This window comes from Sciurus carolinensis, chromosome 5, assembly GCF_902686445.1.
Source record: "Sciurus carolinensis chromosome 5, mSciCar1.2, whole genome shotgun sequence".
Taxonomy (NCBI): Eukaryota; Metazoa; Chordata; class Mammalia; order Rodentia; family Sciuridae; genus Sciurus; species Sciurus carolinensis.
Window position 1 is genome coordinate 102,139,862 of NC_062217.1, and position 231,414 is coordinate 102,371,275.

Below are 231,414 nucleotides of genomic sequence, written 5' to 3' on the forward strand. Positions count from 1 at the left end.
AGATAGGAATTTAGGATATTGATTAGAGATCTTTCCTCTTCTGATGTAGTCAGAAAAATTGTATGCTACAAATTTCCTATTCAGCACTCTGAAGCTGCATCCCACAAACTTTAATACATTATTGCTTTCCAATATATATTTTTACAATTTCCCTGAATATTTCCTCTTTGACCCATGGGCTATTTAGAATTGTATTATTAGTTTCTTAGTATTTAGAGATTTTTCTTTTATCTTTCTGTTATTCCCTTCTATTTGATTCTACAGTGCCCACAAAACAGATTCTATATTAATTGCAGTACTGGGAATTGAGCCTAGGGCCTCACATATGTTAGGCAAGCTCTCTATCACTGAGTTATATTCCCAGCCCTTTTAAATTTTATTTTGAGAGGGTCTCACTAAATTGCCCAGGTAGGCCTCAAACTTGGGATCCTTGTGCCTCAGCCTCCTGAGTAGCTGGAATTACAGGTGCATATGACCACGCCCAGCTTCTTCTTCTTTTTTTTTTACAACTTTATTGAGGGTTGTTTTATGGCATATGTTCCATGGAACTTGAAAAAGATGTGCATTCTGCTGTTTTGGGGTGTGGTGTTCTCTAAATGTCATTTCATTCTTCTTGATTCATGGCATTATTGAGTTTTCCTATATCCTTGCTGACTTTCTGTCAACTCTGCTAATCTCTGTTTTTTATATTTAGTGTCTTTTTTGGGGGGTACTAGGGATTGAACTCAGGGCCACTGAACCATATCCCCAGTCCTTTTCAATTTTTTTTATTTTGAGACAGGGTCCCTGAGTTGCTTAGGTTTTCTCTTAAGTTGCTGAGGCTGGCTTGGAGTTTGTGATCCTCCTGCCTCAGTCTTCCAAGTCACTGGGATTACAGGCATGCACAGTGTCCGGCTTTATTTAATGTCTTTATAGATAATGTAACTATTGATTTATTAAGGCTTAAGTTCGTTGTTTCATAAAATTAATCAGCTTTGTTAGGGCCACAGCAAAATTAAGCAGAAAATATAGTTCCCAAATACTGCCTGTTCCCTGCCTTCCCAATTCCCCCATAATTGACACCCCACACCGCTGCTATTAACAGATAACGAACCTACATTGATGCATCATAATGACCCAGGGCCTGCAGTTTACATTAGGATTCATTCTTGGCATTTTATATTCTATGGATTTTTACAAATGTATAATGACATGTATCCACCATTATTGTATGGTACACAGTAGTTTCACTGCCCTAAAAATCCTTGCTCCACTTGTTCCTGACTCCCTTCCCAACCTCCAACCACTGACATCCATTGATATTACTACATTTATAGTTTTCTCTTTTTCAGAATGTCATATAGTTGGAAACATAGGGTATGCAGTTTTTTTCAGATGGGCTTCTTTCTCTTAGTAATATGCATTTACATTTTCTTCATGTCTTTTCATGGTTCAATAGCTTTTTCTTTTGGCATTAAATAGTATTTTATTGCCTACATATATCAGTTTGCCCTTTAGCCTACTACAGATGACTTCAATTGCATCCAAGTTTTGGCAATGGTGAATAAAGCTGCTAGAAACATCTGTGTGCCAGTTTTTTTATGGACAAGTTTTCAAATCACTTGAGTAAATACTAAAAAGTATGAGTGCTGGATTGTATGGTAAGAGTATGTTTAATTTTCGTAAGAAATTGTCAAAGTATTTTCCAAAGTGGTTAAGCCATTTTGCATTGACATCAGTAACAAATCAGAGTTCCCATTGCTTCACACTCATCAGCCCTTTTGGCCCATTTTTGTGTTGTTCTTGCTGTTTGTTTTTTTTTTTTTTATTGTTGACTTTTAAGATTATGTATTTTGTATGAGTCCTTTAACCATACGTCATTTCCAAATATTTTTTCTAGTCTCTGCTTTGTCTTCTCTCTTGACACTGTCTTTTGCAGACCTGAAGTTTTTAATTTTAATGAAGTCCAAGCTTATCAATTATTTCCTGCATTGTGCTTTTAGTGTTGTATCTAAAGGTAATCACCAAAATTGCTTAGATTTTCTTATCTTCTAGAATTTTATAGTTTTGCATTGTATATTTAGGTCTATGATTCATTCTAACTTTTTTTTTCCTGAATTAACTTTTTTGAGGGGTGTAATGTCTATGTCTATTTTTTTTTACATAAGAATATCCAGCTGTTCCAGCTTATTATTGCAAAGATTATCCTTGCTACATTGTATTGTTTGGTCAAAAATCAGTTGACCATACTTATGTGGATCTACTTCTGAGTTCTTCTGGTTCATTGGTCTATTTGTTTATTGTTTTTCCAATATTACACTGTCTTGATTATTGTAGCTTTATAGTAAGTCTTGACACAGATAGTGTTAGTCCTCTGACTTTGTTCTTCTCCTTCAATACTGAATTGGCTATTCTGGACCTTTCTCCTTTTGATATAAGCTATAGAATCATTTTGTCAATAACCACAATATAACTTGCTGAGATTATGATTGGGATTGTATTGAATCTATAGGCTAGGTTGAGGGGAAAATGGCATTTTTGACAGTACTGAGTCTTCCTATCCAAGAATGTGGAATGTCCATGAACATGGAACATCTCTCAACTTTTGTCATTGATCTTTCCTTAGACTTTTGCATTTTTACTCATAAAAAATGTTAGTTTTATGCCTATTTCATTTGGGAGGGAACACTAATAAATGGTAACATGTATTTTTTTCTATTTGTTCATTGCTGGTATATAGGAAAGCAATTGATGTTCTTATATTAACATCATATTCTACAACTTTGTTATAATTGCTTATTCCAGCTTTTTGTTGATTCTTTCAGACTCTACATAAACATGTTATCTGTAAACAAAAATAGTTTTACTTTTTCCTTCCTATTCTGAATACATTTTATTGTCATATTTCTTTAGCTGGGTCTTCTGGTATGATGTTATAAAGCAATAGTGAGAAGGAACATCCTTGCCTTGTTCCTGAGCTTGGCGAGAAAGTTTTGAGTTTTGAGCAAAGGCTTTGTATACATTAACATATTGAGGAAGTTCTTCCTCTATTCCTAGTTTGCTGAGGTATTTCTAAAATCATGAATAGGCAGAGCTGAGGCAGGAGGATTGCAAGTTCAAAGCTAGCCTCAGCGATTTAGCAAGGCCCTAAGCAATAGTGAGACCTTGTCTCAAAAAATAAAAAGGGCTGAGGATGTGGCTCAGTGGTTAAGAACCCCAGGTTCAATTCCTGGCACATGAGCACACACACACACACACACACACACACACAAACACACACACACAAATCACCAAAAACCAAAAACTCATAAATAGGAATTAGATTATGTCAAATGCTTTTTTCTTGCATCTACTAATTTGATTGCCATTTTCCTTTTTTGTCTGTTGATGTGATTACATGAATATTTTTGACTCTTGAGCCAGTATTGCATGTTGAAAATAAATTCTATTTGCTCATGTTGCAAAATCCTTTCAATATATTGTTGGATTCAATTAACTAATATTTTGTTGAGAATTTCTGCATCTATGTTTTGACAGATATTTATTTATGCTTTCCTTTTCTTTGTCCAATTTTGTTATTGGGGTAATGCTGATCTTATAGAGGAGTATTCCCTTTGCATCTGTCTTCCAGAATAGACTGTAGATACTTGGTTTCACTTCTTCCTTAAATATTTGGGAGAATTCACCAGGAACCATTTGGGACAGGTGCTTTCTGTTTGGAGATAATCATTAATTATTGATTAAATTTCTTTGCTAGAGATAGGACGATTCAGATTCTCTACTTTTTGTGTGACTTTTTGGCACATATATTTTCCAAGGAATTGATCCATTCCTTATAGCTTATCAAATTTGTGGTGATGAAGTTATTCATAATATTTATTATCATTTTAACATGATGGGATATATAGTGATGTTCCCTCTTCCATTTCTAATATTAGCAATTTGCAACTTTTTTTTAGCCTAATTAGAGGCTTATCAATTTTATCATTTTTTTCTACAAATAAACTTTTGATTATTTTGCCACTATTTGTTTTCTGGCTGTTCCAATGGTTTCATTTTTCCTGCCTTCCTGTGGATTGTTTTTTTGTTGTGGTCTGGGTACTACATTGCATAGGTGCAGCTTATTACAACAGTCTTCTCTTATCATCATTTTACCAGTTTGTGTGAAGTATAGGAACTTTGCCTCTCTTTATGCCTCTTTACTCTCTCATATTTGTAATTGACAATCACTTCCTCTAAAAGCATTGAAAACTATAATAGCAGCTATTAATTTTGCTTCAATCGACATCATTTGGAAATCATGAGTTTATTCTACTTATCCATGTCTTCTACTCTTTCAGTTCTTCCTCCCTCATAGTCCAAGATTTTTTTTTTTTAATTATGCCCTTTGTTTGAAGAATTTCCTGTGACCATATCAGGTGTGCAGGTCTGCTGATAACAAGTTCTCTTGACTTTCCTTTATCTAAGAATGTATTTATTTCTCCTTTTTCCCTGAAGCACATTTCTGTATTGACAGTTATTATACAGTGCTGTCACTTCCTTCTGGAGTTCATGAATTCTGGAAAGAAATTCACTGTCATTCGCATTGTTTGTTCTATATAATGTGTCCTTTCTCAGTACTTTCAATATTGTTTTTCTTTAATTCTCAGAAAAATTGACAGTGATGTTTTAGTATGTGCTGGAGGGGTGTTTTTTGGAGTTCACTCATCTTCCTTCATCTATATATTTATTTTGTTTGACAAATTTGGAAGCTGGGATTATAGACATATGCCATCTCACCCTGCTAATTTGGGAAAAAATTAGAAATCATTTTTTTGAATACTATTTCAACTCCCATCTTCTTCTCCTTTCCTTCTGGGACTACAATGAAGGTGAGATTTGTGTTACAGTCTCAAAAAAGTTGATGCTTCCCTCCACCACCACTCAGTCAACTCTTTTTTTTCAGATTGGCTAATTTCTATCTTCAAATTCAGTCTCTTTCCTCAGTCCTTGCAACCTCTTGAGCCCATGCAACCCCCGCCCCCATTACTGTATTGCATAGTTCTAAAATTTACATTTGGTTCTTCTTTTATTTGTTGAGACTTTCTATCTTCTTTCTGAGACTGTCTTTTTCATTTATTTAGTGTTCAAAGTTGTTTTTTGAAGCATTTTTATGATGGCTGCTTTAAAACCCTTGTCAGATAATTCTAACATTTTTGTCACCTTGGTGTTACTGTCTGTTGTCTTTTGTCATTCAAGTTGAAGTCTTTCTGGTTCATGCACAAGTGACTTTCAATTGAAATGTGAATATTTTGCATAGTTATGGGACTCCAGATCTTATTAAAACTTGCTTTAGCACTTGACATTACTCCAATCTTTGAGTAGGGTGAGAGACAGTACCTTATTATATTCAGTCAAGTGGAGATGGAATCCAGGTCCTTCTGCCTCTGTTGATATCTAGGGGGAGGGGATCTTTGTTTCTTCTGGGTAGGGGTGGAGTTCATAGGCTATACTGAAATAACCTAGGCTAGGAAGGTGGAATGGAAATGAGTCGTCTCAGTTGAGTGGTAGTGACAAGTCTTTCTGTTAAGCTTCCTCAGACAACACCTAATGAGTAAGGGAATTGGAGTCTTGCTACCCTTAGGAGATGGGAGGTCCAGTGTTCCCATATATTATTTTCCTGTCACACTGTGTTAGGTAAAGATTTACTTCACCACCTGCTGGGGTTTGGAGTGCGGCAGTTGGAACACCTTTTCACAACCTAAAGAGGATAGACAGCTGGGTCCTATACCTGGCATTTGATGGTGGGGGGTGCTTTTGGCATGTGGTATTTGGGAAGATAGAGCAGTATTACATGTTTTTTGTTGTGCTAGGTTGCCCCTTTCCTAGTCTTTGGTTAAAGGGAGTAGGCTTTTCTTAGGTTTTTTATTTGTCTGCACTCAGTATCTTCACATTGTTGGTTTCTCCAGGATCCAGTATGGTATACATGTGGCAATATGAAATCCAAGGAAGTTATCACTGTATTTTCTTTAATTCCCAAAGTCCCTAGTAGTCTGCCTTCTTTTCTTTTCACCTTTCAGTCTTCCTGTGTGTGTGTGTGTGTGTGTGTGTGTGTGTGTGTATACACATATATATTTTTTTTCCTGGTACTGGGGACTGAACCCAAGGACATTCTACCACTGAGCTACTCCCCTAGTCCTTTTTGACAGTCTCACAAAATTGCTGAGACTGGCCTTAAACTTTCGATCCTGCCTCAGATTCCCAAGTCACTGGGCTTATAGGTGTACACCACCACACCTGGCCTGTTTGTTTTATATGTAATGTTCAGGGGTTTTAGCTATACTCATCAGAAAGAATAAGTAACTCTTAAAAATTTTTTGTAGGTTACAGATGGACACAATACCTTTATTTTTATGTAGTACTGAGGATTGAACCCAGTGTCTCACCTGTGCTAGGCAAGTGCTCTATCACTGAGTCACACCTCCACACCTCCAGCCCATCTGTATCTTGAATTAGTGTATGTATGTGTGTGTGTGTGTGTGTGTGTGTGTGTGTGTATATATATATTTTTTTTTTTTTAATAAAAAAACAGGGTCTTTCTATGTTGCCTAGGCTGACTTCAAACTCTTGAGTTCGACTGATCCTCCAGACTCAGCTTCCAAAAGTGGCTGATTACACGTGTCCCACCATTCTTGGCTCATTTTTTTGATGTGTCCACATGTGTCTGCATGATGATATCGTGATCATGTCTGTTGAAGACACTGGCTTATAGACAAAATAAATTTTAGAATAACTTCATTATAATTTGGGATGGGAAATTGGTAGAAATATAATTTAATCATAAACTGATAACTGTTGAAGATGAGTGATGGATATATGGGGTTTCATTACCCTATTTTATTTTTGTATTTGTGTGAAACTCTCCTTAAAAAGAAAACGCAACATAAAAAGTTTTCCGACTACCACTCTAAGTAATACAATAGGATTTTATAACAATCAGGATTTTACTGTAGTGGACTGTCTTCATTTCTGCTAAGTATAAACTTAGTATCTAATGTGGGCACAACTATCAGAGCTAAAAAGAGACTGACATATAGTTATCACTCAAATTGCCATGTTTCCTCATATGTACGATGTCTTAGTGGGTTGGGGTCATAGCTCAGTGGTAGAGAGTGCCTAGCTTGTGTGAAGCACTGGATTAGATTCTCAACACCACATATAAATAAATAAAGGTCCATTGACAACTAAAAAAATTTTTGAAAAAAAAAAGATGTCTTAGATGATAAAATATACCTTAAGTTTTATGTATCATTAAGAAAAACTGATGTTAAAATCAGACATTATTACCTTATGTATATATAACTATATGACTAGTATGATTCTACATCATGAACAACCAGAAGAATAAGAAATTATACTTCATTTATGTATGATGTGTCAAAGTGCATTCTACTGTCATGTAGACCTAATTAGAACATTAAAAAAAAAAAAAAGGAAATTTTTACAAGTGCTTTGATTTCAGAGATGCTATAATGTGAAAAAATGCTTGTTGGCATCTGTGCAATGAATGAATACTCTGAAATCGCATGAAGTCAAGATTATAGTGAAAATCTTTAAATGTTTAAGACAGATGAGAGTCTGGTTTGAGGCTGTTAACAATTCTGGAGTGAATGTGTTTCTTTCCCCAAATACTAAAATTTTATGTACAACTTTATAAGTGGAGTGGCAAATCTATATGTAAAAACGTTCACCAAATCCCTAAGACACACTATATGTTTTCACTGAGAGCATGCACACAAAATATTACATGAAAAATGACTTAACTATTTGCATAAAGAAGAGGTAGTGACAAGGGGATCCAAATTTCTTTATTCTCTTCCTGCAAAATCATGTAAACATCAGTACAGACTTCTCCTTATGCCTAAATCCAGAATCATCATGACACATTAATCTTACATTTAAAATAAAGTCAGGAGCAATAAAGCCAATTACAAGATGAACATATACAGCTTTGCTGTCTTGTCTGGGAAACCTTCCATTTGAAGGTACAATTGATCTGTGTGTATCTGGTGAGCAGGGACTCAGGACATTTTGCTACTGGGACAAAGGACAGTAGTGAGTCAGTGGATCTTAGCTGTTTGTTCTAGCAAGTATCACTTTGGAATGTCCCCTTTCCCCCAAAAAAAGGACAGGATTAATATTCTGAACTAATCATGTTCCAGCAATGACTAGACTTGTTCTTCCCTGCAAACAAAGGGATGGGAGGTATTCAGAGGTTTGAGAGAAGGAAGTATAGGCCCTCTCAATCTTTACTTATCTTTACAAGTTGCTACATGAGATTGTCTTCCTTGAATCAGATTAAAAAACAAAATAAAATAAAAAAAATGAACATGCAGCCACACAGACTGAAGAAAGGGGAAGAACATAGGTGAAAAATCTATGCAGCCATGTCTCTTCCTGTTGAGGAAGTTTTCCAAAAATGTGATCCAACTAACTTTTTGCTCAATATATTCTGGAGTGAGACAGCTTAACCACATTTGATTTCCAGAGCAATATATACTAAAGAGAAGTACATGGCATAATAATCACTGTGCTCATTAAGGTAAGATCTCCTTTTTCAATTTCCCTTTTAAATACCGGTTTGAGTATGCCTTCTCTAAATGCCTCTATAACCAGCAACAAGAGACAATCCTTCTGGAAACAACTGCATGTACCCAACTAATAACAAGTTATTCATAATGAAGAATAAACTACACAGGTTAAGAACCCCTAATGTGAAAATTGGAAATCTCAAATGCTCCAAAATCTGAAACTTTCTCAGTACTGACACGACACCCCAAGTGGTAAATGCCACATATGACTTTTTGTGACAAGCCCCAAAGTGAAGGTGCACGAAAAATGTGTAAGATTGACTGTCAGGTCATGTGTATATATGAAACGTAAATAAATTTTGCATTTAGACTTGGGCCTCATTCCAAAGTCATCTCATTTTGTACACAAATATTCCAAAATCTGAAAACAAATCTAGAATCCAAACCTCTTCTGGTCCCAAGTATTTCAATAAGGGATATTTAACTTGTACCAGGACCTTGCGAGATAACAAGGGTGTCAGGGCCTTTTCTGTATTAGATCCCCACAGATGACAGAGTAGGTCCCTTTTCCATATGAATTCCTTCAGGTTGAGCTTGTTCTACATCCCCTAACTTCTGGGCATCTGTTACTCGCTGGAAAAATAGACTAAAATATGTAGAACAATTAGTAGAGTGGTTAACATACAATAGGTACTCCATTATGTTTCCTGGTCAACTGTGGTATTTTTGAACACAATTGTGTGTTCAAAGTATGTGTTCAGTGTTACTGTTTTATTTCCCAGTAGGTGCTATTAGTCCATTTTCTACCTAAGTTAGGCGAGATATCAATTTATTTAAACAAGGTTAAAATATTAACTAAACATACGGCCAGCATTTGAACCCAATTTTCCTGAATTAGAAATCTCATGTCCTTTCCATTACTAAACATTGTTTTGTTAAACTGCTATTATAGATCTGAGTAAGTTAGTTAAAAATTGAAAAGTAAGCTTTATTAAAAACCTAAGATTTCTAGATGAAAAAAGAAGTAACAAATGAAAACAATAAACCCTGTATAAAAGAGAGTAAAACGATAATTGTTAAACATCTCAGAATAGATACAAATGTTAAGGAGACATTAATTTCTTCCTTTTTGCAGATGACCCTTAACAACAAAGTAATTACATTTGTTGTACTTTCTTCCCCCATCAAAAAGTCTGGCATGCACTCTGTTATGTTCCCTCTGATTAAGTTGCCCCACTGTCAGGGCATACTGGGATAAAGAACTGGTCAGTTTTCATTTTTGGAAACCTCTTAACAGCAAGAGAGGCAAAGCAGTTAGTAGATGGCCCCATCACTACCCCTATACAGTACCAAGAGCTAAATATCTGCTTCTACGTTCTGGAATACTGAGCTGGGTGGTCTTCTAACCTGGATCCATAATTTCTCTACTACAAGAACCAGAAAACACTGTTCATGAAAACACTTTAAACAACTGCTTGCTTATAGGACTAAGAGGAGAAGAGTATAAGGATAGAAAAATGAGGAAAGGAAATATAACCATAAATGCTTAATCAAAGCACAGATTAGGTTGGGAAAGAGACTTCAGTATCAGCAGAAATAGAGTCAGACACCTTCAAATCTAGGAGATGATTAAAAATCTTAGTTACATGATAAACAGCTTCATCAATGACAAGTGTTTGCCATCAGGTGCCAAATCCTATTATCTTATCAATCTCTATACAAACATAAAGAGTTATACACTTGTAATCCCAGCTCTCAGGAGGCTAAGGCAAGATGATCTTGAGTTTAAGACCAGTCTGAGACCTGTTTCCAAACAAACAAACAAAGAAGAAAGAAGGAGGAGGAGGAGTTACTGGCCCAGGCCTTAATTTTTTCCTTCTAGTACTGATAACAGGAGTTAAGGTCATCTACTGAAGCTTATTATAATAGAATTTGATCTCCATGGGTTTTTCCTGATAACTGACTGTAAACCAGAACAACACTGTAGTTTAGGACTATTTTGGAAATCAAAATAAGTGCTTTTGAGATTAAACTCTCCTCAGCAGAAGACTGACTTTGGTTTTCAGTTTAATCTTCTAAAGACATCATTATTTATGTTTGTTACCACTTTTTAAAGAACAAAATTGTGAACTATGATTTTAAACACAGCCCTGATAAAGCTTAAAACTAATCATTTTCCCCAGTTTTATTTGGATTTTATGTATTCCACATAGAAACACCTAAAGATCATGTGTATATAATATATAAAATATAGATGATATGGGAGTTTTTGACAAATGATTTATTAATGAAAAATTATTAACTATATAACCTTTGAATACCACAGAAACTTCAATATGTACAAATTAGCATGAAGTTTCTAGTTCCCAAACTTTGGTTATATGAATATGCCTCAAGCACCACAGAACAAACATTGATCCTAATTAAAAAAAAAAAAAAAAAACTTAAGAAACAAACAAACAAAACCCCCTTCTACTCTCTTGAATCTGTTTTCATCACACCATATGAGGGAAACTCTTTTATTCTACATTGCCTTTCATCTTGGTCAGTTTCTAGAAATAGTGTCAATAAAAACTGATCAGGAGAAAAAAGACAAACCATATAGATAAAAGCTGATGTATTAAAAGAACAACTTCTGGAAATTATTCTGTCTTAAATAAGGAACAACATAGGATATGTGCACTATGTAACATGTATGAAAAAAACAATCATTAATCTTCAAAAATTCAAACAATGTAAGTTTGTTAGTGTTGGGATGAAAGGCTCACAGGGAGATTTGTAGCAAATTCTGTTACAAAGATTCCTGAATTTTGACTTTTTCCCAGGCTCACTGGCACCTGCTAGCTGCAGAAAGAATTTGTATAATACACATCCACGAAGAGAGAGACCTGACAGCTGAGCACAGCCTTTCATGGAGATTTTTACAAGAAATCTGATGGGCAAAAGAAAGACAAATCAAAGAATGAAAACTGAAACAGAAGAAAATGGAAAGATAAACAATCCAAGACTGCATAAGTCAGGATGGAGGAAGCTTAAATGTACAAACTGACAATTGCATATGTTTAGAAGGGATCACATCCTTGACTACAAATGTAGATTATATACACACTTATATTAACTTAAGTCATTTTATATATTACACCTGACAATTCAAACAGGATGTCTCTGAGCAGTGGGATTCTGTTCACTTGGCTTCTCAAGTCCCTGTCTTTTGTCCTGGCTGGTCGACAGTCTCTGCACAGGACTCAACAGCATGGTATATGAATGGATAAAGCTTGATGTCTGGTCCAGGGGTGGAACAGTTTCTGCATTCTTCATTGTAGTATCGTAGCAATAGCTTATACACATCTCCTGGAGGGTAATGGTCAGAACAATTTGCATATTAAAGTATGTAGATGGAAAAAAATTTCAAAAGAACACTAGAGTTCTGTCATAATCTAAAGAGCCATGCTCAGATTTGGTTTTCGAAACTACAATATGAATTTCTTATGTTTAGAAATTCCTGGAATAAATTTAAAAATTTTATAAATACTTTAAAGAAACTACTTAGATCATGATAACATCAGGCTACATATGGTAAATTGTCCACATGGTGTTGTGGGAATTCATGGTAACCGTAGTTGTACATTCAGCTCCTAAGGTAGCAATCACACTGGATGAACATGCTCCGTATCTGATAATACCACAGGTTGAGGCTTCTTAGGTTTGAATTTACTTTCATGTGTCTTCTACCTTTTTTTTTTCTCTTTGCTTTTTAAATTTTTTGGTACTGGAGATTGAACCTAGGGTCTTTTGAATGGTAAGCACATACTCTACCACTGAGCTACGCTCCAGTTCCCCTTTTAGTTTTCTATACACACAAAAATAAAAATGGAAAATAACTCTATAGTTTCTTGATTTTACTCTTAATAAGTTGACATACCTATTCAAGATATGTCAGAAAAATAAACTACAAATGCTGTCTCTTTAAGAGATACCCCCTTGAAGTGATGCACTTGTTTCTTCTTATCCACTGTGATCCATCCAGATTTAGCAAGTGTTCCTCCTAGATGGTGTATAATCCATTGAGATATTAAGTATTAAGTCTATATCCTACTTACCAACAGTCAGTTTCCTCTCAGTAAGGCAAGTGTGCATACTATAAATGTCTCTCATCAATTCTGAGTCCCCAAAGGTAAAATAAACCACATCTCGTTCAGCTGCTGCAGCTGCCAGTATCTGTATTAAAGCTGTAGCAAAGAGAAAAGATATAGCTGTATTATGACTCTTCCAATTAAGTTACCTTTAACTCTTTCAACCAGCTAACTTGTAGCTGGTACGTCATAGCTTCATCTCAGATTAAAGATTTATAAATCAAATACACGTTATTACTAGGCATAATGCGTATAAAATGGGCATAAATCACCTAGTTGTGTGATTTTTCAGAAATGCTGCTAAGAATATCATTGAGGTAGGATTTCAACACAGGCACCTTCTCTGGATCATAAATAAAGGAAAGTGCATCTGAAATCACAAATCAAGGCACTGACGTGGTATTTATATCCACTTCTTTTAATTCAGAACTAAAATTTTTGTTTGCTTGCTTGATTTCATAATTCAGTCTTATTACACAGTCACTGGTCTTTTGTATCACAGGCATATCTGGAGGTTCCAATTCTCTCATGGATGCCACAGCAGCCACAGCAAGCATTCCCAAACTGTATCCCTCTATGCTTCTACTGCCAACGTTCCTGCAGCATGGAGTCAGGAGTCAGTGTTACTAAAGATGTTGGGCAGTAACTCTCTGGTATGTTGGAATAGGAAAACAACTGAGAGCTACCATCTTCAAGAGTCAAAGCTACAAATCAATGAGCCTGAAAATGTCAGCAAAAATTAAGTTCCTTTATAATCTTAATCTCCATAGGAAGAATTTATTTGAATAACAATGAAACTGAATATGGTTACAATAAGTGCCCTTTTGCTAGTTGTATGTCTTTCATTTCGTAAAAGAGAAGGTGGGGGTCAAATTAAAACATGGAGGGGCTGGGGTTGTAGCTCAGTGGTGGAGCACTTGCCCTGCATATATGAGGCACTAGGTTCAATCTTCAGCACCACATAAAAGTAAATAAATAAAATAAAGATACCATGTCCATCTACAATTAAAAATATTTAAAAAACATTACAGAGGATATCTTTTTATTGTTTTGATTTTGACGGCATGCTAATAGTCTACATATTCAACATTAACAATATAATGGAAATGGGGAGGAACCTACAATTGAAAGTAAAATAAAACAAGTAAGCCTACTTTTAGTTCAAGTGAATAACTACACTGAAGAGAAAGAAAAAAGAAAAGAAAAAAATAACTGAAAGAAATTATGAAGATGGTTATGTGATTGATCACCCTTGGTCTTAGCCATATTTTTAGGAAAGAACTGCAAACAAATTCCCAACTCTTTTTGCTAGGAATGTTTATTACAGTAATTACATATAAAGCAATTCTGAGACTATTTTTAAGTATATTAGAGGACTAAGCAAAAGAATAAATAAGTTGATGCTACTGGGGGCTCAGAGTCTTACTATGAGAGAATGGACACACAGACATAAAATGAGGGAAGACAAAAAATAACTCCATGGGGATGGATAAAAATGAAAGACAGTGGAGCACACAGTGGCGCACACCTGTAATCCCAACAGCTTAGGAGGCTGAGGCAGGAATATCACAAGTTCAAAGTCAGCCTCAGTCATTTATCAAGGCACTATCTCAAAATAAAAAGGGCTGGGGATGTGGCTTAGTGGTAAAGTGCCCCTGAGTCTAATCTCCAGTTCAAAAAAAGAGAAAGAAATAGAAAGACAATGGTGTGTGTTCATGATGTCTAAATTAGATACATATTTGTGAGTGTGTTCATACACACATTTTCTAGTTCTGTTGGCTATATGGGGCAAAAACTGACACTCTAGTAGCACTGGGCACACTGAGTACACGGATGGTGGTCTATAATTCCAGTCCTTCTAAAAGGAATAGACTCCTTACGGAAATGCCTGATTCCATGGTTGGGACAGGAAAGATACAAGATGAGCCCAGAACATTCTGTTATACCAGAAGGTAAAGTAATGCTAAAAAAAAAAAAAAAAAAAGATGAAAGAAAAATTGGTGGGAACTTATCATAAGGAAATGGGAACCAGTTTGAAGGAGCTCCCATTACCCAAATCTGGAGGCTGAGCACCAAAATACTAAGTACAACAATCAATTAATTACAAACTATTAAAAATGTGTACCCTTGATAAATACCTATTAGATGCATAAAGGAGGGAGCACCATAACAGGAACAACTTCTCTATGCAATCAACTATGGTTAAGACTTGATCAGGCAACAATCATTTACAGATGTAAAGTCAAAGGAAAATTTTGTGTTACAGTGTCTTCCCACAGACTGCTTACTAGTTACAAGGGAAAACAAACAAACAAACAAACAAAAACCTCAGGAACTATGCAGTAGAGAAACCAGGCAATGCTGGGTGATCAAAATAAGAATCAACAATTGTGTGTGATGCCCTCGAATGCTTCAAGACATCATCACTGATGCAGTGGTTCTGACTGAGAATATATTATCTCAACCACATCATGAGGAAAACAGTAAACTCAAAGAATGTTGTATTCTTCAAATATGTTGATGTCATAAAAGACAAAGGCTGTTTTGGAAATACCATAAATTCAAAACAAGTCTAAAATATGTGGCAACTAAATGACTAAATGATGTAGCTGAGCCTAGACTCTGTTGGAGGGGAAAAGACTAGAAAAGAGCTTTATTGGGTCATCTGACATGAAAATATAAAGAGTAGATAAAGGTACTAATGTACACTTATGGTTTTAATAACTGATGTGTTTAAGAGGTTTTTTTTCCCCCTATTCCCTTAGGAAATACACATTGATATAGTCAGGAAAGAGGGCACAATGTATGTAACTTAGATCAAATGGTTCAGGAAAAAAATTGTGTGCAGGTGTATAGGTATTACATACACAGAAATAGGTATATTATTTTTACTCTTTATAAATTTGAAAGCATTTTTAAATAGTTAAAAAAGTTATGAAGGGAAAAATGTTTCAAGGTAAGCTAGGAAAATTTGGCATAGTCAAGTATTCTCCAGATTTGGGAAAGAATCTATATTATAATACAGATGAGATTTTAAAATATATTCAGTGTATGTCCTGATTTCCCAACTAATATTTATTGAGATTCCATATCTTGGGAGGTATCAATGACTAGATCTCATTAATCTCAGAGGGCTGAAATTGGTAAATTTTAATTAAAACTGCTCAACCAACTTATGCATACATTAAAGCTACACTACCCAATTTTAAAACATTTCTAATTAACCCTAAACTACATATAAAAATGGAAACTAGTGAACTGTCATCTTTCTCTACCAAGAGATATATAATCTTTTCCCTTTCAGAGAGAATAAAAATTTGGTTTTAAGTGCTTCCTATTAAATAAAAAAGAAAAAAAAGACTTGAAGAAAAGTTCCTTTTGGGCCATTTCCTATTAGATTACTGGTTATTTGTCATCTGTGAAAATGAAATATTCATAAAACATTTAAAATTTGTTTCCTTTTAGAATTTATACTAAAAAGTGCTCCACAGGTCATTTTGCCACTGTGGATAGGCTTGTGAAGTCAAGTTTGACAGAATTACCAAAAAGAGATTAGATCCTAATAAAAGAAAGAAGTAAAATGAATTTTGCACATTCTCCCCCACCCTAAACTCTTTTTTTTTTTTTTTTTTTTTTTTTTTAAATTTTTGGTGCTGGGGATATTGAACTCAGGGCATCGGGCATGCTAGGCAAGCACTATACCTCTGAGTTATATCCCTAGTCCCAAGCCTGACATTTTTTATTTCACATCCATTTCTGTTTGAGTTCATAAGTACAAGTTAGACTAGTTAGAACTGGGAGACAGAAGATTCAAAGTTAGTTCACATCCTCTGCTAGCTCTCTCTAGCCAGTTGCTTAACCCTCTTGGCCTCATTTTTCTCAGCCATACAATAAAGCACTTGAATCAGATGATCTCTAAAGACTCTTTCAGAGTTTAAGATTCCATAATCACTATTAGAATTTTTCTCTATCTATCATTAGATGTTAGATTATAAACACACAAAGGAAATTTTCAGGAAGATAAATTAATCTCAACCCTAGATACGTCAGTAGTCACTGGCAAAAGCTCATTTAAACAACACAATACACAGACCTCACTCTCTCATATTCCCAAGATCTTTGTAAATCTAGAGAATTATGCTTCATGATTTAAATGAACTCTCTTCTACCTAATGTTAGATAAGAATAAATCACAAATCTAATAATGTACATGGACTGATTCCAAGTCTGACATAAAAGCATGAAATTCTAACTTCAAGTACATCTAGGTGCCAAAATAATCACTTAAATTAACCTGTGGGGAGCTTGGTTTTAATTTTCATTTTGGCATCAATGCTAAGCTATGAAGAAAATACAAATAAATGTAAATAACCTAAAAAAAAAATTTATAGTGTCCTGTTGCAACAAATGAGTCAAACAGAAAATGGGAAAAATGACGGATACTATACCACAGGTGTTATTTGAGGCCACCAGCACATAATATTAGTAATACCTGCTCACTCTGAGCTCTGACATAATGTGAACACTGGTCTGGGAGCTTTATAAGCACCAACTTATAAGGATTAACTCATTTAATCCTTATAGAAACCGAATGAGGTAATCATTAGTATTATTTGTTTTGAAAATAATAGGTGCCAACAGGTCAAGTAATTTATCTGAGGTCACCTATGTCAGAATGTGGTGGAGCTGAGACTTAAATCCCTGCAGTGTGACTCAAGGGCCTTATGCCCTCACCCTTCTGCTTCCATGCTGCCACGACACATTATTCTGCCCAAAGCCAAGCAGACGTTACCACATGTCAGTTACAAGAACTTCCTTACACTGTTTACTACATTATTTGAATGCATTTTGGCGAAGAGGCTCAAACAGTACAGACTTGAAAGCACTACTCATGCCCTTCTAGTGAACCCAAGGTCTTTTGTGAGCTCTCACACCACTGGTTTCCCTGAAAACCCAAGCAGTGCTCACCAGCCTAAGGCACCTGCTTGTTGTTCCCACAACACAGCACTTTTCTAGGCCAACTCCTATTCTTCCGATGCTCTTGTCCTCTGGCTACTCTTCTTAATTTTGACTTGTCCTATTCCCTTCTCCTATTATGCAGGTTTTAAAGGCTCAATGTTATCTTTTGGCTCTCTGAGCAGCACAATAGAGATAGGTAAGAACAAGAGCCTAAGGCAGCAAGAAGGAACCCTAGAAGAAAGGGGTCGATTATTTTTTAAGAAATGTTGGTATGGTGTGAAAGTACTGGCTATGTTCAACATAAGAAATATTGAGAAAACATTTGTTATAAAGACTCAAGGAACTGAAATTGCATCTGATGGTCTTAAGGACTGTGTGTTTGTGGTGAATTTTGCTGATGTGCGGAATGATGAAATTGCACTTAAGAAATTCAAGCTAGTTACTGAAGACGTTCAGGGCAAAAACTGCCTACCTTCTATGCCAGGGATCTTATCCAAGACAAAATGTGTTCCATGGCAAAATACAGCAGACCAAGACTGAAGCTCATGTTGATGTCAAGACTATTACTGGTTATTTGCTGCATCTATTCTATGTTTGTTTTACTAAAAAAAGCAACAATCAGATATGGAAGACCTCTTATGGCTTAACAGTTTGCCAAATATAGAAGATGATGGAAATCATGACTCAGGAGGTACAGACAAATGATTTGAAAGAAGTGGTCAATATACTGGTTCCAGACAGCATTGGAAAAGACATATGAAAGGCTTGCCAATCTATTTATCTTTTTTTATGATACCTTCATTAGAAAAGTAAAAATGCTGAAGAAATTCAAGTTTGAATTGGGAAAACTCATGAGCTTCATGGTGTAAGTAGTAGTTCTGGAAAGGGTACTGGGGATGAGACAAACACTAAAGTTGGATGAACCTATGGATAAGAACCACCAGTCCAAGAACCTATCTAAAATTCAGATTTTTAAAAAAGTCATAAATAAAAAGTCCTTTTGGTGAAAAAAGGCAACTGGGGCGGGGGGAGGGCTCAACTGTTGGGTCTTTCACCCACTTTAAATACACTCTCCAACTCCTATATCTAGACCCAACACAGTTTAAAAAATAAAAGCATATACATTGGCTTCAATTCTGGCTTGAATCCTGGCACTGGCACTTAGTGTCTGTGAACTTTAAGGTAATTACTTGTCTCTCTGTCTTGGTTGTCTCACCAATAAAAATAAAAATAAAACCTTCCTAATAGGCTATTCTTATATGTAGGTAAAAAATGTACTTAGTTTAATTCCTAGAACACAGAATACACTCAACATGTTCTGAACTAATAATAATATTGACAACAAAAACAATAGTGAACACACTATGGTCTTTGAGGAAGATTAAATATTAGTTCTGACATCAGCTCTCTTTTTAGGTTTGTTAGCCTGTCTACAAACCTTGGTTTACAAATTCTTGAACATGCAGCTACAAACTAAAAGGTAATTATGCAAATAAAATGAGAAAAATGCAGTGATTCTTATACTTAATGATCATCAACTCCTGGACAGTAAAAAGAAAATTCCTGAAGTCATTTCCCAGTTCCATTACCTCAGCACCATCTCTGAGGTGCTGATAACAAGTATTCACTTACTCCAGACATTTCTGAATGAACATTATCATACAAGGTCCTAACCTAAGAACTGCGTCCATAAAGAGGACAACACAGAAATGTTAAGAAGGAGTATTCCTATTCAAGCAAGGCTGGGAGAGAAATGGAGAGGATGATTTGTTCTGGTGTAAGGAAGCAAAGTGCCAAAGAACATGTAGTAGGCAAAGTGAGGTAACCTGGAGCACAATTCTTTCTTCAATTTTCTGTCAGCTCTTCTGCACCTCCATTTCCATGCCTCCCACCAACCCCAGTAAATGGGCTAGGCCAGGCCAACCACAGGATAGCAAAAAATGCCTCATTACTATTGTTTCAGGTTCCAGATTAATAATGTTTTGTTCTGTTTTTGCAGTTTATCTATCTTGATTCTAAAATAGCAAAGTAATTAGTAAAGACATATGTAGGTTTGATATAAATGGAAACTAGGTCAGAAAGAAATTTATATATCAAGTTTCTAAATCTCAGAAACTCTTCACTTAATATAAATGTCATGAACACCAACTGAAAATTTTCTCAATTTCATTAGGGATGTATCAAGTATTTACTGAGTTTGGGAAATGATAATTTGGTCCCAGTGATGGGAAGGTAGGTATCCAAGTTGGTCCAATTAGAGTACTTCCATGGAATTTTTAAACCAAGGAGTCCTTCTTCGTCTTGGCCACTCAACAGTAGCGCTGTAAGCCTGGAACTCTTTGGTCCTGGTTCCTGTTATGCAGAAAAAATTGATGGAAACAGAAGATAATGAGGCCATCACACTGAGAAGAGCAGGCAGGAGAGGAAACAACACATGCACTGAAGACAGGGAGCACCTAATCCCAGGATCATCCCTGAGGGCAACTCCATCTTGCCTTTCTTAGTGAACTGGCCATTAATCCCCTTCTAGGCAGAAGAAATAAACTACATTAGTTCTCTTTTAATGGAAACAATCCTGATTCATAACTTTTTGGAGGGGGGAAAGGGCTCTTTCTGGGGCAGATAACGCCAGAGCAGAGTCTTACAGGAACAGAAGGAAATAGTTGCATACAGACAGGTGGTTACAAAAGAATAAATCTAAAGTCTTAGATTAATAAAAGGCATACAGAGGCTGCTAAAAAATCTATTAAAAAGAAATTAGTTAGGGCTGGGGAGATAGCTCAGTTGGTAGAGTGCTTATCTTGCAAGCACAAGGCCCTGGGTTCAATCCCCAGCACCGAAAAAAAAAAAATAGTTGAAGAGATTTTATTTGCAAGTCACTTTTAGGCACCGAAGGTAGGAAATGGGAATAGAAAAGAATATGCATAGAACTACAGCTTTAAGATACCTTTAAGAGCTGGTAATGTATAGCTCTGTGGTAAAGCATAGGCTTAGTACCTGGGTTTAGTCTCTAGCACTGCTCAAAACAAAAACAAAGAACAGATAGAGAAAAATGGCCAACAGTATAAAATCTCACTATCAGGTAAAATTCTGTGAATATAGCAAAAATTAAACAATGAAGGGAAGGCAAGAAGAAATTGACAAAATCACAATAGAACAAAGAACTTTAAAGCACTATTCAGTGTCTTCATGAAGCAAGCAGATAAAATCAGAAGGATGAAAAGTCTCAGGTGTTAAGTATAGAATCCTCCCCCTGTACCCTTACTGGGGATTGAACCCAGTCCCTCACACATGCTAAGCAAGGACTCTACCATTGGGCTACACCCCCAACCCCTATTTATTATATTTATTTTGAGACAGGGTACCATTAAGTTGCCTAGGTTCACCTCAAACTTGCGATCTTCCTATCTCAGTCTCCCAGTAGCTGGGATTACAGGTGTGTGCCACCACATCTGGCTGAGGTATAGAATTTTACAGGCATGGAGTAAGCTCTATACCTTCAGAGACACCTTTTCAGTGTCAACACATCTGTAATAATTAACTATATTAGGTCACACAGAGAAGGTGAAAAAATTCCCAAAAGTAGAATATTCTATAATTTTCTGACTATAATACAATAAGAATAATAAAAAGCAAATTTATCTTAAGAAATCCAACTCTTTATAAATGTTTAAAATCTCCTAAAAATCTCATGGTGCCTAGGGCCTGGTGGTACACATGAGGACAGGATGTAGAAAACTGAAAGAAGAAAAAAAAAAGGGGGGGCTTCCACCCTAACGATGAAAATGTCAAATAACTTACAAATTATAACTCCTCCTGGCTTTACCAGAAAATTGAGTTTGCAAGGCAATTGATACATGACAAACCCCTCCAAAGAGATAAAGCATGAACTGCTTTACCTTTGAAAGATCACAAGATAAATATGTAGTCACCATACAAATGGGTAAGAATAAATCCACTAAAACTTTAATAAAATTTTTACATAATTTTTTTAATGCTGGGTCTCAGGCATGCTAGGCAAGTGCTACATTCCTAGCCCCACTTTAACAAAAATTTAAAAGTCAAGAGGGGACCAGGGGTCACTTCAGACTATAGATGCTCTTCACTTCTGATAGGGTTACATCCTGATAAACCCATAATTAAAAATATCCTAAGTAGAAAGTACATTTAATCACCTAAACTAGCAGTCTTCTCAGTCTAGCAGCACAATACTGTAGAACATTAGTTGTTTTCCTTCATGATTATGGGGCTGGCTGGGAACTGCCATTTGTAGACACTGCCCAGTATCAAATGAGAGTAATATACTACGTTTCACTAGCCTGGGAAAAGATCAAAAGTCAAAATATGAAGTACCTTTTCTACTGAATATGCACTGTTTTTGTACAATCATAAAGAACCATTGTGAGTCAGGAACTGTCTACAGTTAGAAGCCCCCAAAGTAAGGAGAGTTTGAATTTACTCAAAACATTTTTCCATGGCCTCCACTAGGCAAGAGGGCACACAGCCCTACTGGTGGCACAGGTATGCATGAGACCACTGGCTACTGCTGCGGCCAGCCACAGAATCCTTTCTTCTCTCCCAGTACCATCTTTCCTGCCTTCTGGTTTCTATGACCATCAGTTGCCTGGGACAGAAAGTTGTTAATAAATGTCTATTGAATTAATTAATATATGACAAATGTTTCCCTAATAGCTACACAACAAAGGGCAACTAAAGAAGTCCAAATTCAATAGGTAAAAATTGTTTAGCCCATGTACAATTAGGTAACAGTATATTAAAAATATTGACTCTTATTTTTAATAAAATAAAAATTTTAAGGTTTTATATATGCCTGTGTTCATCCTTCATGAAAAATTTTTGATAAGTTTTTTTGTTACAAAAACACATATATGATCACAATAGAAGAAGTTATTAAAAAGAAAATAAAGAACACCTGTGTCATCCACTTAGCAATAATCACAATCTTTGCACAAAAACTGATAAACAAAGAACCTCAAATTTGAATGTATTTTATATTCACAATTAAAATTTTAAATGATTTGTGTGGCATATACTATGTACTTCCCCCAATGTGATAATGTTCTAAAAATATCTTTTCATGTCAGCAGATATTTTTATTTTTCTTCTCCCAGTATCTTTTATTTATTTTTAATATTTTTAAAATTTGTTCTTTTTAGTTATACATGATAGCAGACTACACACACATAGAGTATAACTTATTCTATTTAGAATCCCATTCTTGTGGTTGTATACAAAGCAGAGTTACCCTGGTTGTGTATTCAAATACAAGGGTAGGAAAGTTATGTGATTCATTCTACTGTCCTTCCTATTCCCTTCCCCTCTCCTTTCCCTTCATTCCCCCACTTTGTCTAATCCAATGGATTTCTATTATTTCCCTCCTCACCCTCCCTTGTTTTGGGTTATAGCTTTTAATGGCTGCATAATATTTTATTACACAAATAAACCATTTCTCTCTCTCTTTTTTTTAATCAATTTTAGAGTCATACATTGTGGTGCACAACCATAATCCCAGCAACTCAGGAGGCGGAGACAGGAGGATTGCAAATTCAAGACCAGCCTCAGCAACTTAGGGAGGCCCTAAGCAAAAGGCTCCGGATGTAGCTCAGTGATAAAGCATCTCTGGGTTCAATACTTAGTACCAAACCAAACCAAACCAAGAAAACTGGGTATTAAAAACAATTCTCCACTAAAGGATAGTATGACTACTTATAATATTTTAATGATTATTCAAGTGAATAAAGGGTAGAAAGTTGTCAAAGAGGTCTTCCAAAACTTAAATCTCAATTATTAAGAAAATTAATTACACTGCAGAAATTTTTGAACACTATACCTGACAGTCACTAGAGCAAACAAAGCTGCAGTCTGAGAGAAAGGCTTTTAAGCCACAAAGAAAAGAAAGAAATGAACACATTTATAACGCTTTCTAAATTGTCCAGCACAAATGACCATGTTTTATGGCAGACCTGGTTTCTGGATTGATGGCACGAATCTAGTCATTCATTTTACTTAAGAGAAAAATAGGAAAAAAGTGTCTGTCATAAAATCAATAAACTCAGAGTGAAAAACATATTTCCTCAAACAAATTCAGGGTAATACAGAATTTCACAAAATAAAAACCCCAAATTCTTTCTTTTATGGACTTTCATACACTGAAAAAAAGGATCATACAGTTTTTGTTTTTAATTTTTAAGAAAATATGGATGAAAATCTCAAGGATGAGAAGTCAGGGAAGATTTTTCTAAGAACACCACAAAAAATGTGAACATAAATTAACTCAGTATGGCAACAGCTCAAGAGGCTGAAACAAAAAAAGTTAAGAAAAATGCCTGCAACACAGGACAACTGAAAAAGTACTATTTCTTAACATACAAAAAGTTATTACTAGTGAAAAATCAACTACTCCCAAAGAGATAAATGGACAGAAGGCATGAAGAGCAATTCACAAGACAACCAAAAAAATTTTGCATTTCAGAGAAATTAAAAAGATTGTCAAATCCAGTCTTGGTGACAGGGGACAGACAAATTCAAGTGGTAGGAACATGAGGTTAAGGAATAATTCTATAAAATGGGCCTACTGTGCTAACCCACACATGCTTTCTTTTCCAAGAAGAAATTTACCTGCAACCCTGTCTGCCTTAAGTGGATATTAAGTCACATTCCTTATCAAACTACCTGTTAAAATCTGCAGGAGAAATGCAGGCCCTAAATAATATCAATAAGAGGAATCCAAGTTACCCTGAAGAGGGAGACTTCTGTGACCCTTTTCACAGACCAGATCCCAACTCAGGGAGATAAGGATAATTACTCCTAACCATAAAATATGTAAGACCTAGAGTTGTCATGGCAGTGGGGACTTGAATATCTCATGTCCCCCTACTGTCAGTCAGAAGTCAAGAGGTGGACCTGGGACAGGACTCTCTGGAAACTTTTCTGGGATCCTAATAAAACTGGAAATCCACAAGATTTCATCTCACTCCAGTCAGAATGGCAATTATCAAGAATACAAGTAATAACAGACACTTCACAGAAGAAGATGTACAAGTAATCAACAGATATATGAAAAAATGTTCAACATCCCTAGTAATAAGAGAAATGCAAATCAAAACTACCCTAAGATTTCATCTCACCCCAATTAGAATGGCGATTATCAAGAACACAAGCAACAATAGGTGTTGGCGAGGATGTGGTGAAAAAGGAACACTCATACATTGCTGGTGGGGTTGCAAATTAGTGCAGCCACTCTGGAAAGCAGTGTGGAGATTCCTCAGAAAGCTTGGAATGGAAACACCATTTGACCCAGCTATCCCACTACTTGGTCTATACCCAAAGGACTTAAAATCAGCATACTACAGAGATACAGCCACATCAATGTTCATTGCTGCTCAATTCACCATAGCCAGATTGTGGAACCAACCTAGATGCCCTTCAGTTGATGAATGGATAAAGAAACTGTGGCATATTTATACAATGGAATATTACTCTGCAATGAAGAATGATAAAATTATGGCATTTGTAGGCAAATGGTCGAAATTGGAGAATATCATGCTTAGTGAGATAAGCCAATCTCAAAAAACTAAAGGACGAATGATCTCGCTGATAAGCGGATGAGGACATATAATGGGGGTGGGAGGGGTTAGCATTAGGTTTAGGGTTAGGTTTAGAGTTAGGCTAAGGAGAGCGGTAAGAATGAAGGAAAGAAGGACTGTATAAAGGGAAAAGGGTGGGAGGGGTGGGGGGGAAGGGAAAAAAAAGAAACATCATTACTCTATGTAAACGTAAAAAAATAAATTAAAAAAAAAAAAAAAAGAATACAAGTAATGATAAATGTTGGCAAGGATGCGGGGAAAGAGGTACATTCATACATTGATGGTGGACTGAAAATTGGTACAACCACTCTGGAAAGCAGTATGGAGATTCCTCAGAAAACTTGGAATGGAACCACCATTTGATCTAGCTGTTCCACTTCTTGGTAAATATCCAAAGAACTTAAAATCAGCATACTATAGTGATACAGCCACATCAATGTTTATAGCCGCTATGGAACCAACTTAGGTGCCCTTCAACAAAGGAATGGATGAAGAAAATGAGGCATATATACACAATAGATTATTATTCAGCCACAAAGAAGAATGAAATTATGGCATTTGGAGGTAAATGGATGGAACTGAAGCAATCATGCTGAGTGAAATAAGCCAGTCCCCAAAAAAACCAAAGCTGAATGTTCTCTCTGATATGCAGATACTAACACACAAGACTGGGGGAGATCAGAAGTTCATTGCATTAGACAAAAGGGAATGAAGGGAAGGGGGGAAAGACAGTAGAATGAACCAAAAACAGGAAGTTATATTCCATGTATGTATAATGTCAAAACACACTCTACTGTCATGTATATCTAAAAAGAGCAAATAAAAAATTTAAAAAAACAAGAAAAAAAAACTGGAGAGGCACATGGTCCCTCTCCACTCTGACAGGACCCACCTCTCCCTTGAGTGTCTCCTTTCCCTTTTCCTATTCCTTCAATAAACTCATTCCTGTTACTCTGAGCAACATGTGTTATAGTTTAGATATGAGGTGCCCCCAAAAGCTCACGTGTGAGACAATGCAAGAAGGTTCAGAGGAGAAATGATTGGGTTGTAAGAATCTTAACCTAATTAGTGACTGAATCCCCTGACAGAGATTAACTGAGTGGTAACTAAAGTGGTAGAGTGTGGGTGAAGGAGGTGGGAATTGGGTGTGGCTTTGGGTACATATTTGTATCTGTCAGTGGAGTCGCTGTTTCCTGATCTCATGTGAGCTGCTTCCCTCTGCCACACACTCTGCCATGATGTTCAGCCTCACCTCAAGCCCCTAGGAATGGAGCCGGCCTTCTATAAACTAAGACTTCTGAAACTGTGAGCCCTCAAATAAACTTTTCTTCTTCCATAATTGTGCTGGTCAGATACTTAGTTACAGCAGCAAAAAAGCTGACTAAAACAACATGTTTGAAATCTTTCTGACATGATTGCAAGAATTGAGACTTGAAGGGGTGGGGGGGCGGTCTTTGTGCTGGGCCCCAAAGGCCCAAGCTTGGTAACAATGGTAAGGCTGTGATGTAGACTGATGCAGCCTTTCACAGTGCAATTTACAAGTTTCAAAATATAAAGGATACATATTCTTTGAATCATTAATGTTACTTCTAGGAATTTACCCTAAGAAGATAATTACACATAGCTTATATATAATTATATGCCATAGTGTTGCTTATAAGATAAAGGAAATAAATGAACTGTGTGAAATAAATTACATATGTACGTACAACAGAAATACTAGGTAGCCATTAAAAAATGTTAACAGGAGGTGGCAACTAGCTCCTAGCTACTAGGGAGGCTGAGGCCAAAGGATCACAAATTTGAAGCCTGCCTGTGCAAAACAGTGAGACCCCCATTGTGAGACCCCACTGAAGTAAGGAAAGAAAGGAGGAGTAAGGGAAGAAGTGAGGGAGGAAAAGCGAAAGGAAGGAAGTAAGAAAAGAAGGAAGGAAGGAAAGAAGGAAGGGGAAATGTTGAGAGTACATCTGTATTTGTTCATGTTAAAAATTATCCCTAAGACTGTAAGGTTTTCAAAATGTCAAATGGTCACACAGATTGTTAGTGATGTCTGAAGACAGTTGCCAAAATGTTAGCTATGGGTACACACTTACGGCATTTTTCCACATATTCAAAATGAATAATGGATGCATTTTATAAAATTATTCACTTTTTATTGTTGGAGGACAGTTACATTATGATAGACCCAAACTTCTATTCCCAAAGAGATGGATTTTATCTATATCTAGTTTGGTTATCAAGGTCAGCTAGTAGTTTATAAATTATATTATTGTTACATTGATAATTGTGATATTACAATTTGTCTGGTCTTTGTCTTAAGTTGCTAGCAGCAGCTTCAAAAATCCTTGGACATGTACAATCACAAAAATGGGAAGTTATACTCCATGTATGTATATATGTCAAAATACATTCTACTGCTGTGTAACTAAAAAGAACAAATAAACAAATTTTAAAACTCCTTGGAATTTCTTGAGTACTAGTGGCTTTGTTATGCTAACATTTAGAACTCCACTTCTAGGAGTAGGAATAGGGCTGGAGATCAAGTTTAAGCACTTGGTCAATGATTTAATCAATTATGCCTAGTAATGGGGCTCCCAAAACAACCCTGGATACCACAGCTCAGAAGAGTCTCCTACATGAACACATTTCATGTGCAGAGAAAGTAAAATACCCAGACACCATGGAGTCAAGTTGTCAAAGATCTGCATTCCCTCCCATACCTTGTATGTATCCTTTATAATAAAACAGTAATGTAAGTGTAGGACTTAAAAGTTCTATAAGTCATTCTAATAAATTATGAAATCTGAGGACCATAGGAACCTCCCATGCTGGTAGCTAGCTGGTGAGATGCTAGTGATCTGGGGACCCTGCTAAAACTTATGGCTACAGACTGAAGTGAAGATAGTTTTATAGAGGACCCTGTCCCTAATCTGTGGGTTCTGCACTAACTCCAGGTAGTCAGTGTCAGAATTGCACTATGGTATATACCCAGCTGGTTTCAGAACAGTTCAGCTGAAAGAGAATGGTAACCATCCTAAGTAATGATATAATACTATTTTCTCTAACCAGTGCTTTCAAAAGTAAAGCAAAAGTCACCATCTGGTAAAGGGTCAATAGTGGTTTTGTGATTTTTTTTTTTTTTTCACCACAAACAACAAAATACAATATGCAAAATGCTTATCCTTCCTGGGTACCCAAATGCCTCCTCATCTGTACCATTCATGCAGCTCTCCCGAGATACATTCCCACAACACTGTGCCGCTCTCTTAGAGCACACATCATTATGTGCTGCATTTGTTTATGCCTCTCTCTCACATGTGTAGTGGTGATTCCCAAAGCAAGGACCACATCTTTTATTCATCTTTTTATTCTCAGTACCAACCACAGTGCTCAGAACATGGCAGATGCCCCATCATTTTAGTCAAATAGCTCCTCCTGTAAAACATCTGTCCACAAAAGAAAGTGCTGCACTAGGTGCTTTGGTCTGAAACCTCAGTCTTTTTGAACTCTTTCCCCTAACCTTTCTATTTTCAACTAAATACCATGTCTGAGAGATCAAACAGATAAGCAAGCTCTACAAGTAAATAGCAAATTAAACTAAGAATTCCTTTAAATATAATAATTTATATAAAATATAACAATAATAAAAAAAGAGGATAGGGTCAAATATTCTTTTACTTAAGACTTTTGTAGTCTTAACATTAGAAATGTTGTTAAAGGACTAATTTTCTCCCTGGACAGAGCACATTAGTATCCTTCTGTAAAAGGATTTACTCACCTTTTAATCTAGCATCACCTCCAAAGGCACCACAACCCCAGTTTCCTGTGGCCACAGCAGAAAGATTCTCTGAAGGAACTCCAGGACGCAGAAATCCACAATAAGCCTGCAAGACAAAAGAAATATCACAGCACATGAGTGACCAGACAGTAACAGCATTTCTGACGAATGTACTAGGATCAGCATCCATTACCAAGCTTATGTTCTCTCTCCCTCATTTTTCTTTTTCTTCTTAGGGCTAAATTAGAGGGGGAAAACAAAGAAAGAGAAAAGCTTGGGATTGTACAAGGAAGAGAATGAGAAATGGCAGATGCTAATATTTATTTGTTTGAATGTTGGGCAAATCAAATCCCTTAAGCTAATACAAGATTACTTTCTGTTAGAAATACTGAGGTGCCGCAAGAAATCAAACACATGGTAGGAAGTGGGTCGGCAAGGCAAAACCTGTACTTCTGAAGAAGAGTGTGTCCCCAAAGGGAATCCAGTGGGTGAGCACACCTGGGTAGGCCGTCTGCCAGTTTTTATCCCTAACGAAGTACTGTTGCTTGCTTTGATACCAAGAGTTCGGGGGTACAATCTATGTGATTAGCTAATTTAAAATTGGGGAGGGCATGGAAAAGGGCTACAGTTGTGACTGGATACCTGTTAGGGAATTTAACATTCTGACCACAAGGTTTCCTAACTTAAGATAGCTCCATTATATGCATGAAACTTAGTTATAGTTAATTTGTGTTACATTATTTAACTTTGATAGAAAACATGAATCTTACAGTTTTTTTTTTTCCAACTCAAATAAATGTGATTATCAGAGATATTTCAAGAACTAATGGGATACCCAAGACAAACTATCAGGAAAGGTTCAAAAACTGTTTTCTTTGAAGGCTTTTGATGACCACTTCTGCAGCAAAGTAGATGGAGCTTCCTTAGCACACTCTTCCCCCGAGTTATTGGGACTAGGTTAGTGACTATGATTCAGTTTTAAATGTGTTTCTTGCCATGGGAATGCTCAACCAGGAACTAACAACTCTCTATAAAAGGGATTCCTAATTCTGATTATGAAAAAACCTTTAAGATTCCTTTCAGTCCTAGAATTCTCTAGTTTCACAGCTGTTTTAAGATAAAATATTATCTTAAAATAACCTGAAAATGCTGGCTAAGTATTAATTAAATTAACAGTTCATTTTGTACATGGAAGATCCCAGAGTTTATAGTTTCCACTTCTTGGTAGTCAGCTCAACCTTTCTGCCTTCTAGGGGTACTACTTTAAGAAGATAATGTAATAGCAAAACAAATCTTCCCTAGGTTCCCTCAGGTACCAAATAAAGCCTAAAATATAGCCTATGTATAAGAATAAACAAAATTAAAAGAATGAGAGAAAAACCAACAATAGAGAAAGATGCTTCGGTGAAATCCACATGTTGAGATACAGTAAATTATTCTCTGAAGTTTCCACAAAGGTATAAAAATTTATTTTACACACTGTCTGGATGGATTAACAAGGTTATTTCTTCCATCCTCTCCTAGGCTGTAAATCCTGACAGATATTAATTATAAGTTGGTACCAGATCATTATTCAATGCTGTGGTACAGAGCTTACACAAAAACTTACAAATTACTTGTATAATCAGATGCATGGAGCTTCTAAAAATCTCTTTCAGGTCAAAATATCAGACAGCTCCATTTGGTGGTGATGGGGACCAAGTTCTTGAATGATAAAGAATCTGGCATTATATGTATAACAGGGAAAACAAATCCTCTGTCAGAATAAACATAAATTTGCCATTCTTTCCTGTCATTTTTTTCTAGCTGCTTGGATACAGAGGAGTTCTTGGCCTCCTAGTTCATATTTTGCTTTATACTATCAGAATGGTTTTAGTTCCTCACTGCTGCCTCTAAATAACCAGGTTAAGTTTATTCTAATGAGCAAAACCAGCATAGTTTGGTAAACAAGTAAAAAACAAAAGGAAAAATTTGTAACTAGAATTAAAAACTAGAGAATAAACAGGAAGTAGTGAAAAATAGAAGGAAGCAAAGAAAATGGAAAAAAGACCAAAGAAAGCATGCGTAAAATTCCCAGGACTGAGCCCAGGAAAGGCACAGAACTCAGGAATGGCACAATTAAGTACATACACACTAACAACTCTGGTTTCAATATCAATTGTAGCAGGCCCAAGCAGATACACTAAAAGGATGTTTTTCATCATCCTGCAAATATATATTATATTGTTTGTCATTAAGATTAATAACTTAGGGCTAGAGTTGTGGCTCAGTGGTAGAGAGCTTGCCTAGCATGTATGAGGCACTGGGTTCCATTCTCAGCATCGCAGATAAATAAATAAAATAAAGGTCTACTGACAACTGAAAAAAGAAAGATCAATAAGTGAGTAATTATTATTCCTAGATTTGTTTATTCATAAAGTCAGTCTACCCCTGTGTTTAGCTTACATTAATACATAGTTGATGTTGATACTGATTTCTTGATGTTTTTAGTATTCTGTGATTTCTTAAAAATAAATATGATCTAGGGCTGGTGTTGTGGCTCAGTAGTAGAGCACATGCCTAGCATGTGTGAGGCACTAGTTCAATTCTCAGCTCCACATAAAAAAATAAAATAAAGGCATTATGTCCACCTACAACTAAAAACATTTTTAAAAAATCTCTAAAGAAATTTTTAAAAATATTATGTAAAAAGACCCTTAAGGATCTGTTGGAAGAGAATAAAGTAATATTACTAACCAGTCTTTAAGTTATCCTTAGACTCAGTAATAATAGTTTTGTAAATATCTTTAAAGAAACAGCAACTGTACAAAGATGTTTATTCCTACCTTACATATAAGAGAACATCTGGGACTAATTGTTCAAAAATAGGACAGTGGTTATAGAGTTAAATCAGTATATAAATCCAACAAACTTTATTTAATTACAAAGGTTTTTTAAAAGTATGAAAAATATTTATAATATAAAGTTAAATGAAAGAGGTAAAATAGAAAATTATAGGTTAATTTTTGAGTATATTTATATAAAACTAAATTTCATATGGAAAGACCAACAAAAAAAATGAAAACTATTTGAAAGATAGATAGTATTATAGATAATGTTTCTGTCTTTGAAATAGCTGTAACATCAATACATTGTCTTTGCTATTTTAAAATGTAATAAAATAAAAGTCTGTAGACCTTAGTTTTCTCATGTGCAATACTACAAATTAGATCAGTTATTTCATGGTACTGACTCTGTATGCTGAGAAACTTAAAGGAAAACTCACTGGAAAAGACACATTTTGAGCTAATATTCCTAAAAAGTAAAGTGACACATACTTTATAAGAGATCAGGTGTTGAACTTAAAGTATCAGAAGCAAGTACTGATTGGTTTTATTATCAAGCTTTCATTTAACAATAACCCCATTCCAAATTTGGATAATAAGAATCAATAAACAAATCAATTAAAAAGAATAACAGTGTCAATCCATTTTGTTCAATTTCTATTTTGGAAGGTCCCATGAAATATATTCGTTATGTAACCCTACCTAAACAAGTCTAACATAGCTAAGTACAACTTTTCACAGGTGATTTCCTTCTTCCCTTGCAGGTTATTTGCCACTTTTATAAGATGGAGTTATAAATTATTCCAAAGTCAAAGATAATTCTCCTCTAACAAGTCACCTCTAACATCTCCCATAGGACTAAACAGAGCTTTGCACTATCAGATACAGTGAGATGGATTCCTCCCTTTTAAAAACCTACTCCGCTTGCTGGTCATGATATGAATCGAATAGGAGTAGGGGTCTGGATGAAGCAGATCTTTTCCAGAGATACCAGAGCACTTTGTGGGACTGCCCTTTCAAATATCATCTGGTGAGTATTGCCTCAAAGTAACAAATAAGCCCTGAGAGCTCAGAGATTCCCAATGAATTCTGATGATGAAAACTAGAATTATGTTTTGTTCATTTAGAAAACTGTCATTTTTCTATTTGTCCTTACTTTCTCTTAGCAGGCAAAAAGACACACACACATGCATACAACATGCACACAAACATACACAAGTCATCTCTAAAATTGATTTAATACAGATTTCTGCTTTAAACAGTTTATAAAAAATGAAATAAAAAACATTATTTACTTCAAGTTGTATTGTCAGCTTATGTGAAATTCCTGTTACTTATATCAAAATTCATAAATCTATTTCAATAAGCAAATGTAACTAATAAGGGATGAAATGGTTAATTTAAAAGTCCAGAGTTATCTGGATTAATTTATTAAATTAAGCTGTCAAAAACACTTAGCAAAATCACTTGTTGTTTTTTCCTTTTTTAGTGAAAGAATTAGAAAACCAATTCTTTGATGAAAGAACAAATTTGGGGGGAATATGTCAGTAAATAAAAGAATAAACATTTTAAATTCTTTCCCTTATGCCAAGCCCTGAGCCAGGTGCTTTTTCAATGTTTGTTCATGTAGTAGCAGATTCAATTAATGCATGGTATTTCTTCATCTCATGGGAATTCAAGAATAGGTTGAGGGGAACCCTCAGATTTTCTTGAAAAAGTGTATCAAACAGAAAAGAATATTGAGAAAATGATTCAATGGGTACTTTGCTTACACTGGACGTTTATCATCAGAGAAGAAGGAGCAAGTGAGGCATAAGCTTGCTAATCAAAGGCAGGGAATTTTCTTAAAGATTTAAGATGAAACAAGGTAAAAAAATTCTAGAAGATCAGATCTAATTATAGTAATCTCTATGTGGGAGGATTTACATTTTTAAAAAGTGATCTGAGGCAAGGTGTGGTGCACACACACCTGTAATCCCAGCAGCCTGGGAGGTTGAGGCAGGAGAATCAAGAGTTCAAAGCCAGTCTCAGCAACTTAGCGAGGCACTAAGCAACTCAGTGAGACCGTGTCTTTAAATAAGTACAAAAACAAAACAAAAAAAGGGCTGGGGATATGGCTCAGTGTTTAAGTGTCCCTGAGTTCAATCCCTGGTACCAAAAAAAAAAAGTGATCTGAGGACTAGGGATGTAGCTCAGTGGTGGAGCATTTGCCTAAACATGTGTGAGACCCTAGGTTCAATCCCCAGCACTCCCAAAGAGAAAAAGAAAAGAAAAAAATTATCTAAAATCAGGGGAACCCAATTTAAGCCCTGGCTTGGTCACTGCCTAGCTTTTGCGACGTGGGGCTTAATCTACTGTCTCAAAATTGGCAATAAGAACAGTATCTCTGCCTCCAGGGGTATTTAGGATTAAGTCAGACAATGCATGTCTAGCAGGCAGTGGCGCACCAAGAGACCCAGTTACTTGGAAGTTAAGGCAGGAGACTCGCTTGAGCTCAGGAGCTCAAGGCTGGCGTGGGCAACACAGTGAGATTCCATTTTAAAAAACAAAGAAAGATCTGGGGTTGTAGCTCAGTGATAGAGCACTTGCCTATCACTCATGAGGCACTAGGTTCAATCCTCAGCACCACATAAATAAATGAATGAATAAATAAATAAATAAAAGGCATTGTGCCCATCTACAACTAAAAATAAAAAAATTAAAAAAAAAAAACACAAAGCAAAACAAAAAACCAGACAATGAATTTAAAATGCTAAGTGGAAGCACACGGTAAGTGATCATTTTATTGATTTTACTATTTTTACCAATATAATTTGAAAAAAGTTTCTACTTAAAATATTTGACTGAAAAGAATTTTTCATGAGTTGAAAATTAGACTTAACTGCATAAAGACATAAACAATAGCAGGCAAATACAGAATGGCATATGTTAAAAATCAACTCATCTCCATCAAATGCCTTCATCTGCTCTGCATCTGATTTGACACTGGACTTTTAGGCTTTATTTAACACTTGGGAATATTTAAGAAGTTAGCAATTTATAGTATTCTGAGTGCTTTAAGATAACGTACTCCTATAGTTTCTAAAAATGTTTGTCCTAAAAAAAGCTGTATTAGCATTGCCTACAGTTATTTGCTTAGTCACTGAGCAAGACATTTAACAAATTATTTTTGAGACATTCCTAATAAGGCAGGCAGTGTGCCAGACACTGTCTGACTTGAATGAAATAAAATTCCTCCTGTTGCCATGTTATTTAAAAATTCATTCTTTTGGACTGGGGTTGTAGCTCAATGGTAGAGTGCTTGCCTCACATATGTGATGCACTGGGTTCGATCCTTAGCACCACATAAATAAATAAAATAAAGGTACTGTGTCCATCTACAACTAAAAAAATTTTTTTAATTAAAAAAAGATTCATTCTTTATATATAAAGTGTGTCTCATAAGTATTCTGCATTCCACAGATAAATATTTTTCAAGGTTGGCAATGCTTACAACTAATAATGTTTTCATATAAACCAACATTTCACATCTTTAAAATTTCTGGTGTTTCTGAGGACAGGTAAACTCAATATTGGTGATACACAAGTTAATGCAGACAGCAACTACATTTGGTCAAAGGGAATTTAAAAAGACTCATTTAAGCCCAATGGTTACCCACCCACTTTTTTTTATTGGTGTTTGTACATAATGGTGGGATTTGTTGTTACATATTTGTACATGCACAAACTATAACAAGATAATTTGGTCAATATCACTCCAAAAGTTATCTTTTAAAAGATCATAATTGCAGATAATTTCTAAAAGTGAATGATCTAGCATCTACAGGAAGGCTTTATCCATAAAAGGGGAATATTTTAATTTCTGTTAATACACTGTACAACTTTAGTTAAAACACATTTTAGTCTTATCTTTCATATGGTTTTCTCCAAACCACATACCACTTAAGATAAATGTCCTCTAGCTTCAATGACCAAGTGACAAATTCCTGTATACATGTTTAAGACCTGATGAAACACTAAAAATAAACCTCATTCCACCTGATATGTTCTATCATAAAACACATAGAGGTTTGAAGACAATTGCTTTAAGACAAGAATTTGGAACAGTGAAAGCAGCCATATATTTATCCAGATTTTTTTCCCCTGTAATGCCAGGGATGAAACCCAGGGCCTTATTCATGCTAGGCAAATGCTCTACCACTGAGTTACATCCCTAGCCTCAAGCACATTTATCTTTAAAGTGTACCCAACTACTAGTAAAAGATACTCTTCAGTATAAGTAAATTTGACTTTCAGTGTCAGGCAGGAAAGAAATTTAGAAGTGCTAATACACTAAAGAGTATATCTGGGTAGATTTTCTGAGGAATTGCTATTTAAAAAAAAAATAAATGATGTCTATTTATAAACTCAACTTTGGAAGATAGTGCATTATTCTTCAAACTTTTTGAGATTCATCTGAAAACCCTAAAAATTACACTGATTTAGTAAATTAAATTTAAGAAAATATGGTCACCAATAAAGCAGATTCTCAAATTATCAAAATATAAGACAATATAACTAATTATATTCAAAATACCTGTAAGTTATAAGGGTAATAAAAGCCTATCTGAATTATTTGGTTGTATATATTCAGTTTGCTGTCATTATTAGAGATCTTTGTATAGGGACTGGCATATATAGCCACACAAAACCACAAACTTCATTATCTTCATAAATAATCTTATATAACCAAATCTTGCTCCTGGGAATCAAAAAATGACTTTTGGAATTGAGTTAGTCTCCTTGGCTATGAAAGTAATTTGAGGAACTAAAAAAATTTTAGCTGTTTTGGTAAGGCCCAAATTATAGAGAACAGAATCAGCACTACTGCATGATGGAATTTACTGTAGCCAACAGTTGTGAAAATCTGAACTAACAACAGATATGACTCATTTTACAATTCTATAATACAAGAGAAAGAAGAAAATGATTATACTAGGCAGCACTAAGCATAACAGAACATAGCAGTTTCCAATACAAATATGTTAAATTACCAAATAAAAAACTTATATCTGAATCTTATCAATAGAAAGAAAATTAACTCATTTGGTTTATTTGTTCTAATCCTGATAGGAAACTATATAAAGAAAATGTCATTGGATAGATCTGGAAAAAAAATTTCAGTGCCCATTCACTTCTACATGGTTTTACAATGTTCCAAAGCAGCTAAAAGTACTTGATAAGATAAATGCATGTGTGGAGTTTAACATCAAGCAACAGTGTATTGGGCAATATCACCCAGTAATCAAACAATTACAAAATGGAAAGTACATCTTGTACAAGCTGACAAAGCCATTAAATCAGGAGAGCTGTAGGCAGACATACTGACACTGCAAAAATGACCGGAAAGCATTAATTTCAGCATTAATAAAATGGCAGTAAGTAGATGACAGTTACCAGATGAACTAAGAAATAAGGTTACTGGCCTTGTTAAGCTCACGTCTCATTTTCTCAGGCACAAACTGATCGAGGTAGCGTCTGAAGTGAAGTGCATCAATGGCAACGATCTCCGTGCAGCGTCGCTGCCAGTCATCCCTGGGATAGGGCAAATAGGGGAGAAAGATGAGGAATAGGTAGAATCCTTCAGTCTTGCAAAAGTCAGGTTGTTGATTCAAACAAACTGTGACCACTGGTCTCAGTAAAGTGGGAGGGCAAGAAACCATTTTATATTTAGATTCAAAGGCACACACACATTGTGCACTGTGAAAAATCAAGAAACCATACATTATGGCATATTATATCATTTACAGTGAATCTCACAGGCAAAAGGATTTGGAGGCGAACAAAGGGAAGTTATGTCTTTCTTTTCCTCTAATACTGGAGATATGGCATTTGAAGCTCAAGCCTTCTTTGTTTTGTGGAATCTTCTCTGAATTACTGGTATGTAACACTACCACATATTGTCCAGGATATAATCCCAAGAAGTCAAGTATTACTATTGTACTTAATTGCTGACTGTAAGAAACTATTTTTTTAAAAAGACAAAACATCAAAGCAGACAATAACATGTCACTGGTGGAAGTAGGAATGACTAGTAGAGATGATAATTCTGAAAATGTATAAAATTCCAAATATTTCACCTCTTTAAAAACTTGCATAATTGGTTGCCAACCAACTTTTCATGTTAAAGAACAACAGAAGCCTTCATGTTAGTTTGTAAATAATTACCAGGAATAAATAAGTATTCACAAAGATAACTGTTTGTTACAACTATATACTTTAAACAAAATAAAATCAAAGAATCCAGAGGCTGGACTTGAATAAGTTTGTGGCACAGGTACGGTTACATAGGGCCATGGCTGATTCTCATTAAAAAACAAACAAAAAAATTCCCACAAGCTTTCAAGCACCATTTCTGCAAAAGATTACCCCTGATACACTACATAATTTGAAGGAGAAGCAAGGATGTCAAAGTGTGAGTACACTCTTAGCAGAAATAGGAGACAACAGCAGCAAAATTAACTGCAGGACCTGCTATCAACTGGCTTTGTGGCATTAGGCAAACTGTCCCAACACAGGTTTCCCTCCATCTACCTAATCTCAGAGAAATTAAGGATAACTTAAAAAAAAAAAAAGCCCAAAGCTCTAATTAGAGCCAATTCTAATTACGTTAGGATCTGGAAGTTAACCATTCCCAATTGGCAGCTTAGAGGTAAAGAACTGTAGAAAACTGTCTTCCTTGCATTTATTTTAGACTTTTGGTTTTTAATTTTCTCTGGTCTCCATTTGGTATACAGAAATGGTAATACTGTTTTAACTGCAACAAAACTGTAACACTGAATTTAAAAAGAAAGTTCAATTGTCTAAGAGTAAAAGAGACAAAGAGCACACTAGAGTCAAGCCCACACTCCTTCACTTTCAGTCATGCAATATTCAAGTCAGAAACAAGACTCACCTTTCACTCCCATCCTCATGGCTCCGGGCCCAACGGTATGTTTCAGCATAACCAATGTATTCACTGTACTGTTCAGTACCTGAAACAAATAATTTGTTACTATTCACTTGATACTCAACAGTGAAAACATTTCACCTTAAAACCACAACAAGGCAAGAAATACCATTCTCATCACTTATATTCACCACTGTATTTGAGGGGTCCCCCAGGCAGTGCAATAAAGAGAAGAAATAAAAGGCATAAAAAATATTAAAAACAAAAACAAGAGTGTAGCTCAATGGCAGAACATAGGCTTAGCATGCACAAGGTCCTGGGTTAAATCCTTAGCACCAAAGGAAAAAAAAGTTAAAATGTTCCAATTTGCAGATGCAGTGATTGTTTATACAGCAAATCCTAAGAAATTACTGAAATAAAGAGAGGGTGTGTGGAGGGGAATTAAAACAAAATAAGCAAAATTTAATAAAATCAGTAAATTTAATAAAATTAAATAAAATTTTTATTTATTAAAATCAAAGGTAGTAGAGTTTCAAGATGGCAGATTAGAGGAGGGCTGCACTCCATGTCGCCCCAGGACTCAGGATTCAAGAAGAGGAGGTACTGAGAGACTCGGGACCAGCTCAGAGGCGCCGGTCAGTCTTCCCGGATGAGCGAGGACCCCCGGCCGGGGCAATAGTTCCAGATGGCAGGGACCATCACGGAGGAGAGTTGCCTGGTGAGGCTTCCCTGCCGGGTGAGTCTTCCCCACCGGGGCAGTAGAACCAAAGACCCAGGCCCAGACCAGCCAGGCTCCAGTCCGCAGTCTAGCGCCCCTTCAGCTGACCATCCGTCAACACGTGGAGGTGCCTCTGCCCACGAGCAGGGAATATACCCAACCTGGAGGCCACCACTCCTAAAGGGGCAGCTTCCTTTGTGGATTACTACATTATCAAGTTCCTCCAAGACTTCAGGCTACTAAAGGCTAGGAGGTGAGTTATTGGAAACCTACAGAACACTATAAGTCAAGAGGGGAAAACTGTAATATCTCAGATTTTTACATACTAGAGGGGAAGATACCTGAGCAATATGAGAAAACAAGGGAAGAAAATGTCCCAAACAAACCTAGATGCTACATTAATAAAATTCAATGACAGCATGGCAGAAGAAATGTCAGAAAGGGAGTTCAGAATGTACATAATTAAAATGATAAGAGAAGCAAATGATGAGATGAGAAGCAAATGCAGGCACTGAATAATCGTACCAATCAACAGTTAGAAGAGCAATTGAGGGAAGCAAAAGATCATTTCAATAAAGAGATAGAGATTCTGGAAAAAAAAAAAAAAACAACCTAACAAATCCTTGAAATGAAGGAAACAATAAACCAAATTAAATACTCCATAGAAAGCATAACCAATAGGATAGAACACCAGGAAGACAGAACCTCAGATATTGAAGACAAAATATTTAATCTTGAAAACAAAGATGACCAAAAAGAGAAGATGGTAAGAAATCATGAACAGAATCCACAAGAATTATGGGATATCATGAAAAGGCCAAATTTAAGAATTATTGGGATTAAGGAAGCACAGAGTAACAAACCAAAAGAATGAACAATTTATTCAATGAAATAATATCAGAAAATTGCCCAAATCTGAAGAATGAAATGGAAAATCAAGTATAAGAGGCTTACAGGACTCCAAATATACAAAATTACAACAGACCCACACCAAGGCACATTATAATGAAAAATACCTAACATACAAAATAAAGATAGAATTTTAAAGGCTACAAGAGAAAAAAAATCAAACTGCATTCAGGGGAAACCATTACGGATATCAGCAGATTTTTCAACCCAAACCGGATAAGCTAGAAGGGCCTGGAACAACATTTTTCAAACTCTGAAAGAAAATGGATGCCAATCAAGAATCTTATACCCCAGCAAAACTTACCTTCAGATTTGGCGACAAAATAAAATCCTTCCATGATAAACAAAAACTAAAAGAATTTACAAATAGAAAGTCGACCCTACAGAACATTCTCAGCAAAATATTCCATGAGGAAGAGATGAAAAACAACAATGTAAATCACCAAAGGGAAGAACTACTCTAAAGGAATAGCCAAATAAAGGAGAAACTAAGTCATGTTAAAAAAACAAAACTAAGCCAAATGACTGGGAATACAAATCATATCTCAGTAATAACCCTGAATGTTAATGGATGAACTCATCAATCAAAAGACATAGACTGGCAGACTGGATTAAAAAGAAAGACCCAACAATATGCTGCCTTCAAGAGGCTCATCTCATACAAAGAGATACCCACAAACTAAAGGTGAAAGGATGGGGAAAAACATACCACGTACATGGACTTAGCAAAAAAGCCGGAGTATCCATTCTCATATCAGATAAAGCAGATTCAAGCCAAAAGTAGTTAGAAGGGATAAAGAAGGACATTTCATACTGCTTAAGGGAAGCATAGATCAGCAAGACATAACAGTCATAAACATCTATGCCCCAAACAGTGGCTCATCCATGTAGGTCAAACAAATCCTTCTCAATTTCGGAAACCAAATAGACCATAACACAATAATACTATGTGATTTTAACACGCCTCTCTCACCACTGGACAGATCTTCCAAACAAAAATTGAACAAAGAAACCATAGATCTCAATAACACAATCAATAATTTAGACTTAATGAACATTTATAGAATATACCATCCAACCAAGAGCGAATACACTTTCTTCTCAGCAGAACATGGATCCTTTTCTAAAATAGACCATATATTATGCCACAAAGCTACTGTTAGCAAATACAAGAAGATAGAGACACTACCTTGTATTCTATCAGATCATAATGGATTGAAGTTAGAAATAAATGAAAGAGTAAAAAACAGAAACTACTCCAACACCTGGATATTAAACAATATGCTATTATATGATGAATGAATAACAGAAGATATTAGGAAGGAAATTAAAAAATTCTTAGAGGTAAATGAGAACAAAGAAACATCATATCAAAATCTCTGGGACACTATGAAAGCAGTACTTAGAGGAAAATTTATTACATGGAGCGCATTTAATAAAAGAAGTAAAACTCAACAAATAAATGACCTAACACTACAGTTCAAAGCCCTAGAAAATGAAAAACAGACCAACACCAAAAGTAGTAGAAGACAGGAAATAGTTAAACTCAGAGCTGAAATTAATGAAATTGAAACAAAAGAAACAATACAAAAAATTGACACAATAAATAGTTGGTTCTTCGAAAAAATAAACAAAATTGATAAACCATCAGCCACACTAACAAAGAGAAGACGAGAGAAAACCCAAATCACTAAAATTCGGAATGAACAAGGAAAAATCACAACAGACACGACTGAAATACAAAACATAATTAGAAGCTATTTTGAAAATCTATACTCCAACAAAAAAGAAAATTTCGAAGACATCATCAGGTTTCTAGAGACATATGAATTGCCTAAACTGAACGAGGAGGACATACACAATTTAAATAGACCAATTTCAAGTAATGAAATAGAAGTCATCAAAAGCCTACCACATAGAAAAGTCCAGGACCAGATGGGTTCTCAGACGAGTTCTACAAAACCTTTAAAGAAGAGTTCATTCCAATACTCCTCAAAGTATTCCATGAAATAGAAGAGGAGGGAACCCTCCCAAACTCATTCTATGAAGTCAATATTACCCTGATACCTAAACCACACAGAGACACAACGAGGAAAGAAAATTTCAGACCAATATCCTTAATGAACATCGACGCAAAAATTCTCAACAAAATTTTAGCAAATCGCATACAAAAACACATTAAAAAGATAGTGCACCATGATCAAGTGGGTTTCATCCCAGGGATGCAAGGTTGGTTCAACATCAGGAAATCAATAAATGTCATTCACCATATCAATAGACTTAAAGTCAAAAATCACATGATTATTTCAATAGATGCAGAAAAAGCATTTGATAAAATACAGCACCCCTTCATGCTCAAAAACACTAGAAAAAATAGGGATAGTGGGAACATTCCCTAACATTGTAAAGGCCATCTATGCTAAGCCCGTGGTTAATATCATTCTAAATTGTGAAAAACTGAAAGCATTCCCCCTAAACACTGGAACTAGGCAGGGATGTCCCCTTTCACCACTTCTATTCAATATCATCCTTGAAACTCTAGCCAGAGCAATTAGACAGACCAAAGAAATTAAAGGGATACGAACAGGAAAAGAAGAACTCAAACTATTCCTATTTGCTGATGATATGATTATATACTTAGAGGAACCAGGAAATTCCACCAGAAAACTTTTAGAACTCATAAGTGTATTCAGTAAAGTAGCAGGATATAAAATCAATGCTCATAAATCTAATGCATTTTTATACATAAGTGATGAATCTTTGGAAAGAAAAATTAGGAAAACTACCCCATTCACAATAGCATCGAAAAAAAATAAAATACTTGGGAATCAATCTAACAAAAGAGGTGAAAGACCTCTACAATGAGAACTACAGAACACTAAAGAAAGAAATTAAAGAAAACCTTAGAAGATGGAAAGATCTCCCATGTTCTTGGATAGGAAGAATTAATATTGTCAAAATGGCCATACTACCAAAAGTGCTATACAGATTCAATGCAATTCCAATTAAAATCCCAATGATGTACCTTACAGAAATAGAGCAAGCAATCATGAAATTCATCTGGAAGAATAAGAAACCCAGAATAGCTAAAGCAATCCTTCGCAGGAAAAATGAAGCTGGGGGTATCTCAATACCAGAACTTCAACTGTACTACAAAGCAATAGTAACAAAAACGGCATGGTATTGGTACCAAAATAGACAGGTAGATCAATGGTACAGAATAGAGGACACGGACACAAACCCAAATAAATACAATTTTCTCATACTAGACAAAGGGGCCAAAAATATGCAATGGAGAAAAGATAGCCTCTTCAACAAATGGTGCTGGGAGAATTGGAAATCCATATGCAACAGAATGAAACTAAACCCATATCTCTCACCATGCACAAAACTAAACTCAAAATGGATTAAGGATCTCGGAATCAGACCAGAGACCTTGCATCTTATAGAAGAAAAAGTAGGTCCAGAGCTTCAACATGTCGGCTTAGGACCAGACTTCCTCAACAGGACTCCCATAGCACAAGAAATAAAAGCAAGAATCAATAACTGGGATAGATTCAAACTAAAAAGCTTTCTCTCAGCAAAGGAAACTATCAGCAACGCGAAGAAAGAGCCTGCAGAGTGGGAGAAAATCTTTGCCAATCATACTTCAGATAGAGCACTAATTTCTAGAATCTATAAAGAATTCAAAAAACTCTACACCAAGAATACAAATAATCCAATCAACAAATGGGCTAAGGAAATGAACAGACACTTCACAGAAGAAGATGTACAAGCAATCAACAGATATATGAAAAAATGTTCAACATCTCTAGTAATAAGAGAAATGCAAATCAAAAAACTACCCTAAGATTCCATCTCACCCCAAATGGAATGGTGATTATCAAGAATACAAGCAACTGTTGGCGAGGATGTGGGGAAAAAGTACACTCATACATTGCTGGTGGGGTTGCAAATTAGTGCAGCCACTCTGGAAAGCAGTGTGGAGATTCCTTAGAAAACCTGGAATGGAACCACCATTTGACCCAGTTATCCCACTCCTTGGCCTATTCCCAAAGGACTTAAAATCAGCATACTACAGTGATGCAGCAGCCACATCAATGTTCATGGCTGCTCATTTTACAATAGCCAGATTGTGGAACCAACCTAGATGCCCTTCAATAGATGAATGGATAAAGAAACTGTGATATATATATATATATATATATATATATATATATATATATGATACACACACACACACACACACACACACACACAATGGAATTATTACTCAGCCATAAAGAATAATAAAATTATGGCATTTGCAGGCAAATGGATAAGTTGGAGAATATCATGCTAAGTGAGATAAGCCAATCCCAAAAAACCAAAGGACGAATCATCTTGCTGATAAGCAGATGATGATACATAATGGGAGGTGTGAGCGAGGCAAGAATGGAGGAAGGATGGACTTGGAAAACAAGGGGTGGGAGGGGTGGGGGGAAAGAAAAATAATAGAATGAATCAAATGTCATTACCCTATGTATATGTATGATTACACAAATGGTACGCCTCTACTTCATGTACAACCGAGAAACAAGTTGTACCCCATTTGTTTACAATTTAAAAAAAATAAAACATGGTACATACATAAAAAAATAAAGAAAATCAAAGGTATGTCTGTATATGTAGCAATAAACAATGGGAAATAAAACTATTCAAAAATCATTAAATATGTCAAAAAATATCTAGAAGTAAATACAATGGATGAAGAAGACACAACTGAGAGAAAAAGACCCAAATAAAAGATGTATATTCCCAAGAGCCTAAATAAAGGTGTATTCCTCCTTTATTTAGGTCTTTGTTTTTTATTTAGGTTCTTGGGATAGAAGACTCAATATTGTTATAATTAATTTTTGAACTATAGATTCCTCAGTCCTAATGATAATCCCAAAAGACTTTTAAAATAGTAAACGAGAAGAAATTTAGGTCTATCCTAATATTTTTACAGAAAAGACAACCCATGTGGAAATGGGTGATTTTCCCAACAAATATTATCAGAGTAAGTATACATTCATACAAAACAAAATAAACCTCAACTGCTACTTTACATTGTGAATGAAAATGATTTTGAGATGAATCACAAAAATAAACATAAAAATTATAAAACTTCCAAAAGAAAACACAGAAGAGTTTTATTATATTGGAGATAAATACTTCTTAGAATGGATAAAGAAAACAATGACCATGAAATTTACCCAAAGCAATAACAACAACAAAATCCCCCAAAATCAACCCCATCCCTCCATAAGAACCCCAAACAAAAACTACAATGGAGCAAAATTACATAATTCTGGCCATGTAAAGACCAATAAGAAAATGGGTAGGCAAGACTTTAGGAAAAACATTGACATAACTAGTGTCTATCAAAGAACTTATATTTAGAATACTGAAGAACTCTCATGAATTAATAAAAACACAACTCAGTTTAGAAAAATGGGCAGAAGATTTGAACATACACTATACACAACTAACAACCACATGAAACACAGTAACATTATTACAGTGTAACATTAAAACCACAGTGAGATACCACTATAAACTGAAAGAATGACTGAAAAAAAAAAAAAAAAAAAGACAACACTAAATTTTGGCCAGGATGTAGAACAAGTAGAAATCAGGCACTGCTCAAAGAACTTAAAATGGCACAATGATTTTGGAAATCAGGCAATTTCTTACAAAATTAAATATATATCCACTCTTTAACTTATAAATTACGTTCTTAGGTATTTAGAAATTGCCAATGGAAATTAAAAATAAATGCCAACAAAAACAACCTAGAAAAATGTTCTTAGCAGGTTAATTCACAATAGCCTTTTATCAGTCAGGGTTCAACCAGAGAACTACAACCAGTAGGATATATATATGAAGAGATTTATTAAAGGAGTTGCGTTACATAGTGAGAACTGACTAGGCAGGTTCAGTAGGAAGGCTAGTACTCAGACATGGACTGCTGTCCACAGTAAGAATTTCTTTTTGGGGGAAAGTCTTAGCTTTGTTCTTTAGGCTTTTGAACTGACTGAATTTGGTTTGCCTAGATTATTGCAAATAATCTCCCTTTTTAAATGTCAACTGCTTGTGGACTTTAATCACATCTACAAAATATCTTAACAACAATACCTAGATTAGTGTTTGAATACATGGGGGCTGGAACCTATCCAACCTGACATATAAAAAAGACTATCACAAATCTAAAAGTAGAAATGATCCAAATGTTCATCAATAGAAAATGAGCAAAACATAATCTTACAGAGGAATTATACTTTTAGTAATAAAGGATAAAATCACTGATGTACTCAAATCCATAGATGAATCTCACATAACACTTTATACAGAGAGCAAAAAAAAAAAGATAAAAGAGTATATACTGTAGAAATCTATATATATATATATGAAGTTCTAAAAAAGACAAGACTAATTTATGAAAAAATAAAAATTGTGGTTGTTTCTGGTACTAGCATGGGGATTGATCAGAAACGGGCTCAAGGAAACTATGACTGGATGAACATGTTATTCTATGTCTTGATAGGAGTGTGGGATGAAAAGGGCAATATTTATTTGACAACTTACCACAATACACACTTAACATTACATATTTCACTGTGTGTAAATTTTACTTAAAAAGAGAAAGAAAAAGAAAAAAGAAAATGAAAAGAATTATAAACAAATACCAAATTCCACTAAGGTTTGCTTTTACAGTGGCATGGTTTAGTAGTTCTGAAACCACCTAAATGAATAAGAAAAATCTAATTAAGAAAAACATTGGGCAAATTCAAAATGAGGGGCATTCTACAAAATAATTGGCTTATATGCTTTAGAAATATCAAGGTGGACAAACACAAGGAAAGGTTGAAAAACTGCTCCAGGGACTATAAATTATTAATATTTGTGTCTACTTTAGCATTTTATAATGCAAGAGTATAAAAGCAGTTGAGTAAGTTCTTGCCTAATAAACATAATTAATGAGCAAAACAGAAAGAGCACTGTACTAACTGAGATTAGAATAATGAGGCCAGGTATACTTAATCTGTAGGTACTATATAATTGAACCAAATACAAAAACTCACTTCTAAAAGGATAACATGGTAAAGAGTGACAGATTGAGATTAGGACACAGGAGAGATTTAATCTTTACTAGCCAGGAGACCTTGGATAACCAAACCTCAATGGGTTTCATCATGTGAAATGCAGGGTTATAAATAATTCTTTTTACCTCACAGAGTTGCTTAGAAAATCAAATAGGACAAGCTAAAAATCCTTCTAAAGCAGTCAGTGTTGACGTCAATAGATTTTAACTTTGTTAGGGGGTAGAGAAAACAAAGATATTTGACTCTTATAAATAAAGGGGATTAAAAGTGACCAGTTTTACTGGTCTGAAAGGAACCAAGAGACCAGGAACGCTCTAGTTCTGTTATGTTTTCCACTTTGGAGTAGACAATTCTCATTTTGCTTATTCATAAACACACACATACACACATACACCCCTGCCTAATCTGATCTCTTGACTATTAAAACAAACACCTGTCCTGTCTTCTGAAAAGGAAGCAGCTGAAAAATATAAAATAGCAATTATCATGTTTCTACTTCAAGTAAGGACAGCTTTCAGTTTTCTTGAGAGAAACCAGGTTAGATTTATCTTCTTTGGGTATAAGAAATTAAAAAATACACATACAAATGCTTTTGCTTTAAACAAATTAAATCCTGGGTTTCTATAGTGACAATTTTCACAATTATATTGATTGTTTTGAAAAATGGATGCCATTAATGTGCTTTAAATTCAAATTTATTAATAAACTACTATGAAAATGTAAAGGCAAACATTTAGTGGTAAAAGCAAACAAAACATAACGAATGGTCTTTTTGATAGCTCTCTCTAGGGATGGTCTGTAGGACTTTACAGTTAAGGAAGACCTTCACTTAAGGAAATATCTAGAAGAAACCCATTAAAATTCTCATCAAGAGTTTATGACAGTTTTATGAGTTTTTAGATTTAGTAAGAAACATTCTTATTTTCTCTTTTTAGGAATAAAACTTTGTAATGAACAGAGAAAAATATTTGAAGATAAAAATTTCTACCTACCAATTGATGTGCCTTAGAAAGATTTATATAAAAGTCATCTACTCAATTTTCATTAGCATCACTCATACAATGGTGATTATGCAGTAAATAGAAGAGTCTTGCCTTTAGTCCTCCTGATTAATAAAAATGAAAAAAAAAAAAAAACAAGTACAGACATGTTTGATTCCAAACATTTCTGAAAAACTCCCACTGAATTTGGATCTTTTCCCAAAGAGCTGGTGTCATTTAGCAAAATGCTATTTCTGTAGTGACAGGTGCCCTCAGCATTGCACCTTTATAAGAAGATGGCACAGTATTACGAGCAAGGGTGTCTACGTACAGTCATTTCTATCAGTTCTGCTGATACTCAGAAAAAACATAAGGAACTGTAATGTCTGGGATAATTTGATTAACTGCAGGGCAGATTTTATGTTAAATATACTATTCCTCTGCTCAGAAAGTTTCATGTATAGGCAGGCACCTGCTTTGTGTGCTCACCAAATAGAAACAACAACAAAAACCCCTTAGAGCCCTTTAGTATTGACCCATTTGTTGGACATTGTGGAGAAACATATGACAGAGGGGAAGAAAAGAAAAGGTAAGACTGGAGTTTTATTTAGTTCCCTTTACCTATACTTATCAAAAGGTTTTAACTTATGGCTTGCCCCAGGGAGGATCACAGCAAATAGAGGGATAACACTGTATAAAAGTATTTGCCTGTTTGCATGACCTGTTTCATATTCATTTAAAAGTCTGATGGCAACCAGATGTCCCACAATGATGATAAATTTAATTTATTTCCAATTTCTCAACCTCTTCTACAGATTCAGGCAGCATACTCACAGCCATTAGCTCACTGAGCCTGTATGCATCATTGAAGGAATGGAATTGATCAGGCAGATAGATGCAGCGCATGGTTAAGAATCTCCTAAGAAGGGAGATGGCAGAAATCCAGACATCGAATAGATGATGAAATGGCCATTTCCATTAAGGGAACATCACATCACAGATATTAATTAGGAGGCTCTATAATAAAGTTAAGTGGAAGTGGGAAAAAAACACTGAGTTAAAAGTCACCCCAAATGTCCTTAATTACAGATCTGAAGGTAAGCCATGGGTCTGCAATTTTCCATTCATTTTACAAAGGCTATAGGTAAGTTAAAGACTAGAGTTAACCCCCAAGTAATCTGTTTTCAGACTGCAGGCAAACTATCTTTAAAAACAAACTATCTTAAAAAAAATTCCCAGGGAATTTCCCCCTTTATTTATAGTTACATTAATGGCAGATGACAAAGGGTCTCCTACTACTACTGTAAGTGAAATGAAGCACATAAAACAAAGTAGCTCTTAGTATAACTCCCAGCATTTTACCAAGATTTTATTTCAAGGATATAAATTCATCTTAAAAACTAGTGGGATATTTTGTTCTGGGTCTTCAGTTCAAATCCAATTTAACTGCTAAAAATTTTAAATCTTTTAAAGTATTATTTGTATACCCAAATGATGATAGTCACATTCCTGACCTTCACAGATCCCTGAGTATAGGGTAAATAGGAAAGACAGTGGAATCAATCTAACTTTCCTATGTACATATATGAATATAGCACAGTGAACTTCAACATCATGTATATCCACATGACTGGGATCCTAATTAATAAAATATATTCCATGTTTGTATAAATAAAAAGATTCTACTAGCATGTACAACTAAAAACAAAAACAAAAAAAGAAATATGGATAAGCTAAAATTTATTATAATTTTAAAAATTGGGATAAATTTTCATATCACAAAGTTTACCCTTTTAAAGAATATAATTCACTGGATGTTGGTATATTGACATCTTCCCTCAAAGAAATCCCTTTAGCCATTATTCCCTATTTCCACTTCTCTTTAACCATTTCAAACAATTATCCACTTTCTATCTCTATGTAATATAACTGGAATCATACAATATATGTTTTTTTGTGTTTGACTTCTTTTACTTAGCAAGTTTTCAAGATTCATCTATGATATAATAAACAGAAAGTTCTGCATCCATACAATGGATATTATTTAGCCATAAGAAAGAATAAAATCAATTTGCTTTTTTTTAAAAAAAGAAGTATTTAGTTGCCCAACGATGGATTTATACCAGTTTTTTTTTTTCATTTTTTTGTTTTGTAATCTTTTGCACTCTCATTTCCCACAGTATTTCCCATAACTGTACCCTTTCTATGTGCTTACATGAAAACCAACACAAACAGCCAAATGACCAATATGTGAGTTGAGGCAATGCTGAGAACAAAAAGGGTCTGTGTCTGCTCTGTCTGTCTTTCTCTCCATTTCACTACAATTTGGATCACCACTCAGAATTGTGGATGAAATACTTCAAGTCATTTTCATATGGCTAACTAGGGTTCCATCCAAGAAGAAATCCTTTGCCAACCTTCCAATTCTAATTTCCTACATAAACTCAGACAATTAACAACTTTATTTTTTGCCTTACCTCAGCAAAATGGCAGAATTACAAGGATAGGAATTAACACAGAATGTTTAATTGAAGCAAAATAACTCATTGAAAGCCCCTTTACTAAGAGTAGTCACAAAAGATAAGGAGACATCAACGAAAATGATAAAGTAAAAACCTTTGCAAATTCTCCCCTCTATAAAAGCAATAAGAACACTGAGAGAATCATAGTGAAAATAAACTGTAGAAATAAACTAAAGGCTTAAGTAATCCACGCAGTGTTTATTCAAGGAAAACTGATGGAATCTTGGTAAAAACAGCACGCTTAATTTTTTAAAAAATAATTTTAGTTGTAGATGGACACAATACCTTTATTTTATTTACTTTTATGTGGTACTGAGAATCAAACCCAGTGCCTCATGCTTGCTAGGCAAGTGCTCTACTACTGAGCCACAACCCCAGCCCCTTAATGGTGTTTTAATTTGCCTTATTTTCATTTCACTCTCCCAAGCTTTGTGGCAGCCTTAAAAACCAGCTGTCCATAAGCACAGTGAAAACTAGCAGCCTGGCAGACACCAGAAGGGGCATAAGAGTGACAAACTTCTTTCAAAGCTCCATTCTCAAAGAACTGTCATTATTTCATCTGGTTTTCTCCTCGAAGGAAGACCTCACTTCAAAGGGTCTTTGTTTACTGGACTTGAAGCTTTCCTAGTGCGTAAAGCCTATTCCCCAAGGGTTAGATGAAAATAAGTAGGCAACTACTTAACATTCAGGTTGCCTGAGGTGGTGATTGTCAGTTGGGGCAAATAATAGGCTAACCAAAAAGCTTCAAAGGAAAGGCTGAGGAGTAAAGGGGCTGTCCACAAGGAGCTTAGAAAAGTTCTAACATATTCCTAGAAGTCTGGAAGACCATGTGCATGCCCACAGTCAAGTGAATGCTCAGGACAGACCTCAAAAGGCCCTCAGCTCTCCCCTCTTGCCTAACCTTAAGGCTCTGTGTAAGAAGGAAATGAAGAGTAAGGCAGAGTCAATAACTATGGGGGGAGTGTTAAAGGTGAGCCTCCACATGTACACAGATAGTTTCAGCACAGGCTGGGTGACTTTGGCTCTAGGCATTTAAGGAAATCTGTGTAAGAATTAGCCAACCATTAATCTAATTGAGCAGACTTGTAGTGACCATACACAAGACTTTACAGCATTCATTTAGGAAAGTTACTAAACAAACACAAACAGCAACACTGAATTCTGATGAGGGAAAAATGTCATTTACAGGGTTGCCACAATATATTTTTCAAAATGTCTAGTTCTCAATAACAATAAAAAAAATAAGACATGGAAAGAAATGGGTAATATAATCCACACCTAGGGAAAAAAAGCAGTCAACAGTAACTGATGTTGGACTTCCTACACAAACACTTTATATCAGTTATTTTATGGAATGGCATCAAATTAAAAAGCTTCTACACAACAAAAACAATTGGGAATGTGAACACAGAACCAACAGAATGGGAGAAAATCTTTGCTACTCTTCTTTATATATCTAGAATATAAAGAACTCAAAAAATTTAAAACAAAAAAAATCAAATAACCCAAATAATAAACAGACAAATGAATTAAACAGATATTTCTCAAAAGAAGAAATATAAATGGCCAACAAATATATGAAAAAATGTTCAACATCATTAGCAATTAGGGAAATGCAAATCAAAACTACACTGAGATTTCATCTCATACCAATCTGAATGGCTGTCACCAAGAAAACAAATAATAGGGGCTGAGGTTGTGGCTCAGTGGTACGGATCTTGCCTAGCATGTGTGAGGCACTGGGTTTGATTCTCAGCACCACATATAAATAAGTAAATAAAATAAAGGTCCATCAACAACTAATAAAAATATTTTTAAAAAGAATACAAATAATAATAAATGTTGGAGAGATTGTAGAGAAAAAGGAACCCTTTTACACTATTGATAGGATTGTAAATTAGTACAACCACTATGGAAGTCAGTATAGAAATTCCTCAAAAGACTAGGCATAGGAACCACCATAAAACTCAGTTATACCACTCCCCAGTATTTATCCTAAAGAATTAAAGGCATCATAATATAGTGATATATGCATACTCATCTTTATAGCAGCACAATTCACAACAGCCAAAGTATGGAACCAATCTAGGCGTCCATCAATAGTTGAATGGATAAAGAAAATGTGGTGTATATACACAATGGAGTTTTATTCAGCCATAAAGAAAAATTAAATTATGTCATTTGTAGGCAAATGGTGGAACTAGTCAGCATTATGTTAAGTGAAATAAGCCAAACTCAGAAGCTCAAGGGTCATGTTTTCTCTCACATGTGGAAGTTACAGAAGAAAAGGAAAAAGAAAGGTGGTAGAGAGTATCTCATGGAAAGCAAAGGGAGATCAATTGAGGAAAGGGACTAGGCGGGTGGGAGAAAGGGAGGGACAAGGAAAGTGCTGGGAGTGATACTGGCCAGATTATATTGTTATATTGTGTGGATGTATGAATATGTAACAACAAATCCCATCATTATGTACCACTATAATGCACCATAAAAAATGTGGAAAGAGAAAAAAAATCAGTTATTTTAAATATGTTGAAAGAACTAAAGAAAACTGGATAAGTAACTAAAAGAAAGTGTAAAGACAATTCTCAAATAGAGATATAAATAAAAATGTAGATATTATAAAAGACAACCAAATAGAAATTCTGGAATTAAAAAATACAATAACTGAAATAAGAAATTCATTAGAGGGATTCAAAAACAGATTACAGCAGGTAAAAGAAAAAATCCATGAACTTGAAGATATGTCATCTGAGATTATACATCTAAGGACCAAAAAAGAAAGAAAAAGTAAAATGAACTTAGCTTTAGATATATTAGTATACCAACATTTATAAAATTTGGGAGCCTGAAGAGAGAAAGGGTAAGAAAAAACATCTAAATAAATAATGGCCAAAAATTTAACAAATCTGATGACAAACACTGAACTTTCCAGCTCAATGAACTCTATGTAAGATAAAGTTTGAGTCCATACCTAGACAAATCATGATGAAACCGTTGAAAGGCAAAGAAAAGGTGGAGAATAAAATGTATACTCAAGATATTTTAGGAAAATGAGACCATAACAACTTCAAAAAGCAAGTATAGGTAACGTATGAAAATACTGGGACTAATACCCATCGGTAGCCTCTAATCTTCACAACAGATATTCACAGGTAGGGAGGACTACCCCATTTCCATAGTTCCCAAAACTAACCTGTGATAATAAGACATTCATTGTGATCCAGCACCTCAGTGAAGAGTCGTGAAACAATCAACTCAGGATTGATTAAAAAGCGGATTTCTTCTTGTACAAGTCCTGCACTGGTTACTCCACCTCCAACAAAACGATTTGCAAAATCCACCTGTTTGAGAAAATGTCGCATGCTAAATGATGATCTAAAATACCAGTATTAGGATAAATAAGCACATGCCAAAAAGTTCTAACTTTCTTTTCATTTACCATAAAAAACAGTCCTCAAATTACTCATCTTCCCAAGGAGTCCTTGTTATACTAGTGCACACTCTTCTCATTTCATTGTGTTAATATGTCTGCATATTTCTTTGGATTCCAAAAGTGCACAAGGAACCTCAGAAATATTGTTTCTGGGCAAAATATTATTACAGGAACTCTTATTTAATAAACCTTACTTGTGCCCTCATGACCACAAATCAAGGGAGGGCTTTTGTTGGGAAAGTTTAACATTATTTTCCCACATCTATACTCAACCTCCCTTTATATATTTCAGGTGACTTTAAAATAATTATATCTTTTTTTTTTAATAACAGTTTTATTCATAATTGAAAAAAAAATTTTGGAAGCAACCAAGATGTCCTTCAGTAGGTAAATGGATAAACTGTAGTACCTCCAGACAATGGAGTATTACTCAGTTCTAAAAAGAAAAGAAAACAAGTCATGAAGACATAGAGGAAACTTAAATGAATATTGCTAAATGAAAGAAGTCAATCTGAACAAGCTATATACTGTATAATTCCAACTATATGACATTCTGGAAAGAGCAAAATTATGAAGATAGTAAAAATATCAATTGTTACCAGGGGTTATCAGGGAGGGAAGTTTGAATAGGTGGACCCCAGAAGACTTTTAGGGCAGTAAAAATACTTTGTATGACACTAGCATTATACATCGGTCTAAAGACATACAATGCTTAACACCAAAGTTAATGCCTATGTAAACTATGGCACTGGGTGATGATGATGTGATATTATAGGCTCATCAATTTTAACAAACATACTACTCTTGCGGGGGATGTTGTCAATATGGGCAAGCTATGCATGTGGGGGCAGGAGGTATATGGAACATCTCTGTATTCTCCTCTCAGTTTTGATGTGAAACCTAACACTTTTAAAACAACAGTCTTTGGGGACTGGGGAGACAGCTCAGTTGGTAGAGTGCTTGCCTTGCAAGCACAAGGCCCTGGGTTCAATCCCCAGCACCACAGAAAAAGAACAGAGGGGAGGGAAAAATGTACTGGGGACTGCAATGGAGCAAATTATATTCCACGCATGTATGAATATGCCAAAATGAACCCCATTATTAAAAAACAGTCTTTGGCTGGACATGGTGGCACATGCCTGTAATCCCAGTGGCTCTGGAGGTGGAGGCAGAAGTATCCTGAGTTCAGAGTCAGTCTCAGCAAAAGCGAAGCACTAAGCAACTCAGTGAGATCCTGTCTCTAAATAAAATACAAAATAGGGTGGCTCAGTGGTCAAGTGCCCCTGAGTTCAATTCCTTGTACCACCTCCCATACAAAAAACCTGTCTTTGTTGACTAGGAATAGAACCATCATGTGATCCAGATATACCACTCTTCAGTATTTATCATAAAGAATTAGTCAGTACACTATAGTGATACTGCACATCCATGTTTGTAGCAGAACAATTCACAATAGCCAAATTACAGAACCAAACTAGGTGTCCATCAACAGATGAATGAACAAAGATGTGGTATACATATACAAGAGAGTCCCATTCAGCCACAAATAAGAACAAAATTATGTCATTTGCAGAAAAATGGATGAAATTCAAGAGCAAAGTAAAAATAAGCCAGACTCAGAAAGTCAAGGATCATATGTTTTCTCTCATGTATGAGAGCTAGAGAGGTAAAGGGGGAAAAAACCTGGGTGGGGAATCCCATAAAAATAGAAGGGATATCAACAGAATAGAGGAAGGGGAGGGAAAGGGGAGGTATTAGGAAATGAGACTGACAAAATTATATTATGCACATGTACAAATATGTACCAATGAATCCCACTGTTATATATAATTATAATGCATCAATAAAAAACATAAAAACAGAAAAAAAAGTCTGAATTGTCAGTGGTGCTGAGGTTCAAAAACCCTGCATTATACTCAGGAAAATAAAGATTCTCTCAAAATTTCATCCTTGTATTCATAGCATTTTCCCAGAGTGTTTTGGAAGCAGCCTCAGTTTGCTTGTTAGGAACAGATGGTGCCTCACTGTCTTTTCCTCCCTGAAAAGAACATCACTGGATTTTCTTTTTGGGCTGACTTTCCTCCTCCTGCATCAGGCCTTCTGAGAGCTTCTTTGAAATCCATGTACATCTGAAGGGGGGTCTCCCGCTCATACACTGAGGTGACCTCAAAATCTCAGCGTTCACAAGTCTAGCTGTGTGTCCTTGAACTAATCATTAGCTTCTCTGAGCCTCAGTGTCCTCTTCTGCAAGTTGAAGATGATGGGTTACTGGGAAGGTCAACTGTGTGTAACTTCAGGTTCCTGCTCACCTTGAAGCACCTAGCTTCAGTGTTGAGGTTCCTGTCAGGCCTCCCTGGCCATCTACTCCAGACCATAACTGTCTAAGAGGACATGGCACAGAGTAGGCTGGACAAATGCCCAGGGCAGACATGAATAAAGACATCGATATAATTATATCTTTCTTATTAAAATAGCAATCAAATGCTTGTCCTAAAGAACTGAAAAGTTTAGTAGTTGACTGTTTCGGGATAACCTTTTTCTTTTATTTGTATTTTATTTTGAGACAGTCTCAGTGAGTTGCTTAGCACCTCACTTTTGCCGAGTATGGGTATGAACTCGGGATCCTCTTGACTCAGCCTCTGGAGCCACTGGGATTACAGGCCTGTGCCACAATGACCAGCCACCAACTGTTTTTAAAACAGGAAGGAAGGAAGGAAGGAGAGAGGGAGGGACAAAAAAGGAAGAAACCTGGTATAAGAACAAAAATTCAACTAAATTAATACTTGCAAGGTAGTCTATAACTCATATACTTTTTTTTTGCAGTGCTGCATATTGAACCCAGGGTCTTGCACACGCTAAGCTATACCCCCAATCCTTCATGATCATTTATGATGAGATCTACTGATGAAGAAGAGCTACGTAATCCTTGTGGGAATGCACACTCAAATTGCCAACGTTATTTCAGTTCACTTAAGAATTGGTGTCCATCTTAGCCTTAGGTTAGGGTTAAATTACACAGATACATATAATTTATTACATACATATTCACACACACAAGTAAAATAGAGTTTACTAAGTACTATAAGAGAGGATAGTACACTTTCTAATCACTGTAAAATATAAGATCTATTCAAACTTGTTGTATTCTCTGAGGTAACTAATACCAAATGATAACCTAAAGCTGATTTTATAACAGAGTAGAACAAGATATGAATCAGGTTAGGTGTGCTGGTACATGTCTCTCATCTCAGTTAATCAGGAGGTGAGGGAGGAGGATCGCAAGTTCAAAGCCCCCCTGGGAAACACAGCAAGACCCTGTCTAAAATAAACAAAACAAAATAATAACAATCCCCACCAAAAGAATATAAATCTTTTATTATGAAAAAGTATATGTGAATAGATACTGATAGAATTCTTTTGTGTGTGGTCCTGGGGATTGAACTTGAGGGAAACATACCATCAGTAAATTCTTAAAATGAGTTACTATTGAGAATCATATATTTCAGTTTATATTCTTTTTTTTAATGGTATTTAGGATTGAACCCAGGGCTGCTCTATCCCTATATCCCTAGTTATTTTTTAATGTTGAGACAGGGTCTCATTAAGTTGCTGAGGCTGGCCTTGAACTTAAAATCCTCTTGCCTCAGCATCTGCATCACTGTGTAGGCACGCATCACTGCATCTAGCTGGGTTTGTACTTGTAATCAGTACTAAAAAGGGGGGCGTGGAGAAGCCCAGTTACTCTTTAGCTTATGTAGAAAAACAATTTTTGGTGAAACTGTTGATTAGAATTGGTTACTTACTATACTGAGGTCTTTAGGGACTGGGTGATTTGTGGCTTAAACTACTCAATAAATATTTACTGAGTATTGTGGTGGGAACTATGGGATATGAAGATGAGTAAGAAGTACATGGCTCCTGGCCTCAGAGGATTTGCAAGCTAGATGGGAGTCAGGACATAAGCAGAACGATAAGATGATAATTAAAGAGCCTGTTAGTATGTATTTTTTATTTTTCAAATAACAGAATTAACTAAATCTGAGCATGGGAGGAGGATTAGGAGTTTTTTTAAGAGAACATAGTATTCTATCCAGGGTTAGCTAATGCATAGCCTGAGGGAACAGCTCTACAAGGACATAGGGAGAAACCCACAGCAACGTGAGAGGAATTATGCTGCCTCCATGGTAGAATATATTATGTGGAGGGTTATAGTTGATGATAAAGTGGTCTGGGGTCTAGGGAATTTTTACTCAATTTTGAAGTTTCTGGGAAAGATTCAAATAATAACTGGACTTGTGTTTTAGGTAAGATACTTTAGGCTACAATTTAAAGAATAAACTGCAAAGTATAAATTAAAAGCAAAGATAACTACTAAACAGTTTAGACAAGAATTACAAGAGCAGGGGCAAAGTAAAAGGGGAAGACCCAGCAAAGAAATAAAATGAAATGCTTTTGAGAACTGAGACCAAATTGAGAGCCTGCAAGTGTAATTCTACTGGAAGTACAAATAAAAAATCAAGGAGGTTTGAGATCAGTCTCAATTTTTACTGGAATAAGTTATAGAACAAATAAAAATATAAGCTCTATCTAACTTATGTACTACTTGATAATGATCATGAAATACGTGCAATATGAATGCAATTGGTTTCTTTTGTTTGTTTGGAATTTCCATGATCTACCAGTGCTGGGGACTCGAACCCGGGTCTGGAGTTTGATAGGCAGGCTCTCTACATGTTGGGCTATATCGCCAGCCCATGAATGCAATTGTTTACTGAATAAAAGATCAACAATTCATTACTTGCAATATGTACACAGAAATAATGCACAAAACTAAATATGCTTCTAAAAGCAGGGGTCTTTAAGAAAACAAGTTTCTATTACTTAAAAAAGTTCTTAATAAAAGGCTCTCTATAACAGGTGAGAGACCTGTTCTAGTACATGAAAACAAGCATATTAGTGCTTCTTTATTTTTAGTCACACATTTTTACAAGTTTCTTTACTTTAAAACTACTTGTTCAGATTACTCAGCTTCTGAATTATAACTTGATGAAAAGAGAAATCATAACATTCTTTAGAGAGGTTTTGTTGTTGTTGCCATTCAGCACAATGTAATTTATGTGCTACCCAAGGAGCTTTGAAGCACTGCAATACAATATTACCTGATCCCCTGGGGAGACATAGCAATGGGTAGGGAGAACAATTAATAGTGCCAGAAGCCTTTATGGTATTCTTTTAATCTACTGAGGTCTCATGTTTCATCTATAATATATTCCAGGGAAGTGAGGAGAATCTTAGCCTCAACTGTTGTTAAGTAATTTCCTGTTGAATTGTACTGTAGCTCCTGTGGAGCTAACTAGAAATAACTGTTCAGTTCATATGTATTAAGAATACCTCAATTTATCCAAGACTTTAATGGAGAAAAAAACTTCATAAAGAAGGGAATGTGGGGGAAGTAATATATTTCAAACAGTTTTTAAGCAGATTTTGAAATTATGTTTTTAAGTAGAAGAAAAAGTATATTGATTGTACATATATTAAAATATTTTTTAGTGAGTTTGTTTCTGCAAATGTTAAATCCAGGACAAATTGTCAATTCAATTTTCATAAATACTTTTGTTTATGAGTTCAAATAATTACTGGGAGAAGGTGATCTAAAATAAAACACAGTTTGTTTCCTTTAAAATTTTAATTACAGATATGTCTAAATAAAAGGCCATTCTAAAAAGAATGATTCATCAGTCACTTCCAACATATGTATATCATAACTATGCATAAATCAGTCTAGTTAAATTCATCTATTTTCTGAAAATTGCTTTCTTTAGCTTCTAACCCAATACAAGCATCAAATAAGAATCTAGGAAGAAAAATTCCCAGTACAAATGAGATGATACACAAGCCTCTTTCAAAGAAAACTAAGTTTACAATGCTCTCATAAATGGAATAAAAACAAAACACTAATATATTATCTCTGATTACTGAATTTTAAAAAATTGCTATAAATCAAAAGCAAAATATATGCTCAGGTTAGGTATTATGAGATTTTAAAAAACTACATACATGAGGTGTTTTATTAAGATTTTTTGCTAAAAAAATTTTTCTAACCAATGACAGTTACAAATTAGTAACAAAGACTAAAGAACAGACAGAACTTCCTGCTATCTCCAACATGAAAAAAGACATTAGCAAGCACAGCTAGCTCATGTGCTTAAAACTGTTTTATATAGGAGAGAAGTTTTTCTTATCAATCAGTTTTAGATGTCTGCCTCCTAGACCTAAGGCTATTGGTGGCAGAAAAACATCTCAAGCTGGTCATCATTTGGGGCTGAGCGAGAGCCTTATTAAAAAAAAAAAAAAAAAAAAAAAAAAAGAACAAAACTGGCTGGGGACAGCTTGTCAAGAACTTCCTCCACTGTCAATCTACAATCACTGTCTGAACCAGCAGGACTGGTGTTGTCTAGATCTTGGGACTTTCTGTCAAAGGCTTTTTAAAGAGGCACATGTAAGAAACAGAGAGCATACACTGGCAAATAACAACATTACCAAGGCTGTCAAAGTGATCTGTTTGGTGTTTTTCTCCATTCGGCTATGATGCTTCTTTGCATTAAATCAGTTTAAGAGACAAATAAAGAGCCTTTCAAATTTCCTTGTCTGTCAGAAGCTTGACAAGAAAAAAGTCTTAAACATGCACACACACAATTGAGAGTCACCTACCTGTAGCATGCCTTGTCCATTTCCTTCTATGGTACCTTCATAAGTAACATGCAATCGTGTCAGGGGTTTGTCACATCTATAATGTAAAAATATATTCCCTTATTTTTCTGTTAATGATAAATAATTCACCACAGACAAATCAGAGAATATAGTAACTATAAAATAATGAAACCACTTCAAATCTCAAAAGTCAGAAATAGATGACTACTGTCAACATTCCTGGCACTGAATCTCTCAAATTTTTCCTTATACAAATCTATAAAGATACATATTTAAATTAAAATTAGTCAACACACTGTTTTGAAACCTGCTTTTCTGCTATGTAATATCAAAGTTTCTCTTCTGTAAGGTAGTTGCAAAACTTGTCAAGACATAAAAAAATGAAGATCTATGATATTTTACTATTATGCTAGAGTTCACAATCTGAGGGAAAATGTAGAAAATTTGGCAATAAATTATATACGATTCTCAAGTGGGCTCTATTTTCATGTTTGTGTGTGTGTGGGGGGGTGTCCTGATGAAAATACATGCCGCACAAATACTGTGGCATTTTCATATTAAAAAAGATGACAGATGAACCTAGTACCTACAAGTCATTCAAAAGACACAACTGTTTTCTTTCCCTTTTAAAACTGCTACAGTCACTGAGGTGTTGACCTGCCTTATATTATATTAAAAATCAACTTAAGTGAATTAACAGCATTTGGTGATGATATGTTTCCCTTACTAGATTTTTTTCCCCTTGATTTCTTACTGCATAAAAGACAAAAATTAGCTGGGCATGGTGGTACATGCCTATAATTCCAGTGAATCAGGAGGCTGAGGAAGGAAGATAGCAAGTTTGAGGCCAGATTCAGCAACCTAGTGAGACTCTCAGCAACTAAATGAGATCCTGTCTCAAAAATAAAAAGGAGAAAGGATGTGCTCAGTGATAAAGTGTACCCAGGTTCAATTCACAGTTCCAAAATTACAAACAAACATATATAAAATTATAATAGAATGTAACCAAGATTAGATCCAAACTCCTTATGTAAGGGTGGCAATAACTTTTTCTGAAGGGGAGGATGATTATATTTAAAAAATAATGATTTAGAAGGTTAGCTGGGAAGCATTATTTATTTACTGAGATTGGTTTCCTAATTTTAATGAGTTCAAATATATATCTGGCAAAACTCTAGTCTAATAGACTATTAAACCTTAATCCAAGTAGGTAATCCAGTACAAGTTCTATTCTAAGACCTTTATTTGTATTAACTCATTTAACTCTCAAAATAACCCCATTATGATCTCCTTTGCAGATGGAAAAGCAAAGCACGGAATATTTTAAAGTAACCTGCTCAGGCTTTATAAACATGGTAGCAAAGATATGAATCCAGGTAACCCATTTCACTGGTCCAATTACACGATAATTTTAGAAAAAAATATACAATCCCTTGTAGAAAGTCCATAGGTTTGATTTTTTTTCTTTTCAAACTTCCTTTTCTTGTTCCTACTTCACTAGCCATTTTATTCAGAGAGAGACCACCTGTGAGGATACTACTGAAAACCACATAAAGAAGCATGGTCCAGAAATGTCTGGAATGTTAGTCAGGATTTCAAAACAGAATTCCCATCCATTGTCAACTATTTTCCATGGCTGTAGTTGTTAACTTTATATTATTACAGTTCTTACTGTAATTATGAAATTCCTAAAAACTATTTCTTATTTATTTCAAGTATTCTTCAACTTCCCAACAGGTCTCCTATTTGGGTTCCAGCAAGCTTCTACACTCCTGTCCCAGGAATCAAAGACAAACTATTCTGGTTGTCTGCAATTAAGGAAGCCTGGTTGTTATTTGCTGATGATGAAAGGGCTTACTAATGTGCCAAAAACTGGGATTCAGAAAAGCTTTGAACTTTCTGGCACCCACCTAGTCCCTTATTCTTGACAATCAACAGTCCTCATCTTTTCTTCATTCCTCCCTTCTTAAATGCATACATGTTTCTAGTTCTGTGGAGTCTGCAAGACTGATTTTAATTACATTCTTCAACTCACTTATGAAGCAGGTCAAACAAACAAACAAAAAAAAAAAAACCCAGAGAGACAGAGAGAGAGAGATATCAATAAAATATAAATAGTTAGAAAAGGTATCAAATTAAATTCTGCCTATGAAAGTTAAGGGGACAATCTTCAAGTCAGAGGGAAAGTTAATATACCTCATTCACATAGCAGCCTGCATTTTGACCTGTCCCTACTTTCCAACAATGATGTACAAATGCGTGTCCTTTCACACTGGTGCCAAATGAATAGGCTCTGTGAATGATCTATAAAATCAACACCGAAATGGTATGAACGTATTCCTTCTAAAGACTAGTGAAGAAAAGCAATCTTCTGTACTTTGGTCTGGCCAGATGACATAGAAGAATGTTACATTTAGTTCTATGCATCATATTTTAAGAGAAACCAATGAAAGGGGGTATGTCAAAAGCAGATTTAGAATTCTCAAAAGAAGTACACTATGGACTTCTGTTCACTGTTACCACTGTCAAGAAAATGTTTTTAAGATACTGAAGGCAGGCTGAATGTTAGAGAACATTAGATATTAGATTTATTCTAACTCCAGAAGGAAGAACTAGGAAATGAAGAAGGGCTTATTTTTAGAAGATAGACATTGTTAGTAAATAAAATGTTAGGTAATAACACATGCAGCCATCAATGGAACGGACTGAGGTAAACAGTGAATTTCCCATCAGTGAAGTTGATCAGTCTCTCTCTGTTGAAGGTATTTTAGAGGTGATTAGTATTTTGGGTAGGCAGATGGACCACATGACTTTCTAGGGTCTCTCACATCTCTAACGTGCCATGATTCCAAAAGGTTATACATGTTGTGCTCCTTTTCTGGCTCTATCACACTCCCCCTTTTCAGGTTGTTTAGTCTTTTCATGTACTTTTAATCATCTCAATTATGCACTCAGCCATCTGAATTAAGTTTTTCTTCACAAACACCTTTGATGGATGAACACATCATAGGAAAGTCACTAAGTAGATATGTCTTGTCAAGTTAACTTCCTTTAAGAGTGATTCCCCCTCATCACTAATTCCAAACAAAACAACTAAAAACTATGATAAAAATTATTAGACAGTGAAAATATAAGAGACAGTGTTTAACATAAAATGAACACCTAAAAATATACATGTAGTATGCTTGATCATGTCTTCACCTATTTAAAAAGTCAATCCACAGATTAGGAAATGTGTTATCGATTTCAGGGTATTGAAGAACTTACCATCTGAGTTAACTCAGACTGGTCAGGACTCTCAGTGTTTTCAGGTAAATAATAATAATAATTTTAAAATTCCCAATGAATCAGCAACAACACAAAATCTGCCAACAATATACACAAAGAGCAAAACTTAAAATTCCCCACTTAGATAAGTTCTAAATAATTACTGCTTATATCTCAGCTAAATTTTAAAAACTTTCCCCAATATTGTCCTCCAGAAAAAAAAGTCATAAAATACAAACACTAACCAAAAAGGAGGGTATAGAGGAACATTTAAATATTGATGTTCTACTTAATATGAGTGTTTTCACACATACAACTCCCTAACCTCCAAAACTTTGTTTCAGAAGACAAAGCTAAGGCAAAATGGTAGAAGTCAAAGAGTTGGCAGATAGTGATTTAAAAGTTGCAACTTTTCTAACAATGAGAGCTACTATACAGCATTTAAGATAAGATATTCCCAGCATGGGGGCAGTTATGAGGTTCAGATACTATCTTTCTAAGGGCTGTAAACTGAGTCCTCTCATGGCTAAAAAAAAGAAAAAAAAGAAGAAAAAAAAAAAAGACCTTCTAATTCTAAGGGTATAACACCATTTTTATTATTATTACCTTTCCCATTCAGGAAAATCTTCAAGACTCTGTCTTGTAAATGTCACCAACCCAGTAGGTTCTACAAAAGCAATAAACCAAAAATACACACAAAGTAAGTTTCAATTGTGAATTATTTGTAACAAATGAGGAAATACTAACTTTAGCACAGACTTGATATACAGTCCTTTAATACCTGAGGGGCCGTTGCTCTAGAACCCTCCTCATGCATACCAAAATCTATGAATGCTCAGGTCTCTTATATTTGCAGATAACCGATACACATCCTCCTACTTTAAATCATTTCTAGATTACTTAAAATACCTAATAAAATGTAAATGCTAACTAGGATGTTATACTGTATTGTTTAAGAAATAATGACAAGAAAAAAAAAGTCTGCACATGTTCAGAACAGATGTAATTTTTTTAAAGATTATTTTCAATTCATGGTAGGTTGAATCTTCACATGGTCTCAGATACAGAGGGCCAACTATACAGCAGAATACTGATTTAAAATAATTATCCTTACATTAGAAGCACCATCTATAAAATAATAAGCCTGCACTAAACAAAACAAGACAAGTAACAGCACAACAGTAGGATTTGAGAGCTGGCACCTTTTGGTGGCATTTTAAAAATAGAATATACTTTTAAAAAGAGCACTAAAAATGTACAGTTGTTATAGCATAAGCAACAAAGACAAAATTAAATTCCAATTTTTAGACTCTTTTTCAAAGAAAAGCCTTAACCCTACACTCAAAAGATTGGTAAAAAGATATATATGTATGTGCTTTATAGTAAAGTAAAATTTCTAAGATTTAAAAAGGAAATCTTTGGCACATCTTTTGGACTTAGCACAACTAAGTCTGGAGCTTAGATGATTGGCAAGTGCTCTACTTTTAAACAGGCACATTAGTTGGTGGAGATATTACTGCTATGAGTTTAGAGAAGATGACATTTTTAAAGGAGCAATAGATTTGAAAAGCTCAAAATGAAATATTGTTAATGCAATCAATAATTTTAGAGGATAGGATCCTTCCTTGGTTAGGATTACTTTTTTGTTTTCTAAGCCAGTGGCAAAAGCAAAAAATAAATCAGCTAGCCAGAAGTAATTTGTCTGCTTCAAATCAAAGAGCAGGGTAGGCTGGGGAGGTAGCTCAGTTGGTAGAGTGCTCGCCTCAAAGAGCAGGGTAAAAAGGCCATGCCATTTCTGTTTTCTTTTGTTAAAAAAAAAAAAAAAAGAAAGAAAGAAAAGAAAGAAAGAAAGAAAGAAAAGGAAAAGGAAAGAAAAGAAAAAGCTCTTAAGCACAAAGAGATGTCAGGAACTATTAGTGATGATGGTGTCGAGCCCAACAGAAGCTTGGCCATAATTTCATTCCTACAGACAATTCCACATTTCTTTATTCTCAATGACAAGCAGCAGCAACTCAAAAATCATCTATATTAGAAAACAATCTTTTGTTAATATGAGTCATAAAATATTCTTCAGATACTAACTTTAAGACAAAAGGTAGCATATTTAAAACTCCCAAGAGGTCAAACAATCCAAACATTAGAGAAGCAATTCTATTAATAGGAAAGTAATGTCTATTTTATTATTCAGTCATTTGGTAGAGAAGAAGATTTAAAATCCTTCATACATACTGAGAGAGACCATGAGAAATTCATAAATAAATACTACTGGCAAAGCAAGAGAAAAGGCAGGAAGGATATGGTTCTCTAGAAAAAACTACTAACGAAAGTGCCTTAAGAACATATCTGTTGCTTTTTCCATAAAAGGGCAAAATTCACCCCAGAATAGGGCATTTTGGTTATTCAAATATTTCCTTTAATAAAATCGTAATATGTACTACATATGAATCATCAAATTTAAACATGTGACTATAAATATACTTTATCTAAAACTATATTGAAAATAACAATTCAGATGGCTCTAAACATTTTGGCTTAAGATTTTCATTGTGAATATAAAATATAGATGTTTAACAATAATGAAAAGTTGGTCCTGTTAAAATTATGTTTAATCAGTTCTAAAATACATGTTTTTCACATATTAAGTTTCTTAAAATGTTTTTTATAATGTAGATATCTTGCCATGGGCCTGGAATAAAACAATTTTTCCAAAGATGGGCATCTGCTTCTGCCATCACCTGGAGGTGTGGTTCGAATTCTCAGAGGTAAACTCTTTCCCTACTCCCCACAAGAGTGACAAAGTTGGGACTTAACAAGTTCTTTATTACCTCTTTTCTGCACAGCCATGTCAATTTCTCATTTATCCTTGATTGAGGGCAAGACCTTTGATGCAACAGGTTTCCTAATAGATACCCCTATCCTAAGTCTTTTTTCATTCTTGGACATATATAATGTGATGGAATGTCCTACCATCTATAATGATTTAATGAAATATGATACTTTGAATAGATCTCTAAAGTCTCTATTCAGTAGGTTCCAAACCTCAATACGACTAATCATTATATAGCAAACTTATATAATTCCGTTTATTATATCCTCCTTAAGATATTAGTGCTACATCTTGAAAACCTATAGCAACACTTCATTTTATTTCTATAAAGACCTAAATTATCATGTACAATGAAAAAGCCAGAAATAAAGTGTCTGATTATAAATTATTTCTTCAACCTAACTCCCAAGACTTAAAACAGCACATACATTTCTAATGAAAATTTTTAAAAAATAATTATAATAATTTGCTTTTTCTTCAAAGTATTTGAAATCCTAAAACTGAGAAAGCAAAGTAGCTTTCAGAGAAGGTATACATGATTTGATGTTCAAGACAGAAAAGTAAACTCTGAATTAATTACAATAATTATATTTAGATTTAGAAACAGGAAAATGTAGCAAAAGGAAACTTACAAGGTGTTCTGGTTTCCTTTATTATCAACTTGCAGTAAAGGTAACACATTAAGTATATATACTTGTTTAATATCCGCAACTATTTTCTGAGGTAATTATCATTATTATTTTATTTCATAGATGAGAAACCAGAACCATTGAAGTATTAAACTTGGTCATGGTCATTTAGTTCCTAAGGTAAGAGTAACCATGTGCATTGTCAGTTAGTCATCGCCAGCATTTGTTGGACATTTACTGTTGTTGCCTCAGGTCAGCCTGGGCATCCACCTTTGGTAAAGCAAGATGGTCCAACAGAAGGAGACAGACATGTAAACACTTACAATCCAGTTTTATAAGAACTCTACAAAGGGATTAGGGGAGACGAAAGAGATGAATGAGTAGGAAAACAATGAACTAACTGGTCTATACAAATAAAGTTAAACTAGTTAAAGCTTCTTTAAATGAAGAGCATCCTACATGTACCTCCTATTCAATATACTTTCTTTTCAAAGTATTAATTTATTACTTTTACTCATAAAAATTCTTTCAATGGGGGGTGGGAGGGGTTAGTGTTAGGGTTAGAGTTAGTGTTGGGGAGGGGGGCAAGAATGGAGGAAGGAAGGACTGTATAGAGGGAAAAGAGGGGTGGGAGGGGTGGGGCGGAAGGGAAAAAATAACAGAATGAATCAAACAACATTACCCTATGTAAATTTATGATTACACAAATGGTATGCCTTTACGCCATGTACAAACAGGGAAACAACATGTATCCCATTTGTTTACAATTAAAAAAAAATTCTTTCAAGCATATTGCAGGTTTTATAGGATATGGGTTTGATTTCAAAGTATATAGAACCCATGCACATTAATAGTACACATTTATGTGTATCTATAACATGCATAAAATCAAGGTTACAACATTGAATCACTACTGCCCAAATGTGCTTGGGGCAGTAAGAAGTACTTTAAACACAAAATGTTCTTCCCATCACTTGATTTGAACTGTACTCATCAGTAAGAAAAATTATAATAAGAATGAAAGGAATTTACTTTTCTCTGTGACTCTTCGAAAGTAACAGAAAAGTGTTTTAAGCTTCTCTGGTTTCCTTGATGAACGTCCTTCAAACAACCTGAAAGAGACCAAAAATAAAAGAGGGTAGAGGATGTTTTAAAATGTGTTAATAATTCACAAAGTAATAAATCTATGTTGCTACTAAGTAAGAACTTTCCAGGTGATTCTGTAATGACAAAGAACTAGAAAACAGATTTGATCAGAACAGCGTCTGGAGAGGACTGAAATCCACTAGACCCAGGCTCCCTGAAAACCACTGGAATCAGCCAGTATTCTCTACCCACCCACTTGTCCAATCCATTTTCCTCCAGGGAAAAGGTACCATCTCATCTCCCAAGGTCAAGTAGGGTCAGTCAGTTAATGCACAGCATGTTCCCTGTGGCAAGTTCTTATTTATAATGAATAATATTATTAGGCGGTTACATAAGTGAACAAAAATGATATCTAAAAAAAAAAATCCACATTTGAATATTTATAGTCAAGTCAGGGGAGTGGGAATGGAGGGGAGAGACGTAGGTATGACAAGAGACTGGAGCCTAAATGTGTAATCTTTGTTAATTAAACAGATCTTGCAACCTACTAAATGTCTATGCCCTCCCAATACTCTTATTTAAACTGGAATTCCCAATGTGGCTTTATTTGCTGATAGGGCCTATGAAGAGGTGGTAAAGGTTAAATAAATACAGCCCTAAACTTATAAGACTGGGGCCCTCATAAAAAAAGGGAGATACACCAGAGCTTTCTCTCTGTCATGTGAGAATGAGGTGAGAAGGCAGTAGTCTATGAGATAAGAGAGTCCTCATCTGGAACAGAATTCATTAGTGCCTTGGTCTGGGACGTCTAACTTTCACAATTGTTGAGAAAATCCATTTTTGTTGTTTAAGTCACCTAAGCTATAGTATTTGTTATGGCAATTAGAACTGACTAATATAGATCCTTTGCTTGGTTACCAAAACAGTGCCCATGTTATCCAGTTTCCAGCAACCTAGATTTGCACTACTTAATTTGGTTTGCTTTGAAATGATGTGGCATTGTTATTGGTAACATAATTCAATTTGTCCTGAGGAAAGAAAAGCAGGGCTTTAGAAGCATATGACCTGAGTAAGTAGTTCACTAAAAGATATCTCACACAAAAGCAGGCTTTTGGGAATAAGATCAAGCTTTCCAAAGGCATTTAAAAATTACAGGAAAATTCATTGGCTATAAATGATGAGGATTCTCTGCCTCCAGTCATATACTCTGATTTTAAATCCAGAAACCCTTCCAAGTAGAAGTTCACTTTAATAAGTGCTGAAATGGGTAACATTTTTCAAGATTAGAAGAGCAAGCTTATGTAACTATGCAGAGAAGGAAAAGTTAATTTCATGAAAAAAAAATCCTATTGAGCAATTGAAATGAATTAAGAAAAGGGAAGGAAATGCAGATTTCAAATGATCCTGTTTACAACGATTTGAAATCTGTATTCAGGGTCAACTTCTGGAAAAAACAATTTATATAAATATTTCCTAAAAAGAATACTAATGTTGGGTAGCATTTTAACCCAATCTAAAATATTATCTACTTTTAAAAATAGTTCAAAGATGCTTATGTGATAATTTTTACTCATTTAAAGAACTTAAAAAAATATTAAAGACACATACTCTTAAAATATAGCTGGCAGCTGAAAACAGGCTCTCTGAGAGTATAGGTTTCAGCTTGATTTCTTCTGCAATATGTCAACCAGAGTATAGTTTGTTTAAATCAAAATGATAGTCAAAATGAAGAAGGCACTTGGCAGTTTAATTAAACATCTTATACCAATAAATATGATTTACTAAATGAATACTTTAGGCTCTACTGCAAAATCCTTTTCTAGGCTTACTGCTTATAGATGAAAGCAGTATAAATACAAAAAGCAGTCACCTTTTTCTAGAAACGAATTGATATACTGTATAACTCAACTAAGGGGGAAAAATTCTCCAACAGAAATACTGCAGTGAAAAGAGAAAATGGCTGTTGCCTGTAAGGAATAATTCCCCAAACCACCAAAAGAAAATGCCCCTAGCTTCTATATGTGGGTCAGTTGTTTGTAAAACAGCATAAAAGTCTACATATTTCATAATCATGATGACAAATTATTAACCTTAGGAGCCTCTTTGGGTTGCATTATTATCCTAGTGATATGGACTTTCCTAGAATTTCATACTGATTTTATTATCACTACAAATGAGTGCTATTGATAATTTTACAAGTCCAAATCTTATAGGTACCAAATCAAGCAGAATTTCAATTATTTACTGCTCTAATTTCCAATAACTGTGTATACAAAATATGCTTTCCCATTTAAGCCAGGAAGTGTGTGTGTGTGTGTGTGTGTGTGTGTGTGTGTGTGTGAGGGAGAGAGGGAGAGAGGGAGAGAGGGAGATGGAGAGAGAGAGAGAGAGAGAGAGAGGTAGGAAGAGAGAGAGAAGTAAAGATAAATTGAGAGAAGATAAAGTAGGTTTAAATCCTTGTGACAATTCTTAGACTTGGCTTGTTATAGTATTTCAAAGAGGTATGTATGGCCAAAAAAATAAAATAAGTTATTATACAACAAGTAAAAGCAGAAATACACAGGCAAGAAGTATGAATGAAAATCATTGCAAGAGAGATACATGGTATCATAAGATTGTTGCTGTAGTGGTGGCAGGGGGAGAAGACAAAGGGACTCAGCTTGGAGACTAAGAGGTGGGGAGGGCAGATCAAATCTGATGGAAATGGAGCTAGAGAGAGAAGGTGCCTATGAGAGTCAGATACTTACAGAGGGTGGGAAAAGATACTCAGAGAAAGGAAGCATCATATGAGTTTTTAACTTCCTAACACCTTTTTCTTTTTAATTTAGATTTTTCAAGTTTTGGGAATATATTTTCAAGTATTTGGAGGTGACTTTGACTTGGCAGTATGTATATAAATATGCATATAAACCAGGCCATTAACAACCCCTGTGCATGTAGGGAAGATACTCTGGCACTTCACTAAATGATAAACACAAATTATTTTTAAAAGAAACAGAAAAAGTCAGTCAGGCACCCAGACTCTTTTCTAAACAAAACATTTTGCATTTTCAAGGGAAGAAGTCAATCAAAGGTCAGAAACATTAATTGGTACTTTTCTTTTCATATTTATAAAGAGAAACACAGTTTAATAAAATCTTTCCCTGAATGGAATACTGATAACATTACTGGAATTGAATTCTAGACACACACACCCATGCCATTATAAGTAAAGGATTAATTCCATTAGTATACAGTAAATCAAGACTAAAGCCCTAAAACCTCCACTTTAAAATAGAAGCATGTGATAATGTGGGACCTAGCCAGAAAGTCGTTTCTGGCTCTTCTGTGAGGCACTCTGCCATATGGCCCCAGCAGCATTTTCAATTCAGGGAAGAGGGCAGATGTAAAAGCCTCCTGGGCTGACCACTGCAGAGACCCACAATTTATCTCTGACCATCTAGTTTCCATGCAATCTCAGAAGCATCAATGCTAATCACATTGGAAGCCTTTATATGAATGTTTAGGCCCTGAAAGGCAAGCAGGGGAAAAGGTCAGGGGTATTTAACATAACTAAGCAGGTCTGGAAGAACACAACAATAAATAAAAAAGGAAGACTTATTCAATTTATTGACGTCAGTCTTCCACCACATACTCTTGCCATTTTTCTTATTCAATCAACTAGCTACAACTCATTTGAGATTAAATACACACACACACACACACACATTGAACTGCCAGAAACAACTCATGAATACAAACTACGCAAAAAAGAACACACAATAACAACAAAATCCTATATAACTAGCTTACCAAATAGCTCATTGGATTAGGTACTTGACCTTTTAAGCCACATAAAAAGGGAATTTTGGGTTGTCTTCCATTTCTGAGGCAGTCTCAAAGCATTCTGCTCTTAAGAAGCAGTGAGACATAATGAAAAGCACTGAGTTTGAGCAGAAGACAGTGTTCAAGTTCCTGTTCTGCTGACAAGTCCCTTACTTTCCATGAACCTTAATAGTAAGAAGCTTTCCTACCTAAATACTTCTATAGATAGAATCAAAGTGAGTCATCAATATCATTCCTGTTGTTTTGTTTAGGTTCATTAAAACACATCCCATCTCATAAAAGTGTGGAGAGACATTCTGGCTGCTAAGAAGTTCCTACAACAATTGTAAAACTATCACAGGCCTACCTGCTTTAATTCATTTTCAGTGTTCTGGTATCCACAAAAACATCCATGAGGCAGAAAGACAAGAGTATACCTGGCTTAAAATCTTCAATGGAACTAATTAAACTTTTATTTGGTAAAAATTCTACTTATTGTGCTTAAATCCTACTTGCTTACTCTGGACTTATAAAGGGTTTGGTTCACTTAAAAAATCAAGAATTAGAATCGTTCTAATTTTTCACTAAGGTTCAAGAAATATTAATCCGGTCCATTCAAAGGGAAATGTGTGACAGGGTGGTTAAGGGACCCTGCTTCTAGAAGCAGACTGTTTCTTGAGTTGAATCTAAATTTTACCAGTTACTGTGTTAACTTGGTGAAGTATCCTATAATCCTTCATCTCCTCTCATCTGAAAAATGGAAATAACATTACCTAATCAATACCTAATTTATAAAGTTGATGTGAGGATTAAGAAATAATTTAACAGTGATTAGCACATGGTAAATGCTAAACAAATATTAGCTATTATTATTAGGAGATATTCTCATGCTAGATTTCAGATAACATCAAGTAAGCTGAGGTACTTGGGCTAAAATAAGGTATTACATAATACCCACCAAAAAGTCAATACATATTTGCATAAAGTGCTTGCATTGTTCTAATCTATTCCTTTCCTTAAGAAAAATGGCTCAGTCCTGTTTTTCATCAAGCCTAACAGGTAAACACTTGGCCAATCTGCTTAGTCTTCAGAATAAATCACCATGAAGAATGAAAAAGATAAAACCGTCATCGTCCTACAGTTCCCCTGGCAGAGGTTAGTTGGTTATGAAAATTTAACAGTGGTCCTTCTCATGCTCTGTGTGTAGCCCCCTGCTGCTCTGCTACTGTGACTTATTTTTAAAAGGTCATTTCTTTCTCTTCCTTTCTCCCTCCTCCTCCTCCTAATCTCTGGGGAAATAGGATTACCTTTCTTCTCTATCCTAGACAGAGTTATCTATCTTGAGTACACACCCACCTGAGGAACTAAGTATTCATACTTTGGAAATGGCACCAGAAATGACTATCTCCCCAGATTAAAAAGTGAATTACACTCTGATGAACAAGTGGAATGTAACCTTTGAATCCCATCTTTTAAAGTTCCCCATTCCTCCTGATGGGCAGAATCACAGCCTCTTCAATAAGAGTCCCCTGTTCTTCTTCTTTGCTAGCAAAGCAATAAAACACCTTTATTTTTTCCTCAAAACTATGTCCTCATTATCAGATTGGCATCAGGGACAAGGAAGGATTGGGCTTTCAGTAATGAAAAGAATCATGGATCTGTGGGGAAATGGTTGATTCCAGGACTGGGACATGGAAAATACAAGATAAACTTAAAATACTTTGTGAGTCCAGAAAGAAAGGAAATGCTCAATAAAAGAAGGGGAACTTGTCAAAAGACAAGTCCTGAGGAGCCCTAATAGTCATAGCTAGAACAATTTGAGCATCAAAATGAATAATGATTATATTAAATTTTAACTTATACAATGAAATAAAGATCAATGAATCCATTTTAATAGTAAAAGAATGAGGGATAAGGGACTCTTCCTTATAAGACAATTTCAATTAATACATGTGGAAGAGGAAAACAAAAATTATAACAGGTAAACATTACAGTAATAACTGCAGACAAGGGCCATCAATGGATGCTAAAATTAGTGAGGGAAAATGTGATGCAAACATTTACATAATATTTTATCTTCTCTAAGAAAAAAGAGGAGGGTGTTTTTACAGTGGAAAAACCTAGCAAATATTACCTTAGCCAGCTGATCACCACTACTAAGATGAATCATGAGCCCACTAATGTGATGCACTAAGAACACAAGGTATTTCTATGGTATTTCTGCCAAAAAATGCATGACCTCATTCTAATTGTGAAAGAATATTAGTCAAATACAGATAGAGAACATTCTCCAAAGTTATTAATAAGTAGTCTTCAAAAGTATCAAAGTCATAAAATAAAATAAAATAATTAAAAAATTAAAAAAAAAAAAAAAAAAAAAACAAGGAACAGGTTGGAGGAAACCAAGAAAACAAATGCAATGTGGAATGCTGGGTATAATCCTGGAACAGAAAAAAAGGACAGCGGACAAACTGGCAGAATGTAAGTAAGGTTGGTAGTCCAGTTCATAGTACTATATCAATGTTAATTTACTGATTTTCATCATTTTTCTATGGTTACAAAAGATGTTAATGAAAGGTGAAATGAGGTGGAGTAGCATATAGGAATTCTGGGTACTATTTTTGTAACTTTTCTCTAAGTCTAACATTAATTTAAAATAAAAAGCTTTTAAAAAAATTCATTGAAAATTAAAATAAAAATAAATGGTTACTGCACCATTCCATGTTGGAAAACAAAACAGTATGTCAGACAAAAGGGGTTTTGGTTTGTTCCATGACCATACCTCCTACTTGACATACTGCCCACACTGATCCACCCTCAGGGCTGGGAGTTGGGTGATCAGAGGTGGTGGAGGATTATACACAACCTACCAGGAAAGAGGAACACATAGCAATTTTCTGAAGACTTCATTAGGTATTAGAGAAAAAAAAACTCACATTCTGTTCATAGGTACCATAAAGATAAGGCTCAAATGAATAAACAAAGAAGACTTAGGGAATAATGGATCAGGGTATGGGAGGGAGGGAAAATGATACTCATTTGCTAAGAAGATTCCTTATAATATTTTTGCTTGCACAGATGATAGAATACTCACTTGGGAAAACTGCCAAAATTTGAAGCTTTATCAACACCTTTATAATGTGCTAATTTAGTCAAATAATTTGTACATTTGTCTTCCTTTTAAAAATATTACATTGATAATCATGTCAAAATCACTTTTCATTTTAAGTATATTTTTCAAGCCTTATGATTTTATATTCTTTATGAGATCTTTACAGAAAGGAATTTCACTCCCACTTTAACATCATTTTAGCATATAAGGAATATAAGGTACAATAAATATTCCTGTGAATAATCAAATTAAGGCAGGTTGAATCCAGAGCATTCAGAGGAGGAAGATAATCTGAGAAGGTGGAAAGAACATGGGCATTGCAATCCTGAGATGAAATCTCAGTTCTGTGACTTACTGGCTCCTGGATCCCAATCAAGTTCTTTACCTCTATGAACTTTAATTATCTTGCCTGCAAAATGGTAAAAACATCACTTAACTCACAGTATTGTAATATAAAATTAGATAATTGTACATAAAATGCTTAGCCCATGGCAAATTACTCAAAAATATTGTTCCTTCCACCCTTCTCTATTTCACTGTTAAAGAGGTGTTCTGAAAACATACCGATTGAAGTTAATGTCTGGGTAACTAGAATACTCCGATTTCATTTTAGCATTTCGTCGGGGAAATGTGCAGAAAAAAGCATTAGCTAAAAGACTGGCAATCTGTTCCTGTGACATTGTGATGGAATGATTCATCTTCTGTTTCAGGAGCGGTATTGGCTGATGGAGGAAACAAAAAATACAGACAAGAAAAGCAATAATTAGTTTAGCAATTTTGAAGGCAGAGGCACCAAATTGCATTTGCTAAATTGAGGCAGGAATAATTTCAGGCCACTTTTGAATCCTTAAATCAACAATATTGTTAAAGTCAAGGGTTGTTTATCAGGGATGATTGGGAAATGTAGTTGTTTGACAAACTACAGATTTTTAATCAGTAATAATGAGAGTGAAAAAAACATAAAATGTGACTTAACTACCATGTTTAAGCAAGTAAATAGAAAGACAATACCCATGTAATAAAAAATTAAAATGAAAGATAAAACAGAAATATGATACACTGAATTTAGCTATTATTATATATGTTAAATTTTATTCTTATATAAAAATTGTCAGAGCAGTATTTCTTAGTTCTAAATAAAATGACTTCAGGAAAATAATTCAATAAATCAGCCTTTTCCTCTTATTTTATTTTTATTTTATTATTATTATTTTTTGACTCACTGTACAGGAAAGGGGTACAACTTTCATTTCTCTGGCTGTATACAAAGTAGAGTCACACCATTTGTGTGATCATACATGTACATAGGATAATGATGTCTCATTCTATTATCTTTCCTTCACCCTGTCCCCTCCTGACCCCTCACTTCCCTCTATACAATTCATCCTTCCTCCATTCTTCCCTTTCCTCCTCCCCCACCCCCATATGTATCATTATCCACTTTATCAGAGATATTATTTGGTTTTTGGTTTTTTGGGACTCCTCTTATTCTAAATCAAATTGACAATTTCTCTGTGAGATCCAAATATAATTTTATTAAAGAAATTAATGGAACATATGAAAACTTATGTATAATTTGTAACAAGACAGGCATTTCCTACACAATCACACACCCCAAGTCAAGGAATATACAGAACATTTTTCTTTCAAATCTTTTATGTCTAAAATGTCTTCTACTTGTACCAAACCCAAATTCACTGACCTGTAACTATCAGGACGATCCATAGGACCTTAGTATTATATTCAGTGGATTTTATTCTATTTTAAATGTTTAAACTGTATGTAAAAGACATACTGGTAAAACCAAAGACAAACTTCCAGTTTACCCATCAGTTGTTCAAATGATCCCTATAATACTTAGAGAGATGCTTTTTCTTCTCCCTGTTAATAACACCAAGAACTAAGATTGCCAAATGTCTGAACAAATCTCAAACCATCTGCCCAGAGTGAACTGTCCTCATCATACTAGAGGAAAGTTAAGTAAGACAAATCAAAACTGCAATTTTTTTTTTTTTTTTTTTTTTTTTTTAGTACTGGGGATCAAACTCAGGGCCTTGTGCTTGTGAGGCAAGCACTCTACCAGCTGGGCTATCTCCCCAGTCCAAAACTGCAATTTTTCTAAGCAACAGGTAACACATATTATTGCTAGACTAAAAGTTCACTAAAAACAAGAAAAAGTTAAACTTGCAATTCAACTATTTGTCTTGGAAAAATTCAAAGGTAAATATACAAGCAAAAGGTAAAGAATTTATTTTCACTACACTACCCAAAATTCTCCTTCCTTTCATTTCTAGGAAGGAGGAAATAAGAGAGCTCATATTGATCTCTATTTTTCATTCTAAACATATTATACACAATCCAGCCATGAGTTCAAGGTGACAAGAGTATCAATGGTTTAAAACAAACTTTTAGTGAGAAAAGAGTTTCCAATTATCATTTACTAAGTTATCTAGGAAACTAACTTTAAAAATTAATGGACCCAAAAATCCAAAGGCCGAATGTTTTTCATGGTAAGTGGAGAATTATATATAATGGGAGGTGGGGGGTGGGGAGTGAGAGAAGAATGGAGGAACTTTAGATTATGTAGAAAGAAATGAGGGGGAGGTATAAAAAATGGTGGAATGAGACAAACATCATTACCCTAAGTACATGTATGATTACACGAATGGTATGAATCTACATTGTGTACAACCATAGAAATGAAATGATGTACCCCATTTGTGTACAATGAATCAAAATGCAGTCTGTAAGAAATTAAAAAATAAATAATTTTTAAAAATGGAGAATATTTATATTTAGGCTTAATGGACTTGAAACACAAACATTTCCTGATCCCCAAATAAACAAATAGTATAATTTTTAAAAGAACAAATGACTTCTGCTCTCCTAGTAAAGAAAAATCCTAAAAGCTCATATTTAGGGAAAAGAGATGACTTATATAAATTTTACTGGTTACTATAAAACTAGATATTCCAAAATGCTCCTTCCAAAACTTGTTTCTTTTGATATTTTTCATTAATATAAAAATTACCTTTTAGATTTGTCCTAGAGTACTTTAATGTGATAAATCAATAAATATCAACAATTTAACCTGCCAAAAATGTATTCTGATCTCAAACTGAAATCTTAACTTTCAATGTCTTCCCATTAATACACTAATGAAAGAATGAATTTGTTTTCAGCCAGGACAAAAAGCTGGGGAGCCATGAATCTGATTTGGTTCTACCCAGTGACTTATTATTGCTTACAAATTTAGATGTTTTTGAATCACAAAAATCTCATTAAGTGAAATACAGAAACTTACTGTCCTACAGCATAAGTAGAGAAGAGAATTAAGTGATCCATGTCTAAAGGATAGATATTGTTGATTATGTTGAATTCAAAATTATTTAACTGAACTCCACACAAAACCCACAAAGAGGATCTCTCTTCAAGGAGAATATAATCTAGTGGGAGGAGATAAGTAAAGACATAAAATAAAAACAATGTGGTAAGTATATTTGAGTGCTACAGGGTGAACTAAGCTCTGCTAGTAAAAGCAAGAAAGGCCTCACAGGGGAAGAAGTAACAGGCAGAGCTATAAGGTAATGAGAGATTTTATTTTCCTAAGGAAAGGAAAGGAAGGAAAATGAATGAATATGGAATATAAGTAAACAACTTCCAAGAGAAGCAACAGGAAGAGTTGTTTTAAACTATATTTTCTTCAGTCAGGCATAGTGGCACACACTTGTAATCCCGGTTACTCAGGAGGCTGAAGCAGAAGGATTCCAAGTTCAAGGACAGTCTCTGAAACTTAATGAGACCCTATCTCAGGATATAAAATAAAAAGGGCTGGGGATATAGCTCAGAGGCAGAGCTCCCCTGGGTTTAATTCCTGTTATAGGGCAGGGGTTGGGGAAAAATCCCTGTCTAATGTAAAACTTTTTTTGGTGTGGTGGTACTGAGAATTGAACTCAGTAGCATTCTACCACCGAGCTATAATCCCCAGTTCGTTTTTATTTTTTATTTTCATACAGGATTTTGCTAAATAGACCAGCTGGCCTCAAACTTGTGATCCTCCTGCCTCAACCTTCCGAATAGCTGGGATTATAGGTATGCACCACCTCACCTGGCATAAAACTTAAAATAAACACAATGTATTACTGAGGTGAAATTAAAGTTAAATAGTCTGGAAACATCCCAGTAAAATGCTAATAATTGTGGCAGGTTGAAAAACATTCACTGGTTCTCCACTGGAGATGGCATGGTCCAAGTAGACAGTTGTGGGTAATTTTTGGTTCCCCTATAATGACTGCTTATCATTTTGAGGTGTGCAACAGGATGGGGCATCCCACACAATCAGATGCACTTCCACTCACAATGTTCACAGGGCCCTGTGGGAGCACTGTTGCGAGAAACTCAAGAAGAAAATTATGAAGAACAAAACAACAATCTTCTGTGGAGGGCTGAAAATATGCTCATGAGTTCTTTGATACTCTTCCCTTTAAAAAGTGGCATCTATTTCCCCTATCCTTGAGTATGGGCTAGATTTAGTGACTAGCTACTAATGAGCAGAAAACTAGAGGCAGCAACACTGGGTACTCTGGGAAACTTGGTCACAAAAGTTACTACAGTTTCCTCAGTCTCTCTCTTGGAAGAGAAAACTAAGGAAGTTTGAAACCACGTCATGAGGATACCCAATAAGCCTATGGAAAGGTCTATACGGAGTCCTCCTGCCACAGCCACGTGAGTGAGCTAATTAAGTGGGCTAGAAGGCCCACCTAGTTAAGCCTTTCTATAACCGTAGTCTTGGCCAATATCCTGACTACAATTACACGAAAGACTGAATCACAACTAATTCAGCTAAACTGCTCCTAAACTCATGACCAATAAAAACTGTGAGATGATAAATGTTAATTGCTTTAAGACACTATTGAGGTCATATGTTATTTGGCAATAATATATAATTAATACATCCCAAACAAAATAAAGCAATACTGGATTATTTTATATTTTTTAAAGGAGTATTATAAACTCATTGGTTTTAACAATATATCACTTTAGAGGACAGTAAAGGAGTGTGTAGTATTAAGCCATTTTGAAAATAAAATATCTGAACTCTATTAGTATATTTTGATATAATGATTGAATTTTTTAAAGACAGAGACTGTTTAAACAAGAGGAAAAGGAAGTCTGAGTAAACAAATTTCCACAATGTAAACTGAAGCTCAAAAATTGAATGTTACATTTTTAATGTCATTTTGTAACATTCACTCTAGACTCTAACCTTTTCCTTAATGTAGCAAAATTACCATATTCTTGGGAAGAAACTGTTTCCCACCCCTCTCTCTACCATTCTTCTCTCTGATCTTGACTATGAGAATTTAAAAGAAGTCCACCTACAAATCTCAAGAAAGCTACTTAGAAAGTTAAATTCACTAACCTGAGTGCAAATATTTGGCAGACAGAGTGCTATTTTCACCATATCAGGCAAAATGGACTGGTATAAATGTTGAGCTTCTGCTTCTTCGAGTACCTGAAAACCAATAAAACAGGTTCTGTGAATAATAATAAACAGTGGATAACCAATGAACAAATATCTGTTACAAAATTACTAATCCATTTTTCATGGAGGCCCACAATGAGACATTATCATCACTATCAAACACATGTACAAGCACAACTGGAGTATCAATAAACCTACAAGTTCATTTCCAAATATATATAATTCACCTTAATGTTCTCCAAAACCAAACTATCCCCCAAATTAAGTATCTTTCACATCAACCTTCATTATCAAATACAATATCTGTAAATGGAAAAGAGTACATTCTGCCCTTGACTACACCAAGTGAAAACTGCTAGACAACCAAGGACTCTTTCAGAAGTCCCAAAAGGACTCACAGAACTTCAGAAGTTTATTACTTAAAGCAATCACAATAAAAGCTACACTAATTACTTCAGGGCATCCAGTATGTACCACACCTAACTTAACTGGTTAGGAAACAACAAGGTTTCTTATGACCTTAGACATTTTCCCTTGAAGGTACAATTGAGAAGTTAAAATCACAATTCCCATATCATAATTTGAAGGATCACAAAGATGAAATTTGTGTTCTGTTTTCACCTTTTATAAATTCCCATCTCTGTAAGCAAGTGAACATTAAGACAACTATTAATTTGGGGGAAAACAAAAATTGTACAAAAGAGGAAAAGCAATTATAGCCCAGATATGAATAGTGTTTACAATACTATATTGAAAAAACAGGAATGTGATAACTAGGGTGGGAAAGTGAGGCAGCAGTAAGGTTATATTAATGGTAATGGGGAAATATGAATTCATGCTAAGTCCTAAACTCTTAAAGTGAGAAAGGTCAATACATTATAAAAAACAATAAACAAACAAACAGCAACAACAAAAGGAGTTCAGAGTAAATGGTTTCCTCTTCATAATAAGCCTCTTTAACTCTGATAAAAATAAGGACTAGGCTGGATGCAGTGGTGTATGCTGTAATCCCAGAAACTTAGGAAGCTGAGGCAAGAGGAACATAATTTCAAGGCCAGTCTGGACAATTTAGCAAGACCCTGTCTTGACGTAAGATTTCAAGAAAGGGCTGGGGACACAGTTGGGCAGGAGAGTGCTTGCCTAGCATGCCTAAGGCCCCAAGTTCAATCCCCAGTGCTGCTAAAAAACAAAAACAAAACCCTCAAAACAGTAAGAAGACATTCCACTACTTTAGATATTTGCTTTCCTGTAGCTGAAAATGTATTAATACATTTTAACATATTAATACATTTGTTTTAAATACTCAAACTCTTCCTGAATACAACTTATCTTTTTGCTTTTTAAAACTTTTTATTCTGAAGAAACTAGATTTGTAGGATGTTGCAAAAATAATATAGAGGTACAGTATACCTTTCACCCACTTTCCCTCAATGATTAGATTTTATATACCACACAGTCAAAACCAGTTAATTAATGCTGATACAGTGTTTATCATTCTATGCCATTTTAAAATGTGTATGTCTGTAAACTACCACCAAAATTGATACAGAATTCCATTACATTAAAAATTTCGTATTACCCATTTATAATTACTCACTTTCTTCCTCCCATTTTTCCTAACCTCTAGCAACCACTAATTTGTTTTTCATCTCTATAACTGTCATGTTATATAAAGGGAATCATTGTTTTCTTTCAAATTGATTTTTTTACTCAGAGTAGTAGAGATTCATTTGAGTTATTTTAAGTATCAATAGTTGCTAAGTAGTATTCCATAATATAAATATACCTTTCACCAACTGAGGAGCATCTTGCTTTCAGTTTCTGGCATTACAAATGGCTACGGTTTGGATATGGTTCAAGTATGTCACCCAAGAGTTCACATGTTGGGAAAGTGGTCCTCATTGTGGCATTGTTGGGAGGTAGTAGGACCTTTAGGAGCTTGAGCCTTTTGGGAGATCACTCTGAGTATGGTCCTCAGAAGGGATTAATGTAGTTCTCCTGAACCCTGAGTTACTTGAGAGGGTTGTTAGAAAAAAGTAAGAAGGCCCTTTCCTAGTTTTTCTAGCTTTATGTCTTGCCCCATGATCTCTCCCTCTTATATACTGCCCCCAAGGCGCTCGTTTGCATGTGAAACAGTCAAAGGGACCTTCACCAGAGCTGAGTCAGTGCCAGTCTTTGAACCTCCAGAACTGTAAGCTAAAAATAAACCTTTTCTTTACATAATACTATACTCAGATATTTCATTATACTAACAGAAAACAAATACACAAATGAAGCTGCCTTTTACTTTCAAGAAATGTGTCATTTCTCTGCTTTCAAGATTTTTTCTTTGCTTTTAAAGAAATGTGATTATGATATGTCTTACAGAGGATATCTTTGGGTCTATCCAGTATGGGGTTCAGTTCACTTCTGAATCTGCAGGTTTATGTGTTTTGCCAAATTTTGCAAGTTTTCAGCCATATTTTCTTTGAATATTTTTCCAGTCCTATCATATTTCTCCTTTTTTAGTATTTTAATGACATGAATGTTAGATGTTTTACTAGTCACATGGGTCTCTAAACTTTTCTGTTTTGTCTTTTTCTCTCTGTTGCTCAGATCAGTTCTTTCCTGTTATGCCCTCTTTCCAATGAACCCATTTAGGATTGATATATTGGGGGTCACGGAGAGAGTATTTTTAAAAATTTTCAGTTAATGGAATTTTCATTTCTAAAATCTCCACTTGGTTTTTCATAGCTTCTATTTACTATTGGAACTTTATTTTGTTTGTTTCAAGCATGTTATTAATTGCTCATTGAAGCCTTTTAGTCTTTCAAAGGTTTTGTTGCTACTTCTTCCCAGTCCCTACGTTTTCTGATGAGTAATCTACTGTCATTAAAATTTCTGTGGTGGCTGCTTTAAAATCCTTGCTAGATAATTCTCATACCTGTGTTATCTCAGAATTGGTTTCATTTTTTTTTTTTCTCATTTCAGCTGGAATTTTCCTAGTTATTGATGACGAATTATTTTTTATTCATTCTTTTAATTTGGAAATTTGGGGCATAATGTTATGAGACTTTAGATCTTATTTAAATCTTTTATATAAGCAGACTTTCTGTGATACTGAAAGGCCCCAGTGAGCCTTCATTGCCTATGGTAGGGAGGAGACAGGCACCATGATACTGTTGGGTGGAGAGAGTACAGACTTAGGCCTGTGCTGATAGCACTCCAATGCTAGGGTTGCACAGTCATAGTCAAATTACTTTTTTAAATCACAGTCATAGCTATTCAGCCTTCTCTCCACATTTCAGAATCTTCTTGTTTGTTTTATATACTTTGTCCAGTTTTAACTGCATTTAGCAGAAGGGATAGGGAGAAAGGCCTATTCAAAAACTTCAACCTAATAACAATCTGAAGTGTCTTAATATGCTGATGGTTTCTTTTCCTTTGGTTACTTGTTCTTGTCTTTTAAAACTGACATATGAGTAGCTGCTGCTACGCCTCTGCTGACAAGCTTTACGATATCACTTATTTATTTAATGAAGCATTATCACTCTGCACTTCTTCACAACAGTCAACACCTATGTCCAATGCTGCTCTGAAAACACAAATGAGAATATTAAAAAAAGTAATTTGAGAACACAGCCAACTTGACCACTGCTTGATATTAAATGTATAATCTAAAATATCAGCATGATCTTAGTAGACCTCAACATATCAGTATCTTTAGGCACATTTTACATTTTAACAAAATATTTATTAAATCTAATCTGTACAATACAAACTGGGATGCAACAGAAAATATTTTTTTAAATGTAAATCATCACAACTTCAAGAAGCAAAAAAGATGAAACCATTTTAAAACCTGAAAAAAATTATAAAAATAATAAACAGAAGGAAAAAAGATATTTTAAAGAGAAAAGCAAGAACCCTTGGTGAAGTATTCTATAACAATTAAGTATATTTTTGATGATGACTATAAGGAAGATAATCATGTATATTACGGTAAAAAGGAAAGCTGTATCAAATTCTCCCACAAGTAAAGCCCTGCCTCCTTCCAGGATTATGCACAGCTAATTATATGTGGTGAGTGTTTCTGTGTGTCTAAGTGTGTACTAATGCACTTTTACAGACTTTTTACTATAGTCCCACAAATTTGTTATGTATGTTCCATTCAAAATAAAATTCAAAAATATCCCATCTCCTTTCTTAATATTATAGGTTTGTTCAATTATTCAATTGTTTGGTAAACAAATATTTGAATATTACATGCCAAGAGACAGCAGAACAGTAAATAACACATGTTGTCACTGACTTCACGAATCTCAAGACAGAAAGCCCACATGCTCTCTCTGTGACCCCCAATACATCAGCCCTAACCTTGAAGGGCAGTAATAACGTCTCACCACAGTGATGAGGCTATTTTTCCTTGTTCCTTCAGTGAACTAAAACTAAAACATGGACAAACTACTAAAAGAGAGGAACCAAATTTGCCAGGTGTTGAAAACATTGATAATTTAAATACCTACAAACATACAAATAGAAAAGAGATATTTACTCAGTTTTCCTTTCTTAGAATATTTGGTCAACTAATCTGTTAACTATTCTTTAGTATTTATTAAGGATATACTTACACCTGACTAAATTATGCCTGACACACAGAAAAGTAAAAAATAAATAATGATAAGTGAACTTTGAATATGTGAAATTCGTAGCTAGTAAAATCAAAAAAACACTGCCATTTCAATAAAGTAGAAAATGTCCATAGATCTTCTTCAAATAGTTCACAGCAAACAGCTTGTAAAAAATAACCAATCACAAATCAACAAATATAAGGAACACCACAAATCTTTTAATTTTCTCCACTGGACTAAACCTAGTAAGAGCCTAGTACGATTCTGAAAAGTCATTAATAATTCTTTAATGAAAAATATCAAAATTTACATAAAAGGTCTAAGACATCTAACTTTATTCAACAATTTTCATAGAAAAATACATTATTCTAAGATTTAAACAAAAAATTCTCACAATTCTATGATCCTAATTATTAATTATTATCCTAAACAACTATTTATACCTAAGTCTTTTTCTTCTAATGCAGGTGCATTTTTCAGTTGAAATTATACTGCTTAAATAATTTAGTATTTCTAAACCTAAACCTAAATTAACAATAAAACTATTTTTTTTCTTCTTCTTCTTCTTCTTTTTTTTTTTTTTTTTTTGGTACCACGGATTGAATCCAGAGGTGCTTAAGTAGTGAGCCACATCCCCAGTCCTTTTTTTATTTTGAGACAGGGTTTTGCTAAGGCTGGCTCTGAATTCATAATCCTCCTGAGTCACTGAGATTACATGTATGTGCCACCACATCCATCTAAAAGCATTTTTCACTTTGCTATGTGTTCCCCCATAAAGGTCACTAAAAATAAAATGTGCTTTTTAAAAGTTATGCATTTTCACTGTACAAAATCCATATAAACAAAAAGAAAATAAATGTCACCAACAAACCCAGTGTTAGACATTTATTAATAGTTTTGGAACATGTCCTTGCAAGCTACCATCTATCCATCCATTACAGTCTGTATTTTGTTTTCACTCAACATAGTGGACATTCCTCACAAAAATAAATAAAATTCTAGCACTGTTTTTTGGTCTGTTCATTTGTTTTGCAGGGCTGGGATAGAATTATGCATGCTAGGCAAGTGCTCTGCCACTGTACTACATCACCAACCTTGTACCCATATCACCACCTTTAACAGTTGGGTATTGTTCTTTTATTTGGACATACCATAATTTATTTCTAAAATTCTCTTAGGATGGGCTTATAGGATATGGTCAGTTTTGCACTGTTACAATTACCACGGCAATGAATTTCCTTGTACGTAGACCTTTGTGCATCTGTTGAATGTCTTTCTAAGACTTTTGATATATGCTGGTCTTACAGAAAGGATCTACTGGTTTATATTCCCACTAAAGCTATATAAGAAATTACTTAACCCCATTGCTTTAATACCACACGTTCTCACATTATCTTTGCAATCTGATGGGCTGAAATGCCAATTCACTATTACTTCATGTTTCTTTGATTACTAAAGGCATTAAACTTTTAATCCTCATCTATTCAAGCCCTTCTGTGATGACTCCTTATTTCTTTTCTATTAATTTTTAACAGGAACACAGTCTTGCTTTAAAATGCCAAACATTCCAATGAAGTCAAAGTTCCCCTTAATTTCTCCAATAGATGCATGGGTCCCCCCTAAAATGTCTTGTAAGAATTTATGAATATCATATAAACACTCAGTTTTGTGTTAATTTTTTAAATACTACATTTTCTTCAACTTTTTTTTTGCCATTAGAGAAACATTAGAAGTCCTTTCACTTCGTAGAATCATAAATGTACAGATATGCCATAATTTTTATACTCATTCCCAATTGATGGTAACCACTTTCCCCAACAATATGAAAAAGTGATAATATACAGCAAAGTTAAAATACACAGAACAGCCAAAAACACAGTTTCTACAATTGACATTTTACTATATTTGCTTTTGTCATCCTTCTGTACATCTATTCATCTATTTTTAAGTAAGTTGTGAGTATTGATACATTTTACCCCAATAACATCAGCCTACATAATAACTAGAGTTCAATATTTGTTTATAGTTATTTTTCTTCAGAGGTGAAACTTAATTTTCACAACTCTGTATATACCTAAGCAACACAAATACCTATCAAAATATGACATTGCCAGTAATCTAGAAGTTCCTCATGTTCCTTCCCAGACAACCCTTGCCCCACACACCTCAGAAACTACCACCATTCGAAACTTTTCTACCACAGCTTCCTGTTGGCTTTTGTAATTATTATTGTAAACACAGAGCATGTATTATTTTGAATAAGGCTTTTTAAAATCGGCACAATGTCTCTGAGATGCACGTATGTCATTTTATTATCAGTAATATGTTCCCTTTTATTGTTTTATTCCACTGTATGAGTACATCGTTTGTTTATTCATTCTTCTGTTGATAGACACTTGGGCTGTTATGAGATGTTGGCTGTTAAAAGTTGTTATAAATATTCTTTTATGGATTTTTGTATGTGTATATATATTTTTATTTCTCTAAGGTACAGAAAGGAATGGGATTAATGGACAATAAGATAAATGTATGTCTAGTCTTTAAAAAATAGCCACACCTTCTCCCAACAATGGTACTAGTTTTTAATTTTAGCTTTTCTAGTGCCTACATATTAATAGTTCATTATCACTTTAATTGGTACTTCCCCCTGTGACAAATAATACTGAACACCTTTTAACGTGCTTATAGGCTATTTATTTATTTATTTATTTATTTTGTTTATTTATTTATTTTTAACGTTTACATAGGGTAATGATGTTTATTTTTTTTCCCTTCCCCCCACCCCTCCCACCCCTCTTTTCCCTCTATACAGTCCTTCTTTCCTTCATTCTTACCGCTCTCCTTAGCCTAATTCTAAACCTAACCCTAAACCTAATGCTAACCCCTCCCAACCCCCATTATATGTCCTCATCCGCTTATCAGCGAGATCATTCGTCCTTTAGTTTTTTGAGATTGGCTTATCTCACTTAGCATGATATTCTCCAATTTCGTCCATTTGCCTACAAATGCCATAATTTTATCATTCTTCATTGCGGAGTAATATTCCATTGTATAAATATGCCACAGTTTCTTTATCCATTCATTAACTGAAGGGCATCTAGGTTGGTTCCACAATCTGGCTATGGTGAATTGAGCAGCAATGAACATTGATGTGGCTGTATCTCTGTAGTAAACAAACCTATACATATAAAGTAAGTGTTGTGCATATATAACTTATAGGCTATTTATAAATCTTTCTTTCTGAAGTATCTTTTACACACTTTTGCTCATTTTAAAATATGGTTTTTTAACGTAGTTCTTTATGTATTCTGGAAAGGAGCTTTTCAGATAAACATTTTGCAAATATTTTTCTCTCTTTTGCTTGCCTATTCCATTTTCCTTTGACAACAATTTTTATTTATTTTATTTTTTATTTTTTTGGTGGGATTGAACCCAGGACCTCACATATGCTAAGCAAGCACTCTAACACTGAAATACAGCCCCAGACCTTTTCAAGCTTTATTCTGAGACTCAAAATAAGCTGCCCAGGATGACTTCAAACTTGCTATCCTCCTGCCTTAGCTCTCAAGTAGCTGGGATTATAGGCCTGAGTCACCTTGCTGAATTTTTTCTTGTATGTTTAATGCTTTCCATTTCTGAAGAAATCTTTGCCTATTCCTAAGCCATGAAGATATTTTCATCTGGAAGTTTTATAGTTTGGGATATCCTATTTAGAATTATTTTCTGTGGAAAAAAGAAAAAGAATTATTTTCTACATATGCTCTGTGGGAAGCAAAAAGTTCTTCCTCCTCCTCTTTTTTCTTCTCCCCCCTCTTCTTCAATCTATACAGATGTTCAATTTTTCTAATCCATTTGTTGAAAAGACATTTATTTCCTCATTGGATTGCTTTAACACCTTTGTTAAAAACTTGATTGTATAAGCAAGGGTCTATCTCTGGGCTTATTACTATATTCCATTGATCAATTTGATTTTTTTAAAGAGATTTTTCCTTTTTTAAAAATTTTTATTATTTTTAAAAAATATTTTTTAGTTGTCAATGGATTTTTATTTTATTTATTAATTTACATGTGGTGCTGAGAATCAAACCCAGTTCCTTACACATTTGAGGCAAGCACTCTACTACTGAGCCACGATCCCAGCCCAATTTGATTCTTATATTAGTTAACAGACTTTTTAAATTTCTTTGGCTGCTTTTAGAAAGTGTCACAAACTAGGTGGCTTAAAATCAACAAAAATTTATTCTATCATAGTTCTGGAGGCTAAAACTCTGAAATCAAGGTGTCAGCAGTGTCATGTTTTCATTGAAGGCTCTAGCAAAGAACTGTTCCTTGCTTCTTCCTAGTTTCTGCTGATTCCTGCTAATCTTTGGGTTTCCCTGCCTTTCAAATACATTATTCCAATCTCCAATCCCCTTTGCACCCCCCAAAACCACATCATCAGATGGGTTTCTTCACCTGTTTGTCTCTGTGCCCTCTCATTTTCTCATAAGGACATCAGGCATCACTTTAGGATGTATTCCAATCCAGTATGACCTCATATTTTACTAGTCACAACTACAAGACTATATTTCCAAACAAAACCATATCCTGTGATTTCAGGTGGATATGAGTTTTGGGGGAACACTATTCAATTCACTAGACACAGTCTTGGTTACTATAGCTTAATAAATTTAGAAAGCAGCTAATAAGTCTGCAACATGTTCAACTTGTTTGAAATTTCTTTGCATACACTGGATCCTCTGTGTTTGAAAATTCTACAAAAAAAGAAAAAAAAAAGCCTACTTGCTGTTATGACTGGAACTGAACACAGGGAGAAGTGATAATTAACCATCTTGAAACATATCCATGGGCTTGGTATATTTTCTTTTATTAAGGTTTTCTCTAATTTATCTCAGCAATGTTTTATAGTCTTGAAGGGACAGGTTTTACATTTTTTGTTAAATTTTACTGCTCAGTACTTTGTTTCCTATTTTAAAGTAGGCTATTTTAATAAAATTTTTAACACATGAGAGACAGAAATGAAATTAATATTTCATTTACTCCTAGCACATGAAAACAAAATGATTTTTGTATACTGACCTCATGTTCTGCTAAATAAGGACCCTTATTAGTTCTAATTATTGTTTTCTAGGGTACTTAAGTTTTCCTATAGAAACAAACATGTCAACCACAGAAACAGCTTTATAGAAGGGTATATATAGCTCAGTGGCAGAGCACTTACTTGGCATACATAAGGCCCTGTGTTTAATGCAAAGTACCGGCAAAATAAAAACGAAAACAAGAGAACAGAAACAATTTTACCTCTTCGTTTCTGATTTTAAAACAGTTTATTTTTCTGACCTTTTTGTATTGGCCAAAATTTCCAGTATTATGTTACAGAGAATGAAGAGAGTAGATATCTTTGCATTCTCCTTTTTGAGAAGAACATTTAATATTTCATCTTATGTTATGAGTTTAATAGAACATTTTCATAGATACTGTTTATCAGATTGAGGTCATTCCTCTTTTGAACTAGTTGCTAACAGTTTCTCACAAATTTTGTCAAAAGTTTATTTTGCATCTATTGAAATAATCATGTGGCTCTTCAAATGACACCAATCTTTCATTTCTGGGATAAATCAGACTTGGTAATGATGGAATCTGATTTATATATTACTAGTTCAATCAGTTAAAATATTGTACAATGTTTGTCACTTACTAGTATCAGAGGTATATTGACTTTATAAATTAGAAAGTGCTTCCTCCTGAATTTTCTCAAGAGTTTCTTAAAATTATTCAACATTTTATTTAAATGTTTAAAAGAACTGATCAGTGAAAATATCTGGGCTACTGGGCACAGCGGCATATGCCTGTAATCCCAACAATCTGGGAAGTTGAGGAAATCTTAGCAACCTAACAAGACCCTTAGCAACTTAGCAAGACCCTGTATCAAAATAAAACGGGCTAGGGATGAAGCTCAGTGCTGTAGCTCCCCTGGGTTCAGTCCCCAGTACCATAAATAAATAAATACATACATACATACATACATACAAAAAGAAAACATCTGGGTCCACATAGTTTAACTGCACATATTTTACTGGGTATTAATCCTCTGTCTCTCACATATGTTAAAAATATTGTCTATCATAAAATCACCATTCATTTTTATTATCTTTATTTTTTTTTTTACTTTCTTTTTTTTTTATTGTAAACAAATGGGATACATGTTGTTTCTCTGTTTGTACATGGCGTAAAGGCATACCATTTGTATTATCTTTATTTTTAAAAATAAATAAAAAGTACACTTGATATCTTCATAGCACTGATCCTTTACCACTGTTATGTTCTATCATTCATGCTGTACTCTAGTGATACTGAAAAATTTGCATGTCCCTACTTTACCATACTGACTTTGTATATATGATCAAATCACCTTTTGAACTAGATTTCTCACCTGTAAAATGAAAATATTGCAGAATCAAAAACTTTTCAATAAAGAATATCTACTATTATGATGATGCAGCATTATTTTACCTTCTGCCTTGTTTAACATTTACTATTAGACCACTAATCATACCTTTAGACTTAATTCACATCTCCCTGTGAAGCCTTTCCTGACTTGTCTAATTATTCCTTCCTCTTGACTCTGTAGCCAAAAACACCTATAAGAGCACTTAATTATAGTTTATTATATTTATTTATTTACATATTCTTTCCTTCTCTAATCTGTGAACCACTGCAAATGTAGGGATTGTGGTTTAAACACATTATATTCCAATATCAAGCATAATATTATGTTATATCAATATAATATCAAGCAATATCAAGCAAGAAAAATTATATTATTATTTGCTATTCAACTCTTTATTCAAAGAATTGGTGAAAAAAACAACATTATTCTTTATTCCAAAAGTAGCCCTGCAAGATAGGATAAAAACATCAAGAGAAACTAAAGGTCAAAGAAGGTAAAGCAGTTTCCTCTTGTTCAAAATCTTAGTGCACACACTGAGATTAGATAACAGGAATTTCTTCCCAGATGCACCAAGAAGCATGTTTTAGAGAAAGGAGTACCAGTCAAGAAAGTGAAAGTTCACAGTTCCATGCCTACATAGGCATTTAATCTCTGTATTAACTTAGAAAAATCCCTAAATTCTTTATTCCTTCATCCACAATAAGGATAATTCTACTATAATTCTGATTAACTCACAGAGTTATGAAGGTTCCAAAACATAGTGTTTTGAATTCTAAAGTTCCACATACAAAGTATTATTTGCTAATGGGGCAGTAATTCACAACCTTTCCAAGACTCTTCCTTCTTTTATCACCCCCATATCAATTACTACTAATTAATCCAGCAGGACTTCATATATTCATTATTTCCTCTTAATCATTACTAAGCTACACCTGATTCTAGATAGACAGAAAGAAATAATGAATTGATAGATATCCCCTTCTATGCATCTGTATCTTACATACTTGGCAATTCAGCAATTTACTCGTCTATAGAACCTACCTGTGTTTTCATAAATACAATTTGCTCTATTTCTGGAATTTCTTTCCTCCTTACTCTAAAACTTATCTTGCTTAAATAACACTTTTCTTCAAAGTCTTAACCAAATTTCCTTTCCAACTAGAAGGTAATTCTTCCTCTCACATTTTCTTCTTGTTTTCTTCCCCACAAAACTCTTAAGATTTCCTGCTTTATATAGTTATTTATGGACATGCTCTCTAGACCTCACTGAAAGTTCCTTTAAGACAAGATTCATGGTTGACTGGTCATGCCTAGAACACTCACGTTCATACGTAAGTGTCAATAAAATACTTGTTAAACTAACTGACATTTTCTATCTGGGTTATGAATTTTAAAAAACTCATCTCCTGAATCGCTAATGTTTAACACAAATACTATAGTGTTTGTTTGTTGTTGTTGTTGTTGTTTTTTTAAGTTAACTATCTACAGACTCAGTTTTCTATAAAATACGTTAAAGTTTACTGGAGATTCCTCTAGCAGTTCCCAAGTCCAAAAGACAGGTTGATATTTCAAAAATTAAAAGAAACAGTCAGGTGTGGTGGTGTATGCCTGTAATCCCAGTGACTTGGAAGACTGAGGCAGGAAGTTTTCAAGTTCCAGGTCAGCCTCAGCAACTTAGAGGGCCGAAGTAACACAGCAAGACCCTAAGCAATGTTGCAAGACCTAGTTTCAAAATTAAAAATAAAAAGAGCTGGGACATGGCAGGGTGATAAAGCATCCCTGGGTTTAATCCCCAGCACCAAAATAAATAAATAAATAAATAAATAAATAATTAAGTCAAAGTTATGAGGATCTTTCAGCTCCTCTTATTTTTCTGGCATGTTTTAGGACTACAAAAAAATTAATCATTAGAGGAAAAAGAAAAATTACAGCAATAAATTATGTAAAAGTTAAAAAAAATCAACTGGAGGTGAATGCTTTTAACATTTATCTGTGCACAACTCAGGCTGACACTTTGAAGAGAAGAACGTGACAGCTTACAAGAAAACAAACTCACTCATTCCCCTTAATTTCTGAAGGCTCACAAAAGTCTGACAGGCCAGTCACAGGGTGATCTCTCATGTGTAACACCCATGACAATTATGGTTTCAATAAAAATGTTCTCCAAATTTAATAAACTACAATTGGTTTTCAGAAAATAGTCAGTCCCCTATTTTCATACTTAAGAATTCATACCTCATAAATTAGCAGCTAATTTGTGGGCCTAAATAAGACTTCAAAAATTTTATCTCATGACATCAAAAAAGATACAAAAGGAATGTGGTGGTAGGGAGCAGGGATTCGAAAGGCTGGTGCTCCCAAAGGTCTGCAATGGTAATACAGGGAAAGAGATGGCTGAAGAGTCACCCTATCTCTCTACTTCATTTGGTTTAGTTTGATTTTCCTTTATGAAGAGCTATTTAAAAATTTCCTATGGATTTTCAAAGTGCTATGACTCAAATCTGGAAAATACTGACAGAAATTGCAGTTTATTATTAGCATTTACAATAATATGTTCTAAAGGATACATAAATGAAATACACAGAAACTTAAAAGTATCAGTCTTGTAACTTACACTGCATATACTCTGCATTTGCCCTTATATTTAGTTGACAGTTGTTTGATAACAGTAAATCAAGCTGCTATAGGCACTGTTCTTTCCTTCCTATCAAGGGTTGCTAGTAAAGGGGGAGGGTACAGTGATAAATGATGGAATCTCCTTTTATTCTTAATCTATACCACCACCAATCTCTTACCAGCCAGTATAGGAAAAGAAAGCAGAAATGAAAGGAGAAAGAGACCTCATACCAATCTTTACCACAGCCTCATTGCAACCTCTTCTAAACAGATGTTTCTCATAATAGAACACTAGTTTCTCACTTCAGAAAACAAGCTATTAGAGTTTTACAACTCAGAGGCTTTTGTGGATGAGATGGAATTTCATCATCAAGTACTAATTTCAAATAATTAAAAACTAAACTGGGAATACAATCAGTTTAGAAAAAATACCTTCTTCCAATTCTTTAAACAAAATATACCTATAATCAAAAACAGTCACACTATTTCCAACACAAATTTCATTAGATTAAACATGAAGAACTGTGTAAGCTTATGAAACATGAAGGAAGTGCTCCTCTAAGCAGTACTTACTATATAATCTCTATCTTTTCCATGTTAATAAAATGCACAGAGTACTATTACCTTAGAAAGGACAAAGCAAAATAATACCTCTTCATTATTCTCTTTTTCCAAAGAAGAATTCATTTCTCAATACTGTTATGGTAAATGATTCCTCTCTAGGGAATAATCCCACATTGGCACAAGGTGATCTTTCCCATCTCTCATTTCTATTACTGTATAGTTACATGGTCATTTCCATCAATCACTTTTGCAAACACCACCAATCCACAATGCTGTTATAAATAAGCCAACAGATACTTTCAATACCATATAGTCAAACTATTAACTATCTTTTATCTATAGGCAATAAAACAACGTGACAAGATTTCAGAGAAATAACTAATGATAATGATAAATTCTTTGGTCCTAGAAGCAAAATGGATTTAATTTGTTCAAGAAACACAGGCAAGCAATAGCTTCAATCTTGTACTATTGTTTACACTTTTAAATAAGATTTTGTTGACCTATAAGAGGTACTTTGAAAGTACCTAGTTTTACTTTTAATAATTTTCAAGATAGTTCAATGGTAGCTTATCACACTACTAGTAAAAAATACTTCCACACAAATCAAGTACTGTGCACACACAGTGCTTAATTCTTAATTATCCAGTATGAATGAATAATCAATATTCAATAATCAATAATACAGTTTGAACTTCATCCATACTCTGGCTGAAACAAAGTTAATTTTCCCAAAGGTTTGAGGGCACCCCCTGGTGGCAGATTCTTTGGAGGAAAAATTAGAATGCATTTGTAGTCAAATGCTATTACAAAGAAAATCTTTTTATAAAAAATAATCAAGTTCTACAAAGTAGCTCAATTATTTAAGGCAATATAAAATCTTGAAAAATTCAAAATGTGATCAAAGAATGTTAAGAAATTTCTCAGATTCCTTTTGAGGGGATCTAATCTGTCAGCAGCTTTTACAAAGAATGAGATGTCAAATGCAAAAGGAACCTTAGAGATGAAATAGTTCTAGCCAACTGAACTCTCTGCAATGATGAAAATGCTCTTATCTGTGCTTTCCATCAGCCACTTGTAAGTATGGAGCATTTGAAATGTGACTAGTGTGACTAGGGACCTGAAGTTTAAATTTTTTAAATTTTAATTAATTTAAATTTTAATAGCTATATAAGGCCATTGGTTACTGTTTGGGCAGCACAGATCTTGTCCTATTTGCCTCCCTACTCCAATGAAATAGTCACCAGAGCAATCCAGGAAAGACTCCAAGACATTTAAGTACAACTAAAGATGACTAAATCCAATTTTATTAAGAGTTTTTGAATAAGCCCAATTTTATTCAACTGCATCAGTTTTTTTTTTTTTTGGTGCTGGGGATTGAACCAAGGGCCTTGTGCATGTGAGGCAAGCACTCTACCAACTGAGCTATACCCCCAGCCCCTGCATCAGGTTATTTTTGGTAACTGCAATTCATTTTAAAATGATGATGAGTTTGAAAATGGTAAAATATTACTCCTGAATTAATTTTGGCTTTAAGGCCTAGATAAGCCTCAAGACATGTTAAGACTAGTATGGAATTTAGCTGTATCAAATAAAACTGATTAAGAGCTCAATCTCAACCTATCCTTCTGGGGCACAGTTCACAGGAGTCAGCTATATGATGACCATCTGGGTCATGATGGTGACATGCATAAGAGAAATGTAACAGAAAGAGAGGTAAGACTCAAGAAGGAAGTAAAATTATGGCATTTTACTATAAGATGAAGCACTGGTACATGAGCAGAAAGGTGGCATAGGCAGAGTGGGACATCTAAGATGATTAACAAATTCTGGCCTGAGTGAAAATGTATAGATGGTGGAACAATTCTCTGACAGAATTTGGAGCTGGAGCAGTGATAAGGTTAATTATAGGTACATATGAAATATCTAGGTAAATAAATCCTATAAACATTTAGAGTTAACAGAGTTGAAGATTTGAGTGTCACTGGAATTAAGTGGTCTTTAGTTTTTGGCACCAAGTGCTAGGGACAGAACAAAGAACAAAGCCTCCTACAAGGAAGAGCTTGGAGGATGGACAAGCAAAAGTCCTCATGACGGCATCTGTTGCAAATAAGCGACCCATAGCAAATACATTTTAAAAAATAAAGAACCATCAGGACTGAAAAAAAAAAAAATCAAGTACTTTCCACTAACTTAACCATTCAACCATTTATTACAAAGTACTTGAGCAACATAACCTGGGAAATACTGAACCAAGAGAAAAAGGGTAAACAATGATGACCTTAAAAAACAAAGTAAAGTAGGAATAAGTGAGCTGTGAGAGAAGAAGTCACATTTCATGCTCTTAAACAGGGAGCTGGGCTAGGAGAAAATAAGATCCAAGATGTGGTTGCATGGGTTAATAAAGTGGAGGATTTTATCTACAGACTTGGGACCAGTTAAGTAAATGGGTAATCAACATGAACATCAACCAGAGTCACCTGAGTTGGTGGTGTCATGTAACAGATGAAAGGAAAAGAAGTGTCAAAGATGGACAGCTAAAAAGAATGGAAAGAGAAAACAACCAGATGGCAAAGAATTCAAAGGAACAAAGATGGCCAGAAGTTGGTTAGGTGTTTTCCATAACTCATGCCTTTAAATGATGTCTGATCAAAGGTCACAGGCCACCAAAAACAACTTTTTAAAAGGGATTTCCTGAGCTTCTTTCACTCTATAATTCAATCCTTTGAATTGATCAGGCTCCCTAGACTTATTCAACTGACTTCTACCATGAAACTTCCCATTTCCTAACCGTTTGTTTGACTTAATGTTTGGGCAGTGTATTAAAACTGATTCAGCTTCTTCCTAGGTGCTATGTCAAGGACCAACTCTGAAGAAATGCACCAGAGTCTGGAGATAACAGATGAGATACCACTTAGTTACTTAAACTCTTGGTTTCCAGTTCTTCACTTATTAAACAGAAATACAGATGGTATTTACATAACAGGATGATTGTAAAATTTAAATGAGACAAAACATAGTGCTTACATTGTACTTGGTACTGAGTAAAGCTCTCAAAAATAAGCACTACTACTATCTCCACCACAGACAACAAATGGGATTTTCTAGCAAATCCAAGGAGATATTTGCAGGAGGATTTTATGGAAGAGATAAACTTTGGAGGAGATAAGGCTAAGCCTGCAACAGACAGGAGTTCCAAACAGAACTGAGGCTGGAATGGTCTTTAACAAAAGCAGCAGGCCTGGGGGAAAGACAAGATCATAAAGGGAAACAGAAATGAACTACCAGGAAAAAGGCAGTGTATATGGCTACTTAATTCAATATCCATTAAGCGTTTCTGGAACTAGGTTCTGAGTTACCAAGCAGCAGTCAGTGAACAGGTTTAACCTGCCACTCCCAGAGGAATGTGTTCTTCTGTTTATCTTTCGAAGCTGGGTTTCCCAGGGCTGAGGTGGATAAGACCAATAGTAAAGATTACTTCAACATATATCACTTTGGAGTTCAATGGAAAATATTCCATTTTTCACCATGCTGAAAATAGTCCTTCATGTAGAAAATGTCTTTTTATAGCACTCTTCATGAAACAAAAGAACACCTGTGGCAACCAGATAGTATGCCCACTTAGTTTAAGAAATTAATTGTTTAGAGAGTTTACAATCTGACAGCTTCATGCAGGTTTAACATTATCTGTCACTATTATAGCAACAAATCATACATGAGTACTTTTCTCTACCAGTACCAATACTAAAATAAGGAGAAAAACCATTAGTTTGGTCTTTGGTAGACCATAGTGCTAACAGTGCATTTCCCTTAGAAGAAGAATAAGGGCATATTTAGTCTTTGTAACAGAGCTTACTGTTTTTTATATAAACTGCACATTCAAATAGTACACAAATATCAAAGACAAATCTAACATTCTGTTTTAATTTATTCTTAAAATTTTTTTCTTCCAATAACATATTGGGGACTACAATAGTCCCTTCAGGGTTAAGCATGAAATGTTACAATTTATTCTGAATGAATTAAAACTTAAGAATAGTTATAAATGAATTTATTAGAAATTAAGGCATCCTTATCAAGCTACATACATAAAATACCAAACAAAAACACTTCAGAGCTAGGTGATAAACAGATTAAAACAGAGGAGATTAAAGCAGAATTATTATCACCCCTCTAAGAAAGGAGATTTATGAATAAAGAAATCAGTGCCATAGCAACTTTTAAAAGGAATGTCTTCTATTACTATTTCAGCAAAATGAATAAACAAAAGGCTAGAGTTGCAGGACATTAATGTACTAGCTTAATTTTATTATTAGAATATAGGAGGAATTCTACTGAATGTATTTGCACTTTTGAGTATATAACATCCAACCTCTTGTCTGCCACATGAAAAATGTAACCCAGAGAGTGTTTTGCAATCACAAAATACTCTCTAATTGCATAAGTGAGATATAGTGCATGGAGGGCTAAACTAAGACTGACTTTCCAAAATAACTCAGCAAATTTATCAAGGCAAAGTGCATTCCAATTGAAGCAATTTGTCCTATAAGATATACACTATTTTGAGAATCATGAATATAAAACCTTAAAAATATGTCATGATCCAAAAGCACAAATGAATGAAATGGGGAATGGGGAAATTCCACACTGCACAAATCTAAAAGACACAATTTATCTGTTTTAATATTTTAGTGACTGACTAGCTGCCTTTTGGTTTCTACAGTTCTCATCAATTAAATTAAGTTGATCTATAAAGTAATGCAGACCTTATTGGTTCCAGAGACTGAGTCATCAAGGGAAGAAGTCCAAAAAGGTTAAATTTCCACTGAACTCCAAATCAGAGGTTCGAAAGCTAGAGAGATAAAGACATTAGCTGTAGTCTTATGAAACATTCAAGGCTGTTTTCATTTGATTAGGAGTTTGCTACAAGTTCTTTATGACAAATATAATGAGGACACTAAATTTTTTAAGCCTTGAAAAAAGACTCAGAAAGATTATTTATAAAGAATTATAAAATCAAAAGCTAAGGAACAGTGGAGTTTATATGCATTCAGAAATTTACTTCTACATTACAAAAAAAAAAAAAGAAAAAAAACAAAAACAAACAAAAAACACAGAACAAAAAGGGTATCATCTTTACTAGTTATCAGATGAAGGCCACAATCTTTATTAGTTATTGGATGAAGAAACTGGTTCTAATTTGAAACAGTGGTTATGACAACCAATTGCCTTAGATCAACTTTTCCCAAACCATTCAAAAGAACTCTTCAAGTTCAGTGAAATGTTTAGAGAGACTCTAATGGGTAGAGTGAAGAGAGGGGAAGAAATGAAGGAAAAAAATCCTTCAACAATATTTTTCTTCTAAAATCTTTAACATATGAAAAATAGTAAGCACTTTTGATACAGTTGGAATTATAAAATAAGCTGCCCATAATAGTAAGTCACATTCTATAAGGCCAAGAAGTCCACAACTTACTACTTATGTATAAATGCATTGATATTCAAGTGATGCATAAGCATACAACTATTCAGATGCATTTTATACTATTTAAAGATAACTGATTTATTTGCCTAATAATTCTAAATATATTTTAACTTTTTATCACACAAATATAGGAATTCAAACTTCATTTCTTCTAGCTATTACTATGTAGATATGTGAGATGATTGTATACAAAGTATATACATACATATATGAGTTGTTTTTCTGAACTTCTTCTGAGGCCAATACATGACAATTTTTTAAAGATTTTCATCATCACAAAAGTTCAAAAAATGTTATTTTAGTTAAACAGAGGTATAACAGCACTTCCCTCAATTTCAGGGACAATGATTTATGCTGTATCTGGTTTTGTTTTGTTTTCATTTTAAAACAACATATCAAGAACTGAAGAAAAGATGACCTAGGCATAAAATCTGCTCCACTTAATTTGCCTTCAAAATTAAATATAATCCCTACTTGCCTTTTAAAAGTAAGTAGTACAACTCATACATAGTTACAGGGACTGCAAATTAGTGTAACCACTCTGGTAAGCAGTATGGTGATTCATCAAAAAACCAGAAATGGAACTACTGTATGATCCAGCTATCCCTCTCCTCAGTACATATCCAAGAGATTTTAAATCAGCATACTACAATGATACAGCCACATCAATGTTTATAGCAGCAATATTCACAACAGCCAAGCTATAGAACAAACCCAGATGCCCTTCAACAGATGAATGGATAAATAAAATGTGATATACACATACAATGGAGTATTACTCTACCATAAAGAATGACATTATAGCATTTGCAGGTAAGTGGGTGGAACCAGAAACTATCGTGCTAAGTGAAATAACTCAATCCCAAAAAGTCAAAGGTTGAATATTTTCTCTGATATGGGAAAGCTAATCTAAAAAGGGAGGGGGGGGCAAAAATAAACAGAAGAAAGATCAATGGAGCAGATAAGATGACTGAAGGGGAGGGAGGAAGGATGGGATGAGGAAAGAACAGTGCAATGAACCTGACCTAATTTTCATATATACATATAATATATGAGATATATATATCTCAGTGAATCTCAACATCACAAATATCTATAAGACATTAATAATAATAATAATAAAACCCTATAAGTGAATAGCAGAAAGAGCAGTAGGGTAGAGGGAAGGAAACAGGAGAAGAAAAGAATGGAGGGAAAGACAAAGTAATGAGGACTAGATTAGAACAAATTATATTACATGCTTTTATAATTTTTTCAAAATGAATCCTAATGTTATGGATAACTATAAAAACCAACCAATAACAAGAAAAAGGAAAACAAGGTAAGTAGTACACAAAGTTCATCATTGACTGACACTCTTATTTAGAAGAATCAAGCTTTCAACTGCCTAAGTCATTAGACAACAACAAATGGTGCAACACATGCTCAATATTTTAATAACTATAGAAAAGACAAAAGATGCACGATTCCTCAGTTGTAAGAAAGAATAATTTTGTATGTATAATCTGAGGTACAGACTTTATTCTATATTTATTAAAGAAAAAAATGTATGGTTTTCAAAGAGGAATATATCACTAGCCAAGACACAACCAAGAACACCTTTCTACTTGAAATTTTTTCATTTTTTATTTTTAAATGTCCTCAAATTGCTATACTTCTATCTCTTACTCTCCACTTTTAGCAGTCACCGATGTAAAAAACAAAAGCAGGAAATTTCACCTGATTTAGTTATTTATGGCAGTCTTTATGGATAAACCAATAGAAGGAAAAAATGAGAGGCTAATTCATTCCTGTCTTTTCAATCCCAGACATAAAACAAAACATGCAAAGGAGATGAAATAGTCCCTAACATCCTCAGATTTCCTAACAACAAATTATCCATTTGCTAAAAATGTTTGCTGTTTTAGGATTTAAGAGTTTAATTTTAGAAATGTAAAGGCTCTTCGTATTAAATAAATATTTTATGCTTCTCATGGCTATATACTCAAAAAGTACATGAAATATGTGTGTGGTTTACTGGATAATTATAAAGCAAATGTCTACATTTTAATCACCACCCAGGTCTAGAAATAGAAGCTAGAATCACAGAAACAGAAGAAATCCCTCTTAAACATACCCACAGGCCCTTCTTCCATCATTGTGGCTTTAATGTACAATGTAAATTTCATGAGTTAGTTCACTAAAAATGAAATGAAATAATAATGCTACAGGTGGTATGAGATGGAAGTATTTAAAAGTGCCTCTATAATGCATTAATAAGAGAATCTTTCCTAACATATAGTGTATTTTGTTAAAATTTCCTGTGAAAAACACCAGGAGTAGTATATTGATTCATTTAGAGTATAAATTATTGAAGTGCTTGGATTTAATTTTGTGGAACACTACACAGGAGGGCCATAAAACACAGATTATTTGTTCCTAGCATTTCTAACAGCTGGCAGTGAGGAAGACCAATATTAGCATTCAAGATGCAAAAACACTAAATAACAGCCATTTCAAATCAGTAGTACCTAAATATGTATAAATTGCAAATTACTGTGATTTTTGCTGGGTTCTGACAAAATAATAAAAGCTTCAATACTCCAACTTCAATTCCAACAGAGAATGTTCACATGGTAGGATTGAAAGGGCTGTGGGACCCTTACTTCTTGTACTGGATGCTAGTCTACAGGTAGTAACAATAAAATGGAATCACATTAAATGACTGTTGATAGTAACTGCTCCTAGATTCATTTGGGTTACAAAATACATTACTTACAGATTTAATCACAGAAAGATTTTAAGGAAACAAATGTCAACAGCCTCAAAATAAATAACTGGAAAATATCAATCTTAATATACTGTTAAGTTTCCCTGGATATTTTTCTTTAGCAAAGCAAGTTATTCAGTGTTCAATTTAACATTTTAAGTGAAGAATTTCCAATTCTTGCAGAGTAGCATGACTTACAGAAAAGATAAGTTACTGTACATTTTTAAGGCTACAAATAAGGATTTTGAAATTTCCAATATAACAAAATTATAATTTTTTTGAAAATTTTTTGTACTGGGGATTGAACTCAGGGGAACTTGACTACTGAGCCACATCTCAAGCCCTATTTTTTTTTTGTATTTTATTTAGAGACAGGTTCTCACTGAGTTGCTTAAAGCCTCGCTTTTGCGGAGGCTGGCTTTGAACTCACGATCCTCCTGCCTCAGCCTCCTGAACCACTGGGATTACAAGCGTGCACCTTTTGTTTTTGACACATTAGATATGTTTACCCTGATTTAAACAACATATATGTGTACTGAAACAACAAAATAGTACCCCATAAAAACATACAATTTGTTTTTATGTATCAAGCCTAATAAAATTTAAAAAAGCATTTCCAAATTCTGTTAATAAACAATGTTTAAGAATCCCTTAGATTAAGGAGCATTCTTGAATGTCTCTTGTCTCTGGAATGTAGACACCGTTAAGGTAAAGTAGATACAATTCATTTATAATTTAAAATCTAACCAAAAAATTGTTTCTTTGGCTCTAAAGATCTTTTCCTCTACCAATGTCATCTATATGTGTCTGGCACGTCTTCTCAATAATCACTACAAGCCTGGGCAATGGTGTCCCTATGGACCATGACTTGATATAGTTCTAAATTAAAATCTTTGGAGATTTTACAGACAGGAAAGAATGCAAATGTATTAAACACCCACGGTCTTTTGTTAAATACATAAACAATTGCAAAACAGCTAATGGTCACAGGAAAACACCTCTAAATCTCTAGATATGCTCTAGATAGATTTCCTCAAATTTCTAACATATAATGGCTGAGCAAATACTTTATCAGCTGGGTGCAGTGGCACACACCTATAATCCCAGCAGCTCAGGAGGCTAAGGCAGTAGGATGGAGAATTCAAAGTCAGCCTCAGCAAAAGCAAGGTGCTAAGCTCTCTCCTCAGTGAGACCCTGTCTCTCAATAAAATACAAAATAGGGCTGGGGAGGTGGCTCAGGGGTTGAGTGCCACTGAGTTCAATCCCTGGTACTCCCCAACCAAAAAATTTTTTATCAATTTGATGAACTATTATACAACCATTACAACAAAAAATTATAAAGCTACATAAATTAGAAGATAGCACAAAATGTTTTAAATATATATTTATGTCTACTTGGGATTATAAGACATTATATATGGGCAAAGACTTGAAGAACACAATAAGAAATTGTTATCTGGTACACTTTTGGGCTCCTTCAAACCTGTGTTTACAAAGTAAATAAAAATAGGGTCAAAAATGCAATGACTCCTCTCCCTAAAGAACTATAAAACCATCATCGGCACCTTAATAATCACCTCATATTTTATGATCTACCCTAAACACACTCAAACTTGCCATATATTATCCTTTCAGGCATGCTTCTGGGCAAGGTCACCAGATAAAGGGGAAACAAGGTCCTGTCTGAGTATTCTGATTAAAGAGAGGTGGAAAAAACGACTACTTTACCTCATACTAAGGTGACACAGGAATAGTAACCAAAGGCATATTTTACTGCCATCATAGGGTATCAAATTTAGTATTACCTTCTGTCAAAACTATCCATTGTATCCCATTTAAAATCAGAAAATTACAAAATACAAATGTTATGTTCTGATAACTTAAGTAACAAAGAAAAACAACTTTTCAATGCATCAGAAATTATCCCTGTAAGAGTGAGAGACATTGAAATTCAAGGAGACCCTAGGATATCCAATTTTCTGACAGAGGGATAAGTCATCTATTACTTTATGACTTCCTTTCAACTCCATGAGTCAAAAGTTCAATAAGGTAACCCTGAAATTATTGGCACTATCTCAAAATGCAGAATTAGTTTGGAATCTAACATGATTACAAAAATGGTCCTTTGTAGCTGACTCTTTTTGCAGAAATAAACTAATCCTAAAATCCATATCAAAATGCAAAAGATCCAAAATAGTCAAAACAATCTCCAGATGGAACAAAGAGGACACAGGCTTCCTGATTTTACAACTTATTACAAAGCTACAGTAATCAAGAGAGTGTGGTACTGACAAAGGATAGATATATAGATCTGGGGAATAAAGTTGAGAGAACAAAAATAAATTTTCACATTGTTGTCAAGTGGGTTTTGAAAAGGGTGCCAAGACAATTCAATAGGGATAGCACAAGTCTCAAATGGTGCTGGAACAACTGAATATTCGCAAGAAAAATATTGAAACTGGACCCTTACTTCCTACCATATAAGAAAATTAACTTTAAATGCATATGCACATGAAAAATATGAAAACTGGACCACCAATTCACAGTGTGAGTAACAAAGTCCAGTGATCCGTTTTCAAAATACAGCATTTAGCTTTATAAGTAAAACTACTGGGGATGTAAGAAAGAAAAGAGCCAAAGAGGAAATAAAAATAGTGATTACCAGCAGTTAACACCTGAGTGTGACACATTCACAGTCCCCTGGCAAAGAAGGTGGGAAAAAGGGGCCAGCCTAACCAACAGAGATAAACTTAAGTACCAAGATGAACTCACCCCAAAAAGGCCTTCCCACCACAAGAGAACAAAGGGAGATAGACACAACTAAAGGTACATTTCTTTAAATAACCCAATAGGAGAAAATAAAACCTAGGCAATGTTTGAGAAAATTAGTACTCAGTCAATGAGGATCCAGGAGAGAAACCTTAGCACTACCCACTACCCACTACCGGATAAACTGATTGTAACTGCTCTGGGTTTGACTGTTCTACCAGATCTTGCAACACTGTCAATAAAAAGCATCTCTTTCTCTCTAACTTGTGTCTCTAGTCCATTCTTTGGGATTGGGCAGTTGAGAGTGTCTCTCACAACACCATATACAAAAATGAATACAAAAAGGGTAACAAAATCAAAGTTATAAAATTCTTAAAAGAAATATAAGAGTAATGGCACCAAAGTCATAAGCAACAAAAGAAAGATTAATTAGACTCATCCAAATTAAAAACTTTTACACTTCAAAAATACCATCAAGAAAATGCAAAGACAGCCCATAAAATGGGAGAAAATATTTGCAAATAATTTATCAGATAAGGTACTTGCATCTAGAATACAAAAAGAATGCTTATAACTCAAAATAAGAACACAAAGAATTTGAAAATATTTCTCCAAAATTGCCAATAGGCACATGAAAAGATAACCAACATTAGTCATTACCGAAATGCAATCCAGAACCACAATGAGATACCATTATACCCAACACAAATGGCTAAAATAAAAGGTACACAAAAACAAGTGAAGAAATTAGCCACTTTAGAAAAATTTGTCAGTTCCTCAAAATATTAAAAAGTTACCATATACTATATATACTATAAATACCACTCCGAGGTATGTATTTAAGAAAAATGAAAACCTATGGCCACACAAAAACCTTTTCACAAATATTCAGAGCAGCACTACTGATAAGAGCCAAGAAGAGCAAACAACCCAAATGTCTATCAACTGATAAATGTATAAACAACATGTGATATCTGTACAACGGAATATTATTCAGCAAGAAAGCATAAAAGTATTGGCATGTGGTACAATAGAGATTGAATATTGAAAATATTACAGTAAGTGAAAGAAGCTATAACATGTAACATGATAGTTACATAATAATGTATTTTCTTTAACTCTCTCTCCTTTACACACTTTATACTCCCAACCACAAGTGCTATGTCCTCTATAATATTTGTTCAATACCCCAAAATAAAACTCTTTTGCCCTTCCATGATCTACGAGGCTCTACTAGAGCACCTCCTTTTCTACTATGCTAATTATTACAGTCATCTATGGACATGTGCCCCTTGCTTTCTAAGGATAAGGCTGTCAATCAATTCTGTATCTCTTATCGTGCAATACCTTATGTACAGTGATATTCAATGTTCTTTAAGGGATAAACATCATTACAATGAAAAATGGCAGAGGCTCTGGAGTCTAATAGTCCTTCCTATATTCAATGAATAGTTATTAATCACCTATTTTGTACAGGAAGTGGACTGAACTCAAATCTAGATTTACTCGAATACTACATGTATAATATTGAACAAATTATTTAACATTTCTAAACCTGATTATATTTCCCTCTATAAACTGAATATTCTACCTACACTCCACAAAAGTGTTAGAGGATTTAATGCAATAATAAATTCCTTTAGATACACACATGTCCTCAATAATATCTCCTTTCCTTAAAAGCAACTGAAGAATTTTATTTAAGTCTGTGAAAAATGCAGGATATAGAAGATAGGCCTAGGAGAAAAATAATCTCAAACTTCTTAAAAAATTTTTTTTAGTTGTATATGAACACAATACATTTATTTATTTATTTTTAATGTGGTGCTGAGGATTGAACCTGGTGCCTCAAATGTCTAGGCAAGTGCTCCACCACTGAGCTACAATCCCAGCCCATCTCAAACTTTTTTAAAAATTTTATTCTTATTAGTTATACATGACAGTAGAATGCATTTATGCATTTTGATAAATCATACATAAATGGAGTATAATTTCTCATTTTTCTGTTGAATGTTTTCTCTGATATGTAGATCTAATTCACCATCTCAAACTTTTAAGGCAAGTTAAATGTCAAACTTGTAAATTATATTACAAACCCCAATATTATTTTTAAAACTTTTTATTCAGAGTTTGAGAAATAATGTCATTTAAATCAGAGAAGTCTTATATTATACTGACATCACTATAGCTGCTAGAAAATTACTTTATCCTAACCAAACTTTGCTTTCCAAAGCAAAGAAACCATAATATCCCATTTCTAATATTATACTCTGTTCTCCATCAATGGTTCTCAAAGTGTGGTCCCTGAACCCAAAGCATCAGCCTTAAAAGTGCAAAGCCTCAGGTCCCAAATCAAACCTAATGAATAAGAAACTTGGGGAGAACAATGGGCAAAATAACCTGTGTTTTAATAAATCCTCCAAGATTCAGATATATACTAAATCTAAGAGCCATAGCAGTGCAATATGCTGCCTTACAAGTACTTTTTGGAGGTGATTTAAGTACTTATGGGGAAAAAAAAAGATGTTGGTGTTATTCCTACTGTGTCAACTCACTTTCACATTTCTAGGCTCTTCCAAATTAACAGGAGGCATTAATTAAGAGGATTCAGAATAATCTTACTGTCTGATTCCTAACAATATAGTCATCCAACCACTAATTCTAGGGGACAGGCAGATATTCAGGCAGGGAGTAGGGACAGAAATCAGAAACATCAATTTGAACTGATTCTTCTAATATTCTTCTGACTTTGATAACCCTTACAACCAGTATGACAATCTGATCTGCTGGAATAAGGTCAATGAATATTTATGGAGCACTTGCTAAATGTAAGGCATTATATCAGGTGCTACAGGAGACAAAAAGCTGAATAAGTTCTAGCCTCTGCCCCATGAAACTTTTAACTTACTATATGATGTCAACACTTCACAAGTAACAAGGCAAAGAGACAGACTGCCATAAGATAAACTTAGACATTTGTCACAGAAATTCAAAGACAGATGATATCTCATCTCTTAAAGAGGATAGGCAAAAAAATTTAAGTTTGGGGAGGCAAAATTTCAAAAGAAAGGTGGAAAAGGGGGGTATAGCAGTCTTTTATCACAGAGAAAATGAAGCAGCAGGTAGGGGCACAGACTGCAGAGAGAAATCATACCATGACAGCCTGCAATACTGAAAGAACATTAATTGGGTCAGACTACCTCACCAGGGACAAACTATATCACATTGGCCTAAGAAGTTCATCTCTAAATCACAACTACTCATTTGTGAAACAGGAAAAACAGCAATTATCTTAATTACCTCACAGATATTTAACTGAAAACAAGTCAGGGAGGGAAAGGCACCAACAGAAATAAATAATACAGGTCATGTTCAAACATCAATAATTATTCTCTATCAGGTAATCAATATTAAAAATACTTCAAAATGTTTCCATTTCAAAATCACTTCCAGTTTCAATTAGTAAGTAAAGTATAAATAACTTAAATGACTCAATAACATAAGCAGAAGAATCAAACCGTATATAATTTTGCCAACGGATTATACAAAAAAAAAATCTTTGTTTGGGGGGCACTTCATTAATTAGCAAAAATATACTGTCATTGTTTTGTACAAGCTCCTTTGGTAAGCAGTAGTTTGGTAATTTATTCTGACACTAAAAATGCACTTACCAACAACTCCTAAACCATCCTCTTGGGCATTTATTTCAAAGAAACAAAATTCTATGTTCATGTAAAAACATGTACACAAAAACTCATAGCATCTTTACTTGAAACAGTAAAAAACTAGGAACAACCCAAATGTCTTACCACATAATACAATTTAGAAATAAAAAGGAAATTATTGATAAATACAAATAAACCCCAAGGGACTTAGGCTGAGTGAGAAAACAATTTGAAAAGGTTAAACACTGTAAAGTTTCTGTAACTTGTCTCAGTAACATGGGTATAATTATACATACAAGTACAAACGACTACAAGTGAAACTGGTGAAAGTTAAATAAACTCTTATGTCAGTTTCCTAGTACTGATATAATTATGCAAGCAATTAACACTGGGAAAGGTGGGGTGAAGGGCCAACAGGACCTTCCTGAACATTTCTCTGCAACTTCTTATGAATCTATGAATATTTCAAAATAAAATGTTAAAAAAAGTATACTGTCTTTTTTTTCAAAACAGATGATGCCCACCTGACTCAGGTTGGTATAAAAGTGGTATTCTTACCCATTGCTGGTGCCATAGTAAGTTGCAACAATTCCCCGGAGAAAATGATTTTACAACAAATATACACAGCTGTAAGTGCTGTGTCCTTTACCTAGCCATTGAACTTCTGGGAATCATCTAAAGAAATATTATCAAATATGGGAAAATATACACACATACACACACACAGCATGCTACTACAGTGTAATTGGACACAACCTAGATGTTTTAATAGGCATCATTTTACCAATTTGGTCATGGATTATATATCTACTGATAATACTGATAATGGTATGCCAATATAACAGAAAATATATGAGAAAATAAAACAAAATTCAATATTAACACCTAATTACATCTACCTAAACCATGGATTTAAAACACAGGAAATTCATAAGAATAAAAAAGGTAATTTTGTTAGTATGAAAGAATTACTGGTATTTTTCTCAAACCTTCGTATAGAGTTGTTTTATTTCACAACTAAAGAAATAAGCATACTTTTACCTTATCCCAGAAATCAGCCAAAGCTGTAAAGTCCCATTTCTTAGAATATGCCACATTGTATTTCAGAATAGCATCCTATGGAAAAATCAGAAACAACACCTCATGATATAGCCACATGAATTACCTATGAATAGCCTGTCTCTTATGAATTACTTCCAGTAAATTTCTTAATGCCAGACAAGTTTCCTCTTACTATCAGCTTACTCCACAACAGTAGCTTTGGACAAACAGAATGTATACTAATTTATTATTAACAATAAAAATGATACTAGAAAGGTCAGGCAATAGGGGAAAAAATAACTAAAATCAAAGCATGCATTCTAAATAGGGATAATATACTCCAGTGGGCAAAAATTGGATTTGGGGGATAAAAAATAAACTTAGAAATTGCAATAGTTCATTAACCTTAAAAGAGTTATATTAGCGCGCGTGCGCGCGCACACACACACGCACACACACACACACACACACACACAGAGAGCATATGTGCAGTACCAGAATTTTATTTTGGGGGTTGGAGACTGAAGAAAATGTTTTAAAAGGCTTCTGGAGTAGAGGACAATAATGAAAAAGATTGAGAAACCCCATCATATTTTAAAGGTTATGTATAAGTGATTATCTTTTCCCAGCAGTTCATACAAGTTACATATTTACACAGAATGAAAAGTCAAAACATTATGCCATCTACTGGTGTAACTTTTAATTGTCTGAATAGACAAGACTATCCAGGTGGTTTCCAGAGTCAGGTATGCATAACACATTAGTTGGGCAGAAAGAACTATCATTTATTTTAAAAAAAACTTATTTCATCCTTTTCAATATCTTTCTTGATTATTTTGTTATATATAAAATTAATAAAGTAATAAATGAGTATAATTTATAAATAACTATATTAGTAATACATACTCAAAACATTTTTGTTGAATAAATACACAGATATGAAAATCACTTAGATTATTACTATAAACCTTTGAGATTTTCTTATCGATAAAGAAATTTTTTAAAAATTAATGCTCTGCCAAGAGTTTCTTGGACAATTACTCTATGGCATACAATAACCAAGCATGTAGGTTAAAATGTTAGACCACAAAATGTATATTATTTACTTGGAATCAAGGGATATACAAGTTCCTTCAGGGTAAAAAAAAAAAAAACTAAACAAAACAAAAAAAAACATTAACCATAAAATAACAAGGCAAGAAAAAGCTTTAATTTTTCTCACGGGTCATAAAATAAAAATTTCTCTTAAGAATTTAAAAAGTTTGAAAGAATTTCTTCTAATCATGGATATCTGATTTCAAAACCTCACATAAAGTAAGAAATAGTAATGTCTGTAAACAGATGAATAAGCCAGGTGCACTAGCATATGCTTGTAATCACAGCAACTCAAACGGCTGAGGCAGGAGAATCACAAGTTCAAGATCAGCCTCAGCAACTTAGCAAGATTCTGTATCAAAATAAAAAGGGCTAGAGATGTAGCTCAGTGGATAAAAGCCCCTGGTTTCAATGACCAACACTAAAAAACAAAGAAAAAAACCAGATGAATGGATAAGCAATGCATATACTGGAGCAAACTACTGATATATTCAACTAAATGGGTGAATCTCAAAAACATTCATTCTGAGTAAAAAAACAGATACTAGAGTATACATAGTATGAGAGTCCACTCATATAAAGTGTAACTAATCTATAGTGAAAAAGAGCAGTTCAGTAATTGTCTGAGGCCAGATAGTGGAATCGACTATAATGGGGTAAGAAGGGAGGCTGAAGTAGGAGAATTTGAAGTTCAAGGCCAGCCTCAGCAACTTAAGGAGAACCTCAGCAAGTTGAGATCCTGTCTCAAATACAAAAATAAAACCTGGGGAATGTAGTTCAGTGGTAAAGTGCCCCTCAGTTCAAACCCTAGTGCCAAAAAAAAAAAAAATTAAAATTGTTAATTAAATCAATGTAAATGATATGTGAACAGCTGTTACACTGTATCATTTAGGGAATAATGACAAGAAAAAAGTCTGTGCATGTTTAGTTACAGCCATATTTTTTTTCCAAATATTTTCAAACTACTAGTGTTAGAATCCCAAGATAACGAAACTGCTCCAGAGAGATGACTATTTTTTACTTTTGGTTCAGGCTTCAAATCTCAAAAAGTAGTCCATCATGAAGTTTCCTGTCATTAGAAAAACAGGATGCTACTCTGTATTCTTAGATATCAACTACTGTGGGAGTTCTTTTGAGCTCATAACGTATAATAAGCACAAAGACCTTTTTGTACAAATTGTCAGAAACGTTATGTACACATTATTACTTCTGAGGACACTATTCTTTTTTAAAACTCTGAACCTCTCTGACCCCTCTAAATCCAACATCATATGGTATATAAACAGCAAAAAGATTATATTCAATCAGAAGAATTTAATGTTTTCCCCTTCCTCTCCCTTCTTTTCTTTCAGCAAAGTAAACAATTACCAAATCAGATAGCAGAAAATCTTGATGGATTATGCTGCTGAATCAAACACAAAATAATCAAGAAAGGGAAACTGACCTTAAAGTGATCAATCACTCCTTCCTAAGATAATCATGGCACAATAAGAAACTGCTAGAGGTGAGCAGACTATAATTCAGAACACTATCATTACTCTGTTGATGTTTGAATAAAAACTATAAAAATTCTTTAAAATATAGCCCACTTTCTAAAGTTAGCTAAAGCTGTAAGAACCTGATACAGAATGGAATCTGGTTTCTTTTATTTTCTTTTTTGGTGATATTGAAATCAAATTCAGGGCTCTGCAAGGCTCAACAAGTGCTCTATCACTGAACTACATCCCCAGATGGAGTCTGGATAGTATTCTTGGGTTGCTTCTGCATTTGTGAATTTACAATTTTGATTTTGAAAACAAAAGTCAAATGACAACTGTAAAGAAGGAATGAAGGCTGGTACTTTACAGATAAAAATGGTGGAAAGATTAAGCCATCCTAGGATACATCATACATAGTACAGGTATGTCAAATTCTAAAGTATACAGTTCAAAGTAGTCACTATGTATTTGTGACCTGATAGTCTACAAAAATATCATCTTTGCATCCACCAACATACATCAACTGTTTGTAATTGTAAGAGAAGGAATAATACAAAACAAAGAATTTTTTGTTTATACAATATTTTAAAAAAATTTCTTAGCATACTATTTTGGAATTTGGATCAGTGGTTAAAAAATATCTGCAAAAAAGGAATATTGAATATAAACTCTTTTCACTGTGATCATGAACATAAATTTTAAATGATGGTTCATCATGTTTAAAATGAAGAAAATTAAATTAATATATCTGCAAAAGCACTATAAGCATAAAGAGTTTACATTTAGTTTTATGTTTATACATATGCAGTTAACATTACATTAAATTAGGTATTAACTGTGGCATACCTTGATAATTTTTTTCATTTACAAAGAATTAAACTAAAAGGACTTCATTACCAGATTAAGGAAACAATTCACAAAGGAGGAAAATTTTGAAATTTTCAAAATACATTATTGCACAAAATATCAGTATGTTTCATGGGAAAAAAAAACCAATCTACGCATTACAGCAACCTATGGAAAATTCAAAAGTAACTTGCAAATACAGGTGGACTACCTTATGAAACCTGAGAAACTATCTATAGCACATTAGGTACCTGAAAGAAAATAAAACCATTTTTACAGAAGTATAAAAAATTCTGTCACTGTTTATAAAAATATGGATATAGTGCTCCTTCAAAAATATATATACTCATGCATATTTTAGATATTACAAAACCATCTAATGGTTGCCTTTATGGTCTTAAATGAAGTTAAAAAAATAAATTATTGCCAATATATAAAATTAATAAATTATTAAGCTACTAACAGCTATATTAAGAGCAATAAAAAATAGAATATTTAATGTATACTTTAATCACTAGTAAAATCAGTTTCCCTTCAGGCAAATATTGCTGAAGTCATAATTCTTTCCTGATTTCTTTTTAAAGACATTTCAGAAACATGATTATTTTAAAACAAAAAAGAGAAGCTTAGACTGAAGGAAATTGGGCAGGGCATCAAGAAACAGAGGTTTTATTCCTGGTTCCCCAAATTATTCTGTGTGGCTCCAGGCAAGCCATTTACAACTCTCAATTCTTTAGCTCATTTCCTAGGGATGGACTGGAAACCAAGAATGCCTCTAAGGAGACCTCCTTAGTGCCAGGAATCAAATATTTTCCGTATAAAGAACACTGTTACTTGAGCCTATTATGATCACAAAACATCTTTAGGGGAAGAAACAGAAGATCCATCTTTAAGAGCTATAAATAAGAAACAAAAATGGGTAAAAGAATATACCTTCAGATTTTGGGGTCGTGTGAATTTGTTGAGAAGTGCAGTCTGAATGAGCTCCCACCGACTCCCTGCAGTTCGCTCACCATTCTTTTAGGAAAAAGAATAATAAGATCAAACTATTCCAAGTTATTTTGCATTACAGAATCAAACAAGTTGAATACTAAAACATGTTTCAGGGACTAAAAGAACCTTAGTTTTATTCTTACCTCATCTTCTACAGGGTACAAATTTTGTTCGGAACAAGGCATTTTAACATGCTTGTTATCCCACAAATCTTTATAATGTGTAGGAAAAGGTTTAGGAACTTCTCCTGCTCGTAAAAGATCTACCTGAAATAGAAGGTAAATATGAAAATTTTAAGAGTATAAAATTTAAGCATTTCTTCTACAAAATAATCCAAAGAAAGAAGCTGAAGTAAATGCATAGTAATTACATAGACTGGCTCCCAGGTAATAAACCTCAGAAGTTCTCTTCCGGTGTTGCCACTCCTCTCCTCTCATCAATTTCCATGACATCATGTACTTCCATCCCATCTAGTTACTAAGCCCTCATCATTCCTTGACTGAATTTCTACCAAAAGCCTCCACTCTGTCTCCCTAAATCAACAGTCCCAGACACACTCACTCCTCCATAAAATCCTTATTCCCACTTTGGAATAGCATTATCTTTTTAAAGGATTACCAGTTTTCTAATCCTGTGGTGCCTATACCCTGATTGAAAATGTTACTGATTTCAGTATTCTTATGCAAACACTATTCATTTTAGACAAGTTGGCAGATGTATAATTCTTTAAACACAGCAAATTCAAATCCACATCTATATGCCTATGTATACACCAATATCTCAACTTCTTAATTCCAGTAATACCATTACCACCTCCCCACATTTTCTTTAACCTGGTTAAATCTCTATTCTCACCTTTATAACTAGGCTCAATTTTCATTTTTCACTAAAAAATCTTTAGAAACTCTTAAAAAGATAGTTTATTTCCTCATTTTATTAGATCACTGTCATGCTAGGAAAAGGGGGATGCTATAGTCTGGATCTGAAAGTGTTCCCATAGTGGCCCATGTGCTAAAAGGCTTGATCCCCAGCCCACGATATTAGGAAGTGACAGAACCACTTTCTTAATGAAAGGAAGTTAAGTAACTGGGGGGACTGTCCTTGAATGGGATTATGGAACCCTGACCCCTTCCCTCTTATCTTTTGCTCCCAAGAAGCCACAAGGTGAACAGACCCTCTCTACCATGTACTCCCACTTAGATGTACCATGCCACCACAGGCCTGTAACAATTGGGTCAAGCGATCACAGACCGAAATTTTACAAAACTATGACCAAAATAAACCTTTCCTCCATATAAGTTATCAACTAACACAGTTCTCAAAAAAGGAACAAGCTTATAGAAAGGAAAACTGGCAAACAAGCAGCTTCATAAAAACATGCAACTTAAGAGAAATAAATTTGTAAGCCATCTACACAGGTGATCATTAAAACCACAAGGATGGATAAGTCCACCTAGAAAGAAAGAAGAAAAGAGGACATATGAAAATGCCCAGAGGAACTCTAATAGCACTTATGGGTTATATACAGAAGATAAAACTAGAAGTAACCTAAGAACTGGCTAAGAAGGTAGAAAGAAAACTAGGATTATATAATGTCATAGAAGGTAAAGGATGAGAATATTCCAAGAAGCAGAAAAAAGGTCTTCAGTCAAATGTGATTGAGTCATTAATTTTCCTGAAAGTACTTCTCACCCTCATAAGTAGGTCCCAAAGGTGATTTTTTTCAAGATGTTCCACTTCATTTGAGGAAACAGAATACGTACTAGTTGAGTTTCACACAAATGAAAACACACACATACATACACATATGATTTGTGAGTGTTCACACTTATGCACAAAAGTATGTTTATAGATATTTAAGCACAAGTATCATATCCTTACAATTTCAAATTACCATACATATAAAGCTAAATATTAGCTTCATGAAATTCTATAGCTACTAATATCTGCCACTTTAGAAATGTACCTAAGAATTGTGTGTTAAAGAACTGTTTTATATATATGTATACATATAATATATACACATATGATATGTACATTACCATATATTCAGAAAAACAAATCTAAATAAAAGACAAATTTTAAATTCTGGCAATAGGACTAAGAGAGACCTTAGGACTCCTGAGGTATATACATTTTTTTTTTTTTTTTAATGGTGGTCCATGTGAAGTCTACAAAGACTGATTAAAGATCAGATGACTATTTAAAATTATTCAATGAGAGAAATCTTCTAAAACTGGACTATTATAATGGTTACAGAGCTCAGTAACTAAAATAAATATCACCAAATTGTGCATTTAAAATGGGTCAATTTCATATACCTCAATAAAATTTTTTTTAAAAAATAACCTACAGAAAGTATGAAAGAAATTAACTAGCTGGGTACAGTGACACACGCCTATAATCCCAGTGGCTTGGGAAGGCTGAGGCAGGAGGATCACAAGTTCAAAGTCAGCCTCAGTAATGGTGAGGCACTAAGCAACTCAGTGAGACCTTATCTCTAAATAAAATACAAAACAGTTCAATCCCCGGTACCCCACCCCACCACTAAAAAAGAAGTTAACTAGGAGCTAGGGAAAGCAGAGAATGAGGTATCATTGCTTAACAGATACGGAGATTCTGTTTGGAAAAATGAAAAAGTTCTGGAAATGGGCAGTGGTGATGGTTGTGCAACACTGTGAATATACTTAATGTCTTTGAATTGTATACTGTAAAATGGTTAAATGCTAAGTTTTAGGTTATATATACTCCACCACAATTTTTACAAAATTGAGATTGGTTTTAGAGATGTTAACTTTGGTACCTGTGAGGCAGTGATGGAGATGTGTAGAAGAGTCTAAATCTCATGAGGACAAAACTGGAGAATATACTCAGTTATCCACAATTTTGAATTTTGGGGTCTAACCTAGTACCTAAAATACAGTGTTAAAAAATACTGTCAACTGAATTTAAAAAAACAAACAAACAAACAAAAAAACCCCCAGGTTTCATAAAAAACCTGAAAAATTCAATTTCATCATTAGCTGACAGTGTTTCATCTTGATTTGTTAAGGGCCGTATTATCAAGTAAGCTACCATTCATCTCACCATTCTACAGATCTCTCAGTATTTCATATATGCAAAAAAGAAAACTTTCTATGCCTTCGTCTGTTTTTCACATTAATGAATATTCCAATAAATCAGAACTTCCAGTCTTCTCATCTTCGGGAGAAGAGGTGATACTCACCCGAATAGTTACAGTGTGACTGGCAGATGGCCTCAAGAGAGGCAGCCGGATCCCACACTGAGGCATTCTTCTCATCTCCTCAATAGGTGTTCCAAGCCACTTCTTATCTGGAGAAAGGTGAGGTGGAACGTATTTAAGGATCTTCCTTTCTGTTCTCTGATGTTTGACTTCACACTGTTCTTTTCTATGGTCAAGACAAATGTATTTGGTCACAAATTATTTATTGTTCCCCTGAATACAAAAGTACAAAACTTACCCAGAATGTTATTGCTTTAAAGTGCATTAACCTTGCTCTCTCACTTCAGTTTGTTAAAGTCAATAGAAAAACTTAAAATGTTTATATTAAAATTTCTTCCTCAGACATATAAATCATCTTCTGAAAACAGAAATGAGCCATGGTTCATAGTATTAGCTACTTCTCAGATCTTTACACAGTAATTTTCAACAAAGTGAACTTAATGTTACATGCTAGAAAACTGAGGTCATACAAAATTATTGAAAAGATTTTAAAATTCAATATGGGGATGGCAGCAAAAACATAAGCTTCATAATCATACACACATGTAACTAAATCCCACTATTACCACCCAGGCTACGTGATTTCAGTGAATTTTCTAATGCAAATCTCAGGTTTCTCATTTATAAAGTAAGTACCTGCCTGTCAAGAGCATTAGAGAAAATGTAATATATAATGGTATAGAAAAATGGCTAACCAGTCACTAACATCAATCTAATAATTTCATATTCTAATAATTCCCAAATATTCCAGAAGGAAATTCACAAAAATAAAAATCTGACTGCCAACATTTATTATGTTTTGTTTCTTGCCATTTTAGAATTTAGAGTCTAGAAAAAATTTAGCATGAATATTTAATAAGAAACACAACCATTATTTTATCTTACTATAAATCCTTAGTTTGTTAAACTCCCTTATGAAATTTTAAAACATATGCTATTGGAAAGATGCTCCTTATGGGGAAAAATTACCTTCTGTCCTCTGCTTTAGGCATTCTCATGAAATGATCAGTGATTTTAGAATCCTTTTTTCCATGCTGCTTGGAATTTCTGCATTCTACATTAAGGCTAGAAGTATTTCCAGGTGGTCTGGCATTTAAATCACTCATCCCCGTGCGATTCTCTCCTCCTTCAAATTGAAAATGCAATCTAATTTCACCTCCCTTATTAGTATGTCGTTTCCTAAGTTCACTGTCAGCTTCTCTTGCTTGGAACCTTGAAGGTTTATTTGATGTTTGGGAGGAAGTACCATCTTCCTGTTCATCAAAACCTGGACTTGTCTCTTCATCTGCTTCTGAGTCTTGACAACTATTTTTGGAATTATCTACATCCATCGGTGACTCAGGTTCACTCTCCTTCTCAAATGGAGAATTTCCCAGGCTACTTTCTTTTCTACTCAACTTGTCATTTCTAGGTCCAGTTATAACATCCTCAGAACCAACATCTGACAATGGGCTCTCTGGCACCACATCTATCTCCTCCTGCTGACAACCTGCACAGTCTTCCACAGGATGGCAAGTCTTGCTACACTTCTGTTGGTTTCTGGCTTCTCTGGCCTGCTCATCTTCTGAAGTCTGTTTTGCATTTGCAAGCTTTACAGGTGTCAGAAATTGTTGATTATCTCTATTTTCTTCACTATCTGTGTCACTGTGATCATCAATTTGGGGTGACTGATTGATGTTAGCATTACTGTATTGCTCTGGTACCAGAGTCACTGTTGAAGGTTCACTTTCCAAAAGCTGCTCTGTGTGTTTCCCTTCATTCTGCCACTTAACCACAGCTGCAGTCTGATGTTGGTTCAGATACTGTGTGCTTTTTTCAATGGGTGATTTATCATGACTTAGCTGAGAAACATTTTCTAATTTTTCCATGTTACGTTGGTAAAAGTTATCTTTTTGTACAGAACTCATCATGGATTCTATCCTTGTATTGTTGTTTTCTTTACTATGCAAACTACAAGAGAACAGAAAGACCTAAATCCAACTTATGATACGAAAAAGTTTTTTAACCAATCACATCCCTACAATGTCAGAGCCATAAATATTTGTGGTTACAAGAACACACAGCATGTTCTTTTATTACTCTGAGTTTTTATAAACGTGCCCATAATACCCTTCCCCAGCTGTGTACCTGAAAACATCTATCCTTTCTTCAAATCTTAAACTTCACTCATCTTCTTATGTAGTCTTCCCTCAAGGCTTAAGGGTAAACTGATTATTTCTTCTCTATACTAACCACCACTCACATCTTTACTTGCTCATACCTTTACTGTTGCATTTCTCACACGAGGCAGCAATTATGTGTTTTTGTGTCTGTACCCACCATTACAAAATAAGTATCTTAAAGTGAGGGACTATTTCTCTTTTGTATTTGTATTACAGGTGAAAAAAAAATAAAAAGCACAGAAATAAGAGATAATACCATGAAGCAAGATAAAAGCCCACACTATATGATTCATTTCTCCATATAACCACGTCTCTATACCTTTCTGATTCAGCTGTCTTGATTCCTCTCGTGTCCATCCAACTGGTAATAGTCTTTTGTTTGAAAACTGTTAAAAAAAAAAAAGTTAAATGTCATACATTCCTTCAAATAGAAAACATATACAGCCTATTACATATATATATATGGCATTTTCCTAGGTTCTTTGGATGCTAAACAAAGAACTCCTTTCACCCTCAAGTATTAAGAGATAAGTTACAAACATACTAATATGAATGGCAAAAGATAGAAAGTGACTAGACCCTAAAAGAGTTAGTATGGCTAAATGTGTAAAAATACAGGCTCTGGAATCAGAACATCTGGATTCAGATGCTGGTTCTCCCACTGGTTTCCTATGTGATCTTGTGAGGGGCAATTTCTCTTTGTCTCAGATTCCTTAGCTGTAAAACATATTAGCAGGATTTTTCATGTTGTTAATGTGAGGTTTAGATTAAACTAATAATCTATGTAAAGTATTAGGTGTCATCGAGTATATGCCCAGTAAATGTTAGTTCTTAATTATCTTTATTACTATTATTTTTGGTACTAGGGTTGAACATAGGGGTACTATAACACTGAGCTGCATCTTCAATTCTCTTTGTAATTTTTATTTTGAAACAGTCTCACTAAGGTTGCTGAGGCTGGCCTTGAACTTGCAATCCTCCCGCCTCAGCCTCACAAGCAGTTGGGATTACAGGTGTGTACCACCATGCCTGGCAATTATCTTTATTATTTAAAAAGGTCTTAATAAAGAAGATATTTCCAGGAGAAAGACTATAGCTGGAAATAGGAGTAAGTAGGGATAATTGGTCAGATCTCTGGGAAGAGGTAATATTTAAATTCTGCCTTTAAGAATAAATGTGAATGCACAAAAAGGGAAAATCATAAGCAAAGGTACCAATGGCAGAAAAATACAAAGAATTTAAAAAGAAAGCAACACACAATAGAGTTGAAAAGTCAGCTATGATCATATCACAGCAGACCATATTTACAAAGAGAAGTACAAGAAAATGCTGAAAGTCATACTGAGAGCTGATTTCAAAATTCAAAATGTAGGAAGCTCACAGCCAGCCTAGAGGACAAATATGCAGACAAAAAGGCAGAGCCAACTGGCAAAAAACAGTGAGAGGGCTGGGGCTATAGCTCAGTTGGTAGAATGTTTGCCTTGCAAGCATAAGGCCCTGGGTTCAATCCCCAGTACCACAAAAAAAAAAAAAAAAAAAAAGTGAGAAAGCTCTTGGTCTAGGTTAGTAGTTCTCAAATCAGGAGGCTAGCAATAAATGGCTCCAAGGGTCACACCCTACTAGACCTACCAAATCAGAAGCTGCATATGAGTATGATGGAGGCACAAGGGGAATCTGTAATTGTTTCAAAAAAATGATTTTGATGATCAACTAGACAACTACTGGCCAAGGACCAAAACAAATCTCTGAGAGTGGTAAAACTGAGGAGTCATTACAGACTTCGTAATGTGAGAGGAATTAAAGATGGCACTAAACTCTAAGCTTGAGAGGCTTGAAAGATTGTGAAAACATTAAGTAGAAATGTGGACTATAAGAGAATTGAGATTGGGGGAAAATATGATTAAGTCACTTCTGCACATACTAAATTTGAGATGCCAAGGAGATAACCCCATAGAAATGACCAATAGTCAACAGCTAAAGTAGAATTGGTTAGCTTATGAGTGGGGGATGCAATATAAATCAAAACAAGTCATATTTTATATAATAATTAGAAATAAGTGTGCTTTCAAAATTTAACATACTGGGTTGGGGTAGAGCACTTGCCTTGCATGTGTGAGGCAATGGGTTCAATTCTTAGCACCTCACATAAATAAATGAATAAAATAAAATTTCATCAACAACTAAAAAAATATTTTAAAAAAATTTAAAATACTGGATTGGATTAAATGTATATAATATTTTAGTATAAAAATTAAAATCTTAAGCATTCCGCACCACCTTCTGAACTGCACCTTAAATCAGACTAATTCTTATTTTCCTATGTCTCCTCAAACATCATAATATGAGCAAATCAGATGCAGCCTCAACAAAATTCAGTTTATTACTGAGATAATGGCATAAGTTAAATACATTTGAGACTTCAGAAGATTTTCAAATTCAAGTATGCTACTGTCATACAATTTGTACCTGTCATGAAAATATTCAAGCACCGTATAATTTATACTTTCTACAAAATACTAATAGTTCAATCAGTAAAAATCATTATTTTTTAGTTTCTATCACAAAAAGTAATTATATACAGTTGATCTTTTTTTTTTTGGAAAGGGGGATGCCGGGGATTGAACTTAGGGGCACGTTACCACTGAGCCACATCTCCAACCCTATTTTGTATTTTATTTAGAGACAGGGTCTCACTGAGTTGCTTAGCACCTCACTTTTGCTGATGCTGGCTTTGAACTTGCGATCCTCTTGCCTCAGCCTCCAGGGCCACTGGGATTACAGATGTGCACCACAACACCTGGGTACAGTTCATATTTCTTCTTAAATACCACTACTTCAGTGATTGTATTCTGATTTTCTGCAGCAAAGTAAGCTTCAAAGAAAATATTAATTTCAGTCAGCAGGGAGTTAAGAAGATGAACCAGTCAGGCACAGTGATACAAGCCTATTATCCCAACAACTCAGGAGGTTAAAGCAGGAGGATTGCAAGTTTAAGGCCAGTCTCAGCAACTTAGTGAGATACTCTCTCAAAATAGATAGATAGATAGATAAAAAAATAAAATAAAAATGATTGGGGACACAGCTCAGTGGTAGAGCATCCCTGCATTCAATCCTCAGTCCAAAAAAAAAAAAAAAATTGATTCTGAGTCTTTTTGTACAGTTCCACCTTTTCTATTTAATTTCGTTTTATAGATTAAGCATCCTTGATCTGAAAATCCAAAATGCTCTGAAATCCCAAAACCTTTTGAGCATCAAGCACTGATTTGGGAGAATTTCATATTTTTGATTTTCAGATTAGGGGTGCTGTATCACTAAAATCTATGCAAATATTTTAAAAATCTGAAAAATTCAAATCTGAACACTCCTGGTCCCAAGCATTTTAAATAAGGGATACTCAACCTGTGTCAAACACAGCAAGTATAGTTCAGAAAATCCTCCAATTACAAACCAGCAATGTACAAAAGATTCATTTTTGAGTCAGATTAGTGTTTAAAACACTTTTTTTCCATAAATATAAATATAAGGACTCAATGGCTAGGCTTCTCCACGATACATGAAGCACACACTACACTGATAAGTCTACTGAACCTAAAGCCTGCACATTTTACTTAATGAAAAACCAAGAGTTGTGTACCAGGGTACTTGAGAAAGAGGACTAGGGCTCTCTCTTGTAGCCCTGACAAAGAGAACATATTCTCTCTTTAGCTTAGGGCTTCTGATTATGATTTCTTAGGTCTGAGAAAAGGATGAAGGAGGAAAGGCAAGAGGTAAGGAACCAATATTTCTTGTTAATCAAACATTCCTCAGTCCCTGTGTGGTACCCAAAGAACTTTCCTACTTCTCTTTCCAATACCATTACTTTGGTTTCCAAAGGTTTTTTTCCCAACATATCACAGGACTGTTTCAGAGCTTCATCTCTTACTTCTGAAGTAAAATAAAATGATGATTCCCAGAATTCTGGGGAATTTCTTTAACTAGAAATAATCACAGCAAACAAAAAGAAAAAATGAAAAAGATACATGAGGTAAAATTAATCCTGCACTAAGACCTTTGTTCAGTCACTTACTAGCATCACCTATGTCAAGTTTTTTTTTTTTTTTTCCACTTCTGAGTCTGCTTCCTCACCTAAGTAGATTAACAACATCTACTTCCAAGGGTTATATGAATCATTGAGGTTACAAAAATGAGAGAAAATATTAAATGTCGAGTCTCACAACACAGATACTCAAGAAATATATTCATTCTTAACACTTCTATTCAATCTTTTTTACTGAGATCAGTAGTTCTCCAACTTTATTATGACTTTGCACTATTCACATTCTCATCAGTAACATCATTCAGTAACAAGTGTATTTTAATGACATCATTCAATAAGCAGCTATAGATAGAAGCAAAAGGTACAAAATGCAGTGAAATTCACTTGCATTTCAAAGAAACACCAAACTTCCACACAGCCTCCTCGAGCAATGCAAGTATGTAAATCACCCCCTAAAATGTGAATGGCAAGTTGACTTCTGCCTATATACAGATTATCTGATTTCGATGGATGTAAGACATATCCAGGAAGAAAAATAATACTGAATATTAATTTTTCCTATCTACCTACTTCTTCTAGTGTAACTATATACCAAGTTCCTAAAAGAATCCCCAAACCCAAAACAATGGTTTATGATATAGACTTTCAACATTCTGTTAATTGGTGTTCTATGCTAGGTATACAAAAAAATCATACATATGAAGGATTAATATGATTGTTCTTCTGCAGAAAACTCAAGATCCAACCAATGAAAAATGACTGCCCCAACTCCTACCAGCAACCAACTCTTCCTTTTCATGTAAATAAAGTTAATAGGACCACAAATTACCCAGTCACATACATTAAATGTTATTCACCTTCGGTTCTACCTCCTCTATATCAAGTTCTCTGAAATTTACATGCTAAATTTTAAATCCACCCCTTCCTTGTATTCCCTAAACACATTATTTATTGCTATATGTCTCCCACAACTTGTCTCCCTATTTATTTTTTACTTTCTCTTATCCAGTATTTTATTAACTATAAATAATTAGCATTTTTCAATGAAATAATATAAGAATGATCATGAATAGTAAGGGTATTATTTTATGAAATATGTTTTCACTTATAAATATTACTATGTACCTGATAAAATTGATACTGTGGGTTGTAGTCAAAAAAGTCCAAAAGCCACTGCTTACATCAACTTTTCTTAAATATCAACAAAATGCCATTTCCCTGCTTAAAAGCTCTTCACGGCCCCCCACTAACTACAGAATCAAATTTAAATTCCTTAAAATGGTGCTCCAGTTTGACAACAATCTCACCTGACAGTTCTGTTATCCTATGCGCCAATTCTACCAACTTTGGGGTGTGCTGTTGTCTTTACCTACATAATTTCCTTTCCCCTTATTTATATAGATATCCTGCTCATCCTTCAAGATTTAAGTCTGCTCCCCTAAGTCACCCAAGTGTACAACTATTCACCAGAGGATTGTCTGACCTCTGGCGAAACTTTTATGTTGACTAATGCATTCTTTTTGAAACATTTTCTTCTTTGCATGACACAATACAAGCTTCTGTGACTTCAGTCTTCCCTTCAAATGTTTTCATTCCAAAATGTCCTGTCCTTGTTCACCTTTCCATTTTCTTCATATTTAAATGATATCTAAATTATTCCAATAAGCTTCCATTGCCCTCTTCATTCCAAGAACTCCCAATTTCTCCACCACACATGTACTAATTCTGATGTATAAAAATATTCCATTCTCTCCTGAATCCAATCACTTCTCCCCTTCTCTGCTGCCCACATCTAAGTCTAAGACCAAAATACTTCTGGGCCTCGGCTTATGTTTCCAATTCATTTTTTTTCCCCACACATCAACTATTGGGACTGTTCAACAAACAATTCTAATCAAGGTATCCCACCCCAATGAAAATTCTTTAATGCCTTCTCATTGTCCTTAAACTCCAGAATCATTAGTAGAGTTTATGTCCCAGTCAAGTATGATCTGATTTTTTCCAACTTCCTACATCCCTCTCACTACTCTCCCACTTACTGCACTAGTTGCACTCCTGAAACACCTTACTACCTCTTCATCTAGGAAACTCCTATACATTCTTTAGTCCTCAGAGTAAGCATAGTGCCTTCTTTGATCCCATAAACTAGGTTAAGTACACCTGTCTCCTACCAAAACAATCAGTCCCTCACGTATCAAAACATTTACTATCTTTTGTTATACGTATTGTCTGTCGTCTATCTCTGCCGACAGATTTTACGGTATGAAAGCAGAGAGCAAGTTCCTTGTGTTCAACTCTATGACAGAGACAAGCACAATAGTAGCTAAGACTACAGGCTGAGGTTGTAGTTCAGTAGTAGAATGCTTGCCTAGCACGCGTGGGGCGCTAGGATCGATCTTCAGAAACATATAAAAATAAATAAAATAAAGGTACTTTGTCCATCTACAACTAAAAAAAAAATGTTTTAAAAAAAGTAACTAAGACTAACAGATCTGGACCCTGGGTCCCAAAAACTGAAGGAAGGACATTGCAACAGCTTTTTTTTTTTTTCCCATCTAGAGGCTGAAGCGTCCTACTGCTGCACAACTAGATGCCCTAAGGCGATTTCTCCATCAAACCTGAGGAAAGCAAACAGGTGGAGCCTCCGGCCATTTTCCGCCCGGTAAGTGTCTATCAAGATTTCTTACACCACCAAGCAGATAGGAAAAATGCGGTCCCTATCCCCGACTGGTGGCGTTGGTGTTTGAGTACGGGAAGCTCCGAGTGGTGCACGTAAGACCAGGTAAGAGTGACTGGAGCCCCAGGTCCTCGGACTGAAAACAGAGAATGGTTCGGACCGAGGCGAAGGACAAAGATTTTTATTTCCCCACGTACCAAGCGAAGTGGCGCCGCCTCTGTGCGGTCTCGCCCGTCCAGGAACGCAGCCTGGAGAGAACGGTGGGACCCTGAACTGTACTGGAGCGTCCTTGGGGTCGAGGACGCGCCTCTGCCTGCCGGGGAAGCTCCGGGAGTCCAAGGCAGCCGGCGGAGAAGTTGTAGCGGCGCCCCAGCGGGGTCGCTTGGTACAGGGCTCACAGCCGGGGCCCGCACTCATGCTTGGGACCCACAGCGCACAGTCCCCGGGCCGGCCCGGGCGGAGAGCCTCATTCACTAACCCTGAGAGGGACGGACTGCGCCTCCTTCTCGGCGCCTCCCAGCACCATTCCCTCTCTGCTGATGCCTGTTTCTGCAGTTGCTGATTCGCCGGCCTCCGAGTAAGGCCCTATTGCAGATGCTGGCCTTCCCTGTTTCCGCAGGTAGCCCACCTGCCTCAGGACGCGATGCTTCGATTCCGGCTTCGTTCACTTTCCCACCACCGGAAGTCTGCCGTCAGGTGCTCCCGATTTCCGGGGTGTACGTAGGCGTAAAGCGGAAGTGTGGTGCTTAACGGAAGCCGAGGCCCGGAAGGTCAGCGTGTGAAGGAGGCTGTGGTAACGCGGGACTTCTCGCTCCTGCAGTGGAGCAACTGCCGAGCGCTCGGCCCCGGCTTGAGACCGCGGCGGGAACGAGACGGCAGTTTCCTGAGACACCATGGAAGGCGGCGGGGGAAGTGGTAACAAAACCACAGGGGGATTGGCTGGTTTTTTCGGAGCCGGCGGAGCAGGTTACTCGCACGCGGATTTGGCTGGCGTCCCGCGTAAGTATGGGGTCTGATTTCTGCGTGTGCACCTAACATGAAGCGATCGGGAGCATCAGGGCCGGTAGCGGGGTTAGTGTGTCTGCTCGGCTACTCTTTCAAGGTGGAACGAGTTTGAGGCCACAGATCACAGGGAAGCTTTCCGTGACTGACCCGGACTCAAGCGATGATGCATGCTTTCTTCCTCTTATACCTAGGTCTTCTTTGTTATTACACATATTTCTATGAGTTAAGAGAAAAGCCCAACTCTGTAAATAAATGTATTGCAAATAACAAATAGTTAACTTCTTAGCGAAATAAAAAAAAAAATCCAAACTAGCTTTGGGGGCAAAACACTAAATACATACAGTCGGGAAGTAAACATGAGTTGGAACAAGTCGGGAAACCATCTGGAGAAGCTGGAAAGTAAGCTGTACTTTAAAGGTAACTTATAAACACAAAGGAGTATATACTTATGTACTTCTATAGGTATCATAGGAGGGGACATATGCAGGATCAAGGTTGCAGCCGCATGAATACCCTACCTGTGCCTCCTCAATATCTAGACGTTGGGGACTTGGTAACTGAATATTCAACTGGCTAGATAAAAGTTGAACCTAAAGAGGAAAGGAAGTTAACGTGAATGAGGCCTTTACAAGTCTTTCTTTTTAGAAAATCCTTTAAAAAAATATTTCTTTTGGTCTTTATATTCAAGAACCCAAAGAAGACTTTGTGGCTTTAGTGTCCACCTGTGTCAAAACTGAGTCTGGGATTTTTGAGTTTTATAGACAAAGGATACTACCTTAATGTGATGAAGTATTGTTATATAAGTTTAATTAAAACTCTAAAATAAATTGAAGCACCAGAGAATGAACACCATTCATTGAGCATCTTCAGTGCCCTAGCTACTGTTCTGGAAACAGGACTTGAAGTGGTTAAACTTTCATGGAGTGTACATACTAAGGCAATCCAAGTAACATAAAAACATTGTGGTTACTGAGAAGTGATATAAAGGAAATCAAGTAGAATGGTGAGATGGTGGTGGAAGGAGAAGGCTATTTTAGAATGAGTCAGGCAGGCAAAGCAGCATGAGAGTTGATACTTGAGCTGTGACCTGAGTGTGGTACACATACTTGAGGTACAAGTGTCCTGAAACAACAAATTTGGTATGTTTGAACAGCCACTATTAGGTCAGCATGTCTTTAGGGTTGCAAGGGAATTGGAGTGATAGAAGATAATGAGAACAGACAGGCTGGAAATGTCAGCTAATGTAATAAGCTTTTGTAAGCAAGGGTAAGGAGTTTGGATCTGATTACAAGTGTAGGAGGAAGTCATTAGGGCTAATTTTCATTTCCTAAGAAATCAGTTCTAGCCGCTACATTGAAAAATTGATGTACAAGAGAAAGTAAGTTAGGTAGAAGGATGTTCTATGAGATTTGATGCTTGAACTAGGATGCTAGCTAGCAATAGAGATGATAGGTAACAATTCAAAATAAATATTGAAAATAGAACTGACAGGACTTTCAATTAATGAAAAGATAAGTCATGAGAAATGCATAGATTTGTGCACAACTGAGATACAGAAGGATCCAAAGATGAAATTTAGAATTTGGGAAAACCTATTTTTCTTGATAGCCTCCCCCACCCTACCCCAGTTTTCAAAGTTTGTGGATTTCAAGTCTGGCTCTTTGAAAGGTTGTTTTTGTTTTCCCCACTGACCTCCCTCCCCCATCCCTCTGGTAAAACGAGAATTGTCCAGCTTGCCCCAATAAATCAGCAATAGTCAGCCTTGTCTGAAGGAACTGCCTTGTAGTATTTATACACAGAAAGCAAATTCAACCAGTTTTTCCCATGGAATTGATTCATCTTTTGCAGCTTGCCTAGTTGCTGTGCATTTTTTTCCCCATAGTTTCAATTTCTCTTTTATTGAAGGATTTTTTTGGGGAGGAGGTCTTTTTAAAAAATTGTTCCTTTTATACATGACCATAGACTGTATTTTGACTTATCATACATACATGGAGTATAATTTCCCATTCTTGTGGTTGTACATGATGTGGAGTTACACTGGTAGTGTCTTCATATATGAACATAGAAAAGTTATGTTCAGTTCATTCTACTGTCTTTCCCATTCCCATCCCACACACCCCCAGTGAGTTAGCAACCACGTGTCAGAGAGAGCATTCAGCCTTTGAGTTTTGGGGATTGGCTTATTTCACTTAGCATGATTGCTTCTAGTTCCATCCATTTACCTGCAAATGCCATAATTTCATTCTTCCTTATGGCTAATATTCTATTGTGTATGTATACCACATTTTCTTTATCCATTCATCTGTTGAAGGGCACCTAGGTTGGTTTCATAGCTTAATTTTTGTGAATTGAGCTACTATAAACATTGATGTGACTGTGTCACTGTAATATGCTGATTTGAAGTCCTTTGGGTATATGCTAAGGAGTGAGATAACTGGGTCAAATGGTGGTTGCATTCCAGGAGGTATGAGGAATTTCCATACTGCTTTCCAGAGTGGTTGCACCAATTTGCATTCCCACCAGCAGTGTACGAGTGTGCCTTTTTTCCCCCACATCCTTGCCAACATTTATTGTTATTTGTATTCTTGATAATTGCCATTCTGACTAGAGTGAGATGAAATCTTAGAGCAACTTTGGTTTGCATTTCTCTAATTGCTAGTGATGTTGAACATTTTTTCATATATTTGTTGACCATATTTCTTCTGTCAAGTGTCTGTTCAGTTCCTTTGCCCATTTATTGATTGGGTTATTTGGTTTTTTGGTGTCCAGGTATTTTGAGTTCTTTATATGTCTTGGAGATTAATGCTGTATCGGAAGCACAGATGGCAAAGATTTTCTTCTGTTCTGTAGGCTCTTTCTGCGTGTTCCTGCTTGTTTCCTTTGTTGTAAAGAAGCTTTTTAGTTTGATACAAACACATTTATTGATTTTTTATTTTACTTCTTGCACTTTCAGAGTCTTGTTGAGAATTCAGTCCCTAAGCTTAGTGGTTGTGCATTCTTGCAGTAAAATAAAAGAAACTAACTAGCTTTATAAATGGCTTGAGTATTCTTCCTGCTAGTTTGATGATTTTTGTGGTACGGATATTATCTTATTGGTATGAGAGCCTGAGTCATCAGTACAAGACCTTATTTGAGATTGAGGGTCCCCATAATCAGCCCCTAAACTGACAGGAAGAAGAAAAGAGAAAATTTTTTTTTCATATTCATGGAGCCTATAAATCAGAATTACAAGACATGTAATAGTCATGAGCTGAGTTTATTATAGGAAATAACTTGTGGGAATTATTTTTGCAATTAACATTTTGTTTTCTCTCTAGTAACTGGTATGAACCCTCTGTCTCCTTATTTAAATGTGGATCCACGATATCTTGTGCAGGTAAGATTAAGATTTTAGTGTTTGATGTTTTATCTTACACTTTTAAAAAGTTAAATTAGATTTACAGATTCAGTGCAGGGCCTATCAAAATTCCAGCAGGCTCCCCCCACCAATAGAAATCCACAAGTTAATCCTAAAATACATAAAGAAAGTTAAGAGATATAGACTAGCCAACAATTTTTAAAGTACAATTTGGAAGACTTCTCAATTTTAAAACTTAATACAAAGCTGCAGTAATTAAGACTACTATTAGCATAAAAAATTCTATAGATCAGTGACATAAAATTCAGAGTCCAGAAATAAATCCTCAAATTATTTATAGTCAGTTGGTTTTCACCATGTGTGCCAGTATAATTAAGTGGTAGGGAATAGTCTTCCAAAATGATTTTGGGACTTCTGGAATCCATATACAAAAGAGTAAAGTTAGACCCCACCCAGAACATAGATTAGTAACCCTGACAGCACCAAAAACAGATATTTTAACTCAGTGAATCAAATGTAAGAGCTAAAGCTATAAAACTCTTAGATGAAATTATAATTGTAAAATGCTGGGCAAGCAGTGACACATGCGTATAATCCTAGCAACTCAGGAGACTTGAAATAGGAGGATTTGAGACCATCCATCCTTGGTGATTTAACAAGATCCTGCCTCAAAACAAAGTGAAAAAAAAAAAAAACAGAAAGGGCTTGGGATGCACTGGGTTCCATCCCTAATCCAAGTACCAACAAAAAAAGAAAACGAATTTTTAAATTTTTTTTTTTTCTTTTTTAAAAATTTTTGTGCTATAGACGGCATCGTCAAGAAAAAGGAAAGAGCCAGGCATGGTGGTGCATGCCTGTATTCCCAGCAACTCAAGAATTGGAGGCAGGAGGAGCACAAGATCAAGGCCAGCCTCAGCAATTTAACTAGGCCCTGAATAACCTAATGAGACCCTGTCTCAAATTTTTAAAAAAAAATCTTCAGGGGTGGGTGAGTAGAGGGGTACTTGGGGATGTGTTTCAGTGATAAAGCTCCCTTGGGTTCATTCCCCAGTACCAAAATAAGAAAAAGAAAGGGGAAAGATAGCCCAGAGCCTGGGAGAAAATATTTGCAAATCACTTACCTGGAAATGGACTTACAGCTAGAATGTTTAGTTCTTAATTCTTTAAAAAACAATCCAATTATAAAATTGGAATGGATCTGAGTAGACATTTCTTCATGAAAACGAAGATGCCGAGTAATTACATGTAATTTCAATGTCATTAATTAGAGAAATGGAAATCACAAAAGATACTGCTTTATACCCACCAGGATAACTATAGTGGAAAAAATAACAAGTACTGGTAAGGGTGTGGAGAAATTGGACCTTCATACTTTGCTGGTGGGGATGTAAAATGATAAATCTGCTTTGGAAATAATCTGTCAGTTTAAAAATAGAGTCATCTTATGACCTGGCAATTCTGCTCTTAGGTACACACACGAGAGAATTGAAAACATGTTCATACAGTTATGCATAAATATTTATAATAGCCAAAAAAAGCAGAAACAAACCAGATGTCCATCAACTAGAGAATGAATAGACAAAATGTGCAGTGTCCTTGTAATTGAATATCATTTGGCAATTAAAAAATGAATTATTGTTTCATGCTACAACATGGATGACTCTTAAATGCCTGCTCAAAGAAACCAGTTACAAAAGACCACATAATGCATGATTCCATTTACATGAAATGTCAGAATAGGCAAATATATAAGCATGGAGAGTAGGCTAGTAACTGTTTGCAACTGGGAATAAATGGGGAATGAATGCTAATTGGTATGGGGTTCTTCATGGAGTGGTGAAAATCCTCTAAAATTGTGATTGTGGTTGCACAATTCTGAATATACTAAAAAAAAAAAAAAAAACTATTGTACACTAAATGAGTAGTATAGTACGTGAGTGATGTCTCAAAAACAATTTTTCTTTTTCCTATTTTAGGAATTGAACCTAAGGCATTGAGCATGCCAAGCAAGTGTTCTACTGCTGAGCTATACCCTAATCCTTAAAAAGATAAATTTCTTTTAAGAGTAATGATTGGTAACTTTCTGTTTCTAAATTGAATCCCTAATAGCGTCTGACTGCTGCGTTTCTTGTTTGGGTTAAGTGTTGAATGAGAAGCAAAAGTTGATGATAAGGACCTTGCTAGTTTAAAACTTCATTGTTTTTGCAGAAAATTTATCTTTTAAATTTATTAAATATTAATAAGTGGGTTATTATTTTAGAAGCACCCCTCTGTTGGTTTACTCAGAATTTCCCCGAAAGTGTATTTTGCTTAGATGTTGACTTCAAACTTAAAGGTAGTACTCTAGCTGTAAATGCAATATCATTTTGATCCTACATTGCTACGTAGGTAAGATTAGACAAAAGATTTTGTATTCAAAAACAAAATTGTAAATTTTGGAATGCTAGAGGGATTTCAGAATTGAAAATGTTTTTTAAACCTTTTTGTCTTCGTGTTACATGTGACAATGGAAAACATAAAGATGATGCCTTAATAAAATTACATCTTAAAAATATTTTTCCATACTTTTGAAGATTGGCGATCTTTTAATAGTGCCCATCAACTCACCATATAGTACTTTTGACAACAGTTTTAATCTGAGGTATAATTTGTGGTTTCTCTTGCTATTGCTTTTGTATTGTCACTATCAAATCCTCCCTAAAATATTTTTTAAATTATATTAATAAATCTTGTTTCTGTTAGCCCATTTGAATATCTGGCGTAAAAACAAGGAGACTTTAAAATTTCCAACAACCATAGTAGTAGTCACATGAAATTATAAAGATTCCACATAATCTCAGCCTTTTAACTGTTTCATCAGGTTCATTGATATCTGTTCTTAGATTCATTTCTGTATTAGCAAACATTGATATTTATGGTATTTTAGTGATACTAGTGTCCTAGAGTGTCAGCAGTACAGGTTTAACAATAACTTTTCAACATATCTTCCCTATATTCAGTGTACTAATATACTTTAATGTCAACTTTGGGTATGAATTGATGTGTATTTGCTTCCAAGCCTTTGTGGTAGTTTTATTATAGTTGACATCAACTGAAGAGTGAGCTGGTGCACTTGAACTTGCTTGATAAGATTCATCCTAGCCATCTTTAAAATCACTAATTTAAATGTCAAGAAACATCCAAAATTTGCAAAACTATATACAGTATATCATCACATGGAATCTTCTAAAGATCTGCTTATTATTGCCCAACTGACCATTTTTGTGTGATGAGTATTGATGTGCTTATTTACTTGTAGTGTTTTTTGTGTATGTGTGCACATGCCAGAAATTAAAAACCCATTGCAGAGCTAGTTTTCCTAATGAGGAATGCATTTACCAAAATTCAGTCTTTGCTACAGCGATGTGGTTTCTAGTATGTTGAACGTGGCACACTATGTGATCAGGGGATTTGTGTTAACTATTTTTGCATGGAAAGCTTTCCTTAAATGAAAGTGTTTGTCCTAACAGGGTATTGACTCTTAAATTGATTATCATTTTTTGCTCTTAGTAGCATTTCTCAACCCAGAATTTTGGGTTATCAGGGACTTATGTTAACTATGCATTTACTAGAAATAGGGTCTATAGCTTCGTGAGGTTATCAAAGGAATATATGTAAGGATTCTGAGGGCGACAGTCAGGGTATAACTCAGTGATAGTGTGCTTGCATAGCTTGCATGAGGCCCTGGGTTCAATCCCCAGCACTTAAAAAAAAAAATTACTGAGGGGATAATTTGCCCTTGTGTGTGTGATGACTAATACAGACAGTTGTACTTTAATATTTCTTGCTCTTTTTTTTTTTAGGATTATTTGATCTTATATATGTAAGATGGTGTTCAAGTTTTAGTTGCTACAAAATCAAATTATTTTTTCCTCAGACTTGACAGTCTGTTAATTATTTTTAGCTTTCAGTGTCCCTTTCTTTAGAGCTGTCTGCTCTACAGTCACTTTGTTACTTCAAATTTATCATTAAGGCAGATTACATATAATCTGTCAGATTTACTTTTTGAAGGAAACAGGTACTGAATGAGAATATCTCCCAAGAACAGAATATATTATGTATTCCTTTTCACTTTGATTTAGGTATTGCTATTGCTGCAGACAATTTTATTTTTGTTTAAGATGGTTGAGGTTGCTGTAAAGGATGGTACACACTTGTAATCCCAGGAGCTCAGGAGGCCAAGACAGGAAGATCATGAGTTCAAAGCCAGCCTCAGCCAAAGCGAGGTGCCAAGCAACTCAGTGAGACCCTGTCTCTAAATAAATACAAAATAGGACTGGGGATGTGGCTAAATTGCCAGGCACGTCTGATTTCAATCCCTGGTAAATGCTCCCCCCCCCCCCCAAAAAAAAGATAGTTTGCATTAATTCAATGTTTTACTTTCTTGAAAAACTTTGAAAAGTTAAAAAGTAGTTTTTAGGTGCTGTGTCTTGAGTGATGCTCACCTTGGTTTTCTTTGTTACCCCATTAGGATACTGATGAGTTTATTTTACCAACTGGAGCTAATAAAACCCGAGGCAGATTCGAACTAGCCTTCCTTACCATTGGAGGATGTTGTATGACAGGTAGGTTTAATAATTTTTTTTTCTTAAAAGTGCCCTCAGTTTAAATAGTTGATGGTGCTTAAAATAAAAAGGAGTTGGGAATACTGGTTTTAAGGTTTTTTAAAATCAGTATTTACACTTTTTATCCTCTTTTTCTATGAAGTAAAAATGAAAATGACTCAAGTACAGTTGTTTTGTTTTGTTTTTAAATATAAAGCTATATTTGGATGAATTATTATGATTCACCAGGAGCTGCATTTGGAGCAGTGAATGGTCTTCGGCTAGGATTGAAGGAAACCCAGAACATGGCCTGGTCCAAACCAAGAAATGTACAGTAAGTCTCATGTAATCATCTGATACAGTGATGCTTGAATATTAACCTCTGCTTTCATAATTCAATGGACACAAATCTGAGATTACAAATGTTTGGAAAATTGATAGACTTTCCTTTGTTTTTTATGTTTTTTTTGTTTTTTTTTTTTTTCCTTACTCAAAAGGAACCAAGGAATCAGATTATTAAACATAAGCTTTTAAAAGGATGTTTTTTGAGTTAGTGTCCCTCAGTCAACTGGTGCTACTCCCAACCTAACTTTGCAGCTATATGTATTCCATTCTCCAAGCTTTTAAATACTCCAAGCTTGTTTGACATGCTTTTCAAATAGTTTAATTACTAATATAAACTTTGGATTGTTTAGGGGCATGCAGAACCAGAGAACTTGGTAATGAAGAAATAAGCATGCCTCGTAAGCACAAGGCCCTGGGTTCGATCCCCAGCACCCCCCCCCAAAAAACAAAAACAAAAACAAAAAAACAAAAAAAGAAACTTCAAAGAAATAAGCAGCTCAAAAGAGTAATCTGTCATTTTACCTGAATTTCTTAATGTCTTCACTCTCCATATCTGAAATGGGGAGCCACAGAAACTTTAAATAAAATTCCTAGAACTTAAAGGTAGTTTTAAAAGATTAAGATTGTCTTGTGTCAGGAACTTGAAATTTGCAGAGAAAGGAAGGTCAGATTAAATTTAAATGGGTCAGTTAAAAAGGTCAGAAAGTATACATAATGTTTTCACTCTGTTTAAGAAGTAAAACATGACCAGTTCCTATCAATATTGCCTAAATAGTAAATTGTGTTTTGCATGTTTTGATACTTGATGTAAGGAAAATCGCACATCATGTATTATTTGGTTCATAGTTTTTTAGGACACTTCAAACTCCATCTTCCATATGTATTGTTCAGCCAGCAGATGGCAGCAGATTTACCGAATTAGACGCTGGGATATTTGAAGGCCTGTCAAGCTTTTTATATTCTTACTACTTTGTGAATCACTGTACTTAAATTACCACCCTTCTCCTTCAGTATTTTTATGTTTATTTTTGTAACGTTTGTCCCTTGTTCCAATAATTTTTTTTTTTTACTTTTTGTATTATGGGGAATATCAAATTAATACAAAAGTACATGAACACCTATGAACCATAGCTCATCCTCAGCAACCATCAGCCACAACCTATTGTGTCCCATCTCCTCCTCTCCTGGATTATTTTGAAACAAATCCCCCATATTATATTGAATATGAATTGGGAAGTAAAAAGTCTCTTTGAAGAAATAACATACTTTATTTCTTAAAATAATAATAGTTTCATAATCATTCTTCTAAATATAGAAGCAGTATTTAATAAAAGAAAAAAGAGAATTTATATGTGGTTTTCATTGTTTACTATTTTATGATGTTGAATATACTTCCCAGAGAATCACATCCCAAAGAATTTTACCAATTTGCAGTACCACCAGCAATACAATAATGAAACTTAATGTTCTTAAAGCTTGTTACAGATAAAAAAAAATGAACTTAAAACACATTAGTAAATAATTAGAAGTAATATATTTTTGTGAGCATAATATTTTTAAACATTATTGAAGTAATACAAATTTTTGTTACTATAGAACATTAATTAATGAGTTCTTTTACTCTTTGTTATTTTATTTCCATCATTTCCAGCAGTAGTCAGCTATCCGGACAGAACAATTCCTGTGATGGTGTTACACTGCTGGGAGAGGAATATCTTGTCTTCTTCATCTAGTTGCCTATGTCACTGTTCTGGTGGCTTGTTGCACTGGTATAAGGCAGGACTTTGCTTCCTTGAGAGTGTGCTAAGCACTCACTTTGGCTGCTTAGTTCAAGTTAGGGAGCAGACATGGTACTTCCTCTGTGTGTTCTAGTTAAATGGCCTTTAATGTTCAATTCCACTTTATATCGTATGCTTTGATCATATTTAATATACCCTCCTCCCAAAAAAAAAAGCCAGTTTGTCATAGTAAAAATTATGTTTTCACATAGATCTGTAATGTTTCTTTATAAAATACATTATGTAAAATATATTCTAAACTGTTAGTCAAAGCTTTTGTGTGTTTATATACTTGTTTAATAATTTTGTATAATTAATAAGGGAATTTTACTTAATCACTGCCCAAAGTGTTGAGACTTGTAATCTAACCCTAATTTATATACAGTAAAAGCCATCTTTATTGAAATCCCACGAGGTATTAAAAGCTGTATCTTAAAATTAAGAAAATGTTGACACTTGAGTCTAGGTATTTTAAGTAGCTATTGTGGTTTTTTTAAGGTTACTGCAGAACTAATGATTCTTAATATAGATCCTTTCTTCCTTGATAGGATTTTGAATATGGTGACTAGACAAGGTGCACTTTGGGCTAATACTCTAGGTTCTCTGGGTAAGTAGAAATCTCATTTGATAATAAATCATTAATGCAAAGAAAGAATATACAAGTATGAATAATTTGATCAACTAAAATTCTGGTTCTACAAAATGAAACAATTGTGTTTGAATATACTTTGATGAGTAGGATACCATTAGGAGAAAGACTATGAATTATTTAATGAAATATTAGGTGGTATTTCTTCTCTTCTGTATGCCATTTCTGAGTGTTTTATATCTTTTGAACACTGCCTTCTCTTGTCCAAGCAGGACACCAAATAAGGTCATGTTTTAACTAAATAAAATCCAGATAATTTAGGTCCAAGGTGAAGGGCTATTTATGTTGGGAAAGGTTCAAGGTTCTGTAGTGGAGACGTGATAGATTAGTCCAGTGCTATTACTTTTTTCCTAATAACCTAATCAGCAGTCTGTTCACCTAAGTATATTTCAAGGACCTGATTGCCCGAGTTATAATAGTTTCTTTGTAGATAACAAAAATATTGGCAGTTCTAGGCAAGAGGTAATTTAGTAGGGCTTAGTCAGAACCAAATACTTTCATCTTGAATGATAGGCTTTTTTGATTACTGATGATTTAAAATAGACCAACCTGTGGTACATATTCCCTAACACAAGATTTTCATAATTTATGAGCTTAACCGAAAGTCTGAAAAATCTTTTTACTTGTGGCAGATTAAATAAGGAAAATGAAGACAACCCATTTAAAAGGTAGAAAAATCCTCTTGTAATATAGTAAGATCCTAGCCTTGCTTGTTGTGGGATTTGAAAGCACTGCATTTGAACACCTGAAAGTCAGATTCATATTTTGATTCTACTAGCTACTTCCATATGTTTCTGATGCCCACATTTCTCCTGTCCCTGTTGTGTCCCACATGTGTATACACAGTCACTCTTCTCTGTTAATCCCCACCCCCATTGGTACTGGGGGTAAACCCAGAAGTGCTTAACCACTGAGCCACATCTCCATCACCTTTAATTTTCTCTGTTAATCCCCACCCCCATTGGTACTGGGGGTAAACCCAGAAGTGCTTAACTACTGAGCCACATCTCCATCACCTTTAATTTTTTATTTTAAGACAGGATTTCACTAAGTTGCTTAGGACCTAAGTTACTGAGTCTGGCTTTGAACATGGGACCCTCTTGCCTCAGCCTCCCAAGCTGCTGGGATTATAGGCATGTGCCACCATACCTGGCTTTCTAATTGCTTATATACCCAGAGTAGTCACTGTCCCTTCCTGCCTGAGACGTTCTTGGTTTTAGCACTGTTTGTCCCACATTGCAAGAAACCTCTCAGTCCTAAGCAAACTGGGATAACTGGGCATTGTGTTAATCACTCTGTTCCCTTTGTAATGTGTTCAGTCATAATGTTCTGCTTATGTTCACTTTTAATTAAAGTTGAACAGGAAGATGAATTTTTATAGAAGTATGAAATATCACAATAGAAGAGTTATAAATCTAACTTTGGTGTAATGTTGAAGGGTCAGTTATAGCTATGATTTTGAGAAAGGGTAAGAAAAGTTGTTAATGCATTCATGCTTGATAGGAATCTGTAAAAGCAGAGGTAGAGGGTTGTTTGGGAGGAAGATTTTGTAAAACCAAATGGTGCTAATGTTATAGTTTTTACATGTATGAGAATCATACTTCGTATTCTTCCTAATTTTGTATACACAAACACACACATTTGTGTGTGTGTGTGTGTGAGGAAAAGTAAAAAGTCTCACTGCTTTGGTAGCAAAAGAGAAACACAGGGTCTCCTGTCCCAGAGGCTGTGATTCTGCCCATTGGGGAAATGGAAGGTTTTTAAAAAGGCATTTCAAAGGCTACGATCCAGATATTACCCTGTCCAGAGTTGTAATTCACTGTTAATTTGGGAGATAGTCATTTTTTAGATCTTCTGCCTAATTTTATGTTTTTCTTATAACAGACATATGTGAGTATTTAATCCAGAGTACATACACTGGGTACATGTGGATAACATAAAAATGAAAATATAAAATATCCTTCTTGGGCTTCCCTGGAGTAGCATACAGAAATGGCTACTCTATTCTGAATACTTATGTAGATTTTTTTGCATAGCCAATCAGAATCATGTACTAGTTTGCATATGCACCTGCTTTGTTTATTAATGAGTACAACTCTTCCTGGGTTTTGTTTCAAGTGACTGTAGTATTTCATTGTATTGGAAAGTCCCTTTCTGTATCAGTTTAGATGATACAAGTGCATTTTATTTGTTGCCAGGCTTTTACTATTAGAAACCATTCTAGTGATTATTCTATATATATCTTCAGTTAAATATTTCTAAGTATAATTGCCATACTGACTTTTATAACATCACTTCTATTTTTCCTTTAGCTCTTCTTTATAGTGCATTTGGTGTTATCATTGAGAAAACACGAGGTGCAGAAGATGACCTCAACACAGTAGCAGCTGGAACCATGACAGGCATGTTGTATAAATGTACAGGTAGGTACTATTGAATGGAGAACTACCAATTAATATACTTATTGTATGCTTTTTTAGTTTTCAGTGAAAACTTTATAGTATTTTTACAATATGATATAGTTTTCTAACCTTCTATTTTTGTTTTTTTATTGTAAAATATACCATAAAATTTACTGTCTTAACTATGTTTAGGTGTATGGTACAAATAGTGTTGTGTACTGACATTGTTGTACAGCCCATCTCCAGAACTTAATTTTTCTCCCAAAACTGATACACATTAAATAGCTATCCCTTGCTTTCCATTTCTCCCAGCTCCTGGTAGTCTTATACTTTCTGTCTCCAAACAGTAAAGAAGAGTGAAGAATTAAAGCAGTAGCCTTTGGGAACAGGGAATTAGCTAACATGATTATGGTGGTGCAGTAGTCTCGGGCATCTGTGAAATCATTCGGATTTTAAGAAAATAACCTAATTCAGGTACCTCGTATAAGTGAACTCATATATCACTTGTCCTTTTGTGATTGGCATTTTTCACTTAGCATACTATCCTCAAGGTTCATCCATGTTAAGAGTATGTATTAGAATTTCCTTTCTTTTTTAAAGACTGATATTCCATTTCATGTACCACAATTTGCTTATCTGTTTCTCTGTCAAGGGTTTTGTGGGCTGCTTCTACCTCTTGGCTCTTGTGAATAATAGTGCTGTGAACATGGATGTGTAAATACCTGTTTATGACCCTGCTTTTAATCTTCTTAAGATTTCTTTTGAGGAATCTCCATACTGCCTTCCAAAGTGGCTATAATAATTTATAGTCCCACTCACTAACAATATGAGCATTCCTTTTTCCCTACATCCTTGCCAGCATTTATTATTTGTACTCTTGATAATTGCCATTCTAACTGGAGTGAAATGAAATCTCAACATTGTTTTTTTGTTTTTGTTTTTTTTGTGCAGTGCTGGGGATTGAACCCAGGGCCTTGTGCTTGCAAGCACTGTACTGACTGAGTTATCTCCCCAGCCCTCAATGTAGTCTTGATTTACATTTCCCTGGTTGCTAAGAATGTTGAGCATTTTTTCATATGTTGGTTAGCCATTTATATTTCTCCTTTTGAGAAATGTTATTCATTAGCCCATTGATTAGGTTTTGTTTGTTTGGTTTTGTTTTTTGGGTTTGGTTTTTTTGGTTTTTTTTCCTTTGGTCTTTTGGTTTGGTTTAGTTTGTTCAGTTTTTTATATTCTTATGTGTTCTGGATTTTAATCTCCTATTGGAGAGCAGCTGTCAAAGATATTCTCCCATTCTGTAGCCTGTCTCTTTACATTCTTGTTTCCTTTGCTGTCCAGAAGATTTTAAATTTGAAGCCATTCCGTTTATTGATCCTTGGTTTTGTTTTCTGAACTTTGGGAATCTTGTTAAGGAAGTCAGTGCCTGCCTAAGCATTCTTCTGGTCTACTTCCTAGGTCTGATCTACAATGAGTAGATAACTTGTGCAGGGTGAAAATGTAGGGATCTAATTTCATTCTTCTACATTTGGATATCCAGACCCAAGGGTAAACTTCCTTAGTGTTGCTGCTATGCTGAAAGAATGCTTAAGCTCTTTTCCAATACTTTGAATCTGGAAGTTGAAATTATATTTGTATTCTTCCCACACAAATTTATTTGTGCTCTGTCTTCCTGGGTTTATTTTTAAATCAAAAAGTCCTCAGTCTCCTGTTGATGGGATTACAGGCACACGTGTGCCCACTACACCTGACATTATACTTAATCTTTTTAAACATAGTGTGTGCACCAACAAAACTTGTTGCTGAGTGCCATCCTTGTGCAGTCAGTTTAAGTTTTAAATTTCTGTCATACTGAATACTTTCAATCTGAAAATGTTTTTAGGTTTTTAACAGAGTTTTTCTATGCCAAGGTATATCTTTCATAAGCATAAAAGGTAATTTATTAGCCTAACTATTCCTGGGAGCTCTGTTTGTGTGTACTTACATGCCTGTGTTGCAAAAAGTATTTTGAGCTTTAAACATAAAATTACAAGTAAATTCCATTTTCAATATAGAAAAAGCCTCCTTTTCTCAAATATCTCAAGAAAACTTGGGATTTTGTAATCCTTTTTAGACTCCCTCTTAGATTTATGAAGAAGAAATACTACCTGCTATTTGTGATGGATGAATTACCAAAAAAACCAGAGTAATTCAGCTAATTAGGTGTCTACAGTATAACAAAGCAATCCCACAAATAAAGATATTTATCAGAGGCTTGAATATAGAAAGTATGCAGTTAATTCAACCATTTAAGATAAAAATGTAATTATTTTTAAGAATCTCACCAGCTATGTGACCTTTTGGAAAAGGTCATCTTTATACTGGGCTCACCCATATTATTACTTCCAGAGTTGTGAAACAATTTACAATAAGTGCTTATAGGTGAAAGTGTAATTATAATTCAGTGAACGTTAATTCCTGTTTTGTCATCTAGCTTAATTTGATATTTGACAGTTACATAGGTTTTTTTGATTGAACTTTTAGGATTTGATTTCATCATTCTTTAAATTTGAGTCATGTTTAGTTCATATTATTCACAGTAGCCAAAAGGTAGGTTGATACCTAAGTATCTATTAATCATTTGATGGATGAATGGATACACAAAATAATATGGTGTATACAATGCAAGAGAATATTAGCCTTTAAAAAGAAGGAAATTCTCTTGCCTGCTACAGCATGGATGAACTTAAAGGACATTATGGTAAGTGAAGTAAACCAGTCTCAAAAGTACAAATATTGTGTGATTCTACGTATATGAGGCATTTAGAATAATCAGACCAAAGAGACATAGAAGTATAATAGTGGTTGGGGGGGTTGGGAAGTGAGCAGTATTATTTAATGGATACAAAGTTTCAGTTTTGCAAGATGAAGAGTTACTCTGGCAATGGATATTGGTGATAATAGCACAATAGTGCAAATGTACTTAATGCCACTTCACTGTGTTCTTAAAAAGTTAAGATGGTAAATTTTGTGTGTTATACTATAATTTCACTTTGGTAGGGTGCCTGTTGAGCTACAACTCCATAATTTTTAAAAATGAAAATTTTAAAACAATTAAACAGATCCTTCCCAAAATGGTGTTTGGTAGTCATCACAGTATGTAAATTAAGGCTGTTCCTATTAAGCAGGGGGCACTAACTTGCTGGCAACTACTGCCTGTCTGTCCAGTGTCTCAAAACTAAGGATGTGTTTTCACCTACTGCCCACCCCTCTGGTACTGGGAATTGAACCCAGGGGCACCTAAAAACTGAACCACACTCCCAACCCTTCTTGTTTGTTTTTGTTTTTGTTTTGAGACAGGGTCTTACTGAGTTATGAATGGCCTTGCTAATTTGCTGAGGCTGGCTTTGAACTCACAATCCTGCCTTAGCCTCCCAAGCCACTGGGAGTTTTGCCTTTTTTAAGTAGGTACATTTAAATGGTTACATAAGCACCTGAATAATAAAAGCCTCTGACCTTCAAAGCCTGAAGCATTTACTGTATGACTCCTTTGAGAAAGATTTGCTAAATCTCTGCTCTAAAGTAATTGTCACTTTTAATGCATTAACTCTGCGATTAACCAGCTATGTATTTCAGGCACAAGGCACTTAAATATTCTGGTTCTTATTTTCCCATGTTTAGAAAAACCAATATTTGTTCTTTCTCTCTGTAAGAGTTGTATGAGGATCCAAAAGATAGGAGGTAAAACCGAAACAAGTCTTCCTTGCTTTGCTCTCTGTAGAGATTGACCATTGGTCTTATTTGCTTACTCTGTGTTCAACACAAGTATATTTGCTGGTCAACTTCCTGTATTAATTGGGCAGAAACCATTTAATTATAGAAAAAGCGGAGACCCTTAAATTTAACAAAATGACCAGTTAGGAAACCCTGAAATTACTGAAAAGAGTTAAAATTAAAACATGGCTGTTATGTGATAAAAGGCTGCCCTTGAGTCAGGATTAGATAAGTAAATCTAACACTGTATATGTTTAGTGTCTTCTTGCTTGAGGTAACTTTTCTAGCCTTTAAAGAGCTAATTACACTGAATTGAACTAAACTTTGTCTTGATTAGAAAAATTGCTTTTGGGGGCATAAATTTTTTTTTAATATTTTTAGTTTTTTTAATATTTTTTAGGTTTTTAAAATATTTTTAATAAATACCTTTATTTTTATGTGGTGCTGAGGATTGAATCCAGTGTCTCACACATGCTAGCCAAGGGCTCTACCACAGAACCACAACCCCAGCCTGGGATATAAATTATTCTTAAGGGACACTTAATAGGAACTAGTATCCTAAAGATCTTAAAGCCTTATAGATCTCATTGTTATCCCAATTCCTGCACCAAAGAGGATTCCCATGGAAGCTTGTTGGTAGCTGAGAACTAGTGTGAAAATTCCTCCACAAGGGCCAAATAGAAGCCATGTTCTTCGGGCAAAGGGTCAGCTAGAAAAAATGGTTGTGGTTCATTCCAAATCAGTGACCAGTCTTTGGATTTGTGATATATGTATGAAGCTGAATCATCATAGAAAATGTCTCCAAAACTACTGTTTTCAGTTAACTGCCCTCTTGGCCATTTTTCTATTAATAAACAATAATAAGGGCACCTTTGTTTTGTTGTTCAGAATGGCGTTTAAAGTTTTATATTTTGGCTACCTCCTTGAGAGAACCTTCATCACATTCAAAAGTTTATTTCTAATAACTGAACCATACATGCTGGTGTGTGTTCTCTCATGCCTCTGATTTTGTTCCATTTTAGGAATTTGGTCTACAAATTTCAGCCCTACAACTTTTTCTTGACTTACTAATCAGAGGCATGAGATCCCTATTAAACTAAGCAAATTCAACTGCCATGTCTGTAGTCTAAATGTAACAAGATAGAGGTGGTATGATTTTCAAGGAGATATACCTCCCTTTTACTTTGATTTGTGGGGCTTTTTAAAAAATGTTTTTAAAACCTGCAGTTGTTTATGGATGTCTAAAATTTCTGTTTGGGTCTGTTTCAGAGAGATAATTAAGGCATTTCACAGTAGAAGCCTAAGAGCTACTTAATAAGCAGGTCAGCTATCAGAAATTTTCAGACTGGAAAGATTCCTGCAGGGAGTGACCCTCTAATCTATCAGCTGCAGGCATCTGGTAGGACACCTTGTAGAAATGGTTACTTCTGAAGTGATGTTACTGAATTTCACAGAACTGTCATGGAGTTCAAGGGCCTGTAATAAGGTAACTACTCCACCACAGGCCCACCCCCAGCTTTGTCTTTCTAACACACAACTTGGACAAATACTCTGTAGAAACACAGTAGGCTACCTAAAGTCCATGATCCCTCCATATTTGTGGAACTGTAAGAGAATCACATTCTTTTAAGTGTCTTTGGGAATCCCGATTCCTGTGGAGTTTCTTAATTTGGTTTCTGTTTACCACATAAAGGCTATTAAGACTGACATAACCATAAACAGTTGGGACTTTTTCTATGTTGGGAAATTTCTGTGTAGCTGCTGCTTATTTTTCTTGAGGACTATTTTTTTCAAGTGAAATCTTTTTCCACATGAAAGTTGTCCTTTGTTGTCAAAAAGAAGTAATTCAGAGCTAGGGAGATAGCTCAGTCGGTAGAGTGCTTGCCTTGCAAGCACAAGGCCCTGGGTTCGATCCCCAGCACCGCCAAAAAAAAAAAGTAATTCAAAGTCTGATTCTTGAATTTTTTCCTACTAGTAAAGCTAGGTATCTTATTGCTCATCGGTTGTAGGAGATCAACACGTCAGTGCTGGGGGTTGGTGTTTATGTTAGCATTAGCACCACCATCTTAACCATCACTCCTTATTGAGTCCTCAAAGTTAACATCTGGAGGACCTGTTCAGAGTTCAGAGACTATTAATACTGTTTCCACATAGAATACTCACCTTGTTTACATTACAGTTTAAATTCATTGACAGTGCTAGTGAAATTTTAAACAGTATAACTAGCAGAAAATGACTTGTCTGGAACTTCAGTAATAGTAAGCACAGGGTCTTATATCCAGAACTGACGTAGTTATCAACTGAATTGAGATAAATCAAACCATTAATCCTGATAGCTACAGATTGTTAAATTGAAAGTGTAAGAAAATGTACATATATTACATATGGTTTTGAGAGTTTATCACCAGACTTAAAGTTGTAGTTTCTTAGATTACATTTAATCTAAATTCAATTCTGTTTGGGATTGAATTTTTTTAAAAAAAAAAGTGTTAACTCCATAATGTGATGTATTTTCTATTCTAGGACACTATATACTACAAAGCTGTTTCATTTTCTTTTTCCCCTTTCTCTCCCAGGTGGTCTTCGAGGGGTAGCACGAGGTGGTCTGGCAGGACTAACACTTACCAGCCTCTATGCACTATATAATAATTGGGAACACATGAAAGGCTCCTTTCTTCAACAGTCACTCTGAAGATTTTTGCCAACTATGAATGTGGGACACTTCGTTAGTCATTCAGACCAATTAATCAGTCTGGAGTTACCTTCTTTTCTACCTACAATTAATTTGAGAAATTATAGAGATTCTGATTTGCTGTGCTAAAGATCAGGACTGGCATTTCTTAGTTAAAGACAAAAACCCTTTGATGGTTCACTGAGTAAAATGTGGTTCTTTGGAGAAGATCTTGCACCTGTTCTCTTTCCTACCCCCAGAACTAAAAAAGCCACTTACTCTCAGAATTCAGTTCATGCTTGTTAATACTTCATCACCAAGTTTGTTCATTTCATGATCTCAAACTGTAATGTTGCCCTGTGTTCTGAGTAAAGGGTAAAAAACAGAACCAAAGTCCTTAACTCCCACATAAACATAGTTGGTGTCTTCATTCTAAAACATCTATCCAATCCAGGCACAGTGGTGCACATTTAAACCCAGCATCCTTGGGAGGTTGAATGAAGCAGAAGGATCACAAGTTTGACAACAACCTCTGCAACCGAGGAAGACCCTGTTTGGCCCAGTACCACAAAAAAAAAAAATTAATAATTAAAATAAATAAAACATCTACCTGGATATGAAGGCAAAGTTAATCTTGGCATTTTCTTCTGCCTAAACAAGGTCAAAACAATGTGTTTTTGTGTTTGTATTGCAATGAAGGGCTGTTGGTGAGATTAACAACTAGTTTAAGATTTTTCATCAGTAGACTGGTTATCTACAGAATGAAAATTCAGAGTAAATACTAATCAACCCATGGCTAAGACTGGAAAAAGTGTAAAACCAGGCCCTTTTTGTATAATCAACCCATGGCTAAGACTGGAAAAAGTAAAACCAGGGCCTTTTTGTATGAATCTGGTAAAAGGGAATCCAGCAGAAAAGCACTGAACCTTAGTTATTGAATTTCAGTTTTAAAAAGTAGATGTGACGATTTGCAAGAAAAGGCTGGAAATGGAATAATCCATTCTTTGCCAATTTAAGATTCATAAATTTTAGTGACAGTAAACAAGTTGTTTCTTGGCTGTACCTAACTAAAAACTCACATATAACATGATAGCATGTTTTGCAACATAGTTTTCAAATACACATGTGGCTATTATGCTTTTAATGGGAGAGGTATAAAATGCATCATTGCAAAAGAATGTTTTACATACTCATTAGTATAGTGATTAATGTAAATTACATTTTGATCATGTAAGATAGTGTGTTAGACCTCAAAAAGAAACTACCTACAACCTAAGATATTGGAAAGACTTCTTGTTTTTACCAACCACCTTCATAATAATTTCTGGTAGGAAGAAATAATGAGGCTCTTTTGAGCTATGGTTTAAAGAATTCCCATGATGCTGAATGGCAATGTCACTATGGGACCATGGAATTTCCCCAAAAGTATTTCCAATAGCATAGGCAGTTAAGAGGCATAATAGTTTTTAGAATGCAGCTAAGACCTCAAGAGACTTTTAAAAGAACATAAATCCCACCTCCTACAGAGAAACTTTAAAGCATGGACATGACTCTAACAATATTGAGAAAATATTAATATTTTCATAAAGCTTCAATAAACACCCAAGGCACAAGGGTTGAAAACAGCCTATGCACTAAAATGTCACTGCATCATACTTATGGAGGTACAGGAATGCTGTGCTTACAGTGATAGGACATTGACTTTTCCCTAGTCAAAAGCACCAGGTGTCAAGCTCAGCTTCCATTACACAGGATGCACCAATAATCCCTAGGATAGCTAATAGTTCAAGTACTATTTTTTGCTTAGTTAACACTGGGGCTCAAAAAGCATATGGGTTTGTAGAATACTGGAAAAAAGGATTGCATTATCCTGAAAATGGTCTTTAAATAATAATAACTGAATCTTCAAACTTATCTTACTGGGTACTTTTAAAATTCACAGAAAGGAATAAAGGCAAAATTTGCAGCAGCTGAATTTCAAATGAAAACTGGTGTAGAACTGACATTTAGGCTAAAACATTTGGTAATGTCAAAAATTGTCAAGATTACTAATACATTTTGGTTAGAAAATAAATGACTTGGCAAGGTTAATTATGTGAAATATGCTATATATTAATAATCATTTCAGACGACTAATAGAAAACCCACAGCAAAAGAAGCATCTAAAGGGCAATCAAAACATTAGGGAAGTTTACTAGCTTCAGAATACATCAACACACTTTAAGTACAGAAATATTCACTTTTAAAACTACTGTGTTTATGTACTTGTAGTTAACAACCCAATCTAAGGAGCCATGGAAACTGGTGACAACCTGTTCACTGAGATGCTGTGTTTGTAGTGTGGGGGCAAATTAAGTGAATACTTCTGTAAGAAGGAAATGAATAACCTCAGCATCAACAAACAGCCTCTTTCTTTTACAAAGAAACTCATAATTGAAGATTTTTCTTTACCAATTCAAAATTAGGAAAGAAACTAAGCTAACTGGTCAGACCCAGGAACACAATGATTTGGCAAGCTGCAATCACCCAATTCATGGATGTGTGATAATTTGCAGAGAAGCTGCTTGACTGTAGTAGTCCATTCCTTCACATCTGCAAAGAAAAGTCCACAGATAAGAAGTTGCTCTACTGGTGAATAAAAGCAAACTTCTCCCCACCTTAAAACCAACTCATTTCTCAATAAGCTACTAGAATTCATGGGATTTAAAAATTCCCAACAATTACATCTCAAATGGTCATTTTCAATTACACCTGACAGTGTAATTGAAAATGACAGTGACAGAGCAAGTTCAAGTGCAATATATGAAATTTTTAGGAGCTCCTCCCACCCTTATAAACAACAATATGGTTCAGTGGGAAAAGTGTGAACTCATAAAACAACATTTTATAAACAATCTATAACATTCACACTGATAGCATATACCCACCTGTAGGGGAGTTCGATATAACCACTTTTCTTTATCAACTTTAAGCTGCATACAGGTAAAGAGATCGCAAACTGCTGGGAGGCCATAACAGTCTGGGGGGAATTTATGTTCCTCTTGAAGGGGTGAGTTAAGAAATACTTCCTGTAAGAAGAAAAAGTTTGCTTTTTCATGTCATCTAGTAGACACAAGACCAACTTACTTTCCAAATATAAATAATGTAAATGGTCTTGATAACCAATAGTAAAGATTACAATTATTATTTCTACCCTAAATCAGGCCAAGTTTTCTCTACTGCAGGATGGGGGTTGGCCTGGGAAATGCACAAATAATTCAGTTTAAATAATCGTTAAGTTCTGTTAGCATGGCACCAAAATTAGTACCTCAGTCAAATTTAGCATTTAACATATTTAAAGATCTGGCCTATTTGCAAGGTTTAGAAATAAGAAAGTGAAACTCAAATGGCAATTTTGATATCTTCTTACCTGGGCCTTCTTTCGAAGTAGCCACTTGTCTTCTCCAGAGGATAGCTGGCTGAGGTTTCCCACTTTCTTTCCTGGCAAGACCCAGTCAGCAGTGTTAAAGGGACACCAGGAAGAAATAATGGGGCTTTTAAGCTTTTGTTTGCCAGCTCTGTCAGTACTAGGAACTTCCTTGGAACTTCCTTCTTTGCATGAGGGTCTGACAAGCCACCCTGACAAGGAACTGTTCCTTATGACTTGAAAGGAATCAGCAATTTTAGAAGAAGCCATTGCTTTTGGTGCCTTAGCTTGTTCTGTTACCTCATTTCTGGAAGGACAAAGCCACATATTCAGTGACTCTTTATGTTTCTCAGGCTCAGGTTTGGGTTCCGTAGGCATCCCATTTTTATCCTTTCCTTCTTTCTTCAGAAGCCATCTACACAAAGCTTCCTTCTCACAATTCTCCTCACACACACATTCTGCAAAGCTCGTGCAGGGTTCATTGGCTTTGCATACATCTTCTACTTTATATGGGTCCTGATGATTCTGAACAAGCCAATCCTCAGAAATCAGGTTGGGGGTGGACAGTGGTTTCTTGGCCTCCAAGTGGTCATTCAAGCACTTCAGACTGCCCAAGTTTTCAATCTCCACACCTTTGGGCTGGTTGCCCCAACAGTTGGTACAGGAGTCAGGCCTGGCAAGCCAATCATTCACACTGTAGGGCTCCTGGAACACCTGGAATAAGACCTTAAACTTCTCATTGGCTTCACGGCTGCCATCCTCAGGCTTCTCCAACTTGAAGGGTTTCTGGGGAGTCACCAGCCAATCAGACAACCCCATCTCATTTTGATCAGGGAACTCTAGATCTTCAACCTTTTCAACTTCAATGGAGAAAGAACTGGTGGTAGAACGGCTGTTAAATTTTTGGTAATTTGGTTTTCCAGAAACAACTTGTTGCTGACTCTTGAGGAGCCAGTTTTCTAAGCCCGTTAGGTTGCCCCAGACATTACTGAAGAAATTGCAGGCTCTCGCAGAAGTCTACACAAGAAGGACACAACATTAGTTTTCCAGGATAATTATGAATGTTTTGGGGATTCTGTCTGCATATTTACTGTCTCAACCAATGTTTCCAAATTTAAATTTAAAGATGACAGACAAGGAATTTCTGTTTGCATTATTAAAACATTTGACTACATAAAAATATTTTCTGTGGTTTTATAAAGCTGATAAGTATAAAAAGCAAACTGAGAGAATTTGTGGCACATTTGAAAAAAGAGGCTAGTGGTAATACTCTTATGAATAAAGAAGACAAAAATAGGCAAAGGAAATGAAAGCAGATACTCTTGAATACTCTGCTAGTGGGAAGATCAACTATTACCAACTTCCTGGAAATCTAAATTGGCAATATGTATCAAAAATCTTAAAGGGTATACTAACTGAAACACAGGAATGTAGTTTCTAGGAATTTATTCAAAGATTCCACAAAAGAAACAAATGACAAGCCAAGTGCAGTGGCACACATCAATAATCCCAGCAACTTGGGAGGCTGAGGCAGTGGGATTGTAAGTTCAAAGCCAGCCTCCCAGCAACTTAGTGAGATCCTACCTCTAAATAAAATATAAAAAAAGGACTGGAAATGTTGCCCAGTGGTTGAGCACTCCTAGGTTAAATCCCCAGTACCAAAACAAGAAAAAAGAAAGAAATTAAATGACAAATATATTCAATATTATATTGAAGGGGAGAAAATACATATACAAAAATAGGATTTACAGAATGAATTTTGAAAAGTAAATGGATACACAGAAAAACAAAGTGTACAAGCAAAAACATTATTAACATCTCTTCATGTAGGAACTGTGTGTGCACCTATGTTATGTATTTTGGTACTAGAGATTGAACCTACGGGCACCTAAAAACAGCCATGTCCCCAGCCCTTTCCATTTTTTATTTTGAGACAGGTTCTCTGTAAGTTGCTTAGGGTCTTGCTAAGCTGCTAAGGTTGGCCTTAAGCTTGCAATCCTCCCGCCTCAGCCTCCCAAACCATAGGGATTACAGGTGTGTGCCACCAGGTCCCAATGAATATTTCTATTAATTCTATATTTTCTAAACTTTCTAGCCATAGTTGAGATGTCACTATTGTAATTAAAAATTAAGAACATGTGTCCAGCCAGGCATGGTGGCACACACCTGTAATCCCAGCTACTCAGAAAACTGAGATGGGAAGATCACAAGTTCCAAGGCCAGTCTGGGCAACTTAGAAAGACCTACTCTCAAAATCAGAAATAAAAATGGCTGAGTAGAGAGCCCCTGGATTCAATCCCCAGGTCCCCCCCAAAAGTGTATGTGTGTGTGTGTGTGTATGTATGTTTTTCCAGATTACAATCATACTATAAGACAATCACTGGTTAGTAACTAATTCAGTCTACCACTATATCATATCTACCTCACAATGAAGGCAGCAACACACCTGATTATTCTCTAAGGTCTGTTTTTGGGACAGCCAGTCCTGGAGGTTGGTACTGGGTAGGTAAGGAGCATGACGACCACTGGTAGGTTTGCTTCCAAGAAGCCATTCGTTGAGAGGTACAGTCGTGCTGCTGGATGTTGACTTCTGCTAATCACATACAAAACTTTACTGCCTAACAAGGCGATGTCAAATGCAATAGAAGTATACCAGCAAAACATGAGACCCAATCTTGGGTTGCTACTGGCCCTGAGAAAGTCACAGGCCTTCCCCTTCAATCTTTACAATTTTCAAACAAGAAATATTACTACCTGTAGGGTTGTTCTCAACTCAATGTCTAGGATCTTTTATTCACATTGCCTTTAGAAATAAATCATCTCTATGAATTAAAGGATCCCCAATAGAGAACCAATATCTTAATTGTTTTCTTATTCAATACCAATATAACACTCAAATTTCTACTTGACATTTAATGTTTCAAGCATTCAACTGCATAAACTATCACTGGTGGTTTTTTACAAATAAATGGTAGCATCACCACCACCACAACCAAAACTTATTTAATCAAAACCCAAAAAAGCAAATATTAGTAGTCCAATTACCAGAAATAAAATGACATTTTACCTGCTCTGGCATTGGGATATAACCTCTTTTCTCTAGGAAGGGCCCAATATTTGATGAACTAGCATGAGCCATCAGGTGCTCAGGAATTTGCTATAAAATGAAGACAATTTAATAATGTTATTTATGCTATGATTTCATACTAAAAAAAGTGAAATTACAATTCTAAATCAAAAGTATTAAGCAAAGTATTGCCTTTTCACTAGAACACTCACTGTTCACACTAATTTCAATGACATATAAAGGAATTATCAAATCTAAGAGTTGTCTATTACATAAGGTTCAACAGAAATCTTCACTAGAATTGATAGTATTGCCACTTTTAACAAGACCCAAATGACACTATGTTCAGTCTTTATGAAAGACCATTTGGGCCATCAATTTTATAAAAAATATGGCAAAACAATTAGAGATACAAGGTGAATTCCAAAGGCTATTAATGAGTCAACAACACTCTACAAACTACCAGTCTAATAATGCTCTATCAACTTTATCAGAACTCATGTTTTCTAATTTTGAAGGTTAACACCTCAAGAAAGTCATTATTCATAGTAAATATATGACTTTTTTTAAGAAAGACCATCTGTGAGGATGCAGACTTGATAAGCACTTGACGAAGGATCTGAGGTCAACATTACTCACAATGGTCTTGAGGGACCCAAAGGTGGTGATGGTTTGGCGCAGTGCAGTTGTGTCTGCTTCAAAGAGCAGAACAGTCGAATCTTCAGGCTTCAGGGTCAAACTGCCCAATCTGGGAAAAAAATAATCAAAATTTGGCTATTTTTAAGGAATATCTCTACCAGTTGCTTCTAAAACAAAAGCTAAATTGTGAGTAATTTTAAATGGCCACACTTTTCTAATAAATGCAACAGACTGTGTATGGTTTAATCACATATAAGCAAGTGTAACATTAAAATATAACACAGGACGATCTTATTGTGAGAATGGATGACAAAAGTTAAAACCAACGTAAGTTGGGAGTTACAAAATTGACTTTCTTTTCCTATGTCAAAAGAGCCAAAAGTCAAAACAAACAAGGGTATTTACCTCTCCAGGCACACAGAGACTTGATTGGCAAGATCTCTGTTTTGGGTACACTCCAGTTGATGGATAAGACAGTTGAATTGGCCCAGTAACTGTAAGAAAAATGAAATCATCTAATCACAATGATACTAAAAGCACTAGGTATATCCAAGTTAAAAAGCAGAATATGAGATTAAACTTTTATCTGATTTATATTAAAACTGAATTACAAGAAAGATTCTCTGGAAACAAGAAACCATCATCAAACCAATTCTAGCCAGGGGGCCACCTTACCCAGTAGAGCTGCTGAGCCTGCTGCTGAAGTGTCTCCTCTTTAAGTTGATAGATGAGATCTACCTGTTCATATAACCATACCTCACGGCTCCGAAGGCATTCCAGGTGACGGCTTATGCAACTGTGAATCTGAGCTTTCACCTAAGAAACAATATGTGTTAGTTTCATTAGTGTTACGATCCCAAAAAATGATGTTTTCCACAAAACAGTGAGGTTAACTTTTATGGGTTACAAATCCTTTCAATTATCCAGTGACATCCAAGGAATATCCACATCCCTCAAAAAAAAAAAAAGACCACCCACATACTTCAAATTTGGCTTATAATTTCAGGGTGTAAGTACAAAAGGGCACTTGATAGACCTACTAAGTCCTACAAACCCCAATTTAAAAATTTCAGCCATAAGGTACACCTCAGCTCTAAAATCTTCCTTTAATACTCCTGTCTCTAAGAACATCAGGTTTACTTTGTTGTCCTACAGTAATCAGGACAAAATATAAGGACATACCAGGAGATACTGATCCCCCTCAGTTCATATAATTTTAAAACATATGGCATCACAAGTTTTATCAGTAAAAGAAACTACTGGAACAGCTGCTCTGGTCCTCAACATCATAGGTGGCCTTTATGCCTTTACCCACTCACAGAATGAGCAATCCATTTTCAGCAGGCTAATTTAGTAAAGACATGCTCCACCACATAACAATAGCAAGAAGACCATCAGGATGGGTAGTAGGTAAATTGTAAACTAAATGTTTCTGAGAGCATTAACAGTTAATCACATGAGGGTTAAATGTCAAAATCCTAAGAGAAAAACTCAAAACAGCTAAAAAAGAGAATCCATATTAAATAATTTTAAAAATTTTAAGACAAGCTTTTTTCTGTGTACAAAGTTGTAGTTCAAAGTCATGTACTACTTTAGGCACTCATCAACTCATTATTGAAACAAACAGATTTCATTTTGATATTCAAAATGACAAAGTCATTTACAGAACTATGCCACCAAAATCATGCCATCAGCGAGATAAAATGAGACAAGGGCATGCTGAAGTGCCATCCTTAACACATCAACAGGGTCCAACTAAGCAAACTACTGTCCACTCCCTTCATTATTTATCACGATGACAATGCCTGGCATGGAGACCACACAAAGAAGCAATCAAAAATAGATGTTGATACAACTAATTAGAACAAATAAAATTTTAAAATTTTTTAAAAATAGATGTTGAATGGAATTTTCCAGAGTGATACAGGGTTTTTCAGAGTCTGGCACCTGCCTATTTCTCCTTAAAATCAAAGGCATCAATATGACAGGCAGATCATGCAGGCATGGCATGAAATTTGTTTGTTGGCACTGAGAAGCCAAGTCCTTGGCTATGCTTTAGCCAGCCCTATGCCGAGTCCAACCAAGGGAAGAGAAAAGCACACATCACACCTCTCGCAAGTTATCTTTAATTTGCTGTTCAGCCCGAAGAACTCCACCAATAGCAAGCTCCAAGTCCCTCCGTGCATCACTACATCTCAAAAGGGCTTCTCTATTACTGGAGCAGCTGCTCTGGTCCTGGGAGGTATTCATTCTGCTCACTGTTCCTTTAAAAGAAAGAAAAAAATAAAAATCCAAGTAACACTATAATTATAACCAAAATCAATCATTGCTCAAATGATGACCATTCAAGCAGCTCCCATTACTAACTACTTGGATTATTTCCAACACAAAACACAGGACACAGCACACAGGATACTCTTAATAAATACTGTTTCTTCCCCTCCCCTCCCCCATCTGTCCCATTAGAAAATTCCATAAATCTACCTTAGCTACACTTTACATGTGAACAGATATTTCTGGGGGGAAAAAAACACTAGTAGTCCTAATCAACAGAACGTATATCTCTTTAAAAATTAAAGAACAATAACTTGCTGGGCTGGGGATGTAGCTCAGTGATACAGTGCTTCCCTAGCATGCTCAAGCCCCAGCACTGCTGGAGGGGGGGGAAAAAAAAAGAGTTTCTATTTATAACACACATTTAGTCATAAGCATGTGTTCCTCTTTGCAGATTTAGACTAAAAACAAAATAATTTAAATGACTCAGATACAAAAGAGGTGCTTACAGAAATTGGTGTAGTTACATACAGAGGGTTTTCTAAAAATCTCAGGGGAGATAAGAAAGAAAAGTGGAAAGAAAAGCGCACAATTATACAAAGAGACCAACAGAAAAGAGTCAGTGAAGTAACGAAGGGAAGCTTGACAAAAGTCACTGGAGGAACAATTTGATATTTATCCTAGATGGATCTAGAATTAAGAAATGGTTTCTAAAAACCTGGAAAAAGTAAAAAGTGATCACTGTGGCCCACAGTGGGTTTACTAAGCCCTGTGATACCAAAGTTATTTTCTTTTGGATATAATGCAGCAGATGCTATGTACCCAAGTGACAGAAAAGATTTTTAGCAAGATTCTTTGATGTCCTTGCAGACAAATAATCATGGACTAAAGAGAAGTTCAACTAAATTAAACAAGATAATATTTTTACAAAGTATTCAAAGGATAATGGGCTAAGGCCAGTTTAAGTTTTTAAGAGGTATATTACTGTTTTCCCTAATTACTCAAGTGTTTTCCCTACATATTTGGATGAAAGTATATTAGAGCTAACATGGGACTGTGACAGAAACATATTCCAAAACACTCCACATAGCTGTTAAAATATTATAAAACAAAAATGATAAAAATTTTTTTGCACTTGAATGGGGTGGAAAAGGCAGAGAGTAATTTGTAGGGGGGAGGTATTTTATTTGCAATGCTGGGAATGGAACCTAGGGTCTCACTCATCCTAGGCATTAGCTCTATCACTGAACTACATCTCCAATCCAAAAATATTTTATTACCCTAAAGCATAGAGATCTTTCATTGCAAGCAAGCTTTGTAAGAGTTAGTAGTGTGCTAGGTCTGAGGGAAAATTAACTTACAAGCTATTTGACTATATTTACCAAAAGTATAGTATTTGTCACAGGACTAATATAATTCATGATTATTAAACTAAATTTGAAACTTATTTCTGGGTAACACACTTTAGAAAGGGCATTGAGAAAAGGCAAAGAGGTCTCAAAAGTGAAAAACTTCTCCAGGAGGAAGGCTGTTTGGCCTAGATAAGAGACATCTCTGGGAGGGCATGATGACTGCTCTCAAATATTTGGAAACCTGTTGAACAGAAGAATTAGACTTGTGCAATAGTCCAGGGTAGGGGTGTGTGATGCGGTAAATAGGAGACATTTTAGACAATACATGAAAGAACTTCTTAACAGTCTGCAGGCAATGAATGACCCTAGAGAAGACAGCTTTAAGTTGAACAGCAGCCTGCCAAGTGAAGTCCTCCAAATGGCTGGCTGCCCATTTTAGACAAAGGGAATTTAGACTAGTCTTAATTGCATCTTCAAGATTAGGTTTCAGCCCAGGTACTTAACTGAAAGATGGGTAGGGGCAAAAGCAAGTAAGTCCCAAACTCAGAAATAAACTGATGGAGTAGAATGAATAGAACATAACTTTCCTATGTTCATATATGAATACACGGCCGTAGAACTCCACATCCCCAAGAATGGAAGTTATACTAGATGTATGCATGTCAAAATACATTCTACTGTCATGTATATCTAAAAAGAAAAAATAAAAATAAAAAATAAACAAACTAACTAACTGACGGGAAGACACAGCCCAACAGACTTTCTTTCCACTATCTCAGCAAAAATTCAGAACCTGGAACTTCAAAGTTCCTACAAAAAACTCAAAGTTCAGGAAGATTTCTAACTTCCCCTTGCTAACTCTATTACCTCAGTCTGTTTCCCCATAATGATCTATAAAAGGAAAGACTATCTATCTCATTTGGATTTGTCAGAAGCCTCTGTGAAAATTCTAACTCTGGAACACCAGCTGTAGCTACTTTGCAGTCTCTTTTCACAGTGTGAGTGGCCTGTTTGAAGTATAGGCATTAGTGTGCATTTAATACACACTATGGGGACTTTTGAAAAATCCTGACAATACAGGTAAACACTGAAAGGTTAGAAGAAGCATTACTGCAAGGTGATTCATAGTGCCCTAAGGCATGCTTAGCCATCTTTCAAATGTAATAACTATCTTCTGCTGCATCAAATTTCCCATTCTTAGATCCTCACTACTGGTGAGGAAAGCCACAATGCCTGGCAGAGTGTAAATAAGATTAAGTTAAAAGGTTGCTTTGCATTATCAAAAACCTTATTCTCAAACAGATGGAAGGCAAACACAAATACATACAGCGCAGTCTGTTATCTCTAGATCCCCAAAGCAAGTCTTCCTGATAAAGTCACAAGCACTATGGAACTGCACAACAAAAACACATGGAAAAGTACACACAGTGGATTTTCCCCTTATCTATGAACAGAAAGTACAATGAGATTAAAGTTACAAAACTAGTCAGGCGTGGTGGCACATGCCTGTAAGCCCAGCAGCTCAGGAAGCTGAGGCAGGAGGATCACAAGTTCAACAACCAGCAACAGCAACTTCACAAGAACCTATCTCAAATAAAAAGTAAAAAGGGCTGGGGACATTGCTTGGTGATTGAGCACCTCTGCTTCAATTCCTGGTACCAAAAACTAAATAAATAAAATAAAAAAATAAAGTTACAAAACTGATTTTTCCACACACAGTAACACTTACTTTTCAAATTAAAATGAATGTTATCCTCCAAAATAGTCATCCTGTTAGAATAAGGGTCTAGAGCTCATCGTCAGCCACTACAAAAACCTGTTTCATGTCTTTACGGCCAATCCCAGTAAGTGTGCCCCTTTTCTGACCATGGCTGTCCCTCCTTCATGTGAGGCAAAGGGCAGTCAGCTTCCATTATCCTGAACCCAAGAAAGGAGCTATACAAAGGTCTGCCCTCTTGTACTGTGATGCAAAAGAAACCTTCAGATCTAAGATGAAGAACACCACCTCATGGGTGAGCTCAAATCACATGAGTTGATGCCTCACCCAGCTTTATGAATAGAGACTTACATGAGTTAAGCACATCACATTCATCATTTTCAACAATAATTCACCATTTGTTCCAGGTTCAAGAACCAGCTTAACAAACATGATGGTTAAGAGTTTGACAATCCTGAGGTCTGGCCCTGCCTGAATGCTTGAGACCCCTGATCTAGTAACTTAACCACTCTGGACCTCACCCTCCTCTGGAAAAATGGGGACCACAATAGTAGAACGAAAAAAACATGAATAATTTCATTTAAAAGTCTTAGTTGGCTTTTTTTTTTTTTTTTCCAATCCTAGAATTAGGCAATACTTCATTCCATAAAATAGAGTAAGTATTCCTAAGGGCTGAGCAGAAGAGGTTTGTTTTACAGACAGAGAAGGGCAGAAAAACATACAAACAAAAGAAAAAGCAGGGGGGGCCATTTCTAGGTTATGTTCTTTGTCAGGCAGGGACAGAAAACTAGAGCAATGACTGAGTAATTAACATCACATTCAAAGTTACTTCTTTTGTGTAAGAATTAAAGCAGAGAGAATGTCATTTTCATGCCAATTAAAACTGACCTTGGGAAATTTTCTGTTCTCTCTAATCCTCTCAGCTTGTAACCATTAAATTGTTAACAATTTAATTTTGGTTTGGTGATGAGAAACTTTAGTGTGAATGACTCCACTTTGATTTTTAGTCTGGTTGTTTGGGTAGTGCAGGAGCTTAGTCCAATGTAATGATCTATAATTTTTTCTAACAGTAGCTACACATAGAAGGCTGTTGTAAGGTTAAAGTGAGACATTGTCTCTGAGCACTTAGCTAACCCCAGCAAGTCCTGGGGTTTTTTTGTTTGTTTGTTTTTGTTTTGGGGGGGGGGTGGTTGGGAACACCACACTGAGCATTAAATCTGCTTTAGCCCTGAGCTTCACTCCCATCCCTCTTTTTGTAAAATTTTTTGAGACAGGTCTTGTCAAGTTATCTAGGCTGGCCTCAAATTTGTAATCCTCCTGCCTCAACCACCCAACTTGCTGGAATTACTGGCATATGCCATCAGGTCCAGGAACTCATGTTACTTCTTAACAATGCAGCTGTTTTTAGGTTTGTTTTTAAGTTTAACTGAGTGAGAAGGACCTTAGGAATCTCTATCTGTTGAGTACAGAGGGCGGCACTGAAATTGGAAAGGCTTTCACATGAGGAGGTCTGACTTAAAATTCTTTAGCCATTTATCAGTACCTTGCCCTTTTTGAACTGAACTTCCCTATTCATAAGTGAAGATAACAATACAGACTCACAAGTGTAACAACATGGTGCTTGTTTAATAAAACAGCTCATCATCTAGTCTTTCACTCTACAATATAGCAAAAGGCAAAACTGTTTTCATGGCAAAAACACCACAGTCTAAACCCTCTAATATACACCAAGTATGCATGCTTCTGCCTTTTTTCTTACCTGTACAAAGACTGGACCAAATTAGCTCTAATTCTAAAATTCAATGTCTTTTATCTTCACCTTCAAAATCCAAACTACTGCACTGGCACTCAAATAAGGATTGCCTGACATGTTTATTTTTTGAGTCAAAGTTAAGTGCTTTCTAAAACTTCCCTGTTTCAAGGATCCCTATCCTGTTTTAGAGTAGGGGAAAAAAACAAAAGAGAAGAAGAGAAAGACACAGTCTTCAATAAATAACAGAAACTGGAGTTTCCTTAAAGGGGAGTTCTACCAACAATACCAGTCATATTTAGACAATGTTTTGCAAAAATCTAGTTATGAAGTCCCAGCTCTTGAAATCAGAATTGAACAACTAACCATAAATGAAAATAAGTCATTATCATATGGTTTAACCACAAAATTTCCAAAAGGCTATAACCTTCATGTCCCACACAAACCACAATTTAAAGAGGAAAAAATTTACTGGGATGTAACTCAGTACATGCAGAGCACACTCAAGGTCTTGGGTTCAATCATCTGCACTACTATCACTAATAATAATAATTACTATTATTATTATAAAATTGAAAAATTTTACCTATTTCTTTAGTACACTATCCACATTCCATAGATGATACCGAAGGCCCTCATAGTTTAAATGACCTTTCCAAAGGGTCACAATCATATGAGGTAAGATTTGGATTTAGAACTAAAGTTCCCAAGGTCTAGTCCTGGGATTTCTCTCTCAGGTGGGCTCTTTCTTCCTTTACAGTATTTTCACACATAAATTATTTTTATTTGCCAACATTAGAGTTTAAAATTAATATTCCAGTCCAGCAAGATAGTGCATGCCTGTAATCCCCACAGAGGCTGATGATCACAGTTTAAAAGTCAGCCTCAGCAATTTAGTGAAGCCCTCAACAATTTCGAGAGATCCTGTCTCAAAGTAAAATAAAAAGGGCTGGGATGTGACTTGGTAGTAAAGCATCCCCTGGGTTCAATCCCCAGTACCAAAACCAAAAAAACTAAATTAATATTACAATAACTTCCATCATAGTCCTCAATGAATTATAACCAGTTTCTCAGAACCACCTGCCCAAGATAACACTACAAAAAAAATATACCACTAATGTCATAGTAAGTTCAGAATAATCAAAACATTTTCAACTGCTAGTACCAAGTAGGAAGGAGACCAGCTTTCAGATTGAATATCTACAGGTTATCACAGTTGCTTCAAGCTTCATTTATGTGCATGAATGAAAGTTTAGACTAGTTTGATCTCTAACCTCACCCTCCAGCTCTGACATTCTTTGCCCCCTTTGCCACCTGACAGCCTCCCTCCAGTCCCAAAAAACACTTCCACTTTTTACTTATTTTTCCTGGCATCTGAATCACTGAAAAGGTCAAATCTGCAAGAATCAATCCACAGGACACCTATATGTTCTATGGATTACTAGATTCGAATTAAGTACCGCCAATTTGGTTATCTTTGATGTGACAACATACATTAGACTGTACAAACTTTTAGAACAACTATAAACTTTTAAAAAAATTAATATTCTGCAATTTTACCCTGGGATATTTTTTGGTTTGACTTGTTCTGCCAGATTAAAAAAAAAGTTGTTTTGAATCATAACTCATTAATTCAAAGATAACACACATCTTACCCTATTCCCAACCCACTTAAAATTCTTTATAAAGTTGCTACTTAAGTTCAAGACCTGGTTCTACGTCATTTTTTAAAACCATACAAATAAACGTTAATGTTTCAAGAGACTTTAAATAAGGCATTTCTAAGTTCACCATACGATACCGGTTTTTTTTAAACACTTCAGAACTTTCTGCGATATACCTAAAGGTATAAAATAACTGCAAGCAATCAATCCTTGCACATCAACTTTCCGAAGCAGTAACTGAAAACTGACCGCAAAATTCTACCATCTAACAGTAGAATTAAATTTAAGTATTTTCTAGCCAAAAATTAGAAAACAGCAGGATTAAGCGAGGTGTTTCTAGCTGGAGAGCAACAGTGACTCATGCGGCTTTCTAGGCTTGCCGGTGCCTTTTCCAAGAGCAGCGGCCCAAGAGCTCGTCCTGCGGTCTCCCAGCCGTGGAGTCGTCACAAGCTTGTACGCGCGCCGCCGGCACAGGGCTGGCTCAAGCCCGCGAGGACGTACCGAGGGTTCGCTGCGCCCATGGGCTGGCAACGTACCTCGAAAGGCAGTTCCTGGCCGGGCCTGCTACCTCGTGGGCAAGAAGCGGTTTTATTCCTAGCCTGCGTGTACCAGGCGCCCGAGGCCCTGCCGTGACCCGCCCCGCGCACGTCACGCCCCGCCCCCAACGGATGGACGGGGAGCACGCAAGCCGGAGGGGCAGAAGGCTCCGCCCACTAGGCCGCACCCTGGGCGCTGCCGGAGTTCACAGCAGGTTTTCCACTCTCCTGCCTCAGGTACCCAAAGGCGCCAGGTACTCTTCCCCAGCCCCGTCTCCTCGCCTGCTCGGAGCTCAAATCGCCAAGACGTCTTTAAGGGTCCTGCTGCAAATCACGCCAGAGAAACACCAAACGTGGGACAATCAGAAGCTTTAGATTAACACTGTTTGCCCAGCTGGGGTTCAGCCCTGGGCTTTTGTTTCAAGCTCTCAGACATCCCCTCCCCTCACCTCTGACAAATGTGTCCGTGACTGTGTGTCTGTGTGTCTGTGTGTGTATGTGTGTGTGTGTGTCTCTCTCTTCTACACTTACACATACACACACACACACACAGCAGTAGTCCAGTATTGCCTCAAAGTCTCATGGATGATTCTCATTCAGCAAACATTGACCAAGTATCAGATGTAGGGAAAATGGCATTTCTACTCTGAGGAATGGCCTGAGACCATATCTTATATCTTTGTATACCCTAATGGTAAACAGACAGCCTGGTATTGGTACCTTAGTATTACCAACCCCCTTCACATTTAGGTCTACTACTAAGTCGACCTAAAGAGAATGGTGTACAATCATTTCCCTGAACTCAACAGAAACTTAATACATTTTTGATTCACAAATGGATGGGTAAATGATAAATGAATGCTCAAGTTCAGATCAGGCACAATAAAGTATAGTATAGGGCTGGGGTTGTAGCTCAGTGGTAGAGCGCTTGCCTAGCATGTGTGTGGCACTGGGTTCAAGCCTCAGCACCACAAAAATAAATAAAGGTATTGTGTCCATCTACAACTAATTTTTTTTTTTAAGTATAGTATACTTCTGCTTCAAACAATCTCTCCCACTGAGGCCTATATTATTAATTTAAGAATTTTTTCAGAAAAGGAAAAATGTTTTGGGCACAAATATTATTTGCCTTTTTCAAACAAAATTGGCAAGTTGACACTGAAACCATAATCCCACAATAGTTACTAAGACAGTCTTTCAGACCACCAGACTCAAGTTCAACTCCACAGATTCACAAAAGGCAACAAGTTTGTAAGTTAAAGGGAAACATTTACTGTATTTACAGCCAATTTGAATTTTTACCCCCTCAGACTTTGCAGTACCACAAAAATTCCTCCTGACATTAACAAAAGTTTGGTCAGCTTTTAGAATAGGGATAGTGTCCTATGTTCAGTTTGAAACTCCTTTCCCTAAAACAGTCAAGGATAAGAAAACATGTTACATACTATCATCACAAAAATAATACCATTTTATCTCTGGTTTTATATGGTAAATATCTTGTGGTTTTCCCCACAGAAGCAAACAAGTGATATTTTCCCTCTTCTAAAGGTTGGGGAACTAGTAATAATGTCAAAATAAGACTCAAAACATAGCTGTTATTATGTTCTTTTGAAAGCTGTAATTGGCCAGTGTTAAGACTTAGCTTCTTACCTATGATTAAACAGACAAACAAGCAAAAACCTTTTATCCTATTTTGTCAGTTTTTCATTCCATCACTAAAGTGTCACGTTTAGAGAGCTCTTAACATAATTCTAGATAAAAGGAATCTTAAGGCTCAACAGTGCCCCCAAATACACTCCTTGACCCCAAAGGAACAGCTTGATTCAACTGCATAATTGAGTCAAGCAAAATCAGGGATGACAACTTGGGATAAGAATGACTAAAAGCATACAATGAGTCATTCATGCCAGAAGTTAAGTAAAAGGAATACCTTCAAAATAATTACTTTGTTCACTTGCCAGGCAATCTATCTAATTCAGGGAATATGTATGACATATTTGGGATTTGAGGTATTATAGGATTGACTGTAAGCTTATAAATGACTACTATAATATTATGATTTAACAATCAAAGAAGACAAGCTGAGAAGAGTTATATGGCAGCTCCTCTAACTGACAATATAGAGATACAGTACTATTATTGCTACTTACCAAAGCAAAAGTGGTCAACGTGGCCCCCTTAGAGGCTAGGCCTCCACATTGTGCATTTGCATTCTCTGCTGAAGCAACATATTTACCAATAATGAAAACAAAGCCAAAATGGAAACCTTGGGACAAAAATTTTAGAAGGGCTAAAAAGTCACAGGAAAAGTAATAAAAATGCTGTGGGTATCTATAGTTCTCTCATGAAATTGAACTGAACCCAATGTATATGTATTAGTTGGTTCCTTTTTAGGCACTTATAGTCAGATAACGCCTACCTTTTGCAAGCTAACCAGTATGTGGATGGGGCCCTAAATTTACTGCTATTGTCATTAATGCCTTGGTAAATACTCATCTGTACCAGTAATACATTTCAGGTACATACTGAATAGTGACAAGTCTTTGTTCTTTGAGGTTGAGTATACTTTTGTGGAAAGAGTTAATGACTAACACAGGTAAAGTATTTAGAATAGTAGAAGCTACATGGGCATTAATTATTTTTATTACTTTTAGTCAGAGAACACATTATGATAATGAAGGCATTTTATTATGTACTTAGTTCATCAGTTTAATATGCCCCCATAATCTCTCTGGATTCCTGCAGAATCGTCATGACTACTGCCCACTCCTCCCCTCTTCTTCTTGCTGCTCCTTCAGAACAAGAATACTTATGCCCCAGGACCACTGACATCCTCAAGCTTCAGGGGTCTGCTCAAAGATCATCTTCTCAGGCCATTCCTCATCATCCTATTCTTTAAAATATCTTCTATCCACAACCTCTTCATATGTTCTATTATTCTCCACTGTACTTACCGCAATCTGACATGTAGAAACCATTTATTTTCTGACCCTCCTTTGGAAAACACTAGATGGTAAATTCCATAGAACCAGGAACTTGGTCTTTTTGTTTACTGTTGTACAACTGGTGTTCTATAACTATTTGTTGCATGAATGAGTCCATATTTATCTCTAGCCTATTTTGTGAAAAGCCTTTTCCACTTTTTCCACTTTCGTGTTATTTAGTTCTCACAACACTTTAAGTATTACCATCACCATTAAAAAAAAAAAAGATTAAAATGACAATGTTAAATATATTACCTACAGTCACAACCTTTCAAATAGAGGAGCCAAGATTTAATCCCAGGTCTGAATCTAACACCCTCAGCCACACCAAGTATTTTAAAGGGGTCATTTAGTATTAAGGTTTTATGTATTCATTCAACAAGTATCTAAGGGTCAAATTACCCTGTAGTGCATATTCCCTAAGGGTACAATGAATTTAAAGAAGAATTTGTCTCAGGGACTCACCAATAAGCAGAAAATACTAATTCTTTGAAATATGTAACTGAGGATCAAAAGTCAATCAGTTGCAGCAGCAACTGGCTCCAAATGCCTTCCAGTATGTTAACACTATGTAGGAAAGTATTAGAAAACAATAACCAAGAGGATCTCAAATGGAGGGAGGGCTATGTATCAGAAATATCTTACAGAATTTTATGAAACCCCAACAGAGGTTCTAGAGATTCTCACACAACTGTGCTGATATAATAAAATGGGGGTAAGAATAGTCCTGTGTAATTTTAAGACATATCCTCCCTCTTTAAGAAACACATCTTCCTTTCCTTACATAGTTCAATGTGCTTTTCTATTTTTGAAATAATTCTTTGCCCAAAGGGAATAATGTAATTACAGAGATTTGTTGGGACAAAAACTATCATAAAACTTTACACAGCTAGGATTTCCTCTATAGACTCAAGGACAAAGGCTCTATGGAAGAGGGGAAAAGAGAAATAAACTGTAAGGAATGTTACTGTGCTAGACTTTACACATTATCTTGTTTATTTATCTGAACAATTATACAAGTGAGCAAATCCTTAGAAGAGCAAATTTTGGGAGGTCTAATGGTAAATGCCTGCAATCCCAGCAATCGCTGAGAGAAGGATGATAGGAAGTTTGAGGCCAGCCTCAGCAACTTAGTAAGATCCTGTCTCAAAACAAAAAATAAAAAAGGACAGGGGAAGCTCAGTGGTAAAGCACCCCTGGATCTGATCCCTAGTATCCACCCCCCAGAAAAAAAAAAAAAAAAAAGCAAACAGCAAATCAAGTAACTGACCACAGACAGTAAATGAATCTCCCTCCACTGAAACAACAGGGTTAAGTTTTCTTTCAAGGTTCTGATATACTTTTAAAGTTCAGAAATGTCACACTAGGATCCCACTGCAGAAGTGAGCCAACTATGAACCTGCCCCATCCTCAAAGAGTCCTATATATTCCTATATAGAGTCCTATATATTCCTATAAAGAGTCCTATATATTACCAAGTGGGTGGTAGAAAATTAAGTACATCTGAAAGTAGTTATGATGATGAACCTTATCTAACTAGAAAACAATAACAACATAAATGGCCTGGTAAAGAATGCTCTGCCCTTGGGGTTGGACACTTACTTCTGTATTCTTGATCACATGCTCCCATTACATTCGATGACACTTAAGACTATATTATTGTTGGGTTGGGGTTGTGGCTCAGTGGTAGAGCGCTCACCTTGCACATGAGAGACCCCGAGTTCCATCCTCAGCACCACATAAAAATAAAATAAAGGTATTGTGTCCACCTACAACTAAAAATATATAAATAAAAAAAGAAAAATAAATACTATGTTTCTTAAAAGAAAAAAAAAGGACTATATTATTGTTGTTCCCACAAGAATTAAGTTCCATTGGAGTGAGAAATGTGTCCTTTCTCCTCCCCATTGCGATATCCTCAAAACCTTCCCATAAAGGCCCTGAATAAATGATTGCCAGTATTATGAATCATGAATGAGCAACTTCTTATCTGTAAAAGGGAGATAATCAGGCTACTTTTCCAGATTGTTGCGAGAACTGTGACCTTAAGTAACACGGTGTTCTGCACATAGAGAGATCCCAAAACGTTGTTTTTTGCGTTTCCAACTGACAATCCCTTAGGAATGGATATGCTCTGGCATAGAAAACAGTCACACTAGAAACTCGGGAAAAGCGACCAAGAAGGAAGAGATGGTGGACTCCTGGGTCCTGAAGTATGTGTAGGCAAAGGGAGGGGAGAACAAATTTCCCTGCGGGTGGTGACCCCTGAGTCCACGTGTGGATGGGAAGGGAAAAGACAGGCCCAGGCCTCACAAGAAGTGGAGGCCTTCGGGCCGGATGAGTAGAGTTTGGGAGGGAACAGAACCAACCAGAGGGCAGGTAGAAGGTGGGGGGCCCTGCCGGTGTGTGGAGGCCCTGGGAAAGGTTAGGCCCAGCTCGTGGGTAGGGAGGAGGGGGTGGCTCGACTTGGCATATCAAGGATTTGGGAGCCCGCGAGCAAGCAGGACGAGGTGGCCCCGGTACCCGGCGTATGGCGAGTCTGGGAGAAGAGATCAGGCCCAGCCCACCCGCAGAGAGAAGGAGGTAGGCCCGGCGCGTCTAAGGTCTGGGGCAGGAGGGTCAAGCTTAGCTCGCCGGCAGGCAGAAGGAGGCGGTTCGTGACCCGGCGTGTCCAGGAGGGAGGAGAAAGGCCCGAGACCGGCGTGTGGAAAGAAAGGCCGACCAGGAAGGGTAGGACCAGGAAGGGTAGACACAGGGCCAGAACGCCAGCTACCACCGGCTTCCGCTTGGCTAGCGGAGTGAGAACTGTAGGAGGCATGCGCGTCCCGCCAGTCATTCCAGTTCTTACCAGTTCGAAGAGCTTCTCCGGAGGAACCGAGGGGATCCTGGATGGACTGACACCTATGGATACAGACCTGGGTTCAAAGGCAGAGTTCTCGCGAGAGCAGAGCCTTCCTCCCACGCCTCTCGCCACGCTTCTGACAGTCTCGCGAGACCTCTACTTGGGTCAGCCCAAAGCTCTTGCCTACCCTCTAGAGGTACGCAGTGCAGGCACACACTTTTCCTTGTCCTTGATCAGCGTCCTTTTCACCCCTAGTAAATAATCAGTTAAATGAAGCAAACATTTTTGAAGGTAAATGCTATGTAGAGAACTATGCTAAGTGATTCTCTAACACCACATGTCCTCACAAGGTAGATATTTAGCTTTTATGTTCAGATGTAAAATTAAATGTCGGCAGACAAAAAAACATGGTATAGAATTCCACTTTCCACGCTGTATTTAGTCAAATTATTCTTTCAAATATATTTTATTTTTAATCGATGCATAGTAATCGTACATATATATGGCGTACAGTGTGATCTTTCAGTATATGTATACAATATGTGTGATGATTAGATCAGGGTGATTGGCATTTCTGTCACCTAAAATATCACTTTTTTGGTGGGAATATTGAAAATGCTCTCTCCTAGCTATTTTGAAATAGTCGATTAGTTGTTGTCAACCATAGTTGTCCTACTATGTTATAGAACATTATAATTTATTCCCATTAATAGAGTAGTCAAAAATTCACAGAAAGAGAATTATGTTTGCCAGGGCTGGACAGAGCACATAGTGGAGACTTATTGTTTAATACGTGCAGAATTTCAGTTTGGAATGATGGAAAGTTCTGAAGTTGAATGGAAGTGATAGTTGCACAGCAATATGAATGTACTTGATGCTGCTGAACACACTTTTAAAATGGTTTAAATAATTCATTTTATGTAAATATGTCACAAATTTTTAAAAAGAACTGAGTAAATAAATGTCAGGGCCCAGATTCTCTATCATCTGACTCCAAAAAATATAGGATTGTTTGCACTGTATCATAGCACATTATTTTTCACACCCACCATTGCTATACCTTCTTCATATTTCTCCCAATGTGGCATTTCCACATTGAAATTTTCTGTTTATTATTTCAGTGCTAGACCTTGTGCATACTGAGTCCAGTGTTCTATCACTGAGCTATACTCCCAAATCCTGTTAATTTGTGATCAGATATTAAAATTGAATGGGGGGTACTAAGAATCAAACCCAGGGATGCTTTACTACTGAACTACATCCCCAGACCTTTTTATTTCTCATTTTGAGACAGGGTCTCACCAATTCGCCCAGGCTGGCCTCAAACTTGTGGTCCTCCTGCTTCAGCCTCCCAAGTCGCTGGGATTACAGCAAAATGCAACTCTTTCTGAACTGGGCACAGTGATACAAAATGCCCCAAGAGGAAGCCAGCCTGAATCACCTCTTCAGTAGGAGCCAAGAGTGCATTGTACCCTTTGCTCTCCTGTCCCCCATTCTGTCTTCACTTAAAATGCTGACTCTGAAATGAGACGTGTATGTAACTGAAAGCAACCAAAGCAATTCCTTATTACCCAAGGGTATAAAAGAGTCAAGGGAGACTACCTAGATTGCTCAACAGATTCACATAGCATGTTTGAACAGACAGGTTCAGGGGTAGGGGAAATACAGCTCTTTATCAATTGCCCGTGAATTATTTAGCAGATGGATGTGCTTCTTTGTGATCTGTCATGTATACACAGTCAACTCTAAACCCTGGATGAGCAGGGGCCCAACCTCTCTGATTCACTTCTGTATTCCCAAGCCCAGCACACTGCCTAGCCCAGGCAGTCAGCACAGTGTTGAGTAAACACATGTTCACTGCCACAGAAACTATAAAGAGAATCAATGTCATCACGGTTTCTAGTCAATCCATTTTGGGTGATATTGATACCGCCGTTTACCGGTGACGAGTTCTGCTCCTTCTAATGTTGAAGATTGAACACTAGAGTAGCACGCCAAGGCAAGCATATTAAGCAGGTTTATTTAAAGGGAATAATATAGACTTCTCCCGGCAGGAAGAAGGGGGCCATGGCTGATGTTCTAAAGTCCCAAGAAGTGAGCGCACCCTAATCTTTTATAGGTTAAAGTCTCTTTTGTTCTCCAGTTTTCTCCTCCCTTATCTCTCTCTCCTTCCTGCCTACATGACTAGGCCTGGTTTTGCATTAAGTGAGAAGCCATGGGCAGGGGGAGGGCCAAGGTGATTCAGGCAGGCAAGGACCCAGGGGGCATTAATTAGCAGCTCCTTGCTTGCAGTCCTTGATAAAGGCAGGTAAATTTGGTAATCAATGGGCCCTGGAGATCCTTGACATTCCATTCTTCCAGGGGCAGTCTCCAACTTCCAAAGGCAGATGGCTTCATGGCTTCATTTCCTCGAATTGACCCGATTTCCTATTTCTACACTAACTACCTGTCCTTAATTCTGGCTTCAATATATAAGGAGCAATAGATAACTAATCCTTGAGTCCTGCAACCTGGCCATTTCCCACCACCCAGTCAGAGCCTTGGCCTTTGAATTCCCTATCAGATTGCTCCAGGGTCATGAGGCACTTCATGTTATCCTGCTCTAACCTTAGGCAAACACAGAGGGATGTGAAACAGCAGTGAGTACACTCCCTAACGAACAGGACAGAAGGTTAAACACTAACACCTCAAAGGCATCAGATTTCATCTCAAAGACACATTTGTTGTTATTTTTTTTCCCTCCATCCACCAGACAGGCAGGTGAATAGTAATGCATCAGAAATTGCAGAAGTGGCCGTGGTCCCCTGAGAAGAATATGCATGATGACTGACTGGAGTGTAGGACAAATACTATAAGTTTTACTTCATTTATTTTTATCTCCTTTGGATATTTGTATGCTTTATAGTACACATTAAATCAATGAAACATGATTCAAGTATTTGCTCAAAATATTTTTTTATTGATAGGTAGGGCTATACAATCACAGGCTATTAAAGACCATAGGTGAATGAGGCCTAGTCTGGGAGGGCCTGGGTCCCATCAGGCTTGGAGCATCGGAAGAATATTATGCTATCCAGGATTCAATAGGGCAGGGCTTTTCTGGATTATTCTTCTCCACCACAGTATAACTGCAGCTCGACTTGTGGAAGACTTTCTCACACTTGTCGTTGTCAAAACCAACAGGTACAGAAATTCTGTCATTGAGACAAGACCAAGACCTGTTAGAAGGGAAAAGACACCTAACCAACCTACCCTGCTACCTAGGCCAGCTCTGTGCAAGAAAAAGCCCATACTCCTTGCCAACTTGAGGGCAACCATTGGCTAGCATCCAAGGTTTTGCTTTCCATATTATTGGACCTGCCCATATTATTGAGTCACATAGACCATTCCTAACTTCAATCCTACTTTCCAACCTACATACAAGGATAGTGGGAAGTTCTGATACAGGTGGGGCTACTCTGGAGCTAGGCAGCTTCTTCCAGTCTATCCCTAAATCCCTTCCCTGTTCAGGAAATGCCCAGAAGCAATGGTGCTGGAAAGTTGGAAGGGAATAGTCACCCTGGCTCTAGCATAGCAGCCTGTTAGAAGAGGAGCTACCTCAACCAACAGAAGCAAACAGGTACCCCAGGCAAGGGTCATGGGTCCAAGATAAACTGATGAAAACTAGAGATCACCCTCCCAGGAACATCTACCTACACTTACACTGCTGCAAACAATTGTAGGGCCATTGCCCCTTTAAAGTCCATTCATACATGCTGGAGTGATTGATCCTGCCTAAAGTGCATAGAAGCAGTCATCTCCAGTGCCTTTTGTGACAGTGTTTCCTTCCAAAATGTGACCCTTGACTTTTATTTTACTAAAAAGGACATTGTCATTCTCCTCTCAAAGCTAACCTAAACCAGTGTCATTCTTCTGTCCTTAATTATCTGGCCCCAGGATGCCTGTATCTGTAGCCCCTCACTGGTAGAATGCCCCTGGATTAAATCCTCAGTACTACCCCCAACACACACACACACACACACACACACACACACAAGAGACAGAAAGAAATTATGATAAAATATTAAGTTATTACCTTGACACAATAGGAGTATATGGTTTTTCCCCACACTTTCTAATAGTTCTATAATTAATGTTTTACTATGAAAATTTAGGAAAATGTCTAATCTTTTAAAATGGTTTAAATGTTTAATGTAAATGTTTAATGATTAAAAGTTGTTACTTGCTGGTAAGAATGAGGAATGGTGCAGCCACCTAGGAAAACAACTTGTTAGTTCCTCAAAATTTAAACTAATATTTACATTTGGCTCAACAATTCTCCCAGGTATATGCCTCAAAAGCATTGGAAGCAGAGAATCTGACATACCTTTAAGATTCATAGTAGAAGTATTCGCTATAAACAAAGAGTGAATGCAACCCAAGTATCCATCAATGTGAATGATAAACAAAATGTGGAATAGCCATACCATGAATATTATTCCAGTACAAAAAGAATGAAGTACCAATACAAAGATGCAAGATGGATGAACCTCGAAAATACGTGTAGTAAAATTAACCTAGCACAAAATAGTCAAATATCATGTGATTTTATTCACATGAGATATGTAGAACAGGCAAATTCATAAAAACAGAAAGTAGATTAGAGGGGGGCTGTGATTGTAGCTCAGTTGGTAGAGCACTTATGTAGTGCATGCAAGGCACTAGGTTCAATCCTTAGCACCACATAAAAAATAAACAAATGAAATAAAAGGTATTGTGTCCATCTACAACTAAAAAAAATTAATAAAAAAGAAAGATTAGAGGGTATCAAGAGTGGAAGTGGAAATTATTGCTTAAAGGATATAGCAATTATCCTTTTAAGTTAATTTAATGGGGTCATTAAAAAGTTTTGGAAGTTGTGGTGATAGTTGCACAATATTGTGAATGCATTTAATACCACTAACTTGAATTGTACACTTTGCCTGAGCCTCCAGCCACTGACACCAGATCTGAGCACCATCCCATAGGAGGTGCAATGGGTCCAAAAAGTTCTTCAAGAAAACTTAATCAAATTGGTATTTTTGTTATGGTCAAAACAATTTTTTAAGTTCATGAGAAAAATAGAGTGAGTAGGAGGTGAGGCAATTCCAAGGAAGAAGTTGATTCTCAACAATGAGGAGAGCAGTAGAGCAGTGTGTCAAAATGATAGGCAATGTGGCAGAGAAAAGGGCACTGGGAGCCAGTTACTCTCCTAGGCTCAGGAGACACAGACAAGGCATAGGGAAGGGGTAAAGTATTTATTGGGGGAGCTGGGGATGCAGATTGGTGGTAGAGCACTTGCCTAGTATGCACAAGACCCTGGGCTCAAACCCCAGTACCACAAAAAGAAAAAGAAAACAAAAAATCATTTACTGGGTTAATGAATGGATTTATATGCAGAACCTCATTTATTTCTCATATCCACCTGAGGAAACAGATATAGTGAGGAAATAGATTCAAAGAGACTTAGAGATTTACCCCAGGAACCACAGCTAACATATAAGGGAATGGGAGATTCGGACTCAGGTTACTCTGACTCCAGCATTGAGGCTCTTCCCACTTCACTGTCAGGAGCAGTGTTGCTATTTCCTACACTAGGTGCAGGGGAACCCCTGGAGAGGGTCCTATTGCTGAGCTGTGATGACACAGCACTGATTGGGAGAAGGTATGTTAGCCACTATGTAAGTGAGCTTCCATGTGAGGGAGGGATGACTCACCAGCCCTTAATCAAGCATAGATTCAACCACAGACACTTGATACAAAGACAAATTTTTGGTGCCACACAAATCAAGATTTATCTATAATACACAGAAATGCAGCCAGTGCAATGCCTGGAAGCCTGTTCTAGGCAGCCTATGGGGCCAGTTTCCCAATTTGATACTTTTTGTTTCAATTCACATTTACCAGGAGTCCTGCTCAGTGTGAGCAGAACTTGCCAGACACTTAGATTTTGATAGGACTCCAGTATTTAAGTGCTTGCTCCTCTACTCACTGGTATAGTCATAAGAGTCCCTGAGGCACTTGATAAAATTCAGATTCATAGGCAAGTGCTACTTTACAGGGGGAAATGCTGCTTTACACCAATGCTTCCATCACCAAAACCACTCCTGTTGCACTGTGGATATAACCCAGGGGTAGAACACTTGCCTAGTATGTGTAAGACTTAGGTTTAGTTCCCAGCACAACAAAAGAAAAAAATCACTCTTGTTATTGCAAAACACTACAGGCCATAGATGAGTGACAGGAAGAATCAGATGGATTGGCTGGGGATGGCTGGCATGAACAAAACTGCAGGTACTCTGTGTTCTATTTTCCCAAGTACTAGCCTTTGGCATCTATAGCAACCCAGCAGAAAACATCTGCATAACCTTTGGGCTTCCTTGAGTTCAAATTGAACAGAAAAGCAACACAGGGTTTACAGTACAAAGAACACCACAAATCATTCCTTACACCTCACACCTCTTCCCTCTGCCTTTTCTCAGATCATTCCCATTCTTACAAATCTCCAAGGTGACCATTAGGACAATACTCCCGCCTCAGACTGGGGATTGAACCCAAGGGTACTTACCAATGAGCTATATCCCCAGCCTTTATTTATTTATTTATTTATTATTACTTTATTTATTATTTTTAATAGTAGTAGTAGTAGTAGTAGTAGTACTGGGTATTGAACCCAGGGGCACTCTGTCACTGAGCTACATTTCCAGACCTTTTATGTTTTATTTTGAGACAGGGTCTCTTTGCTTAGGGCCTCACTAAATTCTGAGGCTGGCCTTGAACTTGCAGTCCTCCTGTCTCAGCCTCCCAAGTCTCCGGGATTACAGGATAGCTGGGCATACAGCTGTGTACCATACCACTCTGAACTCACTGAGGCAATTTCTAGAATAGCATCAGATGACTGGATAAGCTTTCCTATCTTCAGGTATCTATCTAGATATAGGTATTTAAGAATAAAGATACTGCCCAGCATGGTTGTGCACACCTGCAATCCCAGCAACTCAGGAGGCTAAGGCAGGAGGATCACAAGTTTGAGGCCAGCTCAGGGCACTTAGCAAGACTCTGTCTCAAAATTCAAAAGTGGTTGGGGGAAGGGACTGGGAATGTAACTCAGTGGTGGAACAACCCTGAGTCCAATCCCCAGTACCACAAAAAATAAAAAAATAAAGATACTGTCCAAGTTTCAAAACAAGTAAAATGGAGGTGGAAACAACACAAGTGCCTATCAACAGATAAGTAGGTAAACATAATGTAGTGTACACATACATCGAAATAGTATGGATCTTGAAAAGGAAGAAAATTCTAACATATGCTACAACATGGGTTAACACTGAGCACCTTATGCTAAATGAAGTAAACTGATTTTGAAAAGATAAATACTATACAATTCCACTTACATGAGGTTCCTAGAGTAGTCATATTTATAGAGACAGAAAGGAGAATGGTGGTTTCTAGGGGATGGTGGGAGAGGGAATTGGGGTGGGAGAGATGATTGAGGAGTGATTATTTGATAGGTACAGAGTTTTAGTTTTGCAAAATGAGAAGACTGGTTGAGTCTGGTGGCACACACCTGCAATCCCAGCAGCTCAGGAGGCTAGCAGGCTAGCAGGTGGGACCTGGTCTCAAAAAAAAAAAAAAAAAAAGGAATGAAAGAAAGACCTTCTAGAGATGAGTGATGGTGATGGTTACACAACAATATAAATGTACTTAATGCAACTGAACAATCTGTTTAAAACTAGTTTAAATGGTTAATTTTTATGTTATGTATGTATTACCACAAGGAGATAGGACTGAAAACTAATCTTCCTCCCACCACAACATCAAGAGCGGACCCTAACATAAAGGATTAACTCTGGGTGATAACAATGTGTCACTGCAGGTTTATCAGTTGTAGAAAATGTGCCCCTCTGGTGGGGGATGTTGTTAATGGGGGAGGTTGTGCAGAAATATAAATCTCTGTACCTCTTCGATTTTGCTGTGGATCCAAAACTCTCTAAGAAATAAAACCTATTTTAGCTATGTGCAATGGCTCACACCTGGAATCCCAGAGACTTAGGAGACTGAGACAAAAGAATTCCAAGTTCAAGGTCAGCCTCAGCAACTTATCAAGATCCCATCTCAAAATGAAAAAGGACTGAGGATGTAGCTTAGTGGTGAAGTACCCCTGGGTTTCCATTTCCAGTACCAAAAATAAAGTCTATTTTAAAAACTTGAAGCATGGGATTTTGAAAGAGGTAATAGCTGTTCTTCAGAGACAGCTATACCCCCCTCTTGGTCACCATTAGTTTGAGACTTACGAGCTACAGCAGCTTATTCCACGTTGAGTGCAAAAACAGTCCTCACACTTCTCATTTTTCCATTTCGAGTTCAATACATGTGTGACTCCATCGGCATCCTTGCATTCTAAAACAGTACACAGGGCATATCAGTGAAATACTCAAGTCACATAACAGGGATAAGACTTGTCAGGACACTGAGGCCAGCCCCTGCCATGTGATGATAGGCAATTTTAAAGGCATCTAAGAAAATGCTTCTGTATTCACCCATGGCTAAATTCCTGTACTGAGCAGTCCTTGCCACTGATAATGTTTTCTTACACCAAATTTAAATCCATCCAGCTTTTATTTCAGAACAGACAGTTCAAAAATAACTAAGGCCCTTCTCTTTAATTGGGTATTTATTATAAGCCTAGGGGTAATTTAAGCCCAGCTTTTTCCTATTGGATTATTAATTGGATAAATAATTCACTTCTTCACTTTCATTTGCCTTGCATAAGTGTTTTTCAACCCTGGTACATGTGCAAAATACCTTGTTTACTTAAAAACATCTATGGGCTGGGGGTGTAGCTCAGTAGTAGAGCATGTGCTTAGCATGCATGAAGCCCTGTGTTCAATCCCCAGCATCCAACAAGTGGGAAAAAAAGTTTGAGTCCCATTTCATGACACTGAAATTAGACTCCCTTGGTATGGGCCCATGTCACTGTATTTCTAGAAAACTCTGCAAATGATTCCAAGGTTCAAACAGGTGAGAACAATTGCCTTAGATCCTTGGTCGTCCAAGTGTGCTTGAAGGACCAGCAACATCATCACCTGGGACCTCTTTGAACTTGAATACTCTCATATCTGCTTCAGATGCACAGAATCAGAACCTACATTTTAACAAGATTTCCCAGGGATTGGCACACACATTAAAGTTCGAATACTGCTTTGGAATAAGCAGTGGTTTTTAATCCTGGCTGCATGCGAGAATCAATCAAGGAGCTTTAAATGTGCTTCTCCAACCCAAGAGATTCTGATTAATCTGGTTTTAGATGGGGCCTAAGCATGGTAAGGTTCAGAAGCTCTCTAGGTAATTCTTATCCAGCCAGAATTGAGAATGGCTGCCTCAAATGCAGGGCAAATTAAAGTCATTCATTTTATTCCTTTTCTATATCTGCCCCAACCCTCCTTCCCATGGAGATTCAGAAGGTTCTCATCTACCAACAGGCAATACCTACTAGGCTGTAATAACATAATAAACATTGAAAACCCAGCATTTATAAGTATGTACATTACCTTGAGCATTCTCCATATCTATTAAATAGCACTGTGCATTGCTTGAAGTCACGAAGGTGGAAAGAACCATAAGGCTAGCTAGGAGAGCTTTCTGAAATGTAGAGAAAGATCAGGGGTGGAGAATAAGTAAATTCAGGTGCTGTTCCCTGACTGAATGTCAAGTTCAAGGGTCCTTGCTGAGCTCTAGTAAATGCCACTGAAGATGGAGTTTCTGCCCTCAACCAGGCCAACAAGTACTAAAACAAACAAAAAACGTCATAGGAAGAACTACACATGTATCAAAAATCACACAGCAATAATGACAGTATGCTATTTTATTACAGAGGAAGTTTGGGAAAAGTTTGCAGATAAGGTGATGTTTTAGATATTTTATATAATATGTAGAATGTAAAGGACAGAAATGAAGGAGTAGAAGATTTCATGAAGATAATAAAACATTGACAAAGACACAAAGGCAAAGAGAAAACAATTGGAAACTTGCTGAAGCTGAATTAGTTGGAGATGCAACAGAAAAGATAGATGAAGGAGAGGTTGTAAACACAAACAGTGAGGCTTAGAGCTTCATTTTGAAGGTGACAAAGGCATTTTAAAATCTTACTCTTCTTTTTTTCAGTACTAGGGATTGCACCCAGGGCCACACTACCACTGAGCTACATCCCCAAGCCTTTTTATTTTTGAGACATAGTCTACATTTCCAGACTGGCCTCAAACTTGAGATCCTCCTGCCTCAGCTACCTGGATTGCTGGGATTACAGGTGTGCACTACCACGCCCAGCAGATGAAAACATATTTGATGGCTGCATGAACGAATGAAATTAACCTAGATTGAAATAAGTAGATAAGGAAAAGTAACAAGTTGTCCTTATCATCTTTTTGAGGCAAGTAAAATAAACAACTCTTGGCGGTCATGGTGGCACATGTCTGTAACCCTAGCAACCCAGGAGGCTGAAGCAAAAGGATCACAAGTTTGAGGTCAGCCTCAGCAACTTACCATGACCCTATCTCAAGATAAAAGATAAAAAGGACTGGAGATGCAGCTCAGTGGTAAAGCATCCCTGGGTTCAATCTACAGTATAAAAAAATAAATAAATAAACTAAACAAATCTTAAGGTGGCACTTTCAGGAATCTTTAAAAAAGGAAAATGGACAGAGAATAGTTACTCTGAATGATATTTAATATTCATTATGAAGTGATACTACCTAAAGTAGTACATTACTCATATAACAATAGAAAGACAAAAGTAGAGAACAAAACAGAGATCCAGAAAAAAATTATGTGTAATATGTATAGGTATAAAATTAAAATGAACAGAGTCTTTGAGTTGTGGGGAGTGATTACTCAATAAGTGAACTACCTTTTCTGTACTGGGAACAGCTCTCCTGCCACTAGAAGCTCATCTCTATCCCTCTTTGGTCAGGAACATCTCTCAACTGCTGAGCTGACCACAGACACTGACAGATGGCAACCTGAGCAGCTTACCACTCCTGTGTCCCCTGACCTCACTTGTCACTGGTCACAGCTTCCAAACCAGTGCCATTTCACAGTTCATAAACTCAGCAACCAAGTTCCTTGGGGCTGGAGCTATTGCCATTGGTGACTGGCTCTGGAGCTGGGATTGTGACTATGTTCGGGAACCTTGTCATTATTCATGCCAGGAGTACTTCTCTGAAGTAACAACTCTTCCATGTCATCTGGACTTCCTCTCAGAGGCCAGGGGAATCTCCTGCCTGATGGTGGTGTTTTGCTTCCTTATTTGCCATGTGAAAGCACCATCTCCACATCCCCTGTCTCATCAGCTCTGTATGTTCCTTTTTCTATACTTTCTAGGCAGTCTGGGGAAAGCTCAGAATTTGACAGAGGGAGGATAAATACATACCATATTAATATAATGTTTGTAAAAATTTCTAAAATGATGCAAGGGCTACGTTTTTACAATAAGATCATAAAATAGCCAAAAATATAGGTAAATACTTACATTATTTTAAGCATAAAGTAAAAATAGATTTGAGTATGTAAAAGTTGTAAGAATATAAAGGAAATTTAAAAGGTATTCAATTTAGAGAACAATATCATTAGATGAAGGGTTTCTGTATGCCAACAGAAAAAGAAAAGCATCTAAGGAGAAAAATGGCAAGGGAAATAAAAGCTCATTTCACGCACATATGCAGACACAAATAGAAATGATGAATAAGCACATGAAAAGTTCAGTTTATTCATAAAAAAATGTTGCTGGCCGGGTGACATATGCCTGTAATCTCAACAGTTTAGGAGGCTGAGGCAGGAGGATTGCAAATGCAAAGCCAACCTCAGCAATTTAGCAAGGACCTCAGCAACTTAGTGAAACCCTGTCTCAGAATAAAATATAAAAAGCTCTGGGGATGTGGCTCAGTGGTCAAGGTGCCCTGGGTTCAATCCCTAGTACCCCCCGACCCCCACCAAAAAAAAGTAAAGAAGTTTATAAAAGAGTACTATAATGGGATTGCAAGAATTAACATTTAATTTATACTACTCAGAGAGAAATAGCACATAGTGGAAATAACATGCACAAGGATCATATGTTGGAACAATTTTTATGGAGAACAATTGGAGAGCATACATCAAAACTCTTAAGAGCACTTAAAACAGTTGAGTTCACATTTATCACTTCTAACTCCTGATCCTAAAAAATAGCACAGAGATGAAGGTAGACTCCCTCAGTGCAGTGGTAAAACAGAAAAACACAAAATGCCCAAAGAGGCTGGGTTTGGTGCCATACCTGGTGGCACACATTCCATGACTTGGAAGGTTGAGGCAGGAGGATCACAAGTTTGAGGCTGACCTCAGCAAAGTAATGAGGCCCTAAGTAACTTACTGAGGTGCTGTTTCAAAATAAAAAATTAAAATGGGCTGGGGATGTAACTCAGTGGTTAAGCACCCCACCCCACCCCACCCCCAGCCCCCAACCCCAGTTCAATCGCTGGTACCATTAAAAAAAAGAATGCCTACAAAATAGAACTGTTCAAGAACACAGTGATCCAAAACAACACCTAGCAAACTGACAAAGTGGGAGGAAAAATGACTTGAGCAAAGGATCACTATGTACCATTTAGTGAAACAAAGCAAATTACAAAGAATTCTGGATGATATTGCTGTGATGTGAAGTGAGGATCAGGAACGGACTGAGGGAATGTACTAAATTTTAACAAGGCGTTTTTGGGTGGTGAAATGATGACAGCTTTCGACTTGCCCTCTAATTTTCTATAATGAAATGCATAAGATTTATAACGACAAAGAAATAAATGCATTCTTAGCAAAACAAACCCCTCAGTGCACTCAGCCCACACCTGGACTTAGAACTGCACTTGCTCTTTATGCTTCATTCTTCTTTTGCATGATCTTAAGTTTAAAATCACAGTGGAAACCTACATTTTTTTTTATCCAAAAAAGTCAACCTTGTTGACAGAACCCTCTGCTCTCTTCATACAGAAAGAGGGCTTCCAGTGGTGGGTGGAGATAGGGATGCTGCAGTGATCACAGGAATTCTGAGGGTCTTGTTTCACTCAGTCACAGAACAAAGGAATCAAAGGAAATGAACCAGGGCTGCAGCCCAGAACAAGCAAGCTGTGCAGAATTCATCAAACTCCCTCTCCTCTGGGGCAGAGACACACAATTGAATGTCTTGGGAATGGAGTTCAAACAAAATAACAGGGGAAAGAACATTATTTCTAAGATTACCCATCTGACAGTATCTCAGGCTGGGCACAGTGGCACGTGCCTGTAATCTGAGGCAAGAGGATTGCAAATATAAGGACAACCTGGGCAACTTAGCAAGACCCTGTCTCAAAACAAACAAACAAAAGGATTGAGGATGTGGCTCAGAAATAGAACACTCCTGGAATCAATCCCGAATACCACAAAAAAATAAATGAAGTCAATATCTCAGAAATAGCCTGCAACTCTCTCTCTCTCTCTCTCTTTCTCTCTCTCTCTCTCTCAATTTATTTCCTCCCCCAAGAGAGGGGTTGTCCCACTTGAGTGGGCATCAGAGTTTCTTGGGGAACTAATAAGGAACACATAATCTCAGGTTCATTTGAAGATCAACAGGGTCAGTTGATCTTTACCTAGTCTCCCAGGTAAGATTCACAGGAAAAATGATCCAAATCAGTGCTGCCTTAATGAACAAATGAATACCTGGGAGAGCTGTTAAATAAAATATTTGAAGATTCTGCTTCAATAGGTCTTCAGGTGTATGACTGAAGCTCCCAGGTGATGGTGATGTCGATTGTTGATGCTGCAGGTCTGAGGATCACTCCTGAGAAGCTCAAAAGTTCCTTCCCATTCCTGAATCCTGTTCTGGCACAGGTCCTCCCTCCCTTCCTACCTTCCTTTCCTGCATTCAATAATCCTGAGTCCCTAATGCAAGCTGGCATGGGAGAATGAAGTCACTAAGCTGACATTTGTTAAAGTTTTCTAGGTAGTATGACTTCATGCCCAGCCTTGGGGTAAAGCAGTCCAATGATGTCCCTTAGAAATTGGGCCCTGTTAGGTAAGTCACTGCTCCTAGAATAGTTTTGCTCTCTATTGAGGTTAAACACTGATCAGTGCCTGGGAAGACTTGTCATACCTGGTGGTAAAATAAGAAGAGCTCCAAAGAAAACAGAAAAGGGAAACTTGGCAATTCCCTTGTATTCAATTTTTAGGTGGGGATCAAAGCAGAGTGACCTTGGTTATAAAGCAAAAGAATATATTCATAAGCCATCTGAAGAAATCCATCTGTTCAGTGGGCATGTAACCTACTCTATGTATTCCCCCTGCTTGAAGGAGCAGTGCCACCATCCATATTGTCCCAGCCTGCTGCCAGCAAGCAGCCCGTGTATAATAAAATGTCCAAACCATCTCTGTTGAGTTCTCCAAATTCTTTCTTTGGGATTGGTAAATAGTACACTGGGGCTTTTGCAGCCCTGGGGTTGAGCACTCTCCCTGATCAAGAGTTGGAGGTTTTCAGGGTCTTACGCTTGGTGTGGGTATTGCCAGCTCTGTAGTTTACCAAGTTCACTCTGGGGTCAAGTGGACTGTGAACTGGAGACAAGGGAAACACCACACACCATTTTTCTACCATTACTGGCTTTGAGGATGATTTCAGAGAGCATTTTTGTCCTGAGGAGAGGGCCAGCCACCTCATGTTGGCTGCTTCCTTCCTCTTGTCTTCTGTAACCCTGAAAGCAGCCCACTTCATTCCCTGCTGCTTTTACTGGGGTCCAAGAGTAGAGGAAGCCTGACTCCAGGGGTCTCCAGTAGACTAGACTTGGCCATTCACCCTATCAAATAATAGATAAGTGTTGCTGGAAGTGAAGGAATTCATTCCTAGTGTGGCCACACTGGGAAGGCAGAACTAAGGATAGTCTTTGGGTTACTTCAGGTTATAAGAGCTTCAAGATTACATAGAGAAGGAACAATCCCAAGGCAAGGGGCTAGAAGGATGCATGGTCATGCAGTCTGGGTCAAACCATGGGTTAATAATTATTTCAGGATGGCCATGCAGAACCTGTTAATGGTAAGAAATTTGCTGTTGCTTAGGGGGAGACTTTGATTCTTGCCATAAGATGGCAGTTGACTATCTGTTCATTATGATGTCTCTGCAAATATTAAAAAATAGTTTAGCTACTCTTATCTTGATTTCTTCAGTCTTGTAGGGAGAGGATTACTAGTGTTAGATGAGCACTCCTGTGCACAACCATAGAAATGAAATAATGTACCCCATTTGTGTACAATGAATCAAAATGCAGTCTGTACAAAAATTTTAAAAAGAAAAAAAAAAGATGAACCCTCCTTAAATGGTCAACCTGTCTACCAGCAGAGTTGAGCAGGAATCTGACCCAACATTTGAGGTAGCAAAATGAAGGCAGAGATGTCAAGCTCTTATCCTGTTTTTGGTTACCCACTGGATGTCTGCAACCCCAAGTGAAGAGTCTGTGTTTTAGCAAAAGCAGCTTCTAAGTCCCTGTTATAACTCCCCCTATTTCTTCACCCATTCCTCAGTTTTGAGGGAATTGGGGTATTGGCCAATCTGGCTTTACAGGTTTCTCAGCGAGTAATAAACTAATACATGTGAGAAGGGGACAATCTGGGTCTTTCAGCAATGGCTGAAATATGTAAGTGAAAAGCACCAGATGTTTAAGCCTAAAAATAGGAATATCATTATGAATGATAAAGCAGAATACAAGAGGGGGCCAAAGTCAGAAGGTATCCAACTAAATAAATCATGTAGGGAGTCCTCTCTTTTGAAATGGTTGCATGAATATGGACTACTAAGAAACACATGGGATCAGAAACTAGACATTTTTCCTGCGTTTACCTAAACAGAAGGCCCTTGTCAGAAGAAAGACTGCAAGTTCCAGGCCAGCCTCGGTAATTTATTGAGACCCTCAGCAACTTATCATGACCCTGTATCAAAATAAAAATTAAAAAAGGAATGGGGATGTAGCTTAGTGGTAAAGTGGCCTGGGGTTCAATCCAAAGAAGAAAGAAAGAGTGATAAAGAGATAGAGAGGGAGAGACAGAGAAAGAGAGAGAGATAGAGATAGAGATAGATAGAGAGAGAGAGAGAGAGAGAGAGAGAGAGAGAAGAAGAAGAAGGAGGAGGAGGAGGAGGAGGAGGAGGAGGAGGAGGAGGAGGAGGAGGAGAAAGAAAGAGAGGAAAGGAAAAAACAAGAATTTCAACTCAGTGATCTTATTTTTAGTGAACACTCAGGGAAGAAAGCAATCTTAAACTGTTAATTTTATTACTGAAGTTTGAACTGAAGGGTACACTACCACTACAGTCATTTTTATTTTATTTTGAGACAGGAACTCACTGAATTGCCCAGGCTGGTCACAAATTTGTGATCTTCTCCTTAGCCTTCCAAGTCTCTGGGGCATGCACCACCATGCCACAATTAAATTGTTTTTTTGTATACCAACAATTGATGAAAACACTTCTAACAGACTCAAGTACTTTGTTTTTAAGAGGCCAACAGTACTTGAAATTGATGTTGGTAGTTTAGCTTATTTACAAATGACTCAGATATGTTATCTCTATCATATACATTTATAAACATTTATTTCAGTTATATGTGCTAACTTATTTGTTTAGCAGTTATTTCTAGATTGTCCATGAAAACCAAGACGTCAGACAAGCACAGGTTATTTTTTTTTCTCAAAGAAAACCCTAAAACTTGCTGAACTTGAAACACAGAAACCAATGGACATTTCATGTTAAACATCCAACAGAGATAAATATAATCCTGATTGATTAGCAATGACCACAAAATGTATGTTAGCAATTTTAAAAACATCTTTATCATGCTCCACTAACACTTGGACCAAATTATTTGATAACAAAATGAAACTAATAACCTAATGAAACTAAGATCACCTGTTCATATGACTGAATTTTAAGATTCTTATTTGCAAGTTTTGTATAAGGCTTGAACCACATTTTTCAGATGAATCAGTATACTTGGTAGTTTGGTTTCTAAAAAAACTTTTATCCTTGTTTTCCTTTGGTTTTAAATGAGTTAAGGAGTTAACTTCTCAGTGTTCACATTTCAGCTAGGACTAGCTAAGATAACAACCTTTGAGCAACCTTGAGTTACTGGTTACCCTAGTATAAGCAGAAGTACAGCAGTAGATCTAAAATAGGTAGATAGTCAAAAACTTTTACATGCAAATTATAATAGAGCTGTCCCCAAACACCCTGGCTTTTATATGCATCTTACATCCCTCCTCTTGCAATTTGCACCACAAAGTTTTTCACATTTCCCTGTCAAACAAATGGCAGAAGCTCAAATTGGTTCAAAAGAACTCAAATTGGCTCAAGGGAACCCCAAATGACAAGGAAAAGAAAGGGGGGAGGTTTGATGTGCCTGGTCAGGAAGAACTTACCAGGATTCTCATCCTAATGGTCCGTGGACTCCAAAAATTTGTTTCTCTGCTTCACCAAATGATGTTTTGTTTAGTTTTGTTTTGTTATTTTAAAAATCGGTCTATTCCAGTCCTAAATGAAAATGATTATAGCAGCTGCTTGGGACCATCCTTTCTGTCTCTCTTATAAGGAGTTAACCACTGGGAGTGGCAGCTGCTTTGTGGGCATGGCTTCCTGGCTGGCTCGCCAAATCTGTTAGCTCTCCTAGGGGAGAGGTTCAACTCTACGAGTCACCAGACCAGGCTTGGCACTCACCCAAACAATAGATAAATGTTGCTGAACACAGGAAAGGAATCCATTCTCAGTGTGGCCACACTGGGAAGACAGAACTAAGGGCTATCTTTGGCTTATTTATTAGAGCTTCAAGATTATGTAGGGAAGAACAAAACCAAAGTGGAGGGCTTGAAGTGCACATTGTCAAGTAGTCTTATTCAACTGTCTGGTTAATCATTTTCTCAAGATGGCATGCAGAGCCTTATCAGAGATAAAAAGTTGCTACTGACTGGGAGGTAGTTTTGACTCTCATTAGAAGATTTTTATTGATCAAACCTGTTGTTCCAGGAATCTGATGTGACTACAGTAGATAATGACTCAGAGAAAGGACTAGTCAGAAAGGCAAAATGAGTTAGTTAAGCCTTTAGGTTTAGAGAATGACTAGAGACTTCTAGGCACCATTCTAGTCCCTGCAAATCTTGAAAATAGTTTAGCAGCTTTTATCTTTGTTTCTTCAGCCTTGTAGGGGAAAGATTACTAATTTTAGATGAGCACTCCTTAAATGATTAACCTGTTTAACAACAGAGTTGGGCAGGCATCTGACCCAACATTTGAAGTAACAAAGGAGACAGGTGCAAAATGAAGACAGAGATGCCAAGCTCTTATCCTGATTTTGATTACCCACTGGATTTCTGCCGGTCCAAGTGAAGAGTCAATTTTTTTTTTTTTTTTTTTTTTTTTTGGCTTAAAGGTAAGAGCAACTTCTAAGTACCTGTTATACTACTGAAATTCATCAAAGGGTAGTTTAGGAAAGTTTGAGTTTAAAGACAGAAAGGAAGCCTACATGGTGGTTAAGTACATTTAGAAAAAGTTTCTTTTTTTGGTACAGTGGATTGAACCCAGGGATGCTTTGCCACTGAACTATATCCCCAGCTTTTATTTTTCATTTTGAGACAGTGTCTCACTAAGTTACTTAGAGCCTCACTAAGTTGGTAAGGCTGGTCTAGAACTTGTGATCCTTCTGCCTCAGTCCCCCAAGTCACAGAGATTACAAGTGTGCAACAGCATACCTGGCACAAATTTCTTTCTTAATCCAGCATGATGCAATTAACAGGACCTAGGAAAATGGTTTCCAAACTTTGCTAAGCAATAAAATTACATGGACAGTATTCAAAAGCTCCTGTTACTTCAAAGGGTTTGCAGAGGGGGCCAGGTGTCAGTAGTCTTCAAAGATCCCCAGGTGATTCCATTAGACAGTCAAGTTTGGGAGGCCTGGCCTAGAAAGATACACCTGGGCTCTTATCTCACTGATCCTGCCTCCATCCTACATCTTGTTTTGAATACCCAGTGGCAACTCTTCTCCACAGACTGTTTCCTTGATAGAAAAATTATGCATTAATTGTACCTCTGAAATTATATTTAATTTCACTAATTCACTCAGATAGGGTCCAAGATTTAGAGACACACAAGAAACTTCATTATATCCCAGAATTACTAGAAGGAATAACCTTGATATTAGAGAAAAGAGACAGTGCTAAATTCATTAAGATTTTTCTAAGTTACTAGAATCTCATTACACTGTACACATTGAAATGCAAGTAATATACAGAAGATTCATAACCAAGACACATTTACCATTATCATTAAATGTGCATCACAGAATATTAAAATAAGAAATACATGCTCCTTTTTACTTTTTGTACTGGGGATTGAACTCAGGAGTGCCTTACCATTGAGCTGTGTCTCTGGCCCTTTTTATTTTTTGAGACAAGGTTTCATTAAGTTGCCAAGGCTGGCCTCAAATTAGCCATCCTCATGCTTCAGCCTCTTGCTGAAATTAAAGGTGTGCACCTCCATGCCTGGCTATTTCTTTTTTCTTTTCTGGCCTTCATGTATGAAATCAGTTACCTACCATTGTGATCAGCAGAAGTTCTTACACGCAGGTGCATCCAGGAAAACTCACACCACACATTTATACAGTAGAGGGTAACCACACATTCAACATCCTTTGGAAAGATAAGGCACCAAGAACACACTGAATATTTGCAGAGGGTCGATTTTCAACAGGAAACTATGGTTTTAAATGATTTATGAGTTATTTATCCATCAGATCTCCACCTCAATTATGTATTTACCCTTGTCCCCACCCCTGATATGTATTTTCCCTTGATGAAAGGGCAGAGGAAAAAGGAACTCCCCTTCATTGAGCTTTCACTCTGTGCTGGATAGATTGCTACGCACATAGCATGCTCTTCCAATAAATGGAGGCTAAGGAATGCCAATCATAACAGTCAGTTGCTTTAGCTAAGTTTCATGAAGACATAAAAATAGTTCAACAGATCAGCTTAGAGGCACATCAGCCCTGCCACCGTGACCCAGAATCATTGTTGTTAGGGTTGGGATGAGAGACCCATGGAAGAGCAACCCATCAGTCCAGGTTGCCTTGACAAGCCACTTAAACTTTCTAAAACTCTTCTTGAATCTTCAGTTTTTATTTATTCCCAGTTACAGCAAGGGAGTCTTCCTTCAAGAATGATCTCCTTTGTGGAAAACAGTACACAGGCTCCTCAAAATGTTAAAAACAGGCTGGGTATGGTGGTACGTGCTTGTTAATTCCAGAAATTCAAGAGGCTGAGGCAGGAGGATCAAAAGTTCAAAAATTCAAGACCAGCCTCAGCAACTTAAAGACCCTGTCTAAAATAAAATTGAAAAAGAATAGTCTGGGGATGTGGCTCAGTGGTAGAGTGCCCCTGGTTTCAATCCCTAGTACTGAAAAAAATAAAAATAAAAGAGATCATATGATACAACAATTTCACTATCAGGTATATATCCAACAGAAATGAAATTAGGATGTCAGAGATCCACATTCCCATGTTTATTGCAGCACAACTCCCAGTATCCAAGACATGGAATCAACCTATGTGCCCACTAACTGGTGAATGAATAAAGAAAAAGTGGTCCATATACACAATGAAGTACTTTGCAGCCATAAAAAAGAATGAAATCCTGTAATTCACGGCAACATGGATGGAACTGGAGAACATAAAAGTAAGTGAAATAAGTCAGATATAGAAAACAAGTAATGCCTGATCTCACTCTTGTGTGGAACATAAAAACCTGAATCTCACAGAAGTTAAGAGTAGAATGGTGGTTACCAGGAGTTGGAGAGAACAGGGGAGAGGGAGGAGTTGGGAAAGAGTGATGTGTGGGTATTAAGGTACAGTTAGATAGGAGCAAGAAGTTTTGATGAGCTATTGCACAGTAGGGTGACTAAAAAAATGATAATGTGTTGTACATTTGAAAAAACTACTTTTCACTATAAAGAAACAAAAAATGAAGAGATATATTAAATCTCATTTAAACTTTACACAATATAAACATGAATCAATATCACATGGCACCCCATTGATATAATTTTTATGTTTTTATGTATCAGATAAAAGTATATCTAATTTAATTTTAAAAATTAAGATTACATAAAGACTTTTAAAAAAACAAAGAAAAGGAAAAGAGAACAACATCCTCTAAATACCTTTGCTTGCCCTCATTATGGCCAGGATGACCTTTGGGGAACAGCAAGAAGCAGAACCTCCTGGTGTATTGGAGGTTTACCACTTGTATCAAGTGAGATAAGTCTGCCATAATCACATGCCATATACTGGGTGACTTGAATAAAAGTTTACTTGCTCACAGTTTTGGACATTAAAAATCCAAGGTTAAGGCATTAGGGTTAGGTTTGGTTTCTCTTGAAGCCTCTCCCTTTTTTTTCTAAGTTTTTTTCCTTCACATTTTGTTATTGGTGCATTATAGTTGTACATATTGATAGGATTTGTAGTTAAATATTCATACATGCACACAATATAACAATATATTTGGCCAATATCACTTCCCAGCTCTTCCCTCCTCCTACCTCTTGGTCCCTTTCTTCTATTCTACTGATCTCCCTTTGATTTATATTAAGTCCACCCCATTTTTCTTTTCCTTTTTCCTTTTTCCTCTCTAGTTTTTACATATGAGAGAAAACATATAACCCTTAACCTTCTGAGTTTGACTTATTTGGTTTAACATCATGGTCTCAAGTTCCATTCATTTTTCTGCAAGTGACATAATTTCGTTTCTCTTTGTGGCTGAGTAATACTTCACTGTGTATGTGACCAACATTTTCTTTCATCTATTGATGGACACTTAGTCTTGTTCCACAGTTTGGCTATTGTGTATTGTGTGGCTATGAACATGGGATGGGTATGCATGTATCTCTCACTGTACTAAGATGACTTTAATTCTTTAGGGTAAATACCCATTATAGCTGGGTCATATGGTGGTTCCATCCTAGTCTTTTGAGGAGCCTCCATACTGATTTCCACAGTGTTTGTACTAATTTACATATCACCAACAGTGTGAAAGTGTTTCTTTGTTTACCATATCCTCTTCAGCATTTATTATTTTTTTGTATTCTTGATGACTGACAGTCTGACTGGAGATGAAATGTCAGTGTAGTTTTGATTGAAGCCTCTCTTCTTAGTTTGCGGATTGCCACCCTCTTTCCATCTCTTCACAAGGCATGCATGCATCCCTAGAGTGACTCTCTCTCTCTCTCTCTCTCTCTCTCTCTCTCTCTCTCTCTCCCTCTCTCTCTCCCTCCCTCTTTCTGTTTACTTTTCTTTCTCTTTATTTTCTTTCCCTTTTTCTTTCTTTTTTTATGGTATTGGAGAATGAACCTACTGTATTTACCACTGAACTACATCCCTAGCTCCTTTTTATTTGTTTATTTTGAGTCAGGGTCTCACTAAGTTGCCCAGGTTGGCCTCAAACTTGTTATCCTCCTGTCTCAGCCTCCAGAATGTCTGGAACTACAGGCATGCATCACCATGCTTGACTCCCTGGCATCTTTCTACGTATTCAGATTTCCTCTTTATAAGGGCACTAGACCTATTGAATTAGGGTCCACCCTTACTATCTCATATTACCCTAATTACCTCTTTAAGAGGCCCATCTCTAATGTAGTCACATTACAAAGTACTGGGGGTTAGGGTTGCAAGCTAAGAATTTTTTAGGGAAGGCAAATTCAACCCATAATTCCATTGTATCCCAAATGTTTCCCACAGCTTGCTACAATACCTGAAATCCCACCCTGCGTTCCCACAGGTGAAGCTTAGGCCCCTTAACCAGGTCTCTTAACCCCAAAACTCTTCAAGTCTGGACACTAGGATTCTTTTCAGTGCCATCCTCTATCACCCCTAAAACCAGTCTCTCTCAACTCTGCTATGGTTTGAGTGTGTCCCCAAAATTTCATGTGTTAGATCCTGAGGTTGGACCTTTGGGGAGGATTTGGGTGTTGGGGGTGGAGACTCGGGAATGGATTAATGTCTTTCCTTAGTTAATGCTCACAGGACAAGTTGTTAGAAAACAAAGCTGCTCCTTGTGTTCTTCCTTTTCACAGGCAACCTCTTGCCCTTCCGCTTTCCGCCTTGAATATGAGCAGATGTTGAACTTCCCAGCCTCGAGAACTAGGCCAAAATAAACCTCTATTCTCTACACAACAGGTATTCTGTTATGGCACCAGAAAATGTAAGCCACCTTAAACCCAGTGTGGTGTCTCTCTCCTGCTCCCTTGAAAAGCTGCAGAGCTGGCTGCCTCCTCACTCACCAGGGGCACCACCCTGCACACACCTACTTTCACTTACATATATTTAAAGTGTCCATTAATTGGAGGGTCCAGGAAGTCAGGGAACTTTTGTCATGCATGTGGCCCCTTATCTTCTTTCGAAACACTGGGTTTGTAGAATTTCCCCCTATGTGAGTCCCACTTTACATTGTTAGCAGTTTGGACTTGCTATCCTAGCACCCTTCCCTCTAGGGCACAGGCATGTGATCCCAGCTCCAATGAATGGAAAGTAGAATCATGCAGAATCCCCAGGGAATGATGGTAGTGGGTGGTTCTGGTTCTTAGGGCAAGGGTTTCTGGAGTCCAATGTGCAGTTTTAGCAATGTGAGGGGCAATGACTGTGAACAGTGGCAGAGTGGTTTTACTGGAGCTTTGTAGCAGAGGAGTTTGAATGGTCTACCAAATCATATCTGCGTCTCCTGCCTTTTACAATGTCTGTGAACTGTCTCACATCTTTTAGTAAATAATAATAGCTATTATTATTATTTAGTTCAAATACGCCAGAGCATATTTCATTGCATGCAACTAAGAAATCTGTGAACAAGACAGAGACCATAACTTATTCTTATCGTTGTCCCTCCCAAGGATCAGCAAGCATAGAGCAGCTGTGCAGAATAGGATTGCATTTGTCTGTTTGTTGTTGTTTTGTTTTTGTGGTACTGGTGACAGAAAACAGTTCTACCACATCTCCAGCCATGATCTTGCATTTTGGAATACAATTCGTAGCATGTTACACCTGCTCAGATTTTGCTTCCTTCTCTCAGTGCTTCATCTCCATTGCCCTCAGACACCCCAATCACACCTGTGCTGTTTCCTCCAATACCACCTTCTCAGTATGTTCTTGCCAGAATGACCTGTGCATCCTCTCACCTGTACCTCCCCTCACACCCTCCTGATTCTGCCCTCCCTGCTTCATGTTTCAAGGTGCTGACCATCACTTACCTGAGATACAACCCAGTTTAGTCTTTCATCATTGGCCTCTCCATCCAGAATATCAGTTGCTTTAGGTCAGAGACTTCTGTGTTTTGTTCATGACTTTATTTTTAGTATTCAGAAAAGTGCCTGGCCCATAGTTGGATCTGGACAGACACAGCCATGCACTATGTAATAATGTTTTAGTCAACAAAGGATCACATATGCAATAGTGGTCTCATAAGATATAATGGAGCTGAAATACTACTACCACCTAGTTATGGCATAGCAGTGATAATGTCCTATTGAGACACATTCCTCACATTAGTGGTTATGCTGGGAAACAAACCTATTGTACTGCCAGTTGTATAAAAGTATAGTACTTACAGGGTTGGGGGCTATGAAGTCCCTGGGTTCAATCCCTAGTACCTAAAAAACATCAGACATACAAATTAGACAGTACATTAATACTTGAGAATGGTAACTGTTACTGTTTATGTATTTACTATGCTATACCATTTGTCATTATTTCATTATTGTAGACTGTACTTATTTAGAAAAACTTGATTGTTAAACTATAGACCATTATGCAGACAGCACCTCATACTTCTCATGTTTACTGAGTCTCTCTGTCTCTGTCTCTCTGTCTCTCTTTTTCTCTGTGGTTCTCAAGATTGAACCCATGGCCTTGCACACACTAGGCAAGTGCTCTACCACTGAGCTACCCCCATTCCTTGCTGAGTCCCTTGATCGCATCAAGAGAGCATGTTCAGCTAGGCACAGTGGCGCATGCCTGTAATCCTAGCAGGTCAGGAGTCTGAGGCAGGAGAACCTTGAGTTGGAGGCCAGGCTCAGCAACTTAGTGAGGCACTAAACAACTTAGTGAGACCCTGTATCAAAATAAAAAATAAAAAATGGCTGGGGATGTAGTTGAGTGGTAAAGCACCTCTGGATTCAATTCTTGTTATAAATAAATAAAGAAATAAATAAATAGGTCATGTCAAGTGATAGACCTATCCCATCCAGGTTTATTGTAGGAATACTCTTTGTGGTTCAAGCAATGGCAAAATTGCTTACCAATACATTTCTCAGCACTTATCCTGTCATCAAGGGACACATGACTGTATTTGTGGATGAACGAATGAATGATAAAAGTGCTCACACAGTTTCCAAGGCTCAACAAGTGTCCTATAAGTGGGAGTAATAATGGTGCTACTGCTGCCGCACAATAGGAGAACCTTGAAGACTAGCATCAGGAGGTTTGCAGTGTGATTTAAATTAGCCCCTATATGCTAAAGGGTTGTAGAATCTGTAAAGTGCTATGCAAATAAAAGACAAGAGTTGTTATTGCAAGTTTGTTGTTGATAAACTCTTTATTTACTAAGTTTCACCACAAGACTTTTGTTTGGATCAGAATCTGGGTCTCAGTAGAGCAAACAGTCTGTCCCAGAATAACCACAGGCAGGGGTGTCTGTTGCAGGGAATATGTACAACATCCACTCATTCCATGTTTTGCCTGATGAGCTTGTCATGCCTGTGGACAAGCCCATATTTACCCTCTTGCCCAGGGCTCTGTACAACTATGTTCAGCCTTTTCCTCCATTGAAATACTGCTGTCCTCTGAGGGCATTTGCCATGCTATCTCTGCCTCAAGTCTATCAAGAGAGAAAAGATCTCATTACTTTCCTTTGAAATGGACTTTCAAGGAATGTAGATCAGTGTTAAAATGTTTTCTATGCAAGAACAAGGTTCTGGGTTCAATCTCAAGGTACCACACACACACACACACACACACACACACACAAAGAAATGAACTTTCAAGGTGGTGTCATGCCAGTGAATTTAATATCATTATAGTTAAAAAAAACAACAACAACAAAGTGTAGAAAGCCTCCTGGGAATCTTCTTGCTTTGCAGACAAGCCTCAATAGGGTCCCAGTGGGGTTGCAGTGGTCTGGGCTATGAAGTTCAAAATGGAAAAGCTGGGGATGTAGACAAAACCACTGCTTCTCCTGGTCTGTGAAACCACAGAGTTGTATAAAACTCCCAAGAAGTTGTTGTATGAACATAGTCCTAACAAGGTCTATCACATGAAAAGTGGGAAAGGGAGAAGGAACAGATCCATACATACGGAGGGTCAATTATACTTGCTGTTCTCTTCTCAGTGGTAGGTACAATTTCACATTTTATGAGATACTCTGTGACATCTGACCATATCTGCTGGGTGAGCACCTTTCCCCCTGATGGTCCCTAAACCTTACTTCCTCACAGTCTTTGTCCTCTTGTCATTTCACAGATGACCTTCTGAGAAAAGAAGGGAGAAAGACTGGGACACACAGGAGCTTTGACATACTTGCTTAACCAATATCCATTAAACTCTCATTCAATGTCTTCTGTACTTCTGTCTGTCTATCTATCTATCTATCTATCTATCTATCCATCTATCTATCTATCTATCTATCTAATTTGTGGTACTGGGAATTGAACTCAGAGGTGTTTTTCAGCTGAGGTGCCTCCCCGGTCTCTTTTTATTTTTTATTTTTGAGATAGGATATTTCTAAGTTTCAGAGGATAGACTTGAATTCGCTATTCTATTGCCTCAGCCTCCCAAGTCACCAGAATTACAGGTGTGTGCTACCATACCCAACTAAATCCTTCCTTTAGGACTTAATATAGGCTTCCTTATTTTTAGAAAATACAGTTTTTCATATCTTAATCTCCAGAAATTCATGTTTACTAAATTGATTAAACTGCTGCTCTTTTAATTAAATGAATACAGCTTCTGGCCTTCCATGAGACACAGATGCTAAAAAATATGTGTATATATTTATGTTACACACATCTACAGTTTTAACCATGTCAGTTTTACAGTTCGTGTTATATGTATCTACAGTTTTCACCATGTCAGTTTTATAAGGAAGTCAATAAATATTTCATTGTGAGCCAGGCATGACTGCAAGTGCCCTGGTCCCAGTTATTTAAAAGGCTGAGGGACTGAGGTAGGAGGATCACTTAAGCCTAGGATTCCAGGGCAACCTGAACAACACAGCCAGACCCATCTCAAAAAATTTTTTTTTCATTATAACAAGCCACATTATATTTGTTAAACATAAACTGTTGTTTATTCTAGCAGCTCAGACCTGGAGAAACCCCAAGAGTATTGTACTGTGTATTCTGATTTTATAGATAAGAACTAAGGTCAAAGGAATCATGAGACTGATGAGACATTAAGGAGTTCTATACAGTGTCAGCAGGAAGTGACTTGTCTCAAGAGCATGACAAAGGACAAGTAAAAAAAAAATGAGGGTGGGCTCTCTGCTTCCTGGCTGTCATGTTCTGAGCTGCTTCCTTATGCAGTGCCCTTTCATCATGATGTTCTTCCTCACTTCAGGCCCAGAGCTGTGGAGTCAGCCTACCATGGACAAAACCTCCGAAATCGTGAGCCTCCATGTTGTTCTTAGTAAGCCTTCTCATAATTCAGATTAATGTAAGGTTTATCGGAAGTTCTATGTTCATGGTTGAAGCTTACAACTGATAGGGTCAACAGAACTTTATTACAAGTTTATACCTGAATTTGAGGAACTGTGGAGAACAATATCAACAAGTTTTTCATTTTTCATAAGGTTGAATAGTACAAGAGTTGACTCTGAAGTGATTATAGTAAATAGGGTTCAGTGGCTTCTCTCAGTGGTGCTGATAGTGGGATCAGCAGAGGTCACATGTTGAGTTAAAATCAATATCCGGATATCTTCCCAACTCAGAAGAATAGTCAACTGAAGGAGAATCAGGTCCAATTTAAACATTAGAAATAAATCAGAATGTCATCTGTCTATAATAACAGAAAATAACAATCGCCTGTCTATAATAACATTGAGTGTAAATGGTTTAAATTCTTCAATCAAAAGAAATATATTGACATATTAATTTTAAAATAAGACCCAACAATATGCTGTCTTCAAGAGTCTCACCTCACAGGCAATGACATCTGCAGACTGAAGGTGAAATGATGGGAAAAGACATACCATTCAAATGGGACTTGTAAACAAGCAAGAGTAGCTATTTTCATATCTGATAAAGTAGATTTCAAGCAAAAATTTATCAGAAGAGACAACGAGGGTCACATCATACTGCTTAAAGGAATTATACAACAATAAGATACACTAATTCTAAATGTTTATGCCCCAAACAATGGTGCATGTAGGTACATAAAACAAACCCTTCTCAATATTGAGAATCAAATAGACCACAATAATACTGGGTGACTTTAACACACACTCTCACCACTGAAAATCATCCAGACCTAAACTAAGTAAAGATTCTACAGAACTTAAAAATACAGTTAATAATATGAACCTAATAGACAGCTATAGAATATTTCACCATCAATGACTGAATTCACTTTCTTCTCAGTATCACATGGAATGTTTTCTAAAATATACCACATTTTAGGTCCAAAGCAAATCTTAGGGAATACAAAAAATAGAGATAACACCTTGATTTCTATCAGATCATAATGGAAAGAAATTAGAAATCAATGATAGGGTGTGGGGTTGTAGCTTAGTGATAGAGTGCCTGCCTAGCATGTGTTAGGCACTGGGTTTGAGCCTTAGTATCACATAAAAATAAATAAATAAAATAAAGGTATTGTGTCCATCTACAACTAAAAATATTTTTAAAAAAGAAATCAATGATAAGATAAAAAAAAAAAAGAAGCCACTCTCACACCTGGATATTAAAGAATACCTTTTGAATGATGAATATATAGCAGAAGAAATCAGGGGAGAAATTTTAAAAAATTCTTAGACTAAAGGACTAAATAAAATACTAAAGATCTTCCATATACATGTGCCTGCTGTGACCTCTGCACATCCTGATGTAACATCTAAAGAATGCTGACTTCGGGCCTGGGGAGATAGCTCAGTCAGTAGAGTGCTTGCCTTGTAAGCACAAGGCCCTGGGTTCGGTCCCCAGCACCCCCTCCAAAAAAAAAAAAAAAAAGAATGCTGACTTCTCTGTAGGTTTGACTCACTCAGGAAAACTCAGAATCATTCACTTATCTCAAGGCTATCACTCCTTCCCTTTGGGGATATGGCTAGCCCTTGCGGGGATGAAGTGACCTTGTTGGGATCCCTAGGTCATGCAGGTTGTTACAGCAGAGCTTTCTCGTATTTAATAGCATGGAGAGGACACTCTGCCCTGGACTTCCCAGTGCAGACATCTGGGAACTTGCCCCCAAATTTCCCAGCTATATGATTTCAGGTGTTGGTGTTTCCCCCAATCAGATGATATATTTTCTTCTGTTTCTCTCTCACCTGTCACTTTTGCTTTAGTCCTTGCTCCCATATTATTAGTAAAATAAACACTATTTTGTATAGAGTGTCTTTACTGTTTATAAATCCAACCTGCCCAATTCAGCAGCTGCACACATATGAAATACTTAAATATTACATAGAAACAACTGAGAATAGTGATACAACATGTCAAAATCTCTCCACAGTATGAAGGCAGTTCTAACAGAAAAGTTTATAGCACTGAGTTCATACATTAAAAAAATAGAAAGATACCAAATAAATAATCTAACATGACACCACAAGACCCTAGAAAAAGAAAAACAAACCAACACCAGAATCAGAAGACTGGAAATAATAAAAAATCAGAGCCAAAATCAATGTACTTGAGATTTTTAAAAACACAAAAAAATCAATGAAACAAAGAATTGGTTTTTTGAATGGATAGACATGATTGAGGGGCTGGGATTGTAGCTCAGTGGTGGAGGATTTGCCTTTCACATGTGACATACTGGGTTCCATCCTTAGCACCACATAAAAATGGGGATATTGTGTCCATCTACAATGAAAAAAAATTTTTTTAAATATTGATAAGCCCTCAGCCAAACTAACCAAAAATAAAAATAAAAGAGAGAGATAAAGAGAGAGAACACTGAAATTAACAAAATTAGAGGTGAAAAAGAAAATATCATCACAAACACCACTGAAATCAAGAGGATCATCAGAAACTAATTTGAAAATTTATATTCTAATAACCTAGAAAATCTTAAAGATATATTTATTAACAAATTCCTAGAGTTGTGACCTACCCAAATTGAACCATGAGGATATAGAAAACTTAAACAGATCAATATTAAGATCCTAGATAGGCAGAATTAATATAGTCATATTACCAAAAGTGTTATACAGATTCAATGCAATTCCTAATAAAATATCAATGACATTCTTCATAGAACTAGAAAAAGCAATCATGAAATTCATTTGGAAAAATAAGAGATCCAGAATAGCCAAAGTAATCCTTAGCAAGAAGAGTGAAGCAGGAGACATCACAATACCAGAACTTAAATTATACTGCAGAGCCATAGTAACTAAAATGGAACCATATTGGCACCAAAACAGACACACAGACTGATGTTACAGAATAAAAGACACAGAGACAAACCCACACAAATACAGATAACTCATACTAGACAAAGTTGACAAAAAGTTTAACAGAGAAAAGATAGCCTGTTCCACAAATAGTGCTGGGAAAATTGGAAATCCACATGTAACAAAATGAAATTAAACCTCTATCTCTCACCCTGCATGAAACTCAACTCAAAGTGGCTCAAAAACATAGGCACTAGAACAGAGACTCTGAGTCTAATAGAAGAAGTAGTAGGCCCAAATCTTCATCATGTCAGTGTAGGATCTGACTTCCTTAACAAGACTCCTAAAGCACAATAAGTAAAATCAAGAATCATAAATGGGATGGATTCAAACCCAAAAGTTTCTCAGCAAAGGAAAATCAGTAACATGAAGAGAGAGCCTATAGAATGGGAGAAAATCTTTACTACCTGCACCTCAGATATAGCATTAATCTCCAGGATATATAAAGGACTCAAAAAACTTGACACACACACAAAAAAAAACCCCAAATAATTCAATCAATAAATGGACTAAGGAATTGAACAGACACTTCACAGAAGAAGAAATACAACCAATCAATAAATATATGAAAAAATGTTCAACATCTTTAAAATTAGAGAAATGCAAATAAAAACTATTCTAAAATTTCATCTTACTCCAATCAGAATGGCAATTATCAAGAACACAAGTAACAATAAATGTTGGCAAGGATATGGGGACAAAGGTACACTCATACATTGCTGGTAGGGATGCAAGTTGGTGCAACCACTCTGGAAAGCAGTATGGAAATTCCTCAGAAAACTTGGAATGGAACCACCATTTGGCCCAGCTATCCCACTCCTTGGTATATACCCAAAGGACTTAAAATACGCATCTTAAGGTGACATAGCCACATCAATGTTTATAGTAGTTCAACTCACAGTAGCTGAACTATGGAACCAACCTAGGTGCCCTTCAATAGATGAATGGATAAAGAAAATGTGGTATATATACACAATGGAATATTACTCAGCATTAAAAAAGAATGAAATTATGGCATTTGCTGGTAAATGGATGGAGCTGGAGAATATCATGCTAAGCAAAATAAGTCAATCCTCAAACACCGAAGACCCAATGTTTTCTCTGATAATACAGATGCTAACTCACAGTAGGGGCAGGGAGAGGGCTAAGGAAAAATAGAGTTACTTTAGATTAAGTAGAGGGGAGTGAAAGGAGGGGAGGGGGTATGAGGGGGAGGAAGGATTGTAGAATGAATCAGACATTATTACCCTATGTACATATATGACTATATGACCAATGGTATTCTATATCATGTACAACCATAAAAATGAAAAATTATACTCCATTTATGTATGATATATCATAGTGCATTCTACTGTCATGTATAACTAATTAAAACTGATTTTTTAAAAAAGAATGAACTAGAAAAAATCAAGTAATGAAATTGAAGCAGCCATCAAAAACCTTCCAACAAAGAAAAGCCCAGTACTGGATGGGATAATTTTTCTAATTTCTTTTTCAGCTGATTCATTAATGGAGTATAGGAATGTGATTGATTTATGGATATTGATCTTGTATCCTGCTACTAGCTGTTCTGAAATTCATTTGAAAAAAAAGAGGTCCAGAATAGACAAAGGAATCCTTAGTGAGAAAAACAAAGCAAAAGGCATCATAATACTGGACCTCAAATTATACGACAGAGCTATAGTAACAAAAGTAGTATGGTATTGACACCAAAACAGGCATGAAGACCAGTGGAACAGAATATTAGACAGAGAGACAAACCCACATATATACAGTTTTCTGATACTAGACAAAGATGCCCAAAACAAGTTGAAGAAAAGATAGTCTTTTTAACAAATATTGCTGGGAAAACTGGAAATTCATATGTAGAAGAGTGAAATTTGACCCCTCTCTCTCACCTTACTCAAAAGTCAACTGAAAGTAGATCAAATACATAGGAATTATACCAGAAACTCTGCAACTACTGGAAGAAAAGGTAGACCCAACACCCCAGCAATGTCAGCACAGGAACCAACTTCCTTAACAAGACTCCCGAAGTGCAAGAAATAAAATAAAGGCCAATAAGTGGGATAGTGTCAAATTTAAAAACTTCTGCACAGTGAAGGAAATAAAAGTGTGAAGAGAGAGCCCTACAGAATGGGATAAAATATTTGCCACTTGCTCCTTAACTTAGCACACACACACACACAAATAAGCCAATAATTAACTGGGCAAAAGAACTAAATAGACACTTCTCAAAAGAAGAAATGCAAATGAACAGCAAATATATGAAAAAGTTCAATATCTTTAGCAATTAGGGAAATGCAAATTAAAACTATATTGTGATTTCACCTCATTATAGTCAGAATGGCAAGTATCAAGAAAACAAATAATGTTGGTGAGGATGTGGGTAAAAAGGTACACTCATACATTGCTGGTAGAACTGGAAATTAGTATAGCAACACTGGAAAGCAGTATGGAGATTCTTAAAAAAACTAGGATTAGAACCACCATGTGACCCAGCTATCCCCCTTCTTGGTATATATCCAAAAGATTTAAAATCAGTATACTATAATGACACAACCACATCAATGTTTACAGCAGCTCAATTCAAAATAGCTAAGCTATGGAACCAAGCTAGATGCCCTTCAATAGATGAATGGATAAAGAGACTGTGGTATATATACACAATGGAATATTACTCAGCCTTAAAGGAGAATAGAATTATGGCATTTGCAGGTAAATGGATGGAGTTGGAGAATATCATGCTAAGTGAAATAAGTCAATCCCTAAAAACCAAAGGCCAAAGTTTTTCTCTGATATGTGGATGCTGATTCACAATGAGGTGAGCGGGGCAGGGGCAAGGGAAGAATGGAGGAACTTTAGATTGGGCAGATGGGAGTAAGGAGAGGGGAGGGAGTATGGGGATGGGAAAGATGGTGGAATGAGATGGACATTATTACCCTATATACACGTAAGATTACATGAATGGTGTGACTCTGCATTGTGTATGACCAGAGAAATGAAAAATTGTGCTCCATTTGTTACAATGAATCAAAATGTATTCTGTTGTTTTTCTGTTATTACTATAAGAACTAATTTTAAAAATAATTTAAAAATTAGCTTTTAAGTAAGGAACACAATTTATGCATTTTAAGAATAAATTTATTTGTATAAAGTAAAAAAAAAGAATGAAAATATGGCATTTGGTAGTGAATGAATAGAACTGAAGACTATCATGATAAGTGAAATAAGACAGTCCCCAAAAGTAACTGTTTTCTCTGATATGAGGAAGCTAATCCAAAGTGGGGGTGGGGCAGAGAGGGTGGGGGAGAAAGAATAAGAGAAATGAAAAAAATGGGAGAGGGAATTCAAAACAGAGGTACATCAGTAGAGTAGACAGGCGATTGTGAGTGAGGAAGGAGAGAAAGGATAAGGGAAGATGAGTGGAATGAATCTGACCAAATTTTCGTATGTACATACAGGAATATACCACAGTGAATCTCAACATTAAGTATATCCATGAACACTAAATTTAAAAATAACCTATAAATTGCAGAAAGGTTAGTAGAGTTGTGGTGGGGGGAAGGACAGGATGAGGGAGGAGAGGGAGATAGAAAGTGCGGGGGAAGTGAATGTGCCCAAATTGCATTCCATACCTTTGTGATTATGTTAAAAGGTATCCTGATGTTGAGTATAACTGAAAAGAATCATTTTTAAAACTGGGGTAAAAAAAGAATGAGAATGGGTGGCTGTCAGGACATTGAAGTATAGAAGCCCTAGCACCAGCTGGCTGACCTCCTAGGGCTGTTGTGAACATTCCCGAAACTGACCAGTAGGAAAAACTAGCTGATAAACCAGGCTTTCCTTGCTACTATTGTAGGAAAAATGTTTAGGAGTTCTTTGTGGACAGATGTTGATCTCCTTAATCTCCTAGAATCTCCTAGAATGAGCCTCGCTTGGAATGGGAAATTCTGCCTTGCCAGGAGAAGCTCCATCCTCTTGACATTAAGATCAACTGTGGAAGAGTACATGCTTTCAACGGTTACAATTTAATGAACTGTTTTAAGATGGCTGTTGGAAGCCAGATTTGAAAAAAAGTTTGCATAAGAGACATTGTTCCTGGCTGCCTATATAGCCAGATGAGAATGGTCATGGCACATTTCCCATTGTGCTTGGGGCATCCCCTTATGTCTGCTAAATTGCGGTTTTGGGGCACTTGGGTTACTATGGTGAGAAGTGTCCTCTTGCCTGACTGAAGGAATGAAGTATGTGTGAATGGCCAAGTTCCCAGTCTGGCAAGAACCATTCTCCCTGCAGGTCCACCTCCCCTGGCAGTTTTACACTGTAGCAGCTAATCCTTGTGATATTCTACAGAAGCACCAATTTCTACGTTTGTCAGGATTCTGTCAACCAGCTAAGAAACCAAACACAAATAAGCATAGGTAAAATAAGCATGGGTTCCTGAGCAGCCCACCTTGCACTGCCCACACACTAACCTATCTGTGAACCAAGCCCTTTTTCCTGTCCTGCTGCAGGAAGCAGTTCAGCATCCATGGAGTCATGTAGCCCTTGGGCAGATGATCTAGCAGTGTATCAGGAGGCCCCCACTCACTGATCTTCAAACTGATTTCTCCCTGTCCCATCTCTCTAAAGTCCTTCAAACCATTATTGCTTCTCTTAAACCTCCTACACAACTGTGCCTCCTTCACAGCCAGAAAAGCATCTCACTTTTGACCTCAGAGACAGACTAGCAATGAGGATTGCCTGGTTTATACCTATGTATTGATTTCTCTCTCTATTCTTTTAACTTTCATTCTGGGTCCCTTCCCTGTCCCAAACATGCAATTTCCATCCCATTCCCACATTTACATCCTTCCCAGGGATTCCTTCATAAAGGGCAGACGAGAAGGTTTGGAGAAAGAGATGAAGAAACATTCAGTATGTGAACATGGCCAAGTTCCCAGTCAGGCAAGAACCATCCTCTCTGAAGGTCCACCTCCTCCGGCAGTTTTAAATTACGTGACTGATCTTTGTAATATTTTATGGCAGGACCAGTTTCTACATTTGACAGGATTCTTCCACCATCTTAGAAACCAAACTCAAATGAGCACAGGCAAAATGAAATTTTTTGACTCAAGTGCTAAATCTAGAGATGAATCAGCTTCTGGATTTAAGGGTTCAGATTACACCAGGCATGCTGATAGCCTTTCCATTCTTTGGAAGCTGGAAAGATGGAAGCCCTCTCCATTCAGGCATTAATTTCTGCCTAATCAATATTTCCATTTGTTCCTATAAAACAGTAAGACAAATGATTTTCATCTGCAGACAGATGGAACAGAGGGTCTTTTGGTAGCCATGAGTAGAGATCCTGTAGTTGTAGGGAAAGAACAGGGGTAGAAAAGGGAGCTGCTAAAACAGCAGGAATGTCAGGTTCCTGGGTCATCTTGGGATGCCATGAGCCATGTCTACGCTGGGTAGCATGTTGAAAGAAGATGCTTGAGGCCATCAAGACCACTGGCAAATAATCTTAATTTTCTGTAAGGCAATTGGAAAGCTTACTCAAAGAAGAATGAAAATAACAGATAAAATACTGGCACAAAGAGGTGGAGCAAAGTAAATATGTCTGGGATTAGCCACTAAGAAACCTGAGAAACAAAATCAGATTTTCTCTCAGAGGAAAGAAAGACTCTGACATTTTCTGGAGGCTCAGAGTTTCTTGTTTGTCAAGTGGATTAAAGGGTATTTGGTAAAGGATCATATGTTTACAGCTTAGCACAATTGTAAATCCAGAAACTGGCTACCTCCCTGACTTTGGGGTTGTCTCAAAGACTTCATTCTTCATGAAACGGATGTATGTGTTCTTTTGAATATAGTGATATGACAATAAGGTTGTGGTGACAGGTACTTAGTATTCAAGATGTGGAAAAAACTATGACTCCATCCATCGGCCCAGCCACCAGTCATCCGCCTGGGCTACCCTGCTATTCCAGGTATTGCCCCTTCTGTTTCTGGATCCTGGTGAGGGCTGGAGTTTCCAAGAAATTCAGTATAGTGATTGGAGGCTCACGGAGGTCTTAGGAGTCATGTGTCTGCTAGTGTGTCTGGCAGCACTGGCTCTGATTCTCTCTCCTCATAGAGCCACCTGAACCAGGGGGACCTGCAGCTTTCTTGTCTCATCATGAGTCCTCCCTCCCAGAACTACCTGAGGGGTTGGAGTGGAGCAAGAGTCGACACATCAGGCCCCTTGTCACTGCTTACATACAATGACTCTGGATTTCCACCGTAACACTACAAAGTAGGCACTCCCGCTCCCTTTTTACTGGTAAGGTGGTATGATTGGAATGCTTCCCCTAATTGTGTGTGTGTGGTGGGGGTGGGGGATATTGGGGATTGAACCTAAGGGTGTTCTATCACTGAGCACTGAACTTCAGTCCTAGCCCGTTTATTTTTTATTTTGAGGCAGGATCTCACTAAGTTTCTGAGACTGGCTTCAAATTTGTAATCCTCTTACTTCAACCTCCTGAGTTGCTAGGATTACAGGTGTGCATCACCATACCTGGCTTCCCTTAAATTTTAAGTTAGAAGCTTGTTCCCTAATGTAGCAGTGTTGTGAGGTGGGGACCTGGGAAGAGCCCTTGTGAATGCACTATATTGCAGGAATGGCTTTGCTACAGAGTCAGCTTCTCTATCTCATCAGTTGTTGCCCTCTGCTGTGTGATAATGTAAGAAGAAGGCCCTCACCAGAGGGATGACACCATGATTTTGAATTTCCCAGCCTCCAGAACCACGAGTTAAGTAGATCTCTATTCCTTATAAACTTCCCTGTCTCAGGTGTTTTGTTATAGCATCAGAAAATGGACTAAGACATGGGGTGATTGAGGTATAGAAGAATGGAGAAATCCACTCAGGATTTTCAAGTTGCAAGGTTGAACCCAGGTCTGCTGATTCAAAGCCTGTGTTCCTTTTACAGCCAATGCTGCTTCCCTCATGCACACCTGAAGAGCCTGCAGTCTCTGAATTCAAGTCAAAAGTGCTAAGTGCCATCAGGTTGGAGCATCAGGAAGGCAACTGTCATAAGGAGGTGGCCCTTACAACATGGCCTTCCTTTCCTTTCCTCCTCCCTTGACAACATGTTTGAGCCTCCCACAATCTTTGTCATCAAGAAATTCTAACAGATGCTGATCAACCCAGTAATTTATGATAGAATCAACAGTCTGCATGTTTTTATATATTTTCAAACTACCCTTCCTTCTTCATTGGGAGAAAGAGAAATGCCTGTCAGAAGTGTCTACTGATCTATGCCACGGTGGTTAGGGCAAAAAGGAGTGCCCTGCTGATTAACTGTGAGACCTTGGGGTAGTTCCTCACCCTCCCCAGGGCTCAGATTCCTCTTGGGCATATGAGGAAGTCAGCTCTCACTGTCTGATGTGGCAGTGCAAATGCTTATAGGAGCAAGTCACTTAATACAACCTAGTAAAGTGGGTGTGATGTTTACTCATATATCATATACCTAGCAAGAGCCTTGCTTCCCTAAGTCAATATGCTTTCTCCTATTTCTCCCACTCTCTTTTTCTTTTTGGTACTGGGGACTTTACCACTGAACTACATCCCTGACACTTTTTATTCTTTATTTTTGAGACACGGTCTCACTAAGTTGCTGAGGCTGTCCTTCAGGTTGCAATTCTCCTGCTTCAGGTTCCTGAGTCGCTGGGATTGCAGGTGTGCGACACTGAGCCGAGCTCCCTATTTCTCTTGAAGTGCATTATCACTCCCAGTCTGTTTCTCGTCTTCTTTTTTTCCTTATTTTAACTTTTCTTGTCTTTTCTTTTTTATTTTTACAGACTGCACTTTGATTCATTGTACACAAATGGGGCACAACTTTTTATTTCTATGATTGTGCACGATGTAGATTCATACCATTTGTGGAATCATACGTGTACACAGGGTAAAGATGTCTGTCTCATTCCACCATCTTTCATACCCTCCTCCCTCTCATTTCCCTCTACATAATCTAAAGTTCCTTTATTCTTCTCTTACCCCTCACCCACCACCCCCATTATGTATCATCATCCACTTATCAGGGAAAACCTTCGGCCTTTGGTTTTTTGGGATTGGCTTATTTCACTTAGCATGATATTCTCCAATTCCATCCATTTATCTGCAAATGTCATAATATTATTCTTCTTTGTGACTGAATAATATTCCATTGTGTATATATACCAGTTTCTTTATCCATTCATCTCTTGAAGGGCATCTAGATTGGTTCCACAATCTAGCTATTGTGAATTGAGTTGCTGTAAACATTGATGTAGCTGTGTTACTGTAGTATGCTAATTTTAAGTCCTTTAGGTATAAACTGAGGAGTGAGATAACTGGGTTAAAAGGTGGGTCCATTCCAAATTTTCTGAGGAATCTCTATACTGCTTTCCAGAGTGGCTGCACCAATTTGCAACTCCACCAGCAAAGTACAAGTGTGCCTTCAGTCTGTTTCTCTTTATCCCACAATTGATAGAGATATTTGTATAACAAATAAGTTTTTATCATGAGCAGGAACTGGTTGAACGTGAATATAAATGCCTGCTGACATTCAGCCTGGGTTTGGAAGTCAGTTGAGATGGTGGACATTGTGCTAGCCACAACTCTACACCAGTGAATTGTTTAAAGCCCTCAGTTAATACTAGACAATTAGGAAATTCAGATTTTGTAGCATTTTTCCAATTGTTAAGTATTATCAAATAATTTAATTGTTTAAAAAACTCTTTTAGGATAAATAAAATATGTCTGTAGGCTAAATCCTACTGTGGGGTGGTTGTGAGTTTGGGATCTCACTCTGAAGTAATCTCTAAAGCCCTGTCTGTCTGGGTTTTTTTAGAAAGCAGAGAAAAATATTTTGTGTCCATTTTATTGGGGATTCGATCCTAGGGAAATAGAGAGAGAGAGACAGAGAGAGAGAGATACTGTGTTTGGGGTTGGAAAGGAAGGAGAGTATAATACACAAGGAATGAGATTGTGAACTGGTCACTGCTTTGCAACAAAGAAAGCTATTTTCTCTGTTTGGAATGATTTCAAATAGTCCACATGAAACTGTTGCTCTTGGAAGTGTTGGGAGGGGAGACATAAAGAGTGAGTGATGTATCTGCTGGCTTTCTGCCATCTCTTCTCTTCCCTTGGTCAAAATCCATGCCACATTGGAATTAATTTTGGAGTTAACTTCTGGGCTGCATGAACCTGCCTGTCTACTTAGGCCTTGGGGAAATTAGAGCCTCCACGGGCACACTCCTGCCTGGACGTGTATAACTCACCTTTTAGTAGGCAATGTTTATGGTACTCTTGGTATGCAGTGGTGGCAGCAGCAGATGCCCCACAGAAATGGCAGGGGACATCACTAACATGGCTCTAAAAAAGATGCAAGGCATGTATCCTAGACCAAAGCATTGGGCAATAGGCAGAGACAAGCAGACTTGAGAGAGTGTGAACACTAAGTCCAATTCAGTCCATTTTCAGTTATAGTATCACATAATTCAATATGAAATTGATCCATATCTAAAATAAAACTTTTGTCTTTTGTTATTTATTTGGTACTGATGATTGAATCTAGGGCACTTCACCACTGAGCTACATCTACAGTCCTTTTTTTTTTTTTTTTTTTTTTTTTATTTTTTTGCGGTGCTGGGGATCGAACCCAGGGCCTTGTGCTTGCAAGGCAAGCACTCTACCAACTGAGCTATCTCCCCAGCCCCTACAGTCCTTTTTATTTTTTATTTTGAGATCAAATCTCACTAAATTTCTGAGGCTGGTTGCAAATTCAAGACCCTCTGCCTCAGCCTCCTGAGTCACTGGGATTACAGGTGTGTGCTACCACAACTGTCTACAACATGGATGGAGTTTGAAAACATTATACTAAGTAAAAAAAAAAAAAAAACCCAGTCACAAAAGAGTCACATCCTCAGCCCCCCCACCTTTTTAAAAATGTTCTTTTGTTTTGAGACAGGGTCTTGCTAAGTCCTTAGGGCTTTGCTAAGTTGCTGAGGCTTTCTTCAAACTTGCAATCATCCTGACTCAGCCTCCCAAGTCGCTGGGATTGCAGGCATGCACCACCACACCTGGCTAGGGGGAAGTTTCTATTAGAGATGAAGTGGAAGACTTCTGACCTGAAAGAGTGAAGAAAAAAGAACAGAGTAATATTAATAAAGATAATATTAATATCAATAAAAAGAATAATATCTAACATCTATTGAGGACCTAACTCTGTCAGATATTATGCAAAATTCTTTGCATAGATAATTTTCTTTAATTATTACAACATCCCTATGAGAAATTGAAGCCTTGATTTGCCCATGATTTTAGGGGATGTAGTAGTCAAACATGTAGTCCCAACTTCCCCTTTCTACTGCATAGCCCCAGAGGGGCAAAGTGGGTATAAGAGATTCTTGGGTGATTATTCAAAAGATGCTTTTGATTTCCTTCTCCCTAGAAACTCCCCCCAGAAAGGTAAAAAACTAAAAACTCTCTTTCCCAGCCTCTTTCAAAACTAGAGATGGCCATATGACCTAGTTTGGCCACTTAGTTATAAGTTGCCTCTAGAACTTCTGGGAAAGACACTGTGTTTTCAAATAAAAGGGATCAACACAAGAGGAGAAATCCAGGTGGTTCTTCTCAGTCACACTTCTTCCTGCCCTAATCATGAAGGTGATGTCTGGTGCTGAGGTTTATGATGATGAGGATGAAATATACATACACACTAAGATAAGAGAGAGAGAAGATAGAAAGGACCTATGTTCTCAATGACTTTACACAGTTGCCAAACAATTCCTGATTCCACCTTCTCCAAGACCTTGTGAATACCTTGTGATTTTCTGTTACTTTCAGCCAAAAGCATTCCTAATTGAAACAATATATGAGATTAAGGTGAAAGCCAAAATCAGGGAGATCTCTGTGCATCTGAATTCTTTGCAGTGGTTGCTGTCTGGGGAGGTCTCACAGCAAGCTGGAGGTAAAAGTGTAGCAATAATAGAGAGAAAAGGTGGGGTCTCACAGGCTGTGTGTAACGTGCTAGTGATCTTGAAGTTCCATGCCCCCTGGAGAGGTGGAGAACACTGGATACAGCTGAATCTGAGTGGGGAACTTGGCAAAGCAAGCTTCTCTATTGGGTCTAAAGAAATAATAACTGAATAGGAATAATAACCAGAACTTTGGGGACTCTTCAGCACCCACAGACCACAGTAGGCCCAATTCACAGGGAAGAGTACCAGCCTGAATGAGTCAAGAACAGACCACTAGTTCACCAGCCACAACTAACAGCAGGTGGAGAGGCCCATGTCCCTACCAAATTTGACTCAAAGAAACAGAAACTGTCAAAGACATGCAGCACAATTCCAAGACCCCCTCTTCTATTGGTAAAAGGTATTGTGAGCTTCCAACTCCTCTCCCTGGCCTGAACTCATAGAATTAGGCAATAGGAAGAGTTATATAGTTTATATTTGTGCGTTTCACTGAGAGACACTGTCATCCTCAAGACATTATAGAAATTGGAATAGAATAAAAATGGCCAGCTTAAAGCCTGTCCTCACATACGCTTGTCCTACTTCTCATCTAGATGGACACCCATAAAGAAGATTAAATTCACCAGAGAGGAATAAGGAAATGTTATGATGGATAGGGAAGAGCACATGAGACCTTGCAGTATGGTGCTATGGTTGGATCTTAAGTGTGCTCCAAAGGTCCATATGTGAGGTGCTAGTGGGAGGTGGTAGAAACATTGAGAGGCAGGGTCTAGTGGGAGGTCTTGGAGTTATTGGAGGAAGGCACTCAAGGGGATTGTGTGACCCTAGTCTTGTTCTTTCTTTCACTTCTGGGCATGAAGAAAGGAATTTTTTTTTTTCTGTCATGTGCTTCTACCATGATGTGCTGCCTCTCCACAGGCCCAAAGAAATGCAGCTGATAGATCATGAACTGAAGTCTCTAGAACTATGAGCCAAAATAAGCCTTTTTCTTCATAAGATTATTTATCTCTTCTATTTGTTATAGAGAGAGATAGAAAGCTGACTATCATGTATGGGTGAATTTGGGTTCTGCTACACAGTCTCTTTAGACTTTCATGAGCACAATCAAGTCAAAAGCAGGAAGGAGTTTATCTTACTTGTCAAGAGGAGTCTTTCTGTGTGGGATTTCCATTATAAGGGGGCTAGAGGCCCAGATTAGAATTACAATAGCTTCACCTTTTTAAACTTTTGCACCTAAACTCTGTGTTAATTTCTTCACATGCACTCTCATTCCAATCATCACAGCAACCCAGGGAAGAAGAGGTGATCGCCCTGTTTCACAAATGAGGAAACTAAACGTCGGAGAAGTGAGTTGCCAAGTGTGCACAGCTAACAGGTGGTAGAATTTTAATGTCTTCCAGGTGACCTAATGAAACAGAAACCACGTTACATTAGGAAAAAGGGATGTAGACCTGAGGTGGGGAAGACTTGTTGGACTCATAGCATTCAGGTTATAATATCATTTATTATTCCATGGGAAGGGATGGTTCTGGAGAACTGCAAGGAACAGAAAAGTGTCTAGGCAACATTTTAAGACATCAAAAGTTTTTTTTTTTTCTTGAGCTTGAGTTGTAGCTCAATGGTAGAGTGTTTGCCTAGCACACATGCAGCATTGCGTTTGATCCTCAAAACCACATAAAAATAAATAAATAAAATATTGTGTTCACCTACAATTAAAAAATATATTTTTAAGTTTTTTCTTCCTTCCTTTTTCCTATTCAGGCAAGGATGTGCCCAGGAGGTGATATCTGAAACCCCAGGGCTCTCACCTACCTCAAATCACCATCTCAATGAGGCATCAGTCACTGGATCCTAAGGACCATGTGAACAGATAATCAATATGTAAGAAATGTAAAGAGACAGAAGATGGGCACTTCCTCCAAAACCTGGTCATTACCCTGGAGAAACCAGTGTCCATCAGAATGTCCACTTCAGACTGGAATGGTCCAAAAAGGCTGCCCCAGGAACATGGCAATTTAGCCAGCCCAGTGTCACATGGAAAGACTAAGGATCCTCATTATGATTTGGATCTGGAATGTCCTCCAAAGATTCATGCATTCATTGAAGTCTTGGTTCCCAATTAGCAATATTCAGAGGTGGGGCTTTGGGGATGTGATGGACCCATTAGGGTTTTGATCTTGTCAAATGATCTTATCATTAATAGCTGAATGGACTATTGGGAGGTGGTAGAAACCGCAGGAGATGGGACTAATTAAATGGAGTGAGTCCTTGAGGTGTGCCCTTAGGGACAATATCTTGTCCTGAGCCACTTCCCCTCTCTCTCTCTCTCTCTCTCTCTCTCTCTCTCTCTCTCTCTCTCTCTCCACACACACACACACACACACACATACCTCTGCTTCCCAGTCACCATGAGGTGAGCAGCTTTGTTCCACCATGTCCTCCATGTCATGCTTTTGGCTAAACACAGGCCTGGAAACAGTGGAGCCAAGTGACAATGGACTGCAATCTCTGAAACAATTAGCCAAAATAAATGTTTTCTCCATTAAGTTTTTTTTTTTTTTTTCAGGCATTTTGTCTTAGCAACACAAAGTTGTCTAACAAAACCCTAAAAAAAGGCTACAAGCTGGAGGCCATCTGCTGACCACATTGTCTGCATCTGGGCAGCAAATTCTTTCTTGATTGGGGGTGTGGACAATATAGTTCCATGTCTACCACAGCTCTCCATCCAGGGTCTTCCAAGTTCCCAAAGGCATTGCTCTCTTAGGTCAACTTTTTCTCAAATAGCAGGTGCTATTGATGCTTGTCCTCTATCCCTTTAGACCAATCCTGAGTTCATCTGTAGCTGTGGTTGACAGTTTCTATGCAGTCTAACAGCTTCTACTTTTTTCCGACTAGAGTCAGTTAACTTTCAGTTACAGAAAAATCTCTTTAAAACCGAAATATACCACATAAAGGAAAACAAAAGTGTTGCATTTTCAGATCTCAGATTGTAAGACATGTTGGAGCCAGAAACTGATAAAAAGTGGTTTGAATTAAAGGAATGAACTGACCTTGGGTATTATTGAAAGACATTCCGATTCATTAGGAAGAGTAAATTCTACCTGCATTTCCCATAATTAAACTTTCATTATCCTGTACTATAATATGACTTGGTGGTGATATATAACTACTGATATCTTTCCAATGTCATCAGCCCACTATATTAGGTTTTAGGCTTCTTGAGAGTTCATTTTTTGCACAGCAAATTACCCATGAAATACATTGGGCAAATAGGGTGTGATGAAAGAAGAAGGAAATCTTTGTAGGCATTTTGGATCTAAATCGTTTTAGGTACATATTGGTTCTTTCCTTAATCAATCATTGGCTCATTGCAGTTGAAGTTAACATTAAAAATGGAATGTGTTTTCTGTGTAAAGAAACAACTCTGCACATTTCCTGCTGTACTTGTTCAGACTGGCAGTGGTCTATACCTAACTCTAAACTTCTTAGAGTCATCCTTGAGATGGGTCTATTGCTGGGTCTTCAATTACAAATTGGGCAAAGCTAAGAGCTCTATTTGTATCTCTCCATATATATGGACATATAAATATTCATACATATATTAATATCTCTCTAGATACATTATTAGTATGATTAAACATTTATACATACAATCATTTCATGTCTTTTTTCCAAAGGGATTTTAAACAAAGGTCATACAATGAAGCTATTCATGGGAATGGCAAATAAAGATAAGGACACAAAATAATTCATGAGAGTGGAAAGACTTTTGTGACTTAATCAGAATTTGGGCAGGAGATTTATGGTTCCTAAGGCAGTGAAGAAAACAAAGCAAGCTGGGTGCAGTGGTGCATGCCTTTAATTCCAACATTAGAAACTTGTTCCCCAACGTAACAGTATTGAGAGATAGAGTCTTTAAGAGGCGATTAGATCAAGATTAATGTCATACTTGTGGGAATAGGTTTGTTATAAAAGCAAATTTGATCCCCTTCCTCCTCCCAAACACCCACCTCTCTTGCTCTCTCTGGCTTTCTTGTCCTCCTGCTTTCCACCATGGGGTGTCCCAGCAAGAGGACCCTCACTACAGCCTTGATCTTGGACTTCCCAGTTTCCAGAACCATGAACCAAATAAATTTCTGCTTACTCAGAATTACTTGGTCTCATATATTCTGTTATATTAGCACACAACAGAGTAAGATAAGGAATATTGTTATTGCTAAAATTATGACCTGTCAGGGAATGAGCCAGGGGAATCAAGGCCTTGGGCTCTCTCTTCTCGACATCACTTTTCCTGCTACCTCCATAGTCAACCCAACTGGAAATCAGGGGAAGAATGACCAAAATATAAGAGTTTTTAGAAGTTGGAATTCCATGGCTCAGAGTAGGATGGGGAAGGAGTAGAGGGCTGAAAGGAGCAATCCCAGACTTCTCAATACACCGGGATAAAACCCTTTATACAAAAGACAAAAGCAGAGAAGGGCATGTAGTTCAGTTGTAAAGTGCTTGCTTAGCATACTCATGGCCCTGAGGTTTGATCCCTGGCATAGAAAAAAAAATAATTGAAATGCCCATTATGGAAAAGGATTTTGTTTCGAAATAGAGTTATCCTCACGTGACTCAGAATAATTACATAGAGTAATTTTATGGATCCATGCATCCAGGGCTATATTGATACCATGCACCTTAGTTGGACGAAATAAACTCTTTACCAGTCTGGCTTTGTGATGTGGTGAGCATACAATTAAAGACATGCAGCTGGTCTCAGCTACTCAGGAGGCTGAGGAAGGAGATTTGCTTGAACTCTGGAGTTTGAGACCAGCTTGGGTGAGACCCTGTATCAAAAACAGAACAAAGCAACCCCCCCAAAATGATGTTCTAAAGTTAGTGGCACAAAACTGTAATCCTCACTACTTGGGAGGCCAGTGCAGGAGGACTGCAAGTTTAAGGCCAACCTACCATTTTTAAGTGTCTGATTCAGTGGCTGTAAGTACATTTACATTATTATGCTGTCATTACTTCCATTCATTTCCAGAACCTCTTTTTATCTTCCCCAGCTAAAATTCTGTGTCCATTAAACAATATCTCTCCATTAAACTCTCCTCCAACTCCTATTCTAATTTCTGTCTCTGTGAATGTAACTACTCTAGATCCTTCATGTAAGTGGAATCATGCAGTATTTGTTCTATGAATGTCTTATTTCATTTAATATATGGCGGGGACAGTTTCTACCATGCTGCTTGACAAGGTCCGAGCATGGGGAAGGGCTTGGCAAGGCCACCATTCCAGGAAATTGGTGCTGTCATCTTTCCTAGGAATTGGGTGTTTTCTTGTAATTATCATACTTATAACTATGCAGCCATAAATCATGTTCCCTGGAAAGCTTGTTATTAATGATTGTTGTGATAAGAACTTAACCTCAATGAGTCTGTGGAGCGTGGGGGAAGATGAGGACTGCTTGAAAAAATGTACCAATATCACACATAATAAGTCTGAAAGTACAGAATTTGAGGAGTTCTTCAGAAAACTACAGTTACAGGAATTACTTGCTCCTATGCTGACCACACCTGTCCCAGTTAATGCTTTACCAGTAAAAGAGCCTGACAAACAGAACAGGAGACTTGTCCCCACAGTATAAGGTCCCACCTCCCACAGATCCACTTCCTCCCTATACAGGAGTGTATAATGGAAATGGTGAACGAATAATTAATATTAATGGTAAATGGACAAATGTCCAATGTTTGTCCTTCCTTCAAAGGCTTGGACGTCAAGGACCACCCTGGAAGTATAGGACAAGAGAACAAAGAAACAGCATGTGCAAACATCTAGAAAAATATTATCTTAAGATCAAATTCCCTCATTGCATGTTAACTGGTTATGAGTAGTTTATGCTGGCTTAGGTCTCACATATGTATTACAATAGGTAGAAGATGAATCAACATAAATAGTATTAGATAAAAATTAAGCACTCACACTGATTGTTTGGCAGTAAATAACCTTAGTTTTAACTGAGTTTGTTTAGGTAATAGAGTAGACCTTTATGGTTAAACCAAAAACAAAATAATATGAGCTCAAGATTAAGTGCATGTTTTGCTTAGTAGTTTGGTAAAATTAGCTTAAAACAAAATAGAGTCATTATGCTGACAATAGGTCTGACACCAAAGGGTAACAAAGGCCAAAAGGATGAAAAGAGGAAAATATCTTTCACTGTAATGTTTATGTAAGTGGATTTTAAGTAAATATAGAAAGCTGACCTTAATGTACCCGCTCTGTGTTAGGACACCTGCTGGAAAGTGTGGTTAATGACAAATCTTGTGGTAATTTCTCTATAACTTGTATCTTGTTTAATCCTGCTTTACTTAATACTATTGAAGAAGAGCTAAAATAAATCTGAGCAGCACTTGCTTCAAGTTGCTCCAGGGATTCATGTCTTTCCTCTGCACTGACTCCACCCATTCTTTGGGGACCCTCCGAGTTGCTGGGACTGGCTCCTGACAAATGTAACATTCCCAAGTTTCACCTGTGTTGTGGTTTGTGTCAGAAATTCCTCTTTTAAGACTAATATAATATTCCATTGTATTCATACATCACAGTTTGTTTATCCATTCATCCACTGATGGAAATGTGGGTTGTTTTTGCCTCTTGGCTATTATGAATAAGGTTGATATGAACATTAATGTACACTTATCTTAGTTCCTGCTTTCAATATTCTTGGGTATAAACAGCAATGAAATTCCTGGATCATATGGTAATTACATGTTTAATTTCAAAGCAACCACCATACTGTCTTCCACATTGACTGTACTGTTTTACATTCCCATCAACAGTACACAAAGTTTCTAATTTCTCCACATCACCAATACTTACTTTTTCCTTAGTGGATTTTTTATTCAGTAGCAGCTATTGGGATGGGCAACTTGTGATTTTGATTTGCATTTCCCTGGTTTTACAAAATTTTTCATGTGCTTATTGTCCATCCTTATATCTTTTTCGGAGAAATGTACATTTAAGTCCTTTGCCCATTTTTAAATTGAGATGTTTCATTTTGTATTTTTGAGTTGCAAGTGTTCTTTATATATTACAGATATTAATCCCCTATCAGATATATCATTTGCGAGTACTCTTTCCCATTCTGTTGAAATGTCTTCACTCCGTTGATGGTGTATTTTTAGGAACAAACATTTTTAATTTTGAGCAAGACTAACTTTATCTTTCTTCTTTTTGCCTGTGCTTTGGGTGTTTGGCAAGATATCATTGCCAAATTCAGTGTCATGAACTTTTCTACTGTGTTTTCTTCTAAGAGTTTTACAGTTTTAGGTCTTATGTTTATGTATTTGATTCATTTTGAGGTAATTTTTGTATATGGTATAAAGTAAGGCTCCAAGTTTATTCTTTTGCATGTCAATATCCAGGTGCTCCAATATCATTTGTAGGAAAGACTATCCTTTCCCTATTGAATGATTTTTTTATACCCATGAGACTTTATATGAGACTTTATTTTTTGAATTTCTAATCTATTCTATTGCTCTATTATGCCAGTAGGACACTATTTTGATTTTTGTAGCTTTGTCATAAGTTTTGAAATCAGGATATTTGAGCCCTCCAAATGTGTTTTTCAAAATTATTTTGGCTATTGAGGGTTCCTTGAGATTTCATATGAATTTTAGAACGGGATTTTATATTTCTGCAAAAAAAAGCTGTTGGAATTTTAATAGGGATGGCATTGAAAACATACTCTGAGTAGTATTATAACAGTAGTAAATCTTTCAATTCATGAACAAAGATGTTTCCATTTATGTATATTTTCTTTAAATTCTTTTGTCAATGTTTTATAGTTTTGAGTACACAAGTCTTTCACTTCATTAAGTTTATTCCTTTGTATTTTATTCCTTTTAATGTTATTGTACAGCGAATTATTTTTTAAATTTCATTTTCAGATTGTACACTGGTAGTATATAGAAACTCAACAGACGTTTTCCCTTTTTTGTTACTGGTGATTGAACACAGGGGCACGTTACCACTAAACTACATGTGCATTCCTTTTTATTTTATTTTTTAAAATTTCAGACAGGCTCTAAGTTGCTTATGGTCTCACTAAGTTGCTGAGGCTAGCATCCAACTTTCCATCCTGCTACCTCAGCCTCCCAAGTCTCTTGGATTACAGGCATGTATCACTATGCCCTGCTGAAACTCAACTGATTTTTGTGTATTGGTTTTGTATCCTACGACTTTGCAGATTACTTCTGACAGTTAATTTGTGGCATCTTTAGGATTTTCTACAAATAAAGTCATGTCACTACAATTTTGTTTCTTTTTCTAATTGTTCTTCTTTTAGCCTAATAGCTCTGGCTAAATTAGTATAAGTGGTGAAAGTGAGCACTGTTGTCTTGTTCCTGATCTCTGCATAGAGAATAATGTTCTCTGTGGGATTTTTATATTTGGCTTTTGCTGTGCTGAAGGTACACACACTTCTCGAGTGCTTTCAATGTGCCAAACATTTCTGAGTGTTTTGCACATAGTACCTCATTCATTGTACGCAGCCCTGTGAAACAATCACAGGGAAAATTTAGATACAAAGAGATATGTTCTTCCCATAAGTTAGATTTCTGTAGTTTTTATTTTAACACATAGCATGCTGGTGTTTTATTAAAATAATGATTCATTAAATTATATTAAGGAGTGGCCGGTGGTCATGCAGTGAAGCAGAGGCAGAGGTGGCTGAGACTGTGGCTGGAGGCAAAGCTGGAAAGGATAGTGGGAAGGCCAAGGCAGTGTCTTGCTCAGAGATCTGGACGACAGCATCCACAGACACTTGAGACTTGCACCACATGCCACAGACGTGAGTGCCACTGCTGGCAAGTACAGTGCTGCAATTCTGGATTGCCAAGGTGCTAGATGACCAAGGTGCTAGAGCTGGCCGGTAATGCTTCTAAGGACCTCAAGGAAAAGCCTATCACTCCGCGTCACTTGCAGCTTACGATCCATGGTGATGAGGATTGGATGCTCTTATCAAGGCTACCATCGCCAGGGGTGGTGTGATCTCTCACATGCACAAATCTCTGATTGGAAAGAAGGGACAGCAGAAAACTGCTTACAGTGTTGTTTTAACCAGTGCTCTTCCTACCTGTCATTGTACTGTAGCTGGGACAGAAGGAACAATGTGGTATGTGGAATTTTTTAAAAAAGCAGTTAAAGGGAAAGGCATAGGCAATTACTGTATACATGCTAAAAGAAACATTTCATGTAGTGACAGTTGTGTGTTGATTGGCTAAGTTTCTCCCATGTTTTATACAAAAATGATAAACCATTTTTACCAAAAAATTATATTAAGCATTAATTTTAAATAAATTACCCTTATAGCATTATTAATCACTCTATTTTGTGAATTTAGATCATTTAATCATTTATTAGGTGGTAGACTACTGCCTTACAGTGATAGAGATCATCATTATTCTGTGTCCTAAGTAATATTACTGGGATTCTTAACAGATGCCTCTCAAATTAAAAATCAAACTTACCAACTTATTAATTGAATTTTTAAGAAATATATATATGTATGTACAACACACACACACATATGTATTCCTCTAACAGTTCTTCCAGAAAGAGAGGCGTCTATCACTTTGTGACAAATAATTGGGTTGAATGTCTTAAGAATTTATCATAGATTAGTGGTTAAAAACCAGCTCTCTGGAGCAAGATGACCTGGATTCAAGTCCTTCCTCTGTTACTTATGTGCTATGTGACCTTAATCAACATACTTTCTCTGTGCCTCAGTTTCTTTACCTTAAAGCTGTAACAAAGGCAAATCCAAATGTTGAAGAATGGGGCATTCTACAAATTAACTGACCAATGCTCTTCAAAAGTATTCAAGGTCATGAAAAAATAAACACTGAAGCACCATGTCAGATTAAAAGAAACTAAGAAGACATGATGATTAAATGTAGTACAGGATCTTGGGTGTGATGGGGTAGCGGAAAAAGGACATTAGTGGGACAACTCATGGTGTGGTATGTAAATAGCCCAGTTCTTTCTCTCTTGGAGCAGGATAATTTTAAAGAGCACATTTTGTATTTTCCAGAGTTTCCCTATGGGAGTCACCTCCAGTCACCCTGGTGGTAGTTAGCTTCATAACACAACCTAAATGTCTATTACCTTCCTTTTTCTGGCTTACCTCCTGCCCTACCCAGTGTTCCCTGTGCCTCCCAAATAAATGAACTGAAAGAAAGTCCTTGTCTCTGGGTCAGCTCCTAGAGGAACCAAATTTAGGACATTTAATTCAATTTCTGAAACACACAAATGGAATTAACCTGTGATATTAGCAGTCTGGGCAACAGTTACCCTTGGGTAAGAAGACTGAGACTGGATGCAGCAGGACGGGCCTCCTGGGGTACTCTTAACATCTTTTCTTCAGATCTGAGTGCTGGTTTTATGGCTGTGTCCCATTTATGAAAATTCATTGAGTTATACGGTTATAATACGTGTGTTTTTCTATAGGCACATTATGATTCAATATAGTTTGGGCAGGGTATCAGAGTTTTTTGTTTTGTTTTCTATAGTGAAGGAATGGTAAAAGTTTTTACTCGCTAGTTTTTGTTATGAAAACAAGGTTAATACATTGCATGGAGTAAAACAGAAAATCATTTTTATAATTATTTTTCTGGTCCATGTGTAGCCACAAAATAGGAAGAGACAAAGACTAAAAAGATGGTAAGTTGGACCCAGGTGTCCAAGAAAGTAAGAAAGAGAAGAGATAATGATGGTTTAAGCATATACAGAACAAGAAAGAGATAAAAGGAAGTAACCTATATTTGGTATCTGTGTATCTATCTATCTATCTATCTATATAAATATAAATATATATGTGTGTGTCTATAAATATACATATATGTATTTATTTGAGAGAGAGGGGAGAGAGAAGGGAGAGAGACACAAATATTTTTCTCTCCATACTGTCACTGATTAAAGATCCCTCTCCAAGGCTTAGAAGCATAGGTATTTAGGAAATTACATCCTTTTCCTGTATTCAACAGAGAAATATTCCTAATATAATGTCTCAAACTCAATACATAAAATTTCTTTTAAGAAATCTTTGTGCTGGGTGCTAAAGCATTCCTGTAGTCTCAGTCACTCAGGAGGCTGAGATAGGAGAATCACAATTTTGAGGACAGCCTCAGCAACTCAGCAAGGCCCTAAACAACTTTGAACCTGTCTCAAAATAAAAAAAAGGGCTGGGGATGAAGTTCAGTGGTAAAGTGCCCTTGGGTTAAATCCCCCTAAAAAGAAAAACAATAAAACCCTTGGGGTCAATCCCAGTTTACAAAGGAAGTGCATCTCTTTTAAAAACATCATGTTTCCATCGTGTGACCTTTATGTAGATCTATAGGTTTAAGGAAGTCATTGACAAAGGACTTGAGATTTATAGCCAAGGCAGATAGGGTATTTCCTGTTGGCATCTGTATTGTCCTTTGAGGAAAAAACCTGTAGCACAAAGTGTGGAATTGTGTTCTTTGTTTCATGAATTTGAAGAATTAAATCCACGAACACAAGGGTGAGAGCAAAGTAACAAGGTTCATTAAGTATTAGAAAGATAGCAGAGTTCCCAAAGAGGAGGGGGGTTCCCAAGAGAGGAATACCCAAGAGTAACTATTGTCTAGGGGTTTATATAGATCTATAGGTTTAAGGAAGTCAGCCCCCTGCACAATCCTGGGTAAGGCATTCAGTGTATTCAAGCAGCCTTTGGTCCAATCAAAATATCAATCAGGCATTTTTCCTTCTTTGGAGAGGCATGGACCCCATTCACCTAGGTCCTGATTTAGAAATAGCCTTTTTGTAAGTTTCCTAGTAAATATCTGCAGGTGCAGTTTGTGCTGTACTGCCCAGGAAGTTACCCAGCGGTGCATCTCCCTATCTGCTCAGGCTTATCTCTTCCTCCTGATATCATTCCCCCGCTTTGGAGAGGTAGCCACACTGCTGTTAGGGAATTTGGGTGATGACTGCTCTAGCTTCTTCAGTCTAAAAGGGGGTTGAGAGGAGTACAGCAATCAGGGCAGGGTCCTCCTACAGGTAGGTAGCATATCCATGACTATCTGCAGCTTAATAGATTCTGTAGGCATCTCATGCATCAGTGCCGTACACAGGTCCATAGTAGTAGTTGGCAGGTAACTGGACAAGGTGTACACAGGGTAAGGATCAAGCTAACACAACAACAAACAAGACAGCAAAGCATTATTATTTTTGCAAGCAATTATCATAGAAACAATCAGCGTTATCAGCCAGCCTCTGAAGACTAGGAAGAGAGTAACTTGTTAGAGTTCAATGTGTGGTCTGACACATCATTTATTTGTGAATGGAGTTATTAAAAGCATACATACAACTTTTAATATTTATAATGATACAAGTTTCCCCTTAAGCTGTGGAATGCCATCTGATTTTCATAAAATAGCTTTCTCATTGGCATTACCTCTGTTAACAGAAGGAGGGCTGGGGAGATAGCTCAGTTGGTAAAGTGCTTGCCTTGTAAGCACAGGGCCCTGGGTTCGATCACCAGCACCACAAAAAAAAAAAAAAAAAAAAAGAAAAAAGAAAACAGAAGGATCCCTTTAGCTGTGTCACTTATGATTATCTTAGTAAAGTCAAGATAGGATTTTACTGTGCCATATTGTATCTTTTAGGCTAGTCTGTGGGATAGCTATCAGAGCTTATAGAAACTGAGCTTACCTATGTAGGTGGTAAGGCAAATTTGTAGGTCTCAAATTGACTTAGAACAAACACTGGCAGCATCTTTTGTGGTAGTTATCAGATACTCACGTATAAGAACCCTTTCTTTATAGCCTCCCAGTTTTACTTACTTTTTGGGAGAACTGACACAACTGTACATCTCATTTTACATTAAAAATCCATTGCCTTTTTTAAAAAAATATTTTTTAGATGTTTATAGACCTTTATTTTATTCATTTATTTATATGTGGTGTTGAGAAGCAAACTCAAGTGCTTCATATATTCACATATGCTAGGCAAGCACTCTACCACTAAGCCACAACCCCACCCCCCATTGCTTTTTATTAAAATAATATTTTTTAGTTGTAGAAGGACACAATATCTTTATTTATTTTTATGTAGTGCTGAGGATTGAACCCGGCACCTCTGCCACTGAGCTACAGCCCCAGCCCCCCAAAACATTTGCCTTTCTGAAAGTCCCTGTCTGACTGTGTTTTGATTATACTTTCCTGTCAGGTGTTCATGACCAAGTTGGTCAAAAAATTGACTGCTCCTATCTATCTTTAAGAGTCAACAGAGATTTGTCTGGGATCATTCTTGGGAACTTTTGAGAAGCCTCTTGGCTTCTTTTGCTTTCCTCTACCAGTCATGCCATCTGCCAGGATGAATCAGAGTCTTGCTGACCATGTGTGGCATCCTTCAGAAGCATCAGGGACTTTTCCCTTTCCAATGACACTCCTCTTTGCAGAATGTGCACTGGTTGGCTTCCTGTTCTCTAGGGTCCTCACAATACCCCCGATCAGGATGTCCAGTGACTCACCAGGCTTGCAGGGCCCTTAGAGAAGTTGTGTCATTCCTTAAGTTCCAGCTGACCTTAGAAGGCAAGGGCCAAAATATTGGTTGTTTTTTTTTTTTTTTTTTAGCTCTTTTACTTCCTTGATTTTGGTCTCCAAGTTTTGGTTTTAAATATCCTGGAGGCTAGTTCATCATTCTTGAAGTAGGAGTTCTGGGTTTTAACTCCAATTCCTATAATTTTATAGAGACCCATTTTATTTAATTTCAGTATTGGTACTAAAAGATAGCATTATATCCTATCTGTGCTGTAGTTGATAATTTACTGTCTTAAATTAGTTCAGGTTGTTTTGTTAGAATTAGTAATTTTGTAAACTACAAAAGGGCAATAGCTATAAAGTTGTATGAGGATTTAGTTTGTGTAATAGCTTTGAACCAAGAAACATAGTGTATATAATAGCCCTAAGGCCCTAAGGTATATTTCGTATCTATTTAGCCTCTATAAAGACAAATTATTGTTAACTCATCACATATGAAATCCTTTACAACTTTTGGTTTTTTTTTTTTTTTTTTTTACAACTTTCTTACAACCTTAGATACTTTTTACAACTCACCCAAATCTTTCTTTAGTTTTGCATTATATCCCTTGTTTATTTTGAGATCACAGTAATCCTTAAAAATCTATCTTTTGAACATAACTTTAAATGAGTTTAATTTTGGCCCACTTTGGTGCCATCCTAACATGGAATAAGGTGAGAGGCAGAGCCTTAACTCAGGTAAAGTATCAGTAATAGACTTATTATCTGTTGTATAAATGAATCTAATTTATATAACAATGAAATATTTATGTAGTAAACTATGTAAGCCAGATTTTTAAACAGCAGTGTGGCCCTTTTATGTCAGATACAATGTATAAAAGAGAGTTTTCATTGGTTACCATGCCTGTATTAAACCTACATAGCTTTCATTTTACAAGCTTTTACATAAAACTTAGACAAAGCTTGGACAAACATATTTAGTTTTCATTTGTATACATAACTTTAGTCACATAAATTTAGGGTGTCAACTGTATTGTACTATCCTAAAATAATAGTTGTTTAATCAGAGCTATAAAACAATCATTTAAATAAACTTTAAGATGGGCATGAATCATAATAAATAAAGCCTAGTAACACAATAAATTATCTGGATAAATAAGATCAGATCAATGTTTTAAAAAATCTTGTCATTTTTATGCATACAGCATTAGATTTTGTTTTATATTGGTATATTAAAATTTGACCTAAACCTTCTTAAATAACTTCAACTGACTGCACTGAGGATATTATACTTAATTACACACAAACTTTTTGAGATTTACCTTTTGCAAACCTTCTATAACTTACTTAGACACTCTATAACTTATTTACATTCTTAGTTTTGTCTTGTTTCATTTTTTTATTTTTTTTAGGTTTAGGACAAAAGTATTACTTTAGCATGTCAGATAGTCTCTCTTTTAGAATAATTTTTTCATTATTAATAAAATACAATTTTATATCTATAACTTTCTTGTATTTTATCCTAATTTTTGACTTTTTAAGTTTACAATTTGAAACTATCATTAAAAATTTATACATGTATGTGAAATTACATTTTTAAATGAAATAAAATACATGCTTTTCTTGTATTTTTTAAATTTAGTTTTTTTGTTCCTTGCATGTAGAACAAAACATGTGAGTAGAATTTTAACCCTTAATCATCCTGTTTTTAGTGAAGACCTAGAAACAAAACCATCTTAAACTGATTTTACTTTTACCAACAATCTATAAAAACTCATTTAATAAACCACCAAACATGTTGTCTTATAGAACTTAACAAACTAAAAGTACTTGAGTTTGTATTTAGCAGTTGATGTTTGTCTTTTAACTTTGTAAAATATTCAGATGTCTTTTTTAACAAATATGTTTATGAAGATTAATCCCATTATATTAAATCTAATTTATCCATTCTGGTTGTTAACATTATGTTACTATGAAAACCAAAGTATCAGATAAATCTACTTAACATTTGAATCATCTTTTTCTGCTGAAGAAAAATTATAGAAGCAATAGACATTACATTTTAAAAGTTTTATAGATACTAATATTTTTCTGGTTGGCTGGCTACCTAGAAAAATGTGTTGGTTAATAATTTAAAAGACATTTCTTTTCTTATCCTTTAAACCAGTTGAGGTCACATTACCTGAAATGTACTTAGACTCATTTTTTAAAATTTATGAGTCCTCATTTATCTATATGCCAATTTTGATACCACGTACATGATTTACAAACATAAGTACACTATATATATATATATATATATATATATATATATACATACACACATACACACACAATATACCATATGCAGGTGTACACATAAAAATTGGCAGGAAACAAAAATTTTATAGCCCTTTGCCAGGTATTGGATATCCCACAGGTAGGAAGCAAAAGAGTTACAGATGTTTAATTATACAGACTGTCATATTTAACCCTTTAACAATTAAAATAGAGACTGTTACAGATTCTTGGAGTATGACTCAGATACAGGGCAGGACGGTACAGTTGAGGACATTTGGATGATGGATGCTGAAATCAAAGGTTTGGGTGTCCACTTGTCCTCCATGGGGACAGAGTCACTCCCACCATCACCACTCTTTGTTTATTTTTTGCTTAGTACTCTTTGAAGGAGAGCATTTCTTTGTTTTTCCAGTGTATTTGAGTTAACCCCTGAATAACTGGCCTCTGAATAAAAACAGCAGGAAAAAAAAAAAAAAAAAAAAAAAAAAAAAAAAAAGCAGAGGGCTAGAAACTCCTGTTAGACAAAACCAGACTAATTGGTGTAGGACCAAAGATAAATTTATCAGAAAATCTTGAGTTTAGAATAAGACAAAGACTTCCAAAAAAAATGACACAGCTATAATTACTCTATTAAAGGAACATGTGGAACATGTTCATCAGATCAGAGAGCACTTTTGGATCAATTTAGAGTCAGCCCAGATATTTAAATAATTTGTAAGTCAATGAAGTCCTCAGAAAAAGGTTTTTAAGAAAAATTATACCTAGGTGATCTTTTCTTTCTTTCTTTTTGTTTTTCTTTCATGTGCCTATCTGGAGAGAAGAAAAAGCCATTTAGGGAAGAACTTATTGAAAGAACAGAATCCCAGAGTGCAAGAAAAGAGAAAATAGTTTTTTATGTCCCATAGCAACTTGTATTTAAAAGTGACACTTCTTCCTTCTCTGGTTTCAAACTGTCACTTATTCATTTTAGGTGTGTATTAGGCAGGCAGTTAAGGAGCAAGGAATGCTATCATTTTGAGTATGGGATGCAAAATGCTTATGCATAGGGCCCTTTTCACCATTTTTTTCTTTTGTAAAATCAAGTGTTAAAGTTTATGTTTTCCTCCAGAGACCATTTTTTTTTAATCCCCCAGATGGTACTCAGGCCATGCTTGTGTGTGTGTGTATGCGTGTGTGTGTGCGCAAGCGCACATGCTTGAGGATCAAATCTATCACAATTTTTTAAGTGTAAGCCAGCAGCACATTTTATTTTTGAGGCCAAGACTCCCACCTCAATGAAAGATGAGCAAAAGAGAACAGATCATGGGTGTCTATGCCAAGAAAGTCAAATCTGGCCAGGAATGTCGCCCTGATTTTGGAACCTCTAGTGGTCACCACTTCTGCCCCTCCTCCCATGTGACCTCTGAATTTAACTGCTGCTTTACCAGTGTGGTCATGACCTATGTTGGGTCTTTGTTTCCATCATGCTAGAGACTGTAGGACTGGACTTAGTGGGCTTTACCATCTCCTCCCTCATTTCTGCCTGTCACAATTGTCATGACGGTGTTCCCTGATATTCTTTCCTCTTTCACGTGTGGTCATGAAGAAGGTTTAAGCCTCTGGATTTATTCACTCTTACTGGTGTGACTTGTCAACCTGGAAGAGCATGAAACCCTTTGATACCTTTCTTATTTCTTGTAATAAATCCTGATTTGTCTGTGCTGAGCCTATCATTAAGAACTTGGGGGGAGAAACTGAACCTCACTCAGAATGGAGTTTATTAACTTATCGATAAAGTATTTGATTTAAGGGGGTGCATGTGGGTTGATGACAACAGATAATCAGAAGTGGAGACTTGGGAGATTTTTCAGATTTTTTCCTTAGCAGGGCCTCCTTCCATTAGGGCAGCAATCATGGTTGAATCTAATTTACATTAGCATATTTTGGGTTTTCCCTTTAGAGCAAAGAACACTTGCACATAGGGAACCTCGAACCATTTTCCTTCCTTTTTATAAGACAGGCTAAGTGGCCGAATGGTATTAAAATTTATACTTCCCTCTGATGGCCATGATTCTCCATTGGAGGGTTTGTATTGAGGCCATGCTTGGCAGCAGAAGAAAATGAGGCACTTTTTCTTGAGCATTTATGGGTCAAACTTGTCCCAATTTTTCAGTATGCAGACTAGTGGTGAACCTAGCATGGCTGTTGAGATTGAAGCTCTGATCTGAATAAAGAAAAACGGAACTCAGGTGCCCACACCAAACTGCCCACTCTGATAGGGACATCTCCCTAATAAGCTTTTGGGGGTCATCAATCCCACCTAATTCCCATATCCTGTTGGAGTTAGAGTAATAGAAAGAAAGCAGAGCTCCCAAAGAGGGAGGGGTCCCAAGAGAGTGATACCCAAGAGTGCCTATTGTCTAGGGGTTTATATGGCTCTGTAGGTTTAAGGAAGTCAGCTCTCTGCACGATTCTGGGTAAGGCATTCAGTGTATTCATGCACTCTTTAGTCCAGTCAAAATATCAATCAGCGCATGCCTGTAATCCCAGTGGCTCAGAAGGCTGAGACAGGAGGATCATGAGCTTAAAGCCAGACTCAGCAACTTAGCAAGTCACTTAGTAACTCAGTGAGACCCTGTCTCTAAAATAAAAATACGAAAGAGGGCTGGGGATATGGCTCAGAGGTCAAGTGCCCAAGTTCAATCCCCAGTATCAAAAAATAAGAAATAAAAAATCCATCAGGCATTTTTTCCTTCTTTGAGAGGCATGGACCCCAGTCAGGTAGGTCCTGTTTTAAAAATAGCCTTTTTGTAAGTTTCCTAATAAATATCTGCAGGTGCAGTTCGTGCTGTACTGCCCAGGAAGTTACCCAGGGGCCATCTCCCTATCTGCCCAGTTTTATCTCTTCCTCCTTACGTCATGAGTCCATATCTGATATTTTCTACTCTCCTAAGTAAAGAACAAAGATATTTTGAAAGAGAGAGGGACAGGGTGGGGGAAGGGGGAGCGGGGGAGGGAGGGAGAGAGAGAGAGAGAGAGAGAGAGAGAGAGAGAGAGTGTGTGTGTGTGTGTGTGTGTGTGTGTGTGTTGCTGTGGACTAAACTAGGCAAATGTTCTATCACTGAACTATATACCCCCAGCCCTGAAAGACCCTCCCTAATAAATGACAAGGTTCAATTTCTTTTTCTTGCTTAAAGTTTCTAATGCAATGCCTGATTGGCTACTTGCTTAATTAGAAT

General features: G+C 36.3%; 4 protein-coding genes, 1 non-coding gene and 1 pseudogene across 10 annotated transcripts; 3 read left to right on the plus strand and 3 right to left on the minus strand.

Moving 5' to 3' along the window:
• Positions 1 to 7,815: 7,815 nt before the first annotated feature.
• Parg (poly(ADP-ribose) glycohydrolase) lies at positions 7,816 to 128,549 on the minus strand. 3 transcript variants are annotated; one of them, XM_047552605.1, is made up of 18 exons: positions 128,349 to 128,549; positions 121,477 to 121,543; positions 119,965 to 120,945; positions 118,978 to 119,161; positions 115,895 to 116,017; positions 115,692 to 115,775; positions 111,340 to 111,414; positions 81,327 to 81,419; positions 76,469 to 76,626; positions 68,935 to 69,014; positions 65,053 to 65,113; positions 61,180 to 61,255; positions 54,229 to 54,376; positions 38,786 to 38,864; positions 37,317 to 37,425; positions 29,027 to 29,132; positions 12,650 to 12,778; positions 7,816 to 11,900 (listed from the first exon to the last, which is right to left on the minus strand). In XM_047552605.1, exons 2-18 carry the CDS (start codon positions 121,512 to 121,514, stop codon positions 11,746 to 11,748), a joined length of 2,679 nt encoding a protein of 892 aa, XP_047408561.1. In that variant the 5' UTR covers positions 121,515 to 121,543; positions 128,349 to 128,549; the 3' UTR covers positions 7,816 to 11,745. The 3 variants fall into 3 exon arrangements, with proteins under 3 accessions (XP_047408561.1, XP_047408560.1, XP_047408562.1); XM_047552604.1 differs by having other exon boundaries at positions 128,068 to 128,549; XM_047552606.1 differs by having other exon boundaries at positions 128,499 to 128,538.
• LOC124984784 (40S ribosomal protein S3a-like) lies at positions 17,798 to 18,602 on the plus strand (annotated as a pseudogene).
• Positions 128,550 to 128,631: 82 nt separating the features above from the next.
• On the plus strand, positions 128,632 to 148,636 carry LOC124984684 (mitochondrial import inner membrane translocase subunit Tim23). The gene is made up of 7 exons (XM_047552611.1): positions 128,632 to 128,869; positions 132,193 to 132,251; positions 136,744 to 136,837; positions 137,066 to 137,150; positions 139,488 to 139,546; positions 141,901 to 142,011; positions 148,317 to 148,636. The coding sequence occupies exons 1-7, from the start codon at positions 128,764 to 128,766 to the stop codon at positions 148,430 to 148,432; spliced, it is 630 nt and encodes a 209-aa protein (XP_047408567.1). The 5' UTR covers positions 128,632 to 128,763; the 3' UTR covers positions 148,433 to 148,636.
• LOC124986021 (small nucleolar RNA SNORA74) lies at positions 138,808 to 139,011 on the plus strand. The gene has a single exon (XR_007108933.1). It is a non-coding gene; the product is annotated as a small nucleolar RNA SNORA74 (small nucleolar RNA).
• A 901-nt stretch (positions 148,637 to 149,537) lies between the features above and the next one.
• On the minus strand, positions 149,538 to 170,777 carry Ncoa4 (nuclear receptor coactivator 4). 4 transcript variants are annotated; one of them, XM_047552608.1, is made up of 10 exons: positions 170,649 to 170,777; positions 157,633 to 157,787; positions 156,199 to 156,339; positions 155,929 to 156,017; positions 155,524 to 155,632; positions 154,885 to 154,974; positions 154,264 to 154,410; positions 151,821 to 152,834; positions 151,339 to 151,479; positions 149,538 to 151,003 (listed from the first exon to the last, which is right to left on the minus strand). In XM_047552608.1, the coding sequence occupies exons 2-10, from the start codon at positions 157,771 to 157,773 to the stop codon at positions 150,998 to 151,000; spliced, it is 1,878 nt and encodes a 625-aa protein (XP_047408564.1). In that variant the 5' UTR covers positions 157,774 to 157,787; positions 170,649 to 170,777; the 3' UTR covers positions 149,538 to 150,997. The 4 variants fall into 4 exon arrangements, with proteins under 4 accessions (XP_047408564.1, XP_047408565.1, XP_047408566.1 ...); XM_047552609.1 differs by lacking the exon at positions 170,649 to 170,777 and adding an exon at positions 164,817 to 164,917; XM_047552610.1 differs by lacking the exon at positions 170,649 to 170,777 and adding an exon at positions 164,782 to 164,801.
• A 2,809-nt stretch (positions 170,778 to 173,586) lies between these two features.
• On the minus strand, positions 173,587 to 188,456 carry Msmb (microseminoprotein beta). Its single transcript, XM_047551887.1, has 4 exons — positions 188,115 to 188,456; positions 180,212 to 180,302; positions 178,955 to 179,060; positions 173,587 to 173,836 (listed from the first exon to the last, which is right to left on the minus strand). Exons 1-4 carry the CDS (start codon positions 188,124 to 188,126, stop codon positions 173,707 to 173,709), a joined length of 339 nt encoding a protein of 112 aa, XP_047407843.1. The 5' UTR covers positions 188,127 to 188,456; the 3' UTR covers positions 173,587 to 173,706.
• Positions 188,457 to 231,414: the final 42,958 nt, after the last annotated feature.

What these genes read in the sequence shown, in the direction of transcription:
- Parg (XM_047552604.1), bottom strand. Translation starts at nt 128,287, where the DNA reads ATGAGTGCGGGCCCCGGCTGTGAGCCCTGTACCAAGCGACCCCGCTGG. An exon ending in TGAATGTCTTATTATCACAG is followed by an intron (nt 38,865 to 54,228) that starts GTTAGTTTTGGG and finishes TATTTGTTTCAG; the next exon opens with GTACTGAACAGTACAGTGAA. An exon ending in TGAGACGTGAGCTTAACAAG is followed by an intron (nt 29,133 to 37,316) that starts GCCAGTAACCTT and finishes TTTGTCTTGCAG; the next exon opens with GCTTATTGTGGATTTCTGCG.
- Msmb (XM_047551887.1), bottom strand. An exon ending in AGATATGGAGAATGCTCAAG is followed by an intron (nt 179,061 to 180,211) that starts GTAATGTACATA and finishes GTACTGTTTTAG; the next exon opens with AATGCAAGGATGCCGATGGA. An exon ending in GGAATAAGCTGCTGTAGCTC is followed by an intron (nt 173,837 to 178,954) that starts GTAAGTCTCAAA and finishes TCTCAATGACAG; the next exon opens with AATTTCTGTACCTGTTGGTT.
- Ncoa4 (XM_047552608.1), bottom strand. Translation starts at nt 157,773, where the DNA reads ATGAATACCTCCCAGGACCAGAGCAGCTGCTCCAGTAATAGAGAAGCC. An exon ending in TTGGGTCCCTCAAGACCATT is followed by an intron (nt 154,975 to 155,523) that starts GTGAGTAATGTT and finishes TTCATTTTATAG; the next exon opens with CAAATTCCTGAGCACCTGAT. An exon ending in ATATCCCAATGCCAGAGCAG is followed by an intron (nt 154,411 to 154,884) that starts GTAAAATGTCAT and finishes GTATGTGATTAG; the next exon opens with CAGAAGTCAACATCCAGCAG.
- LOC124984684 (XM_047552611.1), top strand. Translation starts at nt 128,764, where the DNA reads ATGGAAGGCGGCGGGGGAAGTGGTAACAAAACCACAGGGGGATTGGCT. An exon ending in TCCAAACCAAGAAATGTACA is followed by an intron (nt 137,151 to 139,487) that starts GTAAGTCTCATG and finishes CTTCCTTGATAG; the next exon opens with GATTTTGAATATGGTGACTA. An exon ending in TAATACTCTAGGTTCTCTGG is followed by an intron (nt 139,547 to 141,900) that starts GTAAGTAGAAAT and finishes TTTTTCCTTTAG; the next exon opens with CTCTTCTTTATAGTGCATTT.